At 39.9% G+C, this 288,358-nt stretch overlaps 10 protein-coding genes across 33 annotated transcripts in view; 7 read left to right on the top strand and 3 right to left on the bottom strand.

Annotated features, from left to right (window-relative positions):
• Nucleotides 1–21,278, bottom strand: part of lrtm2a (leucine-rich repeats and transmembrane domains 2a) — a 27,623-nt gene extending 6,345 nt beyond the window's left edge. The window contains exons 1-4 of the mRNA XM_020652820.2: nucleotides 20,309–21,278; nucleotides 14,101–14,296; nucleotides 1,517–1,743; nucleotides 736–861 (exon numbers count right to left, since the gene is read on the bottom strand). Of these exons, the coding sequence (XP_020508476.1) occupies nucleotides 736–861; nucleotides 1,517–1,743; nucleotides 14,101–14,179 (432 nt within the window). The 5' untranslated portion in view covers nucleotides 14,180–14,296; nucleotides 20,309–21,278. The remainder of the gene's footprint in view (nucleotides 1–735; nucleotides 862–1,516; nucleotides 1,744–14,100; nucleotides 14,297–20,308) is intronic.
• cacna2d4a (calcium channel, voltage-dependent, alpha 2/delta subunit 4a) overlaps nucleotides 1–52,805 on the top strand; it is an 84,301-nt gene extending 31,496 nt beyond the window's left edge. For 2 of the 3 annotated variants that reach the window (XM_065951288.1, XM_065951287.1), the window contains 13 exons: nucleotides 38,439–38,500; nucleotides 42,790–42,804; nucleotides 43,475–43,519; nucleotides 43,780–43,842; nucleotides 45,474–45,544; nucleotides 46,448–46,523; nucleotides 46,613–46,665; nucleotides 47,607–47,662; nucleotides 48,130–48,150; nucleotides 48,692–48,812; nucleotides 49,568–49,686; nucleotides 50,169–50,248; nucleotides 51,059–52,805. In XM_065951288.1, the coding sequence (XP_065807360.1) occupies nucleotides 38,439–38,500; nucleotides 42,790–42,804; nucleotides 43,475–43,519; nucleotides 43,780–43,842; nucleotides 45,474–45,544; nucleotides 46,448–46,523; nucleotides 46,613–46,665; nucleotides 47,607–47,662; nucleotides 48,130–48,150; nucleotides 48,692–48,812; nucleotides 49,568–49,686; nucleotides 50,169–50,248; nucleotides 51,059–51,151 (875 nt within the window). In that variant the 3' untranslated portion in view covers nucleotides 51,152–52,805. The remainder of the gene's footprint in view (nucleotides 1–38,438; nucleotides 38,501–42,789; nucleotides 42,805–43,474; nucleotides 43,520–43,779; nucleotides 43,843–45,473; nucleotides 45,545–46,447; nucleotides 46,524–46,612; nucleotides 46,666–47,606; nucleotides 47,663–48,129; nucleotides 48,151–48,691; nucleotides 48,813–49,567; nucleotides 49,687–50,168; nucleotides 50,249–51,058) is intronic. The other variant, XM_065951289.1, reaches the window with a different exon arrangement.
• A 944-nt stretch (nucleotides 52,806–53,749) lies between these two features.
• On the top strand, nucleotides 53,750–70,965 carry cpsf6 (cleavage and polyadenylation specific factor 6). 4 transcript variants are annotated; one of them, XM_020653539.3, is made up of 12 exons: nucleotides 53,750–53,888; nucleotides 56,105–56,314; nucleotides 56,481–56,584; nucleotides 56,704–56,849; nucleotides 59,160–59,183; nucleotides 61,074–61,247; nucleotides 62,373–62,480; nucleotides 63,238–63,736; nucleotides 63,904–64,019; nucleotides 64,127–64,277; nucleotides 64,533–64,731; nucleotides 70,375–70,965. In XM_020653539.3, the coding sequence occupies exons 1-11, from the start codon at nucleotides 53,829–53,831 to the stop codon at nucleotides 64,717–64,719; spliced, it is 1,779 nt and encodes a 592-aa protein (XP_020509195.1). In that variant the 5' UTR covers nucleotides 53,750–53,828; the 3' UTR covers nucleotides 64,720–64,731; nucleotides 70,375–70,965. The 4 variants fall into 4 exon arrangements, with proteins under 4 accessions (XP_020509195.1, XP_020509203.1, XP_020509210.1 ...); XM_020653547.3 differs by lacking the exon at nucleotides 59,160–59,183; XM_020653554.3 differs by lacking the exon at nucleotides 62,373–62,480.
• A 2,712-nt stretch (nucleotides 70,966–73,677) lies between these two features.
• On the top strand, nucleotides 73,678–78,451 carry yeats4 (YEATS domain containing 4). The gene is made up of 7 exons (XM_020653102.3): nucleotides 73,678–73,895; nucleotides 74,044–74,163; nucleotides 76,054–76,120; nucleotides 76,216–76,310; nucleotides 76,427–76,516; nucleotides 76,752–76,839; nucleotides 77,886–78,451. Exons 1-7 carry the CDS (start codon nucleotides 73,845–73,847, stop codon nucleotides 78,053–78,055), a joined length of 681 nt encoding a protein of 226 aa, XP_020508758.1. The 5' UTR covers nucleotides 73,678–73,844; the 3' UTR covers nucleotides 78,056–78,451.
• Nucleotides 78,452–78,727: 276 nt separating this feature from the next.
• On the top strand, nucleotides 78,728–87,218 carry napepld (N-acyl phosphatidylethanolamine phospholipase D). Of its 2 annotated transcripts, none has more exons than XM_020653466.3 (10): nucleotides 78,728–78,990; nucleotides 82,160–82,235; nucleotides 82,874–82,987; nucleotides 83,158–83,298; nucleotides 83,904–84,128; nucleotides 84,239–84,342; nucleotides 84,461–84,626; nucleotides 84,839–84,987; nucleotides 85,365–85,479; nucleotides 86,261–87,218. In XM_020653466.3, the coding sequence occupies exons 1-10, from the start codon at nucleotides 78,845–78,847 to the stop codon at nucleotides 86,390–86,392; spliced, it is 1,368 nt and encodes a 455-aa protein (XP_020509122.1). In that variant the 5' UTR covers nucleotides 78,728–78,844; the 3' UTR covers nucleotides 86,393–87,218. The 2 variants fall into 2 exon arrangements, with proteins under 2 accessions (XP_020509122.1, XP_020509129.1); XM_020653473.3 differs by lacking the exon at nucleotides 78,728–78,990 and adding an exon at nucleotides 80,072–80,352.
• Nucleotides 87,219–88,767: 1,549 nt separating this feature from the next.
• Nucleotides 88,768–102,764, bottom strand: LOC109998517 (proline-rich protein 5). 3 transcript variants are annotated; one of them, XM_065951575.1, is made up of 10 exons: nucleotides 102,473–102,764; nucleotides 98,415–98,504; nucleotides 96,164–96,337; nucleotides 95,275–95,355; nucleotides 94,057–94,163; nucleotides 92,501–92,592; nucleotides 92,198–92,338; nucleotides 90,329–90,473; nucleotides 89,835–90,122; nucleotides 88,768–89,635 (listed from the first exon to the last, which is right to left on the bottom strand). In XM_065951575.1, the coding sequence occupies exons 2-10, from the start codon at nucleotides 98,438–98,440 to the stop codon at nucleotides 89,283–89,285; spliced, it is 1,407 nt and encodes a 468-aa protein (XP_065807647.1). In that variant the 5' UTR covers nucleotides 98,441–98,504; nucleotides 102,473–102,764; the 3' UTR covers nucleotides 88,768–89,282. The 3 variants fall into 3 exon arrangements, with proteins under 3 accessions (XP_065807647.1, XP_020509081.1, XP_065807646.1); XM_020653425.3 differs by having other exon boundaries at nucleotides 96,164–96,334; XM_065951574.1 differs by having other exon boundaries at nucleotides 96,164–96,347; nucleotides 98,416–98,504.
• An 8,028-nt stretch (nucleotides 102,765–110,792) lies between these two features.
• On the bottom strand, nucleotides 110,793–195,659 carry wnk1b (WNK lysine deficient protein kinase 1b). Of its 2 annotated transcripts, XM_065951571.1 has the most exons (38): nucleotides 195,078–195,659; nucleotides 190,254–191,921; nucleotides 154,642–154,814; nucleotides 149,109–149,329; nucleotides 147,823–147,980; nucleotides 143,736–143,824; nucleotides 142,908–143,047; nucleotides 142,736–142,815; nucleotides 142,237–142,494; nucleotides 141,816–141,885; nucleotides 141,037–141,230; nucleotides 135,891–137,303; nucleotides 133,503–133,595; nucleotides 132,601–132,675; nucleotides 130,893–131,168; nucleotides 130,395–130,465; nucleotides 130,110–130,257; nucleotides 129,799–129,915; nucleotides 129,534–129,644; nucleotides 128,907–128,958; nucleotides 128,496–128,648; nucleotides 126,808–127,720; nucleotides 126,075–126,388; nucleotides 125,925–125,995; nucleotides 125,575–125,631; nucleotides 124,969–125,052; nucleotides 124,830–124,866; nucleotides 124,671–124,744; nucleotides 124,261–124,539; nucleotides 123,876–124,144; nucleotides 123,383–123,458; nucleotides 123,158–123,287; nucleotides 121,993–122,190; nucleotides 121,581–121,652; nucleotides 118,999–119,040; nucleotides 117,153–117,325; nucleotides 116,898–116,954; nucleotides 110,793–116,376 (listed from the first exon to the last, which is right to left on the bottom strand). In XM_065951571.1, exons 2-38 carry the CDS (start codon nucleotides 191,181–191,183, stop codon nucleotides 115,933–115,935), a joined length of 8,112 nt encoding a protein of 2,703 aa, XP_065807643.1. In that variant the 5' UTR covers nucleotides 191,184–191,921; nucleotides 195,078–195,659; the 3' UTR covers nucleotides 110,793–115,932. The 2 variants fall into 2 exon arrangements, with proteins under 2 accessions (XP_065807643.1, XP_065807644.1); XM_065951572.1 differs by lacking the exon at nucleotides 130,893–131,168 and having other exon boundaries at nucleotides 121,560–121,652.
• Nucleotides 195,660–209,712: 14,053 nt separating this feature from the next.
• On the top strand, nucleotides 209,713–239,177 carry LOC109997795 (ninjurin-2). Of its 6 annotated transcripts, none has more exons than XM_020652442.3 (5): nucleotides 209,713–209,977; nucleotides 235,206–235,342; nucleotides 235,480–235,559; nucleotides 235,936–236,099; nucleotides 237,259–237,398. In XM_020652442.3, exons 1-4 carry the CDS (start codon nucleotides 209,882–209,884, stop codon nucleotides 236,088–236,090), a joined length of 468 nt encoding a protein of 155 aa, XP_020508098.1. In that variant the 5' UTR covers nucleotides 209,713–209,881; the 3' UTR covers nucleotides 236,091–236,099; nucleotides 237,259–237,398. The 6 variants fall into 6 exon arrangements, with proteins under 6 accessions (XP_020508098.1, XP_020508069.1, XP_065807620.1 ...); XM_020652413.2 differs by lacking the exon at nucleotides 235,936–236,099 and adding an exon at nucleotides 236,380–236,586 and having other exon boundaries at nucleotides 237,259–237,395; XM_065951548.1 differs by lacking the exon at nucleotides 237,259–237,398 and adding an exon at nucleotides 236,380–236,517.
• Nucleotides 239,178–240,374: 1,197 nt separating this feature from the next.
• Nucleotides 240,375–243,914, top strand: LOC109998602 (E3 ubiquitin-protein ligase TRIM39-like). Its single transcript, XM_020653523.3, has 2 exons — nucleotides 240,375–240,450; nucleotides 241,011–243,914. Exons 1-2 carry the CDS (start codon nucleotides 240,402–240,404, stop codon nucleotides 242,783–242,785), a joined length of 1,824 nt encoding a protein of 607 aa, XP_020509179.3. The 5' UTR covers nucleotides 240,375–240,401; the 3' UTR covers nucleotides 242,786–243,914.
• Nucleotides 243,915–246,160: 2,246 nt separating this feature from the next.
• LOC109998029 (ELKS/Rab6-interacting/CAST family member 1) overlaps nucleotides 246,161–288,358 on the top strand; it is a 105,603-nt gene continuing 63,405 nt past the window's right edge. For 2 of the 10 annotated variants that reach the window (XM_065951143.1, XM_065951142.1), the window contains exons 1-15: nucleotides 246,163–246,459; nucleotides 255,141–255,966; nucleotides 256,820–256,897; nucleotides 257,181–257,336; nucleotides 269,591–269,847; nucleotides 269,931–270,102; nucleotides 272,842–272,916; nucleotides 274,026–274,181; nucleotides 275,363–275,455; nucleotides 276,462–276,629; nucleotides 276,728–276,895; nucleotides 280,274–280,411; nucleotides 281,711–281,851; nucleotides 284,226–284,366; nucleotides 286,519–286,712. In XM_065951143.1, coding sequence (XP_065807215.1) covers nucleotides 255,469–255,966; nucleotides 256,820–256,897; nucleotides 257,181–257,336; nucleotides 269,591–269,847; nucleotides 269,931–270,102; nucleotides 272,842–272,916; nucleotides 274,026–274,181; nucleotides 275,363–275,455; nucleotides 276,462–276,629; nucleotides 276,728–276,895; nucleotides 280,274–280,411; nucleotides 281,711–281,851; nucleotides 284,226–284,366; nucleotides 286,519–286,712 — 2,435 coding nt within the window. In that variant the 5' untranslated portion in view covers nucleotides 246,163–246,459; nucleotides 255,141–255,468. Of the gene's footprint in view, nucleotides 246,460–255,140; nucleotides 255,967–256,819; nucleotides 256,898–257,180; nucleotides 257,337–269,590; nucleotides 269,848–269,930; nucleotides 270,103–272,841; nucleotides 272,917–274,025; nucleotides 274,182–275,362; nucleotides 275,456–276,461; nucleotides 276,630–276,727; nucleotides 276,896–280,273; nucleotides 280,412–281,710; nucleotides 281,852–284,225; nucleotides 284,367–286,518; nucleotides 286,713–288,358 lie in introns of all 10 variants that reach the window. The other 8 variants (XR_002278574.3, XM_065951144.1, XR_010665120.1 and 5 more) reach the window with 7 other exon arrangements.

Raw genomic sequence — 288,358 nt, 5'->3', positions numbered from 1 at the left:
CTTTGGTTCAGATAAAAGTGGATAAAAGTGTTGAGCAAATGGTTTATGACTAATTTATCACCTGGATGGGAGCCCAGACATGTATATCTACTCAGGTTGGCTTCACTCCTAAACAGAGTCTGCGGAGCATCGCCCAGGAGTTGAAAGAGAGTATCAGTTGGGGTGTCAGGGTCCTTCTTTGTTCAAAGAATATTTCCTCTGACTGACTGATCACGGCGGTTATTGCTTCCCAATCTCACTTCCATCTAGGGATGCATCCATTATGGATTTTGACATCCAGATTATAGTCTAAGAAATAAGCCCGATTTCACAATAATCACGATTATTTTGCTTTCATTTCAAAACATTACTTATGTATAAAATCACGTAAACGGTCTTTAGAAAATGAAATGTGTTATTTTTTAAAAACAGAAATAACAAAGTAGTCAAATAATCCAGTACAAATAATGAAGGTAAATACAAATTCCATCTCTCCCTTTTGAATTGGAAGCATTGTGGAAAATATATCTAGTTGGCTTTTTCACTTAAACTAGTGTTGCCTTTTAAAGCATAAATAATGATTTAACAATCATAATGAAAATAAAAATAAACAAAGTCTGTGTCTCATTTAACATTTTATAGGCTGTACATTAAGCACAATGTCTCTTGAGAGTCTTAGCTGGAGTAATGTTGTGTCTTATCCTTCAAAAGTGGAATTTGTATGAATTATGATGTTGCATAATCCACAGTGCCTACCTGGAAGAGTTCTCTGTCCATTCCTGTCAGTGAGTTGTTGTGCAGAGTCAGTCTTGTCAGGTTGGACATGTCTCTGAATAATCCCGCTGGTAAATTATCCAGGTAGTTATTAGAGAGGTCCAGCTCCTAGAATACAAAACACACAGAAAAAAAGCCAGCATTTTCAGTCAGGAGCAAATTTGAATTTTAGACAGTTAGCTGAGGATCTTATTTAAATGTGATCTAAAAAGGAAAGTTAAATCAAAAAGTTCCTGCTTGGAGGCCTCATGCATAAAGTATGGGAGTCTTAAAATGGATTAACCGCTTAAAACCTTTTAATGCACATTTTATACCTTAAGCTGACACTCCTATAAAGCGCGAGTGCTTCAGTTGGAGAAGGCTAAACATCTTCATAGATCATCAATTTAACTAGCTGTCAAAGGTGCTTTAAATACCTGTATTTGTGAAGTAAATATTTAAGAATTAACTCTTAAGTAAGCAATAAAAGGGAACTGAAACAATCACTTTAACGCAAGAGCTCAATTTCTAGTATATTGGATTGCATGTAAACATTATGGCACACACAATGATTATAGCCTTAAAAAACTTTAGGATGCAAACTTCTCAGACTGAGAGCAGAGGTTGTCCGCAGTTCATTCAATATACTCAACTTAAAGTTTTGCTTATTTTCCTGGCGGGAATTAATTTTGCAAAGTTTCAATACACAGTAGAACAGCACATACAGTACAATATGGTGTCAAACTGTTACACTGCGTAAAACAATGAAGAATTGGCTGCAGACCTCCAATGAGGAGAGGTTAGCGAAGGCAGACGCTCCCAGCAAAGCGAGCTTGTTGTTGGCCAGCAGGAGGGATCGGCTCCCTGGGGGCAGGAGGTGAAGGGGCGGCAAGGAGGAGAGACCCCGGCCCCCACAATCCAGCAGGCCGTCTGAGTAGCAGAGACAGGGAGGAGGGCAGGAGGAGGCTGAGGGCAGCAGCAACGCCAGGAGGCATAGGACGCAGAGGAAGACTAGAGGAGGAGAGAGAGGACGATAAAGACTTGATTATTTTGTTTTTCCAGTGGAATAACTTTGCAGCTTGGAAAACAGAAACGAAAAGATGAGGCAAAGGAGACACAGCAGCTCCTCGAGAAATATCTTCCAACGCCAGAAGCAGTTCCTAAATGCTATTTAAATGCTGCAATACGATCAAAAATGTCCATTTCTCCCATTTTATCCCGCAGAAAGATTTTATTCATTGTTGTTTAAACCCTGAAAAAATGAACATTTTGATAGAAAAATCACCACAGAACCAAATCAGGGCCAAACTTATCATTTTTTTTCTTCCTTTGTGTGTGTTTGTGGCCTTCTCCGTTGAGCCACAACTCTTTCATAACAAATCCGTATTTGTGTGTTTTCCATTGTGTGCGGATTTGAATTCTCTTTGTTTTTACTGCGTATATGTTTGTGTGTAGCTCACAGTAGCCGAGAGACGCTCATGAGGGAAATCCCCTCTGCTTTATTTTATTTTCATCTCATTGTTTTCCTGCCGACAGTGTAGTCAACTATCTCCACTCATTACTTTTTGTTTCTCTCTCTTGTTTTCTTCTTCCATTCTGTTCCAAGTCGACTGTTTCCCACTGTTTTTTAATAACATTTTATTCATTCATATTCAGTTCGGCTCCCTCTTTGTCTTTATCTTGATCAATCACGGCCTCCTCATTCATCCCTTTTCATATGTATTTGTTTCTCCGCCTGTCAGTCCTTGTCCATCCCTCTCTCCACAATGTCACTCTCTCTTGTGTCTCTTTATCTTTCTCATTCTCTTTCACTTCAGGTCTCTCAGCGCTGCTCTGTATTCCCTCAGTGTCTCGTTACAGTGGCTGACTTTGTTTCCATGCAATGGCTTATCAGCAAGACTTATGCTTTATCTCTCTGTTTTTAAGTGTGTGTGTGTGGGCATACGCTCGAGCGTGCGTGTGTGTTAGGCACCAACAAAGCGTGATATTAACAAAACTACTCAGTCTAAACTCCAGACACAGACGCAGCACTTTTTTGCTTCCTGACAAAGCTGTGTGCTGCACCAGCAGATTTCATCACTTGCATCATCTGCATATTATTAGCATCTATTTCTCAGTGTGCCATTGCCTTTTGTCACACTATGTCTCACCAGCTCCCTGTTGTTGTGTTTTCTCCTTCTGATGCTCCATCTGTTTGCTCTATATTCGCTTTCTTTTAAATGTTCTCTCTCCCTCCACTCATTCACAGTCAAGAATTAATTCCCTTTCACCACACATATTGGCTGCCTGGCTCTTATATGATGAAACTCTGCGAAATAACCCTTTACAGCCCAGTCCACATTGAACTTTGTTAAAAAAAAAAAAAGAGGACGAAGTGATGAATATCAGAAGATATGAGTGATTGCGTAATGAAAGTCATATCATTCCTTCAAAGTAACTTTACTTTCCTCAGGGTGTCTGTGTCTCATCACTGATAAGAGATGAAGATCCTTTGAAATCATGTTTTATTCCCTTTTAACTGGTTATGAATATATTTTAAGGGAGAAGAAATTGTAGGAAATTACAGCTTCACTAGTGGCTAGACTGTGAAATTATACCTAATTAATGATAAATGAGGAGTAATCCATTTAGAATGAGAAGAAGTGCTAAATGATTCAAGACGCTTTCAGTTGTTAGAAAGAAACAGGTTCAAAAAATAATATTATCAATATCTTCACTCTATTTAAGTGTCTCATTGAACCGTAACAGCAAGACAGTCAGCACACACATAAACAAGACCCTGAAACTGAAGCAGCTAAATGGAATTCAGCCATCAGTAATCTACACCTGTATAACTCTAAATATTAAACATTACAAAAACATCTTCTGTTGTGCCATTTTGGGTAACCTTCCTTGGAAATTTAGCATGTTTTTGCTCATATTTAATCAAATATTGGCATTCTTGTGAATTAGCTAAAGCTTTGCTAAAAGCAAATGTCATGTGAATGTTATGTCATTTATTATTCATGATTTAAGCTACCAAAACATTTTCAATGGAATATTTTGACCTTTGGGGAAAACATTCAAGAAATCTGAAGTACCCACAGCTGGTTAGCTTGTTTCATAAGCAGCTCACAGCCAACTTGAAAACATTGTGGTATCCACACTTACAACTCTAAGAAATTAAATCTATAAACCCTTCAAAACTTATACACTTTGTATTTATATAAAGTTTTTTTTTTTATGAATGTCTTAACATAACTAGCTACTTTCCCCAGTTCCAGGTCTTTATGCTAAGCTATTTGAGGTTAGCTATAGCTTCATACACTGCCATGTAGTATCATGTAGTATCTCAATCTTCTCATCTGACTCTATACAAGAAAGTGAATTAGTGTGTTTCCCAAAAGCATATCTTATTTAACAGAAGTTGTCTCTGATTTAGAATAAAAGGAATATTTATTTTAAAAACATGCAACTTTTTAGTAATCATGGATGACTTACAATTTTGTATTTTAGTCTTAAATCAAAGGATAATTTTTAATGCATTTCAGCACCAGAGGGTAAATGTGCAAAATCTGTGGATGAATAATTGATATGTTGAGATTTAGTTGTATTAGTTTTACTTATCCCTTTTCTTGAAACTTTAGCATTAGAGCTCATATAACCTTGCACTTCGTTGGAACCTTAAAAAATATACATTGTAAAGTTCTTAAAAGACAGTCTGACATGGGTCTAGAAATAGCACCTTTCTACCTGCCAGACAGGACATGACCTCCTTCAAACAGGACACTGCTTCCTTTCATATTCTGAACCAAAAAGGTTCAAAAAGAGGCCACATAACAGAGGTAGATGTATGAAGTCCTGTTCCTGTATTGGTTATCCTCTCTGCTCCATCCTTCAGTATAATCCTAATCTCTTGGAAAAAATTAAATTCACATCATAAAAAGTAAGAAATGGACAGATTTGGAAGTATCCTGAAGCTTTTTGTGCAGACTTACTTTTTAGTGAAATTTCTTCAGAGGTTCAATCTTTGACTGAAGCAGCTCAGTGGGAATGAGGAAGGATTTGGCTGCACAGTGGCTGTGAATTTCTCCCTTACAGGTTTGAAAAGGTACAGCGGTGCAGGAGATTTGTGTGGACAATGTAGCTCAGAGGTAGAAGCACTGTTATACAACTGAGAGGGAGTGTAAAAGTAGAGTGAAATTTAGTCTATTTTTCTGCTGCTCCCTCATATCATGTCGAATTTCAAATTGTGGTCAGTTTTGTGCACAGTGTGTCCTTCAGAGCATCCAATAGAGGTTTTATTTTTCAAAAATATTCCTTTTCTTCACTCACTCTTCCAACCCCTCTCCTCTTCTTCTATTACTGTATGCTGTAACTCCCCCTCACCTCCCTCCTCCCTCCTTCAGTGCTGCAGCCTATCTTCCAACATTCATGAGTGGTTTTAGCTTCTCTCGTGGAGGAGGTGGTTGTTGTTTTGGCTTATTTTAGCTGCTCCAAATCCTCTCTCTCTCTCTCTCTCTCTCTCTCTCTCTCTCTCTCTCTCTCTCTCTCTCACTGTAGCGCTCTCCACACAGCCAAACCAAAAAAAAAAAGAAAAAAAAAAAAAATGTTCAGCCACACAGTCAGAGGAAGAAAGGGAGGTTCAGTCCAAATAAGTTTAAGTGGTTCTGTGCAGTTTAATTCAGTCCAAACAGACTCCGGACTGAATCTTTTATAAGAATCCCCAAACACACTGCGTAAAAGCGCTGACATTTTTGGCAAATGTAGGCTGGCAATGCTCTCAGCGGCAAAAAACAAACTAAGACATGGCATTAAAATGCAACAAGATGTTGCAGTTTGACTGAAACAAGACTACTGATGCAACCCAGTGATTGCCATCAGACAAGCCCCCCCCCCCCCCCCTCCCAACCCCCAGTCATTAGAATCTTATAAAACAGTCCAAGATCAAGCAATATTGATAATTGGTTGGCTTAAGAAATCGAGATTCTTCCTGCCTTTCTCTTGTATTGGTGACTTTATTTTTTTTCTAAATTTAAAGGGAAAATATAATTAATCTTCTTGTATTGCTGAGAAAGATAATTATAAGCTAATAAATGGTAAATGATTTTGCTTTACTTTTATTTTTCAACCCCTGTGTGTGGCATATTTTTCAAGCTAATTAAAATGAGTGTTTTTGTTTTGAATGTGTTTTCTTGGTTGCCTTGTTGGGGGATATTTTTACACTTGAACAACTTAACTTTCTTTTGAGCTGGCATGTTAATTGGCATACACATATCAACAGTTGGTGCATGTGTGTGAGTTTGACGCTGTGAGAAATGCAATTGCACGGGATTTGGTTCAGTAGTAATTAGCTGTCGGTGTATGTTTGCAGAACTTTCTGCATATTTACTTCCTCAATCTGTGCAAAATTGGAGGATTATAGTGTCAGGCTGAGACAGACACATATCCAAACAGACAATTTCTTGTATTTTTAGAATACTGATAATATGCAATCCCTCACAGGACAATTAAACACATTTCTGCCATTTTTCTGTCATGTGACACTTGTTGGACTCTAAATATGATGATGTTTGACACGGTCTCCTTGGAAGCACTGCTTAACAACACTGGGGGCCTCAGCTGTCTGTAAGGTTATATCCAGGGGCCCCAGAGTGTCACTGGACCCAGCTATGAAGTCATCGCCACAGACACTGATGTCACTGAGCACAGTTGCATGTTACTAGAGGCCAAGCTGTTTTCCGTGTAATAGACAGACTCACTGGTATCTTATTACGAGAGAGACCAGCTGTTGTCCATGCAACACACTCACACGACGCTCTTCTTAACCCTTAAATGTTTCACACGGTCGTCTGTGCACGGGTTTATCCTGCTGCTTTAATTTAACTCCTGTGACTCTAAAGAGCACATAGACTTTGGATGCAACATGACAGGAAGCCTTTACTTAGATACAGAAAAAAAACAAATGACTTTCCTCAGTGGAAAGCATAAAAACATAGAGTGGACTGATGTGATCCAATGAAAAAAGCAACGATCAAACTTTCTTGTTCTAGGTTTTGTTGGATTTTTCAGTTTTTCCTACATTTTGATGTCATTGTAATTCATGAAAAGACTATTTTCTGACATTTTTTGAACACTTAAATACTCATCACTTGCATACTCAAACGAGAACAAAATCATTAATCGCAGCCTCCATCAAACATCAAGACACTTAAGGTTCCTGTGAGGAGTTTTTAGCTGGTTACGAAACAAACTGAAACTAACAATGACGCCTCTGGTCCAAAGGGGGTAGCCAAAATCAACACAAATTCAAAGTTTGTCACACAGGCGCTTTAATCAACTTCCTTTTTTAAACATGATGCAATACGCAGTTATCTTGATTGAGAGGGGGATTAAGAACACATGTGTTTTTCCTCTTTATAAACTGGCTGACATTCTGCTAAATGGTGGTTTAATGTTGACATAATAAAGTTTCTTACATATTCATTCGACTGCAAATGTTTATTAAACATCCTAATCGTGATCATCAAGGTTGACAATTTGGTCGTAAGGGTGGAGTTCTCTTCCGTTGACTTTAGATTTAAAGGTCTGATGAAGATATGCTGCTGTGAGCAACAGTTTGAACCGTGAGAGAAGCCAACAAAATGAGAACGTGTGATGTTGGATGTTTAATCTCTATTAGCCTTTTCTCCTACAGAAACACAGTCTGTATAATTTATCTGATATATAATTTAGCTCGTTCATGTCTGATCCATGCTGTAACCCAACACCTGAAGTAGTTAGCAGATGGAAAATAACCAGCCAGTGTGTGTGTGTGTGTGTGTGTGTGTGTGTGTGTGTGTGTGTTTGTGTGTTTGTGTGTATTTGCCCTTGACAGTTTGTGTATGTTTGTAACTCTATACAATCTCTCTGTAAGCATGGCTTCTCTGAGTACAGCTCTGTGCACAAGAGGTATAAAAGGATAGAAAACACACACATAGCACATAGCACATCAAGGTCCCAGCAGTACAACATTGACACGGTAATGCCGCGTTACTGTAGCGACCGAGTGCTGTAGACGATATTCAAAAGACTGAAGGAGACATATGGGGAGAGAATATTGTGCTATACATTAAATCCCAACATTTAACCCACATTATCTCTTTTTCTCTCACGCACACAACCTCTGTGCCCGACTCTCAGGCTCAAGCGGCGTGAATAATCCCTTACTCACACACGGGAAGTTTCTCACACACTCAGACACACAGACATAGCAGTATGTGAGGATAAGTAGGAGCAGGGTGTTAGGGTTTAGGCTGTACCTCTGCTGACGGTGAGATGACGCAAAAGGAGTAGTCTTTTTATTTTATTTTATTTTATTTTTTAGAAAATTCTTAGTTTTTTAGATTTATTTCTAAGAATTTTTCAGATCTTTTGCTTTCCTCCTCCTTGTTTACTTCCCCCCCCGTCCCCGTCCTCCTCCATCCCTCCCCCTCCTCCTCTATGAATTCTGCATCGAAGAGACAGACTCATTATTTAGACTCGGAGGTGTGTGTGTGTGTGGGTAATATGTGGGCTGATCTGCCTCTCTAATTTATGCTATCTGCATCAATTTGTTGCAACACACACAGACAAAAGCACGGCCTGTGGGTAGGTATGACATGCACAGACGTCTTGTGCGATAGTGGCTATTAATTAGCAAGAGTGACGGATAATACAAAGAGAGGGGGAGATAAAAGAGTAAGGAACGAGGAGGGAATGAAGTAAAGGGGAACAAATTATAAATAAATAGTCATTTAGGGACACAGATTTCTTTTGAGCACGTTCTCTTTGATGGATATAGTCTTGCTGTCCTCTGACCAATCAACTGGGCCTCCTTCCAAGGCTGTATGCTTTCAGAATTTGGAGAGAAAATGAAGGACGCTTGGCTTCTGATGTCACATCCTCATCAGTGTGACCAGAATAGATTATGCCTTGGATGTGTGACCGGTTGTATTCTAGGCCCACTTGTTCCTGAAAGGGGATGTATTGACAGATTTGATTGATTTAAGGTGTAAGGCTGTGGTTTAAATGCTATATTTTTGTCATTGATGTTGTTTATTTGACCCTTTTATTTGTTGAAATACTCAATTTTCTAAAAGGGAGATAGACGGAGGTGGTATCTCTGCATTTAATGTTAGACTTGCTCGTACATTGTTTGAGATCTCTTATCTTGCTAATTGGATGCCCCTTTTTTCAGAGACTCGTGGAGTGTTAACAAAGACAAATCGTGCACATTTCCAATGGCTTCATTGTCCAGGACCATTACCATCTATTTTCTATCATTACTTGGCAAGTATAGTCCTATTTTTTTTCAGAGGAATGGGCCTCGTGATGATCATCATAGCAGCACTACAACCTCACTCTGGAACATTCTGGTCTTGTTTTGAGTGTACTATCAGCATCTCCAGCAAGTGCTGAACTTGAGTGCTGCTGATGGAGGTGGGGGGGGGGGGGGAGTGGATTATCCAGATTTATCCCTGCCAATGTCCTTTGAAAGTGGGACAGTGCACTGTATTCGTGAGCTTCATTTGGCAAAATACAGTCATACCTGCACCAAATTCAACTGTGGTTTAAAAAAAAACAAACAGAAATTTGCATGTTTGCCTTAGATTGTTTTTGCATAACTAAATCACGCACAGCTGGAACTATTTCAAGGTCATCTTTGCCGTGGACATCTTCCTATCCCCCCACCCCCTATGATGCTGCATTCAAAGCTGACATTAAATCACAATAACAAACTAGTCTTCAACTCTGAGAGCACAAACATTATGAGCTGCCGTCAGTTTTCAGGTCAGGGTTCACATCCACATCGCTGTAACAGAAGATTATATTCCTGTGTTCCTAGAAAGATCAGTATAATGCTTTGGTTTCATGGCGGGAAATTAAAGATTAAAAACTAAATTGTGCACCTTCCCTGAAATGATAAAACCTTGTTGTATGATAGTTGACTCTTTATGGGACCTCTTGAAATAACTATCAATGACATTAAAATCGCTATTGATTACATACTTCAATTTGCCAGATTCTTCCTGTAGTCTGCCAACAAGCTGTCATTGCACTTTCTGTTTAACTCCTAGTCTCATATAACACAGTGTGAAGGGATCAGGCTCCACTCCAAAACCTAATGCTACACAAACACTGTGTCATTCTGCTGGGGCTTCATGCCAACCAAACCACCCCTGCAATGTCAAAAAGGGCCACCTGCTGCAAACAAACCTGTGAGATTTGGTTTGTTTGGTCCAGTTCAACAGCTCACCAGTGAGAGGTAAAACACCAAGTATGTATTTTATACATTTAATCAGAAAATCAGCAGCTTAGCCCTTTTACCGATGCAAGAAAAATGATTGAACCTCCTACCCAAGGCTGAAAGAAATGCAGGGATTGAAAACATATCGATCCATTGATTTAACCTTACTGCCATAAATGTATGAAATGTGTCTTTCATCACAGCTCCTCCTTTTGCAACGTCAAAATTAAAGATCAGATACAAAGATAAAAACATTCAAACACCAAACAAATACTCAGTGTCCTTTAACACGCTTTGCTCTGGCATTCAGCTCCATATTCAACTTTAGGATTGACAGGTGTACTAAAAGAGTGCTTCAGTTTATCCTTATTAAAACGTGTTGGGAGCGTGGCCAGGATTAAAGATGATGCTGTTAGCCAGCCTCAGCATGTTTTTTTTAATTTTAGGCTGAGTCATAGAGTCTCTGGAGTGGTTGGCCTACAATCTTTGAGCAGATTTCTAATTGGTGGAGTAGTTTAGATTTTAAAGTGCTGGACAGACACGTGTACCATGTGGTGTTGCAGTACTGCAGGACCCAGAGAATCAGAGAAGGAGGGAGTAAAGGACCACACAATGCTTTTAACTCATTGTCACTTCATATAGTTCACTGTTTTGAGCATGTTCTTGCTTTTTGGTGTCTGGTTTGTTGAATCGTTTGATTGCACATTTTGCCCTTTTTTAATTATCCTTTTATATCATTTTCTAATGTTCTCTACTTTATTGCAAAGAACTTTGAATAGCCCCTTAATAAATTCAGTTTATAATTACCATTATTATTTATTTAACAATGTGCTAGCAGCTGCAGGTGTAAACAAAGTTGGCTTATTGCTTCTTCAGCGTTTTTCCAAATCTTATGTTTCTTCCTGAGTCTCTTCTCTGTTTTACACCTGTACTCTAAACACAATGCTTCAGCCAAAGTGACTGTATTACGACTCCAGTCCAAACCACAAGCCAGTGTATTATTTCTCCATTTACCCCCCAAATCCTCCCTCCTCTCGTCCCCTCACCCTCTTACTGTCTCTGTCACTATTTTGATTAGAAGCTATGTGGTCACTTAATCCGGCAGCTTATAGTACCAGGCTGCAACAAGGTGCATAAACACACACAGCACGATCAGATAAGCTACAGTGTGTGTGTGTGTGTGTGTGTGTGTTGTGTGTGTGTTGTGTGTGAGATGACACAGTCTGCTGAGATCGCGGAGGCCTCGAGGCACCATATGGTCTCTGTGTGTGTCGCTCACAGACCTCTCTGTTCTCCTCTCTCGACTCTCCTCCTTCATGCTTTTCTCTTTTTTCTCTTTCACTCTTTCACTCTTTGATCTCACATTTCTCTTCTCCTCTTCCTCTTCCTCCTCTCCACTCCCAACTGTTCATATATTTTTTCTCACTTCCTCTGCGTGCCTCTTCCTGTCACTCACACTTGTATGTCTTGCAGTCTACAGTAGTTTGCTCTTTTCAAGCTCTTATCATCTTTTTTTTGTTTTTTATCCCTGTCATGTTTTTTCCTTTGCAGTTACACAAAACTTAACTCATGGTTTATTGATAACACTTTATTTACTTTTTATAGATTAGTTATAAGTCATTAATAAGAACATTAACTCCTGAAGAATCCTGCATAAAATCGTGATGAATATAAATTTCATAACAACTTTTTAACAGAATAATGCAGATTCAAAACATGAAAGCTTTAAGCATGTTTTTAAATGAACTGCCCAAATTAAAACTGCATTACATATATAAGGAGATGATAAAGAACATTCCAGATCCTTATCTCATATAGCATGAACCCAACAATAAAGATTATTTATCACCAAACAGGATGATTTATGGGGCTTATTATTTTTAAAATATCCCCTCCGTGTCTTTCCCTTTCTTTTGGGGATTTTTCATGGATGAAAAATAACTTTTTTAATGAGAATCTTGCTTGAAAATAAAGATTTAGTGTTTAATTGTAAAAGCAAACAATAATAAAACCACTTGACAAATATATGTGTTTCAGTTTAAAAAAGAAATGATGCTATTTAATGTTATGCAAACCTATTTAAAGAGTACTTTTCCCACATACATCAAAAAATCTCTACCTCGCCCTCAAAGAATCTGCAAATCTCAGGCACTTCCTTTCACTTTCTGTCTCTTCTGTTTTGCAACATTTCATCATATTTGCACTGAAACTACTTCATTATAAAGCCAACACTAGCTGACACTGAAGGAAACCAAGTCTTCTTTTTCTCTTTGATCTGTTTCCTGTCAGGTTTCACTTTAACTCTGCTAATCAAAATAACCTTCAATTGTCAAGTTTGCACAATAACTAGAAAATTCAATCTAAACTCCTATTCAATATCCTGTCTGTCAAATCCCATTCTTAAATAAACTTCAGTTTTAGAAGAGAATCCCGTCCTTGACGGTTTGAACTCTTGTCATTCTCAGCACTGTAGCCTGACATATTCATCGGCTCTGATTCGATGGGATGTCTCAACCCTTTTCTAGTCTTCTGACATGCATCACTCAGATATTCAGTGTGCGTTTGTGTGTGACTGTGTATATGACAGTGCGAAGAGGGATGACAGAGATCGGAGAGCACTCAATCCATGTGAGGGAAATGCAGAAAGACAGTGAATAGCAAAGAAGAGCGGAGGAGAAACACACCTGTTGTGAAAATGTTGGCATTTCATGGCAGCAAAGAATATTTGATTGAAGTCACAGAGAGAGAGAGAGAGAGAGAGAGAGAGAGAGAGGACTGCTTTGGTAATATTGTGTTACATTTCTGCCAAGAAGGTAATTGCATGGAAAGACTCTGAGACTGAAGAAAACGTTTTTGAAGGCTGATGGAGAATATTTTTTATTCCTGCTCCTAAAAGGCTTTTGAAATACTGTTAATGCAATATTTACAGTGATGGAGCACAAAGAAAAAGCTCAGAAAGGGGAACTAAAAATGTAGTTTTATTAAACTTAAATTAGGCAAAGATGAATAGGAGGGTTCAGAAAAGCTAGTGAGGATGGGTGAATAGAGAGTGAGGAGAGTGTGGAGGTTTTGAAAGATAGTGTTGCCCTGTTATTTAGTGTTACACAGCGGTATGCGGGGGTGTTTTGGCCAGACATCTCTAGAGCAATAATACCTCTCCTGGAGAAAGACAGACTTCCTTGTTTTAACGCTCTCGTCCTTTTATAAAGCTGTTTATTTCCTGCAGAGATCGCAGTATGTGTGCAGGATGGTGTCATGTTCGAGGTGTGACAATAGAGAGAAAGATGGCAGAGAGGAGCTTTCATGTTTGCCTATTAGCTGAAGAAGTATCTGGAGAGCACGATCCGTCCACACACACAAAATACACACACACACACACACACACACACACACACACACACACACACACACACACACACACACACACACACACACACAGGAAGGCGCACATCTGTCGTATCTGTTGCTATGCCACCCGTCTTCTGATGGACTTTTTTTGTTTTGACTGAGTGTGCCTGTAGTGTAGGAGAAGAGAGGAGGATTATTGGGGGTGGGAAGAGACAGGGTGGAGTAAATAAGACCAAGAGGGAGAGGGAAGAGGAGACTAGTGAGAAAGCGGAAGTGAGGGAACAACAGAGGAAGAATGTGAGGGGGAAAAGAAAAAGATAAGATAGGGAAAGGGAAGGAAATCATTTAAATTGGAAAGGAATGGAAAGGAAAACATAGAAAGGAAAAGCAGAAAAATAACCTGCAGGTCTCTTCCCATCATTCCCTCTGATGCTTTTATGTCCATAGACTGCTGGCTGTATTAATACATACAGTAATGTGGCATTTCAAAGGGGGGTACTGGCACGTAGCCCAGCATGCTCAGTGCCCTTTTCCTTTGTTTGTGTGTGTGTGTGTGTGTGTGTGTGTGTGTGTGTCTATGTTTGTATGTGTAGTGTGTGTGTATAGTGTGTGCGTGTGGGCACATTAGTAGCTGTCATAACAGACAGGCCTCTTTTCATGTGTAGTTAGGAGCACAATAGATAGTTACAAAACAGAGCAGAGGTTGAGTAAGAATGGAGCAACATTTTCTTTTTTCTTCTTTGTTCATTCCGTGCCTCGTTTTGTCGACTCACCAGGTCTGGTCAGGTTGTGGTTGGTAGAGCCGGGTGGGGGCAGGCCGATGCCCCCAGGGGGGTGGATGTGGGGGGGCATGACACAGAGCTCTGCTGCAGCCTTCCTCTGTCGGAGGGGCGGGGCTATGAGGGCGTCAAGCCGCCATGCCTGCAGCCTCCACTAGGGCGGCTACTGTGAAGAGCGACACCAAAGCACCTGAGGATAGAAGATGAATGACAGATGAAATACAAAGATTTTCCTTTTTCAACAACTGAATATTTTATAGTGATACACAACATATGCACACATGCATATGCCTACAGTAATGGAAGCCGAAGCAGCAGAACCATGTTTGTGAGGAGACATCCGTGCATGGGTTAAAGTCTAAAACCATCATACGGTTTGTTTACACCCATGCATGCCTGTGTGTGTGTATCTGTATGCATGAGCATCCAAAAACAACTCATAGTATTTCATAAGCATGAATTATAGACGTGTATGTCATTGGCAGTTTATACACAATCATTTTGGCTTTCCCACAGACAGACCCCCTACTGCTACTGTCTGGCACCAGGACTGACTGAGAGAGACAGTGGGGGACAAATTGAGCATAACACGGGAAGAGAGAGAGAGAGAGAGGGGGAAGAAAATGTAGCAATAAGGACGATTCAGACAGAACGCATACAGAATATAGAGTCAAAATAAGGATAAACCCTCTTGATGAGAAAGTTGAAATAAGAACAGCCCACTCCAATCACAGGAGTGACAATGAAACATACCTCTTATGAATTGTAAAAAGACAAGTGTCCTTTACCCTGTTGAGTCAGTGCAGTGATTTTCTTTTTCTTTTTTTTATATACAAGTGGGAAATTACCACGGGAGAGTGCTCGTTCATACCGCAATACCACATGACTGGTGCACGCTGTTGACTCGCACCCCCAGGGCCAATCAGTGTAATTTTGAAAACACTGGAGTGCTGCTGTGAGATGTGTGTTTTCCCAAAGTATCATCAAAACGCAATCAGCTGTGTGTGAAATATGGCACTAATCAGATTAGGCTGTTGTTCAAGGGTTTGTTGTTTGTGGGGGGAAAAAAAAACCAGATGAGGCTTATTTTACGGCTCATTTGACATACATTTGAATTTAGGTTAAAGTGCATTCATTTAATGCATGTTTTGACTCATTTAGTATGCATTGCACAGATTATGTCAACTTGCTTACTATGTCACATTATAAAGTCATTTTGATTAAAAAAAAACTGATCAGAAGTAGAAGGCGGATAAGGTGAACACATGCAGGAAAAAAACGAAGAGGAACACCTGCAGATATAATATTTAAAAGTAAGTTATTTACAGAGCCTCTTATTTCAAGTAAGAAGAAACTGGAGCAGCAGGAGGAGAGAGAGGGTGACATCGAGGAAATGAGAAGCAGAAAAAAAAGACAATGATGAAAGGATAAAAAGAAAATACAGGCGAGGCATTGGATGCCAGAAGGGGAAGGGGAGAGTTGCAACAAACAGGACATTAAAATTCTCCTCCACAACCTCCTCAGTGTTTTGATGCTCGTGTGTGTTGAGTATGAGATTGTGTTCCTGCGCCCCATTTGTGTTATCATTATTGCCATTAGTACCTGCCAGACACTGAACGAAACATAAAACACTTGTCTAATCTACCAGCTCTCCTCTCCTCTTCTTTATATCCCTCCTCTTCTCCTCTCCCAGCATCTCCTCTCTCTTTATGACCTTCATCCTTCAGTCATAACTGCTCCCTTCAATCCTCCCCATTGCTCACGTTCTATCTCCCTCTCTCTGTGTCTTGTTCGCTCCTTGACAAGGGAACGCAGGCATGTAGCGCGGATATTCAGCAGATGGATTTTCCTGCATGTAATTAAAGTCACATTAGGCCGACTCAGCTGGGAAATTTCAGTTGTTCTTTTCTAAATGAGCGAATGAGCTTCATTTTGAAAAATTCAGCAGCGAAGAAGAGAATCGTGGAGGATCTCAGGGAGTTAGGCAAAGATTCCCATCTCTGCTGTACATGTTTTCTTTCTCAGTCAGCTTTTCTCTATCAGCCAGTTGAATTATTTTTCAGACAATGTAGTCCGTTTATTTCTGACTTTTCTTATTTCCATGCTGTTTATTTTTTCTTACTCGGTGTCGAAACACAAGCCCAAGTATTCCTCACTCATTGAGATGAATGCTATTTTCACTTTGCTGTACTTGTTCGCTAAATTAAATATTTCAAGCTGTGTGAAATCAATGTTTAATTCCTGTTTCAGCTCTGGGATCGTAAGTGTTGCCTTGGTTTTTTTTGCATGCTGGCCATTTGTCAAATGATTCATGGCTTTGTTTGTGAGTGTGTTTATTTTGATTTATTTTTGGGTGGGAAACAGTTTTGGCTAGTAAGCTGTTACAAGCCTGTTACTTTACGAGCAGAAAATCATTTTCTTGTTTTAAATGTTTTCCGTCTTGATCCAAAAGGCTCACGGGAGCTTTTTCGGCCCAGACGCTGATTCTTGTTTGCTAGCCTCTCTTTCACATCCCATTGTTGATTGGATCACGCTCACGATTTTCTTTTTGCAAATAAGAGGACGAAAAAGGTGGAAATGACGTTGGTGCAAATAAATCTGCACAACAAAATCTCAGGCTTAATTTGGCAAAATGTCCTCATGCCTCTATTACAGTGGAGTTGCCCTTTAAACGATGTAATGCAGGCGTAGAAGCACCATGTCTCTGTTTTCGTCACCTCCCATCATGTTAAACTGGTGCTGTGCTGGTATCCAGTGCATCAGGCTATTCTCAGAAAGCTTTTTTTTTACCAGTTTGACCTGGACACGGTTGGCGGCCAAAGTGCACACATTTGCCCACACACGTGTAAATACTTGGGTGCCTGCATGTTCAGGGGGGGGAGTCATGTAACACCTCGTCCCCTCCCACTGCTCCCCTCCCTCCTCCTCCTCTCCTCCTTCCACCCTATTTTTCCCCCCCTTCTGTTTATTCCTCTGACTGTTTCCTGTCCGTACTTAAGCTTGGATTTATACTCCTCGGGTGATGCAGAGGCTTCTCGCAGAGTACTGACGTGCATTACCTCTAAAATGTAAGCACACACCTGAGGGCTAAGATAACACACAGAGACCTCCAACTGTGCTTGGTCAACTCTGATTCTGTACTCTCCCACATGTTAATGATGCTGGTTTTATTAAGCAATGGTTAAGTAGGCTTTAAGTATGTATATTTTCTTCTGTAGCCAATCCTTTTCCAGTGCAAGCTCTATGTCTCAGAGTAAGAATATGAATGCACACATGATTACTGTAGGTTTATGTTAATTTCATGACTCAGTAATCTGCAGCAGCTAGACAAATTTTGCTTCTCCAGTTCAAACACTCCTGTCACGTCTCATCTAAGCATAAACAAGATAACCTAAGGCATAGGCAAGAAATGCACAACACCTGGGAAAAAAGGGCAACATTTAGCATTTAGCATTGTGTTGATGCTACAACAGGGAATGGCCTGAATTACAGTCATTTACTTCCTACATGAAGACGTCTACTGCAGCACTTTTAAAACATCTAAAACAAGCTTAAAACCACGCTGTAATCTGCACAATCTTAACTTCCCTACCTGTATGGGTGTTCATATCCTTGTTTCATCATTATTGTCGGCCAGCCTGCTTGGATTGACTAATACTTCTTTAAATCAATCTTGTCCAATTTGCCACAAAATTGAAACCCACCTGCACAAAAGGACATGTACCCATGTTTGAAGGTAGGTGTGTGTGTGTGTGTGTTTGTCAAGTGTGTGTGCGTGGCCACTGAATGAGTGACAACACAGCTGTAAACACACCCAATCATTCACCTTGAGCTCTAACCTTTAGTCCCGATTTAAACACACGCTCATATAGGCTAAACATACATTTAGCATTTAGCAGTTAGACGCTTTTTTTTTTTGTTCCAAGCCTTATTTAACAGACCTGCCAATCAGACTATAAAATACAGAATGAGAAGAAAGGAAACAGCTAAACAAGATGAAAGGGAACAGTCCAGACCTGCTGTTTGGTCTTCATATGCATGTGTGTGTGTGTGTGTGTGTGTGTGTGTGTGTGTGTGTGTGTGTGTGTGTGTGTGTGTGTGTGTGTGTGTGCTTGTCTGTTTCAATGCAGGTTGCTAACAAAGGCAGGGAAATGCAGCCAAGCGCCCCTGAATGAATTTTTTATGGTTTTCTGACGAGGGAGAGGGGAGCGATTGGGACAACACTACACACATATATGTAACAACACACATATTTAAGCATGTGGCGACAGTTTGACAAATGGGAGGCACCTATGTGCTGACAGGCACGTGGTGGATAAATATGTACTGATATACAGTTACACATGCATGTAGGTGTACATGACAAACACTGAACATGCACACAAGTTGTTGTATGAGAGAGTGCATGTGTCCTAAAACACACACATGTTGTTCAAAAAACCTTGTAGGTATAACACAACGTACAGGTGTCATGCCTGATTTGGGAGCATTTGTAAAAAAAAAAAAATGTTTTAAAAAGAAGCGTTCAAATTGACACTATTTGATTGTTTTATTTCGAGATGTGTCATTTGTTCAAGCACATAAGTTGCATCCCTGTTGGAAATGATTTGCCTAACTGTTTTCAGAGTAGTCTGAGGTGTTAGCAGAGTTTAGCTTTAGGATGCTCAGACAGTTCCCATTCATTGCTTCCTAATGTGGGGAGGCACAGGAGCCTTGAACACATTAAGATGGAGTGCCTTGCACCCACTGCATTACCATGTAATCACAGTGCAGCTTCGCCAAGTTACTCAGCCTCAAAATACACCTTCCTAAATTTAGGTTATAGTCTACAAAATGTTTTACAGCAGGTTACAAAAAACAGCAGCACACCTCTTAGTGAGCTCCAGACTGTAAATCAACAGGCCCATGGGTAATAGAAGGCTTTTAAATGGATGTATACATTACACAAGATACTGTGAAGGTTAGATAAACAGGCAAAGTAAGAAAGATACAAGTGGAGGCAGTCAAACAAAACTGAAACAATGACGCTGTTTATGGTCATATTAAATCTGTAAACTCTTTTAATCGATTTATCTATGAAATAGAAAGTAGCAAATGATTCATATTATGTAGATTCATGACTCATATTATTGTTAGTGCAGCACACATATAGCTCACAGTGGTTCAGTGTAACTGTGATGGGCAGCAGTTTGACTTCACCTTTGTCTTTAAAGCTACTTTTACTTTACCATACTTGTCCATTTCTAAATAAACAGATGGAGTAAGTTTCCCAGTATTTTGAACATGATTTGGTATAATAAAGCCACCTAAACTTTCACTTTTTAGTTTGACATTTTTGCTGGGTGAGCAGCTTTCCCTCTAATTCATGGACTGCAATACCTCGTCCAGTTTGAATATATCTGTGGATCTGATTGATTAGCATTACCCATGCCAAACAAAGAAGTAATATATTGGTGCTGAATATAAGCTAGCTAATCTATCTCGATGTATCTGCATGAAAAGGTTTGTTTTGATTTACTTTTAGACCAAAAGCCTTAAGTTTCTGTAAATGGTTTTGTGGTAACTTTGGGAGGGACGTTAAAAAGAAATGTCTCTCACTGTTCCCTGATATTATGACTGAAATAGACAAACAGAAACTGTTTCTACCCTGCAGGATGTGTTGTTATTTCAAATCATAAGAGCGTCATGGCAGTGAAGAGTTTGTTTTAAAGGTTTAATTTGTTGCCTCTCTCCATCTGTGATGTGCCTTTTGTAAAACATGAATCTTTAATTTAAGAATACAATGTATAATTATTCCTGCCCAAGCATTTCTTCACTTCATTTATACTCTCGTTCTCCTCCGTCAAGACACCACTGGAGCTCCAACTCTCTCCCTGGCTGCCCACCTCTGCAAGCTTTGCCCCCAAAAAACCACAGCCCAAATATTCCAGTGAACGAGCATGTTTGTGTTTATCATGTGTACACAAGACTCAGGTTAAGGAATGACATTTCAAGCGTCCACCTCCTCCCAGCATGCACTTTTCGCCCCATGAAAAAAGCCCTGGAAAAATAGGCAAGTCAGTCTCTGTCTGCAGTACTTTGTGTGACACATCAAGTGCATCTTTGATTCCAGCCGTCAAAAAAAAAGATCTGAAGCAGTTACATTGAAATGACACCGAGAAAGAGAGTGAGGAAAAGAGAACTGGAATATAAACAGACTTACCTTTGACTGAATGTTTCAGGTGGCAGCAGCTTTATAGATTTCTACAAACAGCCATCTAACCCCAAATTGTTCCAGAATAAATAAAAAAAAGATCAGGAATCTCAAAGAAGAAAAACTGTCTCCACTTCAGTTCAAGAAATCCATACATTCACGATCCAAATACAAGAATAATCCGCCTTTGGTATAGACAATCTCCTCCAGCTTCCCCTTAAACCCACCAATGAATAGTGGGAAAAGGGAGGGATTGTGTAGAAAAAAAAAAAAATACGGGATTGTGGGAAAAAAAACGAGGTGAAGAGAGGCTTAGAGAGGATGAGGTCCGAGGGATGGAAATAGTTAATCCTTTTCTTTAGATCAATTCCCTATGTGAATGACACGTCCAGCGCTGTCCTGCGCTCTGGCTCGAGCTCTGATGTGTGTGTGTGTCTGAGAGGCGTGAGAGACGGAGTGTGTTTGTGTGTGTGAGAGAGAGAGAGAGAGAGAGAGAAGAGAGACAACGGTTGCTGCCGTCACGCGCTAGCCCTTCTGTGTGTCGTTATGTTTGTGATTCCTGCACTCAGCACGCGTCGGAGAGTGTGTGTGCGTGTGTGTGTGTGTGTGTGTGTGTGTGTCTTTATCCACACACGTTCACTTGAGGGCTGTCTGTCCGTGTGTCACGGTGTGTGTGTGTGTGTTGTGTGTGTGTGTGTGTGTGTGTGTGTGTGTTGTGTGTGTGTGTGTGTGTTTGTTCCCCCACCTACTCTTCCTCCCCTCTGTATGTGTGTGCAGTCGGGCATGTGGCAGGAGAATATGTGTGTGTGTATGTGTGTGTGTCAAATATAGTAACATAAGTGTATGCAGCCTCTGTCTGCCTGCAGCTCTCCCACTGTGACAGAGAGAGGATGAGGGAGGTGGAATACAGAGAGAGCGATAATGCGAAAGAGTGAAAGCGGAGAAAGAGAGGGAGTAGGAGTAGACGAGGGAGAGAGAGTTGGCGAGAGAAATTGAGAAGAGGTTGGTTGAAAAAAGATAAAGGTGGGAGGGAGGAAGGGAAAGAGGGAGGTAGAGGACAGGGATGGATGGAGAGAGACAGGAGGGAGGGAGGGAGGGATCAGCTGATTTCAGTGAAGATGAGAATCTCCCTCTGCCACATGGGCTTTTCTCCATCCTCAATTTTTTTCCTTTTTTTCCCCTCCTCACGTCTCCCTCGCTCTGCATTCATTTTCATCCTATTCCCTCTGGCAGCTCTCGTAATGGCTGGCATCGTATGTATTTGTTTGTAGAGTGTGTTTATGCATATGGATGTACAATAGAGGGTTTTACTCCTAACGTATCTGAAAAATCTGTCCACATTTAGGGAGAAACAAAACACTCCTCGCATGGTCAAATCTGAATTTGTCAGTAAATTTAAGGGTACACACTCTAGTAAATGATGCCAATAGTTCCTCTAAATAGCATTGACTCTTTTTGTGTTTATATGTGTCTATAGTGTCATTGTGTGAAAGCAATGTTTTGCTTTGGTTGATAATGTTTGGAGAGACAGAAAGAGGGGGAAATGGGGAGCTAAAGTGTGTGGGGGGGGTGTGTGTTTGTTTACACGCAGCATATAATTACTTGGCTGCACCCTTACATGGACTGAGTCATAGCTGACACACACACACACACACATTGTCTTCTGTTAATAAGCATGAGAATCATTTGGCTCCACAGTGGCAGCTTTTGCCCACATATGAGAGGGTGATAATGTGGGACATTTTGGCCACACCTGTTTGAGTGACTCTGAGTTCAGTCACAGAGAGATTGGCAAAATGTGCAATTTCACTAATCTCTGACATGAGCAAATCTGCTGTCCAATCTGTTTTCCCCCCTCTTGTTAGCAATGACTAAGAAAGCTGCTTCACGTTTGTAGCCGACGCAAACCATCTAGTCACCATCTTAGACTAACTAATGGATCATTTTAGCTGTCCCTATTCGCATTAAACCCACGCGCTACTGGAGGCCAACATAAAAGCTGTTTCACCTCAGGTGAAAGAATTTGGCAGCGAGTGTATTTTGTCAGCCAAAGATCGTTTTATAAGGGAGAGAATTGAAGAGCAATACCAAAAGACTCGCATCAGAACTTTAGCAAAGAGTGCTTCTCATAGTGATGACCACATGTAGCATCATGACCCGACTCTGCAGTTCCTCTTTAGTTTTTCGGAGCGATTTTCATATTTTGGGTTTTTCCAGGCTATAGTTGTGGTGTCTGTTCTGGCTCTTCTTTCACCTGCTAGAACACATAGATACAGTTTGATCCTACTTTTCCCTGAGAACTACTCGAGACTGAAACAGAGTTCAAAGGAGAATATTGTCATTAAATTTAGCCAGAAACACGACTAAAAGAAACTGCATGATGTGAAGGGACTTTTTCAGTTCATCACTGAGACATTTTAAGTCTTTTACTTAATATACTGATAATTAATCAGTCAAATTGTCAATAAGTAATGTAAATCTCATATGATGAATTTAGTAAAGCACATAAACCAGAGACATCCAACAGGAATTGACAAGTTTCAGTCAGCCCATGTGTAGAATCTTTAATTAGTCATGTTAATGCAGTATGGAATATATATATGAATCATCAGTAAAAAAGAAGAAATGTGATGCATTCATAAATGAACAGAGCCTGCCAAGATAACTTTAACTTTATTAAATGCATTTCAGCTCTTCTGTTTACTAGTCAGCAGCACTTTTATGTATGCCTTAATTTACACACATCCCTCTCTGTCTACCAACAGCTTCAAGCCTGAGCATGGGCCAATTAAAACACTGCAGTACGAACTGCCCAACACATGCACAAAAATACAACCTGAACATGAACACTCTGGTTTCCTGTCCAAACGTGGGTGCTGTGCTGGCGTCATTGGTCTTGAATGTACTTCCTGGCAAACAGAACTCAGTTTTTGCTGCCAGTCGCTGCTGCTGCCAGCACTGGCTATATAGGACACACTCTGCAATGACAATTATAAAAGATGATTGGCAGGAGTGACTGAAAGAGAAGTGAAGGTGCAGAAGGCTGTGTCACTTAAAAGTGCATTTTTTGGTCTATTACTGTTGAAGGATTTTTATTAGGAAGAGCATCTGTTCTTATAACAGCAAAAGTGTCAGCTGTGTGTGTGTGTGTGTGTGTGTGTGTGTGTGTGTGTGTGTGTGTGTGTGTGTGTGTGTGTGTGTGTGTGTGTTATCCCAGAGGGGTAATTAGTCCTCTAATTAGTCCTGCCCCATCCTCGCTATGATACAGGGGTCAGTGACCAGGCTGAGCCTCTTTGATGCAACCTTTCACACACTTCTGAGAATTTGGCAGCAGATTAAATACAATTTATATCAAGGTATCAAAAATGCTCTAAGGTTGGGGGGACGCTGGCAGACTATAGGTTAGTGTGGGCGCCCCATTTATGAAGGCCTACGTCCTCCAAGCAGACGGCCTGGGTTGGAATCTGACCTGTGGCTCCTTTCCCGTATGTAAATTCCCTACTCTCTCTCGCTCTCGCTCTCTCGCTCTCTCTCTCTCTCTCTCTATCTCTCTCTCTCTCTCTCTCTACCCAATTTCTGACTCTATCCCCTGTCCTAAATGAACGCATTAACAACCATCCTCATCTCTCAATGCCATCACAACTCCAGGGACACACAACGATGGTTTGTGCACCATCCTTATGGACATTTATGGAGATGCTCTGTTACATTTTTTCCTTCATGAAGTCCCATTCTGACACTCATAGTAAGAGTACTGATGGATAAAGAAACATACATATTTTGTCTGTGGGAAAAATGGATAGCGATATTTTGCTAGCTTTCACAAACGTTACACTATTTGCTTTAAACAAGATCATTTACCTAAAATCTTTATTTTCTCTTTGCTGCTCTTAACTAGCAGTTACTTTTGGCAGCCATCATTTTAGATATTTGTGAATAATAGATAATGGTATCCATTCCAATCACGCACTGACTGGAGTATTTGCCAATTCCAGATATCCAAAATGTAGACTGCATTGGAGATTTTTCCCATCTGGTATCTATATTGAAACAACTCTCATCTCTACACATGCTCCCTATAGGAGAAGCGTATATTTAGCTTCTAAATAAGATATTTCTAGATTACAGGGAAGAAAGCTAACCCTGTGGCAGCCTTGGATTTTATGTCCTGCTGCTGCTGTACTCAAAATTAAACCATTTTCTATTGTGACTTTGTTGCTTGATGACCTTTCATTGTGCAGCAGATGAAATGACATCTGCCTGATTGAAATCTAACCTGAAAGAAACTCATCTTAGATGAAAAGGACAAGAAAGGTTTCCTGCCTCGCCTCTTGATCATGGGGGTCACTACCTCTCCTTTAAAGAGGACTTCTGCCTCTGTCTTTTATTTAAAACTCAAATTAAAAAGTGCCTTTAAACCTTCGGCTTGCTCCTCTTTTCTTATACGTTGCAACCTGTTTCCTTGCATTTAGCACAGCTAGCACCTCTGGTCATCATTTCATAAGAAGAATCTGCTAAGCATCAATAAAAGTAAAAAAAAAATATATATAATATAAACAACAGCGTATGGAGGATAAGTTCGATCCCACCTGCAGCAGCTTTCTTCTATAGGCTTTGCTCATTGATTCAAAGGAAGACGCTTTTAAACAACAGATATGAACGCAAGCTTGATTTATGTGGTCCTCCAAGGCATGTGTCCACTTTCCCGGGCTGTTTATGTGTCTGGCAAAGAGGCCCTTTGGCGTGAGGATCCATTGTCAGTGCCAGCACCTTCTGCCAAGGCCACTTTTATGGTCCGTTTTCGCTCCATCAATGATGCAGGAAATAGGCGTTATGAAAAATGATTACTGCCGCTGGTTCGGAGCAAAAAGTTGCTTTTCTTTTAACCATTTTTGCCTGTCTATCACAGTCTGACACATTCAATGTATTTATTCCCCAGCTGCAGGAGTACTGGTTTATTTATTATCTAGGAGGCATGATTAAATCCCTGCACTCCCTGCTGTTCGTTGTCTCTAATATCGATGATGTATGAATTTCAACCCTTTCTGTAGCATTCATTAAAAGTTGCCTGGGGAACTTTATAGATGCGCTCCCCCTTTTCTGCAGCGTCCCTCCTCCTTCCTTACTCCTCCTCTTCCTCTCTTCCCTCATCTCTGTCTCTCTCTATCTTTTACCCCCCGCCCCCTCCCTCGCTCTGTAATTTACTGTGCTATTGGGTGCGTGTCAGTGAAGATGAATTGGCTCTAGTCTATGTATTAACACCAGGTCTGGCCAGGCACGTTTAGCGCTGCAACCACCAGTTCCTCCACGAGGCAAGTGACTTCAAGGCACTATCCATCTTCACACACAAACACACACAGAGGGACAGAGACAATGTATATGTTGTGTCTCTGTTTCAATATATCAAGAGTTTGTATCATCCTTGAATCAGCCTCATATTGACCGGACAGTTTTATGGCCCTTTGGTCAATATGGTCAATGAGGATCGCCCCATAAGAGATAAATCTTCTTTAATTTTTGCCTTGAAGCACATTTCTTTGGACATGCATTTGTTTCATAGCCCCATTAATTTACCCTTTTGTTATTTATTTTTTAATATGAGTTGTTTTTGTTTCCCTCCTAAGTCTGTAGAGAAACTATTTATTAAAGCACAGTGGGGCATTGCATGACTCAAAAGAGTCAATACAGTTGGACTGGATTTAAATAAATACTTTCTATCCCATCATGGAAGATCTTCTCACTAAAACAGTCATCACCAGGGTTATCTTTCAAACTTTGATTGGCGTCCCCCCTGAGCCAAAGCAGAGTATACACAACTGTTAAATGATAGACTGTGCTTCTGTGTAAAATAGTTGGCGTGCACTTTAAAGAAGGCCTCTTTGGTCAAGACAAGTTTAATTATAAAGCACATTTAAAAACAGAAGCAGCAGCTAACCAAAGTGCTGTACAATGAAGAAACACACACACACACACACACAGAAAAGACAGAAATGATACAAGAAACGGCTTTACAGTACAGGAACAGAGGACTTCAAACTCTAAAATCTACTGACTTTTCATTTCTAAAAATGTTGAACGTGTTTCCTTAGAAAGCCACATATACTGAATCAATCACTATATTATTGGATGATTTTTTTCTTTAGTTTTTTTTTTCAGTTAAGTAGCTGGTGTATGTTTAGCAGCTACAAGTAAATCATGAAAGTTGTCATTCTGACCCTAAGAAACATTGCTTGGTAGTTTCCAAATGTGGTTTAGAAAAGTGTGAACAAAACAGTCAACAAAGTGTTTTAGGCTCACTAAAAAACAGTTGTTAACAAGTGAGGCTGACTAGTAACAGGCCCATCTGGTTGTTTAAGAAAAAGAGTGTGCGGACAGCCTTATCTGTTGAACTCTCTCTCTCTCTCTCTCTAACACTTTTTCTGTCACTGCAGGATATATAAGTGGTAAAGTCCGCAGATTACAAAGTATTTTGGGTGCACGCGCTCACTCGTACACACAAACACACACACAAAGTTTATCCCCTTGGAGAGTCTCATTAATTTGGCCAAGTTGATTTGTTCTGAAAGGCTTCGAATTCATCACAGCCAAACAGATGGTAGAGAGGGATTTCCTAGAGGAGAGGGAGAGAGAGAGGCATGAGTGAGGGAAGAAAAAACAAGAGGAAAGGTGGAGTATAGAGGAAAAGACAGAACAAGAGAACAGCAAACATTCAGGGGATTAAAATAAAACATTTATGGAGAGACGAGAAGCGAAAAGAGAGAGATGGTTGAGGAATAAATAGGGGAGAGGTGAGAGAGCGCCATCTGTCATTTTAGAGAGAGAGGGAAGTCAAAAAAGAACTAAATGCATGTCTTTCACCTTAAAGGTACAGTTTGGAGAGTGCTCATGAACTTTCTTATTGGGACTGAGATGAGAGGATCAATAAGAACATCATGGTGTCGTGTGTTAGTCTGGTTTCACCCAAAGACTGGTGACAGATCGAGCAACACAGTCTTTGTCCTAAGTGGATAAAATGTACACCAAACAAACTCTCAAGCTCCCTGAAGCTGCACACACCTATATATACTGACAATACATACAACTGTTATTTCATTTGTAAATTTACCTGACCCAGCAACTAAAACGTCAGTGTGTTTGTGTGTGTATAAAATATGCATAAAGTTCACATTTGAAGTAACATTCATAACCAGAACATGTATCTGGAAACCAACATGACGCTGAAGCTGCTGCACAAAAGCATTGGTTATACAGAAAAGAACCCAAACATGTGGACTATCCCTTTAATATTCAGACACTTTTGGTCTGTCATCATAACACTGGATCAGCAAGGTAATGAAAGAGGGGTGATCATGCACACAAAAGCACACACCCAGTGCTCTGTTGATCTCCTTTCCCATTATAAAAGATTGAGTAGGTAATCGAATTTCACACCAAATTAGCTCCTCAAAATGTTCGGCTTTAATCCCCTTTTTGATGTGTGACGAAATCGCCCCTTTTTTTTTTTCCCCGAGCACAAAGTGCCATGTAAACATCCAGAACAGAAGACAGAGCAGTGCTTTTTTTTGCATTCAGTCTTTCCTTCGCTACACACACAGGAACATGTTTCTCCCTGTCTCTCCACAATGAATGATTTAGTGAGCGTGCCTCCAACGGGGCCTGCTCGACGGTGCCGTGGAACTAGGTTAACTTAAGGTAGGCGCGGCTGCTTTAGGAGGTCCACACACACTTACACCCAATGTCAACAACATTTATATCCATTTTTTAAGGGGCAGGGTACCCATTTAACACTCTGTCACTTCTGCTCTGTCACCTTTAGGAAAGCTGAATAGGCGTGATACTGTAGAGTCTGCTGTCCATCTATGAGCTGTGTCAGCTGGTTACCATGTAACAGTTTCCCTTTATATGCGTGAATGCAAGATTAGGCTTCTTTTGTTTGTCGTTTGGTATCTAGAGCTTTACATTTCACCTTCTTGTCTGATTATTAAGCACAAATGTGTAGCCTGAACATGGCTGTGTGTGTCTTGAGTGCTTAAGTCAATGCTTTTTGGTCCATGCCAACACGTGCAACAGTTTCAATTATTTTGATTGGAAAATAATCACGCGGCTCTGTCCGTGTGTGTGCCTCTGTCTGCATCCCTGACGTTCAAAAAGTTGCGCATGAGAAAGTGAGAGACACTTCTACACACAGAGGGAGAGAGAGAAAGAGAGAGAGAGAGAGTATGTTGGGAGAGAGGCGGAGGATGAGGGAGGGAAGTTGAGTCATCATCCTGCTCGTCCAATCACAGCCATCTGCCTGTTGCTTTGGTAACGTGATGTCAGTGCAGCCTAGGGCGACTCCTCTGAGGTTAGTGAGCTTGAGCACAAAGGTGTGTGTCTGTGTAGAAGTTGTCACAAACACAATTAGCCTATTTCTTATGATCAGGTCAGAGGTTGTGTTTAATGACTGCAGTAAAAACTGTTAAATGAGAAACAAAAGGATGTCCTAACTTTGTGTGTTTGGATTGATTTGTATCCATTCAGTTTCCTTGTATTTGTCACTTATGTGTACTTCACTGAGAGAGTTTGTGTGTGTGTGTGTGTGTGTGTGTGTGTGTGTGTCAAGGACTTCTAGTCAAACTGATCATTATAATCAACTTTTTTCTCTCTCTCTCTCTCTGAGGAGTCAACCAGAATTCACCATAACTCATTTAACTGGCTGCATCAGTGTTTGTTGCCTGGCAACATCACTTTATTGAACACGGGCCCCGCTCAGGCTTTCTTGAACACAACATTGACTGCTGCTTTTTGGAAACACAAACAGTCATTTTGGTATTTGGAGTTTAAAAGGTGACTCAGTCAGCTCTGTGTTTGTGGAGCGAGTTTCATATTCAGGGTGTTGTAAACGTACGTGAGATGGGAGATATTATTCAGATAAAGAGTTCTCTCATTCAGAGCGACTTACAAATGTATAGAAAACTGTTCAGAGTTGTATGAGAACAGTCCTTCAGTACAGAACAAAAGCTTTTGTCCACCTATTTTTGTCGAATAGATAGACTGAATAAACTGCATAGAGATACATTAAAAAGCTTCTTTAATTACAGACAGTAGAAAGTATATTGTCTCAAGGGGACCTACACTAAACTGTCATTAACTGCAGTGCTTGAAATCATTACTAACTTGTTATCTGAAGGTTTAAAAAATTGATCTGTTGTCTGATGTAAAAGAAAAGGTAGTCCCCTCTATTACTGATATTATTCTGTTTATCAGAGATTAGGACCACCATGCCAGAAAGCATACAGTAGATGTCTTGAGTCAAGTTGAAGAGATACATCAACCCCTTTATCAGGTGTCAGGTGAGAATGAACTTTGTTTTGTCAAGATAACAAAATAATTGACCCACGATCTCGAGATAACAGCATTAAAAAAGTAATAACTCTACCATTCCCTAAATTAAAACATATCCATGTTGTACTAAACCTATAATGATAATAAAAGTTTAACAAAAAGCCTCTCTCAGATCAGACCGGCTACAATACCACACCATTTATTGTTTTTTTTGGGGGGCTTTTTGTGCCTTTAATGGAGTGAAAGGACAGTGGATAGAGACGGACATCAGGGAGAGAGAGAGAGCGGGGAATGACATGCAGGAAAGGAGCCACAGGCTGGATTTGAACCCAGGCCGCCCGCTTGGAGGACCAAAGCCTCCATACATGGGGCGCGTGCACCAACCACTGCGCCACCAGCACCCCTATACCACACCATTTCTAATCAAAGTTGCAATCCAAAGACTGGAGTGTAGTTTAGAAGTGATGGAAGAAATAATGGCTCATAATAATAATAATTGCTCACTTTATTTCCAGTCCGCTCCGCCGAGATCAATGTTTTATTTGCCACACTGAATCCTTCAGGACCCACGCAGCTAATTAAAGAGTTGAAAGAGGAAAAGGTTCATTTACCAATTATACTCAGAACACAAGGGAGTTCAACTTGAAAGGACTTTTTTTTTTTTTTGACAATTAATATAAACACTATTTGGTATCCTAAATATCCCGAATCAACGTCAAGGATGGCAAAAGAACAGTGCATAGACGGTGAAATGTCAGCTGCGATTTCATGAACTAATCATTCCTAAACAGCACAACACAGTCAAACAATAACACACGTATTGCATCTTTGAATCCAAGGACAAGTCGACTAGTCTTTCCTGTCTATACACACACACACACGCGTTCAGGCTGCTCCTTTTCTTTTCTTCAAGCGCAAATGGACAAAACCTAAACCCTACATATTAACAATAATGAAGGAATAACTGAGGATAGAGAAAAGAGGTGTGGTTCAAATGAAGAGAAAAAGAAGTACAAAAAAAAGCCTCTCACTTGATTCCATTTCACTGTTTGACATTTTTTGATCAAAACTGTAATTATGTGTTTGTGAGGGAGACAGAGTGAGAGAGAGAACACTAGAGACATTTCTTAGAAAGCTGAAATCTCTGTGCATGTTTGTGTTGGTATGATGTCGTCTTTGTGTTGGTGTGTGTGTGTTTGTGGGTACAGAAGCGGGAAAAGACACAGAGAATAAAGAGGGCGACATGATAAGGCTTTGACATTTGTGCAGATAAACAGTAATCTTGTCTTCCGCACTCAGTGGGAACACAAAAAGCAAACACTTTGAAGTTGTCATGTGTAGCACAAAATACTAATTTGGAGAATTGGTTGCCTTTGTTCAAATCAAACACTTGAAAGTGGAGAGCTTTAAATGCTTACACGAGAAAAGACTCGACTTTAAAACGGATATGAAGACGCTTCTTTTTGTCAGTTATAGAAAAAGAGCCTCAGAAGAATGAAATGTAAAGATGTTGTGAGATTTAAGGACAAGGTTTGAATGTTTGAACAGCAACAAACACCCCATACAATAGGTCCCCTTACATAATCCCTACCTCTCCTACTCAGAGTCTTTGTCAGAGGTCTGACTGAATCACTGTGACGCCACGCTAACACAACACTCACTCCTGTATTCATGGAATTGTTGGCCTCACAGTCTGTTGAGTTAATGCTGTGAGATAGCTGCACTCTATTTTTCTTCTGTCATTGACCCTGTAACTGTAACATGAAAACCACAAATGGTGTTTCTCTGTTCGCGTCCTCGATGAAGAGACAGTTCCTAGCAGCGGCGTTCAGACGCTGGTTCTGCTAAACTAAGACAGTTCAGATCTTTAGTCTTTAAAATATCAACTTAACTAACTTACTGACATGCTGTTACACCTTTAAACATCAGACACTGAAAATACTGGGAAATGCTTTGCAGAAATTCTTATAACGTTTAACATCAGTAAAGAAACAGCCACTCCATGCCAGCATTGATTGAACAAGTTTGTAACATTAGCATATCTAAAGCCAAAACGGAGAATCCAGAGATGTTTTCAAGCATGTATGCTATTCATAGATGTAAGTGTTAAATACCTGAATCCTTCTCCACTCCTTATCCTTATGCAGCAACACCTCCTAACAGCCTTAATTATTCAGTTTGCTGTTTTCCACCAGTTGCTCTGCACCATTAAATCATAAGTACGTGTTGCTTGGATTGTCTACCCATGCAGAAGTGAATGAAAACAGAAATTGTGATATGCTTAATTTAAAAAAAAAAAATGCAGTGAAGCCGACCGGGAGTTGAGCTTCAGGAACAATTTGATGATGATGTCCTGTATAGACAATAATCTTGTCAGGAACATTTGAATGTGTCCTGGCCCCTTTTAATTCTCACATCTCAGGAATGAAAAAGTAGTCATAAAACCCTTCAGAGTCATTTTTTTAATTTTTTTGCAGACCTCTTTCGGTTTCATTTTTCTGCAGTGATGTCATAGCGTACCCTATAGGTGTGTAGGTATGCTGTGATGTAACGCTTGTTCATCAACAGTGATCCTTCTTGGGGTCAACAGGTTTAAAATCTCCTCAAAGATGTTCAGCCAGTTGTTCAGTACAATGCATTTTTTTATTATTACCAACAGTTATGATGGTGAGGAGTACACAAATAACACTTCAGCTGAATAAAGCAGAGATATCTTACAAAGTAAGGTGTGAAATGTATATTAAGTGCCTGTTTTCACACATTTTGAAACACAAACTTTTGAAACACCAACTTCTTGTTTTTCTCTCCTCACCTCCTGTCCCATTTTTCTCTTGTTGTCTCTGTACTCACAAAAAAAAATATCAACACACATATAAACAAACACATGCAGTACGTGTATGTTTGAGAGACAAGCATACTCTAATGGAAACGTACGTACACACACACTTTATCCTGCTCGCTCTATATTTGATAGCCGCGCTCGGTTGAAATGAAAAGGCTTTCGAAAGTTATTTAATGTTATTAAAAATCAATTCATCCTCTTTCATCCCTCATGAGCCTTTTTGTCTTTTCCTTTTTCTGTCCTCCTTTAACGTCCCTCTCTATCCCTCCATCATCCTCGCTTCACCTGGTCCACCTCACTCCATTATATCAATTAATCCGTCCTTTGATTACACTGCCAGGGCTCTGATGATGACCTTGCTCTACGTCTGTGTGTGTTTGTGTGTATGTCACTTCTTTGGCCTACACTCTTTCCACTGTTGGTCTGGTGTGTGTGTGTGTGTGTGTGTGTGTGTGTGTGTGTGTGTGTGTGTGTGTGTGTGTGTGTGTGTGTGTGTGTATGCCTGCGTGTGTGTGAAAGGGAAACATTAAAGAATGAAATGACCTCCCCAATAGTGGCCTTATTTTCCTTGTGCCCAGAGACTCGGCCGTTGTGACAGTTTAATTTATTGACTCTGTGTGAGTTTGTGCGTGTGTGTGTGTGTGTGTGTGTGTGTGTGTGTGTGTGTGTGTGTGTGTGTGTGTGTATGTATCTGTGTGTGTGTGTGTGTTTGTATGCTCCTATATATTTAGCCTTGACTCCAGGGTCTTGCTAAGGAAACCAGCAACACCAGCTCCTCTCGCTGGTCATTTAACTCAAGCTGACCTCCTGTGCCACCTCGGAACAAACTCACACTAACACACATGCACACGCACACACAAATGAAACAAGGTAAACAATGTCACAAATGTGTGACCATACCCAAACACCCATTTTTATAACTGCAGCGTCACCACACTCGTTTTCCACCAAGTAAAAAAAACAAAACAGATAGATATATGTTTGCCTTACCTCTCTCCTTCTCTTCCTCTTCCTCTCTTTCTTCACAGTCTGTTAGACACTTGACACTCTCATCGCTCCATTTAGCAAAAGGCCAGCGAGCTGTTCACCTCTCCCTCTCTCTTGCTGTCTCGCTGTTCAATTATAGTACACTTTAGCCGGAACAGTATGCAGCCCTTGCTCCTGAAACTTCTGTTTTATAGCTGAACGTGTTGCGTTCATGGTGCTACATTCTTGTACACCACGGAACACAAAGTTGGGATGGACAGTGGTCGTTTAAAGCAGTAGATAGATGGAGTCTAGGTTTTATGCCCTGATGTCTGGGTGTGATGAGGTTAAGGCAACAAAAACACTCGTTTTGGAAAAACAGACCACAAACCTGGACGTTTATCTGTTCCATATCGTTCCATGTTGGCGTAATGGAATTTTGACAAAACTCATCGTTGAGAGTAGAGGTGTGAAACATCCTGTCTTTTAACCTGTGATTTCCTGACTGTCCCTTTGATCTGTGGCTTCCCATTGTTTTACCAGACAATGTGATTGCATTTGAAGAATTTGCATTTCTGTATGTGTATTGATCCATTGTTGTTTGATGTGTCGATACTGGGGGGGGGCAACATAAACCTGACTGTCTTCAGAGGACAACTGTAATCTCTTCTCTGTATGCTACACATTGTAAAAAGGTTTTCTGATTTATCACACCGAGTTTGTACTTCTTCAGAGAACTAGTAATTCTCATATTTTTGTATGAAATTTCTCTCACACTAACCGGGTCTTTAAGGCTGCTTATACATATTGACGTCTAAATGTTCACAGTCATTTAATGCACCCTTTACCAACTATGCTCTCCAACATACCAGTGATCACTATTGAACTGCATTCACTTTAATTCACTGATATAATTATTATAATTATGTCAAAAAGCAGCATGTTTAATTACGTCGTTGTTTCCTCTTGACTCTGACTCTCTCTCTCTTAATATTCATGTTTCAGTTATGTGGGTTTTTTTTTTTTCTTTGTCTCCCTCCCCTCCATTTTAATTTCTCTATCCCCCTGTAGTCTGTTCACTCTTGTCCCAGTTTTGTTCCAGTCCCAACACATTCTTTCATCCTGCTGTTCACTGTTTGCACCCCTCCATCTCACATTCCTCTATCTCTTTAGTGTAATAACCAATTAACTCCGGCTCTTGGTTGCTTACATTTTTTATTTATTTCCTCATTAATTCATTTCCTGTTGAAAGCACACTCCAATTTGATTGGCAGCTCACGCTAATTGCAACTCAGACTGTGAGTGTTCAAGATACGCTCTAGTACAAGCACACAACTCCAACACCTGAAAACACACACACACACACGCACACACACACACACACACACACACACACACACACACACACACACACACACACACACACACACACACACACACACACACACACACGCTTGTAACCCAAGTACATTCTAAGAAATGCTGGCTAGTTTTGCAGACAGATTATGCTGTAACAAAAGCATCTATTACAGCACACACACACACACACACACACACACACACACACACACACACACACACACACACACACACACACACAGATCAGTGTGATGGTTTTAATTAGATCCGGCCTCCAACACCAAGAGGGAAAGAAGGCAGATTACCGCTGGCCTCCATAATGGCCTTTTAACACTTAATCTGAGATTATAGCAGAGGCAGGCGACTTCAAGGTCACTGACACTTTTGAGGAGAGATATCTGGAGGAGTCAGTTTGAATGCATGAAGAGTCACTTCTTCTTTTTGGTAAAAAACATAGGGGCATTACATTTTCCGACATATCATTCTTTTGTTGATGGAGTTGAAGTTCAGATATGAGAATGAATCGCTGTCCTTTCCTTCATGTTTGAAACTACGCTTCAGTTCTTTGGTTTCTCCTGCTTTGTGTTATATTTTGACATTTTGTGGATTTTTTGAACAGCTGCCGTGATACATGCTCTGAGCTTTATCAACAGATAAACAGCTCCCCCATCAGCTGTAGTCAAACTTTTCTGTGTACATGATTTACTACAGGCTGAATGATTACAGGATTACAAATCGGCATCAAGATCGATTTCACACTACACACAAACCAAAAACACTCCTGATGCCTACAAACTGAAACACACACCCTCATGAACCTTTTTCTTTTAACATCTAAACTGATCCCCATGAGTACATAAAGCTCATGGTTTATTCTTACCCTCACTGATGCATTATTCATCAGCTAATCGCATTTGAAGCATAATTTAGTGACATGTTGAACATTTCAGCCTATAGCTATGGACTGTGAAATAGCACTACCCATTAACCGTATCAGTGTGTGAGTAATTTGAGCTCTCCAGTTACAAATTATGTTTACTTTTCTGCTGATCTTTTTCAAATGCATACTGAAAAGTTGCTTAGATTCAAAGTGAAACAAATGGGATTTCATATTTTCTACATAAGGAACACACCACAACTTTCCGTTGTTTTTGCCGTTCAAATGGACTTAAACTTGATGTTCCTTCTCCTTGGTCCTCCTGATGTTCATATTACAAAAGCCACTTCTAGTCTACTTTGCAGTGGGGAAGAATATTAAACTTAAAATAATGGCACGACCTTACAATTGAATGTATTCCAAGTGAAAACATTACCCACTTCTCTGTAGATCATTTATTTGAGGTGTGGATCTTTATTTAGAACATACTGGCCCTTTATTGTCATCTTCAATATTGCATGGATTTCCAAAGAGGCCTCAGCTTCTCCTTTTGAAGTGGTAGTTGGACTGCTGGGGTCTCAGACATATAGCCCGTATTTCTTCTTTTTTTGACTACCTTTATGTCCTTCATTTTTGTAATAACCTTCATGTATTTGTGTTATGTATGAGCTGGTTTGATTATTGTTCTTCACAACTTCTTTAAATACACACACATTAAAAAAAGTGACTAAATACAAAGTAATATTTTATAAACTGATGAATTTGAATATCGATTGAGGAAAACATGTCGCAATGGTTAAAAGCAAACATGCCATTGGTCTAAAATGAGTGTCTCCCCGGTGACAGTCTCACCCATTCAGCCCAACCTCTTACTTACAGAGAAAACTCTCGTCAACCCTTCCTGGGATTCATTGTACTGTGTGGAATTAAACATAAAAAATCACATTATAATCTTCTACTGTACGGCTAAGGTCTGAACATAAATCATTTAATGAATTCAACTCGAGCCTCCTCTTCTCTTTTTTTTTTTTTTACCTTCCTCTTCCCCCTGCAACCAGGCCTAAAAATGACCGACCCACAAACTAATCTCCTTCATTAATAAACAAATCATTTTGCCACCCGACTCCATTAGAATAATTATCCTGCTCGGGGTATTTCTTTTTCTTTTCACAGTACATGGTGATGTTTATGCTGGGGTTTGTGAGAGGAGGTGGGTGTGTGTGTGTGTTTATATGTGTTCTGTGTATTGTGAGCATTGTGGAGGTTTTCCCTGTGTGTCTGAACAAAGCATGCTGGGAGAAAAACGCTGAGTCTTTGATGCTAATATGAAGTGTCATATCTTCCCTCGCAGTGGTGTGTATTTGTTGTTAAGTGTGGGTGTATACGGTGTGTGCGCTCTGAGAACTTATGCAATTATGGCCCCCTTTCTGCATTACCACGCTGACTAAAATGCTGATGGACGTTCAGCCGTAAGCTGACACAAGCAATCACTCTGCTGCTGCTGTGTGAGTGAGTGAGTGTGTGTGTGTGTGTGTGTGTGAAACATGTTCGAATGCTGGCTAATTCTTGGCTTAATGTTTTGTGGCCCAGAGTGCTGTGTTGTAGACAGAGGTTGGACGCACACAGACGCTGGCACAGACGCACACAGTCTAAGAATAGTCGGTTCACACATCAGTTCTGAGCCTCAGCGGGCCAGGTGTTCAGGGATTTAAGTGAAGTTCTGAAGGCAGAGCTGATCTGTACAGCAGACTGTACAGCACTCCTCCAGCCTGAGTGTTAAGAGAGAGTTATAGTCTCTCAGTCTCGGGCGTTGCAGCTCATTAATGTTCTTTCTTCTAAAAGCTGGAATTAAACTAACCCTCGTTTATGTTCTGGTCGTGCTGCTTCGATCATACTTTCAAAGACATCACCAGTTAAACTGAAAGAATCACACCAGCTATTGCAACCAACGTTGTTACTATCATTGCTGTATTATTGCCACTATAATAGCAACATAGTGATGACACTCACAATTCAGCTGTACACTCTTCACAACCGGGAGAAGTTATTGTAGCATTATGTGCATACTCCCATGTTTTCAGGTTTTCTGCACTTCTTTAAAACAAGTTACCTCAGGAACGCCTATGCAGGGGGCTAGAGAAAACACACAAGCGCTCGTTTTACCATGCACATTTGTCCCGTTGACCAAATGTCGAACTTGGAGTGAAAACAACTTGTCGTCATGAATGTGTTTTCTATAAGCTCCTGGAGTTTTAGCTTGATTGGATAAATTCGATTCACAATCATCTATGTTGATGTGTTCAGACCAAGGACAGGATGTACAAAGTCAGTGAGTGTTATGAAAGACCATGCTGTGTAGCTGCATGTGGAGTACATTGTCTTCCTCCTGGTTGATGTAGTTGCCATGACACTTTTTGTACAGCCTAATAATGTTTGCATTGGAGAGAGAGGCACTTGAGGATTTAGAGTTCCAGGCTCACCAGTCTAGCAGAAGTGTTTCCCATACTATTTGTAAGCTATGTATACTCTACCTATCTATCTGTAACATTCTCCATCTTTGTATCATCTTCATCTTCCTGTCCTACCTTTATCTTCCCCCGTTTCCTCCTCTTTATTCCACTTAGCTTGTTCCTCCCCCAGCTGCTCCTCTCCTCCAACTTCTCATTTTAACTCTACTGGGGTTTTTTTTCTGTTAAGATAAGATATTAACTGTATTTAATGCATTATCTCTTTGTCTCCCTTCTGTCCCCTCTCTCTCTCTCTCTCTGCAGCCATCGGTGTTCAGATGACCTTAGCTTTGATGGAGTCCAGATTCTGGGCCATCGCGGCACAGGTATGTACATACAGGATCAAGTGTTCTCCACCTCTTTTTCTACAAGTACTGGGACAGATTTTCATCTTCCACTCATGAATCCTCAATTTAGTTTGAGTACCTCAATTTCCTTTAAAAAGTGACACTGACAAATGATTAAAAAAAAAAGACTTGTAAATACTACCTTAAGCTGGCCTCCTGCTCAGCTGCCAGCTCTTTACAACTTTCCGCTCTTTAAACAGTGATGAAATAAGAAGTTGTGATGAATGTCAAGTACCACTGTGCGCTGTTTGTGACTAAAACTCAGTCATTATTGCATTATTGTTTCAGTTTTTCATGTTAGAGTTATACGCATTTGTCTGTACTTTGAATGCCCCCGATAAAACAGATTAAATGAAGCACTGTGCTGGCACTAATGAGAAATGTAGGAAAATGTATGGCTATATTAAGCAATGTTAGTGGAATACAAACAACATAATCATGCTGTTCTGCATTTACTGAAGAATAATGCTTCCCTCTAATTGTTTGGCTTTTCTTCAACGATTTCCATCCTAATCAGACCTACTATTTTGCATTGAATTGCAGGCTTCAACCAAAAAACCAGATTCTTGTGATAGAATACGTTTGGGTTAAATATCGACTGCAATAAAAAGTGTGGCTACTTATAAATATTCTGGCTGCTTCATGGGTTAAACCTCCTGGGTGTCCTGACACCTCACAGGAAGTCAAGGATTATTAAAGCTTCTTTTTCTCCTCCATGAGTTTGTAATTACAGCACTTACACTTTGTTCATTTCTAAGCTTAACGCAGACTTTTCCATATCACTACACACATTATTAAAGAGCTACTTACCCTGGCCTAAAGATGGAGTCTTCATTTCAGTGTGCTACTCAGATAGTTGATCTGTAAACCTGACAGCTGAGGAGCATCGTATTGTTTCTATTTCTCCGACACATAAAAAAAAACAATCAATTCAAGAGAACATGCTTAATTTAGCATAACACCTTTTGTTGCAGCAGGTGTTTGGTCTTCTCCTCCGCTCCCATGGCTATAAATGACAGCAGCTAAAAGAGCATTAGGGCTACTGGCTTAGCGTTAAATGATGGATAGGTAGCACAGCGAGGCCCAGCAGCCCTGAAATGTGTGTATGTGCGTGCGTGTAGGTATTTGAAGAAGAGATCACTGTATATGGGTCTATTTATACTGATGTGTGTCATGTTGACAGGGACCAGATGCATGACCATCTGTGCACAAGTGTGTTGTTATGTCCATATCCACCCGCTAAGAACTCATTAGCATCATTTACTGCAGCTTTGTTACTCACAAAATGAATGCTATTTAAAAAAAAAGTCATTCTCATTGTCATTTATTAATTGCACTTTTACCAACTTTCCTGTCCTGCTTTTACTCTCGTTTTATCTTAATTCTTTCCCCTCAATGCTTTCCTTTTCGTCTACATCACTCCCTTCTTTTTCCCTTGTCTCTTTCCTCAACCCTCCCTCTTACCCCCAGATATCTTACATAATCATCTTATCCTCCTGTCATGTATTCACTGTCAGGCCTCTTTATTTTATAGTGTTTCTGTGCACACGCACATTCACATGCATGCACACTCAAATGTGTGTATGCATGTGAACGTGCATGAAGGGTTTATGTCTGCGGTCTATTTTTAAGTTTAAGCTCCTTCAGGGGTGGAAGATACTTCACCTATACTGTAAATCCTGAATGAAAAACATATCCTCAGTAGGAGGTATAACACCCAGTAACGGAACATCTTCCTCATAAAAGAGGGCATCATGTTGGCCTAGTTGGTCGACACAGAGGCAGCATTGAGTGAAAGAAAATATCTTGAATTTTCATCCTACATGTTATCTTGGCATTGTGAGCATTTAAAGCTCCTGCATTGTGTTCATTGCTGGTTATGAAAAAGACAGAATTTAATAGTGATGCTTCTATATGACCTACAACAGCAAACACGATTAGTTACTTTAAAGCTTTTAGCACTGCCACCAGGTAGGCATCAGAAGATTCTTGATAAGTAGTGGGAATGATTATTTAATTACAAAAATGTCATTTAAAGAGGAATTCTTACTTCAGTAAAACCTGATCCTGTTTGTGTTTCCACAGCCATAAGGAAGTCTTCACAGAGTCCTCATAGACCCTAGGGAGGAGTTACATAAGTGAGGGAAAGCCCAGACCTTACAGCTGCAGTATAAGGCTGACTGCTTTAAAATGAAATGTTATTATAAGATGAATTATGAATAAGTGAGGGGAGGTGAAAAGCAGGAGCTGCCATCTAATAGGAATCAGTCAGGATGTTATTAGGAAAATGTTCTGACATCACTGTACAGCACACTCTGCTCTTCCTACTGTCGTGTGTGCGTGTGTGTGTGTGTGTGTGTGTGTGTGTGTGTGTGTGTGTGTGTGTGTGTGTGTGTGTGTGTGTGTGTGTGTGTGTGTGTGTGTGTGTGTGTGTGTGTGTGCGTGTGTGTGTGTGTGTGTGTGTCTACATCTATGCTGTTTAAATATGAAGGAATCAAACAACAATTAACACTGAATACTTCATGGCCTTCCTCCTCTGACACTTCCTGTTACCACTTTGGCTACATTTATAAACCTTCAATTTCATATTCTACATAAAATAGACCGTGAATCCTGCAGTCTGGAGCCATATGTCTCTCACACTCCATTGCTGCCATTATTTGTCTGACAGCGAGTGCAGATGCATTGAGGAGCTGCGAGGTGATAGTAATGAGAATCAAGAGATGATAGATTTTTTGCCATTCGCATCTTGGCACGCTCTTAATCTCACTGACGAGACTCAGCTGTTCTTCTTTTCTCTATCATCTTGTGTTTATAACTTGAATACTGTGTCTGTCTTTGTGTGAGTTCAGTTTTTGAAACATGAAATGAAAATATACAAGCCCAGAGGCGGAAATGATAATGTGTAAGGCCTGCAAACCCGATTGTTTATGGCTGTATAACCTTTAGAAATGGAGCAAATTTTTAATACTGTAATGGGCTGCTTTCTTTTATTTTAGATGCATTTGTGAGCAGACAGCAGGATCATCAGTTGCCCGTGAAAGCATTTTAATTGAGGTTCAGGGAGCGAGAGTGATAATTAATGCTCTCACATCACCTCGACCTCTCCTGGAGCTCTCAGACGAGACACCTTCATGCAAAAAAAAAAAGGATTCATGGAGATTGCTGCCATGGTTGATTTACTAGCTTCGATGTAAAACCTTAAGAGGTTGGACAAAACACAGAAACGTATATAATATATATATATATATATATATATATATATATATATAAGGCTGAACTATAAATCGCAATTTCACCATTATTGCAAAGAAGTATTTGCAATAAACACCCTGTTTGGTTTCGGAAACTGCTGTCCTTTTTCCTTAATGCACCTGTCGCTTGAAAATGTTGATTGTTGGCCAAAGTTCTTTTTCTCATTTGCATTAAAACAAAGTTTTCATTGGTTGTTTAATAAGTCCAATAAGGATTGTGACCAGTGAGTTTTAATTAGCAGATCTGGCGACTCCATTTGTTTGGCTGGTGTAATTAGCAGAAATAAAAAAAAAAGAATACACAGTGCTATATAATATAGTTTCCCCTCATCCTTGCTGTGCTGTTGGCCAACAACATGGGAGGAAAAGATCATCATTCCTGTCCATCCACTCCTTGGATAGCAGTTTATTTCAGGAGGCGGGGATGGGTAGCGGGGAGAAAGACTGACACTTTTCTGTAATGGGATCGAAAAGGATGATAGATCGTCTCATTCACACTTGGACACGCTCTGTATAGCTCGACCATGATACCAAAGACATATTGTCCATGGACACAAATCTGCACATGCAGCAGCCAAAGGATGAGACCATGACATATTGAGGAGAAATGTAAACACTTTGACTCATGACCTTTACAATAAGGAAAGAATATGGGAGGACTAAATGGATCTACCTGAAAAGGCTGATTCAAAGTGTATGAATCCTGTTGATCAGAGGAAGCACCAAACACCTTTCTTCAACTTTAGCATGTTTCATGTGATTGCACAAATGATGATCAATCCATCGTCTCATCGCATCGCATTCTAAAAGAAAAACACTCTGTCGTCCTTTTGTGGAACATCTACTCTCAGGAAGATTTATGTCTCAACTGCAATTTAACAGCAATGGAGTGAAACAGTCTATTCAGTGGATTGACCTACACGCCATTAACTGAAGTAATGTTCTCTCTCCTCTGTATTCTCTCCTTTTTTTTTTTTTTTATCCCTCTTCATTCCTTGTTGCTCGTCTTCTCAGCCAAACGACACAGATGTAAGTATGAATCATTTCCTCATCACGCTTCTTTTCTTTCGCTCACAGTAAAACTTTCATCCGCATGCCGAGCTCCCGTGAAGTCAGCTTCACACATCAGCTGGAACAGATCACACAAACACAAACACACACACACACACACACACACATGCAAATAGTCTCTGACATGCTGGAATAACACATGCACAAGCTTGCAAACAAGACCCTGAGGAACTAATCACAGGTAGATGAAATATATCACAGGCAAAACACCTCCTCACCAACACTGACACGTTTTTTTTTTTTGTTTTTTTCTGTACTCTCACACGTACAAAAGCACTTGTCAACACTGACACATATTATTCAAGCATAACACCTCCTCTGGCATAGCATGTGTTCATGCCAAAACATACCCTCCCCTCTCACACTAAAGATATCAACACATAACACTCCAAATCACTTTCACCTGTATTTACAATTGGATGAGGTATTTGCCCTCACTCTTCTTCTTTACTCGCTCTTCTTTTTTTCTACTTTTATGTTTATTGTCTTTGCACCAAAACACCGATACAATTCCTCGAATGTGTTTAACTTACTTCTGAAATAACCTGACTCTGATCCTGAAAATTCCTCTGCTGTGAGTTGACGGTGAAACAAACGTTATTTTTCTCATCTTTCTTTCTTCCTTCAGTGCTCTGATGTAGAATGGGCTTGCCCTTTGCGGTGTGACAGCTATGTAAGTATACTTTCTGTTGGTTTAATGTTGCTAAAATAAAATAAACAAGCTTTACTTAAACATGTATTGTTGTTTAAGCTCCTCCAACAGTTGACAAGTTGTTCTTTATTCCTGAAAAACCTTAGAAACAGACTCATTATCGTCTTTTATTTTGAGGCAATTTAGGGATGAAATCATTGCGCTTACTGTTATTTTCTCTGTGGGGGTTTGACACAGTACCTGTCTAACATAAGTAATTACTTCTCTTGCTCTCATCTCAGGAAATCGAGTGCTACGTGATTGACAATAATGGCTTTGTCCTCATTTCGAAGCAGCGCAATGATGTGAGTGCACACCTTCTTGTTCTTGACTTTATTATATGAGAGACGCCTGTCAATATTCATGAGCCAACAGGAAAAGTACACACTTTAAGGACGGATTGTAAATGTTCATCACCAGTTTATGATTCATATCTACATTTGTATGCCTCACAATCTCTTAAATTGGATTCATTTTGGAGTCTCTCATTCAGTGAAACGCTGTCAACCAGCAGAGCACACATCCCGTCTGTGACTGTGACAATAAATGATATTTCTGCATTATCTTTGGATTTACTTAGGCTTCATCGTTTCTTGAGATTACTCCCATGGCCAATCTAAAACTTTAAACGTGTACTACAAATGCTTGTCTCTTTTTACCCAGCAGCACTGACAAGATGGTGTCACATTTTAAATTAAATTCCTTTCCCACAGAAACTATCAATCATGAGTGTACGCAGTAAAAATGGTTGTTTGCTTAAGTAATCAAAGCACCATAGATGCTTATGAGACGGCAGGTCCCAGTCTGTGAATATTTGCAGCACAACAAAATGTCAACACTGCAGTGATGCTTTGTGGCTTTAGTGCAGCAGTCAAGATTATGTTGAGTTTTTTGTTGTCTTTATATTTTTTACAAATCAATGAAAAGGTCTGGAGGAAAAAGCAGATTACAAATCTCAATGTGTAAAGTGACAGGTTTTAGATTTTATTCCTTTAAGCTATCATGAGTTGACAAAGCTTCTTAACAGACATAACACTTTGATGATTGATTATAAAAAGCAACACATGTATTTAAACTAGGGTACCTACTCCTATGAGGGCCCACAATTGTATTCGAGTTGTTTTTAGTTTTTTAATTATTGTTTTGCATTTTATTGCATTGGACAGTTGAAGAGAGACAGGAAACGTCGGGAATGTGACATGCAGCAGAGAGCTGAGGTCGGATTCAAACCCACGTCCACTGCCATGAGGACTATGGCCTCTGTACATGGGGCACACGTCATAAACGCCAGGCGCCCCCTGTTTTCAAGTTCTGAGTGAACTTACATCTTAACTTTCAGTGTTGAATTTAAATAGTTTGAAAGTTTGGACTACTTATAGATGAGTCTTTGCATGTTTTCTTGCAACATCACAGTAAAGGCAGAAGTGTCACTGCAGGAATATAACAAACAAGGTATGAGGGGTAAATATACAGGTATATAAACAGGTTTAATATGTACATTTCTTGCCTTTAGTCAGACTAGCTTGCCTACTTTTAGTCTTTAGGATAAGCTAGACTAGCTGGCATTAGCTTCATAAGTATCCAGTATCCAGACATGAAAGTGGTATCATCCTCTTCTTCCTCTTTTTCAACTCTTGTCAAGCGTGAATTCCAAAATGTGGAGGTATGCATTCAAAAGCAAATCATGAAGGGGGCATAACAACCGAGTCACATGTGATAAGAAACGTCACCTCTAAAACAACACAAAAGTGAACACAGCTGGATGAATAATTGATCGCACAGTTCAAACTGAGGTGAAAGTGGAAAGGAGGAACACGGGCTGAGGGAAGTCGATATCTGCTCCGTCACCTTATCGTCATATTTAATTTAACGCGCTCAGCCCTACACATTGCATCACTGGGGTTTTATTTCTTTTGCCCTTTCTCTTTCCCGATAGGCTGGAAGGTTCTTCGGCGAGGTTGACGGATCAGTGATGACAACACTGATCAGAATGGGCATGTTCAAAAGGTAAGGCTTCCAATCGCCTGACTGCTTTGCAGGAGAGTACATTCCTGTAAATCTCTACGACAGACGCTGCCATCTCCCCACGTTGTAATGCTATGTTTGATGTTATGCAAGAATTGAACTCCTACATCCTGAATTTCATTACATGCTTTCCCCATGCTGTATCACAAACAGAAGTGATTACTGTTGAGTCTTGTCTTAGGCATGCAGGTTGCAAATGTTTCCTGTTTCCTTTAGGTTCTTATACCCGTAAGCCATGCATTAGTATGCATATACATACCATAGCCCGCAGGGTGTGCTTTACTGTCATTACAGAGATTCAAAAGCTTTGTTTTTTGTTGCTATGTAGTAGTTGTTCTCTCTACATGCTGAGGTTAACTGATGCAGCTTTCTTTGTACATGTGGTTAAGACATTACTGCTTTCCCCCCCTCTTTCTTCCCCCTCAGTGTCTTTGCATTTTCTTCTCCCTCTTCCATTTTCGCCCGTCTTTTATGTTTGAAATCTCATGAGTGATGTGCTATTTTTAAAGAGCTAAAAGATTTTGTCACACTTCATTTGTCACAGGATATTACATAACGGGGTTTAGAGCATGCGTTTACTTCAGGGGGGGGACGGTGAGCGTATATGTTTTTGAGCTCTGCGTGTGGATGCGTCTGTAAACGCTCTTAAGGACTAAACACAGAGTGAAGAAAACAACATTGTGAAAAAAACTGCCTCGGCTCCTTCGTTAAAAGGATATTAGGTGTAGTGTTGAGATGGTTTACTCTGTGTTCTTTATTTCCTTTGGTAAAGCAATGCATGACTTCACCTGTATGACTCTGTTTGAAGTAGATCTAAAGGAGTCAAGAGTCAATATAAGACTTTTAAAAACTTAAGACCCACCACCTGATTTTGTGTTTCTCCAGGGTGTCATTGTTCGACTACCAGGCCATGTGTAAGATGACCTCACATTCTGTCAGCAGCGCCCGTCCACTTCTCAGTGTATGTACAACATCCTCACACGATTATAACAACAGTGGTCTCCTCAATTCTGCTGTAACTACATTCTGTATTTATATCTGTCTCTTCAGCCTTTCTATGGTTTGGCCTCAGCCCTCAAGTGGTTCCTCTCCAACTTTCTGCTGTAAGTGTTGCTAGGGACAACCAGAAATTCAGGGGAGGGGATTGCTGTTAAAGTTGTCTAAAATGAAACTACGATTCAGAATTGTTTCCTCTTGTATGGAGATAAATAGCTTGATAGTTTGTGAATCGTTTATTTTCTCTCTTGCTGAAAATTCAATCAAAGATCAGTACCAGGATCGATCAGAAACAATCCGTCAAACTCTGCAGATAGTGAAGGCTAGGCTAACCCAAATCCTCTAAGCAACATTTAACCATCCGAAGTTAACGCATGATATCCTGTTCATTTAATTCTATTTGAATTTAGTGTTCATCAATTTCTTTACCTGGGGCACTAAATATGTGATATTTATATATAGAAATAGAAGCCATGAAGTCACTGTGCCCATAATTCACCACATTATTTTTACAGTATTTATTTGACTGAACAGTGCGTACATGTTTATTTGTAACATTTAAATGTTGACTTATGGCTGTACTTTGTTATCTTTGGACACAGCGTTGCTTACAGTTTCTCCATTTCCATTCTTGATGCTAAGTTAAGCTAATTAGCTCCTAGCAATAGCTTAATTAGTACTATACATCCATGAGGGTTGTCTCAACTTCTTCTCTTACACTTTTTGAAAATGAAAAGTTCATATTTCTGTCAGTGTATTGACTTGTAAAAGCTTCAGATGCTCCAAGCAGCTTCAATAAAAAGAACGGGCTGGTTATCCAGTTAAGAAAACCAATTACTGCTGAATAACTTGAGGACCCATTTTAATATTCCCATGACACAACGTTTGGTCCTGGCCCAGTTTTTGAACACTGTGTGCAATCTGCCTGCAATCTGCTGTGGTCTGTTATAATGGCCGACTGATTCACTGCCTCTCTCTCTCTCTATCTCTCTCTCTCTCTCTCTCTCTCGCTGTCCACTCTCCTCATCTCTCTCTTCTTCTTCACAAGGTTTCTCCTGGAGTTTAATATATGTGGCTACTGGCACACGGATCATTTCGCTGAAGGTGAGCTCCTTGTGACGGATGTGTTGCATGTTCCGGTCAAACTCTCTTTATTGGTTTGACAAATACCCCTTCTTTATGCTACATAATGTACACACCTTACATACCCTTTGAATCCTCACAAACTACAGAGCAGATCTGGCTCACTGCAATATTTGCATTTCACTAAAATCAAAATATTGACACTAGTTGGATGGTAGGATGTCCAGACTCTCCATTAGTCGTTCACTCGCTCATTTCATTCGCATCAATTCACTGTGTGCTCCCATGAACATAGACGTGACGTGTGTGAAACATCGATTACCACCCTACAGGTCATTATAGAATAACGACATTGTGTCCTCTGATCCCCTCACCTCTCATCTGCCTCTGCCTCTGCATCGCTCACACATTCACCCACCTCATTACACCGCCTGTCATTCATCCACTCTTCCTCCTACTCCATACCATCGTCACCGTTCTCCATCCAGCAAAGCCATCTTACGGCTCGTGTGAGTACCTGTCCTGTTGTGATGTTTGTTATGTGAGGGGCGTTGTTTTGAAAACGTATCATTTCTTGTGTTTTTGAGTATATTCTATATAAATTATAATTTGGTGTTATATCAGTAGCTTTCCGTGTGAAAAGGCACAGCTGGCAGGAATTTCAAAACACTAAGTAAGCGTAGTTACACTAACATAAACATATTGTAGAGAAGTCGAACAAAAACCAGAGCCCACAACTGGATATTTGAAATTTAGAGAAACCATCAAGCTGTTTTTTTTCTGCTTACAAACCCATCATCGTAACTGTGCATGCAGGGACATAGAATTCCAGTTTCTTTCAGGAACACAAGCTAAAGCACCTCTGGTCATGGTAGAAAAAGCCATTAATGGCTGAAGCGTGAACGATTAAATAGAAGCCAGCGTCCTCATGTCACAAACACTGCCTGTCAGTCACCAACAAAATGCTGCACTTCTACACACACACACACACACATACACTCATTCATATTCCCAAGCTCCAAAAATGACCTGTATCTATTTCTCTATTAGCCTCAGCTCATAAGAAAAGAGGGGACAGCCTGCAGCCGTGTGACACTGAGTACCCCAGCTTTGTCTACGAGCCATCAGTCAAAGAGACCAACAGCATTATTAAGTGTGGACGCTGCCAAAAGTAAGCCCACTCTTATGCACGCACAAATCTGCACTGCAGTGCTCTCTAAGCCCTCAACCAGTCATATTAAATTGTCCCTCTGAAATCCATTTTCTACGCTTTTGCTCCACTCTGCGTATTTAGAGCAGCGTGTGTTTTTTTATAAAGGATCAGGAAGAGGGAAAGGAAGTAGAAAGGAACAGAATTAGATCAGGGCGCATAAGGTTATACAGAAAGTCTGAGAAGCATGTGGTGAGTTACAGAGTGAGAGAGAGAGACAGGCAGAAGAGGGAAATGGAATGAGAGAGAGATGCAGAGGAGGCAAAATGAGGGGGGAAGAGGAGAAAGGCACTGAACCTTCATATCATATGTACTTGTGAGTTTAATAAAAGATAAAACGTTGAAGTGGTTATTGCATTGTTTCTGCAAATGTATCCTCATAGGTTGAGTGTGAGTGCCCTCTTGAGGCCAATAGAAGTATAACACAGCACTTAGATTTACTACAATACCACTGCTGGACTAGAATTTGAATTTTTAAAGTATTTTACTTAATTAAAAAGACATCATTAAATCTTAAATCTGCAAAATGTGTTGTTATTTCCTCAGAAATATTCATTTAAATGATCTTGTGAGACATTTTTTTTCATACTAATATTATTTCTTGAATTATATAGAAGCCCCAAAGTGTAAACATTCTTTATGCCAGAGGTTTTCCTTTGTTTGTGGGCTCGTCTTCACACTTTGTCTGTGCGTGTGTGTTTTTGCGTTGTTTTCAGGATGTTTGTGATGCATCAGATACCAGAGACCAACCTGTTGATGCTGGTGGTGCAGGCAGACTGTGACTGCTCCAGACAGTACCCGCCCCTCACTATGGAGCCCAGGGAGGTCAAATATATCCTTTGGTGTTTTCTTATTCAGGCACTGCCAGTTCATCTTTAGAAATCAGATCACTTTGACAAAGTGATCATACTGCACCATTCTCCCTATAAGACCACAGAGAAACTCCGACTCAGAGCTGCTGAACATATGCTGGCTTTAAGATTTGGCAGGGCAGGTTGTATTTTAGCGTATAACTCATTTGCATGGTAGCACTCTCCCAAATTAATTCCATTTTCACTGCAGTTCCTGTACAGTATCTGCAAAGTCGCTGGTTCTTTTTTGCTGATATTGCAGCAAGGACACTTTAATTGTATTTTTTTTTTCTTATAAAGTTATTCCTCTTGCAACCCTGCTCACCCTGCTCTAGCAAGCTCTGAGATATTGTGTGCGCCCCCTGTACATAAAAAAAGTAATTCTTTCACTTTGACTTTGATACTAATATTTGAAAAATGTTCACCTGTCCGCTCCTAATGTTTCTCCTTGACCTCGCTGTACATAATGCCTCTGTAAAGTGTGACAGGATGAGGTCCCAGAAGATTCGAAGGCGCCCCGAGTCATGCCACGCCTATCACGAACAGGTTAGCTTCCTATTGGTTAATCCAGATTAACGATCCTGCAGCCAGTGCAAATCTGCCTTTGACACAACTCATCAACCAAACAATCAATCCCTATTTGCATAGCACAGATTCATAACGTGTTATTTCAAGACGCTTTCCAAAAAGAGAAGGTCTAGAGCGCCCTCTGTGTTATATAATTTACAGAGACCCAACATTAATCCACCAGGAGCAACACTTAGCATCGTTCAGCACAATATCAAGGGCAAGGAAAACTTCCTTTGAACAGGCAGAAAGCTGGAGCACAACCAGACTCATGTTGAACAACCTTCTGCTGTGACAGTTTGGGCTTGCAGGAAGAGGAATAGAATGAGACAAACAACAGAAACAACAACAACAAACATCAACCATTATGATAATGATAATAGACGTAATACCAATGTTAATAGTTGGAGTAGTTGGAGTCAGACAGGTCCAATAATCTAGTGGAGCCTACGAGACACAGCTCATGAACTCCCAGGGAGATATACTGTATGGTTAGTCATTTCAATGGTACATGAAGACTTAAAGTTAGTAACATGCAGTAACAGTGCATACAGATAGAGAGAGGGGAGAAATAGTCGCTCAGTGTGCCAAGTCCCAAAATAATGCAGTTATTTTGACAAGCTTTGAAAAGCACACCACTTCTTTTTTCTCCTACGATGGTGGTTATGTGCACCAAATAGTTGTATATATGAAAAAGCACTGTTGTAATCAGTCAAGGTTTTACTTTGAGTTGATGTCAAAAGGCGTAAAACCCAAAAGGGAATCACTGTCTCTGCTTTGTCCCTGCAGGAAAACGCCAATGACTGTGGAGGAGCTTCTGCTATATCCCTCTCTGCCGCACTCTTCCTCACCTGTCTCTCCTTCTCCAAACTTGTCTCTTGATAAAGGACTACGTCGCCGTTTCACCTTTTTCTCATTTAAAGGAGGACATCTGGATGGATCAAAGGATGTGTTTGGACACTGGACACCTCAAGTGGATTTTTTTTTTTGACTTAAACGTTCCTAATTCTGCACATGTTTGCTCATGACAACCACAAACCAAGTCTCTAATGGCAAACCTTTATTGTGGTTTTTGAACTCCTTAAAATTAAAAAAAAACTGCAAAGACAGTAAGTCAATGAGCTGTTGTTGCCATGGATACTTTTTCTCCTACACCACTTTGCATCTTAAAACAAGAAGGGACTAAAGAGATGCAGGTGGTAGCTATGACGAGGAAGGGAAGGGCATTGAAAGAAGGGAACCATGAGTGACAAGATGCAACGAGACAAGAGGAGGGAAATTGCCTCTTCTTTTCCAAATCCCACTGAACTGAACATTGCAGACACACATGCATATTATATATGCAGCTGCCAGCATGCACGCGATGAACCCTGAAAGTTCCTTCTTCAGGCTATTATATCAGCTTCTTTAACACTGAATGAGAGATGGGAGCGAAGGGCTTCAGAAATGTATGGATTAGTGTCACATCAGTGATGCTACTAGAATTGATGTTTCGCCTGGTATTTGCAAAAGCTTCGCCACAAATCTCAAAGGGTCAGTGCCAAGAAAGTATTCACAAAGAAGTAAGATTGAAAAAAAAAAATCACATGCACGTAAAAATGTTATCCAGAGTAGATCATCAAAACATCAGAAGAAGTTAAGTAAGTTTTTTTTTTTTTTTTTTACTTCTGCTTTGATTAAATCCTAAAATTGTTTGTTTCTGTGACATATCTTTTAAAAAAAAAATGTCTGCCTTTCTGTCTTTATCAGCCGTGTCTTTCTGTGTGTTTGTAAACTCTGTGTATTTATGTTTGTCTATTTTGATCGGACTCGACTGGTTGAACCGGTGACCTACAATCAGCATGGACAACGCAATGATGGACTTCAGTTACAGTTACCTACATGGTTGGAATGCAAAACTAGTACTCTATGTATGCCCCACTAAAGATGCTGTTAAACAACAACTGGATGTTTCTTGAAATAAAAAAAACTTTTCTAAGGCAGTGCTGAAATATTTTCTGGACTTTTTGGATCCTTTAGTCACCACCAGGGTCATGAAACTGCTACTCATTGACTTTATCACACACTCTTAAAAAACAAGCTTGTTGTACGGAAATAAGAATCTCACTGGGTAATTGAACCTTACTTTGGAAATGTATCATTGCAATATAAATTTGGAATTAATCAAATTGCACATGGTATTTTTCTATCTGCTTGTTTATCATATTTTGAATTTCAGCATGACATTGTACTTTGGCCTATGAGTGTCCCCATAGCTTTATCTATGGTATTTCTGAATCACCTTAAAAAGCATGTCATTAAGCTCTGGTGACAAAATTAACTGTTTCATAATAGGCACAAAAGTTGTCATTACAAACTTCATTACAGTGTGTTCAGGATCATTGAGATATTGAGAGTTATCTTAACGGTCTCACTTTCGTTTATATTTGTCACTGTACAAAATTCTGTGTATTGTGTGGTCGACCACATTGTATGTTGGTTGACTAAAGCCACGATTTGTACTATTTAAATTAAATTACCCATGTGTTTTTTTGTATGTGTTGTCAGTGTGTGTTGGTTTATCAATGAGTGAAGACAGTGCACTAAAGGTTAAAAAAAAAAAAAACACCAGGCTAAAAATGACAATAAGTCGAGGAAGTCTACTGATATTTAAAGAGACTCATAGCATACATATAACATAAATCAAAGAAGATGACCAAATGTATTATATATGAATTATTATTTGACTCTTTCTGATTTTGACTGTCAACTGCATGCAGAAATACATTTGTAATTTATAAATGACCTAAAGTAAATGGTAAAAGCAGCTGCTTTTATTGGTCAGTATTCACACCTTCAGGGCTAACTAAAAAAACAAAATGATATTTTTTTAATCAAGTATTTTAATCAAACTGTAATTTATTCTATTATTGAGCTTATGTTCCCGGTGAAACATTTGAAACACAAAGTTTTAACAATCGTTTGAAGTGGGGCTGAAAACCAATTAAATGCCAAAATTGATAAATAGGATTAACATTTTATTAAATTAATGTATACCTGTGATATTGGGAATAGACTGTAAATATGGCCATGGCATGTGTCAGGTGACGATTCTAGACCACTTTTACTGAGGGGGGGCCAAACTGGGGCCAGTTGTTTTGTCAGAGGGGAACATTAAACCCAGGTGAAAAAAATAGACAAAGATGATCGCTTTAAAAAAAAATACATGATGCCAAATAATAGCGCACATCATTAAATATCATGATTTATATTTGTTTCAGTAACAGTATTTAATACTAGATTGTGAGTCCGGTTGTTGAGTCAAATACTGTGTATGTGTTATGGGGGGGGGGCTCTTCTTTTGGGAGGGGTGGCACTGACCCCTGCTGGCCCCTGCCTAGAACCGCCCTTTGTGTCAGGTGTTGCTTTTCGACTCGACTGTGTTTATATGGTCGTCAGCAGTTGTTGTAATGCACTAGGTTGACCAGCAGGGGGCGCCAGTTGCCCCTCTCAGTCTCATTGTTTGTGGCTCATTGCTGCGCTGCACCGCCAGGCGGACGGAGAGACGGGTCAGAGGAAAATGGCGGACGGTGTAGATCACATCGATATCTACGCCGACGTAGAGGAGGAATTCAGCCAGGTAATAAACACATGTACACGCAGATATTTACTCAGGATGATTTACTCGAGATATTTGCGATATTTCCTTGTATGCAATGTGACGGGGGAGTTGTACGCTCGGTTGACATAACTAGCTCCTCTGTCGTAAAGGAGACTCCCCCCCCCCCCCCATGCTGCAAGCCTGCATCTTGTGCTTCACTTATCGACTCGAAATGTTGTATCTGCGGCACTTCTCGACATTTAACACAACCAACGCTGCGTGCAGAAATTAATTTGTAATGTTTGAAGCTATACTAAGACTTAAAGTAAGTGGTAAAAGCCGCTGCTTTTATTGTTCAGTGTTCACAGTTTCAGGCCTCAGCCTCGACGCTTGTGGCGGGCTACCAGGCCAAAAACAAACGTAGTCACGGGAGCTACTTAGCGTTAGCTGCTTTCCGAGATAAGTATGTTTAATGAGAATCCTTTTCCAGTCGTTTAAACGGTGTTGATTGAAATACAATTTTTGGGGGGAAAATGGAAACGTGCGTGCAAAGTGAAATGTGCAATGGAGAAACTTAATTGTATTTAGCGGCTCTGCAGATTGTTAGCTCCGTGCATCACTAATGTGTGCGGATGGTTTTAGAGGGGCAGAGCTCATATTCACCAAAAAGGCTTTTTTTTTTTTTTTTTTTAAATAAATTGAAGGTACACACACCTCTGGAATTAAACACTTTGTGATACTTAAAGTTATTTAACTTTATTATTTAACCAATCCCAAACTGGGAAATTTTGGCATTACAGCAGAAGGTTATCCAACACAATATGAGTAAAAAACAAACACAATGTTAGCAAATCTAAACAAAATATAATATTAAATACAAAGTAAATAAGTACTAAAATATCAAAACTAAGAATGTGAATATATACAACTAGGATTAAACTAAGCATTACTAGTCTTAAATAGGAAGATTACATTTGGAAGATTAAACTTACATGTGCAAAAACAGTTGTAAATTAAATATGAAAGATTAAATGTATATGTGCAAAAACAGAGTTGTAAATTAAATGTGAAAGATTAAATGTACATGTGCAAAAACAGTTGTAAATGGTTGTAAATTAAATATGGAAGATTAAATGTAATTGTGCAAAAACAAAGTTAAAGTGCATGAGTGTAGACATATTATAAGCAGAAGCTATACAATATAACTGCGAGTAGACAGCCAAATGAAGTGAGCATGAGTGCAGGGATAATTTGTAAATTGAACATGTGCAGAACAGATTACAGTAAAGGAGAGACAGATATTATCATGATGACAGTTCTCTGCTCGTAAGAGGTGAGCTGTTGTACAGAGTTATGGCCTTCGGTAAGAAAGATTTCTTGTATCTGTCCTTGTGACAGCGGAGTTGTATCTATCTGAAAGTCAATCTATTATAAATGGACATTATAAGTAGGAGCCGGTTTCTGGAGTTTGCCATAGAAACCATAGACTGTAAATATTAAACCCTCTGACAGAAGGCATGTGAGGAGCACAACTGGGGGATTTTTAACTGCAATGTGAGGCCACAGTTCATCAGGTGGGCGCTGCTGTGGCTGTATTGGTGACATGTTTGACTGTTTGTACAGTCAGCAGTGTTAAGGTGTGCGAGTTACCTATTACACTTACCCACACAGCCCCTCAGTGACTACTAGTGAGAAAGGGCCCATGATTGATAAGTGACTTTATTGTTTTGACCTACTTGATTGTTTAGGCTACATTTAGGGACATTAAGGGATGTGTTCGTACGTTACTGAGTCATTTTCTAAATTATTTGAGCTTTATTTTTTTTAAGTGACAGCACTTGACTTTAAACTTGTTCATTTCTCCTGAAAAACAGACTATTTTGAATGGGCGTGTATGTGACTGCGGTTGCTTCTGCAGCAAGCCTCAAGCGGTCAACAGCAAACTGCAGGGTTTTGCACTTTCACATCGGCTTCATTTTTCATTTACTACACATACCCCTCGAATTGAATGCTTTGGTGTGGTCAAATACGCAGAAAATATGACTAAATAGTTTTATAATAATAAGACAAATGTCAAGAGATAATTTAAATAAGTACTTAAAGGTATATGATTATATGTGTAATAATCTTGACAAGAAATGTATTTAAAATATGCAGCTGGAAAGTGACAAATGTATTGCTACAGTTTTGGGGGGTTTGTTTTTGTATGTCTGACATGTCGCACATGTTTGAACTGTTGCCATCTTCCTTTACAGGAAGCTGACTACCCAGTTCATGAGCAGATCGACCTTTATGATGACGTAATTTCCCCATCAGCCAACAATGGTGATGCTCCAGAAGACCGTGACTACCTGGACACACTGCCTTCACCTGGTGGCACTGAGGGAGGAAAGAGTGCTCCCCCAAATGTGGTTTACACCTACACAGGCAAAAGAATCGCCCTGTACATAGGAAATCTCACATGGGTGGGTATCAGATAATCCTCATATGATGCTAAACTGCAGTACATAAATAGAAACAACCAGTAAAAACTGTTCTGTGAACGAGGCATCAACAACTGAGTTTCCAAGTTATCAGCAAGATTTAAACCTCCGTCAGCTTATTATACTAATACTGTTTTCTCCTATGCAGTGGACGACAGACGAAGACCTTACAGAAGCCATACGATCAATAGGTATCACAGATGTGCTGGAGATCAAGTTTTTTGAAAACAGAGCCAATGGACAGTCAAAAGGGTGAGGCTTTTAAAATGTATTTATCGCATGGCCCGAACTAGATGTCAAAAGTTCAGTGCAGTCACTCTTACTTCTTTTCTGAATCCGATTGTGTGTCCTCTGCATTGTCGTTTCCACAGGTTTGCACTGGTGTGTGTCGGCTCAGAGGGATCATCCAGGAAGCTAATGGAGCTGCTGTCAAAGAGGGAGCTCCATGGTCAGAATCCCATTGTCACACCATGCAACAAACAGTCCCTCAGCCAGTTTGAGATGCAGTCACGCAAAAGTAAGTAAAACATTTTGAATTGCTTTCAACAAGAGATAGATAATGAACATTGATTTTCAAAAAAAAGACAACATTGGTGACAAGGGAGTGACAATTAGGGATTTTGATGGTGCAATTATAGTCTGAGAAATGTTCACGGTGTCACGATTATAATGCATGAATGATTTTAACATTGATTCAAATTATTTTTAAAATAACTAATGTAGAAAATCATGCAAACAGTATTTAGGAATTTAAATTTGTTAACTGTCGCTGCCTTTTGAAACAGAAATAACGTGATCAAACAATACAGTGAAAAATAATTAAAGTTCAACCAAAATGTAATGAATGATTAAAACATGAGTTTGTTTTTTAATGTAAACTTTAGTATTTGCGTTATAATCAATTATCATTACTATAATAACACTAATATTACATTTCCTCATGTAATAAACTAAAGTGTTGTTTTAAACTGTCATACATGACTACTCTTCTATTTTTAATAATAATAATCTATTCTTACATGCAACCTGCTTTTAGTAGAAATTATGGAAAGAAACTGAGAACATCCCTGATACAGTTTTAATACTCAATTACAATAGATTAAATCCCATGGTAGAATACAAGCTCCTGATGTTATTAGTGACTAGAAGAATGACAAGAAACTATGTTAAACGGTCACTGACGGAAGTCCTTCACAGTAGATGAAATGAAACATTACTTAGAATATGTCTTTATTAGAATATATCTGTATTGTCAATGCTGTAATAACAACGAAAATCAGTTTGGCAGCTTGTCGACAGTGGCAGCACATACAGACAGACAGTAAAAATGATAATGTAGCATTAAAATCACATCATAATACTTAGGACTACTGCTGTTTATATTGCACTGAACGCCAAACGTTCACCGCTACTTCATGGATTGTTAGAGATGCCCTTACATGTTATTTTCGACCGACTCAATGTTTTGTTAAATCAACGTGCCACTGACGTATTCTCACTCAGTTATTGTGTTGGCCTTTACTTGATCATCTAGTGCTGGATAGAGATTCCACAGATGCTGCATCAGGAATGTCTTTGACACCTTGGTCGCAACTTTTTTCTGGCAGGTTTCACAGTCGGTGGATCTAATGTGTAGAAACACTCCATGGTCATTCTTGGTTTACCTGAAGCGCCCCCACACTGCCGACTTCACTCGTTTCTTTTGTCTCTTGCCATTTCGCCTTTCTCTTGATAAGCATGGCAGATATAGCTGATGCACCAGGTGTCACTTTGTTTTTTTCATGCAAGTTGCGGTAAAAATAATGTCCCGCCCCCCTTTAGCATTAATACATAACTGAGTTAGTGGCAAGTTGCTTGATGAAACATCAAGTTGGTCGAAAATGAATGGGGTGTTGAAATCAATCGTTTCCATCAAACCACGAATCTGCATTGAAGCAATAATGGAACATAATCAATTGACCAGGGTTAGAAATAAGCCCCCACTAAATAAAGGCAGTTTTTTTGTCAGCAAGTAAGTTAGTGCTGCACAATATGGTGAAATTAGTGTTGCGATTTGCTGAAAAATCAATAGTATTATGAGCGTACCTGCTTGGTTGTCAAGGATCGTGCCGTTCCTACTGTTCAACATCCATGTTGGTCACTCTGCGCGCTGGAAAGTCATGCGACCATTCAAACATGCTGCGCATACATATGTGGCGCGTAGATAAAAAAATAAAAATTAAAAAAATCCCCAGCCAAGTATAGTTTTACCGAAATAATAAATAGTGTTTTTGGTTGACATATAATTGAATCAGTACATTTAATTGAGTTAATAGGGAACTATAGCTGTTGGATCAGATCACACATTATATTTAGATAATTTTATCAAATTGAGATATTGTGTAAATATACCACCTTTATTTTCTATAGAGGTGGTGGTGCCAAGGCCAGCCCTCTGGAACCACCCCTACATTACCATATTACAAACTCAAATCAAAAATCCATCTGAATAATAAAATTGGCTTATATCTACAAAAACATAGAGTTTTTTCTCAGGGCGACGTGTAAGGGAGAAAAGATTCTGAGGGCCCATGACTTAACAGGGGCCCTAACAAATATTATAATATTTTTTAAATAATTTTAATTCATATAAAATTATATACTTATCAACGTAAGAGAAGGCTATCTTCACAGTGTGCTCATAACTATATCTGTTTCATTGTATTTCCCTGTTTGTTTGTTGTTTTTTGTTAAAAAAAAGTAACATTCAGCCAGCTTCAGTATTGCTTAACCCCCCCCCTCTTTGTTTACATTAAATGGTTCGGTCCTGTCTGGAAACCTGGCGCAGGTGAGGAGTGCTCTGAAAAAAAAGGTGAGCACAACAACTCACACAGTTTGAGAATGTTTTAAGATAAAACCAGCTATTTGAGTAATTCAGCCAAAAATGTTGTTTGGATCATATTTGCGTTTTGTGTATAAATTTATCATATTAATCATTTCATATGACCCTTTTCTTTTCTTTTCTTTAAATATTACATTGCGCTAATCACAGTCACTTTGGAGCAGTATTTTGTGCCAGTGAGCTAGCATAACATCTCTAGATTCATGATATCAATGTTGCCACGCCAGCATAAAAAACAAACGCCCCTTGATGAGAACCAAAACTTTAAACCTCTAAAGATTCAGTTAGAAGCGACAACATCCTGACAAGTGAACACACAGTGATTTTTTTTTTAAATATCTTTCTCTGGTGAGTTTAGTATCGCTTAAATTTGTTTAAGAGGGAAGGAGGGGGCGATGTCAAGTGTGAACATGGGATTATGTGCGATCACAAAATCAAACACTTTCTAACAGAATCCTTTATGATTGTGATGACTCTGACATAAGCTCATATACTTTTTTGAAATTAATAATTTTGCCTCTCAGTTGAGGTTGAGTGACAGATAACAGACAATGCAATAGAAACATTTACCAGCCTTAAGATAATAAACTAAAATTCTGTAACATTTTTTTCTGTTTATTAGCAAGATCAGGTGCATGTCAGTATTTTCTTTACTACTTTAAACATTTCCCTTCAAACAGAAATACTATTATTTAATACTATATTCCTTGATTATAATATTCATTCATTATTATTACCACTCTGGTACTGACATTGCTTGTAGATTTTCCGGCTGCTGCTGGAGTGATAAAGACGTTTATGTTGACATTGATTTCCAAAGCACTGTGTAAATAATAAGACAGGGACTACATATTTATCTGATTGTTCGTCTTCATTGATGAAAAAACCGTTTAAGGTTTGACTTTAGATTAACGCCAACAAACAGCAGTAACACTGCATGTCGTCAATGGAAGAAGAAATAGTACTCTGAAGGGTTTCAGTCAGTGAACGTTTAAAGTTTCTAAAGTCTGCGTGGCATTGTAAGTTAATATACCAGGAGGAAAACACTACCTAACATCAGGAGCTTGTAGACTTCCAGCAACATAGCATAGATTTAATATATTATTGCATGACAGATGTTTGCAATCATTAAAAACATATATGACAGTTGATAACAACAACACGTCAAACAAAAATCCCCTGGGGGATCCATGAAGTCCATCTAAGTTTAAAAATGAATAAATTAGTTCAGTAAGTTTAAAATACTAGATTTGAAATATAAGATAAAAAAACAATTTGTTATTTTAGTTTATCTTTATTTCTTATTTTTTACTGTATTATAGATCATTGTGTTATTTCTGTTTCAAAAGGCAGCAATAAATGACATTAAAATGTCTCAAGAATATCCATGTGATTTGATACATTTATAATGTTATAAAATGAATTCATACATGAAAAAAAAAGGGGAAACCGAGGTTATTTCTCAGACTATAAACGTACCATCCAAGTCTTTAATTGTTGCTTCCCTAGTGTCCCTCTGCCATTGTAATGCTAATGAGGAGTAGCCTCCATGACTCTTGATAAGCACGACACATAAAAGTGGTAAACCAGATATCACTTGGTTTTTGTTCTGTTCAGATTGCGCCAATTATAATTAATCCACAGTGAGGTTTTAAACTGTGGTTAATAGTGTAAAACAGTTAACCACTTATCACCCTATTGGTGATATATTTTATGTACAGTCATACGCACATGTATACTTAACACAATATTGACACAGATGGGCATACATTTGCAAAAATGCACACAGTTTTTATTTATTGTGTACATACATGTATATATATATCTATGCAACGTATATGTTGTCTTGTTTTTAAACAGGTACCCAGTCAGGCCAGATGTCTGGGGAAGGTAAAGCTGGTCCCCCCGGTGCTGGTTCTAGAGGAGGTTTTCCAATGGGACGAGGCAGAGGAAGGTTTCCTGGACCTCCCGGCCCAGGAGGAGACCGCTTCCCTGGACCTGTTGGTCCTGGAGGGCCGCCACCACATTTTCCTGGTTAGTTTTGCATCACCTCTTTCAGTCTCTCTTTAATTGGAAGATGACTTTACAAAAATGCAGAAATCTGTTAAAATTTGTAACTATACACCTCAAATTATCAAACCATATCTTAATTAGCCCCAGAAATCAACTGTAAATTGCTACTCTTAATTTTGACAATATTTTTATCTCGCATGTCAGGGGGAGAACAATCAAGTTTTTGCATTACCAGACTAGGTGAATTGATGGTAGCGAACGTTAAAAATATGTCTGAGTACATCTCAACTGGAAAACAAGCTTGATTTCCTTTCCAATTCCATAAAAAGTCAACACTCAACAGCAGAGTTAAATAATCGATGGATGCATTTGTGATACGGATACATCTTGAAACGAACAGTTGGGCCACTTCAACATTTGTAACCTGTCATGTGTCTCGATCGGTTTAGTGGTCGTGCTCTATCATTTGTTGAGGTTTATGGGTTTGTAATTTCCTTTTTACGCGTGTATAACTTAAATTTGATACATGTTCTCAGGCATTTGTCATATTTTTTAACATTAACTTCCCAGTGCAATACAAAATCATCACCAGTATGCCAGGTTCCTTGGAAACATGAGATTAGTTAGAATTTAGCTTTCTGTCTGGCAGTGCTGCTCTTTTAGCGCAGGCCAGGATGTGCTAATATTCTCACCCGCATGAAACCAAGGCTAGTCTTGTGTTGTGTTTCTCTTGAGGGATCACTCATGAAACCTCTCCTGGCAGGGCTGTGTCTTTGCATGTTTCCTCCCCCCACTGCTTTGTTCTTTCCTTGTCTCTCTTCACCTCCAGCTAAACAAATAATCCTTTCTCAGCTGCAATTTTGTTCTCAGAAACACCATTGCTTGAAAAGCTTTAGTTATCAAGCTTTCCGCCTTACATTCCTTGCAAATCGTGGATTGGCCGTCTTTCACTTGCAGGAGGGAACATAATTGCCAACTTTTCTCTTTTTTCTTATTATTTGAGCCTTTTTTCCCCCCCTCCATCCCACCTTTTTCTCCTCTTTCGCTTAGTGGCTGATGCCCCTGTGCTGCAGGGAAAGCCCTCAGTTAGTTGGCGGGAGTTTATTAAGGGAAGACTTGTGATTGGTTTGCTTTCTTCCCCATTAGGCTCGGGGATGGGACCAGATCTGATTAGGCACCAAGATGGCCCCCTGATGGATATGAGTTTCAATCCCTTCCCGCCGGGGGGCAGGAACGGGAGCTGGCGCGGCAGAGGTGAAAAACCTCGATTGATTTGCTCGATTGCCTTTTTATCCTAACTCTCGGCTGTTTACTGGTAGGAGTTGTGCCATTGACTCTGTCTGGTTGAACGCCCCAGAAACAGCTGAATTATAAACTCACTAAATCCTTTTAAAGAAAGATCCATAAAGTGCTTTTTGTCTTACTCAAAGCAAGCAGACAAGCAAAACGTCCTCTAAGACTGAAGAGGTTGAATCACAAACGTTTTTAAGACAATCCTTCATTCTGCCTACTCAATACTTTTATTTTAAGGTTGCTTTAAACTTGGTTAAAATACAAACAGCCTTTTCAGATTATGTATGAAATGGTTCCTCTAAAATTATTTTGTGCAGCTGCTAGGGGGGATTTAAATCAAATGTGACAACCAAAAAAAAGCCTTTCTTAATCAGTATATGACGGTATCAAGCTGAAATCAGTAATGTGTTGATCAGAAAGAATCCCATACTAAATCCAAGACTCTTGCTTTTTTTTTTTTTTGAAAGTGTGAAATAATATGCCTTGAATATATCTCATCTCTTCTTTTGCTTTCTAATTTAATTTGTTGCATTATTTTATGTTCTTTTGACATATTTTGTTCCCTATAGCTGTGGCTTGCTGTTCCTCAACTGTGTGTGTGTCATTGACCCTTCTTTGAACTGCCAAATACGTGGCCTGTATCTTTGAAGGGTAGCGTAAAATCACTGGGTTTTGTCTAATTTGCTTCTTTTTTTTTGGACCTTGTGCTCTTTCATAGGTGGAATGCAGGGTCCCCCACGTCCCCCTCCCGGTCCACCTGGTCCACCGGGCCCTCCAGGACCTCCCCCTCCTGGCCAGGGCCTCCCCCCTCCCCTCCCTGGTCCTCCAAACCGCGGTGATAGGCCACCTCCCCCAGTTCTCTTCCCTGGTCAGTTTGGCCAGCCTCCAATGGGACCCATGCCCCCAGGACCCCCTCCTCCAGGTTACGGCCCTCCCCCTGGTCCCCCACCCCCTCAACAGGGCCCGCCACCCCCAGGACCCTTCCCTCCTCGCCCCCCAGGTCCCATTGGGCCCCCCATGGCTTTGGCGCCACCTCCTCACATGCCTGGTCCCCCGCCAGGTGGCCCACCACCAGCACCCCATGTCAACCCTGCCTTCTTTCCCCCACCTGGCAACAACAACATGCCCCCCAACGACAGAGGAGGCCCACCTGGACCAAACGACCCATACGGGCGCCCTCCACCATACGAAAGAGGAGACTATGGTCCTGGAGGCCGGTAAGAACAAATAAGCAATATAGCTGAGTGTATTGATAAATGTTATGTTATATATTAGGTTATGGACCAGATATTTATTTATTTCGAGTTTGCTTTGGTTGCTAAGATGTCATTGTCTATTTGAAGTCTTGAACTCGTCATATACCTTAATCTTTGTGTGTTTGTAGGGAGATGGAGGCATCGCGAACGCCTCTTAGCGAGGCTGAATTTGAGGAGATCATGAACAGGAACCGAGCCATCTCCTCCAGCGCCATTTCCAGAGCGGTGTCTGACGCCAGTGCAGGTAAGACATGCGCAGATTTATACAGTGCTCACTTATTGGGATTGATTTTACACAAGACCAAAACTGGGAGTCAATGTAAGCCTAATGCAACCTTGTGTTCTTTTCAGCTGACTATGGTAGTGCAATAGAGACCCTGGTTACAGCCATCAGTCTGATTAAGCAGTCCAAAGTGTCAGCAGACGACCGCTGTAAGGTCCTCATCAGTTCTCTGCAGGACTGTCTCCACGGCATTGAGTCTAAAAGCTACGGCTCTGCCCGGTAAGATCTTAGTCAAGTGATAAGCCATGTTAAGAGTCGCAGTATTTTTGTAATATTAAGTATTTATCTCAAAGGAAAAAAAACAACTTTTTAGTCTACTTTGAGTTGGTAACATCTACTCTTTTTTTTTTTTATAAAGACTGTTTTTGTCACTGCAGTTGTGATGACATTCATATTAAGTCTTTAAATTGAACAGCGCGTCACTAAAACTTCCACAGTCCATAGTCTTACAATGCCTCTTCACATTTCTATCAGACGAGAGCGTTCCAGGGAACGAGACCACAGCCGCTCGAGAGAAAAGAGCAGACGCCACAAGTCCCGCAGTCGTGACAGACATGAGGACTATTATCGAGAACGCAGCCGGGAGCGGGACCGCCATCGTGAGAGGGACAGGGACAGAGACCGTGAGAGAGAGAGGGAGAGGGAGTACCGACATCGCTAGAGGAAAAAGAAGGTGGGTAAAACTTTACTGTTTCATTTTTCTCAATTATAAGTTTTCTGCTTTCTTCTTCATCACTACTTTCGTCCTAGACTTGGACTGAGCTAGTCATATTCAGACTTTGATAACCAAAACAACTTGGTGGAAAAGGAAAAACACCAGTGTTAGGTTTGATTGCTTTGCTCCTCTCTTCTTCTTCAGAATAAAGGCTCCAATCTTGGTATCAACCAAAATTTGCCTCCAGGTTTACCTGTGTGCATACCACACTCTGTGTAAATGGACAGAGGTTAGTCCTTATGAGTGTAGTCATGTAAAGACCATAAAAGGCTGTTTTTTGTGCATTTTTAAAAAGGGGGTAGTGCTTAAAACTTATGAGAAGATTAGAGTTAAGAATGATTTCAGGGTAATTTTTAATCTCCACATAAATATTTTTTTTTAAAAAAGAGAGAGAAGAGATGAGCAACAAAAATAGTTTTTACAACTCAGCTATGGTTACAGGTAGGTTTAAGGTAAGTTTGATTTTCTTATAATTTCCTAATTTATGATCATGTTTATTTGATTGAGTATATGGTCTTTGTTATAAACACATGTATTTACCCGGCTGCTTTCCACAGAGGGGGTTGTGAGAGTGGTATCATAGCCACGTTTCTCGAAATCAGTAAATATGATGATTGATATTTGAAAGTGACTTTCAGCTGCAACTTTATTTTTTGGTCTACATGCCTCAGAGGCTTGTGAGCTACAAAATGTGTCTGCCACTTTTTCTATTCTCTTAAACAAATGTATTGAAAGTTGCGGTTTAGTTAAGCCAGAAAGCAGCACCATCCTATAACATGTACATGTTTCAATGTGATCATATCTTACTATTATTAAACACCTGTTTAGTTTATTTTTTAAAAGTGGAAATGATCACATTTTGGGTTCACCAGCAGCTTTGGCCAGTGGACCAAAATACAAGTTGACGATATTTCAGCTTGACTAGCAAAGCTTAATACATACCATTTGTCTTTATGTGAGTATAAGCTTCTAAAAGAGTAATGCTCAGGTGGTCTGTCAGTATGTCATTGTAACAGGTCTTTGACTGATTGGCTTGATTGGTCTCAATAGTTATTACATTACTTACTATAGATTCTGTGTGTTCTGTTTGTTCAGATTATATTCTATTTTCTGGAGAGAAAAAAGCTTCAATGCTTATCCATATTAGACCACCGTTCAGGTTCATGTACAAAGTGATATAGGAATCATTGCCATGCTATTATTATGGAAAGGTGACAGTTTAACAGTCAAGAAGTGTCTTTATTATCAATTTTGGTCATGTCATTGTGCCATATCTGCATGTCAGAAATATTGCCTGACTTTACATTTGTCCAATTGAATGTTTTGCAGCCCACTATTGCTCACTCTTGACTTATTGTACCTCAATTTAAGATGTTGAGGTAACGTAAAAAACACATTGATATGTTTTGATGTCATATTGTGATGGCACATATGTGGTTTTCTAATGATGATCATAAGTATACTTAATGTCTCCTGGATATTTTTAAGGCAAGGTTTAGCATTGAATTCAAATGATTTGTCATTTATGTTAATTTTCCGTATTTGTGTAATTTGAGGGTCAGTGCATAATGAATTATAGTTTCATACTGATGTAATTTTTGAAAAACGTAAGAATGACATGTAAGCATTGAAAAATTGAAATACAAGGATTGTAAAATCCTTTTTCCCAGTTATATCATCACTGGTCCATTTCTTTATTTTCTGCCTGATTTCAGTTTCACTGAAGGAAATCATAATTAATCTCACAATGAGGGCATACAGTAAATCAACTTTCTGAGCAATTTAATGTCATTATTATATGCTATTTTTACATTTGATTTTAACTGATGTAATGAAGAAATTGAAATTTATAATATTCAGTTTTCATGTATCTTTTATGTGCACATTGAAATATTCTCAGTTTAGGTTGCAGTGTTGACTCTTAATCATAAATCATCCCTGGTTTGCAAAATATGATGCAACTATTTTTCCGTATTTTGGTAAATAGCATTTTGTTTAATGCTGGCTGTTTGGATGTTGTCATGTTATGGATGAGTTGTAGACAAATGTATCTGAAACTAATTGACACCATCTTGTACACAACTAATACAGATACCATATTGTCAATAGTGTGTTGCTCTCAAATTGCTACGGTAAAGGTTTTTCAGGCTTGCTGGTATTTTTCTTGGATTCTCGTTGATAGGGCTTTACATATTATTGTGAACTGTTTGTGGGAAGATGCTCTCTTCCATTGCAGTCTGCATGATGAACAAAATGGCAACTTTTGTAAAAGATTTTTGCAAATATTTTGCATATAACTGGAGTTTAAGTATCTTGTTAAAAAGATGGTGTATGCTTTCCTGATATCTCAAAGTGCACTATACTTGGAGATCTGTAATGTTAAATGAAAACGGGTTCATACAGAGTAGGGTCTAGGTCCAGATTCTTCAGCATTTCTATACAGTTGCACATCATCCCAAATAATATCTCCCACTATTTGAAATTAGGGTTTAGAAATGACCTAAATGAATTATTTGAAAGCCAAATGAATAAAGTTCATGTTGAGCAGGAAATGTACATTGGACACATTATTTAAATATAGATTACACAAGTGTCTGAGTGCCCTCGTACTAAGAAATATTAAGTGGGGTGTTTTGCTTGTGGAGTTGCTGAATTATAAAGCAGGCTTTAGCAAAACAATGAGTTGGTAACTGTATCAGTCTTTTGTAGTGGGACAAAGTAATGGCACACTACATTAATTTAGCTAGCGTTGTTACCAATCCTAGCTAAATTAATCAAATCCTTGTGCAGCATCTTCATTTTTTATTGAAAATTAATACTTTGTGTCCACTTGGAACCTCTTTTAAAAATGATCAGTTACATTGCACAACCCCCCCCTCCCCCCCTTCATTCACTGCTTATAATATTCACATTTAACGAGCTGTGTCTGCATGAATTGGAAACTTTCATGTTTTCTTTTGTTTTTTTCAAGAAGTACTCCATTTTACTCCAAGTAGCATAGCAACAGCTATTTTGGTGGTCTCCTCAAACTCACATTTTGTCATTGATGTTAGAGAGATCCCTGGTGGACACAAGGTCTGGTGACTTTTGGTAATATTAAGATGACAGAATTCCCTTTTTCTTTAGATTTTGGACCAAATTGTGACTTTCATCTTAGATCAAAATACTAAAGACAAAAGCTGCCCTTGCATTCAGTCATTTCTCTGAGCATGTTTATCAGGAAATAATTAAGAGTTGAGCAGATTGATTTTATTTCTGCTGGTAGTATGGCTCTTCATTGTTTCTAGAACTTTTTTTTAAATAAACACTGACTTGTGTGTTCATATTATGCTGGGGGAATATACACTGTTTGCACCAGGCTGAAGTGAATTCTTGTGCTGTCTCTTTAGTCTGTCTGTAGGTGTATTTGTGTTTGGATCACAGACCTCATGTCCTTTACAAACAGTCATGATATTTGCACGTTTAACCAGGGTCAAACAGAGTTTGCAAAACACTTCATGCATTAGTAAGAGGTTATATAATTTACACTTAGAAACATACATAGAGACATTAATATATAACCCCTGACTGAGACATAACTGAAGGGTGAAGTATTGAATAAAAATGTCAATCATAAAGTAATTTGTCTTAGCTGAAGGTTAGTGAAACACATTAAGATAAGTAACTAGGTTATTTTAGCTTCTTTCCTGAAATAAAGGGAAACAAGTTAAATGTCAAATGGAAAGTATCATAAGTCAGTCAGTATTGTGGATTTCCTTGTAGTAACTAAACATGTTTGAGGTTGAATAGAGAGTATTTTATGAACTGCTTGACCCTGGTTTGACTCTGAGCAATACAAAGATCTTCAAAAATGTGATTGTTATTCAATAACAGAGAGCAGCTCAGTTATGCAAATTTCAACATGTCCTGAATATTATCGCCCCCTTTGTATCTGACAATGAGTACTATCAACTTTAATTATAATGTTGTGTAAAACACCTTGACTAACCTGTAGTGACTTTATATGTAACCATTCAGCTTTTACAACAACACGCCTCTAAAGCAAACATATCAAACTTTGTTTTGTATTTGAATCTCTGAGCAATTTCAATTGTATCCAATTGTATGTACTCAGCTGAGCTGCCTGTAAGTAAGGCAGCGGAGGTGCAGAAACAAGTTCTGAGTTCACCTTTTAAGGCCAAACCTGGTGTAACAAAGGCTTAATAAAGTTAACAAGACCAGGCCATTTAAAAATGTCTTTTTATCAGACATGTTGTCATTTTGAATGCTGTGTAAGTTCACAGTGCTGCATCCAATTCCCTGGCATTATGTGTAGTAGAACATAAAGGGGTTTTCCAAATTCCACTGAAAATAATAATAATAATGTCAAAGTATAACATGCTGTCTCAGATTGAGATGCGTACCTTTGTGTTCAGAGTTTTGTGTTTCGGCCTACTGCTCTTTTTGTCTTTTCTGTGTTTTTTACTATTGTGTTGCTCAATTTCCTGAGGGAAAAAACATTGGTTGTGTTGCTGTTGATACATTTTTAGTGTTTGTTATTTAGCTCTGTGTGTCTTGCCAACTTTCTATTCATATGAGTTCAGGGATTAATATAAAAAATACCATTGGTTTATATCTACCACTATAAATAGCAAGTGGATTTATAAATTATTTTTGAAGATGTCACAAAACCAGTACAGGGAAGTAGACAGGTTTCTCTAGAATAAAGCTCCTTTCTAACAACTGATAAGATTAGAGTTATTGTAATGTGTTGTCACTGCTATTTTGGCTTACATTAACAGCACAATACAGCGTGGGAAGCTTATTTCCCTAAATATAAGATCTGTATTACAGGAAATTCTAAAACATTTCAAATAACCTCCAACGAAACACTGTGCTCCAAATTGGATCTGATCCTGTAAAGCCAAATGCAGATTTCTTTTAATCCAGGATCAATTAAACTGTTAAATCCAGCATAGTTCTAGCTGTCCTGATTCTTATCAGCGCTTTCCTGTGTTTATCCCTGATTTTGGAAAACAAAAGCTTAATGCTAAACTTGACTGTCCCAAGTTTTTAGACAGAGCTACATAATAATGCGAAAGCATCTTAATGTGATTTTATAAAAATAAAAAAAAATCCATGTAACCAATTTCTAATACATGTTCTGCTACAGAGGTGAATGACCTTTAGGCTTAGACTCTACTGAGTATTGTTCAGTCTTTTGCTGTGTGTGTGTGTGTACATAGTAATAGGTTTGAATTTGACCATAAGATGTTTCATGTTCAAGTTTGCATGTTTCACTGTTTGTTCCAGGGTTGGGGAATATACACCGTCAACTGAGCAGTAATAGAAGTGAATTTTGTCGCAGCACTTCTGCTTTGATATGACTGGATTACTTATCTTTTGTTACCAAAACAAACAAACAAAAAATTCATAGAGAAACTTTCAGTTGGGTACCTTAGACAAACTCCAACTTTGTGTCTCAAAGTGATGGTGGATTGAACCCAGTCCTGATGTACACTGGTTGTGTAGTGTAGAGGTTTAATGGTGAGGGGGGGGGAAAGTGTTCACTATTGGGCTGCCTCGAAACCAAACTCCACCCTTCGTTTTGAAACCTTTCAGCTCACGAGGATCAAGGAACGATGGGAGGAAAAAGAGGAAGGATTTCAATGCGCCACCACCTCCCAACCCTGCATGACCGGACAGGATCACAGCCACCACCTCTTCCTCCACCCCTCCATCGCTCCTCTTTGCCTCCACACATCCTACTCTCTGTCTGTTCGTCCTATCTGCCTGTGGATGGGAGACCCTGAACTGTGTAAGGCTATGTTATCCAAACCTCTATACTCATGGTAACTAAAGATGAAAGAAAAGAAACTTTCCAAACCGCTCTTTTATTTTTATGATGTTTTATTTGACATGAAAATGACTACTTGTGAAGCTTTTTTTGCAAAGAAACAATAAAAAAGTCCCACTTCGTTCCTAACTAGAAGACACAAACATTACATCCTATTGCTTTTTATTTTTCCCCGGCTTCCTGTACTGTGTACATTCAGTTTAGAGCTCCATTTTTATAGGGTACATGTTTGATGTGTTCTTCCAACGTCTCTCTCTCATTCTCATTTATTCTTTTCATGGTTAGTATGTTTGTAAATGTCTCTGCTTTTGATTAAAATCTAGAAGGTGTTGTAATAAAAAATGATTAATGAGGTATTTATTGCATTTGGTGACTTCCTCTACATGTTTGCCTCATTTATATTAAATGTACATTTTTGACTGCTGACCCCTTTTCATATTGAATAGGTCCACATTCAGATATTTCTTAGCTTTTTTAGCAGGTGGTTTGAGCTACACAAAGTAGAACCTGATGACTTGTTTTGTTGTTTTTCTTCACATGAAAAAAAAAAAAAAAACTCCAGGGTTAGACCGACTTGATGATTGTACTTTTTCCATGTGTGTGTAGCACTCTACACCACACATATGTTGACCAATTCTACTCCAATTCAGACGGCAGTTTTTATTTTGTTTATGTTGTGTTATCACACTGGTAATGACTAACAGTCACGTGGTAACGACTAAAAGTCATTACCAGGAATTTTTCCACTCCAAAACTGATTGTAAAGTCTCTGTGTTGTTAATGTGAAATGTATAACTGTAAAGATTAAGTCATCAAAGCAGCCATTGTTGCTGCAGCATATAGTTGGTCAGTCTTCACATTTGTTGAAAATTTACCATCTTGACACATTTTTCCCATGGTAATGTTTTTTTCTTTTTTTTGTTTATTACTCTTAACATGTTACAACACAGAAACTTTTTAATACATGAACAAATTCAAATGTAGTTCTAGGATAGACTGTGCACCATAACACTGTTGTATATCCAGTTCAACACACCTTTGCTCCTCTCCACTAAGCAAAATGTTCATGTGTTGCATTTCTGTTGAATTAGAACGACAGTCAACATTTTGATAAAGAGCTCAGTTTTGTAATAATGAACATGATTGGTTCAATAAGCACTGTTACATGTATGTTTTTATTGTCTCTGTTCAAAGTCTTAAAAACTATATGTACTGGATTTTTAAGAGTTTTGACCTGAACTGAAAGCCAGAGTAGTTGCAGATTGTCTCATTTGAATCCAAAACAAAGAAATGTGATCTACAAACACTAACACTGTACTCTTATGAATGCAACTTGAGACAGATGCTTAAATGCTGATTATAACATGGCAGAAAACAACTCTTGATGGTTCTCAATTCCTCCTTTCTGTCTAAATTTTATTATCCACCATTCTATTGAGTTTTTGTTTTGTTGGATTTGTTTGTCTTGTCAGGGTCATTGTTTTCTCCTTTTTGTTTGATATTTCCTCCTTAAATCAATCCATGCAGTTCCAATCACTGCCATTCCCTGAAATATGACTTCTCAAAAGGTATTTGATGTTTTTATTAAGTTGTTGACACTAAATGCCTTTTAGTGATTCTAATGGCTACCAGAATCACTCTTTACACAAATAAAATAGGTTAATCAGAAGAAAGCTGGAAAAAAGTATTTTTAAAATTGTCTTGTTTTGCTAACGGTTTACTTTAAATGTGTTTTTGGATTAACAACAAAAAAAACAAAACCCTGTAAACTCTGTAAAAATGAAATGGTGCTCATTGTAAAGCTGTTGTAACAAAAGAAAACTGAAGGTGGGGCGTTTTGAGTCTCAACGAAGAAAGATCGTTATGCCAGTTATCTTGAATAATTCCCATTAAAAAAAAAAAGAAATGCAAATTCGCTTTAAAGCCCAACACACATTAGGGGCAGTCAATAATTGTGGTTGTGTGGACCTCATCTCAGGACTGTGTTTTGTAAACTGTTCAGATCAGTCTTGTTCCTGATCTGTGGAACTTTGTGGTGGGACTTTACCTACACAGCTTTATGAATTGTTCATGTACAGTGACTTTTGTGACCCAAATGAATTCACACAGCTGAGCAGAGGTCAGAGCAAGTAAAAAAAAAAAAAAAATCTGTGTGTAGGGCTTCCATTTGAAACTCAGGTGTCAAGTAGTAGCTGCCTTTTGCTGACTTGTCTCCACAGCCCTGAAGGTAAGTGTTCCAGGTCTTCATCTCGACAGAAGAAGAAACGGTCAAGTCCAAAGAACTTTGGCTGACTGCTACAAGAAGCCAGACAACGCTAAATATACAAGCTCGATGAAAGTATTTTGTTGAGTATTTATTTGATTTGTGTAATGTTAAGCCACACGTGTCCATGAGTGAGACATTTGTAACTGTGCAGTAACAGTCGAGCTGTGCACACCAGCTCAGTGAAAACTTTTAATTACAATGCATGCAAGTTAAGTTGTTAATCATTTACACTACTGATAATCTTTCAAATGACTTGCTATGCATTAATCTGGTCGATTTGGACTTACTTCCAGTAAAGACTATTATCCCATATTTTTTCTGTTTGTTTTTTGTTTGTTTTGTTAATTTACTGTTGGGAAAAGCACATGGAATCCAAATTATGACTGGTATAAAAATAAATAAATAAATTGAGTTTAATTTTGTGGCCTTCCTTTGTATACATCACGTCCGATTAGCGTTAAAGTGATAGACAAGTGGTAATCAGACCTTGTCTTAAAAAGCAATTAGATGGTAATACTTAGTACTTGTAAAATGTTTCTCAGCAACCTGCAAACATGCGCAAAGAAAATAGTACGAAAAACAGGGATGAAATCGAGATTTGTGAAAATGTAACATAATAAACACGTATTTTTGATGTCAAGGAACCTTAACAGAAAAAAAAATAGTTATTCTCTTATTAAATATTGATAATTCTGATCTTAGACTATAAATATTAACTCTTACAAGTCTGATTCGAAATTCTCCAAGTGCCGGAACCTTAGTCCTCACACATCGAAGCTCCACCCGGTGCCATTTACACCCTTACACTATCTACTTCCGGCGGTTGTTTGTTTGGCTGCCGATTTTTGAAACAAGATCGCCGGCTAAATAAAGCAAAAAAGCTTTTAAATGCTTTAAATGGCAGGTTTATTACATGTGGACACACGCTGAAGTACACTAGCAGATCTACTGAACTCGTCCCACCGTACTATGTTCAAAAAGATGACTGAATTTGGTCCAGATTCCGGGGGGAGAGTGAAGGTAACTACGGCTCTGATGTGATTGTTTTTGGGGGAATTACTCTTTTAATTATCATTTTTAACATCCTTACTCACGCGTCCTTCGTTCTGTTGTTTAGCAGTGTATCTCACTTGACTTATAATGTGGTGTTTTTGTGTGTTTTCTGCAGGGAGTAACGATCGTGAAGCCCATCGTGTTTGGAAACGTCGCTCGCTACTTCGGGAAGAAGAGAGAGGAGGACGGTCACACTCATCAGTGGTCTGTTTATGTGAAGCCTTACAGAAACGAGGTGAGAGATCCAGATCACCTCACAGGTGTCATAACACCCTTCTTAGTGTCCTCCCTGAGGAGATAAGACTCCCTCAATTCTTTTAAATCCCTTCTTGAAACATACTTTTACAGACTTGCTTTTATGTCTTTTCTTACTGGGTTTTATCTTCTTTTACTTCTTACTGTTCTTTTTATAGTATAATAATTTATTGTTCTAATTATATAATGTGGAAAAATATGAGATGAGATTCAACTTTATTGTCATTACACATATACAAGTATAGAGTAACGAAATGAGGTTTGGCATCTCACCAGAAGTGCAAATAAGCAGAAAGTGCAAGAGTCTGTGCTATGTACAGTAATTACAAAATTTACAGATGTAGACTAAAAAAAGTGAATTATTAGGTATATATGGATGGCTGGATTAATGGGATGCTATAAATATAAATAAATGCTATAAATATAAGTGTATTCTTAGGATTATAATATACAGATTAAGGTGCAGTGAGCATGCTATACTAGTTTACAGATAATATAAAGAATATGGACATAATATGAACATACTATAATACAATAATACAGATGGATGAGAGATGTGTGTGTGTGACCAGGAGGAGTGGTGGGGGGATGATGGGTGTGAGGTGATATGCAGGGGAAAGGGGGGGGTCAGCAGGGTGCGGAGAGAGAGAGACAGAGTTCAGAGTTCAGAGTTCGGGGGGTAGAGTTCAGTAGAGAAACAGCTCTGGGGAAAAAGCTGTTCCTCAGTCTGCTGGTTCTGGTCCGGAGGCTTCTGAAGCGCCTGCCGGAGGGCAGGAGGGTAAACAGTCTGTGGGCAGGGTGGGAGGAGTCTTTAAGGATGCCATGAGCTCGCCGCAGACAGCGTTCTTTGGACATCCACAATGGCAGGAAGTGGACACCTTGTGATGCGCTGGGCGGTTTTTACCACCCGCTGTAGCGCCTTACGGTCTGTGACACACAAATATTGCACACAAATATGTGTGCAATAAGAGATAATAACATATTTATATTTTCATTTCATTGTACAGTGTTCCCCCTTGTTATTATTATTATTTGTATTATTATATCTTTGCTTTAATACAGTGTATAACTTCTGTACCGTTTATTTTAATTTACTTAGCTGTTAATACAACTTTTTTTTTTTTTTACTTTTTTGTACTCTTTCTTTTTTTCTTACAATGCTAGTTTATTTTATATATAATTTTAACTTTTTTGTAGAAGCTGACTCAGGGAGAAACGCACAAGAATTCCAATGTACCTGTAACTGTCCTGTACCTGTGCAAATGGAAATAAACATCTATTCTATTTTATTTATGCTCTTATCTCGTATTTATGCTCATATCTTAACTCCTCTTGTGTTTTAACTTGGTCATTTCTTATCTTACTTACTTTGTCTATTTATGTTTCATATTTATATTTACTTTTTATTTTTATTAATATTATAGTTTTGGGTTTTTTGATCATTTAACCACTTGTTTCTATTTCTTTTACTGCTCTTACCTTCTTATTACTGTTATCTTTTTATTTGCTTTTAGCTCTTTTAGTTTCTTACATATTTTTAAATCTTTGCTCCTCTTGGTCTCAGCTCTTGTTGTTGGGTTCTTGTGTTGCCTGGGTTCTTATGATGGTTCTTGTGATGGTCGGGTTATATATGTCTGTTGGGTATCGTGCACTTTGGATTCTTTTCTGTTGAATTGTATTTAATTATTTTTAGTATTTTGCATTTGTTATATACTTACTGTTATTAATGTTCTTCTGTGTTTGGTTTAGTTTGCTTTTTTCTTGTTTTTGCTGTTTGTCAAAGCACTTTGTAAACCTGTGTTTTTAAAAGGTGCTATATAAATAAAGTTATGATTATTAGTGTTTTAAAAACATCACTTTGTTCTTCCAGGATATGTCTGCTTATGTGAAGAAGATTCAGTTCAAACTACATGAGAGCTATGGTAACCCACTGAGAGGTAAGTGGTCATTTAAACAGCATGTGTTTGATCATGTCAAATGTGTGGATTTTCAAGAATAAAAGTTACTAAGGTGGCTTTTTTCTTTATTCCAGTGGTGACTAAACCTCCGTATGAGATAACAGAGACGGGCTGGGGAGAGTTTGAGATCATCATTAAGATCTTCTTCATCGACCCCAATGAGAGACCTGTAAGAGTGGCCAGTGGTACTCAAATGTGAAATCTAATAATTGATATCCTGCATCAAAGGAGGGAGCTTTAGTGTTGAATTTGTCTCCCTGCTTGTGTGTTTATTGTGTGGTTTAGGTAACTCTCTACCATCTGTTGAAGCTGTTCCAGTCAGACTCCAGTGCCATGCCGAAGAAGACTGTTGTTTCTGAATTCTATGATGAAATGGTATGCCTGCTTTCACGCTCTTACTGATGACAGCAGCGACTAAACTGCATCAAATCCGAAGCTTTTCTTCTCTTACTTATCTACTGATATTGAATCACCATCAAAAAAAGAAAACGTGAATTGGCAAAACAACTTCCAGAGTGCCAAACTTGACTCGTCCAAATAGCGACAGTCTTTTGATTAAATGGATGAAAACACAAGAGTTTAAATATACCTTGCTGTATTCTTTTTACAGATATTCCAGGATCCTACAGCAATGATGCAGCAACTACTGACCACATCAAGACAGCTCACACTGGGAGCGTACAAGCATGAGACAGAGTGTATGTACACACTCAAAGAACATGTGAATATGTTTACACAGATATAATATACAGATTCAAATGTGATGCTGAGTCACTGTCTGTACAAGTGCCAGTTCACCGAGCAATGCACGGGATCCCCAACTGTTAGGGCCCTCTTTAATGTACAGCCCTTCACTTTGAAATCTCTCCATTAGTACATGTCCATTAGATCCTTTTTGTGCATGTGTGAGTATTCCTGGCCTATATGTTTGTATCATGATGTAGCTAAGTCTCTACAATTCTACAATTCACTTAGCAGACGCTTTTATCCAAAGTGACATACGTCAGAGAGTAAGAACAACACAAGCAAGGATCTAGAAAAAAAAAGGGAACAATTTCAGTAAGAGCAAACGATCAGCTTTGAGTCTGATTGGACACACAGGTGCTGACAGGAAGTGACCAGAGGCAAAGCACAACATTGAGGGCAGTTCTTGAGAGCTCTAATCAGTATAGAAACCATCTTATAAGTCATCGTTATCAATCAAAAACAATCGTGACAACCATCATCATCATCAATAATATCGAAACCATCATCATTAAGTTAGGAGGTATTCATGAAAGAGCTGGGTCTTTAGCTTTTTCTTAAAGGTGCAGAGGGACTCTGCCGATCCAATGGAGTTCGGAAGTTCATTCCACCACCGGGGGGCGACAGAGGAGAAGAGTCTAGTCAAAGACTTAGGCTTAGACTTAATCTCTAGAGAATTGGGTTGGGAACCGGTCGGTTTAAGTCCTGTGACGGACCACAGTATGGAATTTGGGACTGATTGCTGGAGAGGTGCCAGTTCAACTTCCGGGCACTGCCAAGATTGAGCAAGGCAGTGAACCCCAAACAGTTTGGCACTGTTTTGTGTTGCCCCTCACCCTGACATTTATCCATTTCTACATTTCCATTAGTTCCTGGCATGTGAGTGTATCATGTTCAATATCAGAGTGAACAGTTGTTTTTTCCCCTCAGGGATAAAGCTTGTCACCTGTCCCCTCGTCTTTTCTTGTTCATATAAACGTCTTCCTGCTTGTGTCCACAGTCAGTGAGCAGGAGCAGAGGACCAAGGAGAAAATGGAAGCAGCAAAGAAGAGAACCAGCCAAGAGATCACAGAGCTGAAAGACAAACTAAAGGCCAGCAGAGAAAACATCAACCACCTGAAGGCAGAGATCAGGAAACTGGAGGAGGAAGGAGACAACAAGGAGCACTGAGAAATAAACAAGGACAACACACACATGCACACACATAATGTCAAGCAGTTTGTTTCTTTGTGTTCCTGACCACGTAACTGAAAACAAAACTGAGACTTTGGTGTTATGAATACACAATCCTCTGCATCCTCTAATGTGTTTTTTCAGAAAAAGTCTTATACATAATTTTGTTATTAGTTTTGTTTTGAATGTTAATCGCTAATTAATTGATTTTTTTTTTTTAAAACTGGTTTTCTACATAAAGAAAATGTGTTAAAAGTTTTGCCTACATTTGTTTTACGTTTTACCTTTTGTGTGTGACAGATACATATAACATGATTCAATATAGATGCAGGTCAAGATGAGGAGAATTACTGAAAGGTTTGAGTGCAACAATAACATACTTTCTGATGTGCACACTGTGGCATCAGTATTACTTTTCTAAATACAAGGTTCGACCCAGAGTTTGGCCACTTTCTCAAGCCTCATCCTGTCTCAGTAAATTCATTAGAGTCCAGCTGTCTACAGGACAGTTCGCAGGTGCATGATGGTTAACAAGCTGCCTGGAAATGTTAAAAACTTGAGTTGAACAGATTAACCCATTATAGTGAACACTTTATAACCACTATCGATGCCTACGTGTGAATTTTCAGATTTCCGGGAGTCCTTGAAAGCATCTGGCAGGACGTAACTTTTGTAAGCTTTCCGGACCACCATGGAGGCTGATCCACTTCCCTCGGGCTGTACATAAACTTCTTTTTTTACAACAAGAACTACCTTAACAAATATGTCTGGATACAAAAAACAAGAATGGAGAGAGTGTTGTTCAGGCCTGCACTTATGTTGCTTTCGTGTAGAAGTAAGTTTTGTAAACGCGCTGGGCGACTGAATGTAGTTTGTGTGCTCGGATTGAACTCTCTCCAGGTGTTACAGTTCATAATCAGGAAGCATTCAAGGTATGTAAGGTTTTATTCACCATTGTGTCGAAGAAATGTTGCAAAAAGACTTAGAGGTTATACTTAGTTTAGAAGTGAGCAAACTTAAGTTTTCCTCCACTTCTTTACCAGAGCTGATGAAACCTGCAAATACAACTTATTAGTTAGTTCACTTGAAAAATATCATAATTTACTGAATGTGTGGTTGGAGCATAATCAGAAGTAGGCTTTTCATTTTCAAGTACCGGTATGTAAACATTGGTTTGTTTTTACTTTATTTCAAAAGAGCATAAATGTAAGTTGTCAACTTAAGAGCTAAACTAAAATTATGTAAAGCAGATACAGCACATTTCATTTTCTTCACTAACACCAAGTGTGTCCAAATATTAAAATAGCCTTGTATCCGCTATATAAAATGGTAATGAAATAATTGATAATAGTTGAAAAATCTTTAAAGATAAAGATAAAAAATAAACTTTATTGATTCCCCCACGGGGGAATTTTTTGCATTACAGCAGCTCAAGAAAACATGAATATAATTATTAAAAATAAAAATAGAAGTTAAAAATCAAACATATTTACATGAGTTAAATAAATAAAAATACAATAATAGAAAATGACACGGTATCTACACTTCCACTTGTGGAAAGACTTTTTATTAAAAACACACACAGTGTGTAGCAGTGTTGTTATGAGTGGTGATGCTATTAAAGAGTCTGATTAAACAGTTTAACAACTTTAACAAAATTAAAGGGTAATGCAATAATAAAACAAGCAATTGGATACAAAAAAAATCACAAGACAGGTCCGTCTATATACCATATGACGATTTATTAAGTTGTAGTAGCAGCAGCATTTTTTAGATTTGATATATATATTAAAAATAGGATGCCCATATTAGAACAATTTTCTAGCAACTTGATTTGTATGTATTTTTTTGTCCATAGAAAGCGTTTTAATTAAAAATGAAACAAAAAAAAAAGAAATAAAAAAAAAAAGAATTGTAACATTGTAATGAAGTTTTGGTTAGTATTCTCATGGCGACACTTTCTCGAGTTGGTCACGTGATCAGAGGATTTTTTTTTTTTTTTTTTTTGCACTGACGTCAGAGCTGGTGCCGACTAATGATCCTCACCGTCCTGCAGCGTTTAAAACTCCTCGTCATACCTACAAACGACATCTTTACAGCCGCATCCACTGTAGTCTCAACGTTATCGCCTGCTGCTGTCTTCTAGAGAGCCTTTGCGCGGAAAAGCAAAGTGCCCTCGAAATGCTCAGGGAACCGTATTTCTCCTGATAATGATCCTCAGCTCGTTAATGCAACAAACACGTCTCCTCGCTAAAATAACAACCGGTGGCGTTCTGTTGCGTTCAAGTTTTCAGGTAAGTTGGTTGCAAATAGTAACAACTGGTGCATTACGACGTGTGTGGGCAGTAAGTGTGTGATGGCCTTAAAGTAGCCTGTGACGGTAATCTGTTTCTGCTATATTTGGTGCATTTTAAGCTGCTTTCTGCTGTCTCTGTGTGGACACACTGTGGGGTTCTTGCGTTTCATAAGGCAACTCGTGATGTTGCTAGACTGTCAATATTGTTGCTGCTGTGTTTCCTGTCTCATCATGTCCACATTTATTATTTACAGTCTGTGGTTCACACCATTTAAACAGGAAATTGCTGCTGGTATCAAAAGATGTTTTATCAGGTTGCTTGTCTGTCTTTATCACAAGGTATTTCATGTTTACAAATGTCATGATGTCGTTTGTTTGTTTTTTCATTGGACACTTACTTGGTTTTGTGCATTTGTTGTTTTTTTTTTGGTTTTTTTAGAACTTGTAAAACAACCTGTCTGATATCTGAACAGGAAGCTCACATTTGACTTCAGGCTGTGATTGTTGTTTATATGTCCACACATCAGGCACGCTTGGCCTGGCTACATAGATCTTTGTTTGGTTGTCGTCCACAGAGCTTCATTGTTGTCCCAGTGTCTGTGTGTAGTGTGCAGTTAAAGTCCATTCATGAGGCTGAGTGCATCATCAGCACGCCATAGCTTGAATGTATGGAGTTCCCCAGAGAGGGCAAGTGCATTGTGAGGCTTTAGTTGCATTACTGCGTTTGTGTGCACACCTGTGCACCCATACATTTCTCCAAGCATGTCAAATTATCGGGGTTTTTTTTTTTTTTTTTTGCATAATTAAGAGGAAGGGAAAACATCCTACTGATCTCTTAAATGAGTAAGTGATTTTTTAAAGACGTTAAAGTGCATGAAGGGATCGTTCATGAGTGAGTAGTAGTTAGAGGGTGTGTATTCAGCTGTGAACGTTGTAGGTAATAACACGAGAAAGAAGGGCTGTGATTATTCATGCAGTCTTTGACTGTGTAGGTGCCAATGTCAATTTACACGTCTACAAGTAAACATAGGTGTTTCTTAACCTACCCCGACACTAAAATCTATGTTATTATTCCCTATAATCACATATCCAGGGAAGGAGCCAGAGTGAATACATTTATTTGTATCCACTCTAGGGCTAAGATTAAAGTTTATAATTGCATAACTCTGTTTCAGGTGGATATTGTCCCAAGCAGAAGTAGACTGTATGAAGTTTGAAACAGGTAAACATTACAAAGATTACAGTGTGCCTCATCACTTTTGATAAGCAGTAAATGGGGTCGTTGTCACTTTGGATACGTCCTTTGTTTTTGCATGGTTCATGCTTTAAAACACAAACAGTATTACCCAATTATAAAAAAAAAACAGCTTATTTATCAGTCATACTTGTTAGGCAACATGTGTCATCATCTCTCTTAAGTACACGATCTTAAAAGATCAAAAAAAGTGAGAGAAAGTGGGCGAGTCCTTCTTGGGTTTGGTTTGAGACTATAGTTTTGTTCTACTGTGTTGGCACTAAAATGTCACACCTGATAGAGGTGTCATTTTCCTGATGATACAGATCTTCCTGTGTGTCTGAATATCACCTTCTGCCTCATGCAAACTCCTGTGGTCAAACCGTCAGCTCAATGTTTTCTTTTATCGTGTCGAAATGTTGCAGTCAGTGTGAAGTTTTTCTCCACTAAGCCTTCTGGTGCACCTTTTTAAGCAAGTCATGGAACATCTGACCAGTTCATTAAAGAGTGGTTCTTCTGACTTTGTAGCTGTGTTGTAAAAGTTAAAAGTGTGGATGTGTTTGTGTGCTAGGTGTGGTAGTGAGCTCATGGAGAAGCCGTCATCATCAGACAGAGCCGTGCTGGAGGAGAGAAAAGGCCTGGTGCAGGTAAGAAGCTTATTCAGGAACTCAAAATGTAATGAGTACAACATTTTTATTGATTATCAATTACAACTTGTTAAAGAGAAAGTCTTTTTTTTTTTTTAGTCTTTGTTGTGTGGAGCTGTGTTTCTGTTGATGTTAGCTGTCCAAGTGTATTGGCAAACGTGCAACCAAGAGCTGAAAAAGACTATTATTAATGTCAGACATTTTGACTAGTCATAGCAGCTAGAGAAAAGGTGGAACCTTTTAACAAAGGCTCATGTGACTCAGTGAGCCATGCCAGTAAACGTGCATGATAAATAGGAGGTTCTGCTAATCTCAGTGGAATGCTGTTATTATCAATGTCATACAAACACTTGTAATCTTCCTATGCCAAGATGTCTGTAGTGAAAATGGTCTGTTCACACTCATCGTTTAGTTTCTTCTTGGTTTCCAGTTTCTTACACGTTGTAGTGAGAGCAGTTATTCTGAAGTCAAAGCTTTCACATTAGCCCATTAGAAGAAAAAATCAATATATGAACTACAGCTGAAGTGATGTTTAAATGATTAACGGTGCTTATATCTCATCCAGTTCCTACAGCCTGGCAGAGCATACGTTGACTCCTTTAATGTGTGTGTGTGTGTGTTTGCGTTGTCCATGACAGGATGATGGAGTGTTAAGAGGTGCTGAGGGTGGAGTGGTGGATCCTCAGACCCCACGGAAGAGCAGCTCCACTCGTTCGTCCCGCAAAAGCTTCCGCCTTGACTACCGGCTCGAGGTAAAAACGTACTTTCTATAATCCTCCTCCTCCTTCACCTTCACCTTGAAACACAAACATCGGTTCTGCCTTCCCCTTATCTCACCTAAACCCTCATCATTTGCAGAAACGTGCCAGCTCTCCAGTTCCCTTCTTTATTGTGTTTCTGTGGCTCTTCTATCTGATTGTAGGAGGACGTGACAAAGTCCTGTCGAGACAAACATGGCCGCTGGACAAACCCCTGGCCAACATGGCGGTTCCCCCCGTACACGACGCTGCTCAGGTTCCTGTTGTTGGATAAAAACCACAGCAATGTGCCATCAAGTAAAGAGGTGAGTAGCTAGTATACAACTCTATAAGAGAAAACGGTTGTGTTGTGTTGCTTAGTACGAACTTTTGTACTAAGCAAAAAAAAAAAAAAATTGAGTTTAAAATTCCCATTTTTGAAGCTAACTTACTCTTTCATATCTGTTTTTGGTAAAGTGATGAATGTTAGACATCGTATTCAGTGTTTCCCACCTCTGTTAGTAGAACTATGTCGAATAGTTGAATACAGTATAGCTTCTAATGGAAACATGGCTGAGCTCAGTGAGAGCTTATCCAACTTCTAAGGCAGCTTTCACACAGCAGTATTAAAAACATGTCACCCTTAATATGACAGATTGTAAAGCCTATTGTTCTTATGTAGCCTGATGACGGAACAGTAGTTTGGAGCATGTAAACAGAGACTCTATAATTAGAGAGAGAGAGAGAGAGAGAGAGAGAGGATTACATGTCATAAATAATCCGTATGTGGCCGTGTTCTCTTTCTTCTTCTGCATTTATTCTGAACCCTGAACCCTTTATATCCTCGCTGTTTCCTCCCCTCCTCCCCTCATTCTCATCCTTTCTGACTCCTCGCTCTTACCCCACCCTTTCTCACCTTTTGCACCCGTAGGCTCTGGACAGCGAGCTCCCAGTGATTGAACCGTACTTCGTCCAAAATCCAGACCTCTCTGAAACGGGTCCGGGTCTGAGAGTCACCTGGTTGGGTCACGCCACCGTTCTGGTTGAAATGGATGGGCTCAATATTCTGACGGACCCAATTTTCAGCCAGAGGGCCTCCCCGTTCCAGTTCATGGGCCCCAAAAGGTACAGAGGGCCCCCCTGCACCGTGGAACAGGTTAGCACTTTTAAAAGCATTTTGGCTTTATTCAAATTATTTACCTGGCAAAAATGAATGTTTTAAATCAGTCTTTGTTGTTTCTGGCTGCTGTGAAATAAAATGTTTAGCTGCCCAGGATCGATGCTGTGGTCATCAGTCACTCTCATTATGACCATCTGGATGTCGGATCTGTAGCCAGCCTCAATGAGCGCTTCGGAGGGGCGCTACGCTGGTATGTGTTGACGGTCTGAAGTCAACCTGGTGATTTGAGATGCACAATAGTTCTTCCAGTTTGAAGCCTTTTGTTTCGCAGTATTCACGATGGCTGATGTGAGTGTTTGTGTTGACAGGTTCGTGCCCCTGGGTTTGATGGACTGGCTGGTGAAGATGGGCTGTGAGAATGTGATGGAGCTGGACTGGTGGGAGGAGAACTGTGTCCCGGGTCATGATGACATCACATTTGTTTGCACACCCTCTCAGCACTGGAGCAAACGCACCGCGCTGGACGATAACAAGGTAATTCATTACAACTGCAGGAAATAAGTGATAGGATCTGACCTTTTAATGGTGTATTTCTCTGAACTCTGACACGGCATATGTAGAATAACAATCTCAAATTCATGTTATAAATCCAGTAGATTCTCTTCAAAAGTATTGACGCTAAATGGTTTTAAATTGAGATAGTTCAACATGCATAACTTTTGATCTTGTACCCTTGAATTCCTCAGTCTTTATGGGGCAGCTGGTCTGTTTTGGGTCCTGATCATCGGTTCTTCTTCGCTGGTGATACTGGTTATTGCTCTTCCTTCCAAGAGATCGGACAGCGCTTCGGACCTTTTGACCTTGCAGCAATCCCCATCGGAGCCTACCAGCCCAGGTCTGTATATTAAACACACTTTGTGTGCACGTTAATGCCTGAAATGTGCAGAGGTAGATATTTAAGTGTTAATTCAGTGTATATTTTAGTATTGAGCTCTTGCCCTGGACTGAACTTTACTTTAGAGTTATTTCAGTTATTCCTCCTTCATAACTACATTTAATGTAACCCAGATCCAAAAACACCTTGAACTATGACCTCGTTCTCTATAACATTTTAGAACAGTTAGAATTGAATGCATGTTATATATTCATCAGTGAGTTCAGTCTATATTTTCCAAAATTACATGAAAGCGTCTTAAAAAATGACAATTTAGTAATGAGTGTTTAGAAGGCAGTTATTTTTGTGGAGACAAAATGTATTCTTTGTATTTTCAGGGATATGATGCAGGGGCAGCATGTGGATCCAGAGGAGGCTGTACAGATTCACCAAGACCTTCAAGCCAAACACTCTGTGGCCATTCACTGGGGGACCTTCGCCCTCGCCTATGAGGTGACAAAACATAGACATACAGTCACTTCGATGTTGATGCTTTGCTTTAAAGGAATAGATTTGACATTTTTTAATCAATGACACTCTCATATGTGTCCCTTCAATATGTATCAAGGTGACTTCAGTCTACTGTAGAAGTTCTGCAATACTTCCTCCAGTCCTGAAGATAATCATTATCAATGTAGATTAAAGTCATTTTGCAGACTGCAGATTGTTTTTGTGATTTTTATGACTACGGGTATATGCAACATAAAAGAGAAATCTGTCTGAATAAAGCAACACAAACATTATAGCCTTCATAAAGGGAATATTTACACGTCAAGTCTATATCGCCCAGCTCTACATCTAACGTTAACGCTATCACGAGTTATCACATATGTAGTCTGACCATGAAATATGGCCTGTTGTCCTTAAGTTGCTGTTCAATCCAGAAGCCGTAATGCTATCAAGGTTTTAGATTCTGTACATTTCTAAGATTTGCAGAACAGCAGTACATTATAATAACAGCTTTATGTAGCTTAATGAAAAGTGCAGCTGCTAGTTACTGCTATCAGACAAAAAGGCCAGCGTGCTGCAGAGGTAAACATGCGCCGACTCTGTTCTAGTAACAACATTACAAAAGAGTCATTGTTAGTTTCTGCAGCTAACAGTTTAATGCAGGCTCTGGATCGCTGCCACACTCTGAAAGTTAGAGGCGAGCGAAAGCCCTCAACACTTTAAAACATGCTGGAGAAAGTCTCTTAACACTCACTCACATATTCTCTGGTCCTTCTCTATGCAGTTCTACCTGGAGCCACCAGCCCGTCTCAGAGAGGCCCTGGAGCAGAAAGGACTGAAGCCAGAATCCTTCTTCACTTTACATCACGGAGAGTCTCGCCAAATCGCTTCACAGACAGGAGATGTCTTTGAATGATCCTTTGTGTCTGTAACAAAGAGCAGAACCTGATGTCTTCATGTACATACGGACTCAGTGATTTCAGATTGAAATGCATTTATATGTGCAGCTCGTTCACACTGAAAACAGGAACCTTGAATGTTCCACACCCCTGTTTACATGCTGAATGTTTGACATTCTGTTGTCATTGAGCAATACAGGAGCTGTGCCTCCTCTATGAACATGGACAAAACTTAGTACACAATAACTTGTGTAATTCTTTCAAAGATCTGTCCCCGCTGGCTCACAAGAAACATGGAGGACAGCACTTATTATTGTATGCACAGTTTCAGCTACATATGCAGTTAAAGTTACAATTTCGATATGTATAACACAAATAGGAATATTGAAATGAAATGATCACTGCGGTTATTAAAGCACAGCAGATTTCAGGAATATAAACTACATTCAGGCCAAAAGAAAAGTCAAGAACAAGTTCAACCACTCCTAAAGTATTATCATGATGAAGTGCTAATAGGAACTTTGGTGCCCATGAATGTCACTTGTTTTTGTGATCTTCATACTGCCTGAAAATATTTCCATGTTAATGTGTGTAAGTCATGTGTGTGTAAAAGTGTGGTGAGGCTATTAAGAGCAGTGATTTTCAAAGGTTGGTGCTAGCTCATGACACATTGCTTTCTGAATGTACCGACCCATACTTAACCACAGTAGAGTAAACCCATTAAAAACCCAGCTGACGCTGAGCCGGCTTCAGCTTCATTGAATGTAAGTCTGGTGTATTGTTCGTGCTTAAATTGTTTTTTGATGCTCTGAAAGTATGGCATAAAGACATTTTCCCCCTTTGCTCATCAGTGTCATTATTCGATTGTTACTTAACACAAGGTGTGTTTGCACTAAAACAACAGTAGTAATCATTTAGCTGTTCAGCTGTTTGCATTTTTATATCTTTAAAGCCCAAAAGCTGGAAGAGTTCAAAGCACAAAGAGTTATTCAGTAGCCTGGTTTTAGCTAAAAACACAAAACAGTTAACTGTTGTTCAACATGAAATTCTCAGGACTACAGCCAGGGACATCAGGAACAAGGATCCATTGAAAGTTTCTTGTCACCGCTCACAGATTTTTAAAAAATAAAATAATAAAAATTACTAAAATATCAAAGTGTCTCAATGCAATTTGAGCAGAATGAAACTTTAATCATCTCAAAATAATCTCCAGTAAAATCTGCTGAAAATTCTCAGGACTACAGCTGAGGACATCAGGAACGAGAATCCATTGAAAGTTTTTCTGTCACCTCTCAAAGATTTTTCAAAATAAAATTATCAAAATTACTAAAATATCAAAGTGTCTTTTGACACTCTCAAAAACGATACAGTAAAATCTGCTAAAAGAAATTCTCAGGACCAGAGACAGTGACATGAGGAACACATTTTTTTTAGTTAAAATCGTATTCATATTTTACATTTCATATTCAATAACAAGTTGCTGAAACGCGCGGCCGCATTCCTTTTAGGGCGCTCCAAGTGTCCTTGTACAGATGCGCATTATTTTTTAAAGCGGCGGCTGGCTTGACTGGTGTTTCGCAAACGATGGCTCACTTGACCGCAGTCAAACAAATAGGATTAGAGAAGATCCAGGACCCCGATAAAGATGTAGAAAAAAAGAATATAGCCGACCTGTTTCAGGGGTCAGGGGTCAAGTGGCACTTCGTTTCCGATGGTAGGCTAGTCCAACAGGTTCTTCAATCAGCGCACAAACAGCTCTGTGTGTGTGTGTGTGTGTGTGTGTGTGTGTGTGTGTGTGTGTGTGTGTGTGTGTGTGTGTGTGTGTGTGTGTGTGTGTGTGTGTGTGTGTGTTAGCTACTTTAGAATTAACACTGAAACTTTACCTCCCCCTTCCGCCCATCCACAGGTGTTGCTAATGACTTTAAAGGGCTAGTCCGCACTTTCCTCTGCTGGTTCCAGCTTCACTGCGTTTAAGATACTTGCACTTTTAAAAGGACAAACACAAGATGGCAGTGTGTGCCTAAACTCCAATCTGAAATATGTATCTGATATATTTGGCTTGAATCAAAGTTCTGGGGGTTTCATCACAATTTTTAAACATGATAACAGCAGTTATGGTTACTTTTATCCCAAAAGAGACGAGTTAACACAGCTAAATTAGTAAAGACATGAGGAGCTAACATGAAAGCAGAAGAAAAAAATTGAAATGTAGATCACTGATCTCATGAAGATACTGCCTGAAAGCAAACAGGGACTAGAGTTCCCTTTCCTAGAACTAATTTGAATCTCCATTAACATACTACACACAGAAACCTATATTAGGATAGAGGAAAACTACTAAGACATTGTTTTTGAAAAGGAGAAACAGACTTATCTTTAGTGCCAGACCAAGTGCAAAATTCAAATCAATATTTTAATCATCAAATGATAACACAAGTTTGAGTTCAACCAAGGATCATTGGTTAAACTGGAGAGTTTGTTACACAATGAAATGTTAAAAGTGTGAATTTGACAGCTAAAGATATTCAATAGCCCCAGTCTTGAAGAGATACATTACATTACTGAAACATTTTCATTCTTCAACGTGTGCAAATACCTCGAGGATGTGTTTTCATCACCGGCTCAGTGTTTTGTCTAAAAGTGGTCATTCTTAAAAATATATATTTGTATTGCTGAGAGATGAAATCCTGTGTGGTCTAGTTTGATAAGATTGTAGATTGTCAGGTCAGTGCTGATGTTTCCACCTGATGTTTGAACCAGACATAATGAGGTTAGACTTTGGAGGAGTAATCACATCTTGTAGAAAAATAATTCCGTTTAAAGGAATCCCTGATGATCTGGAGTCTTCATAAAACAGCAGGGTGTGAGGAACGTCAGTCACGGCTCAGCATTGAGTGTGTGTATGTGTCACACCACACTCTGCCTGTTGCTGTCGCTGCTGTGTGTCGACCCTACTGAACAGCGGCGTGAGAAGTCCAGGAAGATGCCGTCGTGCTCTGGCTCAGAGTCCAAAGACTCCAGGACGTTGTCTATCATGATCTCTGGACTGGATGCAGGACTGGGACCAGAGCTAGTGTCATGAGCCAGGACTCTGGAGGACGCGGAGGAGTCTGACACCAGCGAGCCTGTGCAGTGAGTGTCCTCAGCTGGGGACGGCTCAGGGAGGATGCAGGGGGAGTAATGCTGGGGCTGGAGAGGGAGGGGACCTGCAGGACTGTCAGAGTCTGTGGGCGGGGGATCCTGGCTGGTGGTCACAGTGTCTGCAGAGAGGATGGAGAAGACTTTTCAGAATTAATCATTACAATGTTAAAAAAGAATGGGATTGACATTCTACGTTTATGTCATAAAAATTTGAAAAGTGATCTTAAGCTATGACCAGACCAGAAATAAAACCCCTTGTGACCTTAAAAGTTGTACCTGTTAATGAATCATTTATTTTCATTACCAGTGTATTTTTACCTGAAAGTGCAGCGGAGGCTCCTGAAGCTGGAGAATGGTTGGCGAGGCTGGATGTGCTGGTGTTATTGGTTGTCGATTCGGCCACAGAGCTTGACTCCTCCAAGCAGGAAGTCATCTCAGAGACTGAGTGTCGTCTGATACTTGTGGGGCCTCCTGTGGAGGAGTCGACGTCGTACTCTACCACAGGGGTCAGCATGGGAACGTTGTAGCTCTTGGAGCGTACCACTGGGTTCTTGGCGGCAGGAGAGTTACCTGGTTTGGAGGGCCAGGAACGCTGTAAACGCTTTTCTGGAGGGAGAAAAGTTGTGTTAAAATTTCAATAACGCAAAAATTAAAAGCACAAGATAACAAAAGAACGTGTGCAAGAAAACAAAGAACAAAAGTGATCTTTGCTCTTCTTATAATCTTATAAAGACACATACACATAGAAGATTGATTCTATTCTACCTGTAATGCCAAGTAATTCTTCCACTCTCTGTAATAGGTGTACATACCTAAAAGGCAGGAGGAGCAGTGCAAATTAGAAGATCCATCTCTGGAATATAAGCCATGAGTCCCGAGGTACGGAGAGACCACCTTCTGAATAAGAGACTCCAGACGAAGGTAGTCATCAGTTACACCCTTAGATTCATGGACTCCCTGCATCACACACACAAAACAAACAAACAAACAAACAAACAAACAAAGAAAAACAATAGTTTGGGTTAGCCAGTACTTTTGTGTGTTTGTTGGACGGTTTCTAGTGGAAACTTTAAAGGCCAGAAAACATGTAAAGAAAAGGAAACAAAGAAAGAAAGAAAGAAAGAAAGAAAGAAAGAAGATTTGTTGTTGTTGCAAAAAGCCGATCTGTGTCTGAATCACAACTACAATATGCCCTAATGCAGATGGTCTTACTTGTTCCAATGGCACAAATGTGTGTTTCTATACTTTCTACAGGAAGCGTAGAGTGTACTTTATGTTTGTGAGTAGATCAGTTGCCAAAAAAAAAAAGCCAACAAAATGAATGATGCCATGGGCTGTAAACGCAGAGCCGTGAAGAAGGGGACACACAAACTGTTCCGTGAAAGAGACGTCTCTGCTTAGACCATTTAAAGACATCAGATAAAAGTGGTTTAGACTTTGAATCAGTTTTTGTCAATTTTACAATTTTCATGCCGACTGTCACACATCTGTGTCCAGATCTTACTCAAAAGTCGTCCTATAAAAAAAGGAAAGATCAATGACATGCAGTTCTCTGAATCACTAAGCCTTTGCATCAAAAGCACAGCTCAGAAACAAACCACATAAGAAGACCCCAGACCTCTGAGAATTGGCGTCACAGAATGAGAGGGAAATCACTAACAGATGAAACAAGAAGTAACAAAACAGAGAGAAAGAAAAGGACAGGAAAATGTTCTTTTACTGTGTCATATTTTACTCTCTACACTTGTGAAGCATCAGATTAGGTAAACCGGAAAGCAGTCCAAAAAAACTCCAAGCTCTCCCATTTGATCATTCATACAATGTTTAAAAACACAATGATGCAGGGATAGAGGAGGGTAAACTATCAGAGCAGCTCTTATTAGTAAAATATGGATGAAAAAGACTTCCAGTATGTGTTTTCTGCATGAGGAGTAAAGAAACACATCCGTTAAGTGAAACATGAACATCTCTCTTCCTGTTTCCATAGAAAATGAAGGTAAGAGACAACTAACTGTCAGCACTCACAAATAACTGCACAGAGATTAAGAAATAAATAAACCTGGGTCACATGATGAACACTATCATTTAACAAATAGGGATCATAAACTGGGTTGATTTCATTGGCTTGTTACTCGCTGTTTCTCACAATCATTTATTTTCTAAATATGTTTGAACTAAACTATATTGTCAAGGGGATATTCAAATGTCTGTGCTTTTGCGCTCTTAGAAAACTAGATCAAGTTCATGTTGCCAAAAAGGTCCGAAAAATGATTCACTTCTGTTTGTGTCTGCATTTCTGAGGAATAGGGGTCTGAAGGAGCAGTGTAAACATGGAGAATTCACACAGACAAACACTGACACAACTATTCAGACACAGGCGGGACGCAGAGGGCACTGAGTGGTCATGGGAAGATTACTCCGCTCTGTGTTCACACTGAGATTACTTCCTGTGAGGTCCCTTTGCAAGAAAAAAAAAGCAGCTCTTTGCTCCTCTTTTCCCCATCTGTTGTCATTTAACCTTCACTACTGGTTTTAAAAGTGTGCGGCTACAAAGAGATAAAGTCAGAGGCTGCCAGAAAAAGAGGTTAAAAAATAAAAGTACAAATAAAGAAAGAGGTCGTGTGTGCGTGTGTGTGTGTGTGTGTGTGTGTGTGTGGGGGGGGGGGGGGGGGGGGGGGTACCTGTAGTATTAGCAGCATCTGTATGATGGAAGGAGGAACTCTGGCTCGGGGTCGAGAAAGAGCCTCGTCCAGTTTCAGGTTGAGGGTGATGATGTTTCTGAAGTGGAGCAGAGCCAGCTGACGCACAGACGGCTCCTTTCCCTGGACACACACACACACACACACACACACACACAACACACACACACACACACACACACACACACACACACACACACACACACACACACACACACACACAGCGTTGTCAACACACAGCTTTGTAAGGAGAATCTAAGGATGTGCATTGCTCAGTGTGTGTACCTGCACAGGATAAAAGATGGCTTGCAGCATTGACAGAACATCACAGAAGAAGAAGTTCCATGTGTCAGCCAGGGAGTCTAAAAGCTTCTGACCTTTAATGAAAAAAGAGAACAACATATAAGAAAAGATCCAAAGGATCAAATAGATTACAGCGTCAAAGGACAAAAAGTCAGCAAGATATAATGAGATGAAAGGTTTTAGAAAAATCTCAGTGTTGGAATTAAAAAATGTTTTTATCAGAGATCTTTAATGTGATTTGTAATCATAGCAAAAGTTTTAACATTTTAACGACATGTTAATGTTACACATTGTGTTGATACAGCCTGTTACTTATAAAGTAAAATCTCTATGAATAAAACATTATCAACAGAAGAATACTAGTTTCCTTGTTCTCTGTCTCACATGAAACACAGACTTATGCTACATGTCACAAACTTCATAGGTCATTTTAGTTCTGAGAATGACCAGATGTCGTTGAATTTTCACATTTTGCAACGTGGGTTTGCAGAGACTTAAAAACTCTGCAGTGGTTTGTCTTATCTTAACTTGCTCTCTAACTGTGGTTTAATTGACGTAAGGGAACACTTCCTGTCTGGTTGCTGTTTTTGTGTCAGTGTGAGTTCTCCATTTCAAAAGTGTCTTAAATAAAGGTCACACATGAGCCACAACAGAGAGCTGATTGATTTCAGTTTCTTGTTCTAACCTTCTCACTGGCTCGCTGTAACTCTGTGTTTATGTGTGGGGAGATAAAGCCAGCTAAGACTTATAGTACAAGGGTTAACTTTGCATCTGATATCTTGGTCAATTATTCTTTTTTCCTGCTACACCTTTGGTTTTTGTCACATTGAGATAAAAAAAAGACTAAACAATCATCTTTAAACTTTTCCTGAAATGACTCACTGGCACTGTGAACACTCCTCATAAAGGGCCTAAGGCTGTTAACTAATCTTATTTTAATTTGTTCTAGAACTGTTTAGCCTTTAGTCGTTTATATCTGATTCATTATGTTTTTTATTGTGCACATTGTATGTTATGCGTTACATGTCTTGTGTCATGTTTTATTTTATGTAAGTTGCACCGAGCAAATTTCCCCCTGGGGACAATAAACTATATCTGATATAATCTCAAACTGATTGTTACTGTTATACGGGTACAAGAAAATGTCGACATCATTGTTTTGAATCACATATTTTATTGCAGGATTTAGCTTTCTTGGGAATCTCCTATTCCACCATCTAACACTTAAATATCATGTTTCTGTAAAAGTGAGAAAATAAATAATATTTCTCATCAAGTTCATCAAGTGCACCTTTAAGATTGAACATTTTTTTTACCCTTTTAAGACGAGTAATGAAAATATTCCTGTGCACAATTTCTGTCAATTGTCTGAATTTATAATTTTCTATTCATTATCATTGTGCTATCCTTTTGTTTAGTGCTAACTAGTGATCTCCACATTTATCTAGAAGATGTACATTCTGCATTCCTCGTCTCCTGGTTGGTTGTTTGTCTATGCAATTTGTCATTTTAGCATTCATGTGAGTGTTTGTGTGTACCTTCATAGAAGCGGATCTTGTCTCTCAGTATTACCATCCCCTTAGTGAGCAGCTGGTTCTGAAGGTACTCTGTGAAGAAGGAGCCCAGCTCTGTCTTCAGCAGCTGCCTGTAAAAAAGATGAGTAACATGAGCTTCTAGTCCTCTGACTGCTCAAAGCTGCTTTGATTATACATGTCACACTGAACCATTCACACAATGAGGGCAGAGACTGCTACTGAACACAGAGTGTCCAACTGCCCATCTGCACTTTTTTATTCACACGCTGCTTGCATAGCAGCAGGAGCAATTTGGGGTTCAGTGACTTGCCCAAGGACACCTCAACATGTGGCTGCAGGAGCTGGGGATCAAACCCCCAACCTGCCAGCTGAGAGACGACCAACTCTACCACCAAGGTCTCATGAGTACTTCTGAATAAATTCATACTGTAGGCTGTCACTTACACAGGCAAAGCACACACTCTCCTAGTAATACCTCACAAACATGAAACACAACTAATGAGTTCTCAAACACCGATGGGCTGCTGTGTTTGAACAGCAGCAGACTCAGGAAATGAGAAAGATGTTGTTCCAAAAATAAGAATCAGATTAGTAGGAAATAAATTAACTTGTGTATGTGGAAAAGAAAAGACCACCGTAGCAACAGTAACATAGAATAATATATTTTTATGAAGCCTTTTGGTCATGAGCCCTTGTGTGCTGTTTCAATTGAATACACTCCAGGCCATGTTACACTCTTTGGGACTATCTTTGTAATGTGTGTGCATGTATGTACAATAAATGTCTGTGCCATATTTACTGTACATAACTGGAGCCAGTTTTGACAGTACTGTCTAAACTGCCCTCAGCTACACTACAATTACACACAGCAGTGTTTCCTCTGTAAACTCAACCTATCTTCTTCTAATTACAGAATCCTTAAAGTGTTTTTGATTTGGTGGACAGTAAACTGTCAAGAACTTTTACTTGGAAAGTGTCAAGGTTTCATGCTGCAGCCTAAATATGGCAAGTCGAAGCTGCCTTTTGGCTTATATTGGGCCCAGAGTACCTCTGCTTTAAATTAAACCCAACGCTACAGCAAGGGAGGGAAATTACAGGAGAAAACACTATAATTGAGTCTGGTCCTAAAATACAAACCAGCTCAAGCACACCATTTGACACTGGTGTTTCTTATGGTCAGCAAGAGAGAAAAAAACAAACAAATAAAACAAGCGAGCTAACCTGACACCTTCATTCAGAGTGTAGAGTTCATTTTCCCCAAGATCCTTCTTCTGGAAAACTGATATCACTGCGTTGTGGATACTGAGAATACAAACACACGACAGGGTTTAGTGTGCAAACATTGATCCTTTATATTGAGATATATATAGTGGATTGTTTGGGTCTTTTTAATATACACAAATCTCTGCTCATATGAGAAAATATCTCAGATCAAAGCATCCACCCAGAGAGAGCTGGACTGACAGATGTCATATCATTTTCTTCTTTGGGCTGTCCAGGTTTGTCAGCTTGAGTTTTTGTAGTTCACTGACGTCAAGTCATATGATTTCAAGATTTAAAAAAAAACATATGCAAACTTGGTAAAAGCCATAACATAGAGAGTCGAAAGAATTTAAAAGACAACAAACACAAGAAAGAAAAAAAGATATAGACGCCATAAAGGGTCAGGAGGGGACTGGACTTGTTTCAAAGAGAGTTCTTCTTCTTTCTGCTCTTTGCATGTCTCGTGTAACATAAGGCTCAAACGCTGTAAATATAACCAGGAAAACAAGAGACAAGACCGGAGAAGAAAGGGATCTATGATGCAGAAGGAGACTGAAAGAGGAGTGAGGGATGGAGATAAAACGAGACGGTGATGGACCCTGAGGGAAAAGAGACAAAAAGACATGATGTCCATGAATGTGAGGTAAAAAAAAAAGGTTTGTATTTATAGCATAACTAACTCCACCAACAGAGCCTTCTCCTTGTGATTTATTAAAAGATGGAACTGCCAGAGAAAGAAGGCACACACTAACAAACATGTCCCAATGTGTGTAAACATACAAACGTACAGTTTTGAGGAATGCATGCATGACAATAACAAATGAACCTCAATCTTTCCCACACTGACCCGTTCCAGGTGGCGTTGGCTCCGGCCCTTCTCTGCTGGGTCCCTTTGTCCCTGCTGCACTCCTCTGCTAGTCCTCCCTTATCCCCTCCTCCACCTCCTGAGGTTTTCGCCTGCGAGAGGTCAGTGAGGCTGGAGGATGAGCCGCCTCCCAACCTCAGCTTACTGTGGAGGCTCCTCGAAATCCAAAAGACAGAAAGATAAGAATAACATAAATATGCACAAACAGTGATTCCATGTGGCTTCGGGTGATAATCGTGGAGCCAAGTCCAAATCTCCTTCTCAAAAACTTCGACAAAACTTACAACCGGCAGGAAAATAGATTTTTAAGGCTGAAAACAGTCACATTTATTGATAGGTGCTTTGACTGTCTGCTGTGACAAAGGTCTTAATCAATCAGGTGGTAAGGTTTATTAGCCATCTGTTATGTTTGTAAGATAGAAAGACATCAATGAGTACTAAGAGAGTGATCAAAAGGAGGGAAAAAACAGTCTGCCTCAAAGATAAATTCATTTTTATGGAATGATAGGGAAGAAATCAAATTGGAAGAAAGTATGAAAAAGTATGATAAAGGCAGAATGAGGAGAAATGGAGATATGAAGGTTCCTTACAAACACTGTAAAAAGTATTTAAAAAGTGCAAAATACAACAGAAAAAAAAGAGAGTGATGGAGAATTGCGTAAACTTGGACAGAGGAAAAGGTGGATTAAATAAACAAATATCAGGAGGGAGTTCAGTTGAAGAAGTAAAAGGCAGAGTTTATAATCTCAAACCTTTGTCATCTGTAGAATAAACTGTATGATGATTTTGTTTAGTTGGTGTTATTTGTATGTGTACTTCTAAATGATTTCAAAGAAACTAGCAATGTCTGTAACTACTGAACGTAAACAACACATCTCTCAAACACACTTTCATTTTGTGTACTTACTCTAGTAACTGAAAAGGTACCACATATCCCCACTCCATGAGTGTGTGAGTGACACACTGACTGAGAGAACGAGACTTTGAGTGAAGCTTTTAGGGAGGAGTGTCTGTACCTCAAACTTTCAGATCAGTTCAATTTTCCTTCTTTACCTCGTTTCCTTATTTCTTACTTCCATCTTATCTGTTCTTTTTCTTCACTTCTCTTTTCTGTCTTGCTCCTTTTGCCAGTCCGTGCCAACCGGTGACCATGTGACCCTGTGAGCTTTTGTGCCAGGCGAACAAAGGAACCCTTTGAGGTTCAAGAGCTGCCAGGAGGGAGGGGAAGGATTTAAAGGTGACACACATTTCACTTCCTCGTCTTGTCTTTCTGTTTGTGTGGAGCCAAGGACAGATAAAAGATGTATTCATGCTGCTATCCCTTGTTAGGTTTTTTTTGTCATTATTCCCACTGCTTTTTTTTTCTTGTTTCTTTGCCATTTTTTGTGTAATTTTGAACTTTTCTTACTAGTTTTTAAAATATTAGTAAAGATTCAAGCCCAGTGAATGGTGTTAATGTCATTTCATCTTCATGAATTGAAATGAATTCAGACACAAAAAGCAGAAGAACGAGACAAAGAGAAGCTGAAAGAAGGCTATAGAGTGGGGAAAAGACAAAAAGGGAGAGATTGACAGTTAGAGGTTATTAGGAGAGAGGAGAGAAGGAGTGTTCCAGTGTGTGTGCATGTGTGTGTTTAGGTCCGTCAACCTGGATCTTAATTCAACTCCATATTTATAGGTCAGTGTGAGAAACAGGAGCCCTGGGCTCAAACGCACACACCTGGAGACACACACACACACACACTCATACACACTTCATGGGTCAAAGTGAGGATGACTTTCAAAATTCTCCCTGAAAAGAAGCAGTCAAAAGCTTCTCGAAAATAAAAAAACAGAAGAAAGAAGAAAAGAGGGACGCAGAATAAAAAGGAAATAAATCAAATGATATCGAGACAAAAAGGTGATGGCAAAAAGAAACATTAGTGTGAGTTAATGGACAATGATGTAGCACAGAAGAGAGACACTTTTCGTTCTTGGCCCTGAAACAACAGGAAGAGTTGTGAGAAAAATTTCTGCAGACTAATTACTAAACAAAGAAGGATAAGGGGGATGTTTGCATGAATGAAAGAATGAATGAGGTCATTGAGGAATGTGTGTGAGTGTATGTGTGTGCTTTTCTACTTTCATCTACCTTTTTGTGTTTCCCAAAGGACGGGGGACAAAGAGAGAAAAAGGGGAAAAGAAAAAGTGTTGGAGCTGCAGGGAAACTGTGCCCTCTGAAGTGGGTTTTTACCTCCTAAACGAACCCTCTCGTTCCATGCTTGCCTTGACACACAGCTGCGACCTAGCAACCGCTCTGCAACCAGATCTTCTGAATCAGCATCTGAACAAGGAAACAAGGAGAAAATGATCACTTGATGTCACAAACTTCATGGACTGAGCTGATTTTCTATCTTAAACCCAACCCACGTTTCATGGAATATATCTTGACATGTCACAGCAGGAAAAGCAGGAAAAGCACAGGTGGAAACACAAAATAAACACGGCTGATTTTGATTTAACTGCTTCACTTTCAGGGGCATGCCAGCTTATTTTGGCTCTGGCATGACACTTACTGGAACACTTGATTGAAACAGAGTCATGCTTATGTTATTAGGTACCACTGTTTTGTTCCTGCTTTGACTGTCTGCTGTGACAAATGTCTCAATCAATCAATCTAAGACCCAACATTTATCCACCATGAGCACAGCACAAAGCAACATTTAGCAAAGTTACAGTGGCAAGGAAAACTTTCTTTCATGGCTGCTTCCCAACATTCTTCCATTATATTCAGAATTCATGAAAGGGTTTAGTATCTCCTAATATATATGTACATATTTGCATTTTGTAGTATGAAGTGTGCATCCTCTCGCAACTTCTTCTGACCACAGTTCCTCGAAGCACCAGACGACATGTCATATTGTGAAACTAATACTGTTCCATTCTACAGTCAAGTGAAAGCATTTCAAAGTCACAACAGCAGAGAGGATGCAAGGCCATTAAAAGGTTCTGGAAAAACAGGCTCCAGTGAAGGTATGACGACATATAAATAATCTCTCCAAGCTTTGTGTGTTGTTTTCAAGGGCATCTACAGTCTAGTAAAAAGAAAAGTGTAAGCAGTTAGGAATGCAGAACATGATGTTTATTAACTTTAATAGTTAACCTTGATATAGCTGGAGAAAATCATCAAATTACTCATTTAAAAGACAAATGAAAAAGTACAGTCTGGATTAGAGATACTCTAAATCAGGGGTCTCCAACAGATAGGTTTACAGTAGCTCGCCTATAGGTTGACCGACTGTGTTAAAAATAAAAATCTGACGACGGTAAATGCACCTCTTCCCACTATTCATATATTTGGCCCATAAAAAACAAGTGTGAAGTGCTAATGTTTTCTTGGACATTCATATGAATTTAACTCAGCAGATGTGAGCTATGTAAATAAATGCAAGCGATTTGATGCAAGTAGCCCTTGGCCACTTTCATTTTTTCAAAGTAGCTCTCAGATGAAGAAAGGTTGGAGACCCCTGCTCTAAATTATACAAATTTAAGTGTACAAGTAAATCCACAAACACACCTGATTATCAGTCCCAAAATGTACTGACCTTTAAAAGACACTTAATCCTCTGAACTTTGTGTCCCCTCCCCCATTCGAGACTCTTACGTTTCTGAAAAGTTAGGACATTAAAACTGTCTCTAACCTGGAAATCATCAGTCCAAATCCTTAAAACACCACACACGGGGTAGTCTCTATGGCTCTTACACTCGTTTAGGTTAGGGCGGTTTCAAATCAGCTTCCTGGCGTAAGTAAGTCATATGTATAGGTGTGTCTAGCTTTACAGCGTGGTGCTGGTTCCTGTGCTGCATCATGTCGCCTGTGCTTTTTGTGTTGTTCATCAGTCTCTTTCAATATTTGCACACTGTTTACCTCACCTCATGTTTACACTCCCGCTTTGAGACAAGAAGGTTCATAATCTGCCAGGAAAATGAGCCTTTTGGCAACCTCTGGCATAATAACAGAGATGTTTATTAATATGCACTGTCCCTGTAAATAATAATAGAATAGATAAATAAATACACGTCTGGATTCTTCAGCTATCAGCTACTGGATTCTCATCTTCAGCTACTAACGTCGAACAAGTGAAGCCAAAATCAGTGTGTATAATTACAGGCACTATTTAAACAATAAAGGCATAATATAGACAAATACAAGGAGATGTAATGTGTTCCAGGGCTGAGTCAGACATGCATACACTCACATACAGACAGACAGACAGGCAGACAGACAGACAGGTGTCTCTACTCACAGCAGTCTAGCTAACAAGACAGTATTATAATCTAATTACAGTAGAGTGGTAGAGACAGACATTTGATACAGCATGAACTCAAATGCCCCTACTCACTCACCCCCTCACTCACCCCCTCACTCACTCCCTCACTCACTCCCTCACTTACACATACTCACCAAATTCTAACACACAGATAGAGTACCATATAATACATATAAAACCTGCCTGTCATGTTTATATCTTAGTGTTAATAAAAAAAAAAACAGTTTTGCTTTTTGCCCCATCGCTTGATGACAATGATACAATCTGCAAGCTTGACGATTAAATAACTTCATAGCTTGTAGAGATGGTTTTGGTTGCTTGACAGAAAAGCATGCATGCATTGCAGTCATAACTCAGCTCAGTTTTACTTTGATATTTGGAATAAACTGGGCTTGGGTATGGTGACCCCGGTGAAGTTGAGGTCATGATGAGGGTCACTGAAGTCAGTTTTGTTCAGGAGTTACTTTCTGGAATTCTATTTGTTCCTATATGCATTACAATCTAAGAACCTATTGGCTCTCCTCGAGCAATAATTTAGCCCCTGAGAGCTGTGGCCAATTTTTGGGGCTTCCAGCGTAGCCAGCAGTAATTCAGATAAGTGTTAGAGGAAAACCAGACTAAGTCTTTACTTTCCATATACTGGCTATTGGTAACAGTCTGATTAGCAACTTGAGACGCATGAATTGAGTTGGAGTGAAGAAACATCGTCCACCACTGGTTTTGTGCAGCTGCATGCAGATTTCTGTTCATATTGATGAACAAAATGCTATTGTCGTCAGAAGAAAACAGATGGGTTCCTGCATTGCATGATTACAACTGATTCACATGCATTATCAGCCCAACCTGCTGCTCCTTATTGGCTTAAACTGCATTCCCTATTGTTCTATTTATTGATTTGTTACTATCTAGTGTAGTTATTTCTCTGGGAAGCACATTTGCTTTGAACATACAGAAGGCATTGATTTGAGTCTTCTGTTAAATAAGGAATCTGTATTCAGAGAATAAGTCGAGATGAACGCAGCACAGAAAGGCACCACTTTCAAGAAAAATTGATGAAAACGTTTAAGAAAATGACAGCCATACCTCTGCTGAATCACACTTGGGATTTCCCTTAGTTTGAATGACATAGTGTACCCTAGCTGACTCTGTATTCTGCAAGACTGACTGAATATCTCTGATCTAAATGATTGCCACTTTTCAGTTTGGTTTGAGGGCTTTAGTTTCATGGATCATAGTTATGAGAACTCAGCCTCTGGACATACATTCATGAGTGAGCAAAACAAATTAAACCGAGCTCCCACTCAAATATCCTGACTTCTCTGAATTTAAAGCCTCCTCCTCCTCCTCTTCCTCCTCCGCCTCTCTCAGCAGCAGACAGTTTACATTGTAAGTAGATATCAGAGACTCCACTGCTGAAAATTAACACCCATAATCTCCCCTCAAGTGGAACACACAACACACACAGCATATTGCAGACTGGCAAAGCAACAGGGCAATTACTACCCTGCGCCAGACAAGTGCTAAAGTAAGAGTGTGCAGCTTCTTGCAGCAGGTTTTTCTGCTCTACCAGCCTCTGGCACCAAACCAAACCACAAGTTGGAGGTCCTGCTGCATAAATCATTGGTGTCGGTTTTAAAGAGCTAACCAACACTGACAACAGTCTTCAAATCTACCTCTTGTCAACCCGAGGGCAGCTAGTGAGAACATTTGAACTTTGAACATGTGCAACATACTAAAATCCTAAAGAATAGTGCATGATAGATTTAAAAAAAAAAAATCAATAACTTGTTAAAGGAGAATTTCCCTAACTACAAAACGGAGCCCAATTAGTTAAATTTGAAGGAGCAGAAGTTTAAAAAAATATGAGATGAAATTCACAATGGTTAAATAGTTATACTTCATGTCAGTTATCATAAAACAGGTCAAAATGTCAGTTACTTTAAAACACAGTTTTACGTTGTCTTCGTAAATTAATACTCACTTTTTCAGAGGTCTTCCACAATCCCTTTAAAAACAAGTGTTCTCGTTGTACTTCAGCAAAACGTCAAAAATAACTCATGTATCTCTCTGAAAACAGGTTTGCAATTCGCCAGCAAAACAGTCCACCTTCGAATCAGTCCACCTTCAAATCAGTCCACCTTCAAATCAGTCCACCTTCAGTTCTTCAACGCAGATAGCAGCGCGTGAGGAGTGCGCACGTTCTCCTGAAAAGATCCCGGGCCGCGTGAGCCGCTGTGAGCCTCTGCGGCCGTCAGAGACAGAGAGAGGGAGGAAGTGAGAAACGGTAGAGAGAGAGAGAGAGAGAGAGAGGGAGAGAGAGAGAGAGAGAGAGAGAGAGAGAGAGAGAGGGAGAGAGAGAGGCTGTGAATGTCTGACAGATGACGGTGTGTGTGTGGGTGTGTGCACGAGGCTGCATGAGTGTTTTGTGTGCAGGGGTGCAGGGGTCGGCGGGTTATACATTTAGCCTATGGAAAGTGTTTGTGGGTGAGTAGGCTGTGTGTGTGTGTGTGTGTGTGTGTGTGTGTGTGTGTGTGTGTGTGTGTGTGTGTGTGTGTGTGTGTGTGTGTGTGGAATGGATATGGAAACTCATAACAGTTCAAAAGATGGATAGAAAGAAAAAGTTAAATTCTTTTTCCCTGGTTCTTTATTTCAGTTCATGTGCTATGCTTCTATTGTTTACTTTTTACATACAGCAGCACCTAAAGCCAGTGGTGAAAACAAACTAGCCTACAGTCACTTAACAACTAAAGTACAGTTTTTGTGCTATTGGATACCTCAATTTTGCTACTGAGGTAGGCTAGATACTTTCAATGTGTGTTGGCAAAGCTGTTATGGGACAATGATGAGTGGGCCACTTCTGTGATTGTACCACTGCACTAAATTATAAATCAATCAATATATTTTCTTTCATTGCAAAAGTTATCTCGGGATAAATAGAGAAGGTCTAAACTACTCTTGTTTTTTTGCATGAAGATAATATGATCAAACAGAAAATACATTTTTGGTCAACTATTCCCAATCTAGCAGTGAAGGATGTAGCTTTCATGCACGACTAGTTACAAATGGATATAAGGTAAGGGCCTATCTATCTGCTGAGGCTGAAAATGCTGCTTTGACTAAAGGATTATCTTAAATTCTCTCAAATTTGTCCAATAACCTTCAATAATTGCCTAAATCTGCTCGTGATACATCCTCTGTAGACCATGAATTATTATTTTTTTAAACCCTGAACACTAACACACTTAAACAGCTGTTGAAATATTTTACTCTGGGTCGAAGAAAAGAAAGAAATGATCCCTGCCTGTTGCCTGTATGTGACTTTTTGGTTTCAATTAGCTGCAGCTTTATCAGCAGCTTGAAAACATTTGGCGTCTTAGCGTCAGCAGATCTGACTCCTCTATGTTTAATTCATAGTGAAATAATTCATAGGCATACCAGTACAACAGCAGCCCACACCCCGGACGTAACACTGAGTGCTTTTACTACGGCCAGAGGAGGCAACTCAGCAGCTACACACACAAGCTGCTGTGTGTGTGTGTGTGTGTGTGTGTGTGTGTGTGTGTGTGTGTGTGTGTATCTAAATCTGTGTCTTTTCCTTTCCGAGCCAACTTACATTGACTGCACACAATTATTCAATGCTCAGATCACTGCATTCATCACAGAGCTCAGTGTGCCACTTCAGACAAGCTGCACTCTGTCTGCACGCACATGAAACTGTGACTGATAGTGCAGCACAAAAAGACACACACACACACACACACACACACACACACACACACACACACACACACACACACACACACACACACACACACGACACTGCGCACTGCCCCTCCCACTGTAATAAGGCAGGTTTATAATAGTAAAGTCTACAGTCAAGGCTAGATCATATCTGAAAAATTCTCAGGGTCATTAAACAACCACACGTACACAAACAAACACAAAGGAACACCTGGAAAAATACAGTTCCCATGGGTTCCCCAATCACCTAACATTATATAAACAGAGTCTAACTGATGGTCTGCACACGCACAAACACACACTCTGTATTTTGGCATGTAATGATAACAGGCATGCTGACAAAAAGAAAAAAAACACATCTTTCATGCAGATTGACAAACAACACTTCTCATATCAATCTGTTGCTTGACTCTGACTGAGGATATGTGCTCTCTCTCTGTGTGTGTGTGTGTGTGTGTGTGTGTGTGTGTGTGTGTGTGTGTGTGTGTGTGTGTGTGTGTGAGATCAGCCACATGAGACCACCACAAAACCTGCAGTAAATGAGTGATCTGAGGTTTTCTTGCAGTTAGCGAGTGTTTATTGAGAGACATTTTCTCGCTCTTGTGACTTCAAGAGAAACCATACTTCTTACAACTAATGTGTGTGTGTGTGTGTGTGTGTGTGTGTGTGTGTGTGTGTGTGTGTAGGTATAAGTGTGTATTGTGTAACCAGGAAATACAGGATGAACCTACATTCCTTCTCTAACTGAACTTGATCATCATTAGAAATTAGAAATGCACAATTTATGCCTGAGGGAACATGTGGCTGTTACAGTTGCTCTTTCACTCAATCGTAAAAGCAGGAATATTAATAGAATATGCCAATGATGATTTGCTGATACACAACGTTTTTGTTAGTGTTTTTGAGGTACTTATTAATATAGTATCAGTGATTTACTTGATTGTATGAACTAACCTGTTTGTGCACAGTCCACTCCTTATTAAACTTTAAAGGAATTCATGCAAAAATATGCCCCTATAGTCGAATTAATGCTGCTTTGCATTCTCTCTAGATTTGTGGCTGCAACACTGCTTTCAAACTCTTTCTGCTAAAGCTTTAGGGCTCATCATTTGCTCTTTTACTGCTAACCTTAAAGTTGATTTTTTACAACCAGGTTCAAACACCCCTAATCACACCTTAAGGGTGTGTAAGCGTGTTTTTCTTTTGGGTGTAACACCATTGATAACCATACGTGGGTTTTTAAGGTTATCAAGAATTTAAAAAAAATCACATGTTGATACTCATGTGTGAAATATTCAAGCTCATATAAGGAGGAGTTGCTCAAAGTCTCTCTACTTTCAGTTCCTCTCCAACATAATAACACACTTCTCACTCTCTAAAAGATAAAGTTTCAGATGGTTACAGGCGTTGAGGGCTTCTCCTCCGTGGTTACCTAAAGCCATAGTGATTGGGTTGAAAATTTGCAGAACCGGTCAATCAAGTGCAGTCTAAACTCACTTATTTTTGTCAGATTCATATTCACAGAAACTACCATCACCTAAATTGGGAGCAATGAGAGGTTCAATTACTTGCACAAGTGCGCTTTGGCAGGACAAAGTGTCGTCCTGGAGACCAAAGTGCTGAGCCTCTTGTTGGGTGACGGAGGCTGATGTATATAGAGATACACAGTGTTTGTTTGTGTTCAACTACACTCCATCTCCCCTGGTCTATTTAAACACACACAAACTCCTTTCATGCTGATGTAAACAAACACACACGGAACAAGAACACACACTGTCACAGCCACATGTGGACGGAAAAAAAATACGTCATCTACCAGATGATGCTTATTTAGAATCAAATGTACGCAAACACACCTCTACACAGACAACTTCAGACACCAACACTCGGCCTGCAGACAAACTTGTGCACCACTAAAACCTCGTCTACATGTTAAGCAGGGCCGCGTCAACGGACCAAGCTGCTCTCCAAGCCAAAGGAAACACTGCGGGCTGAAACCAGCTCTGACTCAGGAGCCCACATCGCCCAGCACATACCTGCAGCCTGTGCTCCATGATTACACCAAGCACAGGGAGGTTGCAACATCATCATAAGGGGAGGGATGGTATTATCCTTCAAATTAATCCAACACTGTAAACAATCTGGTCATTAGTTTTTGTTTTCTGTGTGTCATGATGAAACACACAGAAGCTACTATCTTCAACATAATTTCAACCTAATATTTCAACAATAAAATGCACCTAATACTTATTAATTCTCTTATGTTATGATTATCCTAGTATCATTTTCAATCCTTCTGTTTGACATTTTGGCCAGCCACATCTTTTCTATCACCAGAAGAAGGTAGATTCACGTTGTTACATCTCTACCATATTGACAAGGTGCTGGGGTTGCATCTTGTTAATCACAGATAGCATGCTCTAAAGAACATCATACTATACATATGATCTATTTCACTGTATTTATGTGTTTATTCCATTGCTTCATATCTAAAATACAAACGACTTGCATACAGGTTTCTAGCTGTGGCTAATTTGCATCCCCTGTCCCTGGCGAGACTAAAGACCATTATTTACAAAACAAACATCACACTGTATGGAAGAAGACTCAACATAAAGATTGAGACAATATGATTATGAGGAAAATGTCACTTGAGGAAATAAATCAGTAATAAGGGAGAGTCATTTTCTCATCTGCTTTATAAAATTAAAAATATTTTTGTAAACAGTGCAGTCGTTCCTTGCTTGCCATTAAGAAGAATGCAGGGTTAAGTCACTTCTGTCCACTTCTTTTATGTAATGCTTTAACCTCAATTTACACCCTGAGACACAAGTGAACTAAGCTTAAACTTAAAATGATACTTAGACGAGAAATGTTGATAAGTCAAACAAAAGCCCTGTCAACCTAAAACCCTTATCAGTGCTCCTAAGCAAAGTCAGAACTAAACCTGTATTTACCTTTATCACAAGTCAGCATGAACATCCAAGTCACAGTCCGGCTGCACTTTAAGGTTAAACGCTTCATTCATAGTGAGAAAGAAAATATTTGAATTGTTAAAATAATATATTAATAAGCAAGAAGAAACTTAAGGAACTATTACCACTTTATACTTCAGATACCTCGGTGAAATATAGTGAAAGATATCTTTTTTTAAAATGAAATGCAGTCGTCAAGAGATTAAATCTATTTTATATTCGCCACCAACCACTACTATGTAAACTATCAGGCAACCCTGAGAGTGTTTTTGAAGGGACAAGAAATGCAAGGGTGACCTCTGTTTAGTAAACACACACACACACAGTTCTTCATCAGGCCCATATGGAAACTCTCAGTCAGCTGAAGGTTATGTAAAAGGTATTTATTTAAGTTTATATTAGAACAATCAGTAGTTGGCCTTGCTACATGATACCAGTGTAGTGGAGGTTGCCTTGTTATGATAATATCATTTTTGCCATTTCTGTTTCACTAACAGTTGAGGTGTCTGAAGGTTACTCACACAATACAACAACCTATTTCATTTATTAACACTTATTCTGAAGTATTAAACAGCGTGTGATGTCATAGTTTCACCACATATTTTGACATTATGAAGTTGATTAAAGAAAACCAATCTTTTCAGCCATTCCCTTTTTTATATTTGATTCTAAACATGCTCACAAATATGATATATTATGCCTCCTTACGTAAAAGTTAGTGAGAACAAGAAAGTCAAAACTCAACTCAAATGTTTCTTATTTTTGACTTTCCGCTGCATATCCTGAATTTCTGGTGAGGTTGTTTGCTGTTGAAATGGATTCTCAAGTTCATTCTTGTAACATCTTCATAAACTGGAGAACGGGAGCTGGCTGTTCTTTCCATCGGCCGTCTGTGCATTTGTACAATCTCCCACACATGTGACATCTGAAGACCCCCCCTCTTATACTGTCACCCTCTCTCTCCCTCACCATCACTTCTCTCTTTTTTACTGTGTCACGGTGTCTTTTCATTTCATGCTGCCATAGAGACAAGGCCTTTGTCATGTAGGTTCACTAATTGGTCACGACATCAGGATAAAAAGGAGGAGACATTTACTGTACACAAATAAAAACAGATTTTCTAACCTGATTATGTCCCTATGTTAAGTCCTTTTCTCCTCTTTAAGGTTAAAAATAGCTTGATCACTTATTTCATTCCCTCATTCCTGTAAGTCAGTCCATCTTCAGACAAGTAAACAAGTGTGTGACTGTCGGTGTACAGAACTTAAAGGGTCCATGTCCTGTATTCATGTGTAGTTCTGTTTGTGTGAGGGTGTCTTATTGAACATCTCATATTTAAATTCATTATTCTAGCTCCGTTTAGTGTTTAATGGTGCTTGAGATGACTGTTAATAATTCACCTCCGTTTCTGATGTTAGCAAGGTCACTCTTGTCCCCAGGCCAACCAAACAGGAGCCTGGATGCCGGTAGTTTCTTGCAAAAATGGGAAGCAAAACAGGTATATACTGTCTGTATTTACACAAATTATTTTACTGCAATTGGTTTTAGCTGCAGCCAAATGTCCCAGCACACACTAGGAATTGAACTGTTCTACAATCTGTGTCTTACATATTAAAGTTTTTCTTGTTCATTTTGGCTACATTCTTAAATACTTTTTCAAAACATTAAGTTCAAATGTCTGGTCAGTTAGTTTGTTTTCCACAACAGATTATAATTTCTTATTCATTCAGGCACATTTCACACGTTTTGGTAAACGAGTGCAAAAGATGAAGTACACGTACCTGTTGAAAGACCTCTGGCTTGTTTTCGTTGTCAACTATAAGAGAAAAGAGTGGCATTGTGGGGAGTCTCACTCCAAAAGAAGTCATGAAACAAACATCTGTATTGGAATCGGCTAAATGGTTATGTCAAACATCGTTATCGGCCCTGAAAGCACGCACTTATGAAACAGGAGTTGAAATGAGCCATCTCTGACACAGTATGTTTGAGGTGTGTAGTAAAAGGGGGATGTGAGAATTTGTAGGTCATCCAGGAAACTGTGTGTTTGAACTTGTGTGTTTGGTTTCACTCAGCCTGTCACATTTTCTGTGCAACCCATCTGATCTTTACTTTCGACTGAATCTAACAGAACAGAGAAGCCTTTATGACAGACAGATAGATATGTAGACATTTGCAAACTACACGTGAGAAATTGAACATCTCTACAGGGGTTCACCTGTAAACCCTGTATTTGGCTGTGGGTGACAGACGCCTGCACATCAAGCACTAAACTGTGAAGAAAAAAAAAGACTATTATGAAAAATATCAGAATTATATTCCAGTTTTTCAACCTCACAACAGGCCATGCACGACTAAACATAATTTATTATTAAATACAGCAGGAAGAGTTTACATTTGTGTTACTGATAATTAAATAATTCAAAAATAAATAGCATTAACTAACTTGAAGAAAAGCTTTTTGACAAAGCCTATTCAAATCTAATCCAAAGGTGTGTCATTTCTTTCAGAGCAGTATTCATATCATAGCAGGAAAACTGCATGATGGAAATTTATTGTTGTAGTGTACCACTAAGTCTCATTTTCCTCCCCCCCCCCCTTCCTTCCTCTGACCTCTTTCTCTCTGCGCTGACTGTTGTTTTCATTGTTTCCATGGGGACGGATAGGAAGTCCAGATTCACACCTCACAACGAGCTGTATCCTGATTGGCTTTGAAGCAAGACACTTTTCAATAAATCTGGATAACAGGACAAAGACCAATAAATGCAATGAAGTTAATGAAGATGGGTGCTGCAGCCTTGTGGACAGGACAGGTACTGCAACAAAACAACTGCGTCTGTCAGTGATGATCTGAGCCGGGTTAAACTTCTGATAACACTTGTGCTCAGTTTAGCCTGATTGAGCCATTTCTAGTACTTTGACTTTTGGGTTCTCTTGCAGAATAAAATGCTATTAAACCTTAAAGTAAATCTACAATTTACTATCAAATATTTATGATTCCAATACGTTTCAGAGTGTCTTGCAATTAATTTCTGAGGTCATTCCTTACCACTTGGTGAACACTGTAACTTTACTAATTTTAGTGCCTAGTGCCTTTTGAATGCTTTATCTAATCCCAAATTATGAATAATGAAAAATAACTAGAACTGCTGAAAACCATTTAAACGACACTGACTTCAATTAGGATTTATAAACGTAATATTAAAACTCTTCAAAATGTTCTTTTAACACAGTGCTGTCAAGATGATTCATTTAATATTCTTTCTTTTATAATTACAGAAATTTCAACCATTTGTAAGTCTAGTATAACAAAGAATGAAACTGCACTTCAATGTGTAGAACCGTTGTATGAAATGTCTTGAAAAGTCTCTAAACAGAAATAAGAAATAGGAGAAGCTTCTCCTCTGTGGTGTTCCAGCTCTAACTGTCTGTGTCACTGTGTACCTGTATGTCCACATCTCCTATATTTTGCTCGTTCATCATGACGCAGCAGCCTGTGAAAAAAAGATATTAAAAACATAATGAGCACAGAGATATTATTTCATTTCACTTCTATCTTCATACTGATTGAAAGTCCAGTCACTCCGATTCATTTGAACAACTTTTATTCATTAAGTTTTTACAAATAAAGTAACAAATTTCATTGTTTTGTAGCGCAAAGCGCAAACTTTTTTTTTAATATGAAGCTTGAACACTCTATACTTAGTGCAAAACATACCTTGAAAGGCTGCCGATGACTCCCTACATGTATCTTTTTGATTTTCTTTCATTCATTCATCCTTGTTTTGTTTTTATGCAACCACTTTGTACAATGTCAAACACGTTACAGAAAAAATGAAACCACTGAATTAAGTTAGGTGCCGCTAGAGACATTAAAACTGCTGATAAAACAAATAAAATATAAAACATCAGTGAGAGCAGAAACATAATCAACATGTTTTCAGTAACAGTCTGTAGGAGAAATAGTCGCTGTGCTCGAGAATCGACATCAATCCACAGGAGAGAGCAATGTGAAACAGCAAGGTTATGCACTGAGTCTGTGTGTGTGTGTGTGTGTGTGTGTGTGTGTGTGTGTGTGTGTGTGTGTGTGTGTGTGTGTCTGTGTGTGTGTGTGTGTGTGTTGATCTGAAAGGCATTTTGTACATGTGGGCACTTCTACAGTCAAAAGCAGAAAAGATAAGCAAGTCCCAAACAGGCAAAAACTGAATGTAATGTGAGTAAAAGAAAAACAACCACTGCTACACTGCATGTGTCACCTTCAGGATACTTCACAATAAGAGCGCCCTAACTACATTACTCCCAAGCCTTTCACAGTAAGAGCCCTCCATCACGACTCTGAAACAACTTCACGACAACTGATAGAGCTTTCAAAATAAGAGTCCTCCAGCAGGTGCCTAACTTTGAAGCCATCTGTAATCTAAACTAACTGTATCTTTAAATAATATTGCATTGCTTTCTTTATTCTGTCTGTAGTAATGACGTAGAAACACGGCAAAAAAAGCATCCAACTTCTACTGCGGAAATCAATCGAGGCTAGAGCAATGACAACGTGAAAATCCAGGTTGTTACCTGTCAATCAAAGCAGCTCCAGTGAGAAAAAGCAGGTTCATACACTCTTTTGTTTTTTTGTATTCTGTCCTCCGATTATTAAAGGTCTGACTTCTAATCACAAAGAATAGAAAATGCTCTTAACTAAAGCAAAGTGGCTCAATGATTATTCACAGCTTCAACCAAACTTGCCTATTCACAAGAAATGGAAAATGTCTCAGGCAAAAGCAATGTGTGTTTGTTTGTTTTGTACTAAGTAACGCCTATTCCCAGAATATCAACAGATAAGTGAATGTCTAAGTTTGTACCAGACATGTTTTTGATAAAAGAAAAAAACAAGAGGACAGGGTGTCTAAGGCCTTGAATCTAAAACCACCAGAACTCCATTATCACTTCCACCACCATCATCATCATCATCACAATCATCATAACCACCACCAACACCACCCCTAGCACTGTGACACCCCCATCTTAAAACACTTCTTCTTCTCTTTGTGAATAAACCCCCAACACTGCAGCTGCAGAACTATACAGCAGATTGTGAATGAGACAGTTTTCATACCTTTTGCAGATTTGCTTTTTTGTCCTCAAGCAGCACGTCTGAGATGATTAGGCTACAACATCTGTTAAAAAGACAGTGTAGCTCTGCGGCCTTTTAAATGCTTTTGGGGTAATAAAATGGAAGACAGCCAACATGTTCCTAGTGGGATTAAAAAATGGGTTGTACTTGAGAATCATTACGGCTCCTGCAACTTTGCAGTCAGCATTTCTTTCTGCTGCTTTTGACACTGAAAACTTCCTAGATTGAAATCAAATACTGCAGAAAAAGGGAAGTTTGGGTTATTTCACAGGAGAAAAATTATTTATTTCTTTCGTCACATTTTCTAAGTGGGTGGAGCTCAGTTGGAAAAACTTTCCTCTGTGCACCAATCAGGATTCAGATGGAGGCACGTTTTGTCACTGTCAATCTTAACTGTAACAAACACCCTCCAAAATACTGCTGATAAAGCCGAATAGTTGAGTTTTTCAGTGTCAAACTATTCCTAAAAGATACCTTAACATGTTTGTTTTTGCACAGATTGCTGCTTGTTTAGAAATGAAAGTGTTTTCAGGGGCTTTGGGCTGTAGTCATTTTACTGTAAAGTTTATAATAGATGTGCCTCGGTAAATGCACTCACTGCTCACTGAATGGGTGACTCTAATCCAGAGGTCACATCATCGTTACTTTTTTGGTAAAGATAGAATGAAAGCGAGAGATAGGTCAAACCTAATAGATGAATTCACTTTGATTACCGCGATTTGTCCTCCGCTGACTGAATCCTGCTCCTGTGTGGGCCAGTGCCTAAAGTACAGAGTGGTCCAAGCTTCAAATACAATCTTTAATGACTCCCTCCTGAAAAAATATAAACGCACCTCTTTTCCTCCAATATCTACATGTAAAAACCCTGAAAAAAAAAAGTCACTGATGAACTCTCATATTCCCTCCATCTTTTAGCTATGGTGTAGTAACCGGGCTAAAGTCACAGTCAGGCCTCCTGTGTTTCGGCCTTCAGTGGCAGCAGAGTTAGGCTAAGTTAAGGTTAATAGTTACGATTGAATTTTTTTTTTTCAATCCAACATGTGGAAGCATTCTTCTTTACACTATCAAAGAGAATAAACCACAAACCAGCTGTAGCACACACATCAACAGCTAACAGCCATCTACTACCTGCCTGTAATCCAACCACTGACTTCAAAGTGACACCCCCAAAAACTCTCCACACATGCTGCCTAGTGTGCTTACTTTAACTCAAAGTCGTCAACCCCCAACACAACAAGCAACAGGAAAGATGCAAGGCACTAGTGAGCACCTCTAGATTTCACCAGAGGCTCGATAGGTGATGGTGGGGGGAAGCAAAAGAAAAAAGAAAAATTAAAGACAGTTTTCAAGTACATTAAAATGGACACCATTGGTTTATACATTCACATTCATCTAACAGAACCAGGGGAGAAAGGGAAGAGGAGGGCTATTTAAAGTGTCTGATATATAAGTACTGTATTAAGAAAAAATAGCTAGCATTACTTTATTATCTAAATATCAACTATTCTGCCTTTCACCCCGGTTTGTTTTAATAATCCAGCAATGAGGTCACTTTCCACTTTCAATATGATCCGTTTTTTAAGGAACTGAAGCTGCAGTCGATCAGTTGTTGTAAGGCATTTGTTTGGATAAACGTCCTCCAAAGCTGACTGTAAAGGACGATTATTGTAAAGAAGGATTTTTTTTCACATTATTCAAAGAATCTATTTTATAAAGTTGCAAAGAATTGAAAGTGAAAGCCTCACCAAGCCGTCCTCAGTTTGCTTTTGTTTTCTTAATTTGTGACATTTCATCCTCAAACTAACGTTGTCCAACAACATTGTCTGAGAATAAACAACAATAATCACAGTGTTTTCACATCGCACACCGATGTGCTCGCATAACAGGTCCGTCGACAGAACACACTCTTGTTTTTGTTTCTTTTTAAATAGAATAATAATCATTCACAACAATAATTATGACATTAATGTACATTGCAATCATTTCAACACACATGTTGAAAGCAAACTAATGATGAACTGAGGCATTAATGTGTCACTCTGTTAAACTGCTGCTACGCCTCAATGTGCATGTCTGTACATAAGTCTGTGTGTGTGTGTGTGTGTGTGTGTGTGTGTAATGTACTGTATGTCTGTGTGTGTGTGCGAGTGCAGCAAGCCAAACAAAATCCAACAAAACAAAATAAAAATAACAAAATGGAATCATAATAGCTGACATTCTAAAAAATGAACCGAGACACAAACTGTACAGGGACTCGATATTACTCTGATAACAAGGCCACTGTTTCACGCCGAGTCCGCTCACGTTTTCTCTAAAAGGTTTCTGCTGTTATTGCTTCAAATGGCAACAGAGAGGCAGGCGGACAGAGGGAGAGATGGAGGAAGAGGTGGAGTCGTGATGGTGAGGAGGCGTTTGTCGAGCAGAAGCATCTGTCCATTCAGTACTTTAATCGGACAGTGGACGAGGTGTTTGATTCTGATGTAAAACCAGCACACTCTCTCTCTGCTCTTCTTTGTCCTCTTTCTCTCCTCCATCATTCTCCACCTGTTTGAGCAGTTTGTCACAACAAGGGAGGAGCAAGACACAGAAGGTAACAGAGGAGTAGCTGTCATGACTCGAGCTTACAGGTGAACAAATCCACCATGTGCTGGATTACACTTACTCTAAATTAGGCAGCTAAGATCCAGACTTTCTATTTCCCAGTGGTTTGTTTTTTGGACTTTCTTGTGCTTTTAATGGTTAGGAGGGAATGACCAGATTGTAAATACTGAAGAGCAAACACTCACACGCTGTATCCAACACCTTTTCATTTTGCTTCCACCTGTAATCAAAGCTTTTATCTGCAGCTGTATGCAGCTTTTTGACAAGCATGTTACAGTCAAACAGACAACCTGATTGTGCTGACCAGCCATGCTCCTCTCTTTGTGGAGTCCCAATCTCATTTAAGGGAATTTCGACATGTTAGCATCTGCTTTAAGAGCTTGAGAGCTTTTTTCTTTTTCTCAAAATACTCAATAAAAGAGCCAAAAGATTCAAATCTTTGAAACTACTTCAGCACGAGAAGCTATTAAGAGCTGCTGTGTGGACACAAGGGCTAAATTTGGTTTCTTTAAAGGCTGGCCCCCACATTCCTCCCCCTCAAAATGTTATAACATCTCCTCAACTGGTTGACCCGCCTCACAGACTGTTGTTCACTTAAGTTAATGCCTGAAATGGAACAAGTGTGACCAAGCGATAAGTGCCTTAACATAACAGCAAGAGTTACTAATACCAATCCTGCACCCTGTCAATACCTCTTTGGCCTTTAACATTGCACTCATCAGTCTTTTTTTCTTAATCTTTGAGCTGTCACAAGACCTCAGTCCAAAACAACAGACCAAGGAGATCATGGACTGCTTTTTGCGACAGCTTCTTGCACAAAAGGATGGATACAGAGTTTGTATTCCGTATTTCGTTTCCTGTTTTCTTTCTGCTGATTTTATTTCAAACTCATTGCACCCTCCAGTTCTTCCATCCTCTCTGGCAGATCTAGCGTATAACACTCTGTTTTTCTGTTCTGACCAGGCGGGCCGTGATTCACTCCAGCCCTCTCCCCCAGCCCTACGTGGTCCTCAGGTTGGGTCCTCCTGGGTTGCTGACAGATTTTTGCAGAGAGTGGGCAAGATGGAAAGCCTGGAGTGGACCCTGCCCGGGGATCTGGCCCTGACCTCCTACCGAGACTGCTGGGTAGGGGCCTAAGGGCTGGGAAGTGCTGACCAGCAGGGGCCCGGGCTGTGCAGGGGCCTGATGTGGAGTCGAGAGGCCGTGAGCAGGACCGGACCACTGTGCACTGTAGGCGGCGGTGGGGGTGTAGTGGATGAACTGGGGAGGTTGGGGTTGAGGTGTAGATGAGGAAGCGGGCGGATGGCACAGGGAGCCCTTGCGGACGGCCATAGAGGTAGCGGTGGTGGGGTTTGAAGGGAGGTGGGCGGAGCCTCCGATGCTGCTGGGACACAGTTGGCTGGGTGCAGAGTACTTCCTGCCCAGACTGGCAGACTGGATCACCTGGAGAGGTGGGAGTTCACATGAAGAGAAAAGTTTATTCATGCTTACTCTCATGGATCTTCCTTTTTATCACAACTAAGCAGATTGTATCAACTTTCTTATCTTTTTATCTTTTTTGATTTGAATTAAGTTAACCTGTATCTCAAAGAAAAATTGTTTAATTTTAAGAATTGTTAAAGTATTACAGTCTCCTCGAATGTCTCACCGCAGTCATACATCTTAACTTAGATCGATAGATAGATAGATACTTTATTGATCCCGAGGGAAATTCTTACATTGTATTACAGATACATATTTGTTGAACGATTATCTCAACCTGCAGGTCTGTCTTTTAGAGTTCATAGAGTGATCACACTATGCATGTTTCAAAGTAAACTTGTCTTGAAACCAATTACAGAGAACTAATAGACACATATACCTTGTTGATATAATTACAGCATAAAGGCACTAAATTGTATACTATGCAGGTTCATTGTCCCTCCCCAAACACATATGGAGATGTGTTTAATTTTTGAACTAACCTCATAGCTGTGTCCTTGTGCTGGGGTCTGCTGCAGCTGTTTGGCACTCCTCTTCCCCTGAAAGTGAATATTTAGTTCAGTTTCCATTACACTGATTATTACCCTCATGCAAAACAGTTGTACTCTATACCTGAGGGATCAGTATATGAACAATGAATGTTTTAAAGTAGGCTGGAACAATGTGCAACTTGAACTACAGGACTGGCACAATATTCAGAAGACTGAAGAAAACAGGATTATAAGTCTGCAGTTAACCTGTGAGAGGTTCATGGCATCTCTGGCCCAGTTGTCTACCAGTTTATGGAGGTCGTCGGTGAAGGTTCCTTTCCTCTGGTGTGGGGCTGACATGTTGGGGGGCAGACACTGAGAACCACCTTGGCTCTGACCCAAACCCCCTGAACCACTCACTGCGTTGGTGCTGTTAGTCCCTGTAGACGGAGACAGAAGGGAGGAGAAGAGCAAAGGATGTGAGATTTTGTTAAAACCAGAGGATCATTATTGTGTTTTATCTGAATGAATGAAAATGTATTTCCTGCCTTGACCATGAAAGAGGCAGTTACATGGTGACAGAGGCTCGTCGGGGACGGCTTTAAGGGTAAGTCAGAATGATGACATAGTATTACATGTTTAGATGTAATGATGGACACAATGATGACTAGCACCAACATAAAAAAAAAAAAATGATACTTTAACATATAATTTGACATGCACAGCAGCATTCACCTGCAAACTGCTGCAACACCAAACAAGCAGTGCTGAGCCAGGCCTGCTGCATTAACACTGTGTGCTGTACTGTGCAGGGCTACAGTTGTAATTCATGTTTTTGACCAGAAGAGGGCACTCAAGCTCTAAGCTGCTTTACTTTTTGTCAACCCTCAGCATCAAAGAAAACAAGCAGGACACAAAACAAACTGCACTTAAGTGCTCTGCTTGAATACAATGCAGCTTCGTATTCATGTTCACCATTGTAAGTTAAAATCATGGCTTGTTCCCATGAAGTCATGTGTCTCTTACATAATCCTGGATTGTTGTCTGCTGTCTCTTTTTAAATGTTTTCTCATGTGTCTGTTTTGATTTTTTTTTCTGATCAGTTTGTGGTTGTTTTGTGTTTGTTGTTAGTTGTTCTGCTTCTTTCTGTTTGAATTCATTCCTCAAGAGGAGGAGGACGATTAAAGTGTGTCTGTGTCTGCCTATAGAAGTTCTGTCATTTTATGGGTCATTCTGTGTCTATCAGTTGTTGTTATTTATCTGTTTGTATTTGCACTCTGTCTGTGTGTATTCCTTTTGTGTGTTTAACTAATTACTTCTGTTTAAGGATGAAGATTACAACATCTCACAGCTCTGTGCAACAACCTCCGCATGTTTAACTGTCGTCTGAGAATTTCAAATTCTGCTTCACTCTAATCCTGATCCTAAAATATGAAATATGACATGTTTTCTCAAATCATTCAAACCATTGTGAGAGATGATAAGCACCATCTATTATTGGTCTGTTATCATCATGAAAAAGGTACAACATATTTTACAAAAATGATTATCCCTTATACATCCCTTTTACATTGACTAAGATCTGTTCAGTTAATAGATATGACAAGAGAAAAGACAAAATATGCAGGATAAGCCGATCAACACTTATCATACAGTTGGTCCGACAAAAACTGTCATGTCATGCTAAATAAAATGGAGGAAAATAAGAACGAGGAGAAACTGAGTCATGATTGACTCAGCAGCATGGAACTCTGGGAAATGCAGTCATGATGAGTGAGGAAATAAAAAAGGAAGGTAGGAGGTGTGTGTGTGTGTGTGTGTGTGTGTGTGTGTGTGTGTGCATGCACTGTAAGATTGAATATGTTATGCCAGCCCAATTCAGTCGTTTCAGTCCTTGAATATTTGTTCTTTGATCATTTATTATCAAGAAAGTAATACTGTTTTTGTGAGCTGAAATGACTGAATTGAATTCAAATCTGGAGGAGGGTCAATGTTTACACATTAAGGAGACATAAATAAGAGAGCACAAGGAAGCGTGGGAGGAGAAGTGCAAGGACGGAGTAGGAGAGATGGATGGAGGGAGGGAGGAAGGACCAAAAAGAGCGATAATTACTACAGAGCTGGTTGCAGGGGCAGACTTTTTTCACCATCTTCCCTGTGTGGCCGGAAGACAACAATTGGAGGATTGGGAGAGAGTCAGAGTTAAACCCCGCCCACAAACACCAAACAACCAAACACAATGCACCCAAGCATTATTACTGGAGCTTAATGTAGTCATTGACAACATTTGGGGTTGAGTTACCCAAAATCATCTAATCACCTTTTGAACAGTGCAAAGGTTAATACCCTAAATGTAAAGAAGGAGTTGAATATGTGTTTGCAAAATTTTAAAGTATGAATTGAAGCCATGATAAACAACCAAGATAGTAACTTTCTCTTTTGACAAGGCAACCTTCTGACAAAGTACACACACCTACTTTAAGCTCATTTCTTTGCCAATAACATAATGGAATAAAAGCTGATAATATTGGAATATCAATATTGTGAAGCGACGCTTTTGGGTAACCAACTCCTGGTTCTGAGTCCTCTCTGCAGCTCACAGGGCCACCCCAGAACTGGGTCCAAATTAGGCTTTAAAACAGTTAAAGTATTAATTTCCAGACCTCTTAGTTACTGCACACATCATTTCTGGTCAGACACCTCAATAGAATCAGGTGAGCCAACATCATGAAACAACTACAAGACCCAGGTCTGTCTCTCTCCCCTCCTGGCTGTGCAGTGGTTTGGGGACTAGGTGAGAGAGACAAGGAGGTGAGGAGAGGGAGTGAGGAAAGGAAGGAAGGCAGAAAGGCTTCGAGCTGCAGAGGGTTCAGAAGCATTCATAAACATCTTTTCATCAAGCACAAAACAATTAACCAACACTACATATTATTATAAAGGTCTTATATGACTGAAGAAAAGAAACGATTTTTCATAATGAAAAATGGAAATAAATAAAAAGAGTATCACAGTATTTGAACACAACTGTTCAATGAGTAAATGCAATTGATGAATTTTAATTAAAAAAAACAAAAAACTGTTGGGATCTCAAATCCTCAGGTCTCTGCTTGTCTTCCTGTTAGTCTGCTTGTTGAGACAGAGTCTGGGGTTAGAGATGGAAGACGCTACTGTAAACGCACAAACGAAACGCCATCTATCTCTTACTGTTAAAGACTAGAGATGATATGAAGTGGATGTTGTTCTGCCTGTAATGCAGCTTGTGATTTACAGTGTCACTTATCAAGGACTGTTTTTCACTGTTAACAGATTGTCAAGGAGCATTTAAAAAATGTTAAAAGGTAAATGTACTGCATGAGGGCACATAACAAAATTCCTGAGCATTTCAGCTGCTATTAAGCAGTTTTTTTTTTCCACCAGTCTTATTTCCATGGTTCCTGACGTGCTCATTTGTTTATTTCTATGTCGCACAGATGTTCATGAAATGTATGAAACCAAACACCATATCTGATCATATAAAGCAGCAGTCATTGTGAAACCATTCATCCATCTGTCTATCTGGTTGATTACAAAACAACTCTCAGTGTATGCAGCTTGACGTCAGATCGAGGTCACTCGTAGGAAAAAATACACTGACTTCCTTGTCAATTTGCAAGCTGCTCTTCTGTTGGTTTTCTGACAATGTAGTTCCTCATGCTTCTTTTTTCTGCCTTTAACACTAGATATCATTAAATTATTTTTACTCTGGTGCTGCTGCTAACACCGGGAGTAACACTGCATGTGTTGATCTACCCAGGACTGATGTTTTTAATTCCGCATTTAAATGTAGTAGTCACACTCAGTTCCCTGTCACTGATGTTTGGGGTTGATACAGAAAGTTTTTCTGTCACACAATCACAGCTGTTGTTTTTCTGTCATCACACTTCACAGTGCACTCAGACGTTCAGACGTCAGTGGAATTACTGGTAAGAGCCTTTAAAGTGTGTTACATTAAACAGTAACTGTGGCCTTTCTACCATCTTCATGTTTGATTTTTGGCAGGGCTGTTATTCCTCTGCCAGAAGTGCACAGGGTTGGAAATGAAAGCTTAGTTAAGACTATTTAAAAAATAAAAAGAAAGGATTAAAGAAGGAAAGGAGAATTAGAAAAACAAGTTCAATAGTAAGTAAAGACAGTAATGTCAGGACTGTAAATACTACTTTTGTAATTTTGCTACCTGTTTGAGTCCTGCATTAAGCTCTTATCTTATTGTATATAGATACGTTTCTTCATTACCTAAAGTTATTTGTTTTATCCAACAAATACAAACATTTGTAGGTCGAAGACAGCAAACGGTTTACAGTTAAAATACAACTTTAGTTTGTCTGAAATCATTTTGGTAAGAAGATCAAGAATGCTGTAGTGAGAAAGTGGTCAGCCGTGAAAGCTGTTTAACTTTGCAAAGGAGGAGAAATGTTTTTTTATTTTTTTTACTAATTCCATAAAGATAACTCATTTGAAGACACCAGGCAGAGGGTCTTCCTCCATCAAGGAAGGAAACCCAATGGAAGACAGGACGACCATAACTTGAAAGAAATACAGGTAGGAAAATAAAAGTAACAAAAATAAAAGAAATAAAAGAAGTTAGTCGGGATGAGGAGTGAAAAGAGAAGAGCAAAGGAATAAAGCGTTACACACAAAGAGCCAAGCAGGGCGTACTCAGAAAGCGCGTCCTCCTGCCGCCAGGCTTGAGGGCCAAACGCTCCGAACCCCAGCTGAACTTTACACAGCCTGAAGAGAGGGAGGAAGGAAAAAGAGGAGAGAGTTGAGGAAACAGAGAAGGAAAGGGGTAGAGAGAAGGTAGAGAAAAAGGAAGGAGAGGATAGAATTTTTTTTTTGACAGAAATAGAGACAGGTAAGAGAAAGACAGAGGCAAAGAAAGGAAGAATGTAACAGTCAGTTAGTCATCACACTGCTTTCCACAGAGACAGTAACAGATAGACAAAGGTGTGAGGGAGTGAAGACACACATACGGCATGCGTTTGTGTTTGTCTGCATTCAAAGTGTTTCTGACATTGTGAGGAAGTTGGTGGGGCAGTTTGCAGACTGAAATATGCAGTCCCATGCCTACCTGGGGTGGGAGCACACAGGCTGGGCACAGACAGCGCCCCCTCGCTGGTGTAGGCAGAACACAGGTTGTTGCTGGAGGGAGAGGGTTTGATTGGCTGGAGCATTGTGCTGCTGCCCGAATCGGCTAATCCTCCTGGGGCTAACAGAACCAGCTGGCCGGGGTACATGGTGGGGACGCTCTGGGCGGATAAAGTGCTGCCTGGAGATGGCACACAAGGCACAGGCAGGAGGAGAGGACAGGGCAGGAAGGACACACCGCAGAGACCGAGACACACACACACACACACACACACACACACACACACAAAACACAGATGGCACGCCCATCACCCCAGACGTTACACAGACACCAACACAAACGCAGAGACCACAGAGAGGGAGACGGACAGGGAAAGCAGTCAGAAATGTGTAAGCACCGAGCCTGCTCCAGCACACACCAGCATGCACGTGTAACCAAGCAGATAAACGCACACACACACATATGTGCACACAGATGCGTAAACACAGAGACGGTGTCATGTTAGGGTAACAGTTTTAGAACCCTTCTTGTGTTGTGTAGGCTTCAAGACTAAGATAAATTGTTTGATTTTGTTTTTCAATCAAATGAAAATTTGCATAATTCATCATCATCTTCTGGAAGCTATGCAAGAAATGTTTGGTTTAATTTGCGTGGGCTTCGTTGAGGTCAGTAGAATTTGTGTTGCTCACCAATGTTCATACTTAATGATGAGGTATGCTCTGCATGAAAGAGCCATCATACTGAGATTAAGCAGGTAATTTAAACATGTTACTTTAGCATGTTAGCATTTAACATTTGCTAATAAGCACTTATTAGCCCATTAAAATGATGCTTGTTTTTTGGTCTGAATGTGAAGTGCTAATGTTTACAGTTTTTAGATGTCATTGACTTGAGGGCCATGTACAGCTCTGTGGGTTATCTTCACTAATTTAACAGATTACAAGTATCTTTCCAAATCAATTCTGCCTGAGATCAACGTTAGCCGTATTTGATTCATCATCCCTTTTGTGTGTGGGTTGAGGCAGAAATCTCAGAGAGGAAAATCTTAAACCCCTGACAAATTAAACCACCCACTGCAAGGCCAGTAACCTCTAGAATTAAGTATTTTGAGTGATGTTTCTTTCATTATATTTGAACAGAAGCCTACCTGGCTGTAAAGGGCTCTTGCTGCCATGCATGGAGCTGGTTCTGGATGATTTGGACGATTTGCTTTTGGTAGGTCGTCTCCTCCTGCCAGTCAGGGATACAACTGGAGGGAGCACAGTAGCTGGAGGAACCTGCACCAACATCAAAGGAAGACTGTCTGTTAACTTTGCACTGCATGTGTTGTTACGTTTATGTTGTCTGCACTGATGTAACTAAAGTGAGTGACCTTTCCAAGTTTTGTGAAGAGGCAGTCTATTTCTTCCTTCTGGCGGGAGTGTAGCGCCTGAATCTCACGCATGTGCCTGTCGGTAGATAGAGGGAATACACATTTGAGAAATAAAACATTAACTCACAAGATAGAGAGAGCTTTTTTGAGGGTTAGGAAGCAACAAGAGAGAAGGACGGGCCTGGTGTCTTAGAAGCCCTGAACATCTCTTTTCATGAAATGAGAAAGAGAAAGAAGACATGAAGGGAAGTGAGTGGTTAACCTCATTCACAAGGGTGAGGGGAAAGAGGAAGAGGAGAAAGCTGAAGTAGAAGACAGTCAAGTCATTTCTGGGACAAAGAGGCAGAGAAAGAGAAGAGAAAAATAATCCAATTTTCTTCAAAACAGATGACTTTTAGCGAGGAGTTGGTGAAAGTTTAAAGAAACGTGTTGACTGAGCAACAGAAAGCATTTCCTCTGAAATTTCCAAAGAAGAGAGGAAGCGATCACTTACTTTTCTCTGAGGCGGCCGACTTCCCGTTTAAAGTCTTCATCCTCAAATTCGGAGTCATTGTCACTGCTGACATAGGAGTTGTTAAAGGAGTTGTTGAGACTTGGTAGCGAGGCTTTATGAGTAGAATCTGGACTCAAAAGCTGCCCAGGATCACTGGGTCCATTTGTAGCCTTTGCAGCAGGTGGAGGCGTCTGTCTCGACTCAGCGCTCTGCTCCTGGGCTCGGCTCACAGAGAATCGTCCAACACGAGCCTCAGTGCTAGTAGTAACCTGAAGAAAAAAAAAGAGAAACAAATATTTTTGATAAATGAGGGAAATGCGGGGAAACCACTGCAGAGAAAAATCCTCACAACACTTAAAGAGCAAACACAGTAAAAGGGAGGAACCTGGAAGCGTCCGATGGTGGTGGGCGGCTTAGGAGAGGGGGAGGGTGAGGCAATAGGGGAAGGTTGGCGGCACCCTTCCAGGGTCTTTTGGGGTAGTCCATCGACAACATCTCTTCCTCCGACTCTCAGAGGAGACGAGGAGTCCTTGTGCAGCGTGTTCTCCGGGCTGGAGAGGCTGGAGGAGGACGAGGAGGAAGAAGAGGAAGAGGAGGAGGTGGTGGAGGAGGATTCGGTGCAGGCGGGGCGTTTGACAGGAGGCTCTTCAGCAGCCAGTGAGACCTAAGAAGAGAAGATGATTCTTAAAATGGGCTCTTAGACAAAACAATTAAATGAAAAGAGACAATCTGTATTTAATTCATGAAAAGTATTTTTAAAAACAGAAATGTACGAGTACAGTAGAGAAATCTTACCTGAAATCTGCCCAGTTTAACAGGAGGGGGAGGAGCCGCAGAGGACATCGTTTCTTCCTCCAGAGAGAAGGGAACTGAAAGATGTTTTTTTTTTTTACATTTAGATGGACTGATAAAGCACACACATTGATGAAAAGTTTCAAATAAAAATATACATACTTGGTTGTCCCGCTGCATGTGTTCCACTGTGAGAGGCCTGGGGTTCACAAGGAGACGGAGGAACATTTGTTAATTCACCACAGTTGTTGAATTTGAAATATGAAACGATACCATGCTGATATCCCATATGTGTGTTTACCTGTGTGTGCGTGCTGACAGGAACCGTCTCTGGGCTCAGTGCTCGCCTTAACTGAGCATCCAGGTCCTCCAGAGGCTGCTGGGACTGTCAGAAGAGGATAACATGTTACATGCACATACAGAAAAACGCAATTGATAAGTGAAGATTAGCACAGAGAAGACAAAAGCACACACATATTTCAATATGTGTTGTAGAGGTCACACACACACACAAACGACACGAGCCTCCTGAGACCTAAATGTTTTAACAGGACAGGTCTGGCCCTTCACAATAACATCTATATTACTCTTCATTCAACAGAGAAGTATCTGCATTGTGTTGCAGTTAAATGATGTCACTTTCTTTGCCCTTGTTGAGTTCTCTCATCATTTCTTATGAGTTGCTAAGAATGAAATATTGTTGTTCTGACTGGTTTAAATTGAAAGAGTTTCTCTGGTAAGTGTTTGTCAGATAGTTAGGGTTGAAATATATTCGAGCACAGTGAAAGCACTGGTTATACACAACAGATAGGACATGGAACTGTAACCAGAAGCATCACAGGCACAGTATGTATAGAGCAATGCATTGGAAATAAAGTCTAAATAGGAGGAGAAAAAAAACAAACACCTGTATTAGACAAGGTCCAGGGAAAGATGGCAGGAGTTCTGAAGTAGGAGAACTGGCCTAATCCCAGAGAAGAAAAGAGGAGGTGACAGAGACAGAGTGGGAGAAATGAGAGAGAGAAGGTTTGGAGATGAAGTTGTGAGAATGGTGGTCGTTGTGGAGAATGTTATATTTTCATGCCGGATGAGAACAAGAAACGTGAGTAGAAAGATTTAGAACATCTTGAACTCCGAAAGATTACATTTAAAGATTCATAGAAGCATTGTTAAACTAGCCTGGTAATAATTAACTAAATCAATATTGCAAATGCTATGCTAGACCTAAAGAAAGAGTATAGTTTTATGATAACTTACCGGCACCCTGGATAAAGGGGGTTTGGATGGAGTGGTCTGGCCAAAGGATGCAGCAGGGTTGACTGTAGAAACTGTAATAAAGTCAGTAATCTGTATTATTAACTGAAAGAAGCCCATATGCAGACCACATAATGTTATGCATACACGTACCAATGGGTGCAGGAGTGGAGATCGGTGTTCCTGGGCCCTGGATTGGAACAGGTGACCCCAGTGCTAAACTGGAGGGGGGCTGAGGAGGATTAGCTGGCAGACTGGAGCAAGGTGTGGTGACAGATGTGCCGGAGGTAGAAGAGGGTCCTATTGGGGATGAAGTACCAGCTGCATGGGTTCCAGAAGCAGGGTCGGATGCTAACATGTCGGCTGAAGACACCCCGCCACCAAGGTCCATGAAGAGCGAGCGCAGCTTCATCTCCAGGGCTTGGATGTCGTCTGGTTTGCCTTGTAAATCAGTGGAGGACTCACACCTGAGAAAAAGATCAATAAATGATTTGTATCTATGACCCCAATGTGACTTTTCTACATCTTAAAGACCTACAACATGGAATATCCAGTAGACTTATTTGGATTTTTTTACTGTTTGATTAACAAACAGATGCAGGCTAAAAAGCACACGCCTATCTGATGCACAGTTTAACCTGAAGGCAATGTCACCTGATTTCAGTTGTGGAATATTGTGTGTTTTTCTGCTGCGTACAACCCAAATTAAATACATTTTAACTCGTAGTTGTAAAGGGATTTTACATGGAAAAAGTTGAAGTGGGTGAATATTTATTCAAGGCATTGTAACTTCTGCAAGACATTCAGTAGCTTAGATCTTGAGAATTTCTCATTTGTCAAATATAATGTAATGACAGAAAATAAAAACACATCAGTCACTTCTAACCTTGCATCACATTCCCCACAGTGCGTGTGTGTCTGACCGGGCATGGCGGCCGTCTGTGGCTGGGAGTGGACCAATGTTGGTTGAACCAAAGGAACATTTGTAGTCACTGGCTGCAGTCCCACAGCAGAGGAGGAAGTGGTGGAGGGAGGGGGAGAGGGGTGGGAGGATATGGCTGCAGAAGGAGCGAGCTGGGGGCCTGGGATGGCGGTTGTGGGGATGACGGTGGAAGACAGAGAGGGAGTGGAGGAGGTGATGGGGGAGCCTGATGGGAGGTCGGAGGAGACGTCACTGGTGATAAAAGTTGAGGATGAGGAGGGTGGAGAGGTTACACGAGGAGCAGTCTGGGCAGCAGGAGGGGAGGTGAGCATTGTTGAAGGGACTGAAGTAGCAGCGGCTGCAGAAATAGTTTGAGTGGGAGGCTGGGTGAAGACCTGGGGCTGAATTTGTGCTTGTCCCTGGACCTGCACCTGTCCCTGGGTTTGAGACACAGCCTGAATCCCTGCCTGTGAAAGTACCTGTGACTGAAGGATGGACTGATTCACCACAGTAGGAGGAGGGGAGGAGGAAGAAGGAGGGCTGAGACAGACAGCAGACACAGAGGGGGGGACGGAGGAGGGGGTTTCCGGGACTTGCCCCAGAGTCTGGTTTTGATTTGAAGGGACAAGTCCAGCAGTTAAATCCACAGGAGGAGTGACAGAGCTGGCCTGTGTGGGGACAGGAGCTGCTGCAGGCTGCAGAGGAGGATGACTGGAGTGGATGGAAGCTGGGGCTGTGCTGGGTCCAGCATCAAACTGAGTCTGGTTCTGTCTGAGCTCAGAGAAGGCTTGTTGTAAACTGATTGCTCCGGCAGATTGGGACAGCAGCAAATTCTGGCCTGGTGTCTGGGATTGAGCTGGAGCTGAAGCTGCAGGGACTGAAAAAAAAGAGACTGTGTCTTAATTACTTTTAACACACAGGACCTTAAAATACTTTTTTATTGTTTGCAAGTATTATCTTCAAAATAAGAAAGTTCCTGTCTAAGAAGGTCAAAGCAGGTCATGGAGTTAAATAAATAAGTCTTAACTTTATAAAAGAATATGAGAAGTTGGAGCTCCAGAAGACACTGCACAAAATCTGATAAATTTAGATGTCTGTTGGGTCTATAAACTACATTTCAAAATAAATATCTGGGAAGAAGAAATGTTAGTGTATGGCTAAAATGATGGATTTTTCACCACTTATGAAACGGCTTTGTTAACATAGAGGTATGTAAATCCAGTAACAAATAATACAGCTGGATCAGTGTATCATCATTCAGAAAATCTAAAGAAGAGCTAAAAGGCTCAGAATCACTGCTTTAGCTTGTGTTTTTTTCTTTTCTTTGAGCTTAAACTTAAATACAAATTTGGTCAGACGACTGCTTAATTCACGATATCCAAATGAAGATCAGATACAGCTGTTATACTCCGATGGTATCAAATTGAATAAATGCCAGTGTGTTATTGCAGCCATACAGAACTGTTTTGCTATTTCCTCTAAAAGCATTACAGCCTAATCTGATAAGTGTGTGGGTGTTTCAAAGTACAATGCTTCAGTCTGCATTTTGTGTTTAAAGGGCAATTCTGTTTGTTTTTTTTGTTTCAACCTTGTACTTAATTTGTTTGTCCTTCCTCATTTGGCATTCAACATAATGACATTACCATCCTTACCACTTTCAACAGGAGGTGCAGGGGCAGGAGAATGACAAGGAGAAGAAGAGGGAGGAAACGTCTGTTCCTTCAGCCTTGCCTCAGGTACGGGACTAACGATGAACCTCCGCCCTGCTGAATGGACCACCTGTGCTGTAGCACTGGGAGGGATGTCTGTGGGGAGATTAAAGTTACACATTAGTGTTATCTGCTAGAGAGAATTCATATGCAAGACGCTTTGATTTACCTCAATTCATCTAAAAATAATCATCAGGACACTTTGTGGGAGCTTAAAAAGAAGCCCTCAATTTATTTCTGTGTGGAGTTTTGTCTTATTTATACATTTTGTTATAATTAAATGCTATGCTCAGGGTACACCAAGTCATTTAGCCCCATTAGCTGTTTGTTTGTATTCTACATTGTTGTCTTTACCTGGCATGGGAACAGATATAACAGGAATCTGCTGCACCATATCACTTCCCATCTGTTAGAGAGGAAACAACAGTAAAAGCACAAACATTACACATAAAGCAATCAAAGTTTTACTTAAAAAAAAAAACAGTACCTATTACAGAACTTTCTATTAAAGGTCACATATTATACAAATTCACTTGATCATGTTTTTCTAAAACTAACGTCTCTCGCCTGTTGACAAACAACCTAATTATGAGATAAGCCCATCCTCCTTGTATTTTACCTACTCCCTCAACTTTTCTGTGTGCTCAGACAGGCTGTTTGGAGATTTTCCCTTCATGACATCACAAAGGGCAGTAACTCCTCCCCCAGGCTGGTGACTCTGCAACAGCTGGGTGTTTGTTCTGCCCTGAGTCTGCCTTTTCACTGTAAACAATAGGGCATGGAGCCACCCTAGCCCTTCCAGACAGGCGTGGTCAAACACAACTCACTTGAATTTAAAGCTTCACCGTTCTGAAATAGAAACTTTTCAAGTTTTGTTGACCCCTGAGACTTATTTAAAATTGCTGAGAAAGAGCTTAATATGTAATTTTTTCAAACCATTACGAGAGATAAGAATTGATACATTTCAAGTGTTGAACTGACCTTGCTGTTTGGGTCTCTCTCCAGTCCTTTCTCATCAGCATTCTCTATCACCTCTCTGACCTGCTCAATGAACGACTCCCTCTCACTCTCCAGGATAAACTCACTCTGGACCTGCACACAAACACACAAGAGAAAAAAACAGTCACATTAAGGCGTGTGTTTTATTTGTGTGTAACTTGTGGCAGCAACAAAGCTACAGTATTTCTTCGTATATGGGAACCAGGTGATCTCTCAATGTGAGCTTAAGGACAAGGCAGTTGTGTACCATGATCTGTGCGATCTCCTCGGGGTTGTCTCCATCCAGATCAAACCTGAAAGTCACCATCTTCCTGTTGTGGGTCTCCAGCTGACACTCTGCCACCCTGTCTCCTCGGTTTGAGATCTACATGTACAACACAGACAGAGAGAAAAAAACACAAACAAGAAGACACAGTTAGAGAGAAAGGGTAGAGAATGAGTATCCTGATTAGATGTTTCTCATTACTTTTAGTGAAACTCATAACTCTGTAGCAAACCCTTTAATTAAAGTTTTATTGTTCAGTTATGACGTTATAGATTTATAGAATGAATCATTACACTTAGAACGTTGAGTTTGGCCTTGGAGATCTTCTCATGGCGTGATCGACTTCGCACAGAGCGTCTCTGATGTCGTTTGGTGGAGCGACCTTCATGGCGACCTCCACCTTCATTTCCGTCGCTCAGGCCTGAAGTCTCAGAGTGACCACTGAGGAACGGGGGAGACACAGAGGACACATTTAGAGAGAGACGGCATTATAAAAATAAAAATTAAATTAAATCCTTTGAGAAAAGTGACCATCAATTCAGTCAATGCATGAGCTTTCTTGTAAATGCATTCATTACCTCTCTATTGATGAAAGTACTTGAGGTGGCTGTAGTTGGGACTGGGACAGCTCTGAAGACTGAGAGGCGGACTGAAACATACACACAGGTACATGAATAATACACAGACACACACAGATAATCAGCAAAGTTGCTACCAAGAACAGAAAGGGAAAAAGATGATACAGCAGGAGAGCATGAAATAAGATCAAAGTGAGACAAAGGTAAGAGAAAAAGATCTAGATTGCAAGAAATGAATTTAGGGAAACTAAACTATCATGCTGTTCAGATGACACATTGGCAGATAGACTACTTATCGTTCCTTATTGTTTCAGGCTATTCACACTCTAAAGACCACTCTGTGATTTGAAGCTTGGACAGGTAGTAGTAGTTCTATGAAAAAAAAACCTTAATGATATTAATAAACCCCAAATTCATATATTAAAATGATATAAATCAAGCCTGCTGCAATCAGCTACAGGACAAGGCATCCACTTGGTGGGTTTGACTGTCCAGTACCTGGGGAGGGGCTTCCATGGGGGTATCAGGCGGGGCGGTGACTACACTGATGATTGGCACCACAGTGGCCAACGGCTGAGGCACGGGTGTGGGCACAGGAGTAGGAGGAGGAGGAGGAGGAGGAGGAGGAGGGAAAACAACAGTAGTAGGCACCACTCTAACAGGGGTTGGCAGAGGAGAGGGAGGGGAGGCCATCGCCGCAGTCGGCATGGTAACGGGGAGGGATGGCGGAGAGGGCGGGGTCACCAAGGGAACAGCAGATGGAGTTACACTGGGCTGAGAAGAGGAGGAGGGGCCGGAGGCGGGAAGAGGGAAGAGGGAAGGTCAGAAAGGAAAAAAAAGGGAGAAAGGAGAAGGAGAAGGTTGGAAGGTAAAGGTGAGAAAAAGGGAGGCGGCAAAGTTACAGGAAGGAGGAGGACGTAGGTCAACCCGGAAAGGTGGTCTGACGTGATGAGGCGATTAGTGACAAGAAAATAACCACAAACTGTGTGACTGATTGTGAAACATACACGACTGCTCAGTAAGACCATGCAACCACAAACAAGTCAGATCTCTACAGACGTGTTCAGTACGGCTTCAACAAGAGAAGGGCTTAAACACTTAAAAACATGACTCAAGTCATTCCTATACCTTCTAAAAAGCTAAGATAAGATGTATTTTATTGTCCTCTAAGGGAAATTTGTTTTGGACTATGCAGACACACAGGGGCACCCGCACACACTCATATATATAACACTGCATTGTTTAATGATACCTTAACCAGAGCTAGATGAGCAGCTTGGTACAGAAAGTAAAGATGTTCTAAACTGGGAGACGGACTGAGGTCACAAAACTGAAAATATAAGCGTGTTTGTTTTGTGTCAGAAATATGAAATTAATATCAAACATAAAAACACACACACACATGCATACAGACAGAGTCACACACGCGCACACACACAAATAACCAAACAAACCCGGAGATGAACACAGGCAGCATGCAAAAGAGAGAGACAAAGAATGGAAAGGAAAATAGAAGAAACTGAGCTTAATAAAGAACGCACGTTTTAAGACAGGCAAATCATGCAATACTGACAAAGAGAACAAAATCATTTTATATATAAACTTATTAAAGTTGAAGTTGTTTTCAATCAACATGATTTACTTGTAAGCTAAGAGAAATATTTTATATTTGACTGAAAAGCTGATTGAATAAGTCCCTAGACTGGGCCAATAACAGGACTGAAAGGTCAAAGGACCATCTAATCAAATTAGCTTAAATGTGCAGTTTATCTGGGACTGTATTCTTTTTAATAAGCTTTTTCAACCATACTCTAAACTTTAGCTTCCAGTCTTGTATCTTTCTCCAAACAAGTTAAACATAATGTCTTATGCTGTACAGTTCAGAGCATTATGGAGGAATTGTTGCCATGATTTCTCTGAATGTGGATCTTGTTTTCATTTAATCTGTCCATGTATGAATACATCTCCAGTGGAGAAAAAAAAACAACTCAGAGTTATTTGAAGGTTAATCAAACCGTGATGAACTCTGTCATAAATCAATGTTTGTGGGTGCAAAAGTTCAAGCATATAATTACTATGTGCGTGTGGGTAAAGATGAACGAAGGCATGCATGTGGAGCTTGAATTTCCAGAATCTACTGATAGCTTGTGTTTTTTATGCAGTATTGGGTGACATTTACATTTGAATGTGTTGCTACTTTCTGCACCTGTGCATACGCCTGCGGCAGAGATGTGTGTGTGGGGCTCTGAACTGATGCAACACTCTGACTGGATGAAGCGACCTGAGAGAGAAAGACAGAGTGTGAGACAGCGTGTGAGACAGAAACAGAGAAACAGAGCGAGAGAGAGACAGAGAGACAGAGAGAGGAGTGGGAGAAGATGTTACCAAATATATCAAATGTAAATCTTTTTGATGCACAGAAAGATCCTTGTATGGTGTGATGCTGTTTTTAGCAGGTAAAGTTCACTTTCATGCTGTTCTTATAATAACCTGGATTAACTGAAATCCCAGTTGTGGGAAAGCAGAATAAAACGGACATTTCAGCAGTAAAAAAAAAAAATCCTATTCATCTTGTTAAATTCAGTTAAACATTATCTCAACACTCAAACTTTAAGAAAGTTCAAACAACATGTGACAGCACTTCCAGCTTTGAAATGCAACTCTTATATCAAACATGATGAGCGTAATTAGGGGAGAATGGCTGGTTCAAATGAGGAAACTGAAAAAACATTTTTTTATAACAAGAAACATTTGATCAATGGTAACTGATTTCATGCTCAATGGCTGCAATTAGTTTTTTACAGTGCTTTGGTGCTGGGGGGCAAACACAGGAATACTCTGATATTACTATGGGCAAAGTGCCAGCTCTGTGGGAGGGTTTTCCTTCAAGTAAAAGCAACAACTTCAAAGAGAACGCTGATGTACAAGTTATTATTGTATGAGCACAAGAATAGGGTGGGCTTATTTTTGGTATTTTATCATTGTGGGCTTTGAACATGAAATGGATGTGGGATTAATCAAAGTGTGAAAAATGATTAAATCAAAGAAGAAGGAGAAGTTTGGATGTATGAAAAGTGGTTGTTACAGTTCCTCTTCTGGCTTTCTTACTTGTTGGCAGGTGCCGGGAGGAGCTGGCTGGCTGGTGGCAGGGACAAGAGGGGGTCCTGGAGAGGGCTGAGGGGGGGCAGCTTGAACCTGCTGCTGAAGGACAGAGAAGAGAGGAGAGACAGGCAGAGGTGGAGGAGAAATCAAGAGGAGAAAACAAGAACAAAATGAGAATACGTTTGAAGCTGAAAGGTCAGAATTGTCACATGAGTGCAAACACAAGGTACGTCTAATGTTCTGTTGATTGGTATCTTTCTTCTTGTGTATGCACACATGCACACAGACAACACATCGCACAATTATCTGTACAGAAACACATATATGCAAATTCACAGCTTGTGTAGCATATAAAACAGTACAGACACAGTACTGGGGTTAGGCAGGGTGTAAGTACAGGGTTTGTCACATGCAGGTCCTAAGTGATTGGAGGTGATAAAACATCAATAAAGCACAGAGTAGAAGCTAGAGTACTGACGCCAAACACTGAACTATTAAAACTGAAACTGCTGACACTTTACACCTGCTGCATTAGGTTCAATGTAAAAGTAAGGGTATAAATGGTGACTTCTGTATGGTGGCTAACTCTTCCAGTTCCTGATGATGATGGAAAATATTCTGCATTTGTCGTAATCACATGTTGGTGTTGGACAATCTATGGAGCTCACTGTACAAAAACATGAGAATGTTTACCATCATTAGAGAATTATTCCAACTCAAACACTTATTTCAAGTTGTTTTTAAGCCTGAAACAATCAAATGATGCAGATCTTAAGCTTTGGAACTGTTTGCATTTTTTTGATTCTGTTACATTTCAAGCAGGAAACAAAGCAACATGTGGCTGGTTCTTCCTTCCTACATTATATGATAAATTTGCAGGACAGCATCAGACAGAGAGTCATGACTCTTCTTTTGATATGAACCTTAAGAAGGCTGTTTGTTTCTTAATAAATCTAGTGAAGCCCACCTTTACAAAGTCTGATGGGAGCTTGCACAACACACACTGTCACCTACCTTTTAAAAAAAAGCCAAAAAAAAAAAAAACACAGGCGGTCACTTTAACGCAATCAATACTTTCACAGCACAAATAAAAAAGTAAATAGAAAACTAAATGACATGAAATAAAACCAGAGGTAGTGAAGAAGAAAGATCTGTGATAGGAAGTGGTTCAAAGTATCAAATGAAGAAAGTAATAGTGACACTTGTGATCTCAGCATTCTAAGGGTTTAAGGATTGTGTGAGCTTTGAACCTTTTATAGTAAGATGATTTTCAGTATGAACAGGAAAATGACAACACAATATGCTTCCATAAAGAACTGACTTAAAGCCAATATCTTTAGCACTTACAACACAAAACAACAGCAGGAGTCTAAATATACAAATGAAAAGTCTATCTGCATGGTTACACAGCTGGGGGTGTCTAAGCCCTCTTGGTTTTGTTGTATGTTTCTGTGTGTTTGACCATACAAATCAACAAAGTCTCACAGTTTTATCATTAATAAATTGTGTTTTCTTATCACATTATATTTACATGCATTTTCCCAGAAAATGTTGCTGTTATTTAAGGTTTTTAACATATTCAGTACTCTTCATTTGAAGGATTTAATACTGTCTTTGGACCAAGTGGACTTTGGATTTGCATGAGCAAAAATTCAAGTATACCATTCAAACAGTATACTCCCACAAACACACATTTCTCATATACATTCATATATGAACATACAGACAAAATATTACTTACTGATACTGACAGAAATAAACCAAAATGAAATGCACAAAATAAACACAGAAAGAAGGGGGCTTAGACTGTTGGCTTGTAAAGCTTGAGCACCAGAGTGTGTCTCAAAGACGGCCTTCTGAATGAAACATTTGAATAATTCTGGTCCTCATTGGACACAGATGTGACCTTGGTCGTGCCCTCATCTGTAAATCTTAATACTTCTTTCTGACTGAAGTTATGCTCTTGAATTATCTATAACGGGATGAATTATGTGAGACATTCTGAAGGCGAGTATGAGAATCACTCTGGTGGGGATTAAAATCACAACCAAAGACTACATGACGACAAGTAAGCTTCAGCAAGGGGCTCCTGGGTTGGCAGGGTGAACTAAAAAACAGGGATTGGGCAACCTCTTCAACCTCGGCTCAAATTACTTATATATGTTCAATCAGCTGCTTTTCAAAGACAGATCCACTCTGTCAGTACACCGCTTTCTATTCATCTTCATTCAAAAAGACTGAATGTGTATTTACAATTAAAATCTACCAAATTACTTGAAAATAATCTTAACATCTACAGGTGTTGGTGGATCTTTGCTAAAAAGCAACTGATTAAATGTTCACTAGTAATCGACCCTGAGGTGTAGGGGAACTTTTAAGGTCTAAACTTAGTACCAGACTGGGGTTCGTGGCCTGCATGGCCAGCAAGGACTCATGGTACGTCATATCAGGTTGGGCTGGTACCACCCCTCCGTGCCGGGCCCAGGCACTCTGGATCATAGACTCCAGCTGACTCGCTGATGCTTCCCCCAGCGGGAGCTCGGAGGATGGAGTGGGAGGGAGAAAGCTCTGCATGGAGGGTGGATGTCCCTGGGGATCTATGGGATAAACTACTCCGAATGACTCGTACAGGGATGAGGAGTGAGGGATGGACTGAGCGGCAGACGAGTCATTTGATGGAAGGAGGGGAGGGGGAGGAGGCGACTGAAACTCCCCTGCGTCAGAAGAGGCCATAGAATCACTAGAGGGTTCTGGGCTTCTGTCTTTAGCAGCTAAACCTGTGTGGTGGAAAAGAAGACTTCCTGGCGGTAGGGGGAGCTCAGGACTGATGTATGAGTACAGCTCTTCTGTCACAGGTTGGAGACGGCTGTAGGTGCCTGAACCTCCTGATCCAGTTCCAGTGTTGTCTTCTAGAGGGAGATCCATGGAGCTCCTCCGGGCCCGGTAGAGTCTGGATGTGAGGACGCTCGGGTCTCCTGCAGCAGCTGCGGCAGCTGCAGCTAAATGGAACTCAAACACACTACCAGTTGGCATTTGAGTGTCAGACATTACTGGAGGTGCAGAATTGGAGAAAGCAGACGGAGATGCATGCTGAGGTGGAGGATAGCACCCATCTGATGAGGAAGAAGTAACACCGGCACCTGCGGGTGCACTCATTGGTGTTAAGGGTTGAGGGATTGGGCTGTGTGCACTCATTCTTTGGATAAGGTGTGGGTGCAAGAATGCTGGTTGTGGTGCAGAAACAGGTTCATATACCAAACTAGCAGCTGCAGCGGCGGCTTGCCTCTGCTGATGGAAAAGCTGGTGGGCAGTCATTGGGTAACCTCCATATGCCATTGCTTCGTAATGGTCCAATAAGGCAGCTTGATTCAGACTTAATCTCCTCACTGCTTCCTCGTGCTCTGCTCTCATGTCTTTATAGGCATACATACTTGGATCAGACTGTCCTGGGAGATGCAGCGGCTCCCCAACGCCAAGTCTTTGCGCAGCTGCAGCAAAACTGGGATTTACCATGTAGAAAGAAGGGGTCTCAACCCCCTCCATCCCAGAAAAAGGATGCAGGCTGCTGCCATAGCGAGGGTAGGCAGGCTGGAAGTGTCTTGTGTGTGCCTCAAGGATGGACGTGCTCTTACGTCTCTGTGTGTTGTAGGACTTGGGAGGCCCGGTGGGGGGAGGTGAGAATGAAATGGGGCGTTCAGGGATGGAGGGAAAGAAAAAAGCAGAGGGGTCTGGGAGATTTGGAAGAGGGTTGCTCCCTCCTGCTCCTCCTCCTGCTCCGCCACTGTAGGGGTGCGGCATTGTATGCTGCTGTGACAATGAGATACAATGGATTTAAGGATGAGACTCAGAGAATGAGAGAGAACCACAGCAACGCCCCAACATGAAATGGAGAAAATAGTGCATTAAGGAGTATCATTTCAAAAAGAATATAAAGGGGAAAAAAAGAGACATATCATCATAACAAACGAAATGATGTGGTTTAAATAAGTCAGAATACACAAATCAGCTGTCAAAGAATGATGAGATGAAGTGAGGAGGTAGTGTAAAGACACAAAGCTGCAGAGGAACAGGCAGACAGACAAAGACAGACAGAGTGATACAGCACAAAGACAAGCAGACAACCAAACGATAAGACAGTAAAAGGTACACAGTTGGTTAGAAGATACAGAGTAGCAAGACTAAATGATGGCTATAGGCTCAATAATATCACAAAGAATCTGCACTCAGGAAAACTGTCTTTGATTTAAGAAATTCTTTCTGACCTAACTTTGACTTTTTTTTAAGTAGTTGCCAGCTCACAACTCAAGCGTTGTTAAAAAGATTGAGTGAATATAAGGGAGATGATGAAAATGTTGATTCCCTAATGTGGAGTGTGGTTACCGCCTGTGTTCACCTCAAAGTGTTCAAAGGTAGGGTAGGATTTTCACCTGCTAAGACTAATATTTACGAGACAAGTATACTCATTGTGAAGTGCATGCAGATGATTTTTTTTAACTATCCAGGCTCAATAGTTAACATGTTGTGGTCTTCACATGTAAAGTAAAATTCTAATTTTAGGTAATGGTGGTCGCCTTAGGGACGTCGTGTTAGGGACTTGTCTTTTGAGTCTAAACGTTAGCTTGTTGCTCTTTTCCCTCGTGTCCTGTCCTCTCTCTCCTTCCAGCTGTCTAATAAGGACTTACAATTTAATAAAACCACTTAGCTAATTGTTGCTGTCAAATGAGCAGTTTTCCTGATAGCGGACGCCTGTTTCATTGAGCAAGTTAAAGCTCAAGCCAGTCAGTGAGTATAATTGAATACATGGAGGTCTAAAAGAGGGATGAAGAGAGATGGATGGGTAAAATGAAATACTCACAGCAGTGTCTGAAAGCAAACCAAGTTTGACAAACACTAAAGTAACACTAATCCACTTCAATTTAGAATAGACAGTATTTTGTATTCACGTAATGTTGAACTATCTGATTACTTGCTAATGTACAGCATTGGCTCGGCCCACACTATTTTAAACTTTAAAAAGAGTTAGCTGACCTCTCATTATACAACATTTACTTTAAGGAGGACAGTCTACACATTCAGTAAGTAAACCATGCTGGAGAGGCTACAGAGGTATGAAATTGGATTAAGAAAATAAATGACATTTTCTGAATCATGTGGTTGTTGACTCATTTGTCTTTTGAAAGTTTGTTCTAAGCTGTAATGGAAAAAAAACCCTGCTGCATCAGCATGAGTAATGCAAGCTGTTTCATAAACAATCCTTATCGAGCAGCTTCAAGTAACGGTCATTTGTATCTTAATCACAGTGGACACTTCTCTGGACGCAAAAAAAAGAACACAGGAAAAGTGAACACTTCTATCTACTTTCAGACAGAGGTGTGGATAATATCCTTCATATTTCTCTCTCTCCCTCCCTCTCTGGTTCTCACAGACCATATGACCCCTTTGAGATTAAGGCTTTTGAACCTACAGGGCTGGAGAACAGTGCAGGCAGGCTGGCCCTCCGCTGCCTGGCCCCGGGTAAGGAGGAGGCAGAGTGAAGGGGGAGGACTGACTCCAGGGCCTTTGAGAGGCGCCCGGCGAATGTGTCCCTCTCAGCTGCGAGAGGCATGCAGGGGGAGCTGTTGGTGTAGGAGGATGAGGAGGACAGGTTTGGAGGAGGAGTTGAGGGCGGCTTTGGACGAACAGCCACGGGTGAAGGAGCATGGGAGAAGGAGTAGGAGGAAGGGGGGACGCAAACAGACATGCTACGACTCCGATGACGACGCAACATGGGCTGTGTGTAGGGGAGGGGAGATGGAGGAGGGTGGGGCCCACATGGAAAACAAACACAAAGAAATTAAAACACACAATAGTAAACAAAATCAAAGGACAAAACAAAGTGTAAACACAACCAAAGGACAAAACAAAGTGTAAACACAACCAATGGACAAAACAAAGTGTAAACACAACCAATGGACAAAACAAAGTGTAAACACAACCAATGGACAAAACAAAGTGTAAACACAACCAATGGACAATCATATGGGAACTTAAAGATTAAATGAAAAATGCCATTAACAAACTCATGAATAATTCTCTGAGTTATAGAATGTATAATTAAAGGGTTTAGAGGAATTATTGCACCCGGGACTTTGTACTAGTAACAGTTATAGCATGTCTAACAACTTAAAACAACAAATAGGAATGTAACAATGTTTACAAAATATGAACACAAAGAAATATACAATTTAGAAATGATAGAAATAAAACTTCAAATAAAGAACACAATTAAACCTGTACGAATGATGACTGATACTAAACAATAAAAAAACAAAGAGAAGAGAAGTTTAAAATGCTTTTAAACAAAAAAGCAAAATAACAAAAGTAAAATACAGATTAAATGAAGATAAACCAGTCTGGCAGCTTGAATTAACAACCTTTGGGGAGGGAATTGGTCTACTGGTGAATGTCATGTTACATCACATACAGACCTGAAAATAAGCCAATTTAATTATTCAGTACATCAGCCTTCAAACACAATCATCAGTCAGTTTAGTAATAAATCAGTCAGCAGAGGCTGGACGGCATTTGTGGCTTTAAGGACACCAGATGGAAAAGTTTGAGAGAGAAATCTAATAGCAAATGGTCAGATCTCCATTAGTGAGTTTCCATCTGCCAATCCAACGCTTCTGATGGTAAATCAATGAATTCTGAGCTATACAGTACACTGGGATTAAACAATTGCACCTATCATATCAATGAAGTCTAAATTACTTCTGTGTGTCTTTTAAAAAATGAGCCAAATTAATGCACAACAAAGTGGATAAACAACAACATATCTACATGTGTCTCAAATGTGTCATTCTTCTCTGATTACTTCTACATGAGCAAAGTAAAAAGTATGTGTTTCTGAGCCAATATGCAGGAATTAAACATTTTCAAAATAAGACAGCAATAAAATAAATAAAGGCAATAAACAACTTTAAAACTACAATTAGGAGTTCGGTAAATAAAAAAAATGAAATGATGGACTATTGTAAAAGAAAGAAAGATATAATCATACAAAAGGAAGGACTGAAGAAAGAAAGAAAAAAGAAGAAGAGGATTGAAGGGAGCATGACATCCGCTGGGAGGAAAAAATGACCTGCACACTTTTAAGATATAAAACATCAGAAAATAAAATAACTATTTAACAACAAGGATTTTATTAAAGTATGTGGCTGACTGTCTACCTGGTTAGCTGGCTGAGAAAAGACTATTAAGCTGACTGAGGCAGTACATTTAACTAACTGGGATGTTGACTGAAATAAGATAAACAAGCTGTCTTGAAATTGTCATCTTCACGTTGGATGAATTCCTTCTCCATATACAACAATCCTCGCAACACCATGCTTTTTTTAAGGACCTATTTTAAACACTGCAAACTTCACTCCAAAGCAGTGCTCACTTCAAATTAATCAGTCATCTTCAACACACAGCAACACAACACGAGTATAACATGACCCTGTGCTCACTCATGCACTACAATCTATGCATGTGTAATTTGGATGACATCACAACTCACCATTGGCTGCGGTGGCTGGGCGTAGCCTGGGTGCTGCTGAGGGTTTGAAGAGGGGGGGAGAGGGTAGGGGGTTTGGGGCTGGGAAGGGGGCTGGTTGGAGGGGGGGCCGCTGTATGACATGGTCAGCTGACCCAGGTGGAAGGAGTCTGAGGAGAAAACAGAGGAGCTCTGCCCGCTGTCCAAACCTCCTTCAGCTGAGAGAGAAAGACAGAAAGAGAGGTGTTCAGATATTAGGACACTTAGTGTGTGTCAGAGTCAGAATCTAATTATGTTTACAAAATGACTTTGACACTGGAATAATCTCATGTAATAGAGGTTCTGTTGGCCATTTATAAAAAGCATAAAAAGGCGCATCGGCCACCAGGGAGGACGCTTTGTTTACAAAAGCCATGATAACTTCTGAACAACTTTAATGGAATACAATTAGAGGAAGGAAAAATTCATAGTTTCAGTAAACAGTAGGATAGGTGTAGCCAAACAATGGCTGCTGGTGCTTTACAGGAAGACAAAGACAATATGGTGCTGGTATCACCCTCCTGGCTCTGATAAGAATGGTTGTCTGCCCAGCAAATATTATCTAAGAGGTGTTCAGTTCTGTGTCATATTTCTGAAGATGGATGCAATGGAACAATATAATGATTTTGACTAATCCATTACAGATCCTTATATAGATATATGTTTCTGTCTTTAACACAGGTGGAGTTTAAAAAAATGAAAATAATGTTGTTCTTTGTGCTCATGCTGTCCTGTAAAGACGGTCTGTTTGTTGTTTTGCTTACATGTGTGTGAGATGCCGGTTTGCTGATAGTGATGCTGCTGTTGCTCCGCCTCAGTCTCCTCTACCTCTGCCTGCAGACGAACAAACACAAGCTCAGTTTATAGAAATAAAAACTTTTTGGGTTTGACGAGTCAAGCTTAGATCTATTTACCATACAATTGTTTACACAATCAAAGTTCAAATAAAAAATGTAACTACAAAAAGGAACCATTGGCGGAGGTGGAAATGGCGCTGAATAGAACATTTTAAGTGAGGCACCAATGATTAAGACTTCTTGCTTGCTGACTGCAAAAGTAAAAACCTTAATTCGTCCTAACCAGTCTGATGTCACAACAACCAAATCAATTTAAGAAAATCTACTTTTAAAGTGAAAACTTTTTTGCAAACATCCACTAGGCTAACTAGCTCACAACTCAACAAACCTGTGTGTGTGCTGATTTAAGTGCCTCTTGTTGCTGTTGTTGTTGTTGTTGTTGTTGTTGTTGCTGTTGTTGTTGTTGTTGCTGTTGTTGTTGCTGCCGCTGTTGTTGCCGCTGTTGTTCGCTCTCCAGTTTTCTCTTCTCCTGCTCCTCTCGTACCAGCTGTCTCTGTTCTCTCTTCCTCAAGATCAGAGAGACTCTGTCTTTGATCGCTTTGGCCATGGTCTTGTGGTCGGCCTCAGCAACGTAGCCGGATTCAACCTGGGGAGTTAAGTGAAGTCATACAGATGCTCTTTGTACCCAACAGACTCAAAAACTTCAACCCCTTCCATTAGGCATTTCCCACAAAAAAAAACACTCTGCTTCTTCTATAACTAAATTGTTTATTCTACCAAGTATCTTTCCCTTCTGCCTCCTCTCTCTGCCAAAAACCCATCATTTCCTCCCATTACGTGTCCATCTGTCCAACCATTCATCACTTCTTTCCCTGCATTGGACGCACCATTTCCTGGGCCACATCTTCAGGGACGTCCTTATTCAGGTCAAAGGAGAACTCGATGGCTTCGTTGTCTTTGTATTTGCCTGCAAACCAAGTACAAAAAGACGTTCAGGGAGCTCTCAATCCGATTTTGGATTTGGTAAATAAATAAGATAACAAACAAATAACTCCTTGCCTTTGAGCTTCTTGACGTCTTCTATCCTGAGCCACAGTTTGATGCCGATCATTTCCCCATCGTCCTCCTCTGCCAGTTCAACCCTGACGCCTGTGTCCTCCTGGAAGAACGCATGGTTCAGCAGGGTCTTTATAGCATACCTAGAAAAAAAAAAAGAGACAAAAAGTAGGTATGCGCTGATTTTATACCAATGACTTCAAGATCAGCAGTGCCTTGTGAGCTGGCCCGCAGCTGATAAGCTAATAGGATGGATGTGGTGATTCATTCTTCTGATTGGAATCAACATGGCAACAACATCTAGCCCTGCTACAGCTGTATACATGTTATGCACTGGAACCTTCTAATGGGTCTTAAATAGGCTAATCGATTACGAAAGAAACAAATACAATGACAACTGAGTGTTCTTGAACCAGATCCCAGAAATGAAATTAGATAACCTGTCTTCATCAAGGGGCCCAAGAATTTGGACAATAGGGAGGATGTGAAGACAAACAAAGACACGTATGAGTTAAGCCTTGGTTTATTTCTAAAGCAGGAGAGGATACAGTGAATGTCTTGGCATGTGGCATGAGAGAACAGAGGACTTCTTATTTCTGACCGAGAGGCTGTGAATCAGAACAGGATTAGAGGAAGTCACACAGATCCTCTTCTTCTGTTATGTTGTGTTTGCTGTAGTAATGTGTTATTTGATCATGTTTTTGTGATCACATCTGTTTCGTCAAGTAAGAGACTGAATGCACTGCAATGCAAAGATAGTCTGTACGTGTGTGTGTGTGTGTGTGTGTGTGTGTGTTTGGGTTTGTGTTGTTGTGTCTTCTCACATCTCACCTCTCATCCTTGTTTGTCCTGATGCAGCCCTCTATAATTTCCTTCACCTCAGGAATGGCTACCTTGTCAAAACTGCCAGGCTTCACTCCCTGCACACAAAGAAAGAGCAGTGAAGTCAGAGAATCTTTTAGAGAAAAACACTAAATCAATAGCCCAGAAACAAACACACACACACACACACACAGGTCATAATAAGGTAGAGCAACTTGCTGGAGTTTCTATTGTACTTTATTTATCTCCAGAGATGACTTTCAAGAGAAACCCACCCAGGTGAAGAGACACTTCACTTCAGATGTTTACCTGGCTGTCATCTTTCAATGGACACAAACATACTGTCAATGCATTTTATGCTCACTCGTTCTCTGAGTGTTTTAATGTGTTTTAGTGATGCTTAGTGTTTTCCTTTTGCCTCGTTATGTAATGCATAATAAAATGACTTTTCTGTATAGCAAATATAGAACAAGTTAAATAACTGCAGGATAAACCAAAACTAATCACACGGAAATTAAGTAAGAAAAAATGTAATTACACCCTCCCCCACAAAATGCAAATATAACCAAGAAAATCTGCAAAGAGAAGTAACAACAACTTCATCTTATCTTGATTAATAAAAGCACCAGTGGGCCCTTTCAGAAGTCTGGCACTAAGTGAAAACTTCTCTGAGGCCTTATGATAAAAGAATGGTCATTCAAACCGACTTTTTGGGGACTCACAAGTAACGTACAACAAGTAAACTCTGAAGGCATTCAAAAAGTTTTCCCAGCACTCATCAGTAGCCCAAAAGTGAACAGAAGTTCAGTTACACAGCTTGCCAGACGGCATCTTAATGACCAGTCCATTTGTTCAAACTCTGTTAGTGGAAGAACAGAACAGACATCCAAGAAAGGAGCTGAAACTAAATCTAAAAGAAATGAAAGGCAACCAGAGAAAACAAAGTCCGACATTTAACGACAACAGACATTTTAGTGTTACACCTGTATGGTCGATACTGCAGTGTATAATGTCCTCAGCTTTCTGGTATATAATGTGATTCTAACACACAAATGAAATCACTGCAAAAGGATAATTACCTCAAATAACACATTACATATACGAATGCACAAACTTTCTCCCAAACACAGACTGTGTTTGGAAGCTGTATAAGCACAGCACTAACAAGAGAAGTAAAATCACGAGAAAGGATGTGTTCAAGATTAACAAATAAAGTCACTTACCTAAAAAGACCTGAGACACATACACTAGAAGCTGTTAGACTGACAGCTAACTTAAGATAAGAAAAGTTTCACTACACTTGCTGGATAGCTGACTGACTGAGTGAGTGCCAGAACAGACAGAAATGTTTGTGTTGCTGTTTGTTCCAGAAAATGACCACCTCAGCCTGCCCCCTTTCCTCCAGCCCTGTCCTCTCTTCCTTCTGATCCCTTTCTTTTCTTACTCTCTTGGCTTGTTTCACTACTGCAGCCCCCAGTTCACAATTACATAAGAACCCCCCATCACTCTCTAACCCACACACACACAATCCTTGTGAGATTCCAGGGCCAAACAACGTTAGGACTGATGAAGAAAGTAATGGTATTAAGTCTGACAGAAGAACAGAGGATGAAGGAGAAAGAGAGACAGAGAGTTTGAGATTTTACTTTTAACAAGGCTGATTGGACGCTAGGAATGTTCTAGAAAGTTACAGGCCATAAGTCAACAACACTGTATGTCAAAGTGTTATAGAGTAAGAGCAGCTATCAGCATATACATCATAATGCAAAGGCTCCTGAATCTTCAGTCAAGTATATGAACATTAATAGAGGGTGCACAATAATCTTGTGATCACTCCTGGTCTATAATTAAAGAGTATTATTTATTATAGTAATTATCATTATTGGTTTTTATTTAATCCTGCAGCTCCTGAAATGTTTTGGGGCTCAAATCAGATTTTGTAATGTCTAATAGGCTGATGAGGCTACAGTTTAAAATCAGATATCATCTGATGATGAGAGAGCTTGATAAATGCACTGTGAGGACCAAGATGAACAAGAAATATCAGTGAAATAGAAAAAAGACAATAGACCAAAAAACAAAAAAACTAGTTTTAGCCAAATTCCTCACAGTGGTCTGTTAAGGGTTACTGTAATAGTCTTAATAACCATCTAGACGATTCTGGTTGACTTAGTGTTGCTTGTATGCTATGGTGTGCACTATAACACAGCAGACTATCAGTGTGTGAAAGAAATGTATTTAAATTATTTGTTTCTGTTTTATTCATCGCAACAAACATTTTAAACACATCAGGAGTTAACTGAGGGTTCTAGCTTTGTGAGGACACAGGAGGAGAGCTGTAAGGGAGGATTAGGCACCGAAATGAAAAGGGAGCAGGTGACTGGGGCACCCTGGGGTTGTCACAAGGTTCTGTGTGTGTGTGTGTGTGTGTGTGTGTGTGTGTGTGTGTGTGTGTGTACACGGGTGACACTAACAAACACAGACAACCTCAGATTGTTGTTTAACTACTTGTTTTTCTGTCACAACGCAGTCTAAAGGTTCCCTGCTTTCAGTAAACATCATATACTGTGTATCCTGTGATTACTTTTACCTGAAAAACACACACATAAAAAGATGTTTGCCCCAAAGGCTGAGGTCACAACGCTAATTTAATATTCTTGGATCTAATTGAGGATGTGAACATACCGTGTGGATTTATTCTGTGCATGAAGCGTCTTAAATCAAATCTAGAGATACGGAGAAAGAAAGATGACAGAAGACAGACAGTCTAACAGGAATCTCTTGTCTTGTGGTGGTGAGCAGCAGCGGGGATGCAATCTTAATACAAATCCTGTCAAGATGAATTTACTGGTCAGACTGAGCTAGACATTTGAGCTGAAACTGAGAAAAGAGTTACTACACTACCTTAAAAATGTTAGAAATAAATCCGCACAGTAACTTGTTTAACACAGTTTTTTATTATTTGTGTGCAACTTAAAGGACAATAAACCTCCCATTTCTGTCAGTGTGTGTGAAGTCTCCATTAAATTTTAATGTTCACCAGAGGTACAGTAACAGGAGCGCTTGTTTGAGCTGAGGGGGATGGTGGGTGCACTCGTCCATAAGAAACAGTGTGTGTGTGTGTGTGTGTGTGTGAGTGTGAGAGAAAGAGGAGAGAGAGTGCGTTAGTGAGTAGGGGTGATGACCTCACAAGCACTCAACTTAAAACGGCCTCTGATTGCATCTGTTATCCTCTCTGTCTGCCGGTATTCTGGTCTCTGTCTTATTTTTTAGCCTCTTAGAATTTCCAACAAAATGTCAGACAAGTTCAACGTGAGTAAGGTGTTTTATCTCGACATGTTGGAGTCTGTCAAGAAGTAGACTGTTAAGTCGAATTAGATTCCTCTAACATAGTAAGACGTAGGTGTGTGTTGACAACCCTTTTTCAACCTTTCAAGACATCAAAAACAAACCTTGAATGATTTTATGTATTGTCCTTATTTTAAGCCTTTGACATTTGAATAGATTTTCTGTTTTACTTCGAGACAATTACCCTCACTTTCCTCGAAAATAGCACCCTGCAAAGCTACTGGTGAACTGCCACCACAGCAACATCCCTCGAGGTCAGATCTGTTTAGCCTGATTTGACATGTTTGCTCTCGAGCGATGGTGAAAAGAGGTGCAGCCAAAAAATTATTCGTCTCCACAGTGCTACTGTTATCTTTTTTTTTTTTTTTTTTTTTTACTTCAGGCCGACAGAGCAAGAGAGACAGAGAGAGAGAGAGAGAGAGTTAGGTAGAGAGAGAGAGAGAGAGACAGAGAGACAGAGAGAGAGAGAGAGAGAGAGAGAGAGAGAGAGTTAGGTAGAGAGGGAGAGTAAGCAAGAGCGACTAAGTGGTGCAAAAACACAGTCATATGACAGGATCTCCTGCAGTTCATGCTGTATAGTCAGTAAACAAGTAAGTGGAGGTGAGGGGGCAGAGAGAGCTGTTGGGGGAGGTGAAGATTCAAATGAAAATACTGTATTTTGATGACTTCTTTCACCATTCACTGCTATAGCATGCAAAAGACACTCTGTTTCTGCCACACACACTCCGTAGCAGAAAGTCAGACTTACACTAGTGACCCGCTTGTAGATCTGGGCAGCGTTCTGACATTCAGAGTAGGGGTACTCTGAGGTCGCCATCTCCAACATGCACATCCCGAAGGCGTAGACGTCTACGGATTCATCGTACTTCTCCTCATACATCTCTGGAGCCATAAACTCGGGAGTACCTGATGAAAAGGAGATGCAACAAAACAAAAAACTTTGATATTTCAACATATTACAATGAGGGCCAGATCCAAAAAAGGATTGCGCTGCTTTTGTGTGCACTAAACCTGCGCAAATTGAGAGAAACAGACGGCGTGGAATCCACAAAGCACGCGCAAATCAGAAGAAACCCCTCCTACTGTAGCTCATCATCTTTATGTAGGCAAAACAGCTTCATCAGGAAAGGTGCAGATTGTTTTTCTCCACATTTAGATGCAAGACAAGAGCAAACTGCTCGTAGCAGGAAACTTGATGGGAGTGTTAGCGATGGACATATAATTAGTGCAAATTCTTTTGTGGATAGGGTGATAAAAAGGGGCAGATTGCGGGGGCTATTTCTGCACATTGCATAGTGGAAAGATCCATTCTTAGTGGATCTAGCCCTTAATATCATAAATCCTCTTTGGTTTGGAGTGTCTTCCTCTGAGAAAAACAACAACAACACATTAAAGGCTTGGAGTATTTTTTGATTGTGCCATGTTATTTGTGCATTGTTGTTTATGAATTTCTGCGAGGGTCCAAGTGCTTGAGGTCTTCTGAATGACTACAAAGCAGCTGCGAGATTTACAAAGCATAGCAGTCTGTCCTCTAGTGCATGAGAAAATGCACTTTCATGTAATTGAGTGTGAGAATGTGTGAATACCAAAATATCTGCGGTCAACTTTGCAACTTGACTACTGAAAGGCAGCCAAGTTGATATATGGAGCACAGCTTAAGTTTCAGTGTGCATCACTGTACGTGCAGGGTGTGTGTTGGGGATGTTCTCTTCATCACATCTCCAGATAGCTTAATCCTAGCTTTCTAGCAGGATTAAGCTGCTGGATATTTGACTTTTGAAATACCTGTGGTTTGCTTTTACAAGCAGACACTTTGGAAGCAGTAAAGTTGATTTACAGTAGGTGTGTGTAGTTGTGTAGAATGTTCATGTCTGTGCTCTTAAGAGACAGCTTGTGTCAACCTGCGTGTGTGTGTGCAAATTGGTTGTTATTATTGCAAAAACATACATTATGTAAACTGTTTCACTTTCTCCACCTTCATAAAGACTGCTTGCAGGCCTGTTTGCATGCAACAGAGTGCTGCAGTGTTCTTACCTATGACACTCTTTGCAAACGAGGCCCTCTTCAGCGTGGCTAAACCCAGGTCCCCTATCTTCACGGAACCCGTAGGCCCCGTGATGAAGATGTTGTCGCACTTCAGGTCCCTGTGAATGATGGGCGGGGCTCTGGTGTGCAGGAAGTGAAGGCCTTTCAGGATCTGTCGACACCATGAACGCAGGACCTTGATTTTCATCACCTTGAAACGCTTCAGGTAGCTGCAAAACAAAAGAGACGGCACATAAAGGAGCGAGTCAGTCAAAGAAGGATCAAGTGTATAATCCTATAAAGACAGCAGCAGGTTCAACCAGACAACATCAGGCATGAATCCAGCTCAAGTGGGCTTTTGTTTGACACAATTACTGCCAACTGGTTTCCTCTTTGAAAGTCACATGCTACAAAAGCTTGTAAAAACAAAGTTGACATACTGTATTATGGGCATTGTATTAAGATTGGAGGCATTGAGGTGACACTTTGAACTGCATTGATTGTAATCAATGATTGTATAACAGGGGAAGTCATTATTCCAACACTAGGCAACACAAGGCCATTAGAAGCCCAAACACAAATGATACCTTTCAAAGACCTCAATTAAGAATGAACGTTAACGCAGACATAAGCGGTTGCTGTCAGATATTTCCTTGTTAAAGGGATCCATCATTAACACTCAAATATAAGAAGAATGAAACACAACTCATGATAAACAGTTTGTCACTGACAGACAGATGGTGGAGAACTGTAACAGAATAATTACAGCTTGAAAACACAAACATTTATTTATATGCAAATATGTTTCAAATAGATAAAATCTAAGTATTTATTGACAGACTTATTCAACATAATTGAAGGTTTAGCACTCCTTTAACAATTATTACCATTTATTATTGGGAATTTAACACTACATAAAGTAAAAATATAAAACTAAATTCATGGAAATGTCACATTTTACACAGCTTTCAGTGTAAAAGTTGTTAATGCACATCAACAAAGACTTCTTCACATGATTCCTGAGAGGGAGTTGTCCACTTCACTGTCCAGAGTTATGAGTTTGGAACATTTCCCAGCATAACACAGGATTTGAAATCAGTGAGACCCTCCTGGACAGGTCACACACAGATCCACACACAGATCCACACCTGTGGCTGATGAGGAGCTCTAGTCCACCTGGTTAGTCCCACTCTGGAATGTGGGAGGAAACCCAGTGACCCCAGGTCCATAACTGTGTGGAGTATGTTTTGTTTCGCTGCATACAAGCATGTGACTGACTGAACGTCTCTTTCACTCTCAGTCATTTAACTGGCAGTTTTATCTTTATGGATTAAATTAGATGCAACCATTAGACGAAAAGGGATTCGGTCATAATTCTTTTAAAGCGCTTCGAGAACTTATTTTAAATCAATCTCACTCTCACTCACTCTTGATGAGCTCATTCACATTACGCTCGAGTCTGCATATTTCTATTCAGCTCTTTAGCTGTATTCAAGCGCAGAGTAAAACACAGGCAGAGTTAGCATAGTGTGTTCCCTTTAAGTACATCCTTCCATTATCCAGATGATGAGATCAACTTCTCCAAAATAATCTTTAGATTTGTTCAGCTGGTGTGCAAATGTGACTGCATTACAGCCGTCAGAATAAGATTGTTTCTTGTTGTTTAATCTTTTAAGCACTTTAATTCTCTGAGCTGAACATCAACTCACCCCTTTATGTTTTAATGCAATTCTTTCATTTTGTCATATTAAATCTGAATAGTGTTGCTGATGAATAAAAGGCAGCTGCCTGAACCACTCGGGGATCCTGCAAAGGATCTTATCTCCACCAGCAATGCTCTCCAAGTCCAGACCGTCGAGCCTGTGCACAGCGGCATCGTTGAGTCTGGCTTCAGCATCACAGCTCCACTTACTGTATGCAGGGATCATGAGTGTTAACACTGAAGCAACTGTAGATCTGTCTTCACTTAATAGAGAGCTGCTCACATAACCAGCCTTGACTCAGTCTGCAGTATCATATAAAGAACTTGTTCTTCTTCTGAGTTACATGTAAAATCCCAGTTAGTCATAGTTGAAAACAATGAAAAGCTGATCAAAGTTCTTAAAGCCCAAATATACGTCTTCAATTTGCTCTTTTAAATGTAGCAAATAAGAAAGTGGAACTTGCTTCCTCTTATTTGTTATATATGCTGAATGAAAGTTTTGCTGTGGCACACACAAGAATGTACAAGCAAAACAAAACTTCATCCCAGATTATAATTCACTGACTGGAGAAAATTAGGTGTCAAATCTTTCTATTCTTCAGAAAGGGATGCAGCTGCAGCTGTTGCCATATATCACTTACATGAAGCAATGCACCGACAATAACAATATTCAAGAAGGTGACTACCCATTTCTAATTTGACAAGAAAATGAATTGGGAGAAATGGAAATGCAAATCAAAATGAATGATTCAACAATAAAACTCTTTCTAAAATTCTTCAGTTCACAGAGAAATGACCAAGTCGCTGTTTTTTTCACTGAAGACTTTATCAGGCAGAACTATCTGGGTGGATTCACATATTCTAACTGGGAGTTTTCCTTCAGGACACATTATGATTTAAAAAAAATCTAATGGAGACTTTCTAAGGGAACATATCACAGAATGCATACCTGTGAAATTGAAGCGTCATGTGTTGTGATTAAAAAAATGACTCCCTTTCTGTAATGCCAAAGGTAATGTCACACTCCACATCTCATTCTCAGGTAACTCATATCAAACAGCGATCTCGTTCCCTCCTTCTCCCCCTCTTCCTTTAATTTCTTTACCTTACAGCCTCCTCTACCTCGCCCTGCGGCATGGGATGTTGGAGTGACGCTGCACAAAGCATTGCTCCTACACACAGTCACTCAACCGTGCTCGCTTTTCAACACACAAACCTAAATACACATGTATGGAAGTATGAATACAGAGAACATACAGTACACATTCAAGCGTGAGTGGCAAGAATTTATACACAGACACACAGGAGAGAAGGTACAATCACATGCCTCTATGTCTCTTTGTCTCTCTCACACACATACATAGATAAGGGGCCCCTAATACCCTGAGCCCACGCTGGTCAGTGTTTCCATCCTCACCGTCTCCCTCCCTCCCTATCAGTCCTCCCTCTCGCCATCTCCCTTTCATTTTTTCCACCTCTTCAGCCTACAACACAGTCCTGTCTCCTTTTACAGGCTTCATCTGGATGACAGCCAAACCCCTGCAGCCTTGACCCTGTGCATATATGTCCATGCATGCACTGGACAAACTTTACAATGTGTGCAACTTCTTGACAGAATTTCTTTCCTAGATATTTACAAAGTAAAGGAGTAAATTATACAACTGAAAAATGGATCGTTCAAGTTTATTGCTGATCACCTTGTTGAATATTTGCATATTCTTTTGGGGAAAATACAGCTTTAATTTAGGGAAACAAGAAAAATGAAGAGATTTCTTTGTATTCTTTCATTATTAAAATTGATGTCAAGGCAAGTTTTGGATCTAGCTCTTATTCTCATGACTCATTTAAATATTTAAATCACACGTTTCATTCCAGACTTAGTTATTTATATTTCCTGTACCCCCCTCCCTTTTGACACAGTCAGTAAGCTGAAAATAAAATAAAGGTTTTGAATACGACTTTTTTTGTGCTACACATTTCACTTTCAAAATGAAGACAGAAGCAGGATGAAAAGTGTCTGCTCCGTACTGTATTTTAAAACTAATTTATAATGCTTGTTCTGTCCAGTGGAGGGCGCTAGTGGCCTTGGTAGTACTGATGGATTTATACTCCCACTATGTGGTCACAGGTGGTTCATATGTTTATTAGCGTCTCTGTCTACCTGCTTTCAACATGATTTATCTATCCATGTATTTCATCTGACTACATGTCTGCCTGTACGGCGGATTTTCAACACGACTTTCTCTCTTCTGTCTTCCTTAAACTATTTGATAATAACCATCAGACGGGTTGTTCATCTGCCTCCCCACAGCCTCATTTGGTCCCCCCCTCTGTCTATCTGTCGGTCTCTCTGTCAGGAATGAGAGGAATCTGCAGCAGAAGCAGCAGCTGGCAGGTGGGCCCATGTCCCCACGTCATGCTGCACGGGACACGCCGTGCGCCGCATGCCGGACATTTACTGTAGCCTCTCATTGTATCAGGAGCTCAACAATCACATTCACAGACCGGCACACATCGACTCTGTAAAGACTGCTGTGCGTGCGGTGACAGCATGGACAATGACTGCCACAGATTCACCGGTTGTCCACTTACAGACGCCCCTGCTATCGACATGCAAACACACACACGTACAGCACAACCTGATTAACACACACACACACACACACACACACACACACACACACACACACACACACACACACACACACACACAGAGAAGGTTGGCCTGTGTATTTAATGCTTAAATAAAAGACAACACCTTGATGTTGCTGACGTTACATACACACATAAGCAGGCCCTCAGTCAGTCACATGTAATGAGCGAGACACACAAGCTGACCCACTAACACATGCACTCAGTGCTGATCACCTGCTTGGATGTGAGGTGCTTACGGCACTGAAAGACCATTTTAACAGCTGAAAATGAAGGAAAACTGCATATTGGCTTGACATGAATAATGGCAACATAAGTGTGTGCGTTTTCTTTAACAAAAACTGGAGGTGAGTCATCATCTGTACTGAAAGTGCTTTTCAGAAGCAAAGGGGTAAAGAGGTGGTCAAGAGCCTCTACTTAAAGTGTGTGCATGTGTTGTTGATGTGCACTAAAGTGTTGCACAAAATGAACACCACCCTCGTTTCTTTTTTCCTTTGGGGCGAGATAAGCATGAACATGTTTTCCATGCATGTTATGACCACATCTTTATCAACCCAAACACTTTTCATATTGGTGTTCCTTTCTGTTGAAGTAATCGCAGTGACTTTTGTTTTTCCAAGAGTTGCACATAAACAGCTTTATGTTCATTGTTCTGGTTGGTTTCCTAATGAGCTGGAGTAGTTGTTCCAGTTTTCCTTGTCTGGTCCGGTGTAGGAGCTTCAACCGGTTGGATTTTACACAAACAGACTCCACCTGCATCTGTCACTATGACATATTCAAAAGTAGCCCACATCAGCACACTGTGCCTGTAGCATTACAGAGCCTAACCCAAGTTACATTGTATTACTTCAAGCAATAATAACACATAAGTACCTTATTGTGGTTGTACGGATGGACTAGCAGTCAACAGTGTTTGTGTGAAAAGTTCTTCTCAGACAAAGCAGGAAACATAAAGAAGATCAGATTGTGGCCGAGGAGGAAAGAGGAGTGGAAGACGCTTACAGTCCCATCCTGTGGTTAGCTTAAAATCAAACCAGCTTTGACATTTTTACACTGGCCTTACCCTAACAGCAGAAAAACAACACCAAAAAGACAATACCACTTTTTAGACGACAAATTATTTCCCCCCCATCCTGAAGGTCCGAAAATGAACATCTTGAAAAATCATTTCATCTGTCATGTACTCACGTTTTCAGTGTGCCTGATGTCATGAGCTCGGTGACCAGAACAATACATTTCTTTCCTTTGCACGGTCCCTCCCAGGAGTCATAGAAGCGGACAATGTTAGGATGCTGGAGACCGTTCAACATCCCCGCTTCCTCTTTGAAGCGTTGACGCTCCGACTTGGACAGCTTGCGATCCTACAACCACGGACAGAAAAGGACGATTATTAGTCATTAAACACAACACGGGCCACATTGTTCATCTGCAATAATCACACAAGAAGTATTTAGCGAAACACAAACATGTTCTATTCATAGAACAAATACATAATAGTACTTAAATGGTGGGAGTGATTACAATCACATTAAGTAGGAAAGGAGAGCTCATTAACTGAGGTTCCAAAACAAGAGAGGAAGGGGATAAAGCAAGGAATAGAGAAATATCCAGCACTTTGAAAACACACATCCATGGTCTGACAACATCTTAACATGTCTATAAAATACAAATGCAGCTGACAAATCAAATCAGACTTTTAGAAAATGCTTCTAGATGACATAAAAACAGCAGTACAGGAGGATGAGGATAAAACTGTAGACCGTCCTTTCATCTTTGCTCAAAGACGCCACACACATCCATTAGAGCCTGAGGCCGATATTTGATGTGGCTTCTTTTTATCACTAGACTGCATGCTCTATCTCTCTGAGCCGTACCTTGTGATACTTTAATAAAAGCATTTTATAAATAAACTAACTCTGCTAAAACAAAGAGCCAAAATTAAGTGAGATGTTTCTGAGTTTGTTCATCCTTGTTTCTCCTCTGGTATTATTGTGCCATGTCTGAAACACCTCTCTATTTAAAGAAAAGACTGTAGAGTATGTAGAGATTACAGTGTGAAATTCAATGTATGCTCTGAAAAAAAAAATGGAAAGAAGAAGTCTAAATGGTAACCCGACATTTACTAATTTTCTTTCATGCAATTAAGTCAGTAATGAAATATGTGCTCACTGGAGACTAAATGTTTGAATCTGCAATCTTGATTTGTATCTGCAGATACTATTCTTGCCTTGACAGATTGATATGAAGTTTATTTGTTTAAAAAATTGTTTTGTATATTTGCTTAATTTGTTGCTGATAAATAGGTCTATTAAACAATTTTTAATTGGCCTGTATTTCAGCTCTAATTGTTTTTTTTTTTTAAGGAAATAGGAGAACAAAGGAAGACAAAGAGGACCATAACATAGGACACTTTGAGGATGATGTATTTTCATGTGTTTTCTCTAAGTCAGGGATCATGTGTTTTCTCTGAGAAGCAACATGATCCCTCACTGGCTCCCCACCAACAGACATAAACGATTCTTCCCTCAGGTATCAGCTCCTACTTCTTCTGTCCTTCACAGTTTAAATGTCTGGATGTCAACTGTACTCCACAACACTGGCATCAGGCTTAAACTGTGTGGTTTTTTATTTTATTATTATTTTTTAACAGTAGCGGTCGTAGCCACCCAGTGAGAGTTACGATTGACATTCTAAGAAAAGTCCAACACACTAAGTTTAACAGGCATTCCAGCTCTCACCCTAATACTTCCATAAACATGCACGCAAAGGGCAGAGTGGGCGGTTCAGATCTTGTAAAGAAGTCTGAGTGTGTGGCCATTTGTCCATGAGCATGTGCGTAAAAGGAGTCATGCATTCAGCCATGTCTAGCCTGTGTTTGTTTTCATGTCAGTTTATTATGTAATAGAAAAACTAAAAATGGAATCACTCATCGCCCTACCTCAACAAATAGCTTAGTTAACACTTGTTAGCTATAGGTTTGAATAAGAATGTGTGTATATATGGTTGTTTGCAAAGTGAAGTTTCTAGTTGCTTCACCAGCTCTGTGTCTTACTGTAGCTGACACATTCAGCACATCACCGGCCCCGAAATAAACTAAATCTGGGCTGGCTGAGGATGACAAAATAAAGTGCTAAACCTGAATTCTCAGAAGATGTAAGCCCAAATATGGTTCCCACTTCCTCCTTGACTCTTAATTAATGACCTGTCTTCACAGGATCATCTGCAGTTACATGAAGGTTTCAGGGTTTAAAACATGAATGTGTAAGACATGTCCAAAAAATAACCTGAAAAAAAATAGAGATTTGTGTTTTGAGAGTAAATCGCGACACACATTTAAACTGTTTCATAATGCTGTGACCCTTTTAGAGGATGTAATTATAGTCTGGTCTGCAGACACATACAGAGGGGGGAGCTGGAGTGTGTTTGCTGAAATATAAATGACAGACTCTTTGAATCAAACAGAATGAGACGACAGGAAGAAGCAACAAGAAATGTTATATTTATATTTGAGGCGCATTTAGAGAAGCAACAGGATCCTTAAGGTGATGCAAGATCAGACGTTGGAGGTTAGACACCTACTCATGGGAATATTATCAGGATTATCACCATGGCAACCAGTGCTATAAAAAAAAAAACGGGACCAATGAGGGGAACCTTGTTTTCATTGACAAAATCTGAAGTTTTTTAGTCATGTTCACACTCACAGTTAAATGTTGTTAATCAATGCCTCAGGTTATTAATTTTAATAAGAAATAAACATTAAGGAGAAAAAAAGCTTGAAGTATTTTAGTGCAAGCAATCCGAGACAAAGCAGAAGCTCAGCATGAATGATTCACGGTGTTTAATAAAACAGAGGCGCCAAACCAAAAGAATTGTGGGATATGGTGGTACTATCCAGAGATCTAATATAACCTGAGGGATAATTTAATCATCAGGTAGCATTCCTACTCTATAATCCAGACTTAACCAATCAACCACAGACTGAAGATTCTGCCACGTCAGGTCACGGTGTTCAAGTCTTTTGAAATGTTGTAAATCTCTGAGGAACCCTTGTGAGCTGCTTCAGAGATTAGTATGACGATGATCTCATATTGTCATGTTGTATAACCCAGGGCCTCAACTATATCATATGACTTACAGACACACACACAGAGAAAGTCTAAAAGCCTTAGTGTGTTTCTAAGTGCATTTATGTGTGTATGTGTGTGTGTGTGTGTTGTGTGCATGTGTAAGAGCTTATCCCTTCATCCTGCAGAAACCACTTCACTGATGATGGCCCATTAGCAACGCAGAAATGTCCACGCATGTGCTCACCCTCTCTTCTATTATGATCACATGACTCTGTGGTCACATGACGTTAGCTTGAGGTCACATGACTGATTGGAAGCCCGGCAGTCCATTTCCCAGCAGCACTTAGAACAGACCCTGACCACCCGCATCTTTGTTAGACACCTCCCTCGGGCACGAGCAGATTACTTCTCCCTCTTTCTGTGTGTATTTCCCAATTTTGTGTGTGTGTGTGTGTGTGGGTGTGTGTGTGTGTGAGCATGCATGTGTGTTTCCACAGATGTGGACAGACAGCAAGTCTAAAGGGGCCTCCTTATACATTATTAATGTTTCCTTCTTCATTCTAGTGTACAAAATGGGTAGAGTAAACAACTCGCACATACAGAAGAGGCTTTGTAGGAGAGAGAGTAAATGCTGAAAGAAAATTGCATAAAAAAATAAAACTGTTGTAAAGATTTAAGGATTAATTTGATGCATGACGCATAAATCTTCCCGTTGAGACAGGGTTTTTTTTTTTCCCTTTCTTTCTGTCTGTCTGTCACTCTCTCTCCATCTTGCTTCAAAACATCATGAGACTTGAGTTTGACTACCTCAACAATATCCTCTCCCTCTCTGTCCAAGCCTCGCTCTCTTTCTCTCATTCACACAAACGCACACCTAAGCAACATGAGCCCTTACTCTCTTAATCTGCTGCCTCTTACCTAACACACACACACACGCACGCACGCACGCACGCACGCACGCACGCACGCACGCACGCACGCACGCACGCACGCGCACACCAACACTCTTCTGGCTTCCTTTTAGTTTTATCTTCTTGTCGTTTATCTGAGAACTTGAAAGAAGCCACCTATACATCTTAGTTTGACTGACACCTCTTCTACTTCTGTTCTGCCAACCGAGGACACACACATGAACACACACACACACACACACAGTACATGAACCCAGCGAGGAAGCCAGACAGGCAGGGAGGAAGAAACCAAATCAGCAGTGTTACAGCATTATGCAGCTTCCTGCAGAGAAGCTGTAAGCTGATACCCTCTGATCGACTGGTCTAGTCTGGACTTCCCACTGTGCTTTAACGCTCAGTGATCATCCGCGCTCGTCTACTTCTCTGGTTTGTTGCACCCCCAGCAAGTGAGCAGCGCTAACAGCACCAGATGGACGGAGGTTGTAACAGAAGACCACACAACGAGTGCCAGAAATGAAGAAACTCTAAAAGACGAGATAACTGGTCCCTTAATGCATGAGCTTTAGAGCTTCTGGGTATTAAGCTCACATGATGTTGTCTAAATTGTCAAATCTCTCCTGGGGAAATTGGAAGTATAAATATAGCTAGAATGATTACATATGATTGTCTGTGACCCAAAGACTTGTCTGTTTCTCAGGCGTTTTATGATATAACAGTGAATTAGATTGGTTTATATAAGAGAAACCGATGCAGAACATGAGGATAGGGCAGATCTCATAGCATCAGTAGATGGGAAATCAACAAATCATCTAAAAAACAGTTTTACAAGCCAAGCAAGTTTTAAAAAAAGATGACCAGATGTTACCAGCGAAACGGTCTGTAAAGCAGGTGTTTATTAAGATTTATTATGTGGATTCAATATGTCAGTATCTCCCAGTTATGCTCATAAAAATCTGTTAATGTTTCTAAGAAATAAGACATGAGGGTTTCCAGTAATTCTAGCATTCATGTGTTTGTTGTGTTCCCCAGAAGCTCAAATTTGACATTTGTACTGACACCAGGATATCTTTTCCTAACATTATTTCCCTGCACTGTCATTGATTTTGTGTACCTACATCTTTTTTTTTTTTTTTTTTTTTGCAGGAGTAAATAGTTAATAAACGTGTGCTTGTATATTGCTTTTCTAGTCTTCTGTCTACTCAAAGCGCTTTTACCCTGCATGTCACACCTACCTATAGAATAAACTTATTGGAGTATGAGAACTTTCAGGTAAAACAAAGAAATCACAAACAAGAGCTGTAAAGCTGATATCTAGTAGGCAGTACATTACAGATGAAGCATCAAGTGTATAACAACCTGAATTATAAACTGAGTATCCATAAAAGCAATAATAATCCAAGTTCCTAAACCACTGACATAAGACACAGAAACAGCTTCACACAGCTTAATGAATAAATATATCCTCTCTGACGTAAAACTGAGAATATCCTGGGATCAAATGGTTCTTTACGGTTGGTTTCGTGTTCTCCTCATCAAAGATAGTGCTCTTTTTTAAGAACAAGCATGAAAGGGAAAACACAAACCGAATGTAATCTTACAATACAAATGAATTATTGTTGAATGTTAAAACACTTTGATTCATGTTTTTATCCTGCTGATGACTCCCTGCTCTCCCACAAAAAAAGATGCATAAACTTCTAAGGGATCATTTGGGGAGAAAAAACAGGGAAACATTCTTCCCTTACTGCCCGAAAAGTTCAAACAAGACAGCCCAAAAATGAACAAACACATCTACAAGTTTATTTAGTCTGCTATCTAGGATAATTGTGGAACCCTTGTGACCTCACTAAAATAACAAGTTCAAATCCTGGTCAGTTTATGAAGAGTTGATATAATTGAAAGCATTGAGAGAGGATTTGGTTTAGAATCAGATTAAGAAAAAAATACAAATTCTGTCCCAAAAAACCTTTAGCTACACTCGATAAGAAACTTACTGAAATACTCTTTAACCTTTTTTTTGAACAGTACAACAAGTGGTATGAAGGCGAGAACAACAATAATACACCATGCACAGCAAAAAATACTGCAAATCTCTTTTAGCCCAATAAATATGTCTGACATGATTATAGAAAAATAACCAGCTGCGTCCTTTTTCCTGCCATGAATGAGCAATCTTTTTTGGAAACTTCCATGACCGATACACGTGTGGTTGACCCACTTCGATTTGTCTCTGATAAACCTTTGAGTCCCTGACCCACATTTTGAAGAATGCTGCTCAGTAACTGGGGGAAAAAAATCAGGACCTGTAAATCTTTATTGCATTACGCTCAACTGAGTGAAGCGCTGATTTGTTTCTATAGGCAGTAAAAGACCTACAGTGTAGCAGTGAAGGAGGATAGGGCCTCATGTGTGGTGGGTCGGTACAGTGTGTGTGTGTTTGTGTGTGTGTGCTCATGAAAAAAAGGCCTGGTGTGTGCTTTTAGTCAGTATGTTGCCAATATGTCTCTTAGCCCCCCTGGAGTCTGGAAAGACTCTCCTGCAAAGAACCACAAACCCCCTGCAAAGAGAGACACGCACGCACGCACGCACGCACGCACGCACGCACGCACGCACGCACGCACGCACGCACGCACGCACGCACGCACACACACACACACACACAAACACGGCACAAAAATACATGCATGCTTCACTCGTGCACACAAACCAACACTTCTCTGAGACCTTTACCACAGCTTGTTATGGTTAGCCAGCATGAGTGATGAGGGAGAGAGAGAGAGAGAGGGAGGGAGAGAGAGAGAAAGAGAGAGAGCGAGAGGATCTATTATAAATAAAGATGATTGAAAAGAGGATAAATAAGTTCCAAAGGTGAGAGAGAAAGTGATGGATCTCATCGTTTAAAGAGAAGTGTCAGGATCTGCATTGTAGGGTACTGAAATAAGTTTGAAGTTCACACCCTCCTTCTTCTATATTTCCCGTATGTTTGCTAATATCTTTTCTTCTGTCCTCTTTCTCTCTCCAGCTGCCTCACTCACTCTGTGTTTCTCCTTCTCCCCAGCCCTCCCTCCTTCTTTCCTTCTATTTAGGTGGTTTTTGGTTTCCCCATCAATCACCGCTCTACATATTGCAGTAACCAGGGCCATGTGTGTGCACACGTGTGTGTATTCTAATCTGACCTACTTGTGGCTGAAAAATTAGTTGTTTCTGAAGGACACGTGGGGATAAACATACATGACGGTTTCCCTTTTTTAACTTAAGAAGATATGTTTTTGATATTGGTAAAGTTGTTAACTCCAGTGTAGGGCTAGAAACAAAAATGGTTCTGGTTATCGATTAATCTGCTGAATGGTTAAGAAACTATCAGTGAACTTTTTTTTTGTATAAAATGTAGAAGAATTGTGAAAATGCATCACAAAGCCCAAGAGCCCAGTGTGAACATTTCAAATTTGTTTCAAAGAACAAAGAATCTGTATTACTTTTCTTTAATGTCAAGGTAAGCAGCAAATCTTCACAATGTGGAATCTTTAACCACCAAATATTTGACTTTTCTGCTTGAAAAATGACCAAAACAATAAATCAATTACGAGAATAGTTGACTTTACATGTATTTTAACTATGCAGGACATTTAAAATGTCCATGATGTCTGAGCTTTTACAGTCGTTATAAACAAACCCGTTCATCAGGATGGGTTCAATAACAACCCTGTGTGTGTGTGTGTGTGTGTGTGTGTGTGTGTGCGCACATGCTGTTTACTCATGGGTGTTAACAATAGGTGCCATCTCAGCCTGCCACTCACTGTTCACCCTATTGTCCCATCTCTCTGTGCCTGGCGGTGCAACACACACACACACACACACACACACACACACACACACACACACACACAGCTACACACAGGCCAAAACACCATGTGCTCATGCAGTCATTTCCCTCTGCTCAACTGGCCTCGCCTCATCACCTCCACTCTTCCATGTCCCCTCCCTACTCCTCTCATCCTCCCTTTTTACCCCCTTCTTTTCTCTCTTCCATCTTTTCATTCACAGAACCCCCCCCCCCCTTTCTCCAAAATAAAAAGCAGCATGTTTTTCTCTCTCTCCTGCATCTATCCTGCTTGAATCAGTCGTGTTGATCCAAGGATAATTAGAGGAAATCTGAGGATAATGAGTCAAGCTTCTAATGTTAAATTCTTCCTCTCCAAAGTGGTAATCCTTTGCAGAACAGCATGCCGTTCACAAAGAATCACATTATGCAAGGAATTATCCAAAATCTGGAGCCAATGGGTAAACATGGTGACATGCCAGGCTTTTCAAGTTTACAGAAAGAGCTCGAGGACAAAAACATGCTGAAAAAATTACATTTAAAAAACAAAGACAGAAGGATTCAGTGCTTTGGTTTTTGAATCTGAAAGTTCAAGGTTATTGTCTCGTTTTCTGAAGGCTAATAAACGTCCAATCTAATGCCCAAATCCGGAGTCAGCTGAGGTGACCTGCTTCCAAGACTCTAATAAAGCTCTATTCACTGATTGTGGTTTTGATTGAAATAATGATCAACCAACAATAGTCTCCTTTGTCCCATAAACAGGAAACAAAGATCCAATGAAGTCACATGAAGAAAACAAGGAGCCAAGTTTTTTTGGTCAAAAGGTTGACGTTGATCACGTTAAAATGTTTTTGCATTGATACCATTAAAAATGTTTTTTGTGTTGATCACATTAAAATGTTTTTGTGTTGATCACATGTTTTTAGCGTCAGCTTCATGACGTTGGTATTACAGGAAGATAATCTGAAGTCTTTTTATATGGAAAGTTTGGGGGAGTTTGAAATCAATATCTAAACAGATTCAATGTAATTAATGGTCTTCATTTAGATCCTTCACAACAATAATTATATTAAAAAATATATGTTATATATATATATATTTCTGAAATTATATGAAAGGGAAATTGTTAGCACACCATATTGTTTGAATATATAAAAAAAAAAGAATTAGGTGGGAAAAGTATAAAGTACTGTATGATCCATTTTCACATGAAAAGAAATTAAACTAAAGTATTCTTAACAATCAACATGGCATCCCCTTAAATTCTTCTTGTATCTTTTTGTCGTGTTGTGATTGATGAAGCAGAAAAATGTTCTTTGAGGATTCATTTGAAACATGAGACATTCTGAAGTAATGGCAGTAATATATCAGAAATCCTGTCTGCCTCAGAGGGACACACAAGTCTTTGAACTTTTAAGGATTTGACCCCCACCCTTTTGCAGAAGAGGCCACGCGGGGCTTTATGCTGCTTGTATGTCAAGTGTGAATAAAGCGTCTGTATGTGCAAGAGTACATGAACTTAGATATTTGCATGCACAAGGTTGCAGACTTAATATAGTGCACATCCAGCTGACTCTGCATTAACACATCATAAACAAACACATGTCTTTAAGTGTTGATAGACAAGAGGCCTTTCTAAAAGTGTCTACGGCTAGAACCTTTAAATCTTTTTCACTACTGCTACAGTTGAACGAGGTACAAAATAACTGCATGGCTATGAAGCAAAACAAAATTGAACAAGGAAGGATCATGGTTTAAAACACAGTAACAGATGCTATTGAATTCACAGCACATACATACTGTATCTACAGTATGTGCATGTTGCTGTGTGGTGTGTGTGTGTGTGCACGTCGCTCTGGATTCCACAGGGTATAAATGACATCTTAAAGCGAGGCCCTGACACTGTAACAGTAAGTGGTGATCTAACACAGGGTCAGGCCTGTGTGGAGAGAGGACGAGGGCTGTTCCAGATAAAACTATTACATAATCTGTGAGGACTATCCCTTTACACTCGTTTAAATGTAGGCCTCCTCCACTGTAAACGCCCAGGATGAACTTTAGCACTTCTAAGGTTTCACTTTAAAGAGCATCAACAGCCATGGGCATCCAATCACACAGCAGCACTCTGTTTTTCTAGGAGGAAAACGATGTTGTTATGGCCCCTCACCTTTGGATTTGTTATTCTTATTTAGACAGTGGGAAAATAAACACTTAAACAGGTAGAATGGAAGATTGAGTAGGGATTTGACCCAAGACACTGGTAGATGCTTTTTTTGTTTTTTAAATTCCACACTTTTTGCTATTAGGTGAAATTATTTGTACCTAAAAGCTCTGCAGTTCGCACTCTTTACAAGATAAATTAGCGTATAATTAATCCCAGAGTCTAAACCTTTTATCAGAGTCGACTGAATGTTAAGTAAATCCATTAGCAAATTATCCACTTGCCTTGATTGATTGCAGCAAGGCTGAAAAGGGAAGACAAAAATAAATTGCTAAAACCAGCAGTTTGTCAAATGGCCACATCAGGTTGATTTCTTCCACACCTTAAAAGTGAGACAATCACCATAAAATGCACAATTTGACAGCAGAATGTAACATGTTCACATCCAAACAGCATACCTGAGATGTGTGTTAGAAAGCAGCTATATTGCATCAACTCTTTCACCTATCGTTATTTAAACAATTCCAGTCAGCTACAACACATTCATCTTAATTGAGCGACTGACCAATTACGGCAGAGCTGACAGGCCGACCAACCAGACCAGACTTGGCACACGTGGGGACTCTGAACGTGGGCACTTCAGAGCCTTAGAGAGAGAGTCAGAAGCGAGCCGGTGCATGGAGCGGCAGTTCATGAAAACAGACACTTTTTTAGAACTTTAGCTATTGTGAACATACTTCAGTAGGTACATAGATTAAATATACAAACTCCAAAAAGGGCATAATATGGGACAGAAAGAAAGGCTGAAAAAGGCTGAAAACTAGACCACGTTAAATATTTCAAAGACAGTTTCAACATGTAAGATGGCCGTATGATCAGGCGTCTCTAGAACTCAGTCTTCTTCTCCTTTATATCAAGGTAACCATGTCTGTTTGTACATTTTTTGGACAGGGCAGCTCTTCTTTTGGCTTATTTATGTTTCTCTCAGAGGCTCAAAGATGTTTCATACATGAACCCCTCCCTGTCAAATATTTCGCTCCCTGCCCACTCAAGAGCCAAGTTTGTCGAGGCATGAAGGAGGAGTGTTGATGCAGGAGTGCTACTGCAGGTGAACCATCGGACTTTGAACCAAAGAAAGACTTTGTTTAGTCTAAAATACTTCAAAGAAATAAGAACAAAATCATCTTTGGGCTGCATATCAGAACGGATATCAGTCCTACAAACGGCTGCACTTGGTCAGAACACTAAAGCGGGGAGGGGGGGGAGGGGGGGTGGCAGTGTACTGAGGGAGTATGTCTAAATCTGAGAGACTGGCGCAAAAGTGTGAGATTTACCCGTTTTAAAAGTCACATATTATGCCTTCAAATGTTTAACTCAGAGACAAAGAAGAAAATAAAATCTGAAAATGAAGGCTGTATGTTGAATATTTTAAGCCCTCATTATGCTCCGTCAGTCTATCAGCTGCCTGTTTACATTCACTGTTGCTTTGGCACAAACACATACTGACTCTAAGAATATTACACGCAATTATGTCAGTGCTGCGTTTGAATGGTTTGTTCTACTGTTGTGGTGTCTTGTTTTTTTAACTCCTCCATAAGACCCTGAGGTTTTTAATGGATTAACAGAAACCCTGAAGGGACACACAACCTGTACAAACAACAAAAGTTTAATCTATACAGTAAATTTAGAAAAGGAGATTAGTTCATGAAAGGTTGGAAAGAGATGAGAGGGAACTAGACAAGGGGAGAAATGATCAAGGAGTGAGTGGTAGACAAAGATTATGGATCAAAAATCTAACTTTTAAGCCATTGATTTCGTTTCCCGTCCGTATCTGCGTGCCCCCTTTTCCGCCTGTGCCTCTCTGCCCTTTTCCTCCCCTCGCGCTGGCGTATATTTCCTCTGCAGCTGGTTAGTTGAGACGAGTGAGAGGAACTGATTTAGGCAGCAGCTCTGACAGGGTAAGCAGAGAAGTTAAACAGATACAGGGTACCGATAGAGCCGTGCGCTAGGAACTCAAGTAATCTGCCACAGACAACTGGAGAGGCTCCAAAAGAGGTCCAGCAGCTAAATGCACGCGTGTGTATATGTGTTGGTATGTGAGTTTGTGTGTGTTTGGCTGTGGGTCTGTCTGACAAGTGACTGTGGGTTTGTTACATGCAGGTTTTTGGGGTTAATTTGTTCCAGATGAGGATCCATTACTGCCAAAGCCTACGCTCTTACCAGAAATCAGCCTACTTTTTTCCTCTTGCTTTTTCTCTTTGGACACTCACATGTGATTTGAAGAAGAAAAAAGTTAACTAAGGAAGGTTTAAAATATATGTTCATTGTTCACATCTGTCGTAATGTAAATGGTGCCTGGATTTGCGTATACTACCAAAGAAAACCACTAAATTGCACAGACAAATTATCGGCTTTCCTTTCTTCCTTTTTAGCAACAAGAAAACCCAACAAGGATAGAAAAAAAGAAGTAGTTATACTGATAAAGACATGATGCACACTTGTAAGTTGTATAGCAGGGGTGGAAGCACAAATAAGGGCTTGGAGAGGAAGAGAGGATGGAAGTGAGGTTACAGGATTAGGAAATGGAACTCTTTTTCCTATGATGTCTTTTCCTGTTAGTGACCACTGACAATGCAGAAATATTCAGTGCCTGATCTTTCACCATTAACACATGTATAGAGAGTGGAGCCCGACTGATGACTTAGGCCGATATTAGCATATATATTGAATATCAGTATTCTCAAATTTTTATTGACCAATATTATTGTCTTTATTTACCAATCAAAAAGCATTTTCATTGTATTACATTAGCAGTTCTCTTTCTGGCTGTGTGCTATATGGATCACAACAAGTATCATCATTCTCCAGAGGGTCAAGTGGTGACGCACGTACATGTGCAGTTACTTTCCAGTTGAGTGACCATCTTGTCTTCATTATATATCTTTTCAACACGCATTGGATAACTACATTTGAGGGATCAATGCAATAAATGTGTATATCTATATCTATCTCTACAGATTGAATATATCAGTATCAGATTTTTTTTCTCTCCTCATGTCGGTATCAGCCCCAAACGTTCCATATCGGACTGGCCCTAATAGAGAGGAACTAATATTCTTTGCAAATGTTCAAAAAATGCACAGCCAAAAGGAGCATGATGCTTCCATAACAAAAACAGTTTCCTTGACAGCAGAAGTGCAGCCAAGTGTAGCAGATTTAGAAGGAGACAAAGGAGAAAAGAGGAGAGAAGAAAAGACAAGGGAGGCAGAAATGGAGGTCGGATTATATGGCACAGTGATGCAATAACTGTGAGAACATCATGCACACACAAGCAAGCACACACACACACACACACACAAGGTTTAGGGTTACTGCAGAGGTGCCTGCCTGTCTCAGCAATGCCTAGCTGAGAGACAGAGATGTCAATGTCACAAGGACTGAGTCACTCTAACACTTACATCAACCAGAAACACACACTGCCTTTGTCGAGAGGAAACACTGGACAGAAGAGTTAACAATGCTGGATGAAAACACGGTTATCACAGTTCATTTTTATTTCGCTGGTCAGGAATTTTTTTTTAACAGATCTTCCAGGAAATTAGAGCGGAGAGAGCAGAGTAGCAGGAGGTAGCAGAGTTGAAGAGCAGCAGGATGAAAGTGCGAGAAATGGGGGAAACATGTAATGAAAGTATAATAGGAGGGGACAGATAGGAGCAGAGCGGAGGAAGATATGAGGACGGGAAGATGAGAGGAAAAGCAGCAGAGCGACAGATGTTAACGGCCGACCAGGAGAAGGCAAATGAGCACAAGTAGTGAGAAGGAGAAGATCAGATTTGAGGAGGAGAAGGGGAGAGATGGGAGGAGGTGTGAGAGTGACGACGGTTAGGATAATGAGCCGTCGTTTGAGACAAAAGCAGAATTGTATAACTTCATAATGAGTCTCATCCTCAGTATGTGTAAGTCCAATTATGACAAAGAGGGCTCACTATGGTAATAACTGATTTAAATACAATGTAAAAACAGTTTTGCAGAGTAAAACTAAAGTGCTACCAGGCCTGAATAAAACTTTTAACAATGATGATTTATCATGCAAGACGATAAATGGCTTTTTCATTAAGTTCTCAAACTAAGCCTGGCAACATTGTCTAAAATAATAAGGCAGGAAATTAGCTTCTTTTGTTCAACTTGAAAGGTATTGCTCTCATTTTATAGTAACTGGCACTTATTGCCTTTATCACACAAACCACTCACAAAATATGTTGCCTTTTAGATAGTACATTTCCTAAAGTTTGTGCATGAACTAAGCAAATCAGGAAAGCGTCATTTGTTCATTTCTCTGCTGCTCTTAAACTTGCAGATGGCACAAACCTTTTAGTACTCAAGTCCACATTTCCCTCTTTATAGAAGGACTCCAGGGTTGAAGAGTTACCATTACTCAAGCATTTTGAGCTGCTTTTTCAATTTAAATCCACCTAACCAGAATGCAATCCATGACCCCTTTTTGATCCCAACCCGAAGCGTCAGAAAACTCAGATGTCGCTTTTTCAGCTGCCTCTGATTCAGTGTAATTGGAGGCAGACTCTCTCATGGGGAGAGATTCTGGATAATTACAGTAATGTACAGCCCGGTTGCCTCTGAAAGACAGCCTATAATTAATCACACAGTACATCTGACTACGATTATCTTTACAGAGCTGTGTAATAGCTGCGCTCCGAGCATTGTCACCGTGCACACGTAGGGCAGACGCACACAATTGTGGGGATCCAGGTAACATCCACACAGTGTGAAAAGTCACAAAGGCAGGGGTGAAAACATGTGTCATCCACAGCAAAGAACTTCCATTGTGTTTATAACCTACTTAACACCTACTCAGCTTGAAGGCAGGTTTTTAAAAAAATGTTCAACTTTCTTTCTTAGGAACAATGAGCGATGACTATATGATTCCTACGCCTGCGATCCAGTTTCTGCTTAAAATATCCTCTCAATGAAGTATACTGTGACATCAGGGTCATGTTAAAACTTTCTTTTTCTTTTCTCTTCACGTGTAAGATACCTCGAAGTACAGCAGCAAAGGCCTGAGGGTAAAATGAGCCAGACTTTTGAGTGTTGCCGGTTTTGAATTTGCTGGTAGAGGAGGTGAGTAAATGATGGAGGTCAAATCCAATCAACAGAATGAGCAGGCGCTGCAGGGGTGTTTCTGAGTGGCACATTATGGACTGTAGCTGTTATGAAGAGTCAACAGTATGACTGGGTGTAACTGTCCCTACCCGTTTTCACCAGCATAACAAAAACAAATGTCGTATGTGGTTTGATTAACTGTTACAAAAGTATTATGTTATCATTAAGCCTGCCGATCATTTGGTCTCAAATTGTCTAAAAATGACTCCATGGCTCATTGTGGCCTTTTAAAATATACTATGTGAAACCTCTAAAACCCACTTTGCTAATGGACCCCGGTGGCTGTTAAGTGAATTGCAGTCTGCATCATATTAAGGATAAAATCATTTTTGTGTGAATCCAGTATGGTGATATATTTCATATCCTGACTTGGCTGTCGTTACATCCCTAGTTCAGACATTTATTTATTAAGTGGACAAGATGAAGAGATAAAGAAAAATATTGATTGTCCACATTTTTACTTTATTAGCTATACATAGAGCAGTGAGTTTGGGCTTATGACAACAAAACAAAGATTTCCCTATGACAGATATATAGACATCAATAATTAACATACTCTTTGTACAAGGCACAGGGTCAATATGATCCAAATACACACACATATGCACACACTCGTAAATGAAAGGACTAAAGAAAAATCTGGAAAATGTGTGTGATGAGAGGGAGTGGAGGGGGGGGGAGTTTAAAGACTGAGTGGGTAATGTCAACAATAATGCCTCAACTAGGCTTTCTGGCCGAGATCAAAACACACAAAAGCACGCGTGCACATACACAAACGCACGTTACATCATGCTGCTGGAGGTTTATGAGGGGTCAGAAAAACACAGTGGACGTCTGAGGGGAGAAGAAAAGAGGTACGAAAGTTCCAGAGTCATGCAGAGTACGAGGCTAACTTACACCGTACAAAGACTTCTACATTTAGTTTTTTTTTATCTGCAGCTTTTACTATAACCGGCTGCATGTTAAAACAGCTCCTGAAGGCACATACACGAACATCATAAGACGACTGGCAAAGATTCAGATTCATTCAGGCACTGAGCCCGAGAATGTAGCGAGATGGTGTTTGCTGTGATAGGATCGATCAGAGATACAGCTTCAAAAGACTCCCCACACCTGGCCACACTGAGTGCTGTGCCAACACATACATGGGCATCAAAGAGAGTGAATTATGGGTTTGGATGTCCAGGGTAAAACATTCATTTCTCTGCTACACCTGAAAAAAAAAATGAAAAAACACATTTTTTCCCCCCCAGATATTTTCTGAAGCGATTATTATCAGGGCATGGGAAATCCCTACCCTTTGACAACAACTCTACCATCTTTAATCCTCTTTTTATGGTTTCATTTTCTGACTGCAGAGAGAATCATTCACCTAACCTGTAGTGCAACTGCCAAGCTTAACTTCCTGATATATAACACAGCATGAGTCACGTGTTATTATTTGGCATTATTGTGATACGGTGAGTAAAAAATTGATGGATAAACAATACAAAAAGGTGTGTTGCCAATCTTCATGAATCTGTCACCATGTGGCAGTGAAAACGCTGCTACTGTACAATGACATAGTTAACTGACAGGTGCTGCTGTAAAACACTGTACACTGTCATTATCTAGATTTGTTGATCAATCAACAACCCCGCCATAAAAATATCTTAACGTTGAGGATTTCCAGGTATGATCGGACACGTGTCTTACTGTCTGTTTATTGCGTATCTGTGATCATCTGTAACTGCTACAGATACAGAAAGTGTCAAGTGTAACAAACAACAAGAGTAGCTGCCAATAGCTGTCATGGTGGTGATGGTATTGTCAAAACAAAGGTTAAAAATACAGGAAGAAGGGCAGTGATGGAATGAGGGAGTTTAAGTGTAGCTTATAGAAACACTATTGAGTTTGCTTTGGTGTATCAAAGATTTCTTCAACTATGACCAAAAGGAGGTTAAGTTATTTAAGAAGAGTCAAAGAAGAAGACTAAGCAAAGTTACAGCAAAGTTCAGTACAGCAGGTCTTAAAGACTCAGAGTTAAACTCCCAACAAGGACTTTGACATGACATTTTAACACCAAACCAGAATCATCCGGTGAAACAGAACCTCGAAACCAGTGTTTATCAATCTTTTTTTCCAAACAAATTAACCCTGATTCTGTGCTGTGTTTTACTCCCTTCGCTGTTTTTTTAACCCGTATTTCAGCTTTGTTTCCACAAATCGTTTGTTTTGTCAGTCAATAGTTGCACATTTTCAGCATTAGAAAGGGAGACATTCAACTGGGTTTATGAAATGTATAAAAAGGGGTTAATCCTTTTATCCGAGCTTTCTATGGTGTAGCCTGTAGATTGACCTGGTAACCTTTTTGACAACACTACCGCTCGAAGAATGCTGAATGCAACAATTAAAGAGTGCAGCAGAGTCCTAATTTACCAAACCACCATTTACACATCATCAGGTGATGAGGGATTATGTGGACACACACACACACACACACACACACACACAAACACACACACAGAGCAGAAATGACTGTGCGATTGCATGCTCACATCCTGTGTAGTCAGCACAGGACATCAGATATGATTCATGTGTTTTGTGACTTTTCCACCCCTGAGTTTGTTCTTCTCATTCTTCTTTCTGTCTTTACTAATTCATCATCATTCAGACAGCCCCCCCCCCCCCCCTCAATAGACCCCCAGTATGACCAGAAAGCCGACCTGAAATCTGACCTAAACTCTCTCCTTAAAGGAGCCTCAATATTTCAAACTTTGGGGAAGTGTTTTTTTCCAAGTATGTCAGTATATGAATGCACTGATGGGTGGGGGATAGCATATGTCTTTAGCATACTCTGTTTGCATGTGACTGCATTCATAGGTGTATTGACATGTGTAAATATACTTCAGTATTACCAGTCACACTGAAAGCCATCTGTAGTTCTATAGCTTTGACCATGAGCGTTTCTTAAACTGCAAAGGTGAAGTCAGGCAGTCTGCAAACACAGACCATCTTGAACAACAATTTGGTTAAATTGAGTTATTTAATGGTTTAATATCATTTAACCAGACTGTGGTCTACATGAGGGGTGGCAGAATACTTGCCTATACTTGCACTGAAACAAATAGAAAATCAAAGGGTGGGTTAGTTGATAAAAATAATAATTGGCTGTAGTATAAAAAATTGTCACCAGGGAAGGGCTGACATGATACTGTAAACATTCTTGCACACTTTTTCAAGGTAATTCACTGATCAACAGGTGGCAGTAAAACATCCAGATATGCTGCAATAAAACCAAGAGAGGAAGAGATGAAAGTTTTAGAACACAGGGTTTCCAGTGCTTTTAAAAACAACTTTTCAAATGTTAGATTTTAAAGGACGTACATTTGTTGAAGCTCAAAATGTTTGGGCGAGTAAGACTGAAAGTAAACATAACTTTAGTTTGCTTACATGGACATTCAACAGGCACCTTTAACTATCCTAACAAAGTACAGCAGACACTCTCTGGTTTATATATTTAAAGTTCATTTCAAAAGTACGGCTGTCTTAATGGACAGAATATAGCAGCCTCAGTCCGACACTTTCACTTCAACCGTCTCCTCTTAGCCTTATAGTGCAGGCAATTAACAGGAAGAACCATTACATAACTTTTCACACTTGTAAGAACTACAGTATTAGACCAGTTGTCTCTCACTTATTTATCTCACATGAAGTTTGCCAAGTGTCCCCAAAGTGTTACAAGTGCAATACTGAGAGAAGACAAACACACAAACCCCATCCTAAACACCCGTGTAGCATGGGGTAGGCATACATAAGACACAGGCATACAATACACTTATTTTCTTTCACACCTCATGGTAGGGAATACCTCGTGTTTAATGTTGCTACAGCTGATGCTAATGGTCCAGACTTTAACACTGTCACAGAGATCTTTGGCCTCTGAATGGGCTCAGTGGGACATGCTGTTCTGCCATATACCTCTGTGTGTGTTTTTGGTCAGTGAGCTAGAAGAAATAAACTTTACTTAGCTGTAAATACTGCTGACAGAAGTCTCTCTGTCCCTCTCTTTAAAACGTATACTGTGAACAACTTGCGGATACGTGCCGCACATTCACAAGTCTTACTTTCCGACAACTACTTTATTCCATGCTTTAGCAGTATGTCGTATGAGAGCAGCCAGAGGTTGTGGTGGAGTTTAAAGAGGAGATTCTTTGATGAATGGAGGCCATGATTGTTCACGGCAATGGATTCAGGAAGCAAGCTCACACAGGCACAGAGTTTATTGGGGTGAAAGTAATTTGAATATGATCCAGATGCCTCAATGTGAGAAGAGGGGAGATGAAAATAGAAGGAGCGAGACAAAAAGAGAGGGATCGTCGAGTGAGGAGACCAGCAAAGGTAAATAAAAAGACAGAACTAAAATATGAATCATGCACTGCTGTTGTTGCTAACACCTCTAGCCCACGAGACGGCTATTTATAGAGAGAGAGAGAGAGAGAGAGAGATAGAGAGAGAGAAAGAGGAGAAGAGCAGAGACAAAGAGCATAATACAGAGAGCAGACAGCAGGAAGAGAATGAGAAAAGGAACAGGATATAAAAAAGGATAAACAGAGTGACTGAGAAAGTTGGACAGAGAGAATAACAGATATGGTCGAATAGCTGTGCACCAGACTGACAGGGTCAAACCGCAGCCGTCTGGGGAATGGACCGAATGACAAATCCGAGAGCAAAAGAGAGCAAAAAAGGCAATGATTTGTTGAGGGAAAAAGTGAAGTGTGTTCCTAAAGAAGAGACTTCATGTAATTCCACACAGTCAGACAGGTGTATGAACCTGTCTCAGTCACAGCTGAGTCAGCGGGAGGAGGCAGAGCGCCGAGTTCGCCAACAGTAAACATGAGACAACAAGTCATTTTAGAAGTGAAGCTTTTGTTGCATGAGTCAAAATAAACCTATCAGATTTAAAGAAAATTGGTTTGATTGCAATCTAAACACCTTATTTTGTGTTATACAAGATGTTTTTTTTCTACTTTTGTTGATGCCTTACGGAAGAAAGGGAACCAACAAAAGATTATATTCCCCAATAATCAATGGATCTTTTAGTCCACAAACCAATTATTTCTTAAAACCTGTGATATTAAACAGCAAACCCTTCATAATTGAGAAGTTTGAACAAATGAATTTGTTCCTTATTTATTTCTTTGCTTTGATTTATCAATTGCTGCAAGAGGGCTTATCCCTACTACAAGATCATTGTTTACTTGTTTAGTTGATCCCTTTAATATGTTTATGAAAAAACTTCATATAATAACTCCCAACTATTGATACTGGACAAAAATTCAAATATGAAATATAATTCAGTGTGTTAATTAAGTTCTTTCAAAAGTTCATAGATGTGAGCAAACACAAAAGGGATCATGAATGCACCAATGCTCACTTCAGTGTCATGAGCACACCCACAAAAACTCTTCACACACCCATTCATGCACTCATGCTGCATCCTTCATTTAGTTCTAACCTTACTAACAAACAAGAGTTCAGGTTTGCCAAGCCCCTTTAACAAAGACAGGTAGGTGTGTGTGTGTGTGTGTGTGTGTACTGTTAATCGTATATAAAACAATTTGTAACGAGGCAGAACAACTTGCTGTCAGAACCTGTCCTTGTTGATAGGACAAACTTCCAACTAAGATAAAATTGATTTATTGGATTTATGACAGAAAGGGGAAAAGGACATAGATAGATTTGTTAAACAAAAAAGAATCAAAAACAAATCCAAATACCAGAGATGAGATTGGCAGATAAAAATAATAGAGAGTCAAAAACAAGTTGAGACACGGTATTTGTCTACACACACACACACACACACACACACACACACACACACACACACACACACACATTTCGCAATACTTTACTAAACCTCACAAATAGATTTCTCAGAAACAAGTGGCAAAAGAGGAAAACGCCTTTCCCTCCCATCATCATTCATAAACATGTTCTTCTTAAAGAGCAGAAACAACCGGTAAAGGGCTTTAATCAAGCTCCAGTCTTGAAGCACTTTTTGTTAGATTATGATCTTCCATGTTGCCTTCCTTCTAATTTGTCTCCTTCACCCTCTGCCTCCCCCTTCTCACCCCTGTCCCCTTATTGTATCCTCCTTTTTCTCATCCTCCCCACTTCGCCCGCTTCAAGCTACTGAGCTGAAACCGAGCTAATGTTTGGGCTTATTAAGGACATTCCCTACTGCTGCAGTCAGAGCAGATTTGCTGTTTCACCAAAAAGGAAGCCTTCTAAAGAGTTTAGAGTGAAATCCCCCCTTAAATGTGCTGGAAGATACTTAGCAGAAATGCCAACAGTTCTTAGTCTTTTCGGCTCACGACCTACCACCCCCCAAAAAAACAAACAAAAAAAAACAAAAACAAAGCTGCCCTCTGTTACAAAAGTAAGTTACACAAGATGTTAAATGGAAACACCAAGTGATCTTCTTAAAGCTAAGAATGGATGGAAAGAAGGAGCGAGGTTGAAAATGTTCATCTCATAAGCTAAACAAATTTGTTAACCCCCAAAAATATTCACAAGAAACAAAACAGCAGATAGGTTTGTTGATAATCTTGCGACACCTAACTGATGACAGCAAAATACTTTGCACTAACCAATGATGAAAAGCCTATTTGTATATAGTACAAGCTGTAGTATCTCTCAGGTTATCAGACAGATAACTGGCATCATATGTCAGATAACCTGAGAGCTACTTCAGGTGAGACAGTGGTTACACAACATTATGGTTTACATGTTTATTATGTGTACGCCTGTCAGAGGTGAACCCATTCAAATGTCAAGTTTTCACCAGTGTTGATTTACATATTCGGCAGTTTGCAGTTGATTTCACATTACTTGAGAACACTAACAAACATTAGCAAAAGCAGCAGGTATGTAGAATCTATTCACAGATCAATCGTATCCTGACCCGGTCAACAACATGTATCTGGAGGAGTTCCTAAGCTATTTAGTAACTGTCTTATTGGAGACTTTACAAACGGTTAACTATGATCACACAGCCATGTGTCAATCTGCTAAAAGTAAATGGAGCAGTGTAAAAATATAACAAAGCTATATAGATAAGAAGAAGGTAGCAGCTGCCGGCTCACCACAATATCCAAAATATGCTTCTTAATATCCAAAAATAGCCTTATGTAAAGTGTCTGCCCAAAAGGAAACCACAGCAGATGTGCTGTAGACTGATTGTGGTATAGCATCAACTAGAGCTGCAATGCTGCAAAGTTTGGATGCTTCCTTATTCTCTGTATTTGTAAGATGAACTCACAAACAAACAGCAGTCACTCCAAAGCCGCCTAAAACTGAGTAGGAGCTGCTTCTTTAAAAAAAAAAAAAAAAAAAATCTTAATAGTCACAAATTTGAAATGTAATCTTCTTTGAGAGTGTCCTCAAAAAAGGCTCATGCACCTTAAATAATCATAGAATCCAGATTATGGTATTGTAAAACAGAGGCTGTTCGTGGTCTGCATTCAAAGATACATCAACACCCTAACCAGTTCTTCTGCAAACAGAGCCACATGGCTATGCACAAATGTTTGCATGCATGGCCACCCACACATCATCATACACACAAACAGAAAACACAAACAGACAGAGAGGCTTGGTGAGACAGTTTTCCTGTGATATACGGCAATAAAGACACCAGCATCCTCTTTGCATGTGGGTTTGCAGAGTGATCTTTGCATTCACATGCACTGCTGGAACTAACCTGATAAACTGAAACACAAAATTCAAGCTAACATTTTGAATATCTGCTTTGCTAACAGAGACTTCACTGCAGCACTGGGATGTCTCTGTGTGAGCTCTGTACTCTGAGCAAAAGCCCCAGGGCTGTAGAGCATCTGGATATTGAACATACAATGGAGCAAACAATGTCTAAAGTACACAGGTTTTGAATGGGATGACCATCAGACCACAGGGGATCCACAGTCCATTACCTTCTAAAGCTCCCCATTAGCTTTCTGTCTCACTCTCCCGCTGTCTACTGCTGTCTCTCCGTCTGTCTGTCTGTCTGCATTTATCTCTGTGATATCACACTCTCTTTCCAGGTTGATTTTCTGTCTCTACAGATTGTCTGGCTGTCTCTCTGACTGTCTATGCTTTTATCTCTCTCCTGTGTGTTGCTCTGATTGTCTCTCTCTGATGTCATTGAGGTTTTGCTACAGCCATATTCTAATATTTTCCTTTTCTTTGCAATTTGAGACAGCCCGGCTTCTTTGTCATGTTTTGAACTGTTTCCCTGGAACTAATCCATTATGTCTAGTAAAGGCCAAATGTTTACACTGAATACAGATTTTACTGATACACAGACAAACAACAAGCTGCAACAAAAGGTGAAAAACTACATTTGATATTTGGAAAATGATTACATTTTTGAACACTTGAATGAATCTGAAATAAAGCATAGTCCTAGCCCCCTAATACTGACCTGATTTACACACACACACACACACACACACACAACAATATGCATGTTTACTTGTACCTGCATGACTACTGCATATAACACACATGCAAACACAGAGCAGACAGAGTATTTCCAATCAATTGGTTATGAACTGTAAACAAATGCAGGCTTTCTGATGAAGCCATGGATTACACACACACACTCAAAATAAAAAACACAACTCAAACAACCACAAATTAGAAAAGAAAAGAGCAGCACATGTCTTTTTATTCATTTTTCTCTCTCAATCCTTTCTGTCTTTCTTTCTGCACTCCCTCCATCTTTCTTTTTTCTTTGATTTGTGTCTCCAGCTCACTCAACACCACCCTCTTAAGCCAGAGTCAACAACAGGGTGACAGAGGTGAGCTGTTTATCACCCATAACACAATGAATACACAACGTGACCCAACCTACACACATATACACAAACAAAGGGAGGGCAACAGTAAACACAACAGAGCTGACCTCTTGGCCAACCCTGCTCCGGTATAATTTGTGAATCTGTGTGTGGCCGCACGCATGTTTGTGTGAGAAGCAAAGACGAGTGGGACACTGTTCAGAGTGTGTGTGTGTGTGTGTGTGTGTGTGTGTGTGTGTGTGTGTGTTTTAGCTGTAAGAGCAAAACATTTTATTGTTTAGTGAGCCATTGCAGGGATAAAAACTCACTACCACTCACTTGTTTGACCTCTGGAACAGGGAATCTAAACTTAATTTTGTTTTATTTCTAACTTTCTTCCGTAGTGTTATGTAGTGGCACTAAAATGACATTAAACAAGGTAACAATTAGGGAGTAAACATGTTTTTCCACCTTCCAGGGAATGGTCAACTCCATGATTCAACCAAATTACTATCCCACAGTTTATTGAGAATAGAAACTAGATTCTGCAGCAGTATTCTTTGGGTCGAAATCATAAGTTTGGGACTTCTACCTTGAGATAACTTTGCTCATTTCCAAAGAAATCTACCTCCAGCTGCACAGCTCTGGGAGTGTCAGTGCACTCAAGTCTATCGGTTATTGTTTTTCCAGAGAAATCAGGCAAACATTAAAACACAGGGAAATTACCTTTAAAGGAAATGTATCATCTGCAGCAGGGATCAAACATACGACCTTTCATTTCTGAGATAACACCAACAGGCAATATTTCCACAACATCCTGTCTTATCTCATCACAGAAACTAATTTCTCAGATAAGTGCAGGACCACTGCTGGAGGGAAAAAAACTGCTATCTGCTGAATCTAGTCAAACATTTCCTGCATCTAGAATCTCGTCATCCAACTTCAACCTTAAAACTTGTCAACTGTTGGACCACTACTCTGGATGGATCACCTTCAACAGCAACGGGGCAGTTACACTTGAAAAAACCATTTGTGGCAGATGACGGATGAGAATCATGCAGCTGTTCATCCCCACACCATTAAAAGGACAGGGGGGGTCTTTCTAATTTGATTCAAGCAGTATTGAGTGTTGCATACCATCCATGTGACCTCGCTCTGTGGTGATTACATCATTCAGACTGTGGCTTATGGGGGATTGACTCCTAATCTGGTGAGGAGAACTTCCTACCCCACCGACCAGTGTGTGTGATATTGTGTATGTGTGTTGATTCTGCCTAGATTGACTCAGCATTGTGTCATGCAGACTCCCCCTGACCATTAAAGTGACCATTGAAGTTAGAAGCTTATGTACTTCCACATTTCTAACAATATGTACAACCAGCTGGGGCAACACGTGTCAGTGAACTGAATGTATCTAAATTTCAGAATACATTTCAAGGCCACTTTCTTGTTACTATCATGTACTGAGTTTTTTTTTGTAAGCTCACCATACTACTTTGATTATGTTGTTTAATGTTTAAGGACATTTAAAAGGCAACAGTCCTATAGTTGGATTTAACTGAACATTCGAGCTTTCATCCAAAATGATGCAAATTGCCTCTGAAATATTAACTACACTATCAAAACTAATGAAGAAGCATGAACATTTCTGTGAAGGCTGAAACAAGAAGAGTAAATATTTCATTAGGCAGATTTAAGCTCTTTTATCCTTTATTGTAGGGGATGTCCTCTGACTTTTGTTGTAAAAGTAAAGGACCAGGAGTGTTAAATCTTACAGAAAGTGCAGAAAGTAGACCCTTAACACTTAGACACAACAGACTCTGACACACATCTACACTGACACTAGCAGCCACACACAGTCCCCACTCATTCTGCTCTAGTTATGGCTCAGCAGATGACAGTCTGCTGCTATTTATAGAACGGAAAGGAGAAAAAATGAGAGGGAAAAATCCCATCTCTTCTTTCTCTGTGCTCCCTCTCTCTCTCTCTCTTTCTGTCTCTGTCTGTCTCTCCTCGTCTCTCCAGAGGCTTTTGTTAAGGTCATGGAGGATGGAGTGGGAAAACAAGAGGGTGAGAGAGGAAGACAAAAACAGAGAGAGAGAGAGAATGAGGGGAGGCAATGACAGAGAGAGAGAGAACAAAGTGATAAACACAGACACAGTCACAGCTGTACAGACAGAAAGCATCAATATGACACTTTGTTCTTTCAGTCTCTCTGTTCTTGATTTCTATTTCCAGATGCGAGTGAACTTGTTCAACCCAAAACTCAGAATCATTTGCTTTTTTTTTTTTTTACTTTTACAAATATAGACATATCATATCAAAGACATGACAAAAACTAAAATCAGACAGTCTACCTTCCAGACATTGTGCCGGTGGGTACTTAACTGCGTGCAAAAACACCGGTTTTCCATCAGAAAGATGTGATTAACAAACCACGATATTTACAGGATGCAAGCTTGTCCAATGAGAAAATATGACAATAATTTCACCTATATGACTCATTCAATCCAAGTTTGACATTTTCTTTAAAAGTAAAACGCACAAGTTGTGGTCAGTCTCTTAACATCCAGTCAACAAGTCGGCAGCTGGATAAACGACCCATGAGACCCATGAGACAGCATGAACAAAGAAAACACTGTTAGACATGGGGCTGCACCATAAATCACATCTTTATAGCCATATGGATGTGCGCAATAAACAACGCAAAAGATTGCTTCAAATGCAATCATAAGACAGGACTAATCGACATGTGCCATGCATTCACACTCAGGCTTGGACGTTTGACCTATCAGATGCAGCCCAGTATACATTAATAGTGCATTTACACAATTCAGCCGATAAGATAAAGCCCCATGTAGCCTGCAGTTATCCTCACATTGATTGTTATCACTTTGCAAAGTTAGCTACTATAGCTGAAGAAGGAGAGTAGAGTGAGTTAAATGTGGTTACTCACATCCTTGACAACAAACGCAACTATCTTATTAGGAATCATTTAGATTCAGAAGAGACAACATTAAAAACTGCGTCCCCTCTATCATGGACGATACTGATACAAAAAGACAATTGTTCAAAGAATTCCATTGGGAAAGATTTTGAGATAAGGTTTGACTTACAAATGATCTCTGGAAAGTGTTTACCCAAAAAATGTAACCAAGATTTGATTAAAAAAAAAAAAAAAGTCATATAAAAAGGCAGGAAATGTAAATACAGGACACACACACACAGAATAATCAATCTCTGCAGCACACATACATTTATCATGGGCAGGGGATCACATCATGATGCTCCCCCCGCCTCATTCCACAAAGAATGACATCTTATCGTTGGAATGTAGGATACCATGAAACCAGGGAGGTGCCCCCCCCCCCCCTCCCTGATTACACACACACACACACACACACACACACACACACACACACACACCAAATTGGAGGTGAACACAAAGAAACAGGAACTCTCTTGCACGTGCACACACATTCTAAACACAGACTGAGCAGCACACACACAAAGAAAAATAGCCTGTGCAGTCGGTGCACAAACAAAAGCAAGGGCAGACTAAACAGACTCAGAAAGCAAAGCCACACGAACACAGACAGACACACAGAGTTGTAGAGCAAGCAGACTAAATGTGCAGCACAGCACAGGTCACTTTACTGCTGATGCAGACGACCTATAGTTCAGACATCAGATCTATTTTAGATTGAGGATGAACACACATACACTCACACAGGCACCTATACACCTCTTTCATGCAGGAGTTGCAACAGTCCATTGAACACACATTCAAACCTGCAGGCAGTGGTTTATCTTTCTTCACAGAAACTCTTCAGTCTCTGGATGAGTCACTTTAATGTAATTGATATTAAATCCACATTTAAGCAAATCCCTTAATATACATTTATGTTACTTAAGGCTGAACAGCAGCAGGTCAGAGGGAAGGTCAAGATTCTGGTGTCCACTCCAGCGACATGATTTATGTATAAATGAAGGAGCAGACGTAAGACATTTTCCTTAAAGGGTTCTACAATCATATCACAATGTTACGTCCTGCAACTTTTATCCTCAAATTGGATAAGGAAAGCCCTGCCTGGGGAAAACTAGAGAAACCATGAGAAGGGAAACAGAGGAGACTCATCTCTCATAAAGGACAGACGGGCAATAAATGTTGTGCAGAGTGGACAGAAGCATTTCAGAGAAAAAGAGGGAGAAACGGATGAACAGACAGGGAGATGAAAGAGGCAACAGACTGAAAACCCAGACATAAAATATGTATTATTATCATTTCAGTAATGCTGAGTGATGACAGTCACAGTTAGCTGCGTATATGGTGCCAGCCAGGAAATGGACAATGTCAGATTTTGTGTCTTTGCATATGGATCATCATTACAGCAGCTTCACGAGCAAGTCAGCAGACACCCAGATGTTGTGGTGAAGGCTCGTACTTCATAAAAACTGTAACATTTGTTATTGATCATGCATCAAGCAAACATCCTCTGTCACAGTAGCTATTCAAAGATTTAATTTCAACCAGTGCAACTTTAACTGATCTGAGGGAATACTGTTTTAAACTGCTGTTTTATTAACTCTTTCGAGTTGAATATAACATTTGAGTGTGTCATAAAGTGTCTCAGCTCTTGTTTGCTGAATACACTGTAGTTCTAGTCCATCTGGGGACCTAAAAGCTGCACATCTGATCCCGGCTTTGTCATTTTGAGCTCAAAACAACGTGACCCAATCCCCTGCCTCTTTGCTGCAGCTGCTGGCCAATCATGGCCTGGAATTTCCAGGAAGTGATTAGTCTTCACAATGTCAGTATTGTTTTGCTGTATCCTGGCAGAAAAATATAAAAAGTAGGGTAAAAAACAATAGCCCTCTTTTTTTGCTAATCTGGCACACACTTGCATTTGGTCTGGCATCAGTGTGTGTGTGTCTGTGTGTGTGTCTGTGTGTGCATGTGTGTTTTGGGGGTTGAATCAGGGTTGCAGGCAGTGCATCCAAATAATTTAAGATATTCAGGGCTTTCTTAAGGACAACGCTGAATATTAAATCATGCCTTGATAATGTTGTGGGTTCAAGTGCAGGTCCTGTATCTAAACATGAAATACAAAGTATTCTGAGGCTCAATCTGTCTGAGAAATGTTGTGTCCAACCAATCAGTGATTCCCTGATAAGAAAAAAAAAACCTTTAAAAGAAGAGATTACAAAAGGATCAATGATAGAGAGAATGAGCTGGCAGAAGGGGAGGAGGAACCAGACGAAAACGTGTGAAATTCAACTAGGGACAGAGATTGATGTCAGGGGGAAAGGATTAAAATCGAAAGAGAAAACAGATGAAGAGATGAGAAGAGAAAATAATAAGAGCGGGAATAGACGGAGGAGATGAAAAAAAAAAGAGGGGGGAGTTGATGTGATTGGAAAGTGAGAGCGTGTGTGAGAAAATAGAAAAACAGAGAAGGAGAGAGCATAAGCTATGTCATCATTACTAACTGTGCAAGTCATTTAACATCTGCATGATGCATTCAATGTCCCACGCTCACCCTGTAACTTACACATTGTATGAGAAGTTGAGTCAACAACGCATGCATACACACACACACCCTGTTGCTAATAAAACTGCACTGTAATTATCATAAAATACACATTCATATCCAATGTTGTGTAACCCTCAGCAGCTTTCAATACATCTTTTCTTAGTCTCGCAGCTCCTTCATTTGTTGCATGACTTTAGAAAAAGGTGTAAAAACCACTCAGCATTTGTGCACACACTCACACAGAGAGAGAGAGAGAGAGAGAGAGACTCAAAAGTCTGAGTTCACTTTCACTTTACACTTCCTTTTGTTTTGTTTTTCTAAATAAAATACAGATGAGAGGACGAGAGGACAGTCATTTTCACTCTGCACACACACACACTGTCACATGCATAACTGAACTCACAGCACTCTCACACATCCAAGGCCTCAAAGCCATCAAGTAAGATTTATAGTGTGTGATAAAATGCCTCTCTCTCCCATGGGTGGCAGGTCAAGACTTCATGCAGTATATGAATATCTCTGCATGACGTTTGCTACTTTAAAACAGAATTTTATTACATTATGTGAAGATCTGAAACAGCACTCAGGACATGTGACATTAAGCCTTCCACTGAAATCAATACTAATGAAATTCTTAAAAGTAGGATGGCCTGACCTTACGACTTAACATAAGGGGAAACCCAGAGTCACACTTTTCACGGAAGGAAGAGCAGAGATGGTTTGCATATGAGGAGGTGTCAGCCTCTCAGTCTCCCTTCCTTTGTTGCACACAGCTGGTCACTGACACACAGGACAGCGAGTGAGACAGAGCACGAGTTTGATCTGAGGCGGGACAAACACAAAGCAAGAGGTCGACCGCTAGCCACAGTGAGAGAATGAGCAATAAAATGGATGGAAAAACAGATTTCCACCATGCGATCTTCTTATCCTCTGTCATCTCCTGATTATGTGACATCAGAACCACACACACTGAGCGACCTCAGCCCTGCTACATTTGATTTTTATGTCGCTCATAAATCCAGCTGGCTAGGCTTAAGGTCCTTTACATAACTGAAGTACACATCTTTATATTCTTGGATGTGCTTCAACCTGACAGTTATATGGCAGGGAGCAAACTTGTTTGGCAACAATGACTGCTAGATTCCCAAGCTGAGATGCAACATTTACAGATTTTACAGACAGTTATTAAAAAACCAAAACAGATTTATGAGGGATGTTACCATCAAGATTGATAGCCGATCTGTGCATACTGACGAGCCATTCATCAACAACTGTTTAGTGTTTGGTGGTTATTTTGAGCAGAGCGGACAAAGTGCTAATTCCAGATTTGCGTTTTAACTACTCGTGTCGTCAACTAAACTTAAATATTAGAAAGAAAACAGGAAATATCCCAGAATTCTGAAAAAATACTTCCACTTAAGGTTGTTTTATTATTTAACAGTTGTGCTCATGTGCAGTTCAGCTCAGCAGAATGAATACGTTAACAATCCCTGAAGAAAGCTGCATGTGTATTTTGTGTGTGTTAACAACCACATCCCTTCTGCTTAAGCATATTAACTCATTTACAGACATACAGCTAAACACATAGACATTAGCGTATTGCTAATACGGAACAGGAACTGGGTTAACTACTTAAGCCAGATTTTTAGAAAATGCTGACAATGCAGACTTATTAATTAGGGTCTGTATGGAGCTGTATGTCTGTGTTTTGGGAGGGTGGCTGTTACGTCAGAATCAATCAGCAGTGAGGGAATAGGGTTTGTAGACTGAAGGCTTGACACAGCGTCTTCTGGCTGTTTTGTCAGGGATATAGGAACCCCTGAAAGGGCTGGATGTTTCACCTCAGCTCTGCTGCATGGGAGAAATCTTTAGATATTTATATTTCACTAAAATGCAGGATGCCGCATTTAGTCCTGTGAAATATTTCACCAGGTCAAACAGTATGATAACTCCTGACCTAAGAGTTTAAGCAGCAGATTGTCTTATGCCCAAACAAATTTCATTTTTGAAAGGTGATTTATCCAACATTCAATAACAGTATTTGCTTGTTGTTCCAATCTGCAGAGACACTAAAACAGATACTCCATTGTTAAGTGAAACTGTGTTTGGGATATAACACTATAAATACCTTTTAAACAATCTCAACAAATATGTCTTTGACTCTTTTTTTGCCTCCTCCCCAAAAATGATCTTCTCCATCCCGCTGGCCTTTTTCCATCACGTGGACAGAGTTCAGGACATGTAGCAGGTTAAAATTGGACGCTGCAATGCTAAATGTGGACAGTGTGAGCCACATTATTAGCCTTGATCGATGCAAAATTCTAATTCCATGTCAGGAGACAAATGTGAAAAGATTTTAAAATTTCCCTCTGTAGGACAGTAGTTTGCAAAACTATATAAAATTGTAAAAACACTCCTGGTTCAACCTGTCATGTTTCTATGAGACGACACAAGCAGCCTGAGTGGGTGAAATACTTGCATATGTCTCCGACCATTTTCCCTCTAATGGCCCTGAGTGAATGACCGTTATTTAAGGAGAGCCTTGAAGGCCTCAAAGTGTGTGTCCTTGTATGTGTGTGTGAGGAGGGGGCTAATCCTCCTCTGTTGAGAGAGAAATTTCAAACTCTTTGATTGCCAGTGGAGCCAAGAGCCTAAGGTCACACACACACATACACTGACACACACACACACACACACACAGGGTCCCTCTTTTTTTGGGGGCCCTCAGTTTCTATACTCCTGTCCCTCCTCCTCCCTTTGTCTTTCTCTAACTTTTTCCTCCCTCCCTCCTCCCATCATTTCCCACTTCTCTTCTTCTGTGGAACCCCCTCCACGACCAGATCCTGCTTTCCTAAACTCCCGCTCATGACCCGTCCCACAACCGCCTGTCCTTGAAGCATTTTTTGACACTGAGCTTTAGTTTTTCTGCAATTTCCTATCCACCTTTTGCTCTTCATTTATGACTCTAGCCCCTCGTCCAATGGTAGCTGAACACAGAACAGACTCCTAGAGATTACATAGGATGCTCGGGGGCTGAACTTTGACTTGTACCCCTCCTCCCGCCATTGCTGGGAACTAGACTCTTCTCCTTTCACTCACAACTTTTTCTCTTTTCAGTTACTTCACAAGACTGACTCGATCTTAACACCATGTCAGTTTGATAACCCATGTATGCAAATATGTCCTAAAATGGTAGCGTGATTTTTGTATTATGTGCTTCACTTAAACGGCTAACTGCTGAGACCAGCAACATCGTTCCCTGAGAGGCTAAAATGATGAAAAAGCTTGTTTCGTCTGACCAAATCAAAATGCTTTCTATTTAATATGTCCTTAATAAGTCTGATATTCAAGGAGAACTGTGTCCGATTTTCTTTTAAAGCTATCATCCACCATTCTGTTTAACATAGCACCGTAAGAAAAGCTGTTGAGTACCCTTCTGCTCTTTAACTCCACGGCTTCTATCTATTCATCAATCTATTTTCCCTTATTGCTTAAACCAACAATCTTCTATCTTTTACTGTTACTCTGTTTCCATCCATCCCTGAATTCCTGGAATAAGACATTAACCTGCTACAGATCAGATGCCAAAGACACAACCTCCTCAAATCCATCTCTGAATCAGATACACACACACACACACACACAGACAGACAGTAGAATTTAAACAACCTGGGTTAAGTATGCATATGAGAGTCAAAGTGATAAAAAAAAAAAAAAGACACTCATACACTGATGTGCAAGAAAAACCAACGAGTTCCAGATGATCGTGTCTCCCACAGATCTCTTGTTCCCGTGCCCACCCAGTGTGTCAATGTGATTGGTTGTCATGAGTGTGTCTGTGTGCATGTGTGTGTGTGTGTGTGTGTGTGTGTGTGTGTGTGTAACTTTACTCTCACCATTCTGCCACATGTCAGCAGTTGCTCAGTCATCTTTGACATACACACACATGCACACACACATGCACACACACAGGATTACAGCCAGGCTCTGTAAAGGAGTACTTGTCTCTGCATGTATGTAGTCTAGTCACCACTGGCTTTCAATACCTGAATGTTTAATGGACATTTTTATGCCAGTAATCCAGGGTTTGTGCAATACAATTCTGTATCAGACAGTTTCTTATTATTTAATCAAACATGTTTTAGAAATCACCACTAGAGACCTTTTCAGTGTCTTACTCTGACATGAAGAAAGACCTCTAGTGACCCAGAACACATTCAACAATCACAGGGTTTCAAGAGAAACCAGAAGAAAGACAGAAAGAGGCATGTTTGACAAAGAGAGAAAGCTTGGCAGAGGCTCTGGGCATGTGTTTTTGGATGAACAAACTGCCGTTTCCAAGATGCAGGGCATCAGGCGAAACTGATTTTAGCTCCTGGGATTCAGGAAGACTCGCAAAGCATCTTGTGATGGAGATGAGGACAACATGGTTCACTCCCAGAGGAAAATAACCCTAACTGAGGAATTTTAACACATGCAGGTTTGCAAGGGAAATGTTCAATTACACAGCCTCATGTGGTTTCATTTTTCTTGTTCTAATGCATTTCAATTTCAGTCATCAAAGAAAGTTAAAAGCTAAGGAAAACAATTGATTATTTCAGCTTTATTTTAACGGTAACGCAGGGCTTTCTCTCTGCAAAACAACACAAAACAGAAAAACAAGTGTTTATCAGGGAAAGCAGTTCCACGTGAGTCCATGTCTATGTTTTCTTCCTCCACTAAACTTTCTGCAAAGTCAGTCAGAGGACTGAATGTCATATGACTAACTCCGACTGTTATTCTACATCTCCAACTACCGAACACACCTCTCCGTGTCTCTGTGCCTTCTTGTCAACAAGACAAGCTGCAAAAACAAACTTTTTTTTCTGTCCCTCTTTCTATCTGACACGCTCTCTGCAGAAGTTGCATCAGTGCAACCATAATGTAGCAACAGCATCATGTGGCTGACTGTATACCATCCTTTCTCATGTCTCTAGATGTGGTTAAGAGGCAGTTCTTTTTTGCAGCTACAGTAGGAAGTCTTCTGTCTTGCACAAGGGTACCAGAGGTAGGTGAGAGATAAAACAATGTCATGTTTTCACCACCCTCACCCTAAATTTACCAGGCAGTCTGATGAGGCAGTCGCAGGTCATTAGATAACTAGTTAATTTTAAAGTTATTTTTTGGCCATTACGGCCTTTATTGGACAGGACAGCTGAAGAGAGTCAGGACTTTTTTTTGTGGGGTATGATGTGCAGCAAAGGGCCGACGGTGGATTTGAACCCGCGGACGCTGGGACGAGGCCGCTAGCTTGAGGCCGCTAGCTTTTGTACATGTGGCGCGCACAACATAACCGCTAGACTATCCAACGCCCCGGCTCATAAGCCTGACTGTTTAACTTTTGGTGCACTTCTAAAAAAAAACATCAAACATCACCTATTTATGGAACTTGTGTTTGTGGTTATCTGAAGCACCACAGCATCCGCTCACACACATCAAAAAAGAACTGCCAATAATATCAGAGACCCTCGAAAGATCAAATGTAAGAATACAGCAAAAACAGGTTAATGATTGATTGTAAAAGATAATATAAAAACACTGTTTCAGTAAGCTGGATTTTCTATTCATCTAACATATAGTAACAGGTAGCTTGGCCCCTTTTCACTTTCCAAGTAGCTTGCCAGACAAAGACAATAACCAGCCAACCTGAAACTTTCAAGCAGTGCCCTTCGCTGAGAGACAGCTCATCTTGCAAATTTAATGCCTGACCTGGAGGTAGAATCTATCTTTCATGGGGTAAACAACAGTTTGACAGCCATTGTGATGCCAATGTAACAAAGCACTCACATTGAAATGCAATCTTAACTCGTGACACACAACCTAAGAGACAAATAGCCTCTTAGTAACAGAGAAATATCTCCATGATAAGAAACATCTGTGTAAAATGATGTCTTCTGGAAAGCTGGTCATGGTAATAATGCTTTATCTAAGATGGAGCAAAAACAAAGGTTTCAACAACATGTAGCTTAGGCCATGACTTCATATGCACAAATATCTCAATCTAGATCCCATTGTGATCTCACATCATGAACATTTCTATAAGATAGCACCCTGGAGGAAGGGAAGTTATCAAATATCAGTCATCTCAAGTTTAAAGGAGGACAGGAAAGAAATGAAAAGTTGAATTCAGCACCTGGATGGACTTGTGTTACTTTGTGGTCAACATCAACCACAAAATGACACTTAATGAAATACTAAGCATGACGAGCAGGATGAAACAGAGCCCGGATGCAGGAGAGACAATGACTCATTTTTAGCTTGGACTCACCTGAAGTTCACACCACGCCACTTCCACTGTCGTCTCTGTATCCAGTCCCTTGTACACTGTCTTAAAGGAACCTCTTCCAATCTCAATGTCAAATTTTAGGAAGCGTCCGTCTGGTGAAGTCCCAACAGCTTTAGTCTCCACCTCCTCTATGTCGTCTTGCACTCGTTTCTCTGCCTCCCTCTGCTCTGCCCGGGCTTTTGCGAGCCCCTTCTCCTCCTCCGTCTCCCTCTCTTTCTCCTCAGTTGGACTACTAGCACTACCAGAGTCCGCCTCTTTTACATCTTTTACTACCTGTTGTCTGTCCCCTGGATGCAACGTGACATCAGGTTGTTTTCCAACTGTTTTTTCTGTAACATCCAATACTGTCGGGGTGGGCTCTTTAACTGCCCTATCTGCACTGTGCTCAACACCACTGCAAATGGGAACAGCAACGGTGCTACTGGTTTCACCTAAATCTACCTCAGCATTTCTAAAGTCCCCCTCCGAAACTGCCCGACATATCCCGAGACCAGGCTGGAGGTTTATGCTTTGGACCTCCCCGCCTTCAGCATCTCCTACCTGAGGTCCAGGACCAGAGATTTGTGGAGGGAAAAAGGTGGGAAGCCCCTCACAGTCTGGAGGTGACGTAAGTATCAATGCCGCTTTGCTGGGGAGGTCCAATGCTGTGGCATTAGAGTCACAGATGACACTCCGGCGAAAGAAGCGGTGCTCGGCTGTTTTAGAGTCTCTATCCATCGTGTGGCGTCGACGTTGGACCTCAGGTTGTCCACCCAGCTTTTCTACCACATGTGTGTCTGAACTGGCAGCACCGTTCACATTTTTGTGGACGGACTGGGGTGATGGACAGGGAGAGGCCGAAGGGGGGGCCGGAGCAATGAATTTCACTACTTTGCTGCTGCTGCTGCTGCTGCTGCTGCTGCTTTCAGACATTCCTCCTAAATACTTGGACCAAAACAGAGAACTTCTGTAAGTATGAACAAGGATTTGTTTTATGTGAGTTATTACCAATCTATGTGTAAATTGGCGCACTACTCAACTAGCAAGTTTCTTTTTCAAATCAAAAACTATCCAGCCTCTTATCTAACTCCAGAGAAGACTAAAGGGGGTGGATTACAGGAAATAAAGCTCAATCAAATCTATTGAATCCAGACATTTTCATTGTGCTGTGTTCTTTTAGGCAAAGATTTATTAACTCTTCTTCCTCTTTTCAATGCCAGCAGTTTCAGAACGACAGCCTACAGTTCCTACAAGGCCCTTCTGAACAGGGCTCTGGGAAGCCCCGAGAGAGAGGAAGGGGCCTTCTCTTCGAGATTGGGGAGGGGCAGGTTGAAAGGCAGTAGAGGGAGGGGGGATGCAAGCACTGCAATGAAGTGATAAACGTCAAATTAACACCTGAATCCATCCTGCTGCCAACATCCAGGTAGGAGCGACCACGACATGGAAGGATTTGAGATCCAGCAGACCAGTGTGGCCTCCCCAAGGCTGATAAGACAGAATATAACTGGAATTTTTAATCCTTAAAGCTCTACTTGGAAGTCTGGTGAGGTCAAATGATGGTTGGAGACCCTCTGGAGAGGTCACTGGCCTGTCTGGTAAGGCCAGACAGAAGGCTAGGTAGGCCTAGCCTGGCCTTGCCTGGCCCAGCTTGATCTGCTTCTGACCTTTTCCCTGTAAATAAAAGAGAAAGAATAAAGATGTGTGTTAGATAAAACAAAACTTAGTATACAAATGTGACCACCATACATTACATCTGCTTTCAATTTACTTCTAACTGGGCCAACCCCCTACAAGGGACCCCAAAATGACACTTTGTTTCCTGTCAAGGTGGCTGATGGAATAAAATACAAGCCGTCAGAAAAAGTGTAACAAGTTACCACAATCTGACCAGTGATGATATGTATAAGTGAAAGAAGCAGGGTGGGAAATGAACACCAGCCAACATCTGCCACAATTTACAAATCTGTCAGCTCTTCAACCACTAAGCAAAGATCAAAGCCTCATTTTATTTTCCTGGTTGCCTGGTAAAATGGAGAAACTGGGTCAGCATCAAAACAACAAGTAAAGAATCATGGACTAAAAAGTGATTATTTAACCCCAATTCAGGCTCAGATTTAAGTGATTCCACTTCTGCACTCTTAGTAAAGGAGTTTATCAGTGAGTAATGGGCTGCAGTTGAACCTGTACACTATCTTTAATCACCAACTCAAGCTTGTTAACATCAAAAAGATATCTGCATCCCATCTCACTCGCAATCATCCATGTGTAGTAAGCACTGGAGTAATGCAGCGGAGTGTGCGTCTAATTGCTCCACGATCCAAATTTAGCCCAAAGTCACCACAGCACGGCTGACCTCCAGGTCCAGCTACCCTGTGGCAACTCAGCAGCTTAACATGAGAGGGAATGGGCACAGCGATGAAACCACTGCAAGTGACTTCATATATATCTGAGCAAAGCTTAGAAGTGTTCTGCATATTTCATTATAAAGAAAAACATTTACCTGCAAGTTAGGAAATATGCAGAATCAATTTGTAATTTCCCCTACAACCGAAAGCTTTAATTCTGTTACCATTCGAGAGGAAAAGAGAAACAGCTATTTGCTTTGCTGTTTTATGTTTGAAATCATTCACATTATTTTCTGTTTCATTTGTGTTTTACATCGGGGGTTCCCAAACTTTTCAGCTCAGATCCCCAAAATAAGGACGCCAGAGACAGGGGACTGTCCCTGGAGGTGGTTAAGGCATATTACGTAGCACAAAAGAACACAACAGCATACAATTATTTTATAGTAATATTAAGAATTTAAAGGCTTGAAGCAGAATAAGTAACTCCATGTAAAGACTAAAAGCACTTAAGTCAAACTTCATAAACAGTGTGTCTTTACAGAGCAGCAGACACTTACATTGTTGCTGTCGTGTGAAAACTTACACTTTCATTCATTTCAATTCACTTAATGATAAAGTTTGGTTGAAAACTGAACTACTTTTTTGGGGTACGGGTAAAATATACAATTTCAAATTATTTAATTAGTGTGCATGCATGCACAAGCATACCTGCGTCTGCATGTGTGTGTGAGGGTGGGGAATGATCATGGCCAAAAATTAATACAGAAAAAAAATCCTAAAATGACCAAAATGGTCAAGGAAGGCACGGGGGTTAACAACACGGACACACACAAAAAAATACTCATAATAACCGCCCAAATTTCATCTCAAGAGTTTCTTTTTTCCATCTGTCCCCAATGGATGAGGATTAAATATGCTCAAGGCCACTTCAACATGCCAGTGTGTCAGAAAAATGTGAAAAACCACTCTCATATTTATAAACCCCATCAACCACAGCTGCAACGTCGGCCCAAAAGGATCTGCTGTAAGTAAGTCAACATTCTTGGCAAAATATGAAACATGTCAGAGGTACATTCAAACTCCACTGAGTTAAATGACCGCTTGTTTATACTTCAATAACAAAGAAGTCTGTCCTGACACGTAATAGGCTGTTGAATTACCTGAACACGTGTATGTGAAGAACAGGTTTTAAGTATTTCTTTGAAAAATAATTCCTATGACATTATTACACAATTAATGGCACCTGGCCGCCCTACAGGTTTAAGGGAAGTCAACCAGATGTCGTAAGCTCCAGTCCAGGTGTAGATCATAGTGAATAACTCTACTTGATAAGTTACATTGAGCAATATGACGATGACGTCAGTTAAAGAGACTAGCCTGATCACATCAGTAAGAGACAGCAATCCTACTTTAAGGAAGGTGTGATCATCTATAAATCACAATTTATTCCCCCTTTTCACACTCTGTATTGTGCTGAGGCTGTTTGCTGTAGGACTATTTATAATTTTGGGGGTCATTAAACTAAAATGATGGTCAAAATTAATTCAAGCGCATACAGCTGGTGAGAAACATCTGTATTTTTATTGTTTTTATTTTATTTAGTATGACAGCATAATTAGCAGATGAGTTCTCAACAGCTAGGGGGTGTTGTTCAGGCAGCATGAAAACAGATAGGTAAATAGGCCACACGTTATATTTCAATTTTAAAAGGTTTTTAAGTGTAGCATATAAACAGCAGTGACAGATTAGATCAAAGCAAAGTGCGCCACAGATTACCACAGGTGTGCTGCTTCCAGCAATTAGGGTTGTCATTAACTAGCTAAAACTGCTCTCTCTAACTCATGATATACTAATAAATGCTCAAATTTCACACCTAAAAAAACGTATTTTTTTTAGCATTTACACAGAATTAACAATATTAAACAGTAAATTGTGCTCAAATGCTGTTACTTAGGCTATCACGGCGAAACCCAAATGTTCAAACGTGATTATGTTTTAAATAGGTGTAAGTAAATTAAAGGCTTTCTTGTGAATACATTCAACACATCTCCAGTGTATGCTGTATGCTTGAACCAAATCCATTTGTTACATTAGGCTCGTTGAAGTCTAATGAAAAAAAAAACATGTTCATCCTATTAAAGTGAGCACAGGAGCAATTCAAACTCCCGAGTAAGGAGTTTATTACTGACATACCGGTAGACGAATTCATGAGCAGCTGTGTCTTCATGCTGTGTAAAAATGTTATTCTAGCATGAGTAAAAAAAAAAAAAAATCAACTCACTAGACTTAAAAGCGTGCAAACGACTTTTAAATACCCTTAACTGTTGCAGAGATGGGGTTCATTGCTGCCTGTTGAGGAAACTCAAAAAAAACGAAGCACTGCAGCTTACTTCGCCTCCAGGCAAAACAAGACATAAGCAATAACTGGTCACGATTTGGATAAAGCATTGTAATAAAAAAAATAAAAAAAATGCACCATTACCTCTTACATCTGTGTGGGCTGCGTTGGCACCGTAGAAATGTGAAAAGTAAAACTTGGTTTCAAAGCATTTAACTCCTCTGCAGAGGGGGTCCGCTCCGACACACCGCAATAATGTCAGTATAGTGCGTCACATTAAAGCCACAGTTGGTTGTCGAAAAGCCCTAAAAAAAAAAAGAAAAAAAAAAAAAGAAGAAGCTATTTACAAAAGATACAACTTGGCTACAACTGCAACAGGCTCAACTTCAAAAAGGTCCAAGCAGCAAAGCCGGTGGCGGTGCGTGCAGCGAGCCACAGCCGACAGCAGACACCTCCCACCGGAGCAGAGAGAAGCCAAGTTCGCTCGCTGGTGTCGCGGCGGCTCCGGTACTTCTTTCTGTCTCTGTGTTGTCTGTGTCCGGGTCTGCACCGGCAAGCAAAACAGGCAAAGTCTCACTCAAAGATGCTATATCCGTAACAGCGTCAGAGTCCAATCCGCTCCGGTAACCAACATTTCGCTCCTCTCGCCTTGCGTGGTGCAATAAATTCACCGTAATCCCCAGTTATTCCCCGTTTTCGAGCCTCCGGACCACGGCTCAGTCTGCTCTGTGCTCTTCTCTGGCGATGACTCGACAAGGCGGCGGTAAGGCTTTCACACAGAGGAGCCACGTCAAGCTCAAAGCTGTTAACCCAAGTGAAAACCGGACATTGAAGGATTCTCCCAAATTAAAATACAATAGCCAATTTTATGAGCCGTGTGTGTTGCATAACAACGAAAACTTAATTCATATAACTCATCCAAAGCTTTATCAATATTGTCATTAGTGCTTTTTAGGTAGCCTGGCATACAAAATCCTCTCTGTATACTGCACAAGCTCTAATGAGGTTATTCTGCAGCTCCCAAGACCCAGCTCCAATTTATTTCTCAAATTATAGCCTTGTTGTTGTTATTTTTGAGGTGTGGATATGGGCTTTTTTTTTTTTATCATAGGCTACTGCACTCAAGTGAATAGAGTAGAATGTCTTTATTGTCATTATACAATTGTACAACGAAATTATTTGGCTTCACCTTTAAAGTGCATTCACATGCAAGCATCCACAGCTAAAGACAACAAAAGAAGAAATTTAAAAAAAAAAGGAACTCTCATTCAGGTAGGATGATCAATGTATGGTAGGAGTTATTTACAGGTAGTAGCATAACAGAATATAAATGGATATTGCAGAAATATAAAATAAATATTGCACCGTATGAAATGTAAGATATTGCAGAAATATAATAATAAATATATCACAGTATGAAATGTAAAATGTAAAATTATTGCAGAAATGAAAAAATAAATTGTAGTATGATCATGTTATTTATGTGTTTTTCCCCATTTGTTTGAAGCGGTCAGTGGTTCAATTAGGCTATTTGAATGAATGCATGGAAAAATAATTTGGTCACATAAAATGATCAAGGAAAGCAACATCCTAACCTTGGCCTATTAATGTTTTTATATTATACAGGCCATATCTCAAACTTGCAATTTCATTTATGTGGCTTTATTATTCTTAATAGGTCTAGTATCATGCATACCATTGATTAAACATTTGACTTACTACACTTTGAAACCCCCCATTAGCTTCAAACACTGGATCAAATCTTGTACGGCTATATAGCCTAAAAAAAAGAACATTAAGGACTGGCAACACGTTATTTTTTTTTTGAATTGCCCCCCCGGGGACAAATAACGTTTTTTGAATTGAATTGAAATGATCAAGATGATTTTATACTGACAGGTCAAACCGGAAGTTCATTCATGCCTATAGGCGAAATTGATACTAAAAAGCAAACTCCGGTTTCCCGAATCAGTCAACAGCTGCAATGTGTGACCCAATGCATGTCGTTAAACATGCTTTTATTTTATGTCTCGGTCAGGTTTTGACGCAACAACAGGTAACCTTTGTGATTGATGCTTTTTGACCCCGTGGGTTTCCAAAGAGAGGCTGTCTTACTATTTTTGTGTGTGGCATTTGCTTGCTTATAATCCCCAATAGTAGGCTGTAGGCTGTGCACGGTGGGCAGGGTCTTGTAACTTTATTTAGAGTTAGGCCTTTATTTACTGATCTTATAACTCCTCCAATGACAAGGAACAACTGCACCTTTAAAGCCAAATTAATGAAAGTAGTCAAATGATGTTTACTTATTGTTATTAAGTGTCTGTCAGGTCTATACACCCCTGACATTGAGTTTAAAACAAGACTAATCAAAACATACCCATTAATCTACTTTATCACAACAAAAAGAAGAGTTCCTGTATTTTACAGATTTAGTGCATGATAAAGGAAGGCCCAGTTCCAAACCCTGATCATCACACGCACACTATTGTTCATTTCTCTCAGTGGGTCTTCCTGTTTGTATTTGACAGTAGGGGACCAAAATATTAAGCTCCAAATCCTGCTGAATGAACACACACCAAAGATGCTTCCCCTGATGAGAGAATATGTGTAAGATTTTCTCATTCATGTGCATGAAACTCCAAACAGAGCTCCTACCCTAGATTAATCTATTTTTAAATACTTTCTCGCTGATATTGCTTTGAATATAAATTCATAGTCTGAGCCCAAACTGTCTCTTATGTGCTATCAGTCTTTCAACTGTTTGAAAGCCTCATTTGAATGTTCATTTTTCACTTGGCAAAAATTAAAGTGGGTCCTCAATTCTTCTTTCTCAAGTGTAGGTCCTTCAATCATCCTCTTTTCTTTGGAGTAATGACTTTTACTTCAACAGCTAGCCCAATTCAGAACACACAACAGCCGTTTGGGGCTAACCAAACTTTAGGATCTTCCCTTAAGAAACAGAGTTCATACTTATTGTGTATAATGCAAATGTTCTTCGACTTAAATAACCTTTGTGAAAATGCCATAAATATCACCACATGCCTATGCAGCAAACCCCACTGACCAATGTGGGTTATATTGTAATTTCCGTATCTTGTCAAATAAAGCTGTTATCTTAGCTTCCACTGTTAATAGAGAGATAATTTGCTCAGTATTGCTGCTGCGTTATCAGCAAACAATCCTTACATGATAAGGAGCTGCTGTGAATGTTTTCATACTTGCGGCAGTCAGATAATCCAGCCTTTGTTCACCAGTCAGGAGGTCATAGGCGTGTTGTTTTGGATCTTCACATGATTGTTGAAGTATAATATTAGCCTGCACAGAAGAAAAAAAAATCTTTCAGTTTGGTTCCTGAATGTGTGTGTGTGTGTGTGTGTGTGTGTGTGTGTGTGTGTGTGTGTGTGTTTGTGGTTAGTTGGGTCCTCCTTTTGCTTGTTTCTGCAAATGTTCATCCTGCACTTTGCTCAAGGCGGCCAAACAGTACCAGAGGTTGCCACACAACAAACCAGCAGGTCAGGATTTAACAGACGATGATAACGTTTCCAAAGGTCATTAAACATTTTAAACAATACATACAGTTTATTTACAACTTCCTAAATATGGTATACCAACTGTTGCACTGTTTGTATATTACCTTCAATCTGTGTGCCAGATTCTGATGTTGTGTTATTGTGTTGTTCTGAATGTTGTCATTATCGAATGTATACAAAGATGGACGACATAACAACATGCCAAATGTGAAGCCAAAGACAGTCCCCAACTGTAGTATAGGTCGCAAAGCCAGCCTCCTTTATGTTAACAGACAAGACATGTGGCAAACTATAAAATAAAATACACGGTGAATACATTTTTCTCCAACATGGTTCTGTCATGATTTAGTTTTTTATCATGCTGATTCATGTATGTGTTCACTCTCTCTCTCTCTCTCTCTCTCTCTCTCTCTCTCTCTCTCTCTCTCTCTCTCTCTCTCTCTCTCTCTCTCTCTCTCTCTGTTCTGACCTGTTGGTGGATGGTTCACCTGTAGGCAGGAGGTGTAGCACTGCATGCAAGAACAACTCAGTCATACTGACACACAAAACCCTCGAGCGACTTCTGTCAGAGAAGCATGATGAGAATGACCTGAAGTGTACCGTGAAAAATGAAAAATAGACATTTTTTCTTATCCATGTGTAGGAGACAGCGAAGCTCACTCCCCCAACAGATTATTAAAGGAATAATCTGTGCTTCGGGGAATTTTGGGCTTGTTTCATTTTTCCATTAAAAGTATATGCTAAGATTGATGACAAAGTCTTACCTGGTTTGTCAATATAACGCACAAGAGAGTATACCAGTTAGCCTAGCTTAGCACAAATACAACTAGGGGGAACTAGCCTAGCTACCCTTCGTCAAAAAGTAACATAAGTATACTTCTGCTTTTTTTTTTGTTAAATGTGATTGTTTAAACCAAAATAAGCTAAGCGGCTTATGGCTGTAGCCTTATACTTTAGAATGGTCCCCTCACCTAACCCTCAGTGAGAAAGCAGAGACGTCTATTTTTCAAAAATGTCAAACTTTTCCTTTATTATATATAAACAGAAGAACATGAAAGCGAGAGCCACTCTTTGCTGGTAAAAATGCTCAGCTGACTCAGATATGAGAAATCTTCGCTTCTTCTGTTCATGAGCAATTAGCAAGAAACTCAAGCTCACTCCAGGGATTCAACCATAGCAGATAAAGTGGTTGCCAATGTAATTTCTTATATCTTAATGTTTTTAAAGCCGTTAACTCCTCTAATCTAAGCTTCCATCAGGTTATCTTGGTCCACCTTCCCTTTTTTTAATCTCCCACAGAAATCTATAATGGATTGAATTATTTCTAAGACTTATGTTGACATTTTTACTGCCAGAAGTCAGACAAATGATGTCACGCCATCATGAATTCCAGCCCATCTCTGGCAGTAACGTTTACATCATCCGCTTATTTGATCAATCTGTCTTCAACAACCTAATAAAATCCTTCCCCTTAAAATGGCACCCTCGCTCATGTTTTAACATAATAAAGAAAATACCAGGAATCCAAAATTGTACTTTCAAAATTGTTCCCTGCTTTTCCTCCCTTTGGCAAAAATGGTTTTGATTTAATATCGTCATGCCTTTGGACGAAAAACATATCAGACATTTCTAGAACATGCTGCATTTATTGTCTGAATACATGTAAAGATCTGCGACAAAGCTCACTTCCAGTTTTTCTTCCGCTTCTTGCTTTGTTGCTGTTCATATCTAACTTGCAGACTTCTGCTGCCATCAATCCATTCTGGAAGAAAACATTTTCATGTTGAAGAAAAAAAAAACAATCTATTGATAAATGTCAGATTAGTCAGTCTATTTTAAACGTACATATTTCCCCATTTTCCCTAAAGGCCATGCTATTACCTCCATACCGTAAATCCAAGCCTGTCAGTGCACGTTTAACACTTTTTGTTTCTGCAAATTTCTGCAGATGTACGTATGTGAGTGCGTGTGTGTGTGAACTGATAAATTATGTTGACCTATGTTGACCCCTCTTACAGACGTCAGAGACAATTTGTCCATCTGAACAAGCAACAACAGGTTGGAGAACTTTCGAAACTCAGCTCTGATAGGATAATTATGCCCCTCGTGTTCTGAGAAAAATGGTGCGATTCTCGAAGATAAGGTAGTTCTCTTTGAGATATTTTCTGCATTGTGTCTGAGGAGTTTTTCTCAGAAGACCAGAGCGTTGAGAATAGTTATCTTACTAGAAAATCAAAACAGGGAATGTCGTGCATATAATTTATCTTCTGTCGCTGTCAGTCTTTTCAGCCTTCCTACTTCTGTCATCCCTGTCGTGTATAACTCCGACAGAATTCATTTGCAGCTGACATTAAATTACCATTGCAAGGAATTTATGCATAAACAAGTAAACAGAATTGTTAGTGACTGTGACACAAGTCAGAAATCAGATGCTGTACGTGTGGGTGTCTGCTGTACGTGGAAATCAGCAATCATTTTCATCATTTTCTAAACAACAAAAACAACAAATGGTGATTTAAAAATTCAAATTAGTTGCAGAATCATTGAAACCACCTTCTGCTGTGCATAGTAAGAAAAAGTTTCACTTTAGAGCGACAACAATTTGACTTATTTCCTGTCATTTTTCCTCTGCTTTGCATACTGACAAAAAAATGCCTCTTTAAAAAGGTTAATTCCCTCTTCCTTCTTCTATTCTAAATTATGACTGGTATGCCAGTAACTCTGTGTATGCGCTGCACATGTGCGGGTGTCTGTGTGTGTCAGAGGATGTGCTTCAGAAGATTTCATGTTGCGAAAATGAACCTGTCACTTCCCTTCTCTGTGACTCTGCATGCCACTCTCTAATTCTATCTTTCTCTCTTGTCAAGTGTGTGATTTTTGACAGAGTGGTGGAAAAAGCTGCGACAAGTTTGGATCTGCCGTGCTTTAATGCAATATTAGAAAAGAGGATGATGTATGGGCACTGTTTTGTTTAACCAGAAAAATGCCTCCAGCAATTAAAGTCATTCAAATTTCATACATCATATAAAAGGGAACTTAAAATGTTGTATTGAGGTATGTTTTTCAACTGTGGTGGCCTTGTACTGCATTGAAATCTGCCTCAACTCATTGTGCAGTACCTTCTTCTACCAGATAGTGTCACTGTTGAGTCCAGTGTGACATCTATATATGTAGAATGACTGATTTCATCTTATCTTACTCTAAACTTTAATTTACCACCTTCTCCTCCGCTCTTGTGGCTCCATATGTCTCCCCACAGGCCTGTTAGAAACCCATTATTCTACACAGGCTAAACAAAATGTACTTGCACATGCTCTCACTCCCCCTGGTTGTAGTCCAAATTGGAGGCAATTAACGTAAATGAGGTCTCTCTCTCTGTCTCCCTTTCTCCCTGCAGGGTTAGAAGAACGTTGAATAGAGGTTTGCGTCTGTATTGTAATTGTATACAAGAAAGGAGGAGAGGAGAGGAGAGGAGAGGGAGAGATATGATTAAACATGGAGAGTGATTAAAGAAAATAAATAAACAAAGGAGATAATTGAACAATTTCATGTAAACCCATTAAAATTGGCTTTGGTTGACTGTTTTTCTTTTAACAACATACAGTGGCTTTTAACCACAAATTATTAGTCACTGTTTGTTTTTACCGCCTAGAAATCCCTGAGGGGTGGGGTTAGATGGTTAAATGCTGTATTTGTAGTTGGTGGTAATACAGAACTATAATCTGAATCATATTAAACTGAGTATTTGCAAATACTTCATGGTTTAGGGATTTTAATCCCAGAGTTTACTGGGATTTATCCCCAAATCCACTTCTTTATTCTGAGCAAAGTAACACAGACAACTTGGCATTATCTGTGTGTGTGTGTGTGTGTGTGTGTGTGTGTGTTAGTGTGCGTGCGTGTGTGCGTGCGTGCGTGCGTGCGTGCGTGCGTGCGTGCGTGCGTGCGTGTGCTCTGGGCTACATTTTGCACGAATACAAAGCCTCATTGTCTAAAGCATAATGGCCACAAATACTGTAAGACCTTGAAATGTAGTTATTAGAGTAACGGGATATGTTAAACTCTTAAGCCAGCAGCTGTTTCTTCCAGTTTCTTTTCATGCTTAAACTGCAGCTTACTTTGAACCTGTGCAGCAAGATCCTGTTAAAACAAATGTGGAGCGATCAAAATATGCTTATAGCCTACAAGAAGGAGTATAAAATGTGAAAATGTTACCATATAATTTGATGTGGATTTGAGAAAAGGGAAAGTTCACCATTTCCTTATTATGTGCAGTTCAACTTTAAAAACCTAATTTCCTGTTTCTCAAGCAAATAAGTGATGTTTTCCTGGGAAGACATGATTTTAAAACCAAAGGAAAACAAAACATTCAACCCCGGTGTGTTGTTTATGTCTGTGTGAGAGTGTGGGAATGATTTAACTTGCTCTTGGGGACACATTTCAGACTGAAGACCAGATAATTGAAGACTCCTTGACCAAATGAGGACAAAAGCCGTGTCCCCAATTAGGTGAAAAGTAGTTTTTTGGGTCAGTGATCGAGGTTAGGTTGAGGTTAAAGTAAGCCAAAAAGAGACTAGAGGGAGCTTTTGCACGAAAATGAGCCATGGCCTGTATGATCTACTCAATTGTTACCTTAGTAAATGTGTGTGCACCCTCAAAATATTTTAATTAAGGCTGAAATTAAAGTAATTTAAAAGACAACAAAAGCTGTGCAAACATCTCCCCTCTTGTATAAGAGTTGAACAGGAGAAGCAGGGATTTAGAGCAGGCACACAAATGGATAAAAATCAGCTGTTGACCCATTTTGCCTCAGTCCTATTTTTTAAAGTCTTGTGACAGAACCAGATTTACTTCAGTGCCTTGAATCCAATTTTATCATTTTGAGAACGACAATGAAAAACCAGGAGGATCTGAATCTCTGCAAAACAAAATCGGTGAAACTGTCTTACCAAGAGCTTTCTGTTTGTTGATCGTGAAGGTAACGCTATAAGATGCTAAGTGAAGCCTCCTTTAAAGCAAAGGAGCAGGGGAAACAGCTCGCCTGACTTTGTCCAATGTCATAAATACACTTTATACTTCCCTGTACAACCAGAACTTTCTGTTTTTGTAGTTAAGTTTTAGTAAGGATAAAAAAACAGGAACATATTGTCTTGTGAGGCCAATGTCTTTACTGCTAGCAATCAACCTGCCAAGCTAACTGTTTCCCCTATTTTCCACTCATACTAAATCATACTAACCAGGATGGCCGGTATATGTCAAGGATTATTATGAGAATGATATAATTTTCGTCACCATGTCAATCGTTTGTGTCAACTCTTCAAAAGACAAAAAAAATGATGTATTTCAGTGTAAAACATGTCATCCTTAAGCAGCCCAGTTTTCCTTCTATACATGTTTGTTTTTGTGTGAAATAAAGGGATAATTATTTTTTGGCTGAACAAAGGATTTGTTGTGTTTCGGGTCCTCAACAGACACACGATGGGAAAGCAAACAAGTACAAATGTAGAAACTGTAATACACAAAAAAATACAAATGTAGAAACTGTAATACACAAAAAAATACAAATGTAGAAACTGTAATACACAAAAATGACTGAGCAGGTGAAATACATGAAAGCACATGTGCATCTGCTCATCTGTTCGAGATACAAGCGAGCACTTTGATGTGCTGCAGGTGAGACCTGCGTCCCAGGGGGCTCTACTCCTGCAATTGTGTTTGTGTGCATGTAAAATGTTGGTTTTATCACAGCGTGTGTGTGTGTGTGTGTATCAGCTGGTATCTTACTCCTAGCTTTGTAAATTCACTCTGTTTATTTTGAAGTGGGTTACCTGTTGAGTGAGTGTGTGTGTCTGTATGTTCATGAGTGCTTGAGCCACTATGATGAAACATTGAAGAGTATAAAGGGCCTTTTACTGTAGCCAGAATGAGAGACTGGCACTCTGTGGTTAGTGTGTACTTGTATGTGCATGTGTGTATGACAGACGAGGTGGAGAGTGAGAGGTCAGCAGAGCCTGGTACCCAACTTCCCGAAGCCCTATCTTTGTGTGTGTGTGTGGGTGTGCATGTGTGTGTGTGTGTGTGTGTGTGTGTGTGTGTGTGTGTGTGTGTGTGTTTGTATAACAGCAAGAGAGAGAGAGAGAGAATGAGCGTACAAATGAATGAGACAAAGACTGATAGCACAACAAGGAGACAGACTGACAACAACAGACGATTGTGTATCTCCTGGTCTCCTGGTTAGTCTCATTACACTGTGTCATGCGCTGTCACAGCTGATTATTAGCACTCTGGAAAAGTTAAAGTCTGAAGTCATTTGTAACATGACCAGGACAAGTCTCAAACGTCATTAAGCATGTCTCATTTGAGTTCTTGCTAAGCCCCGCCCTCCCAGGTTTATTGGGTTTAAATATATTAAATATTTTTCAATAAAGTATTATCTAAGTACTTTTTACATAAAAATAAATTTATTTTCTCTTCCTGTAGAAAGACTCTGAAGACTCATCCTCAAAGTCAAAGTCAAAGTCAACTTTATTGTCAATTTCAAAATATGCCAGACATACAGTGGAATCGAAATTTCGTTTGTCTCCGTCCCGCAGTGCAATACAACCAAAATAAAGTAAAATAAGATAAGTTAAAAATAGATAAATAAAATGAGGTAAAAATAAGATAAATAATATTTACAGTACATCCTGCACTCAGGGGGGGGGGGGTTGCTAATTTTTTCAGCCAATTAAAAAGCTTTGCTGAAGCTAATGATTGAATCAAATTCATCTTGATGTTATTTCCCTCCTTTTAATTTATTTTTGGTTCTATTCCGTTTCAGTTGGAAATACGTCACGACACAGCAGGTAGATACTCTTGAAGTTCCATTTGATGGGTAGAAGGTATTTTGACTCCTCTAAAGTTGCTGATATTTGATTGGACAATGAGGTTTTGGGGTTTCCCTTGAGGTCAATTTAGGTTCACAACACTGTACTACCTCTTCATTCTGCAACATATGCTTTCGTGGTCACCAAACAACCACTAAACCCTGAGTCACTGGCTAGATAATGTAAAAAATGTGCATACTTAAGTCTTAATTAAAAGCATCCATGAGTTTACAGGGAAAGATTCAGTGTATCTTTAAAAGGCACGCTAACAGTTTTTAAAATGCCATTACCTTCCCACAATAGTTCTTCAGACATCTTCCCCTCGTTATCACCTCATAACCGGTGTCATGGCTCAAGTTCTTGCATAAGATAATTTGAAACAGCACATGAGGGTTTAAGCAATAAAGTTATGATGTCCTGGAACTTGTAAATCCCATTGTTTTACTATCGTCTACCCAGCAGCCTTGTAGGAAATTAAATACAATTAAATGTTTTGTAAAATAGCCCGAAGCAATCCATTCAGCTTTCACAGAGAGGATGCTATTAATAACTTAAATACACAAAAGAAAGTTCTTCCCATTCTGGAGACAAGGGAACTGCTCACCAAAAGCCCGTGTAGCAGGTTTCTTAATAACTCTCACAACTTTATTTACAGTCAAGCAAAATTGTTACATCAAGAGAAAGAGCGGCTCACAGCCCCTGAAGGCATGTTATCAAGGATTAGAGAAAATTACAGGTATGGGTTGACAGCTTCTGTTTTTCTTCCACGTATCCAAGCACACATTGAAACATGCCCAAAACAGTCCAGGATGCACCTGATGAACTCTCTTTTTAAAACCACAGCCTTCAACCTAAAGTGCCTGTTCATCTCTCTGTGTTTATAGACGTGCACAAACCAAAGAAAGCTTTTCTGACTGAGGATTAGAGAAATAACCTGTCAAAAACTAACACTCTGTGAATCTCTTTAAGCCAGGACAGAGAGTGAAATTGTTTACAACACAGCTAAAATGGATCTACAATGCAGTTATTCTTTCTAGGAAAAACTTGGAAAACTCAAATTGGCATCTGCTGAAGACTCCCTGTTTCTAGGAACCGAAGAATGAGGAGGTCTGGCTGAACTGGAGTCTCATCATGTTACGTTCAGTTTTGAGGAATGATTACAGAAAGAAAAAAACAAACAGTGGGCAGGAGAGTTTGTTTTGGGCCTCTCATTTTGGGATAAAGTCTGAATTTATAGCTTGACAGTAAAACAATACACATACAGCCTATTAATATGTGCCACACTGTGTAGTCATACAATACAAACCAGAATCCCCCAAAGACGGCAGAAGTGTAATTCTGGAAAACCACAAAAAGGAAAATAACAAGACTCAGCTGACATTAAGAGTTCCTGGAAGCATGTCAATGCAAATGTATTTAGAGAAAATATGGAAGTGAAAGGGCAGATGCTTCTGCTTTAACACCCAGAAGAGGGCAAATATGTTATCCATTGTTTGAGAGTAACTGTCAACAAAATCAACCAAGTACCATAATAATGTAATTTTAGTAATTTGATGTATAAAACTACACTCTTTATAGTTGCTTCAAATGCCTTTTTCTTAAATGTGTATCATGGTTTGTTATTATTTCTATTTCAGACCAAATTGTGCTTTAAAAGATATCAGGGCTAATGAGCTATACGATACTTTTCTTAGGAAACAAATTCCAGGTAAATGAATCCACAAGCACAATAGATTTTGAATGGGTGAGCCAAATAACACATGTAAAGTCTGAAATCATTTATAGTCCCCTAAACCATAAAATAATTGCAAAAATGAATAAACACTATGAATTATAAATGAATGAAAATGAAGCTAGCTAAATCCTGCAGTTCGTCCACTTGAGGCTGGCTGCAGAAGTATACCAGAAGTCACATACACACCCCATTCTAAAAAGCAATTTGTTTGTAGACCCACCCACCATCGAGGAATGGATGGAAATTATACATGGGATCTACGTCATGGAAAAGATAACATTTTCCCTCAGAGTGCACAAGAAAAGTTTTATATAACATGGTCTAAATGGACTGAGTATGTAAAACCTGTAAGATCGGACTTTAACTGATTTTATTTGTGAATTGTGAAAACCTACCCTCTACATCTTGTTTTTTTTCTTTTTGCTTGATTCAGAAACAGTAAGCTCCCCGGTTCTGTGGTTCACATGTTGCAGTAAATGCACGATTTATAAGAAAAATAACATTTTGGGAAAGCATTATGGACAAAGACACTCAGACTTTCTGCACCAGTCTTTCCCAAGTCCCGGCGGAATGGGGGACAAACAATGGTCAAATAACTATATGAGGATCAAGGAAGTCTGTCAAGTAATGAAGGTTATGTGCAATGTAAACCATACTGTGCTTTTTCTAATAAAAAAGAAAAAAAAAAAAAAAGAAGAAGCAATTTTTAACTGCAGAAATGAACATAACGGCCTGGTTCAAAAAAACAAAATTGGTCTGATTACCTTATGTCTCCACACTGTATTTGGAGGGGGGGGGGGGGTGATAACCTGTCCATTTGGATTTGGTGAAGGACTTATTCAGAATAAGGTTAGTAGCTGAGCTGATTGACAGGCAGGCGCAGTGTAGCAGTTTGTTGTCAAGAGGCTTTAAACCCGCCTCAGCTCCAGCGCTCAGCCTGTCGTTAGGTGGATTGAAAGTTAGGGTGAGACAACATTGCCAGCATGGCGAAAGCCATCGATGGGATTTCAAATCCCCCTGCAGTAACAGATGAGTGACGTGATATTAGGTAACCGGTTGGCCAAATATAGATGTATGACTCCTTTTTGGAGCAGAAGTCTTTACACAGTGGGTCAAAGGTTTATACGCTTTGTGTGTGTGTGTGTGTGTGTGTGTGTGTGTGTGTGTGTGTGTGTGTGTGTGTGTGTGTGTGTGTGTGTGTGTGTGTGTGTGTGTGTGTGTGTGTGTGTGTGTGTGTGTGTGTGTGTGTGTGTGTGTGTGTGTGTGTGTGTGTGTGTGTGTGTGTGTGTGTGTGTGTGTGTGTGTGTGTGTGTGTGAGTGATGTTCAGGTACACTTTAACTAATGAAATTCCTACCATTGAGGTGATCATTTTTCTGAGGATTATGAGCTTTCAGCAGTGTTTAATCACTGTTGACAACCCTCTTTCCCCTGAGGACAGTCTTTATATGTGTGATGAGTGTTTGACTTGCTTTGTAGCTTTGTATCTCTGAATGTTTTAGGTACACTGTTGGTGGTCTGTTGTTTCTGTGACATGAGGATGAGGCCAAAGAAAAACAACATATTTTAAGATGTGTCATAGTCGTGAGTGTTTGTGGTTTTCAATGTTCAATATGAGACAGTTTCCTGGTCTGTCCACTCATGGAGACATGTTAATTCTGGGATTTTAGGGAGCCTGAGTGTCTGTCTGCCTGTTTGTCTGTCTCCTCTTTCTGTCTTTCTCTCTGTAAAGTAAACATCAGCACATTCTTGTGTCTCCTCAGTCCTCCTCAGTCCTTTTTTTTAACGTTTATTTTAGGCTTTTTATGCCTCTATTTAGAGATAGGACAGTGGATAGAGTCAGAAATCTGTGAGAGAGAGTAGGGAAAGACATGTGGGAAAGGAGCCACAGGTCGGAACCAAACCTGGGCTGCCCACTTGTTAGACTCCGTACATGGGACGCACGCACTGACCACAAGGCCACTGGCACCCTCAGTCTTATAATATAATATAACTATACTTTAATTTTAAAAACATATTCTTTTAATAGTCTCATGCGAAAGCAAAATGTCATCAATTTTATTTACAAAGCAACAAAAGTCACCTCATGACACTTTTTTATTTGTAGCTGCTCTAGGGGGTTAATGTTAACATAACTGCTGTATTCATGGATGTTACTCATCTCTAGTTCGTAGCCATGCCGATGTTAGAGTTTTATTAGCTCAGGTTTTTAAATATCCATCTCTAACACTCCTGGTATAAGCCTGTCCCCTGTGCTCAGATTATCTTTCTGGCTCACTTGATAGGAATCCTGGAGTCCCCTGGTTAAGAAGGCTGTTAACTACTTACAGTGGAGCCTCAGTGCTTTTGCAAGAAAACGGCTGACCTCAGTTAACTTAACAGAAATACCACAGAATGTTTTTGTCGAGCAAACAAGCACAAATAGACGCATCTTGGCGTGCACTGTTTCCAGTGGTTGTTCAATCAAATATAGTCACAGACATGGGACTAGCTTTACACTTGGACAATATTTGCCAGGTTTCAGTATGATTTGGTATTCCAGCATCTTCACAAACAAGATTTGTTAAAGAGAAGAATAGAAAGAGAGAGAGGCTGAAATAGGGCAGAAATAGAGTAAGACTGGGTGAATAGGTCGTTTGTTTGGCCCTTTCGCTGTCCTCCCTGGCCTTGGTGCTTGGTGCCTGGCATCCAGGGTCATTTTCTTTCATAGCCACCACTGCCATCCTTACATTAGCATTTGCACTGCTGTTGGGGCAAGACTCAAGTGTACGAGTGTGTGTGTGTGCTTGCTTGCTTGCTTGTTCGCTACAGGCCGTATTATGCAGGGACTCGGAAAGACAGAGAGAGGGGATCAGGGCCGAGACATCGACCTGACATCGCTGAGATCCACCATGCCAGCCAGCGGGCCTTTGCAGGTCAGTGCACCAAAAAAAACAAGGCAAAAATTGAAAGAATCGGAGCAAGAAACTGTTAGAGAGGCATAGAAAAAGTTAGAAATAAACTTTCGGAAAGAAAAGGGAATCATCCTGTCTGTTCAGCATTAGCCTCTATTTGTTCCTCTCGTTCTTTCTTTGACTCTTTCATCTCTCTTTCTGGTCTATATGCGGCCCTGAATTTGCCACAAAGCTGTGGTATGTCTAGCCTGTGTGAGAGTAAAGGATCAGAGGGTTGCTGTGTGTCTAAGCTTTGAGTCTGTACTCTATTCTGAGACCAAGTTACGATCACAACGTCCATCAAATATCAATTAGAGCCTCAGTGCAAAGGCTCATAAAGTCCACTAATGCAGCAACAGGTCAACAGAGAAGGTACTCACAAATGCCAAGATAAGGGGGTCAAGGTAGGGTTAGAAAGCTGTTTTGTTTCTGGTATTAATACTTTGTCTGATTTTCAAAGAATCACATTTTTTGTTCTTTTAATTTGGGTTTTGTTAAGCACTGTTCAAATCAGCATTTTTTTCATTCCTCTGTCTTATCATTTACTACAATTATACCAATATGGACAGCATTCCCAATCCATGTAGCACCACTACACACTAAGATACACATAGACCACACACATATGCCGGTGTCTGTTTCTGTTCATCTTCTGTATCGGTGTCAGAGCCAGCAGTGTTTCTGCCATTGACCAGCATGACTATCAGTTACTGTTATATTTAGCTGCACAGTCTCCAGCGAAAAAGTGTTAATACTGAATACTCAAAGCTGCATGTATTAAAGATGCCAGAGCTTGTGTCTTTGGTGGTCTGTGTTAGATAGAAACAGATGTGAAAGAAAGTGTTTTCATAATCCTTTTAATCAAGGCCATGTTGATGATGATGATGACATAATGTTACAAGTCCTGTAAGAAGTGGACATTGCCAGCATGACATCGTTTTTTTTCAGATTACCTTTTATTAACCTTCAAGTTTGGCATTTTTGCCATCACCGTTTTCTGTTTTACTCTTTATTGTGGGGTTGTCGTGGTTATACTTTTCAAATTAGCACGCCTTAAAAGCATACCCTACACCATACTTTTCAATATATAATTGTGGTGCATAGAAAAAGACATGACACTTGTGATTGAGACCACAAGCTCAATAGGAAAACACAGTATTTACTTAATCAAAGTGAAAAGCAACATATTCTTCTCATGCACTTTTATACAATCTGACTTATTTTTGCAACCAGTTCAGCCTGACCATTAGCCAGAATGCAGGTTTAAGGTACTTGCTTATGCATTGCCGTCACTTTTATTACCACAAAGCTACACATTCACTTCTTAGATGCAATTTGTACCTGTACATTTGACCAAATAGCAATCAGTCATTTCAGATACTGTTAGCAGAAAGACAGTTGCAGCAGTGCCTAGAACATTTTTATGACGGCAAAAATAAGGTTGTTTACCAACCTTTCAACCACCTCCATATTTACCACTCATAAATGCTGCCCCTGTTCATTCATTTCAACAGAAGTCTGTTCATACTTGGTGCTTAAAACACACTCAAATGCACATTTACTGGTTATTGGCCAAGACGAAAGTCTAAAGTAGCACCCTTAATCACAGATACGCTGAGAATGTATAGCTCCATTTGGCCCATCAGCTGCTAGGTATTGCAGTATATTATATCATGTGGCTCAAAGTCTAAATGTTTTCATTCACACATGCCAAGTCCCCACCACAACTATTCAATTCAACCCTAGTGGTTTTGTCATATGCTGACTGAGTGAAGAGAGAAATGAGTGATCCTGAAAAAAAAGCAGAAATGACTGTACATATGTGCACATGTGGGTGTTCAACTAAGCATATGTGCGTAAGAAAATGACTCCCTCAGCATGATACACATCCTGTATGTCAATACCACTTCACACTAGATTGTTTATGATTGATGATACCATCACTGCATTATCCATCTCAAGTGTCTTTGCCATGTTGTTTTAACCAACAGATGGATGGCTAGTTGCGACTGGGTTTGCAGTTTAAGATGTAGCAGGTGTAGCAGTGTAGTGTAGAATTATGTAATGGATAATCTTCTTTAAAGTGCCAGCTATATTAGATCTGGTTTTCCTTACAATCCTAACCATTAACTGTGTAATAAATGTATGGCCTCTGTTCATACATAGGGCTTATTAATATACTTGTTTGGACTACCTGCTAGCAAATTCTGTGGACAGACATTGACATCTTCGGGGTCATGTATATAGTTTGTTGATTGCAGAGAAAATCATGTTGTTACTGGTTGTATAGTGATTGACCCAAATGCAGTGGAAAGCATAAACCATTTATGTTGGATTTTATTTCCAAATTCAAATGGGAACTTAAGCAAAACAGAAATTGGTCAAACCGTTCAGTTCTCTCCTGAGAGTAGAGCCTCTAGGGACTAGGCCAGGGGGTTAGGCTGGGTAATCAGGGCCAGGAGAAAAGTAAGAGTGTAAAGGTGGTTGTTTTTTCCAAAAAAATCCAGACAACAGTCAAAAATAAAGGCAATGGTACATTGAAAACACTCATTATAGGTTGACAAAGCAGGAGGGAAGTTCATGGAGCTAGCAGGTAAGCCGACAGGACACAAACACAGTAAAGAGTATGGCAGAACATGAGATTCCCGGAGCCTTAGGGATCCATAGGTAAGTAAACAGGAAAAGTTACATCGTATTGTTGTCTCAGGGAATTGCCAAACAGCCAAAGGGGGGAAGGCAGACAGAAACCAGGAACGCAGAGACAGAACTTGTGGTCAACAGAGGGCTGAGGCAATTTCAAAGATTATGAAAAGGCAGGCAGGTCAGAGGCAGGCAGAGACTGCAACAGGGAATCACTCCCAGTGCTAGAAAGCCTTAAAATGAGATGGCAAAGAACAATCTGGCAATAAGTGAGTGAGCAGGAGAGGCTTATATACCGGCTTGATCGCAGATGGAAAGCAGCTGTGTGCACAGGTAAACTGGCAAGAGGTCGACCAAAAGGATGGAGTCTCTCAGAAAGCAAGGCTTTGCAATGACTGGGTCAAACAATGAACTAAACAGGCAACAGGCAAGACAGAAAAATGATCAGGAACTGGCCAGTTGTCAGCTGAGACCCCAAACTCTTTACATGACAAGTCATCAGCTGGAACCCTGGACTCCGGACTTTACAAGTCGTCAGCTGGGACCCCAGACTCTCGACATGACAAGTTGTCGTAGACTGGGATTCCCGACACTGGACCTTACAAGTCGTAGACTGGGATTCCCGACACTGGACCTGACAGAAAGTCAATCTGGATCCCTGACTCTGGACCTAACTAGTTTAAGACAGGGGTCTCCAACTTTGGATATTACAAGTCGTAGACTGGTTCCCCTGACTTTTGACATGACGAGTCGTAGACTAGGAACCCCAATAATGGACATTACCAAAGGCAATCCGAACCTGACTCTGGACCTAGCAACTGGCAATGCTCCACAGAACTTTGGTGCCGACATCACTCAGTAGGAACTGGAGACTCGAGCTGAAGATGCTTAGGAACAGGAGAACAGGGCAGCAGATCTGAAGGAAGAGGGCTGGTTGTAGGGAGTCCTACTCATGATAAGCGAACAAAGGCATTTTAGGCTTACCTTCAGCATTACTGACTGACTTTGGGTCAAAAATATTAGTCTTAGTCTCAACTGTAACAGCCAGTTTGTGTTCATAAAGGTCAGGCTGAGCATAGGCTGGCACAGCTGACTGGACCTCGGTTAAGGTGCCAACTGGAACATGGGAGCAGGAGCAGGCCGGCAACCAACTGGGACACAAACTTTTAATCACAATGACTCTTTTCCATGCCTTTTGGACTGAACAGTTTCAAGTTTGTGTTGATTATAGTAAAACAAATGTTGCAGGTTTGACTCTAGGAAATCTTGACATTTGATGGTGAATGATTCAGTCAACAATCCCATCAAACTATTGGTGTATTAGTTTGGATAGTTTGTGCTATGAGTCTGTAGTGCATATAATTCTTATTTTATTGCTTTATAAAGTACATGGGTTTTAAAAGAGAGGTTTATTTTATTATCAAATCACTTCAGCTAATTAACTTCCCTAAAAGTAAGGGCAATGAGAAAGAGATACACAGCAGTGGTCACCATAATCCCTGTTCAGGCACCCAAACAGGAGCTCTTTTTTTCAACATCTGTACATAATAATGGAGTCCACAGGAAAACATGTCATTTGCTGAGATTAGATTTATGAGGTTTTCGCGCAGCATCTGTGTGGAGCTGCCATGATAAATCTATTTCTATGGTGTGAAGTCTTTACACCTCTAAGTCACTCTCTATGTATAGAGCACAGCAGGAGGGCGTGGGGTGCTGTCACAGGACTAACAGGAATCACACAGACTTTCTAAGCATGGCTGTCATGTTTGAAAGACAGAGGTCACACTCTCAGAAGAGGGGAGCAACAGTACTTTAATGGTAACTTAACAAATAAGAAGACCACCTAAGTGTAACATCTTGTGTTTACAATGTTTGAGGGTCATTTTAATAATCAATAAATCAAATAACCTAAAATTGTCCAATAATTGGCATGCACCATTTTGTGGTATATTTCACTTCGCTATGTATTAACTATACTTTTACACACAATTGCATGCATTTGTTAAAATGGTGAGAATAAATATTTTGTTTTTAGAAAACTCAATAATATGAACATTCATTTTGGACCAACTGCTTCCATTGGATTGTTAACCTGCCTTAATGTGTCACAGTGACACTTGACCTCAGCAGCTGTATGATATATCTAACAGATATCATGACTCAGTGGCAGGGCATGAGGTACAAAATGAATGTTGAATCACAGCGACCCTATAAGCATGGCAGTTATATTTCAGAGACTTGCAAAGTCGTTTACTCTGTGTGGACAAGCCTGAACCGGCAAATAAATGACTTTGGCAGATAACAGAGGGGTAGGGTCGTTTTAAGGCCAGTGTTACACGTCAATCAGAACAACAAAAAATAATTATCGTTTTCATAAATTATGACAAAAATAGGTCTAAAAAGTGCCGTGGCAAAGCCAATAACTGCTTTAATTTGTTTTGTCAGGTGCTGTTCTTCCTGCATGTTCTAAAAAATATGACAGACATCCTTTTTTTGTGTGTTTGGTCCTTTATGTCCCTCGATGACTACTGTCCATTTCATCTCCTTCCCACTTCTCTCACCTCCGAGAATACATTGCTGCCTTTATTTGACATCATGTGTGTACGTGTGTGTGTTTGTAGCCCCTTCTTGCCCTATACAGTACATCCCAAGTACCACATTCTGAGTGTGGGTGTGAAGTACGAGAAAGTGCGTGTGTTTGTCTGTGTGTGCAACGTGTGTGACTGTTTGTGATTCTGAGAACTTTCATTTGAGACTCAACAAAGCCTCATCTTTAGATGACACTTGTGTAATGGGCGTGTAATGTTATATTTGTTTTGTATGTTAAGACCATGGCATGTGTTCCAGGCTTTGCGCGTGTATGTGTGTGGTTATCTGTAATGTTTCATCATTTTGTCCATAAGGCTGAACCAACTGACTTTGTCAGATTAGCTTTCACCTGTCTTCATTTCTGATTGTTCATTTCATCAAACAAGCTTCCTTGAATGTCATAGTGATTGATCTGCTGACATTTAGGTTCAGTTGGTATTTAAATGCTGTACTGCCTGAGGGACTTACTGGCCCCTTCGTCTTGTAGTCTGATAAAGCAATAACAACTTCTGTTCCAATAACTTGATTGTTATGGAGCTTTTAACCCAGGAACATGGAAACCCTTTTCTTCATTTTGGAACGTCTGTCAGTTCTCCTTCAGTTGCACCCTTCCAAGGAAACTCTCTTATTATGCAGCGAGAACGGTTGGAGTGGGAGTGGTTTACTCGAGAAAAACAAACATGTAAGAAATAAGTTTGATCCTCTGAGCAAAACATAAACGAGCTGAAGGAAGCGCCATCCTGCCTCCTCGGTCTTGATTCGTAGATATTTACAAAACAAGATCGGGCTTACTGACAGAATAAACGCAATGGCTAATGAGAGCGAGCAGACCAGGAAGTGCCACTAACCAGATGTTGTGTGCTTTTGCGGGTCACAAACATGGAAGCAAACATAAAAACAACTGTGACCCAAGCCAAGTGAAATATTGAAAAAGAAGACCAGCTTGTGGAATTATGGCAAAAAAAAACACTCGTCTAGTGTGTTAGTGAAGTCGGTGATAACTCAGAATGTGTCAGGAGCAGTAAGATGTCTGTGTGCCTTTAATGCAGTCCGTTAAAATCATGGCATCATTTTGAGCCGTTCCATTATTAACATATCACCCATACACTGTGACACACCTTGAATAGCCTTGCTCAAGGACATCTCAAGTGCCGCCCAGATTCCTTCTGGAGTTTGAGGATTCTAACCTCTAACCTTTCAGCTCTGTAAGTTTTCTATCCAGTGGTGCCAAGTTTAAAGAGCATCTGTGTCAGATCTACACAGGCCTTTGAGTTTCTGTTGTTGTTTTTTTACATTTGTATGAATACGTTTTAATTTATTAAGTTTGTTTTTATCGCACTTATCGGAATTCATTTTACTTCAACTTTTTTTTTTTACAGCTTTTGGCTACTAATGAAAAGTCAATTTCTGACATCATCTGAGAGTAGGTGTGGTTACACACCCAATAAAACAAACACCCAATGACATATTCTGACTCCTGCTGGTTTTTCTTCTTAAATCATTTCTGTTTTTAATCATGAAGTCCTATGAAGAAACAGACACATTTGTCTCTGTTTACATCTGTGTTGTATAAAAGGTCTATGCAGATCTGTCTATGTCTTTTCTGAAGAAAACAGCAAAGCAGAAGTTTTTCACTCATGTTTCGAAAACATTTGACAATTGTCCCTTATTATCTGTGCACTTCCTCTTATTAAAGAAAATTCTTCATTCTTAGAGGTAGAGGTAGATCAAGGGCAAAAACATAAATGATTTATTTCAGATTCATCAATGTGTTTTTATTAGCAAGGTTTGTGTGTTTGAAGTCAGACTTATATCTTCCTTTCTTTCTGATTTTCTCCCACTTCTGATCCGTCTCCAACGTTGTCTTTTTTTCTTCTGTCTTTTACCTCCCCCATTCCTCTTTCCACATCCCTCTATCCCCGTCCCTCTTTCTAGGTAATCTTTGTTTTCTTTTCATTTTGGGGAGGAAATGACAACTGTCTTTGATTTGAATCTGAAAACAGCTTTACGGGAAAAGGGTTAAATCCACTGTACATGTGTGTTTGGCAGAAAAGTGAAAAATAATTTGAGAGCGTGCACATGTTCAAAAAAACAAAATCCAAGATGAGTGACGATGAGTGATACCAGACGTAACTATAGACCCCAGAAGATATAAACAATACGATTGTCACATACACGCAGACCAGTCCGTCTGTCTCCTGTGCTTTTTCCTTCTCACACCCACAATTATAATGTCATAGTGAAACACAGCAGACAAAAAGCACAAGTACCCTCATTAAGGACACACACATTTTCCTTCTTTTCTTCCATTGCAGAGTATAAAAAAATATTGATTCCAACATCTACTCAAATACCTTGTCTCATTCTTGCCATTGCAGGATGTTTTTAATGCAGACATTACTAAACGATCAAAACCTTGGGCCGATTGTGACACACCAAATAAATCACTCGCTGCAGCTTTAAGGCTAATAGCGTTGTGTCACACTCTTGTTCCTCTTCCATTTGCTCCGGTCGTTTCTGCCAAAAAGGAACAGGAAACCCATTCTGTAGTGCCGAGGCTCCCCTGCTGGGACACCATAACTAACACACACACATTCAAACACACACATAAATCACAAAAGCACACCAGACTTGTATTTTCCAAGTCCACTGTACATCATCTTTTCAGAAACTTAAACATACCCGACTTATTGAAAACATGTGTAGATTTTTAGTGGTTTTCTAGGAATTCACAAGGATTTATTTAATTGTCAGAAAACTGTGAATTGTTCTCAGCTGCGCATGTAATACTGCAGTGGGCGGAGTTGCCGTATGCTATATAATTACTCCTCGAGGTGTTGGATCACATCCAAACACATATTGAGACACAGACGCAAACATGTGGCCACACATCTGCGGAAAAGCATACCGTAAAAATAGACATTTTTGTGGTGTTTGTGTGGTGTGTTGTAGTAGATCCAATCTGTTAATTATAGGATTCAAATTGATACAGAATTAATAGTTTTAATCTGTGGAAAGAAAACAAATTTGAAAGTGACCAAAATGTTGAGCTGTACCTTTAAGAATGGATTAAAAAAAGAGAAAGGAAAAGTGAAAAAAAAAAAGGATCCGCACTGAATCTGACCTCTACTATTTGTTGTTAAAATGTGTTGCTATGCTGGCAGGCTGCTGGCCAGTATAAAGTGTGCATATATGTGTGTGTATATGTCAGTTAAAGGCTGATCTAAAGGAAAACATTGGCCTCTCTCTATCTGTTTTCTACCCTCTCTCCAGCACAAGTGTTAGGTCATCGGCTAAGTCAGCCGAATGTGTGAGTGTGTGAGAGGGTAAGCTCCCGGGCGTTTATGTTTCTTGTCAATCTGGCATGTGGGTGCACTGGCATGTGTATGTATTAACTGTCCATTTGACACATGTACAGTGTATGTGTATTGTATGGCTGCTGGTGTGTATGCCTGTTGCATGTGAAAAAGGTCAACGCAAGAATCACAGTGAGATATTATAGTTTCTCGTTTCAGCACCCAAAAGAAAAAAAAAAACGGTACAAAATACTGATTGCCTGTCACCAAATATAAGAGGTTGCTGCTCGGTGGAGAACATGTTGGAACATTTAGCTGCTGCAGAGTCGGCAATTTTCTTCCATTATGTTTTTTTGATTTACTTCAGGCTAACAAGCAGTTGCTTTTCACCCGTAGCAGAGTTAGCCTTTAGCTGGTGAATATATTGTCGCAATTAGCTTGCTTAAGAGCTGGAGGTTTCCTTTAGGAGATAGTGGAGAACAAAACTGGAGCTTGAATGTGAATATTGGACTTATATACATAATACTAATGTTGCTTCATGTCTCCTGGATCTGCAACGAGGCTACAGTTAGCTATAAGCTGGTGAACATATCGGGGGCATTTACCTGCTTACCTACTAAGAGCCCAATATTTCAGAGAGAACAGAGCTTAAAGGATGTCCTTTATTGGACTTGCATTCTTAAATGCCATGTAACTCTAACCAGGCAATTGTTAGCTAACCAGAACGATTTAATAAAGATCATTTTATATCAGGGTTTCGTTCTCAGCCTGCTTGCACTGCCCCCTGGTGGCCAAAAAGTCTGTTACTACAGACGACTAACATCAAGACACTGAAAGATTTCAGTTAATGCAATAAAATGATGTAGCCATGTGAGGTCATAGGGGTCTTGATATGTGTTGACGGGAAAGCGAGGTAGTCTGGGAGGAGGGATGCTGGGATTTGTGTTAGGATCCAGTCTCAGTTGCTGATGTCCCTCGGTGCCTGCAGTGTTCATGGGACTATTGTTGATTGAGTTCAATGCCATGACATCACACTGACAGTGAAACAAGGGCACTCTGTTAACGATTACCCATTGTGTAAAAAGACATTTACTCCGTTTTAAAGAGAATACACACATGTTCTGCCAGTATTCTAACTTTTAAAGATTAGTTGGTTAGTTTGGGGGAGGGGGTTCAGAGAGACAACAAAAAACAGTGTAATACGTTTCATAAGAAAATTTGACCTATTGGATATAAAAGTTGGCAAAGAAGTTGCTTAGTGATTATTAGCATCTCCATTTTTAAATAAATAAAACTATATAATTTAGTAAATGTCTTTGGCTGTTTGCTACTTGAGCAAACATGCAGCTCTAGTCTTATATGTCGTATTTTAAAATGTCCCATGACGGGACCCAAAACATGTTTGACAGCATTTTTCCCTCAGTATTTTGTCTACATAAGCCTGCTTTGTGCAAACATATACATCATGTTTAGGAGCCTCCGTGGACCTGAAGAAATGCCTACACTGAGCGTTTGCCCTCTTAACTGCCTTAACTGATCTATAGCATTTCTGTTTGTGCCTCTGTGTGTGTGTGTGTGTGTGTGTGTGTGTGTGTGTGTGTGTGTGTGTGTGTGTGTGTGTGTGTGTGTGTGTGTGTGTGTGTGTGTGTGTGTGTGTGTGTGTGTGTGTGTGTGTGTGTGTGTGTGTGTGTGTGTGTGTGTATGTAGGAGGCAGAGTGTATATTTCCAATTCAGAAATATCCATTTACACTTTTGACCTCTTCAGTGAAAATAAACAGCAATAACATCTGAAAATGAAATAATCATTAATTTCTTCACACACGCAATCACACACGCACACGCATTTTTTATATACATTAAATATACAAACGTCATTTTTACAGCCATTCATGGTCACAAGAGGTACAACTTTATTGTGTTTTGTGAGTCCTTTCACCCAGCCTTGCCTCCTCGTCGACATTGGTGGTGAGATAGTAAAACTATCGGAAGGATTGGGAAATTAGGACAGACATTCATGTGTCTTCAGAGGATACATCTGTACAAGCTTTCATTCATTAACCATTTCCTTTCACACCGTCACCAGGTCAACTTTTAATTTGGTCTAGAAATTCTATAATCTATGTTTCGCGCAAGTTAGCGAATGTTAGCATAATTAAAATGCTAAACCAAAGTGGTGAACATTGTAAACCTGCTAAAACATTCTGTGGGTGTGTTAGCCAGATCTTTAAGTGCTCCTCTTCTTTTAAAGGCTTTATATGCGATTTTTTTTGAACCAGCAGATGTCGCCCTTGAGCACCAGCATGAAACCAAAACAACTCGCGGTGCATTGTTGTGTTAGCATGCTAATGCTAGCGATCTTTATTATGCTGGTATCTTCACACTGCATGTAAATTTACCTGAAATGAGCGTGATCTAGAAACACAGTTAAGCAGTGAGTACAGTATGTTATTCTTCTTTTCTCTAGTCCCTCAATTAAACAACTTTTATGCAAGAGGGGAGGAGTCAGCCGGCCGTCCCGGCGATGTAAACAAACTGAAGATATGACTCGGAAAACATCACAGACAGTGGGACTCGGGTGTTACACCCATTGTAGACAGTCATTACTCACAGAGTTATTTTCAGAGGATATATTTGATTTCTATTATATTTAAGTGTGAAAAATCGCATATAAAGCCTTTAAACGCTGTGATTCCTGCTGCCTTACGCCATGAAGGAATTTATTTTTTAGCCCAAAGTATTCTGTAAGGTGGTAGACACACTGCTTTACTATCATTAGACTACATATACTGGTTAGCTTTTTAATACAACTAAAATGACTTCCAAAATGCAAAAAACAAAAACTAAGTGCAAATGTCCTTCAATTAGTTCATTTGAACTGGTAACGAGGTTATGCATCCACTGTGTGTTTGAGCAGACGTGGTTCTGTATGTGGAGGTCTGTGTCAGTGGAAAACTACTATCGCAAGCATTAAACACTTGAATTTCCAGCAGTGGTAGTACATCACAATCTTGTGGTTATCCGAAATTACACGAGTGGTTGTTGCAGTAGCTTTGATCAGAGAGGTCTTAGATCTGTTCTGATTATTACCACATTGCCACAGCAATACAAACATGGTATCTAGGAAACTGTACTGTTTCCTCCTTACATAGGCTAATGCTAGTCGTAAAAAATCTGCAGAGGAAGCGCTTTACTGTACTTACATAGTTGTAGACAGAATATCCCCCTGGCTTTTTCCGAGGGTATTAAATGAACTTCTCTTTATGTGGACACTGGCTACTGAGTGTTGTATCTTCTTGTGTGTAAAATGAAAAGATACACTTTCTGCATTAAAGTCAGAAGAACCTGCATTGTGTGCAGAGCATGTTTACTGTGCAAAGTTCAAAAATGCATCGTGAGGACTTGTTTTGTATGCTGTTCAGCATGGGAGCAAATATTTGTTTCTGCATAATACGCCTTTATATACATACTGCAGAGAGCTTCAAAATACTTTCTAACAAATGCATACAGAGTCACACTCTACATCCTCCAGGTATGTTCCTATGTGTACCTTTCACCTACACCTTGTCATACAAGGACTTCCAGCTGAAAAAAATACAATATAATGTAGCATGTATTTTTTTAAAACATGTTTTTGTCATACGATTAAAAACCTTTACCATTATCTGTCACACTGAAACATTCTGTCATTGACGTGTTTAAGTTATTGGAACACATAACAGCAAAGTCAAATCCAGGTTCAGGTGTACTGTATGTTCAACTGTGAAAAAAGAGGTCATGATTTTTCGTGCAGGGTTGCTCATATTGGACTGGTTGAGCAGGTGCAGGTGACTGTTTGTGTGCAGCACCGTTGGTGTGCAAGTAAATTGTGTCACTTCAGTATATTTCCGCTAACTAAATACATTTCCAACATAGAATTAGTCAGTGTTTTATATCTAGTATAGAGGTGGAATGTACAGTATATCTGGCTGTGTCCCTTTAAATGTCTGAAGTTTTTGGACACAGCCTTTGGCACAAAACAGCAGCCCTCGTGGAACTCGGGAAGCGGGGAATGCCCACAAACACTCCACACACACACACACACACACACACACACACACACACACACACACACACACACACACACACACACACACACACACACACACACACACACACACACACACACACACACACACACACACACACACACACGCACACACACACAGAGGAAGGAAGCGTGTGCTGTGGACTAGTGATGAAGGCCAAGCCATTAAAGCCAGGAAGCTGCTGGGAGGAATGTCCTGTGATGTCACACACACGCACACATGCACACACACGCACACACAGGCATGTATAATACATGCATGACACTGTAGGGCTTTTACAATAAACACTGTATACACACATCCTGCCCCTCCCACTCCTATCTGGCTGAAAGTCAAGATTATATTGTGGCAAACTAAATTCTCAGGTCAATGACTTACAATGACACAAATGATACTCACGGTTTGCTCACTGTGCAATCACATTGTTGTTATTGTACTCTGACAGCTTAGATGACTCATACTGAAGGATTTGCCAATTTATAACGAGATTGTTGCTGTTTTTGATGCCTCATTGATGTCTGTTCACACACAACCACACACACGCACACACACAATTATGCAAACATACTGTGGATTTTGAAGAAAAAGTATTGCATCATTTGATTGTCCAATGGTGGTATATCTTTTAGTGGCTGTTAATTGTTGTTTAAAACATTGTATTCTTTTCCGTGCGTGAGTCATGGTCATTTTAACTTCCAGTTGTTTGTGTCGTTTTTCTGACAAACGCCACAGTTATTATTTCAGCTTGAGAAGGAAACAGTATTGACAAAAGGGTGGAGACAGAGAATGGAAAGATAATACGTTCCCACCAAATATGAAAGTATGCCTGTGACCTTTTTCAACAGTAGATGCAACCTGGTTTAACCGTTTTCTGCACTCCAATAAATTCATGTCGAACATTTTGTCTTTGTGGAGTCAGAGATATGGGGGGGAAAGTTTATTAGTTTAGGATTAGCTGTTAAAGTCTGTTTGCTTAGAGTTTAATGGTGCATTTTATTTCTGTAAAAAGTTGATCTATCTTACGTTGTAAACATTGTTTCACTCAGCGTTTCACTCTGAAATGACCCCTGAGCAGCTGAGTTGCCAGGTGTTGGAGACGACATTCCTTTAAAGGGAACGTCTGCAGCCAGCTCCCTTGTGAGCAAACATCTGCATCCCTAAAGGGTCCAATGTTGACCTGCAACCTCCTAAAACATGGTGGCAAGGTCTCATTTGTTACTGCAAAAATAATTGCTGTACATTTTTTTTCAGCAATGTCCTCTATTTGACATAATTCCATGACACTTTTTATACCTATAGCAACACAGAAACACAAGGAATCCCATCTATTGCTGCTGCCTTTGTCCTCACAGCCTCTTTTTACATCACTCCATCCACTTTCCAAACATCCCTTCCCAGTCATAAAATCTACAAGCAAACACTCAACAATGAGTAGTATATTTTTACAGCTCCACAAATCATCCTGTGGAGACCAAGGTCCTTTTACATGTCATTGTACAAAGTATGTGAGTATTTCCTCTGTTTATTGCAGGGTGAATCATTTGTATTGGTGTGTGTGTGTGTGTGTGTGTGTGTGTGTGTGTGTGTGTGTGTGTGTGTGTGTGTGTGTGTGTGTGTGTGTGTGTGTGTGTGTGTGTGTGTGTGTGTGTGTGTGTGTGTGCGCATGTCCGTGTTGTGTGTTTGACTGACTCAAAACCATCATCATCATCAATATTATTACGTGCGTAGGTGTTCATGAAAGAGCTGGGTCTTTAGCTTTTTCTTAAAGGTGCAAAGGGACTCTGCAGATTGAATGGAGTTTGGTAGTTCGTTCCATCCCAGAGGAGAAGGATTCTAGCGGGAGACTTCGGGCCCTGCTGTGAAGGTTTGCTCAAACACCTTTCAGTGGCAGAGCGTAGTGCGTGGAAGGGAGTTAAGACCCGGACAATAGAGGTTAAGTTTAGTAAACTGAAGTCAAGCTTAGTAAACTGAAAACAGGTCCAAGGAAATTCTTAATTGCATTTAGACTGTGCTGTGGACTTTTTCAATGTCTATCATGATTAATTCAAATGTTAAGATTAGAAATAAATGACACCTTTAGTGCAGTTATAAGGCAGTCATTGCTGCAAATGGAATTACATTAGAAACACTTTTTGTGTGTTTATAAAGTTCATCCTGTAGGGTTACTGGACACCAGTATTTCTGTTGGATAGATATTGCACTTTACATTAAATCCTTGAAGAAGAGCTGCAGTTAAAGGTCACACACTGGAGTTTAGAGTGAACATCTTTTACCATTATAATTAGACCGGTGGGAAGTCTCCTTGACACCACACTGACCAAGCCCCGTCTCAGAGATTTGAACTTGCTGTAGAGCAGTGAGTGAGGAAACTCGGCCGTCCATACTCGTCATTCCTGCCTGTCAACAGTGAAGTTAACTACAGTCACTACTTCACGCAAGTTCAACCTCTGATTAGTAAGAACATACCTGTTTATATGTGTGGTTGCAATGTTTCCATGACAGCGAGAAGGGTGGTAAATTGCACAACGATGCTGCACACACACACATCAAACACACACACTATACTGGCATGTCATGTCAATCACACCTTCCACCTTGCACACACACAAACACACTCTATACACACACACACACACACTCTACACACACACACACACGTCTGTCACAAATATCTTCATGGGGTTTTGGCATACTTAAAGGTGCTATAACAGAACAGAACATACTTCAACTTCTTATGCAACCTACAAGTCCATCATGGCTGACGTCAGAGAGAGCCAGGTGGGCCCCTGTTAAAACACACACACACACACACACACACACACACACACACACACACACACACACACACACAGCTCCTCTGTACAGTCAGTCATCATTTAAAACCACACACACATTATATATAAACAGCTGTGATTGGTCCAACCCTAATCAGGCCTGAAGGAAATCTGTACATAAGGGGGCAAATTTGTGAAATCCCCAGGCTACTTAATCAATGAATTAGATGTAAAATTGATTAGAAACATTTCCCTATGCTTCTTATCCTGTAAAATGTGGTTTTGTGATGTTTTTGCATGTTGCACAGATTGTATTAATTTACTCAGTGATTAATTTTATTTCTGTAATGATGAAAAAAAAAACACAAAGATAAGACCCAGTTTTCTTTGTTTAACCTTCATAGTGGCAAGTAATTGAGAAACAAAGGTTCAATAATAAAGTGCCGGAAAATCTGTCGGTTGGAAAAAGCAACCCTTGGTAGGGTTTGAGCAGGATGTCCCTGCGGGTCTGGAGGGTCCAGCTGGCTGAGTCACTGATATGAGAGACTCTGATACACCATGTGGTTATGGTCAGGAATGCAGCGTCAACTGGTATCAGATCACTGCCGCTCTCACCATAACCCTGTCCAAATGTAAACACCCACACACACACGCACATGCACGCACGCACGCACGCATTTACAGCTGCACATTGATGTGGTCAAATATAGCATTGTGGCACTGTGTGTGGTTCTGTGTGTGTGGGTGAATGTCTCATTGTTGAGGGTTGGGGATCAAGAGTCAACAAGGAAGTGGGGGGTTGTTAGTTTCAAGACTCATTTTTGTAAATATGTACCTGAAGTATAAAGTCAGTGCTCAAAAAGCAGAATTCAATCCAATCAATTCAACATTTATATTAGTCACTAACACAATCATGTGTACAATGTTCAGTGAAAAGCTTTGGAAATAACACGTTTATTAACATGAAAAAAAGAAAAATCTATAAGAACATAACAAAAAAAAAACAGAAAAAAGAATGTTAGCTCACACACGCATGCACACACACACACACACACACACAAACATCCTGCCTAGTAATTACTGAGGCGTCAGTCCTGCTGTGTTACAGTTCCTTCATAGGAAAATGGGAGGATGGCACCCCATGAGAGGACATCAACTGATAAAAGAAAAAGAGAAAATATAGCTAAATCAAACAGAGTGAAAGAAAAGACTCTTTATTTTTTATATCAATATGATCATCATTCTTATCCTTTTATTTCTGTGACTGTTTTGGTTATAGTTTGGGGAATATCTGCTGAAGTAGATCAGAGATGAGTGTGACTGGGCCTTTTCCCTTTGAATGTAACGAGAACCAGTTTAAGAGTACAACAAATTATCATACAAGTGTGTTATCGCCCAAAATACTCATCATAATCCCCAAATCATAGAATACCAACCCTCTGAGCACGTTTGTTATTTTGTTGGATCTTTGTGTCCCTCTTGAAGTCTTCCTGTGGGTCTTCATCAAGCACAACTTAAGAAGTGCTGTCAGGAAGAAAGTTGTGTTTTATGTGACAGGAAATAGGAGAGGAAACGGGGAAACGCAGCAAGAAGGGAAGGGATCAAAAAAGGAGACGAAGTGTGTAAAAATGACATGTGGGTTCACTCATGTAGGACGCAGCAGGGGGCGAGGTTTGTTAGAGAGACTCACAATAATGTAACCTTTGGATGCTGCTTATATACACACTATAGACCAATAACCATTTAAACACCTTTATAATGAAAGTAAATGAACAGGTTCATTCTCTAATTATGCATCATGAGCCTTGTGTGTGTGTGTGTGTGTGTGTGTGTGTGTGTGTGTGTGTGTGTGTTGATAACAGCCTCCTCCCTGTTTCTTTCCATGTCGTAGTTCGCCCTCTACCTGTTTGTAACTCTAGCTCAGTTTATGTGCGGTTCAGTGTGAATGTGTTGTCAACTGTTTGTTTGTCTTTAAATATAATGAGTCCTTTCACGTGCATGCCTATACCTACCCCACCAGCCATCTGCACACACATAACACTTGAAGATAAACACATAAACACACTCAAACACAGCTTTTCAGGTGCCGATGACGCATATGAACGTATTAGACGAACAATGAAATGTCTATGGCAAACTTGTAGCCAAACAGTTTTTCATGGTTACATCCACAGAGCAACATTTGGACTTTTGTGTGTAATCATCTCGTGACTGTAATGCAGAGTCCCAATGTCCACAATGAAGGACTCACTGATTAAGAGGCACAGAAGTGTGTGAGTTTAATCCTGTACCCATGTTTAATTGTATAGTGCATGAGGGCTCTGATGCAGATTTTTTGATGGCGCCAAATTGAACACTCTCTGGAGAGGACAAAATAAATTCCCAAAGAATTAACAGTAATGCCGTTCTGACTGTTGATCATTTATCTAAAATACATAAACACTGTAATGGACTGTTTCCCCCTAAGATATCAGGGCTCATCTTGTTTCCAGACAATTTGTCATGTCATGGTCATATGTCCCATCCTCACATACTGCATGCCTGACACCATTAAAGGCCGTGGAGGTTCAGTGATCAGAAGGAGATTTGGATTTCGGCCTACTGTATGTCTGATTCTAAGACTTCATTTTTGCTCTGTTTTGGTTTCTACTACCGTACGTCTCGAGAGAAAGATCTAGATCTGATTTAGCTACTGAATGCTCCACTATGTTCCATGCCTTGTAGCAAACTTTGTCTTTCTAGTCTTCAGTGCTGGATAGGAGATTTGATGAGATAAGACAAATCAGCAATGTCACAATGTAAGGTTTTTTAAAATCAAAAAGGCATAGACTGTAATTGGATATAGTTGATTTAAAAGTGATTTAAACCAGTTTTCTTTCTAGTGGCCAGCAGGGGGAGACTCCACTTGTTTTAAAAACATTTAACCCATTTGTGACATCATGGCTGCTTCACCCACTTGTTATAAACCGTCTATACTCTAATGCACGCATGCACCATGCAGCTGTCTTCAGTTCTTGTGGATTTATGCCTTTTTTAAACCTAAATCCTTCGTTGATGTGGGTGTTTTTCTTTTGGAAAGGCTTGACTCTGCTTTCACAATAAACCTAATTAAATACTTATAAATAGTTTAAAATTCCGGCTTGAAATTAATACATTCAAGGGATCAAATCTTCATAAACAGCATCAACGGTGCCAAATGATTTTTCCTGAAGTCTTCTGAAAACATGTGCAAACAATGGATGGACATTCATGCAATTGAAACTTTATACATAAAGTTTTATCTCAAGTCTAAAACTGAGGCAACTTAAGTGTCAAAATCTTCAGAGTAAGTAATTACTTAGACACAGTTCTGCTGCCAGTGAGCGAGAGAAAACAGAACCCCTCTTTGTCGCTGCCCCTCTTCCTCCCCTTGTGCTGACTCTTCTTCTTTGTGTCCCTATCTGTTTCTCCTCATCTGCTTTTCTGCTCTCTTCCCACTCCCTCACCCTAAATGGCAGTTACACAAAAGCCAAACAGAAAGATGATGCCTTCAGGCGAGAGCAGAAGCCGTGGAAAAATTCAGTAAAAAAAAAAAAAAAGTCAGTGAAGCAGTGAGAGGGACGGACAGAGAGATGCAGAGACAGAGAGACGGACGGTTAAAATAAGACATTAAAAGAAAAACAGAGCTCCACGCCTAGTTAGGCTTCCCTTCCTATTGGCTGACAGGCAACCAATCAAAGTCCAGGGGTGGAGCACTTCCTGTTTATGTGAGGGGGGGGCCTCCCATGTGGTTTAGTGTATGTTATGATTATTTGAACTTCACAGAGTAATAATATGCACTTTTTGCAAGCATTTTATAAATATTGGTGACACGTGCACATGTGTATATTCCTGCACATGTGCATATTCCTGTACATGTGCATATTCCTGTGTGTGAGTTATACAGGTATACATGAATGTGCTTTGTGTATATGTGTGAGACTCCTGTGGGTATGTGTACATTTTGTACCCTGGACCTCAGCCCATGCAGGGCTGTGGATAAGTGAATTTCAGGAATGCAGGGTTTTACAAGGACTCTGACTTTCTAGGAAGAGTTTTACATATATAAATACCATCCACAAAGAAAAACTGAACAAAGGGGAGGTGCTTTTAATAGAAGTGCATTTTTACCTACTCAATACTGTTTAGCGAGTTGTATTATTACTGTATATTATTCTGATTTTGGACAGACATTCATGGCCCCAGAGGGATGTACTCTTTGGACTTTGGTGTCTCTGTGACTTTTCTTGTAAGTCCAACATTAGTTGACATTTCTGTGTTATACAGAAATGTCCCATTATATTATATGGGACATTATACTATAAAAGTTGATACGGATAGTCAGAGTGTTCAGAGGATGGACCCTGTTCCTCTAGCACCTTGAGCAGATTGGAGTTTTCACTCGACCTGGGAAACTTGATCTACAAGATAAACTGACATTAAACTTTGTACAGATATTCATGGCCATGAGGCCTGCTGACCTAATGCTCCTGTGAGAAGATTTTATTCATTTTTTATTTTTTTATTTTTTGGGTGGGGGGGATGTCATTGAAAAGACTGACGTTAATACTGATGCCTCTCTATGACCTACAAAAGCAAACAAGAGCATCAGAGAGAAGATCGTTTTTTTCTCATTTATGATTCATCCCTGCTGCTGAGTAGGAGTCAGACGCGCTGCGAAAACAGCCTTTTTTTTTAATGTTTAAACTTCTCTTACATTAACAGTATAAGATCAGCAAAGAAATTAATAGTCCCGCCTATCTATAGGGGTCGCCAAAATCGACACAATTTGAAATTTGTCACAGGAGCTTTGGACAGCTTTATCGTGAGAAATCATCCAAACTATTGGGCTGATTGCCATAAAATTTGGCAAAACTATGTGTGTCCTTCTCAGGATCAATTTGAACTACTGTTTCATAGACTTACCATTTAGCACCATCGTTAACTCAAAATGCTTATCATTTGTCCAATAGTTCATATTTTAAATTAATATCGCTGAAACAAATTGTATTTCTACAGCAATGTCTAAATCGCTAATTAGCAAATATTAGCATGCAAGGGCTCTAAAACAGTAGATTATAAATAATATTCCTGCTATCAATCAATGTCATCCAGGCTTTAAGGTCAATGCCTTTGTACAGTGCATACAATTTAAATTGGCAGGATAAATGTTTGATCTGATTTCATGGTATCATGGTTAGTGGTGTGTGCATCAGCATGATTTACAAATCTGACATAAACCTTTAAGTTGAAAACAATAGAGAAGTTACTGGTCCTCCTCAATGAGGCGTTTGTATATTTGAAACATTTCAGTGTGGGTTTGTCTTATTGTTTCTAGACATAGCCAGCTGTGTTAAGAAAATATTGAACATTTTCCAAATAATAAATCTCTGTTCCTCAAAATTGGGTCAGATTCCAACTATCTGACCTACTTTCTCATGGAGCATACACAACTATGCATTGTTGGCAGGCCTTTAGTGGCAGCTACTCCTGACAACTCTTTAAATGTATATGGAATAAACATGATGGTCCTTGGCAGATAGAATATTTTTAATCTTACAGAAATTTGCAACGAAAATACATTTTTATGGTAGTTTTATGGACTGCTGCCCTCAGGGAAAAACCTCCAAATCTGCAGGAGACTTATGAGACTGGACGACATCCAGCAAGCCCAGAGTAGTGAGACATCATATGTGTGTTTAACCCCTAAAAGCAAAACCGGCTGCTGAATGATTGAAAGTCACGACAGACGAGCTGAGAAAATGAGCAAGAAACTGTTTCTCATTTTTCTAAAGCGGAAACTTAGCAACGTAGTTAAATGGTTGTAAATCAAAGCCTCCGAGGGTTAAATGTGTGTAACCTTTCTGACCTGCTGCTACCATTTCTTGAGTCTGCTGCTGTAAATAATGATCCTACCTGTCCTGGGAAATAAAGGGTCAAATACTAATTCATGCACATATTTGAATAAATCAAGCTAAGTGTATATTAAGCGTCTTAGCCAGAACATTGAAAGAGACATTACCCTAAGTGAACACACATGGCTTCTTAAAAGTTATTCAGGCTGCTCCAATGTTTTGCTTGTGATGTGTGTGTATGAGTGTGTGTATATGTGTGTATATGTGTGTGTTTTGGCCACCTGCCCAAGGCCGATGTTGATAAAGTGTGACCACATGAGCTCCCAGTAGAGAAAAAGATGGAGAAAGGCCAGTGTATATGTATGTTTTCTCTCCCTCCCTCCCTCTCTCCCTGTCTGTATATATCTGAGGCAGCTTTTTTTTCTGTATTACTTCCTCACCTCCCTGTTCTCCCTCGCACACACTCGGAAAACACACACAGAGAGCCGTGGTTCATGTGTTCATAGTGTTCTGAGTCTTCAATTTCTAGGAATTGCTTCATACTTTCTTGGAAATTAACCCCATGTGGCTCAAAGTGTACCGTAATACAGCCTGAAACAAGATACGTATATTGTTGTGATGGGGATCACAGCATCACGGCAGGTAAATGTTGCCCACCGATAGATGTCGTATTCAAATTAAACATTCGGATTAACTTTGAGGTGCGCTTTATCTTCAACTATCACAAAAAAACACATACTTTTCCTCTTACGCAGAGAACCAGCCTGTTTTGGTTTTTGGTTTGCGGTGCTCCAAGAGTCCAAAACCTACATCCAAAAATGTCAAGATTTTGTTCCAAAAATCATGGCAGAGTTATGATAAGACAACGACCTCATATGAACACATTCATTGAGGACTGTTTTTTTTTTTTTTTTTTTTGCACCTGCCAAATCGCTGACGCAAGAGGAAGAGAGAGGGGTGGATGTAAACACACTGGCTATGCTGCACTGTAATTTTGCGGTGCTATTTGTTATCGCTGTTGGTGAGCTAGTTGCAAGTTTGCAATAGCTTGCATTGTCAGAGAATGAGAAGGAAACAAAAACACAAAAACCTCAACCCCAAACTCGTTAACATTCATCGCAGTGTCGTGTCTAGTCTTGAAGTACTAGAATCCATTTGAACAAAGACAAAAGTCATCCTGAAGGAAATTAAGAAGAGAGGATGATCCCCCATATTCCCTCGTGTCCACACTCCAGAACAATCACTATGCAAAGAGGACGTGTTGTGTAATGGTTACTTTTGATTTTTTTTCTTTATTCTATAAAGGTGTTGGTCTCAGTCCAAACATTCTCACACTGGACAGATGTTGTGGGGTGGAATTAAGGGTGCTGAATGATTCAGCATGCACTTAATTGGAAGCACATACTTTAGCCTTTGCACTCCTCACATTTTTGGATAATGACGAAAAACGCAGTACTTATATTCAATCTAATGCACCTTTTGAAAAGTTTCATGTGACAAGGCTATCTACCCCTATACAGTAAGAAAAAAGGATTCAGCCTTGGTCAGCCATTGGTTCAGGAACCGTTGTTTTGAAGTTTTGAGTTTTTTGCATTTTAGTCGTCGCAGTTTTGTTGGAACCAGAATTTACCATATTTGGACAAAAGTACTGAAAATCCTCATAAGTCTAGAGACTCATACTAGCTCAGTATATTCCTAACAATCTGCAAACTGTACCCACCTCTCACTTATAGCTTTCACGCCATAAAAAATGTATAACTTGAGGTATCAATATATAAGAGTAAGTTATAAAACACATAATCCTTCTAAAGATAAAGATAAATGATGATTTCAGAATGATTAGTAAAATAGGTTTTAAACACAAAATTAAACTTTGAAATACAAAAACAAGGCTATAGGTACAGACTCTTGAATGCATTACTGTCTATAAGAGGCAGTAAAGAAAGTGTTCATAATTTACAGTACCATGGACAGTGTGGACGTTCTGTTTATTTTGGAGCAGCAGAGCACATTGCCGCAGAGTGAGGTCATGCAGCACATTGTGTATTTAGTGCGCGCTGGAATGACTTCATATATGTGATCTATGTCTTCCTTAAACATTTCTCTGTTTCTATACAGCCCCATGACAAAAAAACAAAACAGAACGACTGCTTAGATTCAAACTAACAGCCTCCGGTAAAACGATCCATTTGTGGGCAGGATACTTACATCTATAGCTCTGTGTTTAATCATGCAATAAGTGAATCTGCAGTTTGTGCACTACAGCAGAACAATAATTAGATCTAGAAAATGTTAGATCCTGACAGGTGCTATGAGTCATGGATTAAGGCTTTATGTAATGATGTTAAAGGTTGCACACACACGCACACACACACGCACGCACACACGCACGCACACACGCACACACAGCTGCAAAAATTGCAAACAAAAATAAATACAATTTTATGAAATGACTGTCTCAAGGAAATAAATAATTCCTTCATAACACACAAGCGCCCAAATAAGTAATGGGCAACAAATTGTTCAAACTCTTTATCCTCCTTCAAACAAATATTTTCAACCTCTGGACAATCAGCTGTAAATATAGAGCCCTGATGATGAAAGAAATACAAGCAAAAAAATGTTGCTTGTGCTGCGAAATTTTCAAGCTGCAAACATTAGGAGCACCGCTTATCTTTTCCTGTTTCTCCTGGAAAACGGTGCAAAGGCTCCTGAGACACAACTAGGCGGGATGAAACACTTCATTACAATCTTGCATGTCATGTTCAATCACTTAGCTTCGACAAAAGTTAGACTAATGTCTTTTAGTGTCAGATAAAATCAGTGTCTTGTTGATATGGACAGTGAGTCTGTCATTAATCAAATTTCTGGCCTGGATTTAGGTTGAGGAAAAAAAAAATCAAACTATGAACACATTTCATCATGAGACTGACTGTTTTTTTTTTTTTGCAGTATCCTGAATTATTTAGTCCTGATCTTTGCTGCCCTCTTTTGGTCACTTTCATCTGACTTCAGACCTTTGCGGTCTACCTTTTGTCCTGTCAAACTTGTCAAAGGACCAGCTGAACATTACTGGTTGGAACATGTTTTTATTTTCTCTTTGCTGTTGGATCGAGTTTATTATGCAGCTGTAGTGACAACAAGGAGTGCAGTCTTTCCAGGTTGTCATAGAGTTAAATTGTTGGGCATTCTCACATGAAGAGACCGCTATACAAACAGCACTTTCTAGGCAGAGCAGGATACAAGCGTCTGTGTAATACAGAAACCAAGAGCTGCAGTGATTGCAATCAATTTATATTATCCCTTATCTCCAGGTCACTAGCACCTCATTATAGAGAGTACAGGCTTTAATGCATGTAGGGAACAAACTAAATGAAAAATAAATCCATGTTGTGGGATGTACAGTGTTTTCGTCGTGTTCACACTACGGTTTAATCGTGCTTTTCATTTATGGCTAAATTAATGGGAATTGAATGTGTGATGTATATGGACACAATATCTCCTAAAAACATGGACCCGCCTACTGATGAAATATGGTAGCTGAGACAGGGAGTACATTGTAGGCTATTGTTTGGATATCGTTGTACTCATGCATTTTTTTAATGCAAGACATTAGACAGAACACTTACAAAACAACACAGGATGGATTTTTGGTATGTGAAGCGGTTGAATCTGATGTTTTGGTGCACTGGCTTTGTTTCTTTTGTGATTTTTTGTATTTGATGAAGGTGACTTGACTGTATCATCTATTGAATGTTTGGTTAGATTTACCAAGTTACAGTGTTACAAACTATACTCTCAACATTGTGGATGAAAAAATGTTGATAGTAAAGGTTTAAAGTGACATTCTGTATTCTAATTAAATGGTTTTTTTTTTGGCAGTAGCACTAAAGTTAAGGGTGAAATATTGGTGTAGGAAACATCACTTGAAATCTAAAATCTTTATCTTTCAGGGAGGTTCACCCTCGAACCTGAACATGAACCTGTATGCCACCAAGAAGACAGCAGCTGAGGGTATGTTGGACATCGCTTTGTTCCTGGCCAACATCACACACATGAAGACAGTCATCGAACAGGGTGCTGGATACAGGTACAGTGTGTGTGTGTTTGAGTGTGTATGTGTGTGTGTGAGGGATTAAAAACCTTTCTTTTTATCTTTCAGGGTTTACCGTCCCAAATTTGCCCACTTACTTATTGCAGAATCTTTTTCTTCCTCCTCCTCCTCAGGTACTACGCTGCCGTCCTGACGCTCATCTCCTTCTCTCTGGCGCTCCAGATAGTAGCAGGAGTCCTCATCATCGTCATCGGTGAGCCAATCACAACACAGCAATACCTCCACCTATACCTACAAACACACCCTCCATGTTTTTAACAATCATATTAACACACTAACACACTGATGCATTGATTAGCCGTGGAAATACAAGCAGTGCAGGTTGAAGTGCGTTCACTTTTCAAGGATTTTTTAATTTGCAGATAGAAAACTTTGAAGCAAATGAAACATCATAAAACAAATTTGAATGTAAAAAAAAAAAAAAAAAAAAGGAGCCAAATGGAAGTAAAGAGTTTTCTGCAACTTCTGTGTGGTTCGTTATTTTTTGTTGTTGGTGTCTTTGGTGTGTGTGTGTGTTTGTGTTTGTGTGTGTGTGTGTGTGTGTGTGTGTGTGTGTGTAATTGTTGCAGCTCGGCGAGACCTTAACGAAGAAGCCAACCAAAAGCGCCTGAACAGCCTGAACAACTACACAACCATCATCATCTTCCTCATCTTTGTAACCAACATCTTCATCTCCGTCTTTGGGATGGAGCGCACGGGCCTTTTTGCCAGGATGCATTTCTGACTTTGTCATGTAGGGGGTGATCTAATACTCGGGGCAAAGAAGGACACAAACACACACATACAAACATAAACACAGGAGTGTAAATTCTTATTCTACTTAAAGTACTAATCAACTACAGTATTACTGCACTCCAATGTCTTTATAAAACTTAAGTATGAGTGGACTTAGCCATGGCAAGGGACCAACTAGGTGTGTGCGTGTGTGTGTGTGTGTGGCTGTGTCTCTGTTTGTGTGTGTGTGTTCATGTTGCCTGTGTTTGTGTGATGTGTATGTATGCGTGTATGTGCAGCTAGATGTGAGCTGACCCTCCTCACCTCTTACCAGCGCTTGTTAAACTTCCTGAACAATCTGACCACCGGCCTCATCTTCCTCACGCTCATCGTCAACATCATCAAATCCGCCTTCGGCACACAACGCAGCTGCTTCCTGCGATGGCTGCTGCAGCGATTTATTCTATGAAACACCATATTCGCACACACATTTGTGCATTATATAGGTATATTCAAATACAATTACGGGGCAAAACACACATGTTTTAGGGTGCTTTTTGAAGAATTTTGTTTGTGAAAATGAGTGAAAAACTGCATGTGTTGCTAAACTGTTATACTTATTATAGCCACCAGAGGGAGCCAAACCTTACCGTTTTCTTTTTTTTTTATAATTGTGCTGTCATTGACATGTGTCACAGATTATCACTCACACCTCTTGCCTATATTGCCTCAACCCCACAAGCAAAAAACAAAGTAAGCTTTAAAACCAAACCAGTTTCACAATGACACAACATCAGAATAGTATCAGTATTTTGATGTTAGTATTATTATTGTCTACTAGAGGTTGCATGTTGAACCCAGAGTCTAACTGCGACAGATGTTGGATCTTTGTTGCTCAGGGGCAGCAATAAATGTGTTCAGTGAGAGGATTCGATCTCTTATATGGATTTTATTGAAGTCAAATTAAACGTATTTTGTGACATTAAGGTCAGAATATCACAGAGGCTGGAGGGCGAGTGGCTGAACGGCTGTTTGAATGGGCAAAATGAGAGTGCATGTCTGCGTGAGTGTGCATGCATCAACTGTAAATGAGAGTTTGTGTGTGTGTGTGTGTGTTTGAAATGTTTGATATTGTGTGTTTGTCTGTGTTTGTGTGCATGTGTGTGTGGTTATTGCAGCCCGCAGGGACCTGAACGTGGTGTCCAATCAGAAACGACTTGACTACCTGAACAACCTGGCCACAGGGTTCATCTTCGCCACCACAGTGATCAACTTCTTCATCAGCTTCTTCGGATCCAAGAGGACCGGTTTCTTCCGCTGGCTGCTGGCTCGACTGCACTTCTGACACACACGCACACACACAGACACACACACAGATACACACACACACTCAGAAACCCATTGCACAATATCATCCATCATCCATGCAAACACTTAAATTTGTAAATTTGAAGTTAACTAAGCATACAATGAGCGTGCACACAGACATACATTTTTTACAGAGATGAGACAACCTGTTCACATCTTTTTTTTATTCTGCCTTTGAAAAGTGTTTCACCATGTAATCTAACTAACGTATTTTCATTTTAACCGGCTGAATTTCCATGTAAATATTCATAACTTCATTTGGTCTGATAATGTGCCCAAAAAAAAATGTGTGTATTCCATAATGTGTATTTCCATCTGTTTTACAATTGTGTCTTTTGTATTTTAAATTGTAAAAACTTGATAAATCATGATAATTAGTCCAAGTAGCAGACAAAAAAGAGTCAAATGAACAAGAGACATCCTTCTAATGTACATGGAAGCAGAATAAATATATTAATTTAAGATGAATCTATGACATGCCTATTGTGTTTCTTTTCTGCTGTTTGATTTATTGCAAAGTAACAAGTCAATCGTATCACAAACCTAAAAGTGTGTGTGCAAGTATATATCCCTGTATGAAGCAGCCTCTGCCCTTGAATGTGTCTGCCTGTTCATCTTAAGAGAATCCAAATGTTCTTTATCCTTAAGATAAACTCTGTGAGAGTCAGAGCCAAGTGTGGTTTGAACCCTCTCTTTCTCTACTCTGTGTGTGTTTGTGTGTGTGTGTGTGTGTGTTTGTATGTTTGTCTCTCAGGCCGGCGGGATTTGAATAACCCCACCCTGCAGAAACGTCTGGATTACCTGAACAACGTAACAACCATCATAGTCTTCATCACCTCAGCCCTCAACTTCTTCATCAGTACCTTTGCCATGCAGAACGGATACCTGCGATGGGTTATGATGCGGATTCACTAAAACACACACAGAGACACACACACACACACACACACACACACACACACACACACACACACACACACACACTGCTAAACAGACACACTAACCATTACACTCATGCATACATATAATTAGCTTTTAAATAACCAATAACCAGCCTCAAAAATCATGTGGAAAATTCACTTTTTTCAGTTTATTCCATAAAGTTTAAAGCTCCTGTGAGGAGTTAGTAGCTGGTTATGAAACAGACTTAAATTAAAACGACGGCCTTTATATGACCTACAAAAGCAAGCAAGACTGCAAGACTGTCAAAGAGAAGATAGATTATTTCTATTTAGTTCTTATTTTACATGCATATCACTCCTGCTGCAGGCTAGGTGTCAGATGATTAGGTTTAGGGCAGAAATGGCCCTTTCAAAATTATTTCCACAACAAAGAATTATTGTGATTTGCTTGTTAGACATCGTAAATAACAAAGGATGAGATTTTTTTCTCTCTCTCAGAAAAACCTCCTCACAAATGTACAGGACAAAATCAGCAACAGATGATAGGTAATCCTAATTTGACCACAGGGGGGTGCCAAAGTCTAACAATTAAATATTTCCTCACATGAGCTTTAACAAAGTGGCCTTGTATATGTACAGTACATGTATGGGAGAATGTAATGCTGACTTGTAGCTCCTCATTTTCTATTTTGTAACTCAATGGTGACATCTTGTGTCTAATAAAAAGTCAGGATAGTCAAAGCATCCCTCATATAACACCAGCTTCATCTAACTAACAGCTGCATTATCCAGTTATAAACACAAATAAAGAAAGTTCTGATTTAAAATGTTTTGTGCTTTATTAATTAACATGGAGAAATGTGTTTGCTCCGTCACAGTTTGGTCAAAGATCTGCTTGTTACTTTATATTTGTTTCAGTTGTAAGCCATTGGAACCTTTATGGCTTAACAGGTTTTGTAAGTTGTATTATTTTTGATCGATTATGTATCCGTGCATGCTCTGTATATGCACTCTCTGCCCTTTTAATTAAGATTTTATTTTGTGTCTTTTTCCACACCCTAAAATGATACATCCAAGAAAAAAAAAAAAAGAAGAAGCAAAACGTAACAAACAAAAGAAGAGACTGAGCGACTCTGGGCCCTTGCGGCTCTGTACACTCTGTCCTCAAACTCTCCAACACTGTGCACCTCCAACCTCCAACAACCTGCCAGGCCCTCAAGCCTCCTCTTATAGTATATGAGTTGGCACCTACCAAAAAGGGTTGGAAATCAATTTGCTCTCAGGAGAGTATTACCTGTTCTACAAACAACACATATTATCTGCAATACGGCTAAAAGCATGTCAACATACATTTCCGTTAAGTAACTACTTAAACAGCCATTTTAATAACATATATAATCTCAACAACCTAAACATCCCTCCACCTCTACCAAACATGGCCCCTTCCACTTAGCCCACCCCCATATAAGCCACAGGTAGAATTCAGCTTTGACGGTTCCTGGTTAGAAAGAGTGCAAGCAGGGCTGTGGAGCAACAGGAGACAAAGACATAATGTATGCTTAAAAATGAATACAATGTTTTAATGTTAAACATAGTTCATGTGTGTTTTCTTTTGCTTGAAAAAACAATGTTTGAAATTAATTGTGAATGAGTTTTATTCTTAGCATTTTCTCAGAAGTCATTCACACCAAGTACTAGTTCCTAAGTTAACCTTAACACGGGCCTCTCAGCCAGCTTGATGTTAACTCAAGAGTGTCTGTTTTAACATTAGCCCATGCATGTGTGTGTGTATTACTTTAGAGGGCACAGGGTTACCCCTTGATAGATGCATTTACTTGATTATTGTATTTAAAAAGAACGTTACAAAACTTGTACTTTCATCAAAAAATATTATCCACGTATTCAGCTGTTTCACAGAAGAGAGAGAACAACACTATGTGGGAAATGATTCATCCTGTAAAAGTTTCCAGAAAGAGGAGGGGAGAGGGAGGGGGGGGTGGGATCATGTGTTTTTCTCAAGAAATGAACCTCCACCCTAAAGAGAAACGTTCATGTTTGTTTCCTGGCCGAAGACAACAGATAACACTCAGCAGCCAGTCGGTAAAGTACTTTTATTCCTTTTTTTGATTTCTCCGAAATGTAAGAAGACATTTCCTGGTTCTCTTCTAGTCCTCTGATCTATGAAAAAACAAACACACACTTAGTCTGGTATTAATAATGTGAGGAACTTTCTGTTTGAGTCGATAGAAGTTTCCCCTGTGGACACATCTCTTTGCTGATCGTGTCCTGTACATGTGTAGTGTTTTCTGAGCAAAACATAACTGTATCCCGTTGACTTTAAAGAGTCAAACATGTCACTCACCTTAAATCTCGGACATGGAAATCAAAAATGCTCTTTAGGCCGGGTGTTTTTTTAGTCGCCTTTAGTGACACCTACCTGGCAGCAGCATTTACGCACATTGAAAATTAACAATTTAGAAATGTTCAGTCTACTTCACAAAGGTCTCATAAAGAGCCATGAGGAGTATCATTCTGTTTAAAAACGTCTCACAGGAGCTTTAAATCAAGTACAGCTTGAAGATATACCTCCTGAACAGCATATAATCAGTCAAAATGTAATTTGTCTGCTTGATTTACAAATTAAATTCTCTCCCCTCTAGACATGGCTTCAGCCAGCAGCCTCGCATTTGAAGAACAGCTCCTGTGTTCAATCTGTCTGCATGAGTTCACTGAGCCAGTCTCTACACCATGTGGACACAACTACTGTAAGGCTTGTATCACAGGATACTGGGCCACCAATGACCTGACAGAGTGTCCCCTCTGTAAGAAACAATTTTACCATCGACCACAGCTTCAGGTCAACACAGAGTTCAGAGACATGGCTGAGCGTTTCAACAACATGAGACTGAGGGGTAAAGATAACACCCTTGCCAAACCAGGGGAAGTCCCCTGTGACATCTGCCCTTGGCCGAAGTTCAAGGCCCAGAAGACATGTCTGTTGTGTTTGTCCTCTTACTGCCAGTTTCATCTTGAGCTTCATCGGGGAGTCACAGCCCATATGAAGCACCAGCTGATCGACCCGGTGTCAAACCTGGGTGACAGGGTGTGTAAGAAGCACAACAAGGTGTTTGAGCTCTTCTGTCATAGGGACCAAGTGTGTGTTTGTTCCGTGTGCTTGAAAGACGACCATGCCATGCACAAAGCTGTCCCGTTAGAGCGTGAGATCGCAGAGAGGAAGGCTCATCTGGATGATGTTGCAGCAGAGATAAAAACGTTGGAAAACGCTAAATCCAGGAGCATTGAAGAAGTCAAATGCAAAGAGGAACGGAGCAAGAAACAGTCACAGAAAGAGATGGAAGACATTGATGAGGTTTTCACTGATCTGATTCTCTCTCTGCAAAGAAAACAGTTTGGGCTGGTTGAGTTGATCAAAGAGAAACAGGAAGAAGCAGAGAAGCAGGCTAAAGACAACCTGACAAAGTTGAAGCAGGAAATCGCTCTGTTGAGGAAGAGAAGATCTGAAATAGAGGAGCTTTTACAAACAAAGGATGACCTCCAACTCCTGCAGAGCTGTCTTTCTCTGGACTTCCCTGTAGAACACGGGTACAAATTTGACCCCATCTGCCTCTTGGGGGCTTCATTATCCCTCCCAATCTCTGACGTCAGTCGACAGAGTTACGCAGTGGTGGTGAGAAAAGCTGTGGCTCAGGTGGAGAAGTCATTTAGCAATGAGATAGAGACGCTTATACATGAGGTCAGGTTATCTAATGGCTCTGAAGTGATAGAGCCGTGTGGTGCCGCTGAAAAGCCAGTGTCGGATAGGTTCATTAAAGAAGTGTGGAATCCGCCTCAGGACAAGCTGATGATGATCCAACAGTGCAACGCAGTGGATGTGACTATGGATGCCTACACAGCCCATCCAAGTCTTGTGGTGTCAGGGAATGGAAAACAACTGAGAGTTCGTGATGGCCAACTGCATTTACATGCTTTATTTGGGCACAGATTTCGACATCATAAATGTGTTCTTGGGGTAGATGGCTTTTCATCCGGAAGGTTCTATTTTGAGGTCAGGGTCCCGGGTTGTAGCTGCTGGATCTTGGGAGTGGTCAAAGAGTCCTTTGATAGGGAGTTGATGTATATCCCCGGCCCTGAGGAGGGTTATTGGACATTTGTAGGATTCAACCCCCTGCTCCAGACAGTTGGTGTGTTTGTCGATCATGAAAAGGGAGAGGTCTCCTTCTACAATGTGGACACCAGGACACAGATCTACTCCTACACAGGATGTAACTTCAAAGAGACAACGCCAGCACTCAAAACGTTTCTCTATTCCATGGCTGGAACTCATGTAAGCAGCAGATTAAAGCTCTTTCCTTGTTTAGGTATTATGGAAGGGTTACCTATTGACGGACTTGAAATCATTCCTGTGACCCACTAAGTGAAGGTTTGAGAAGATCTGAAAACGCTTTGTCCTTCCAGATACCGAGCCCAAAGCTGAACTTTTGTATGAGTGATTACCGAGTATCAATACATACCAGCACAATTCCTTTAAGATAAAGGATACAAATGATTATGGACACCTTTAACAACAATATCCTGCTCATAATGGTCTGCTGAAAAATAATAGAACCACTGCCATGTGTCTTCATTTGTTTTGCTATTTCATTTCAAAGCTTTATCGAGCTGGGACAGCTTTGTTGAGCTGGGTTTCCTTGTCTAAAGGATTTGAATCATACCTGAAAAAGTCTGTACCATATCAAGCTTTTCTAATGGAATGGAAACACCTCAATATAAGATGTGGGATTAAGTTTGTTGCTTCACATTGAGCTTTTCTGAGCTCTCATGTAATACTTCAGCGCTCTGTTATAGTATTCACGCACACATGTTTTAGTAATACAGTATATATATCCTGCAGCAAACAAGATCATCTAGAGCACACTAAATCTCAGTGTAATATTTGTACATGTTTCTTAGCTTGTTGTTTCACAGCCGTAATTCAAAAACAGTGATGCAGGAAACATAATTTACTTGACAGTTCATGTTCTTGTTCATGGCGTTAATTTGATCATTTTCATATATTGCAAAACTTGTATATGACCAGAAGATGGCAGCATTGCTTAACAATATGTCGTTTTTTGGCTTGTATTTTGTTTTACGTTTGTTGGTCTGTTAAAATATATTTACTTTTTCATGAATATTTTCATATTTTTTCAGTCTTAGAGATTTTCTCTCATTTTACAGAACAAATGATTTTGTTATTACAAAGTCTGTGTAGCTTTAATATCGAAGTTGGCAGTGCAAAAACCCCTTCATTATCTGTCCTTATGCAAGTGGCTGTAACCTTTTTCATTAGTGACTTCTGTCAATGTAATTATACAGTTGAGTCCATATGATCTGTATTTGTTCTTTGACAAACAATTTCACTCTCTTTTTAAAATAGGTATACTTATTTGTACTTATCTGCCATGATTCTAACGGAAGGGCATTTCAACTGCAATTGTTTGTTAAACTGTATGCAACTCATGTAGATTATATAACACAAACAAATAAAAGTGCATGTCCATAAACCCATCTTCTCTGATATTTACAATAATTGGGTTACGTTGCAGAAAAAAAACAAGGGCACCTTCAGTGATTCTTTCCAATTATAAACTAAATAAAAGAAAAGTTTTCACTGATCAGTTTAGAGATGTTTCAGAAGAGAGCGCTGGTCCATCACACATGGAGTGTTTCTCTCAAGGGGAACTTTAGCCTGCTCTATTTATACCTCAGCTGTCTGACTGCATGGCGCCCAGGGAACTGTGACCCTGTGTGTGTGTGTGTGTGTGTGTGTGTGTGTGTGTGTGTGTGTGTGTGGTGTGTGTGTGTGATTGGTAATTGTCCATTGGAAAGATTTCTTTAGGATGATGTGTAAGTGTAAGAGAGACAGACAGGGGAACGGACCTGGGAGGTCGGGTGAGCAGTTATAAAATATTCCACATATTCAGTCAAATATACAGTATACAGTATGTAGGTCATCCAGCAGACAGACATCGACTCTAACAAGCTATATGTCCAATCTATGGATTCAGCAAGAACTTGTATGCATCATTCCACAGAAATTAGGAATTCTCTCTACAGGAAAATTAGGACATTTAGATGTTTTCATTAAAGATGTAACATTACAACAAATTATAAAAAATATGATAGTGGCCCCAAGACTAAAAATGACTCAAAGGTAGTGAAATATTTACTTATATTTAAGAAAAATCAAAAGATATCTGAATGATAACTTTGTACAACATTGTAACTGATGGATGTCACTGGTGTTGTTATTACTCTCCGAGTATAAATTCATAGACACAAACTGGAAAAGACAAATCAAGAAAGTGTTGATGTGAGCTGTAAAATATTTGTTTCTGTTTCATGGTTGATTTAGGCTAAATTACTGGATCTGTCCGTGCTTCCGGTACTTGTACATAGCACATTTAATCCATGCCACTATTTTATAATTGTACTCCACGACTTAGAGATAATACTTTTTACTATTTATTTAACAGATATCTACGGAAGCGTATTGCATTCATGTGGGGGATTTTTTTTTTTGCCTGGTTTCTTGTTATTACGAGATAAAGATCTTGTCATAACGAGAAAAGACACACATTACAAAGATTAAAAAGATACTAGAAGGTTAATGAAGTTTGCATTGTGGCAGGCAGAGGAGGGAGGAAGATCAAAAGGCAACGATGACCAGGGTTATTGATTTGATTGTGTTTTATTTCCATCTTGGTTTAAGGCATTGGGAAATATTATCATCTTTGAGTAGTACAGATGGTATTCTCATGAGCTTGTCGATTTAGCGCAGGCGGTGTTTATTCTGAAATGTTGTAATGAGCTGCCACTGGTGTACTGTACACTCCCATAAACAAACATGCGTCTCCTCATCGCCACCACTCTAATGCTTTTCTCGTTATTACGAGATCTTTTTCTCGTTATAACAAGATATTTTCTCGTTATTACGAGATCTTTATCTCGTAATTACGAGATGTTTTCTCTTTATAACCAGATATTTTCTCGTTATAACAAGATCTTTATCTGGTAATAACAAGATATTTATCTCGTAATTACGAGATATTTTCTCTTTATAACCAGATATTTTCTCGTTATTACCAGATCTTTATCTCGTAATTACGAGATGTTTTCTCTTTATAACCAGATATTTTCTCGTTATAACAAGATCTTTATCTGGTAATAACAAGATATTTATCTCGTAATTACAAGATATTTTCTCTTTATAACCAGATCTTTTCTCGTTATTACCAGATCTTTATCTGGTAATAACAAGAAACCAGGCAAAAACAATTCCCCACATGAATGCAATACGCTTCCGTAGATAGCCTACTTATAAAGAATTTACACAAAAATATAGAACATCAAAAAGTCAAAAGTTTATGAATACCCAACATCAGCTCTACCTATACCAATTAAAAGTAATTCTGGGCCATATAACAATAAGCCCAGATAGCCTACAGCTATTATATGAATATAAAACATAAATATTGTTGATCTTCTGAAAGTGAAATAATAAAATAAATCATAAATCAAGAACTACAAAAATCAGTGGATGACATGGATTATGTTTTTTTTTTGAGGATTTGTTTTTCAAAAGCAAAAGCACTTCTCTCTTTATAATTGGGGCTTTAATAATTACGGATTATCATGCACGCGACTCGGGGGGTGGAGGGGGGGGGGGGGGGCGTGATGAGGGGGGATTGGTACGTCTCGGGGGCGCGCGCTCCACCGTCGTGACGTCACGGGAGCGCCCGTGCGGTGGGAAAGCCACCGGTGGTAGAGCAGGCGGAAAGGAGGGAAAGAGAGAGACGGCGGAGAAAGACAGGGAAGAGGGAAGAGAGAGAGAGAGAGAGAGGGACAGACACAAGAAGGGGAAGGCAGTCCCCCCCCCCGAAAACACAGCGTTTCACCCCAGCTGACCGTCTGCGAAAACGTTACGAAAAACGTCACTTTTGAGGTGAAAGCAGCAGAATAACTGAAGAGGATTTTTATTTTTTACTGGCCTTTCTTTTCACGGAAGCGTATTTCACAACCGAAGGGAGCAACGTAAACACAGCCGCAGTGAGTACTGGAAGTTAGCTGGCAGTGTGAGTGTGCACATGTATGTTTTATTACACAGGCCTATTTGTGTGTGTGTGTGTTTGTGTGTTTGGAAGAAATGTTCACTTGTGTGTCGTCTGTGTTCATTTGAGTCGTCGTAGCTACATCAGCAAAAACATAATTAAAATTTGATGCCCGCTTAAGAGGTGCAGCAGTTTCAGGTCAGCTGTGAGGACTACACACACACACACACACACACACACACACAGCAGCAGACTGTCACTGTGGTACATTTTGTATTCTTTTTTTTTTTCGTGCCCGTTCAACAAGGCTTTCTCTTATTTTGGTTCAATAAACCAATTGTAGCTGCACAGCTAGAGGCTTTCCGCGGAATATCTGGCTAATAACGCTGTCTCTTCTCTTCTCTTCTCTGCACCGCCAAATGCGATTATCAATCTGTTCACTGGGTTGCAGCCGGCAGAAGATTGTGCTGCTGACAGCTTTATAAAGCCACATAATTGTTATTTTTACAGCGACTTTTTTCCCCCCTACTTTATAGTGGATTTATCTCCCATGGTGTGTGTAATATCACCTCGGGGACTCGGAAGTGCTCATGTTGTAGTCAATATTAAGTTACCACAGTGTTCCAGTGGGAGCTTTAAATTGTGATGCGTTATTCCTTAAAGGTTTCCCCCCACCTAACCCTCACTCCAAAGTGCAAACCTTTGCACGTCTCTTAAAATGATGTTTTCAATAGCTGCACAGGGCTGTCAGCTGACTGAGCAGATGCAAAAGCCACTCTGGAGACAAGATGAAGCAACTTGTAGAAGACTGGGTAATGACAACAGCTTTGACACTGTTACTCAAACACGCATCCCGTGGAAATTAACTTGTTAATGAAGACATTTGGTGATATTTGCTGCGTGTGTTTTGCAATGTCACGGGGAGGAATAGGGGTGGATAGAAGAGGGGACACCGAGATTTCCTCTTATGTTCCGCCCACAGCCCCATTTCTTTGCGCCGCCCCTCCTTCAGGAACACAGAGGGAACTGAGCCGCTTCCTTCCACTCAGACTTTTGTAAACACAAAACATTTTTTGAATATCCAGGCTCTCTCCTATCAATTCCTAGAACTGACTTTTAGCATAAGACCATGGGGAAGGATGTATTTCTTTGAACATAGATAGATAGCAGCTTCGAGGATCCCATTTTGAAATAGCTTTGAAAGCTACAAATGGCATCACAGTGGAAGAAGTTGAGCAAACTACTCTTGTTGAAATAGCATTTAAGTAACCTAAAAGTGGAAATGTAATTATGAAATTGTGTTCATTACAAACGGGGTCAATTTGTGCACATTTCAGGACCCATGAACAACAACAAAAAAACGATGCAGTGTAAAACAGATGTCTTTGCCCCGCTTCTTTTTGTATCTGCTTTTTTTTTTTTTTGCTCTATAGCCCACTTGACACAGCTGGGGCTGCTTTGAATTAATATATTTTATTTGTTCTAAAATACATTTCAAGCTGCAGCTGAAAGAATATATTTTTTAGGGAATACACAGATGCAATTCCATATGGATACTTGTTACCTTTATGATGGAAAAGTGATATTTTAAGCCTTAACTTACACATTCACACAGTCAGCTGTCCTTCCCGGGTGTCAAGAAATAGGGCTGATGGAAAATCTCGACATCCCCTATTTATCCTTGGACATTTAAAACAAACATAAACTTAATGTAGACGTAACGTATGTAAACGTAATTGTAGAAATAGTATAATCGTTTTTCTGCTCTGCTGCCTGTAGACTTCTCAACATTTGTGATTGATTTTTTTTATTTTACCATGGAGAAAAAAAACTTGTTGAGAATAAAAATCTCTTTGTCAAGAGTGTCCTTGCCAGATATTTAGAAAACACTCCTTTTATGGAAACAACTTATCCAATCCCCTGGCTGAGCTATCAAGCTGATAACTGGCATCAATTTCTTCATAATAAGCCTCTGGTCAGGCTGTTGTGATTGCAGGATTACGCTTAGGTAACTTCTAAAAAAGCATGCAGCTACTTCTCTGAACAGTTGTAACTAAAGTTTTGTCATAGATGGATAGAGAGATAGAAAGCAGACTTTCATGAGGTGTCTGGGTCACCTTCTAAACTCCCTTTATCTTTATTAAACTTGGCAAGATGACTGGACAGGCACATTCCTTATTATACAGGATGAGCCTGGGGGAGTTCCTCTCTCACTTTTCCCTGCATTAAACACTGCTCAATAAGCTGTGCCTCTTCCTTGCCTTTGTGTTAATTGTCAAATGTCATCATTACATTTCCCATCCCAAGTAGCGGCAGCAAAGATTAGATAAGTGTTGCTTTGTGTTTGCATGTGCACAACATCGATGTTCTTTCTTCGTATCTGTGGGGTTTGGTGTGAGTCATCAAGTGTATGGGTGGTTTGTTTGCCCAGCCTGCATCTCGGATTAATTTCCTGTGCCACACAATAGACTGGAGCTGATGCTATCTGTCCTTTATCAGCGTTGTGCTTTCCATGTGTCTGAGCCATATTCCATGTCTTATCGCTGATCGGACTGGTGAAGTTACAAGTAGCGCAGTCTCTCTGCTGCACCTGAATCTCTTATCTTGCACAGACATCTTCTGCCTAACATTTAGTCCCATGTGTAATTAGGCTGTTTGGTTAATTGAAAAATTCTCATACAATTTTGACTTATCTAGTACCATCTTTGCAGGAATAATTATTTCTTCTCTTCATCGGAGACTCACAGTCTTAAAAAAAGCCAAACTCTCTCAGCTACATTTTATTAACATGCATTTTAACATAAATCTGAAGGAAATCATTTTAAATAAGTTGCCGTCCAGTTCAAATGCACAAATCAGCACATAACTGTCATCTTAATCAGTCATCATGCCCTGACATGAGGATGCATGTGGCCTGAAGCCAAACCACTAATGATATGTTAACTCAAAACCCACATCATTGCCTGAGCTATGTATTGCACATCAATGCTGAACAAGTCATTAAAGTCCAAATACAATATGAAGTAGTGAAAATGCTTTTATTATGATAGAATCAGGAAATGTGGTGTTTTTAGTAGCCGATTAACACAACTCAAAACCACACATTCAGTTAGAACCTACTAAGATCTGATACACAGTGACTTTAAAACACATCTTTCTATGGTCTCATGCACGTTTATGATTTAGATATCCAATTAAACAAGCTTCTTTCATTGGGAGAAAGGGGGTCTTGGTCTTTGAATATGTATTCATATGCTCAATCTCTTTTAATACTGTGATATAATACTGTACTGGAAAAAGCAAAACAAATAAAACATTGCACTTTTTACTCAGAAGGCAATCTTGTTTTGTAAGCGTTAATGTTTTTACAGTCATTATACAGGAGCTGTGAAGGTAAAAAAAAAAACCCACCAATATGGTGAATGTTCGCTCATCCCTTTAAATCTCCACTTAGATTAGGTGCTGAAAGCATACGACTCTCCCCCTCAACCGTCCCGTCGAGTTAACTTTCAGGGGGGATGTGTAAAGCCAGACTGCACCAGTGAGTCCTCTCCAGCCTCATCATATCACAGTGAGTCTGACAGGAACAGAGAGTAAAAGAGGATAAGAATATTCAATATGAGTATGATGTGATTTTTATGAGTCCCGATCCTCAGGCCAGAGACAAACTTTGTCTAAATCTGCTCCCATGCTGAAACACCAGCTGGCTAAGTATAGGTTTAGTGGTGTTCGTGTGTGTTGCACTTTGCAGTGTGACAGATGCACGTGTGTGGTTGTTGCATAAATAGAACATTCAGAACACCTTTAGGAATGCTGACGGAGAAAGATGCAGGAAGTGAAAGCATTGACAAGACAATAGTCAAAGAGGGATTAGAGGTAGACGAATGATAATGACGTCAACCTAAAGCCACAACAATTATGATTCTTATTTTGACAATGGATCACATGACCACTTGTGTGTGAGAGAGGTTTCCACTAAGGGATCAGGACATTATTAGCCGACCATGCTGTTCCTTTGTTGCACTTCTTTGGCCCAGAATTTAACATTTTGTTTCACTCATCACTCGTCATTTTTAGCTACAGCTGCCAAAAATACCCCAAAGCTCCCCAAAGCTACGTGCCAATTACCAAACAATACAAGATTGGGTGACAGGGAATCTTAACAATTAGTTGCTAAACATCGGAATATTCCCAAGAGCAGGTAGAGACCAAAAGCAAATTATTTTGACCACCTTTAGCTAACTGGTTGGATACAATTTAAAAAATATGTTATTGCTCATATGGTACCAAGTTAGAAAAACAAATGCAAGGTCTGTCCTAAGCTGTGCATCGAGTAAGCATTCAACCGCAGAGACGTTCTTGGTATCCTGGTGTGATATTCTTGGACTTTATGAGGCCTAAGACAACATTGTGTGTGTGTGTGAGGAGGCAGTGTGTGGAGAAAAGATGAGACATGCAGAATGTCTGCTGTTAGTCACCGTACAGTGAGGCAGAGGATGAAATACAGGGCGTTGTGTGTGTGTGTGTGTGTGTGTGTGTGTGTGTGTGTGTGTGTGTGTGTGTGTGTGTGTGTGTGTGTGTGTGTGTGTGTGTGTGTGTGTGTGTGTGTGTGTGTGTGTGTGTGTGTGTGTGTGTGTGTGTGTGTACGAGGGTTTCCTGTAGAGTGTTTTGTGGACACAAAGGGGATGGGGTTATTTTGGTTCTCAGGTTCACTCCTGGGGCTGTTTCAGGATCCGTTCCAGGAAGTATTGTGGTTCTTCCGAGGTATTTTGTGGTCGGAGATTTACAGTAGTGCATAGAACGCAGCTAAGCTAAAATTGTGATTATAGATGTTGTGATCTGATAAGGTTAATGATGTAGATTAGTCTGCATAATGATCTGATTAGAGTTTACAGAATTGGTTGCATGTCAATGAAAATTAATTCAGGAGCAATTTGATACAAAAAACTGCTGAAAGGAAAATAGCAGAAATCAATTGATTCAGCTTCTCAAGTGCACATTTTAGTTTTTTATGAAATTAACCGAATATCATTGATTATTTTACTTGATGTTTGCTGTTTGAAAGAAGCTTGTGATACGTTACATACCACGTTACATAGCACCAGGGGTTGTGAGTCAGCATTTAGCAGCTTTATGACACTGCCTTTTTGTTGAAAAAATGTTTTTTGGGCGGACACTTGCATACTTCTACCTGTCACCTTTACTGAAGCCCTTTATAGATTAAAGGCTTGAAACAGCAGTCTGAATAGGGCTATAGTGACATTACAGTGCAAGAGTCAAATAGCTGAAGACATAGTCGCTCTTTAAGTTTTAACAGCTGTTTTACATTTGTGTCCTGCAGCATCAAACACATTGCTTTCTCACATTTGTGTAAAAGGGCAAGAGGGATGTTCTTGGAAAGTAATATGCATGCCTTTTCTTGATCTCATGATGCCATACGCGTCACAAGTGTGTGTGTTTGTGTGCTTGTTGCAGCGGCGTTGTCATTTTAGTAATTATTGGTTCTTCTTATCTGTTGTTATGGGAATTATGTTAAAAGTGAAAATTGAAAAAGTTGCCAAAAGTGGTTGGTTAATGTGAAATTTGAAACTGCAGAGGTAGTTTGTATCCTGTACCGTTCTGTCTGTTTATTGTTGTGCTTGTTTGGCACTGTTTTATGTGTATCTGTTGTTGAGTTTTATGTATTTTAAAGTTCCATCTAGGGACGGGCATTGCAAATTATCTATGGCTGTAAATGCTGTTTGTTACAAAGGTTTACTTGCTCCCTACTTGTCCCTTTACAATTAAACATGAAATAAATAATACCCTGTGCAGGGTGTGCAGTGCCATGTCTCTAACCCAATGCATGCTGGGATATAGTCAAGTTTACTGCAACCATAAACAATCTTGGGAGTTCAAAAATGGATGGATATTTTGTCCTGGAGTTATTAATGAGTAAAGCAATGATAGGAAAATAATATAATTCATTTGTGATTTTTGTTGTAGCTGTCTGTCCCACAGTTTGACAGTGCAAGCCTTGATATAAGCAGGGGTAGTGATTTTTACATGAGGAAGGCTCCATAACCCTCGCACCAATCTGTGCCAAACATACACTAGTAGACTGAGATCATCACCAAAAAGAGAACAATGTGTGTGTTCAGTAAATGCTTAAATAGAGGCTCAGGAAGAGGCCAGATACTGCAAACATTCTGTATTAAAGGCAGAATGAGGGCACGTATATACATTATCTACAGGTCAGCAGGTCCAGAGGGGAGGCAGAAGATAGCCCTGAATACACACACTCACACTTCACTCTGTCCCTGCAGTCACATCATATTGACCTCAAATGAAGCATTAGATGTGTGTGTTTTGTTGACCTGATCCCTCATGGGCACTGAACTGATGTGCATGTGTGTTCAACTGTGAACATTCAGGTTAGAATGTGGCTGTGTTGATGTATACATGTCAGGTTTTTAGGGATTTTGTAGATTTCCACATGTGTACAGTTTTTGCTCTCTTTTCTTCCCTAAGTGATTATTCTCTGTGTAAGTGTGTGTACCTGTGCTCGAGGCAGGGTCCTGGCCTGTTTCTGTCCAGGTGTGTGTTTTTGGCCAGAGGGGAAATGGAGCAGATGGTCCCCTTTTGCGACTGAGTGTGTGTGTCTGTAACTGGACAGTTTTCAGTCGCATCTCCCTGGCCAAAGATCTGTGCTTCACAGAACATAAGTTACTGCAGGGCTGTTAAAGGGTCGACAAAAGGGCTGCACAGTTAATCACACTTTAAACGAAATGGTAACATTTGTAGCCAAATATTTGCAAGAAGCTGTGTATATTAGATAAAATACTCACCAAGATATGCAGAATAACTGCCATGTGCAAGCAAAATACCAGTTTTGAACCTTATTTTCAAATGAAAGCTAAACAGTTATTTCCTTTCTTCATCATTTGTCTTTTGTATCCTACTATGTATGTTCATCTTTTTCTTCTTGATTTCACTTTGTTGACAATCATTGGATTAACACTGCAGTTAAAATTCCTTGACGGCTTAAATTATAGAGAAAAACCACATAATTAAATAACTTAAGATGGGTTTTTCTTTACTCTACGATTACGCATTTGTTACACAAAAGCAACATTTTTGAGAATAAGCATAGGAGTGTTCATTCATGCATGTGTTGACTGTTTATGAAACCCAGTTTAGTTGTAAGGGGAGAGTGTGGATCAGATGTTAGGTTCAGTCTGTGTGGCTAGTGGGTCATGTGACCACTGACCTGAGGATTACATCACTGTCTCCAAGGATACCCAGATGACTGAAAACATGACTGTAAACCAGAAGGACATTCATTTTCAATAGCTGTGATTGTATTGTCTTTATCCAATACAGTAGCTAACTCCACTGACTTACACTTTGGGTTGCATATTATAATTATTAACCCCATATTTCCAAATTACATGTTCAAACATTCACAACAAAGTTTTTCCACTGCAAACAAACATTAAAACTAAGATCTTATCACATAATGGGTAGATAGAGGGGACTGGGATATATGAGCATTAGCAACAGATACTGTATACAGTGTATAAGCAGCATGTGTTGAGCCGACGCTTTTAAATGATCATTTTTGGCTAAGGAAAGTTAAATGTCACAGATTACACAAAATGTGTCCACAGCAGGATGCTGAATGAAATCACATTTTAAATGTAAAGGTTTCTGTGACTGCATTTAATTTTCAGTTACTTATTTCAGGCAACTCACACAAATACACATACAGACTATTTCTAGGCTGTAAAAACATGTCTCAACACTATTTCATGGAGCTCAATTTGAAGTGTAGCTGCTCACATATTTGCCAGTTTCCAATATATCCACCTAATCTCTAATGTAGCACATATAACCCACTGTGTCCATGTGTAAATTTCCCGAAAATTGATTTCTAACCAGATTAAATTGACTAGATTAAAGTTTTTTATTTTTGTTTTAGTGCATGTAATCTATCCCGCAGGAACACTTTGGATTGTTTGCTTGAATTCATGCTCTATCAGCTGCTGTCACAGAGGTTGCTTCTTCTTTGCGGCTGATATGAAGACCGGTTACCAGAGGGGGTGAGGACATGGTGTGATTGTAAAAAGGAGGTGTGATGGGTGGTGAACAGACAAAGCAGTCTTATGTGATCATATGAACAAACTGATCAGGAGATGTCTGCTTGTTCCCGTGGCAAACCAAAGCTCTTCGACCATGCACTCAAGGAGTCACTTTTGCATATATTTCACATTTTTATCTCTGGTAGTAGTAGTAAATATAGCCTCTCAAAAAGGATACGTTGAATAAGTGAGCCTAGTGGTAGGAGTGGGAATCAGCATACGCCCCACGATACGATATTATCACAATGCAATAACGATATGATATTATTGTGACCTTGATTTCTCAATGGCATATGATAAGATACTATTGTATTAAATTCTATTTGATATGAAATAAAAAAGAGGAGACAGATCTCATTAGTGTGAAAACCTAACCTATTATCTTTACTTAACCAAAAATGTTAAACTCAATGAGATGAAACAGATCTAATCGGTGAAAAGTTGGTGAACCAAAGCTAGTACCTGGAATAAATCCAGTGTCTTCCTTTGAACCTTAAGTGCAGTATTTCTTGATGGCTCTGATCCCTAAATCCTTATCTCTTTCTCCCTTTCTTTTTAGGTGATCCCATCATCACAGGTAGTGTGGATTTTCTGGCTGACTTTATCTGAAGGGATGCTTTATTGATTCGTCCTTTCAAACAAAAGCCCAGTGATTACGGGGAGGGTGTTGGAAAGGCTTTGATCACAGCTATGTCAACACTTCACCAGGATATTTCAAGCCAAGAAGGACTACAGTAGAGGACTGACTGGAGTAATTTCTTTTAGCCTTACAGGATTTCAGATTTTTTTTTTGCTAATCTGAGTTTAGTGTGAGTTTTTAAGCATGAGTTTTTGACATCTTCATTGAAACCTCTCACTCTACTGTACCCCACTCAAATTGTCTCAAAATGTACGGAAGCTCCCGCTCCGTCTCAAAGCTGGATGTTGTTGGATCCAATGGAAACGGGTCAATGTCAGGGAGTCCTGGACGTTCCCCCCGCCTCCCTCGCTCCCCACGCCTCGGACACCGTCGGAACAGCAGCAGCAGCTCCACTGGCGGACTCACTGGTTCCGGTAAAACCCTTTCCATGGAGAACATTCAGTCTCTTAATGCTGCCTATGCTACAGGCGGTCCGATGTACTTCGCTGACACAATGGATGACCCGGTTGGCATTGGGAGCCTGGGCAGCGGGTTGAATCCCTCGCTACCCAAAAACACCATGACCCTGGGCAGGGCTGGGGCCAGGGTTCCTTATGGGGTCAGGGCAGCTATTATGGGAAGCAGTCCAAATATTAACACTGGAGGAATGGGTGGAGCGCTCATGCCCAGTGATGCAATAGCATTTGGGGGGGACCTGCATAACCAGCCTCCACAGTCAGCCACTGTGCCCCACTCCATGAGACAGGTGAGGCATTACTGCATTTTCATCTTTTATTAAATTACATTTAGTAATTTATGTATTACTTTTGGTGGTGTCTGTTTGCATTTAAGTCTGCACTTAATGTCTGACATGCAGATAACAGTACACTGAATTCAAAAACATCTGTTTTGCTTCCGTCTTTACTCAAACCTGTGATCCAGTTGACAGGTCTATATTAAGATGCTGATCAGACAGCATGATTATTGCACATATGTTTTTGGGCAGATGTTGCTAGTTTTTGAGGGGTCTTGTAATTGGCATGTTGACGGCATGAGATGTTGCACATGAATTGAATGACTGAAATGTATTTCAGAAAAGCTTTAGCTGGTACTGTATGTGTACAGTTTGTTTAAATAGAGTCAAGGCCACCCTCCTACTCCCTCTGCAGCATTAGTCAGAACATAAAAGCTAAGCGTTCCAGGAGTGATCCTCTATCCTCTTCAAGACCTGCCTCCTCCACTTTCTTGTAATTATTTCTTCAATCAAAATGTTCTCTCCTTACCTCCATGATACCTCCTGTATTGTTCATCACATTCATGTGCGGCATGTTGATTTTAAGGGCGCAAATATTGACTCTCATACATGTAATGTGGATGAAACTTGTTCTATTTCTCACTATTATGAGCTTAATACTAAAATAGAGTTTTTTCAAAAAAGAAAGAAGAATCTGTTTGTTAATTAATTCAAGATAATCATAACTCTTTTTAATATTTTGTGCTCTCACAACAAATGCACTATTGTAGGGGGAGAACGTTCTAATCATGACCAAACTTAGGGTTGTACGACATAAAGGAAATGTCATTCATACTTCAAAAATGGTTTGTTGGATGTTTTTCAGGTGAGAGAAGGTGCAATGACAGACCTTCAGTCACAGTTACGAGAAGTGCTCCGAGAGAATGAACTTCTACGCAGAGAGGTAAGGGATTTGTAGACATTCACACACCTCTCAAATGATATGTCAATATACGTTATTCATTAGTAGTTTCTCATTTGGCTGATTATTTACTTGTGTGTTTCTCTGTGAACTCTGCTGAAATTAAAACAAAGATTCCAGCTATAAGGACGAAATAAACCATAAGAAATATTAGCAGGAAAGCTAAACTGTAATGAGTGACTATAGATAGTTTTTAACCTCCATATAAACAAAATAAAGGGTCTAAGAACTCAAAGTCACAATGTATGATGTTGATTTCTTTTAGCTGGATACCAAAGAGTCCAAGTTGAGCTCCTCCATGAACTCCATTAAGACCTTCTGGAGTCCGGAGCTGAAGAAAGAGCGGGCACTGAGGAAGGACGAAGCCACAAAGATGGCCGTGTGGAAGGAGCAGTACAGAGTGGTGCAGGAGGAGACACAGGTAGGAATAAAACACATCTGCATGTGTGTTACTAGACTGTTTCTACTTGATGCGGAGACAGAAAGAAATGAACAGAGATGGGAAGATTAACAGAGCAACAACACTCAGTCTATTTGGCTTGATTTCGTAGATTTTCCTTTCAATCTGAAAAAGTCTGTGATGTAGCTGGCTTACTCGGTTTTGTCACACATAAAAATGTATGCCCTGGCAAAAAGTGGGGCATCCCCTGATCATTTCTTGGCCTGCTCTGGTGGATTTGTCTCGCTTCTGTAAGACGGCCTTCAAGACGGGTAAACGGATGATGCAGTCCGCCTGGTCGGGGACTCCCAGCTGTCTGTTGGTTCAGAAGCCATCTGGATGAGACGTAGCTAAGTCTGGCAGGAGGCCGGGATATTATACAAGAGATGACTTGCACACATGCAGGCTGGCAGTCATGCGCTTACTAACAGTGACTCATTTCACACGCTGTCATCTTGAAGGCAGAAAGTGCTCACTAAATTGGTCATTACTGTTCTACTCCTATCTCTAAAATCACAAAGTATTATCGCACTCTCTAAGAAAATGTACAGCCAGTTCGCTGCCTAACATGTGCGGCGAGTGTGTGCCGGTGTATGTGCATCCATAAATCTTTGAGTCTAGATGTGTGTTCAAAGTGAAGCGTGTGTGTGAGAGAGAACAAAGGAACAGATGATCAATCTGTCACTCAAGAAAAATCCTCAGTTGCCTCCACACTTTTAGTTCTTCAAGTCAGGTGTGTGTGTGCGCCGTAACAGTGAGTCACACACACACGCGTTGCGGCATGTAAGAATATGTTCTGTTCTCTAATGTTGGGAAATGCATGATGTTCCCTCTCTCTCTGAAGCGCTTTCACTTTCATTCCCTTCCTTTCCTCCAGACAAATCACACCCATTTAACCCAAGTCACCCTTTTTATTTCCTTCTCTTATTATCCCGTCACTTTCCTTTTCTTCAATCTCTTTTTTCTCTTCTGTTTCCCTCGCTCCATTTTTCTCTCTCTTTGTACTCGTTCTTCTTCTCTCCTTCTATTTCTGTCATCACACGGTGAGTCAGCTCCCGCTTTACTCCCTCTTACCTTCACTCCTCTCTCTCTCTCCCTCTCTCTCTCTCTCTTTGCCATCATCTTTGTGTTAAAAAATTTAATTAACTTACCTCACAGTAATTTCTTGGGTTTGTGCATACAGACACACACACACACACACACACACACACACTCACACTCATGCACACACATGCACGTTGTGTCACGCCCCTGCTGAGGAATGCGTATCTCATCCCCACCCTCTGTCCTATCTCCTCCCTTCTTCTTTCCTCTACACTTCCTCAATTATTCGCCTCCTCCTTCATGCTCGGCCCACTCGCTTCACCTCTCCTCCATCTGCCTGTCGCTCACTCTGCATTAATCCTTTCCTCTCATATTAATTATACAAATGTCGTCACCATAAATGAAAGACATTCCTAATCTTATATTTGCATTTTTACTAAAAGTTTGCTTTGTGCAGTTCCTCTTCTTTTTTTTTTTTTTTACACAATACATGTGGTTGCAACATTTCCGTCTTGAATCCAAAAAAGACCCCAAAGCATTTTTCACCATTCCCTTGGCACCAACTAATCTGAGAGTAGCTGAAATCTAGCTTAATCTTCATTTGACTGCATCAGAATGATCTGAAAGAAGGGCCACTAGACACACAGACATCATTTCGACAGGTAAACTATGCTGACAGTGAGTGAAAAGCATTCTCATTTGCATAAAAAGAATGTATCTCACTTGTTGCAATAAATTCACTTGACTTGGGCAATGTGTTCATTGCAAATACTCAGGCTGCACACTAGATCCAACTTACATCATTATGGCAGTATGAGTTATCTTACAGTTGCCTGATTATGCATCCAGCAGAGACAGAGCAAGTTTGCATTTGTTAGGAGTCCTGTGTCTGGCCTCCTAACAAATCAAAGACAAATATTAATAGTCAACCAGTGAATACAAAATATAATGTGACAAAATCTGCAAGTTCTTGTTAACAACCTAGTGGGTGTGCGATGCTTGTTAATAAAAGAAGTAGAAGTAAAAAGAGTGAGCCCAGCTTATTCCTGATGAGAGAGAGCTTTTGTCACAGCCTGGAGGAAGATAATCTCTAGAAAAGTGAAATTAAACATCTTTCATTTGTCAGTTAGATTAGATTGATGCTTTCAACTGTATTCCCTCCCTCATCCCTGCCACTTGCTGTCTCTTGTTTCACTTCCCACATCCACTAATTTTCTCTTCCCACAGCGTCCATTCTGTCAACACGCTCTCCATCACTTCCTCTCTTTTTCTCTGCGTCAACATTTCACTCCTACTTTCAGACTCCCTCCTTCCCCTTTCCTTTCCTCGCCCTCCATCTGTGCCTGTGGAGCAGTTTTTGCCATAGAATTAGATTCAATAGAATGGACACACCCTTGTCTAACAAATCAGTTGACCTGAACGGGGATGCCTGCTTTTTTTTTTTGTGCAGCCTAATTGCCATTTCTGTTTGTCTCCTTTGTCATATTTGTCCATAATCTTGCTCTGTTGTGTGTGTGTGTGTGTGTGTGTGTGTGAGAGAGTGTGTGTTCACCCAATTTGTTTCGCCTCTTTGATCACAGCAGGTAAGTATTATGTTTCAGGGAAAAACACAGAGAAGCAGTGGAAAAAAAAAGAGAAAAAGACGAAGGAATGCCTGGAATTCCAAAAGAAAGCTATACTGACAGTTTCTCTCTTTCTTCACCAAATCTCACACTCTCTCTTTCTATCTTTTTAAGCCTGTTTTTAACCATGACATACAGGGTTTCCAGTCTCTTAGCTTACTGTCCTGCAAATAAATCAATGAAACAGAATAAGTCAACCTTAAATGATAATGCTACTCATTTAATTTCTATAATCTAAGCAATGTTATTATAGTAAGGTGCACTTTGACATACATACTGTGTGATTCAGACTCTCTGTTCTATGTAGTAAGCCAGCACTGAATCCAATCATCTGAACAATAACCACTCTGTCTGTCTGTTTCTGGGGCTGCTTGTTCAATCTATCATCCACTGTACTCCAGGCGAGCCGTGTGACGTCAGCACCGGCGTGCGTGAATGTGTTTATGTGTGTCTCTGTGTATGCAGGAGAGGGAGGGGGCAGTGTGTGTGTTTTTAAAAAGGGGATGTATGGTGACTAGTATTGACAGCAGTCTCTTCAGTCTCATGCATGTTCAGGTATTTTCAAGACTTTATTAGAGTGCATATGCATGACTTGCTTTTTTTAAAATGGAACACACATATTAGTGGAAGCTGTTGCCAGCGTGTGTTTGTTTGTGATAGAGAGAGAGAGAGACACACACAAAGTGAGAGCACAGTACCAGGAGGGTTTCTGTGTCCTTGCGTGTTGGCAGCTTTACGTGTATGTCAGGACAATCAGGCCTTTTGTAAACACAAGCGTGCGTGTCAGTGGAGGTGCAAATTGCAAAGTCGCCTGCATGTTTATAATTGCTTATTTAAGTACATTTCTGCACGTGTTTGTTAGTGTGGAGACAAAGATGCATGCATGTTTCTCTGCATGCATTGTATTTATCATTTCTATTTTTATCTAGCCTGTGTGTTTTTGTTTACTTGAACAATTTGTGCGTGTCTTATAGAGACAGTAAGTACTGGGCAGCGGCTGAGAAGTTTTGTGTTTGTGTGCAGAGAAAGTGCAGCAGCCAGTAGTTGTTGTACTTTTACTGCTGGCTGTGTTTTCATTCTCTTCAATTATTTAATCTAATACTCAAGGTGCTGGTTAGAAATAGACGTGTGTGTGTGTGTGTGTGTGTCTGTGTCTGTGTGTGTGTGTGTGTGTAGGGAAGTGTGTAAACGTTTCTCCTTTTTTAACAATACCTGAATCTCAATGAGGTTTGGTCTAAGGCTTTGCAGACTAATTACTTTTCAATAAAGATGGAATGAACAGATTTTTTTAATTTCACTGTTTAAACATAACATCAAAAACAACTTGTGATCTGGGAACTGGTGGCAAAGTTTTTACAGAGCCCTATATTTACACCATTTCTGCTGTTGTTAGCTGGGGACTTCACAAGAGGCAAGAGGTCTAATTGTTTGTGTGGTAGATTTAAAGAAGCGTAACATCTGAAGCTACTGAGACCAGCTGTGAAAAATGTCTGGTGGTCCATCAGCTCAGCCCTCTCTCTCTCTCTCTCTCTGTGTGTCTGTGTGTGTCTTCAATGATATTAATCCAAACAGGCAGGTAAACACAGTTCCTGTTACACCTGGGTGACACTCTTCCCTTTGGGCCGAAGGTGGGATGACAGAGATAGAGAGATGAGACAGGGATGGAGAGATTGTCAGTCCTCTCTTCTCCTCTGCTATTCGGCAATCCTTCTTTTTTTCCTTTAAAGTCAAAGTTAGGGAGACAGAGAGAAGGAGACACAGACTGGCACATGAATATTTTCCACTTTGTGGACATCAGGCCTTCAGGTTAGTGTGTAAATCTGTGTTTCTTCTAGAAATGATGGAAATGTTTAAACCATTAGAAACAAGTTAAAAGCATTTTCACCTGCACCATAAATAATGAATTAGCTAATTTCTTTCTACTCAATCTTAACAAACTGACTGATCTATATAAAGAAAAACAAAGAGAGAAACTGTCAATTAAAAGTGTTATAAAAAATCTACATAATAAAAGCATTTTACAAAGTTTTTTGTTCAACATAACAAAACCTGATGAAACAACAAATTTGTCTCTAACTAACACCAACCAATTCAAAAAGATCACTGTCATGATGCCAAGCTATCAAAATGTCTTCCAATTCTCCCAAAAAATCCAGGTTGTGTCTTTGGCAACAGCACCTTTCTTCTGCAGTGAATGCTGGGTAGGCCACTCTGTTTTATGATATTTGTATTTTGCAATAGTCGTACATTTTGAGGTTCTAGTCATTTAAGACTGCTGAAAGTATTAACACAAAGTTTTCCTCTATAAAACCGTGTTTTGGTACACTGGGAAATATCTCAAAATGACAAATAAAGAACAAGCTACCAGAAAAACTAACGGCCTTAGGAGGTTGAATTAATGGCACACCACAGACTTGGACCAGTTTCCGTGCTGACTGAAGAATTACAATCACCGCTAAGCACTTAATGTTATTACACCTGGATTGGAACTGAGCAACTGATGCAATTTCTAATTTCATTACTCAAACTTGGCACTGGGCTTGTCCTCAGGTCCAGAGAAGTCAACTAAAAAAAGTGTGGTGCCAAGTGTTTCCTGTGTGAGATTTCCATTTACTGTATAGGAACAAAAATGCAAGCAAGAGTTTTCGTGCCAGCTGGCTGCAAATAATGAAAAAAAAAAAAAAGCTTCATCCGGCTATCCCAGCATGAACGTGAGAGGAAAAAGTGAGAGCGAGGGGGCGGGATGGATCACCAAGATGGATTGCGATGCTAAGATGTGTAAGACGTAGAGCTGGAGAAGGAGGAAATCAGGAAAGTGCATAAGAAGGATGGATCAAACTAGAGCACCCGGAAGAAGGGCGAGGAGGAGGCGAGGAAGGGAGAAGAGATGGATGGATTGAGCTGAAACCAGCAGATGTAAAAAGATGAAAAGACTGATGGAGGCAGATGTGACCAATGAGGAGATGGATGAAAAAATATTGAGGACGGCGAAGTAGAAGTGAGAGATTGACTCAAAGAGAATAAGTTAGGGATGAAGAAAGTGTGGTAGAGGAGATGAGGAAAGTCTGCTGAATACAATTTGGCTTGACGTTTGGCGATAATGTCATTTTACTTTCTAGGAATTATGCATTTGAGTCTGAACCATGGAGACAGGCTGGTAGCATAAAATCACAGAGGATTTGTCATAATTCAGAGATTCAATCTTAATGAACTGATGCGAATTCAGAGTTTTGTAACAAGATTACTGCAGGGTTTTCGTGTTAAGAAGCGAAAATAGGATGTAAATCTCTTGGAAGAGAGCTGTAGAGGAAGATGAAGGAAGAGGAAGGGGAGGAGAAGGATTTATGGAGAGAGACTCAAAGAGACCTAGCTGCATACTCACACAGATTCTGCAAACATTTGGAGCATTCCTCGGGAGTCACGCTTCTCAGCCACAGATCTACAGCTCTGCAATCTCTGCTCTATCTTGCCTGTTTTTTTGGTAGAAATCAGACGGCTGACATAGCCATTCGACAGATACAGTTGAGTGTTCTCTGGGCGTATCATCCTACCGGACGTCTCATGAAAAGATGAAAAACTTGATTTCAATACAGCCACAGATTTGAAACTACAACCTTAAAAGGCTTTTCTTTAAATATATTTACCCATATTTTCATTCCTTCATTTAATCTAAAAAAAAAGGATGTTTTTATGTCCCCTTGAAACAAAAAGAAAATTCTGGATCTAATCCCTTTATGACATATTGAGCAAGATGGCCGGTTGTGCAGACTCATCTGATTTAACAAAAATACAGAGGAAACGCAGCAGAACCTGTCTGCATGAGTTTAAAGTAAATGCTGGACTGGGTAGATCGGAGTATGAATGTGTTTGACTTGGTTAATATGATCAGTGACTTTTCCCAGAAATGGCAGGATGCAGGCTCAGCAAGGTTTCCAAACAGCATATACATGATTCAACGCTTTTAAAAAAAAAAACACAATCGACTCTCTGCCTTGCTGTGCCTACCTTGTCTTCCTCCGTCTGTTCCCTTCAGTTTGCACCACGTCAACCTCTGACTCATTATCCCTCTCTTGTGTGTGTGCTTATGCTGGCATACTGTACGTGTGTGTATCCAAGTCACTTTACAAATAAAATATCAAAAACATGTGATGTCAAAAATCTAAATAGAAAGATATATTTGAAGTCTTTAATCTCCCCTTATTCTAATGTGTTCTTGTGTTGTTGTTTTTTTTCCACATGAATGCTCATCGCTAACAGATGGCCCTTCAAACCTGTGTGTTTATTTAGTCCGGATGAAGAGATGAGGGATGTAGAGGAGGAGGAGGAGGAGGAGGAGGAGGAGGAGGGGGTAAGGTAAATACAGGGAGTGTAGAGAGCAGAAAGACAGATGGATGGAGGACAGGAGGGAGGAGAATGAGAGGAACAGAAAGTGCAAGAAGGAGATATGTGGAGAGATTTAACAGAAAGAGAGGAGAGAGAGGATTCCTTCTCTCGTGGTGTCTTATAAAAGTTTTAATGCCAGGAGAGAGAGAGGGAGCGATCGCTCCATTTTCCGGCTGCTTACAAAAGCAGGGTGTTCATTTTGCAGCGGAAAGAAATAGAGAAAGTGAAAGGAAAGAGAGAGTCAGTGTTCCCTCTTTCTCCACAAGGCTGTGAATTTGGTAGTTCTCTCTCTCTCCGTCTCACTTTCTCTTTTTGTGTGTGTGTGTGTGTGTGTGTGTGTGGAGGCCAGTGGTAGCCATGTCTGTCCTTATAAGGAGTGGGTTTGGGAAGAGTTAGTGAGGAATGAACAGAATTACAGCACAGTCACTCCACCTCCTCCTCCTCCTTCTTCTGCTGCTATTTCTTCTTCTCTGCCTCTCTCACATCTATCCACACACTGCTCAATTTGTCCATCTATCCTTGTGTTTCAAAAATCTTTATGCATTATGTTAATTTCTCTTCAAACTGTTTCTTCTCCTTTAAACCCCCTGCTGACCTTGATGTCGCTCCTCAAACTGACTGATTAAGGTCAACATTTCTCTCCCCTGTTGGCTATTCTGTGTTCATTCTCCCCTTCATTTAATCTCTTTCCCCTTCCTCCTTTATTCTCATCTATTTATTTCCATACACAAATAATAATGTTATTTTCTTCCATCAGCCCGTTGGGAAAACATGGGGATTTCTTGTTTCCTTTTTATTGTATTTCCTCGTCTTTATTGTTTTCTTCATCCTCAGAGAAATAAGATCTGAGTGTGGTAATCTGCTTGTTGTCTGATGTCTGAGTGGGCGATGCTTTCAAACTCCTCGCGGCCATTTCACACACAAACACACACACACACGAACACACACATTTACAACGATGATCACCGCCACTTACATTAAAGCCAGCTTGTTGTGTGTGTGTGTGTGTGGCGTGCTCATGTGTTGGACAATTCAAGTGTATGTGTTTTCTGTGACAGTGGGTTTTTTTATAGGGTGGGGGGTGGGGGTGGGGGTGACTCAACCCGCAAGCGCAGAATAAGCGAGGGATGAGACGGAAGAATAATAACAGAGAGATGGTTAATATTAAAGGACAGATGAGCCATGGCCTGAGGAGAGTAGATGATGAGCGGATGGAAAAATTGTCACCATATTCATAACGGATTTCCTCTTCTTTTTTTTCCTTTCTTTTCATCTTTGGCCAATAATACGGAGAGGAATTATGAAGTTTGCTCATTAGACAAGGATTACATTTGTTATTAGACAAATGCTCTTATGTCATGGATTTTTAGAATCAATTCATGCTTTGATAGAAGTTTAATATTTGTATTTTTCTTCTTTCAAAGACAACGTTATATTTTCTATTCAAGTCACAGATTTCGTTGTGTATCCTGTGTTCCTGCAGTGATTTGTGAGAATTTGAATCCATCAAGTGCTATAAATTTCTGTCTAAATCAGTTTGATAAAGTTATTATAGGGTCCCACATTTGTGACTGAAAAACTGATCTCATTAAACATAAAGAGTGATTAAAGAACAGGAACCAAGGAATAGTGTTGTAATCCAGACCAAGCTAAACGAGACCAATACATACCAGAGACCAGAGTGCTCCGAGACTGAGACAAGACCAAGATATTTTGGGATCGAGACCAGGTCAAGACCAAGACAGGACGAGACCGAGACACGAACATAATTAAATATCACTGAAAAATCATCATCTTGTGTGCAGCAGGCATGTCACTCACTTAGACGGTAACACTGAGAAGGTTGCTAATGAAGACTCTTATTAACAGCTCGTTGGTAGAGACAAACAGAGCAAAAAGTTTTCAGTCCGTTTAAAGTCACAATCCTTTTTTTTTTTTCTCTAATCACAGCAGAGTGCATCAAGTAGTCTGTTTGTAATCATCCAGTACACAGATGGCAGAACATATAAATGCATGAATCTGTTCGTCCCTAACATCGTTCCGCTTATGCAATCAGGAATACATTTTCAAAATGTTCCTCCAAATTAATCACAAGGACAGTATCAGTGAAATCGACAAGTTTTGATGAGTTGACTGCCGCCCGAGGCAAAGATAATTTCCCATCTCGCACTTGTTAACATCAGCTTGATGAATTGATTTGCTTTTCTCTGACACATCTGAAGGAAACATTCGTCATTTTGATTCGTCATCTTGTTTATCTCAGCTTTACAACTGTTTACATCTGTTTCTCTTCCCTTCATAGTTAACATATGAACGTGAAAATACACTAATATAGTGTTAATACAAGTAATGACGAATCGAAGATTAGAATTTATTTTGCTATATATTTTAAGTGAAGTCTCATGACTTGTATGCAGTCTGTAGAATAAGAGTGTACGTGTGTTTGCATTCTTCTGATTTTAGTTGTGACCCTCCCTCTCAGGCCTCTCCCGCCCACCAACAACAAATTTACACTGAGTCAAAGGTGAAGCAGACAAAGATGACGCAGCAGAAACTTTGAAGAAAAAATGTATTGAACCCCTCTCTCTCTCTCCCTCTCTCTCTCCCTCTCTCTCTCCCTTCATTCCTTTTTTCATCTTAGCACAAAAGATGAGCTGTGTTCTCAAACTTTCCTCGCTGCCTTCTTCTTATCTGCCTCTCTGTTTTTGTTTCCTCCTGTTTTTTCCTTTTTTAAATTCACTCCCTCTTCCCTTCCCACTCTCTTGTGGTCTGGCATTTCTCTGCTCTACATTCCAGCTGTGTGAGTGTGTGTGTGTGTGTGTGTGTGTCCGTGTGTGTGTGAGTTGCAGGGAGTGTTGGTGCAGACCCATATGTGCTAGAGTGATGTTGAATTCTTTATATGTAACTCTTTGAAGTCGCATAATGTGTCTGTCTGTCTGTCTGTGTGTCTTTGTGTATGTAGGTGCACGTTTAGTTTGTTTAAGCAACATTACTGAAGCTTTGTGTTAGCTTGTGTCATTTCCCTGACGTACCTTAGGATGCTTAATGTACGTAAGTGTGTGTTCATGTTTCCTGACTGATTACAGGATGTTTTGATGTTGGCATGCGTGTACATTTCTTCAATAACACACAGTATACCAAACATGTTTGTATCAGGAGAAAGGATCTGCGTGTTTCTGTTTGTCTTTCTATACCTGTGACATATGTACATCTGGCTTTTTTCATTGTGCATAATATGTACATTCAATTAACCCACTGATTATCTTTTGATATAAATTGATTCATTGTTTTGGCAAAAGGCAAACTTAGTTGCAAACTGTCCTATTTAGTAAAGACAATAAAAAAGCCCAAAGAAAGGAACTTAAACAAAAAAATGCATGGACATTTAAAGGCAATCCTGATGAATAAGTGAAAAGACACAGAGATATTTCAAGCCTTCATAAAATAACAGGGTTTGATTTGCAGATCCCCTTGTATTTTAAACTCATTCTATAAACAAGTATCTGAATACTAACACAAAAACACATTGAAACTGTTAATGTGTTTCACAATTTATCATCCTTTAGTCCTTCTTTTGGTCTCTAAAGCAACTAAAAACATCCAGAGATAAAGAAAATTTGATGAATGAGTTTGAGAAAAGCTTTAAAGGCTCAATGTAGAAAGCAAACCAATTTCATTTCTGTTAAAAAAAACAAACAACAACTCAGAAAAATATTTGTAATTAGTTTTATTAACGTTCACTCATAATTCATCTTTGCATAATGAATAAAGCCTAATGCGAAGCAATAGAGATTTTGTGTGGATTCTTGCCCGGTCTCTTCATAAGGGTGGATTGTGTTTGCATGTCTGAGAGAGGAATCACTGTTGGAATGGAGACAAAGGGATTCAACCACAAAGGGAATATTTAAGAGGGGAAGAGGATGCTTCTTCTTCTTCAGGAAAGTCCTATAAATGTCAGTCAGCCTCCATTATTTGTGTGTGTGTGTGTTAGGAGCTATTTTATGAGTCAGCAGACTTACACACACAAAAATGCACACATGGAAACACCAGCAACAGAGAGGTATCAAACTAAAAATGTCAGTGACAGGTTTCTTGGCAGGTTTTTCTGCAGCTGTCTCTCTAGAAATGTAGAAATGAAAGCTGTGGACATGACACAGCAGAAGCTACACTGGCTGTTCTTAAACATAAAGCAGACTTATCATGAGAGACAGCTGCCTTGATGTTATCCCATCATCCCGTTCTTTCCTTGTTTCTGTTCTTTTGTGTCTTTCCGCCAATTTAATATATTTGACTTGTTGCCTCTCTCTTTTGTTTCTCTTTTATTGTCCTCATCTGCATTTATGACTAAAGCTGCAAGGACAAAATAACACGTGTATATTTCTTTTTTTATTTCTTTTGTCTCTTCTCTTTTTCAACCTCTGGTTTGCATGCTCTCACTCGCTCACCTCTTTGCTACCTGTGTTATTTGTATCTGTGAATTTGCTGTGACTCGTAGCGATGACCTGGCTGTTGTTCAGGTTGTGTGTGTGACGCATTTTCAAGAACCCAGGACATCATAGTGACAACACACACACACACACACACACACATACACAGTTTAAACTCCTCTTATGTCTGAGTCAGGAGGGGGGGGGGGGGGGCACATGTTATGTTGTCCTCAGCAATGAAGCTAAAGGAACACACCTGCCTGCCAACACCACTTTATAACACGCTCACTTGCTCAAGATGACAAACACCTACTGGATGCTGTCTTAGTCAGCCAGTCACTCACTCACACATTGCTAAAGATCATCTATTATGCGCATTGATCCAGGTACAAATCAATCACCATCAGTCATTTTAAGTGAGAAGAGGACTCTACGGCTCACACAGTTTACACACTTTATCTCCTTTAGGGAAGCACCAACTTTCCTGATACTGTTTGCGACATCTCAGCTATTTTCCTAATACTGATAATGATCCAGTGTGAAGGATCACTTTGTTCCTCAGTTTAAAATCAAGCATTAACCATTGCAGTACTCACAGATGCAGATCCAACCCCAGAACCTCTGTGAAAACTAATGCACCGTAGCCTGATTTTATCTTACTTTAGTAAAGGGGGCTGCAATTAAGTTCCAATTCTTGTTTCTGATCAATGAAGGCGCTTCACAACACATGCCCATAAGAACTTCTCTTTCTCCTCGACAGCATCTTCAGTGCACCATCCAGGCTTTACAAGATGAGCTCCGCATCCAGCGGGATCTCAACCAGCTCTTCCAGTCAGATTACTCGGAGTCTGGTCTCTTCGGAAGCCAGCCAATCGCTCCTCAGGACATGACGGAGGACAACTTCCTGCGTCTGCATGGCGAATACGAGCGACAGGTCAAGGAGCTCTTCCTCCTGAGGAAGACTTTGGAGGAAATGGAGCTGAGGATAGATACACAGAAACACACGCTTAATGCCAGGTGATTTTTATATTTCAATTCAGAGAGCTCTTACTGTACTTGTTGCCGCGTAAAGTCGCTTTAACTCTCTTTTTCTCATACAGAGATGAATCTATAAAGAAGTTGCTGGAAATGTTGCAGAGCAAAGGTCTGTCCTCACGGGCGACCGAGGAAGACCACGAACGAACGAGGCGGCTTGCGGACGCCGAAATGACGATCCACCAACTGGAGGGCTTGTTGGAGCAAAAAGACAAGGAGATGCTACAACTCAGAGAGGTGTGTGTGTGTGTGTGTGTGTGCATTCAAGCATTCCCATGTGTGTGGGTGTGTGTGTGTGTGTATGGTTACAGCCAGATGTGAGAGTGTGCAAATCAAACCATGTCATTTCCAGGCACGGCCGTTGTCTGCTTCATCTCTAGGCTCATAATTCAGTTTAAATGTAACACAGAAGGATCAATATACACACACAGATACACAGGATGGTATCCTTTATTCTTTCTGCCCGCTCTCTCCTGCACATATTGTGTCTTTAAACGCCACACTCAGCTGTTTTAACCTTTCGTTCATGACGTTTGTTCTTTGATACAACAGCTCCCTCTAGTGGTGAAATGTTGTTAATGAGTATTTAAATGATGGACATTTTCATCGCTTGATATATTACTGTAAAAAAAAACAACCTTGATTTTGATTTTCAAAACACTGACAACATTTTGATGAATGAAATACTTCTCAGTACTAGTTTATTTCATTTTTGTGAATTTAGGACTGTTTAAAAAGATCAAACATGTTATGGAAAAATACTGAATGAGTCCCATTACAGTGAAATAAGCAGTGAATGAATGAGAATGTAGAATTTGTTTTCAGAGTCTGTTCCTGCTTACAAAAACTGAAACATTCAATCAAAGAAGATTTATTTATCTTCCCATGTTATAAGAAGAACTCAGTTTAACATTATATTTCTGAGAAAATAAACCTTTGTGTTGTCTTGTTCAGGTCCTTTAAAAAAACCAACAAAACAATGAATCTCAAATCAACCTTTTATAATCAGCTCCAAATGCACCGTGGGCCACAGCTGTGAGGGAGAAAAAAAACGAACACACACACACACACGACAGTGATGCGTCATTTAATGTTTCACAGGCAGCGAACAACTGAGAAACAGAGTTAAAAAGCAGTTTTAAAACATCATTATGAGATACAGATCTGCAGACCTCCCAGCTGTAGAGCTCAAATCCAATTGCACAGTTTTTGCAAAGATAGCTTCAAGTTAAAGGGAAAGTCACGGCAGTAAATAATGAAAGTTGTGCATTTGTTCACGGACTTCCTCTTCCATTGCTGACTCCTCGCTTAAAAAAAAAAAAAAAAAAACATTTTCATTAATTAATAGACCAGTCCCTGCAGCTTCCACTTACAAAAAAGACAGATATTTTTAAGATTGTGTAATCGTGTCCCTTATGAGGATGGAGAAGAGTTGCTGCAGTAAGCAACCTGCTGTAAGGAAGCATTTTTTAATTCAAGCTACTAAATACTTAATTAAAAAAATACAAAACAGGTCTCGAATAAATATTTGAAGAACATCGAAGGAATAGCAATAGATTGTTCTGTATGTTGTTGTGAAGAACAGAAAAGTAGGTTTCAGTTTCTATGAAATAAATGTATAAAGTCAACCTGTGACACTCCCCAAGATGTAAGTAACAACTAAGACATCTTCAACAAATATCTGAGAGTGTATTTATCAGTTTTTGTGTGTATGTGTGTGTGTGTCCATGACCATTCACAGCACTCACAGTAGTGCCCTAAGCCGTGACACCCGACTATCCCTTTCTCTTCTCATGTGTGTGTTCTTGTCCGCCCTGGCTCATGCATTAACAGTCTTTGTGGGAGTGTGTCTCACCCCAAAGAGAAGCAGTGATGCGTTCACTGCCCTCTGCTTTCAGTCTCCTCCCTCTATCCTCCTCTTTCTTCTTATTTTATTTTTGCCCTTATTGTGCTTTTACATGTATAAGTACTACACTCCCCCTTCTTTCTGTCCCCCTTTATGCTCTCATTTCACTTGTGAGTTACGATGTTGTATCTACAGCCTCTTTGCTGGGATTCCTCTGCATGCTGTGAAGTCAATAAGGGAGCTTAAATTTAGTCTTTATGGAATTTTATTGGAATATTTTGAGTCTTTTAGGATTTTTTTTCTTTATTGCATTCTGGAATTTCCTAACAGGAATTTCCTCCATGGATCCAGAAGGGATGACATTAGCAGCATGTATTTCTTATAATTTGAAGCCATAAGACTGGATTTCTTTGATTTGAATCGAAAATTTGGCTTTCAATTAATTTTTTTTAGATTCCAGACTGATTTAGATGTAATTTGAACAAACAAGCTTCAGTCCTTGAATATAATAACTGTACATTTTTATTTTAGTCTTCGAAATCCAGATTTTTTATTAACTTTTTAAGGGGTTAAACAGTGTCAGCTTAGCTTTCCTCACAGTTTAAAGGATGTGGGATGGACGGATCGACCCAAGAAGGCTGAAAATGAGCAGCTCATCAGCGAGAGGGAAACACCTCATTCCTGTCTCCCCTTCCATCCCCATCTCTCCCTCTTTTCCTGTGTCTCCCTCCATCCCTATCCCGCCTCATTTCCATGTGTCTCCCCCTTTCCAACCCTCTCCTCCTCATCTACCACCTCGCCGTCCCCCGCTGAGTCCTTCTCCCTCCTTCCCCGCACCGTCCCCACGTTCCCACCGTCACTCCATCCACCCCATCATCCTGCCCTCCTCCTGTCCTCCTCACCATCCTACATTTGTCATAGCCGCCTCGGTCCATCCCTCAATCCAACACTCTCCGTCCTTCCCTGCTCCCGCTCCTCGGCCTACACCCGCTGTTCAGCCCTCCCTCCATCCCTCCCCTTCACTCGCTGTAGCCTCCAGTCCCGGCTCACGACCTTCTCCTCCTTTGCTCCATCCCCCTGTCTCTCTCTCTCGACTTCCTGCTGACCATCGTGGTGTCTTTGTCCCTCAGGAGCTGCACAGGAGATACGAAGCAGCTCCAGAATCAACAAAGACCAAGGCTCTGCAGACAGTCATTGAAATGAAGGTAAAAATGTTGTTGATTATTTCATGTCAATGTGTGTCTTTGCTTTAGCTTCGATTGAGCATATTTTGTTCTTTAATTTAATATCTGTGTATTCATTTGTCTTTGAAAAACAGAAACTAAAATCACACTGTTATTTGCACTTTATTGTGTTGGAGAAATAAACTGTGTTAACAACAAATGATGCAGATAAATTCACGTTTGAACGTCGGCTTGCAAAAATGATAAACTAGCTTTAGAATTTTTGTGAAATGCATTGCCTTCATTCAAAGTTTGTTCTCAGGAGAGTGCTCATAAGTTTCCTCACATTAAAGTTTACAAATGAATAGCAATCAATCACACTTTAAAAAAAAGAGAACAAGCTTTCCTTCCTGGTTATCAGATGGTTGTTTCTTTGGGGTGTACCTTTCATGCTGGCCAGCCCAACAAAAATCGAGTCAAGTTTCTCCAATGCACTCGATATTGAACACACAAAGGGGTGAATGATAGCAAGTCTCCTTGTTGCATTATTAGTTGTCTTCTACTCTGCCTGTGTGCTTATTTTTTAAATCATAAAGCCTTTTTTCTTTCCCAAAATCTTTCCTCCCCTCACTTTACCTTACCTAGACTTAGACAACTTTATTACCCAGAGGGACCTGCATGAATGCATTCATAGGATGCTGCATTGCATATTTAGTTGCATTTATGGGCTGTTTGTGTCGATGATTAATCTCTGCACTGCTCTCAAGTTTGTCCACAAACAAACATTACAATGCCTCCCACTTAAGAAGAAAATAATAATCAAAGCTCACAAAATAACTCAAATTGCGCCCTCTGGTGGAGATACTTTGTCTTAAGGTAAAAACAATAAGAGTTCAAGCTGGATCGATCTGACAAATTTCAAACTATACCTTATATCGTTGAATAATTAATAATGTAGACGTGTCTTTCAGTACAGTTACTGTGGTCAAATACTTAATGTTGTGTTCCCAACACGCAATTGTTCTTGCACAACTTATCTGTCAGAAATGCCGAGAGGATACTTTGTTTTTGTATAAATATTTGTAGCCATGGCACAGTACATCACACCTGGTCTTTTTTATCTTAACCCGGCCATGTTGATGTTCTGCCAGGACGCGAAGATCAGCTCGATGGAGCGCGGCCTGAGAGAGCTGGAGGATGAGGTGAACATGCTCAAGTCCAACGGAGCTCTGAGCAGCGAGGAGAGGGAGGAGGAGATCAAACAGATGGAGGTGTACAGATCCCACTCCAAGTTCATGAAGAACAAGGTGACACATTCATACAGTCACACCTCTTCCCTGTTTTTTTTAGACATTTCAGATTCTTTACTTCCTCAGAAAGATTTCATACCTCTTGACAGATACAGCTTTAATGACAAAAACAAAGAGGGTTACCAATGGAGTCCTGTTTTTTTTTTTTTTTTTTTTTTTAGAACAAAGCAGCATTTCAAGACATTTTGGAAATTGAATTTGTTTGGGTTGTTTGCTTGTATGAACTGAATGTGTTTGTTTTTGTGCCACTTTTTTCACGTGTTGCAGGAAGTCATTTACACCTTTTCTGAAAGTACATTAACTTAGATTAAATTATTATTATTAGCATGAATTTCTCGATGTGTATAGTAATACCCAAAGTTATTTACAAGCTTCTTTTTTTTTATTAGCAGACGTAATCATAGTGTTTGCAGCCTCATAATGTATTTAAGGTCAGGGTTAGCTAGTTAGGTGCAACAAGTGAGTACAGAAGCCATAGAAAAAGCAGAGAGGAGCTACGTCTAACCAAAACTACTGAATCAATATCCTGAAATTCAGAAGAACATATTGTTTGAATCTTAATTTTATTTTGTAGAACATTGACAGTAAACAAAAGAGCATGTACCTGGTAAGCCAAAATGAATAAGTACCAGTACAATACAATTAAACCAAATCTTGATAGAAAATTTAAATACATAACCAGGGGGAAATATGCCAACATCCACACCAAAGATGAGAAACTGTAAGAGGTGTTTTTGCTTCAATCAAAATAGCAGCTTTCTCAAGTTACTTAACAGGTAATAATACTTACAATGTGGCAGGGCCATTCTCTGCAGTTATTAAGGTTTCTTTAAGAACTTAGTCTGTATTCGAGTAGAGATTTGATCCCAATGAATTAGGATCTAAAATCAATGTCAATAAAGCTAATTAAGTTTTAATTTTGAGAAAATCATTCTGTCAAAGAAAAAAATGCTCACTGAAATGTCTTGTGTTTGTATCAATGACATGACCCTTAGGCTCTACAAATCTACACACTGCCACACAATCATATCATGATGGTACTATAGAGGGAGGTTAGGATGTACAGCGGGTGTTTTTTTATGCATCGTTTCTGCATGTTAGATCTTAGTTGTCAGAGTGGTCAGTGACTGTATCGGCTGGTTTGTTGTGGTCATGGTTACGCATTCCTCTCCTGCCAGGTTGAGCAGCTGAAGGAAGAGCTAACTCAAAGCCAATCAGAGAAGGAGGAGCTAAAGCAGCGAGCCAATGAGCTTCAGGAGGAGGTGTCCGCAGTAAGGGACACACCTCTGTGTCTGTTTGGGCTTTCTTTCTGTCTTCTTTCTTGACCTCACACTCTCTCTGTCTTACAGGTCGGCTAAAGGCTGCTGCATGAATAGAAACCAAGTAGAGTCTTTGTAGTTTTATAGTGTTGAAGTATTTTTCCTTCAAACAGCAGAAAACAACTTGAACTCTCAATAGCCAGTATTATAAACTACTATAATATTTCAAATTGTGAAATCTATCCTCAAGTCACAATTTGTTAATTCTCCCTGTCTTTAAGTTATTTTCATCTCATGGTTGGTGTATCATATTATCAGTCAAATATGGCTAATTATCCCACATTCATCAACCCAATAACATGAATTACTCAAAAAAAGACAATAAAAAACAAATTGTGTCTTAAGTCACAGTAAGAGTAAATTGGACCTAAGCAGAACTGAGGGACTTTGAATGCGATTTCTCAGTTTAATATAAATACTCTTTTTTGTACAGTACCACTGAGTTAAGACGTCTCCTTCTGTCCATGGCCAATGGCTGTTGAAAGCTTTAGTTGTTCCAAGCAGTCTGAACCGGCATACAGACTTCCAGCTGAGGATCCAGCTGTGCTGTGCTTCTGTATACATATATCTAACCTCTTTCTCTTTCTATTTGCATGAAGTTTTTCTTCAAGTAGTGGCTTGGATAAGTTTGCTCCGGGTTTTTAAACGACTCTTTTTCTTGTGTGGTTTTGTTTGCAATAACTTTGATGAGTGTCTAACTATTATTTGTTTTCCAGGTAAGAAATTAGAGACAGAGCTATCTTTTTCTTAGATCCTGACACATATCCCACTAGAAGGCCACATTTTGTATTCTAGCGTTACTCCTAAATAACTAACACCTAGTACAAGTGCTCACTTTGAAGCTTGTTGTAGTTTTTCAATCATTTAAATGAAATTAAGAGTGTAATCCTCTTTAGTACACGGTTTTAAATGGATCTCCCACCTCTATGTTGCGTGTGTGTGTGTGTGTGTTTCTCAGATGGACCAGGCAAAGCAGGATCTGAGCCGTAAGGACAGCGAGCTGCTTGCTTTCAGGACCAAACTGGACACTCTGAACAATCAGTTCTCTGACAGTAAACAGCATGTGGACGTTCTCAAAGAGTCGCTCACTGCAAAGGAACAGAGAGCTGCCATCCTCCAGACTGAGGTAGTACAGCTACTGGTACTTGTTCCTTTATGTTAGGGTACTATCACCTATCAGAGAGAAATGTTTTCATTTTCCATTTTTTAACGTGTTCCGCACAGGTGGATGCGCTGCGTCTGCGCTTAGAGGAAAAAGAATCTCTCCTCTCTAAAAAGACAACACAGATATCAGAGCTGACAGAGGAGAAAAGCACTCAGCAGGGAGAGATCACAGACCTCAAAGACATGCTGGACGTCAAGGAGCGCAAAGTTAACGTGCTGCAGAAGAAGGTACGGAAACACCATGTACTTATTTTGGTACCTAATCAGGCTGAATGTCAACACACAAAGAGGAAATATACTGAATTATAGTACACAATTTGTTCTTAAGTAGTTGTTGATGGTCTAGTGTGTGATTTCATCGAAGGAGGATTTCCTAATACTGCATGTATCATGGCTGTCATCTGTTGTCATCTGTTTAGCATTGATGCTTCCTATAAGTTCTTCATGTTTTGATTGAATTAAAATTCTATTCTATTTCTATTCCATGGCCATATTTCTCCTTTGATATTTGAGATTCTGAGCACAGCAATATAGTGAAAAATGATTTAAACAGGCTGAATGCCAGTAGATCACAAAAGGCTAAAATGGCTTTCATTCAGATAAAAAGATGTATTCAAGCATGGTGAAATACTTTTTAAATTGAAATCAGGACTTTATAAGAATAAAATGTTGTCATGTATTGCAATAACCACTAGATGGAGATGTAGGGCTGTGGATAGTTTAGTTGCTGACGAACAGACAATTATGCAGAGAGAAGCAAACACAGACAAGAAGACAGTCAGCCATGAGTTACAGGTTAAGTTATTTTCATGTGTTTTTGTGTCTCCTCTGCAATGTTGTGAGTTAGAACCATGAGCAGCAATGACCCTGTGTCTTTGCTGTGTAGCACACACAACTTTTTGGAAGGAAGGATTTAGTCAATCTTTGAAACGGCAACTTCTTAAAAAAAATGAAGGGTTAAAAAAAAAAGCATCCATTAAATAGCTGATTTCCTCAGATAAGAGCGTTTTGCATCTCTTGCCATTTAATATGTGACCTCCTTCCTCCTTCCTCCTCGTCCCTTCTGTTGTCACTTGCTTAAAAAAAAAATGGAGAGTGCCAGCCGATAATTGATAGAGACAATCAAGCAGACAGACATAAAGCAGGACAGGGAGGGGGAGGAGAGAGACAGAGTGTGTTTGAAATCAGATGCATACTAATGAGTTCCTCCTGTTCAATAAATTATGACCTCTGCCGCCTTCAAATAGAATACAGTCCGGCGTCTGAGAGGGAGACGCTGCTGACTCTTCGTTTATCTCATCTGCACTTTTGATTTCCTCTTTTCTTCTCTTTTTGCATTCAAAAAAAAATCCTTCTTTGTGTTTTCTTCATCTTCTTCTCCTCTTTCTTCTTCCTCTTCTTCTACTTCATGTTTTTAACCTGTCATCATATGTAAGCCATGAAGAAAATTACCATGAGTGCACAGAATTAATCGTGTAGCTATTCGTCTGATCTGCCATCATCCTCAGCTCTTTGTTCTTTAACGTACTTTTCTGTATTATGTGCCGAAGATGACAATGAGAATGAAGAGACGCACCAGCTGGTTATTGTTTTGTTAACGTATTCAAGCTCATTATCACATGACGTGCGATTTCTGGGTCTAAAATGGGACAAGACAAGCTGCGAGTGTGTGCGAGGGTTTAGTAAATAATACCGTGTGTGTGTGTGTGTGTGTGTGTGTGTGTGTGTGTGTGTGTGTGTGTGTGTGTGTGTGCGCGTGCCAGTTGTCAGTTTCAGGAAGTGCAGACGGGATCAAAGAGCCTCACTGCCTCTCAATGTCAAGTGTGTGTGTCTGTGTGTGTTTGTGTGTGTTTGGAGGAGATGTCAGTCAAGCTGTCAGGTGAACACTTGATTAATGAGGCGATGGGAATGCTTTACTGTATGCACACACACACACACACACACACACACACACACACACACACACACACACACACACACACACACACACACACACACATACTCACATTCTTTGCAGTACTGTAAAATGTGTGTGTCTCACCTGCTGGGGGAGTCAGAGGTTACATACCAATCTTTTTTCTTTTTTTTTTTTAAATTTGTGAGAGGCTGTCAAATGTTTGATTTCCTTTCTTTCTGACAAAGAGAATTAGGAAAATTGGAGGCTAAAAAATGTGTGATTGTTACCATCCAAATTCCCTCTTACCACCAAGTTGCATAAGCTCTCCATCTCTGGACGTTTTTTAATCCTCAATTTGTTATTTCTCTGCCATTCAACCTTTTGTTCCATACATCTTTTAATGAATATTGCAAAGTTGACATAGCTCCTTATCTGTGTCTGTGATCTCTTCACACACACACACACACACACACACACACACACACACACACACACACACACACACACACACAGTACATTCTACACACTCAGATACACACACACACACACACCATGGGTTCAGGGAAAGAGTGAGTCGTTGAGTTATTTCTGCTGATTTTGTGTTTTAACAGAAAATTAATCTGCTACCAAATCACAGTGAGAGGAATAATAAGGAGGCAGGGCGAGATGAAGAAAGAGAGGGAGGTGAAGACAGTGTGTGTGTTTGGAGTAAGGGTTAAAGGCCCCTCAGCCTTTTCATTTTGTTCAAAATCTCAGGATAAAATCAGATCATTGTGTGAAAAATTGTTCCCACGGTGGGCAGAGACATCCATGTCAGGACTCTTTAAATGCTCGTCTAGCTGTGTGTTTGCTGTTTGACTTGCACTGAAGGGTTTTACATTTTGCCCCTCAGTCGCGGGGAAGCCGACATATGCTGCTACAACCAAAAGACCAAAAGGGTCTAATGTCATAGTGAAGAGAGCAAGCATCGCTGATGAAAACAAAGAGTAGAAACAGAGATTGAAGACGTTTTTTTTCGGACTGTTTTCACAGTAGTTAGATTTTAAGGACTCATATTCAAACCCACATTATAAAATAATTTGAAATCAGTCTTTATGCGATCTTTGGGGGAAAATCTGCCTTCTTATTGTATTTGTTGCTGATAGATTTTATTTAATGAGTTGGTATGTTTTTCTGTACCAGCACTGTGTTCAAGTTGGTTATTTAAAACAAAACATTTGGAGACATCGGTAGCATAGTGGTTAGTGTGCGCGCTCCATGTACGGAGGCTATATTCCTTCAGGTGGACAGCTTGGGTTCGAATCCAACCTGGGACATTTTTCCCCCAAGCCATTCACTGAAATAAAAATCACCTTTGGTACCCTAGGGTGTTATTTTGTTTGTGTGTAATTGGAACAGGTGTCAACATGGTATTTTATCAAATTTAAAATGTATTCAAAATTCTGGTTTCGTGATAACCCTAATTCACTTATTCTTGTTATCAGAACTAATTAGATTTTCATCTGATTATTTGTGGAAGAATTCCTGTTATATTTGCTATCCGTCTGCAGACATTCTTTATCCTCTCGGCTATTCACTAGCTGCTGTCCAAGTGCTTTATTTGTCAAGTTTGACAGCCGAAAATGCATAATGAATACTTAATGATTAAGGAATAATACTGCATCAAAAACAACACTGTTGATGAGTTTTCTTTCCTTTTTTGTCTGCAGATAGAGAACCTTCAGGATCAGCTGAGGGACAAAGAGAAGCAGCTAGGCGGCCTGAAAGACAGAGTCAAGTCTTTACAGACGGACACCTCCAATACAGACACGGCACTGGGAACACTGGAGGAGGCCCTGGCTGAGAAGGTACACACACACACACACGCACACACACACTCAGATGGTCAACCTCAGGTCAGCTTCAGAGCCGGGTTACATTAATAAAATATGCTATGAATAAAACCTCCGACCACCCACACCATGACCAAATGAGTCTGGATTGATGGAAATGAACCAATAATCACATCGGCTGTTTCATTAAATCACAGTCTGTGTTCATAGTTTAGGAACCATCCAGTGTAGTCACATGACTCAGACTAATGGGACTAGAACCAAAAACCACACTGTCAAGAGTCTGGCTTTAAACATTCAGGTATCATTGACATAAAACAGTCCTGTGCCACTTGATCTTTGGAGTGGAACATCAACCGGCTGTCCTATGATCTGTTGAGGACTTGATCCCGACTCCTGGAAACACACCAATGACACCTACGCTAGCCGACCGGCTCCAAAGTGTTTGATGAGAATATTTTTATACCATTAAGTGCGATTGTGTTACCCACTCAATCTCCTTAGCACACACACAGGAAACAGCTATTAATTGTCCAATGACTAATATTCAGGGTGTCAGACGGCTGTGTTAGAGTTGGCAGGTGAAGGTGGCTGACGACTCGATCTTCAGTCAGACGACTTTGGCTTTTTTTTTTTTTTTTTTTTTGTTCCATTGTTTTTGTGACTTTGGATATGTTTTCTTTTTCACTTTCTTCCTTTCTATTTTTCCATCCCATTCTTCATTTTTTGTGTTACTCCATCACAGCCACGTTGGTTTATTTCAAAGAAGAGTAGAAAAAAATGTTACCCGAAAATGATCGCACCCTGTGGTTGGATTAATTGCATGCACTGTGTTTCATGCAGTCCTTTTTCACGTACAGAATTACACACACACACACACACACACACACACACACACACACACACACACACACACACACACACACACACACACACACACACACACACACACACACACCAGTCGATATCCTCTTCCGGGCTTTTCGCTCTCTTTGTGTTTGAACTTTCATGCTCTTGCTTGAACTGGCCGCTGTGTTGTTCTATAGCTGGAGAGCATCTATAGTGTTTTAGTAGATGTGAATATTACATGTTGTGCCAGATAATATATAACATGTCTCAAATCACTGTTGGCTGTTAGATCCTGCCAAAGCTGCCATGTACATAAAGTTGAATGCGGCTGTTATTAGTACAGAAACTTGATATTGAGTTACTGTGAATTACTGTTGGAACATTGACACTTTTCTTCTTCTCCTTTTTTCTTTCTTTCTCCATTCTTTCTCTCTTTTATTCTTCCTCCCTCTTCTCGATGCCCAGGAGCGAATCATCGAGCGGTTGAAGGAGCAGCGGGAGAGGGAGGACAGAGAGAAGGGGGAGGAGGTGGAGATCAGCAAGAAGGAGCTGAAGGAGTTGAGGGAGAAAGTCTCGCAGCTGCAGGCTGACCTCTCTGACCGTGAGGTAGAAACACCAGACGAACACACTCATCCATATCGGAGCTATAAGTCAGAAAAACACACACACACTCTCTGTCTCTCTCTCTCTTTCTCTCTCTGTTCTCTTGATTGATCTGTCACTCTACTGCAGACCTTGCTCTGAAGGACAACAGCGTTACACAGTCACATTTCCTTGACAACAAGAAGCTTCTAAACCAATGAAAACAGACACTGAAGATTCATTTGTTATGCTTTGACATTCATAACGAACAAAACAGCAGAGGCACGGAGAATAGAGACAGGATGACGAAGCATTTTAAAGTTATCCTGAAGTGCTTTGACAGCACATCAGAAAAGTTACAATTAATGAAATCAGGAAAATACAGTTTTTTAACAAAACATCCCTCAGGAGGTATACACAAAATTAAACAGTGTTTGAAAGTCTTTTTTAATAGACGTGTCCCACACACAGATGGAGTAGATGGTTCCTGCTGTAGAAAAACCTCTTGGACGGGCAAAATGTCAACAACAATATCATGAAATGTACCAAATAACTAAATAATGTTTTGAGAGCCTGATAATAAAGCAAATTAGGCGACTCTATACATTTTGAAATGCTGAACTGCTTTACATTTCAGTGTCTATTATATGACTTTCATTTGGCTGTAGCCACAACAGCAACATTACAGATGCATTTACATCAGATCAGACATCCACTGGTAATACTGTGACACATATCAGAGCTTGAAAAGAAATATATGCTCTAGTTTTTTTTTACTTTGTGTTCATCTTAACATAGTTTAGGACGTAGTGATTTGGGAAATTCTCCAACTATCTCTGTCAGCCTCAGGACCAAATCGAAAACAGACATTAGGAAACCCATTAGTGTGTTTTACAATCTACACTGAAGATTACATTTTTCAAAACAAAAGCTTCTTTTAGTTCGATATTAAAGGCTAAATGTTGTCTTTTTATGGCTGCAGCATGGGAGTAGAGCCAAATGTATAAAGTTAATCTTGATCTTTTCAACCACATTTCATTTAACAATTTGAAAGGAACATCTTGACATTTTGTGATATTCCTCTCAGTTAACTGCCTTGCCGATTGTTAAATGAAGGATGCTACTCCATGAAAGCTTGTCATCCAAATAAAACCACACATTGACATTTCTACTTGTCATTTCACAAACATTTCAAACAAACTAGATGCATACTGAACAGTAAACTTTAGAAATGCTAACGGGCTGATTTGGAATAATGCAAGGCGAGTTGTTTTCATCTGCTGTAGTCTTTTTGCTAACTTAAGCTAAGCTAACTGCCTACCAGCCAGAGCTTTATAATTAGCATTCAGGCATGAGAGTGGTGTTGATCTCCTCTTCAGAGTCTTGGCTGTGTTTCCCAGTCATTCCATTAAAAGATCAAATACACCCTCAAACAAAATGCGTATGTTGTTGTAGTAAAAAGTCCTTCATGCTCTTCTTGACATAGACTCTTCAGCTAACTTTAGCGAGTGTGGGGTCATAAAACCTGTCACAGTCCCTTTCTATAATTTGAGTAATACATGGGAACGCTCGGGGAGAAAACACGCATTCCTTTCTACACTGCTAAACACAGATGTGGGGTTTGTCTGACATCGGTAAAATATATTTATAAGTCTCTATATATAATCAGAGTAAGCAGCAAGGTTTTGTGACCAAAGCCCAGTCAAACATGAGGATCCATAGTCTGAAGTTGGTATTGTCAGTCATGGGTGAAATTACACGTCTGAGTGTCTCTCCCTCTGGTTTCACGGGCCCTACCAAACGAGGAAAAGACCAGAAAAGATGGAGAGAGAGAGAGAGAGAGAGACTTCACGGATGGAGGGATTGAGCTGGAAGAGTGAGAGAAGAGACAAGTCATGGGAAAAAAGTTTGGCAGAAGATGGGACAGAGTCAGCCTTAAAGGATAACTCAAGTTTTTAAACTTTGGTTTTGTTTTTCTAAGCAATCACTACAATTGATTTTAAAAAAAAATCCTGGACACAGGGACCAGATAGAGGGACATTAACGTGATCACAAAAGGAGAGTGTCAAAATGAATACCCTAACTGCACTTTTAAACCAAAGCCCAAATTACACCTAGATTTCCAGATTGAACGTTTCCTGTGCATGTTCTCATTGTTTCAACTAAAGTCAGTGGAATTATGTAGGAGAGAACAGGTAGAAAACATGTCAACATCTCTGAATTTTTTACCTGTTATAATAGTTTGGAACAAGTATTCAATACACTTTACTGTTGATGAGCAGGACATTTCGAACTACTTTCATGAAGCTCTTCAGTGTCTCACACTCACAATCTCTGCTGCTGGCGTCCTTCCTTTTCACTCTTTGTCTTTTTAGTCTTTGTTTTTTTTTCCTTTCAGACTTCAGTGCTGGATCTGAAGGAGAAGGCGTCCTCTCTGGCATCCTCCACTCTGAAGAAGGACAACAGGCTGAAGAGTCTGGAGATCAGCCTGGAGCAGAAGAGAGAGGAGTGCATCAAACTGGAGAACCAACTCAAGAAGGTCAGATTCAAGATTCAAAGTCTTTATTGTCACTGAGTAAAAACAACAAAAACCGCTCCCTGAGCTTTGAGTACAAATAGATTTAAAACCTATTACAGGGAAAATGAGACAAATGTAAAATTCGCTCTAAAATAGAGTGAACACAAAAAAATCAATACATCATTAAACGCCGAGCTGGCTAGTTTGCGTGCCTCATTTAAAGAGACTCTTGTCCTCAAAATGGGCGGCCCGGGTTCGAATCCAACTTTCCCCCTTCCCTGATTTCCAACTCTACTCTACACACTGCTCTGTCTCTGCAAAAAAGGCACAGAAGCCTTCTTAAATGATCACATTTGGACATAGTATCAATGACAGTGTTAGTAATATATATATATCTTAATGAGCAGTGGCAAAGATCTAAAGCTGATCTTGCTTCTTGTCCTTTAAGAAAAGGCATATTCAATTCATTAGAAGATCACAAGGAAAACATTTCTTTGAAACGGTCTTCTAGGGTTTATTTTGTTTGGCGCTATTGACATCGTGAAAATTAAAGAGTGCTGTGGGAATAAACTGTTAACAATTTGACCCCAAAGGTTTTTTAGAAAGATTTCGTACAAACAAAGAGATACAGTCACAACTAACCATCGCTTAAACTAACTAACTCACACCAAGGATTTACACTGAAGATTTTAACATCTGTCTCTTCTTCCCCGTGTTCCCTTAACTGTTTTTCAAGACAGATTACTGTGTGTGTGTGTGTGTGTGTGTGTGTGTGTGTGTGTGTGTGTGTGTGTGTGTGTGTGTGTGTGTGTGTGTGTGTGTGTGTGTGTGTGTGTGTGTGTGTGTGTGTGTGTGTGTGTGTGTGTGTGTGTGTGTGTGTGTGTGTGTGTGTGTGTGTGTGTGTGTGTGTGTGTGTATCACATATTCTCTCCCACACAGCAGCCCATAAAACGGTGCGTGTGTGACGGCCTGCTGACAGCCTTAAAGTCATTTTCACAGAGTGGAAAAGACAGGAGCACCACCGCCACTCCCTGAACGTGTGTGTGTGTGTGTGTGACACTGTGTGACTGTGTGAATGTAAATGTGTATGAAGGTGTCAGTGGTTCTCTGGTGTTTCTCTCATCAGAGTTTATTTCTGAGTCTCTTTATGTTACCATGGATGTAAAAAAAAAAAGAAGAAAAGACTTGACAGTGTGTTTCTGTGTGTGTGAGAATGATTTGACGTTGTGCATGTGACTTTGGTGTGATGTTTTTTCTGTCCTTTATTTGTCTTTCTCTCTCTGTCTTTCTTTCCTCCGCCCGGATCTTCTTATAATATTGTGAGACACCCAAACATTTCCTCTCCGCATAAAGACCTGTAAAAACTCTTGTGCTCTTCCAAAACTAATAGGGTTATATGTTGTGTGACCAACAAGGCGTGCACACACACACATGCGCACAAAGTCAATCCATCCCAAGAGCAACATTTACTTCTGGGAAACACACACAGCTGTTCTAACCTCTAAGATCATTATGACTTTTTTTTTATTTTTAACTTAATCCGTCTTTCTTGTTTTTGGTGTTTATTTGATGTAGCTTTGCAGAGCAACAGAAAGAATTACTGCTACTTAATTTAAGTTATTTTTTTTATTCATTTCCTTATGCCGGTGCTAATCTTCAAATAAATCATCATTATGTGCATTTGGTTCGGTGTAAATGGAAAGAAAATCAAAACCAAGGTGCGGTCAATGAGCCAGAAGATAATGCCAAGACTTATTAAAAACATACCTTTATTACAGCAGCATTTATAAGTTAGCATGGTTTTCTACTACCCCTAAAATTAATGCAATTCTAATATTGCTAAATGCTCATTTTTTGCATTTTTACACACTAATCTATATTTGTCAACTTACAGTAAAGTGATATGGAGACAACAGAAGGGGAGAGGGGACAAACAGCACAGGGAAACATACAGCTGTTACAGTTCTGACAATAGCATTTAGCTCAAAGCATGGCTGTGCTGGAGAACAGGCTGAAATGCTTTGCTGTCATTTATTCAACCAAAGAACAATTCTCCCTTCCACCTATCCATGTTGTTATTGGCACATACTTATTTTGAGCATTATATGCTGGTCACCTTTTTCTGAAAGCGAAAACCCTCTGTTTATTTATTATAATTAATTTTCTGCTCCAGGCTCAGAATGCAGCGACTGATTCCCAGGCCACCACTGAACTCTCTGAACAGATCTCCAGTCTGGAGCAGGAAGTCACCCGGCACAAAGAGGATGCTGGGAAGGCTCAGTCCGAGGTGGAGCGACTCCTGGATATCCTGAGGGAGATGGAGAACGAAAAGAACGACAAGGAGAAAAAGATCCATGAGTTAGAGAGGTGAGGGCGCAAATGAACAGATTCATGAAACAGAGGGTTGATGGGTTCAATTATTTCAAAAAATTATTTCTCCAACATATGTATATACATGTCCTATTTCATTTTCTTACCTAAATCAGTAGAAAGTGAATAAGACTGTCTGAATTGAGGTTTACATTTTGATTATTCACCACTTTGTAGCTCATTTTCCTTTCATTTTCTACCTACAAACTGTTGGAGTCTATGCTTGTCTTCCCTCCAGAACTAATCCTTTAGTCCCTTTTTCTCATCCCTTTCTCCCCTTTCTTTCTCCCCCTTTTCTCCTCCCATTTCGACCTTATTTCCTCTGTTACGCTCATCTTTCCTTTCCCCTTTGTACCTCGTTTACATGTGTGTATGCAATCATGTGATTCTACATTTGCGTGAGCGCTTCTTTGGCTGTTTGTGTGTGCGTGCGCCCATCACACCCCAGAAGCCCCTCTGCTTCCCATCTGTGGCGTTCTCAGCAGTCGCGAAAACAAGCCCCTCCCGCTGCTGCCTCTCAGCAGCCAATGGGGGGGCTGGTGTGGGACTACCTGGGCACGTGAGTGGCTGGTGGCCCTGTCGGTCAGATGCACGACAAAAACACACTCTGCTTGTCCGAGGACGGGATATTAGAGCACTTTGAAAGCAAGCAGTCCCATGTGGGAAAGTAATGTGGAAACAAATGCTTCAGAATGAATTTGACGCACCATTTTACCCAAAGTGGATCAGTTTTTGTCATTCGGAAATGAACTTCAACCAACCGCAGAGCCACAAGTTGAGTCAGAGGTTCTTCCATTGAGACTAAAATGTTGTCTGACAGCACACACAAAGATGTAAGCCTGAACAAATATCTCAGCATGTCTGAGCAACATCACCAAAAGTTTACTGCTTCTGACCTCTTGGATTGGAGATTTAATTGCCTTTTGTTGTATCTAAAATTAAATGGATAATCTTTGAATCCAAATCAAACAAAGAATTTGAATACCTCACTTTGGATTCTTGGAAATGTTCTGTCTTTTGACATTTTCAAGAAAACACAAACATTCCCCCTCCCTGCAGTGTATCACATTAAAATAATTAAAAAAAAAAAAGCAATAGTGATGTTTCAAGAGATTTCTTATTTTCACAAGCCTTTTCCACATGGAACCAAGCTGAGTATGTTCACTAATAATCACAATCAAAGAGTTGCACCATTAGTTACATGATGAGCCTGTCTCTTACAGCTTTTGGAGAACTTTTCACTACAGTGTGAACAGCCTTATGCCTGATTTATACTTCTGCGTCACAGGTGCATGTAGCCCTGTACCTACAGAGAAGCCTATTTACGAGTCTAAAAATGGCGATATAACGAGCACAGAAATTGGACTGCTAGCTAGCGTTTGTAGGCAAAGAATTGCAGAGCTACCCAGACACACCAATGCACAAGTTTGGAGTGATCACAATGATGTAGTCCACTATGGTGTAGATTCGACACAGAGGTTTAAACCAGGCTTTACTTCTCCCTAAAGTTTGTAAAAAGAGGACGCAGTATGGTACCAGAGTCTCCGCTGTGCGAGACTTTGACTCTCCGCTCCTGTCAATGATGCAACTCTTTCATTTGGTGGCTCTGTTTTCACGCTTCACTTTTGTTTTACTTTCAGCCG

This window comes from Labrus bergylta, chromosome 23 (assembly GCF_963930695.1).
Source record: "Labrus bergylta chromosome 23, fLabBer1.1, whole genome shotgun sequence".
Classification (NCBI taxonomy): domain Eukaryota; kingdom Metazoa; phylum Chordata; class Actinopteri; order Labriformes; family Labridae; genus Labrus; species Labrus bergylta.
This window is presented reverse-complemented; position numbering and strand designations above follow the sequence as displayed.

Bases quoted from the DNA above. Each gene is read 5' to 3' on its own strand.
- LOC109998602 (XM_020653523.3), top strand. From the start codon at position 240,402: ATGTTTGTTTCCTGGCCGAAGACAACAGATAACACTCAGCAGCCAGTC. The intron at 240,451-241,010 runs GTAAAGTACTTT...TCTCCCCTCTAG, and splicing joins TAACACTCAGCAGCCAGTCG to ACATGGCTTCAGCCAGCAGC.
- napepld (XM_020653466.3), top strand. From the start codon at position 78,845: ATGGAGAGAGTGTTGTTCAGGCCTGCACTTATGTTGCTTTCGTGTAGA. The intron at 82,236-82,873 runs GTAAGAAGCTTA...TGTCCATGACAG, and splicing joins AGAGAAAAGGCCTGGTGCAG to GATGATGGAGTGTTAAGAGG. The intron at 82,988-83,157 runs GTAAAAACGTAC...ATCTGATTGTAG, and splicing joins GCCTTGACTACCGGCTCGAG to GAGGACGTGACAAAGTCCTG.
- cpsf6 (XM_020653539.3), top strand. From the start codon at position 53,829: ATGGCGGACGGTGTAGATCACATCGATATCTACGCCGACGTAGAGGAG. The intron at 56,315-56,480 runs GTGGGTATCAGA...TCTCCTATGCAG, and splicing joins ACATAGGAAATCTCACATGG to TGGACGACAGACGAAGACCT. The intron at 63,737-63,903 runs GTAAGAACAAAT...GTGTGTTTGTAG, and splicing joins GACTATGGTCCTGGAGGCCG to GGAGATGGAGGCATCGCGAA.
- wnk1b (XM_065951571.1), bottom strand. From the start codon at position 191,183: ATGTCTGAAAGCAGCAGCAGCAGCAGCAGCAGCAGCAGCAAAGTAGTG. The intron at 128,649-128,906 runs GTAAAGACAACA...ATCTCCCCACAG, and splicing joins TATATCTGTTCCCATGCCAG to ACATCCCTCCCAGTGCTACA. The intron at 126,389-126,807 runs GTTAGAAGTGAC...TCTTTTTCTCAG, and splicing joins TGTGGGGAATGTGATGCAAG to GTGTGAGTCCTCCACTGATT.
- yeats4 (XM_020653102.3), top strand. From the start codon at position 73,845: ATGTTCAAAAAGATGACTGAATTTGGTCCAGATTCCGGGGGGAGAGTG. The intron at 76,311-76,426 runs GTAAGAGTGGCC...TGTGTGGTTTAG, and splicing joins TCGACCCCAATGAGAGACCT to GTAACTCTCTACCATCTGTT. The intron at 76,517-76,751 runs GTATGCCTGCTT...TTCTTTTTACAG, and splicing joins CTGAATTCTATGATGAAATG to ATATTCCAGGATCCTACAGC.
- LOC109998517 (XM_065951574.1), bottom strand. From the start codon at position 98,440: ATGGAACGAGAGGGTTCGTTTAGGA. The intron at 95,356-96,163 runs GTCAGTGTGGGA...TTGTATTCTCAG, and splicing joins GCCAACGCCACCTGGAACGG to TATCCACAACGCAGTGATAT. The intron at 90,474-92,197 runs GTACCCCCCCCC...TGTGTGATGCAG, and splicing joins AGATGCTGCTAATACTACAG to GGAGTCCATGAATCTAAGGG.
- LOC109997795 (XM_020652413.2), top strand. From the start codon at position 209,882: ATGCAGGGACTCGGAAAGACAGAGAGAGGGGATCAGGGCCGAGACATC. The intron at 235,343-235,479 runs GTACAGTGTGTG...CCTCCTCCTCAG, and splicing joins GAACAGGGTGCTGGATACAG to GTACTACGCTGCCGTCCTGA. The intron at 235,560-236,379 runs GTGAGCCAATCA...GTGTATGTGCAG, and splicing joins AGTCCTCATCATCGTCATCG to CTAGATGTGAGCTGACCCTC.